Source organism: Sphaeramia orbicularis, chromosome 5, assembly GCF_902148855.1.
Source record: "Sphaeramia orbicularis chromosome 5, fSphaOr1.1, whole genome shotgun sequence".
Classification (NCBI taxonomy): Eukaryota; Metazoa; Chordata; class Actinopteri; order Kurtiformes; family Apogonidae; genus Sphaeramia; species Sphaeramia orbicularis.
This window is the reverse complement of record NC_043961.1, coordinates 28060415-28304407: the sequence shown is the minus strand read 5'-3', so window position 1 is coordinate 28304407 and position 243993 is coordinate 28060415. Positions and strand designations below refer to the sequence as shown.

At 38.3% G+C, this 243993-nt stretch overlaps 8 protein-coding genes across 10 annotated transcripts; 5 read left to right on the top strand and 3 right to left on the bottom strand.

The window, feature by feature from the left end:
* Window positions 1–24634: 24634 nt before the first annotated feature.
* On the bottom strand, window positions 24635–33401 carry LOC115418934 (sorting nexin-6). Its single transcript, XM_075353469.1, is given in 15 exon segments — window positions 24635–25190; window positions 25272–25337; window positions 26359–26448; window positions 26707–26793; window positions 27096–27135; window positions 27288–27375; window positions 27608–27638; window positions 27727–27801; window positions 27882–27946; window positions 27949–27964; window positions 31202–31326; window positions 31443–31503; window positions 32625–32732; window positions 32872–32979; window positions 33159–33401. Coding segments are annotated over 15 exon segments (1104 nt in total). The 5' UTR covers window positions 33165–33401; the 3' UTR covers window positions 24635–25052.
* A 207-nt stretch (window positions 33402–33608) lies between these two features.
* Window positions 33609–35215, bottom strand: LOC115419847 (dnaJ homolog subfamily B member 9-like). The gene is made up of 3 exons (XM_030134892.1): window positions 35047–35215; window positions 34647–34892; window positions 33609–34016 (listed from the first exon to the last, which is right to left on the bottom strand). The coding sequence occupies exons 1-3, from the start codon at window positions 35048–35050 to the stop codon at window positions 33712–33714; spliced, it is 555 nt and encodes a 184-aa protein (XP_029990752.1). The 5' UTR covers window positions 35051–35215; the 3' UTR covers window positions 33609–33711.
* A 112-nt stretch (window positions 35216–35327) lies between these two features.
* zc3h10 (zinc finger CCCH-type containing 10) lies at window positions 35328–39161 on the top strand. The gene is made up of 3 exons (XM_030134284.1): window positions 35328–35511; window positions 35955–37159; window positions 38206–39161. The coding sequence occupies exons 2-3, from the start codon at window positions 36017–36019 to the stop codon at window positions 38716–38718; spliced, it is 1656 nt and encodes a 551-aa protein (XP_029990144.1). The 5' UTR covers window positions 35328–35511; window positions 35955–36016; the 3' UTR covers window positions 38719–39161.
* Window positions 39162–39845: 684 nt separating this feature from the next.
* On the top strand, window positions 39846–60263 carry LOC115419482 (extended synaptotagmin-1-like). The gene is made up of 52 exons (XM_030134282.1): window positions 39846–40729; window positions 41997–42038; window positions 43087–43221; window positions 43325–43398; window positions 43491–43563; window positions 43715–43804; window positions 43985–44040; window positions 44194–44314; window positions 44410–44586; window positions 44827–44909; window positions 45127–45175; window positions 45262–45351; window positions 45478–45573; window positions 46039–46110; window positions 46223–46309; window positions 46412–46561; window positions 46794–46907; window positions 47005–47181; window positions 47277–47362; window positions 47453–47501; window positions 47731–47820; window positions 47908–48003; window positions 48090–48161; window positions 48272–48358; window positions 48726–48872; window positions 49139–49245; window positions 49336–49513; window positions 49642–49818; window positions 49923–50005; window positions 50637–50685; window positions 50772–50861; window positions 51046–51141; window positions 51336–51407; window positions 51825–51911; window positions 51995–52141; window positions 52222–52358; window positions 53203–53314; window positions 53395–53483; window positions 54538–54658; window positions 55037–55213; window positions 55294–55373; window positions 55737–55785; window positions 55896–55985; window positions 56200–56295; window positions 56379–56450; window positions 56544–56630; window positions 56746–56892; window positions 57272–57414; window positions 57710–57841; window positions 59241–59343; window positions 59578–59627; window positions 59769–60263. The coding sequence occupies exons 1-52, from the start codon at window positions 40367–40369 to the stop codon at window positions 59794–59796; spliced, it is 5475 nt and encodes a 1824-aa protein (XP_029990142.1). The 5' UTR covers window positions 39846–40366; the 3' UTR covers window positions 59797–60263.
* Window positions 60264–63170: 2907 nt separating this feature from the next.
* Window positions 63171–68524, top strand: dtx3lb.2 (deltex E3 ubiquitin ligase 3L b, tandem duplicate 2). The gene is made up of 8 exons (XM_030135399.1): window positions 63171–63364; window positions 63699–63747; window positions 64985–65032; window positions 66131–66317; window positions 66485–66639; window positions 66726–67913; window positions 68030–68247; window positions 68442–68524. Exons 2-8 carry the CDS (start codon window positions 63715–63717, stop codon window positions 68509–68511), a joined length of 1899 nt encoding a protein of 632 aa, XP_029991259.1. The 5' UTR covers window positions 63171–63364; window positions 63699–63714; the 3' UTR covers window positions 68512–68524.
* A 401-nt stretch (window positions 68525–68925) lies between these two features.
* LOC115420156 (low-density lipoprotein receptor-related protein 1-like) lies at window positions 68926–182028 on the bottom strand. Its single transcript, XM_030135398.1, is given in 91 exon segments — window positions 68926–70829; window positions 71525–71669; window positions 73782–73875; window positions 73967–74040; window positions 74123–74230; window positions 74309–74492; window positions 74616–74777; window positions 75985–76158; window positions 76236–76376; window positions 76498–76674; window positions 76797–76916; window positions 77344–77450; window positions 77591–77772; window positions 77861–78126; window positions 79293–79412; window positions 79514–79651; window positions 79744–79881; window positions 80067–80189; window positions 80734–80841; window positions 80844–80855; window positions 80975–81107; window positions 81196–81302; window positions 81986–82102; window positions 82189–82314; window positions 82666–82788; window positions 83424–83543; window positions 83636–83752; window positions 83837–83930; window positions 84025–84173; window positions 84699–84887; window positions 84990–85195; window positions 85395–85582; window positions 86822–86941; window positions 87054–87139; window positions 87226–87409; window positions 87493–87680; window positions 89381–89521; window positions 89608–89730; window positions 89833–89961; window positions 90055–90171; window positions 90271–90393; window positions 90627–90776; window positions 90880–90993; window positions 91102–91221; window positions 91316–91444; window positions 91992–92117; window positions 92981–93173; window positions 94244–94448; window positions 94562–94751; window positions 98751–99125; window positions 99290–99414; window positions 99555–99706; window positions 99834–99960; window positions 100067–100196; window positions 100483–100617; window positions 100748–100879; window positions 100994–101119; window positions 101287–101427; window positions 101611–101760; window positions 101849–101943; window positions 105336–105510; window positions 107276–107503; window positions 108351–108482; window positions 110408–110652; window positions 110772–110936; window positions 111051–111255; window positions 113477–113674; window positions 114616–114861; window positions 115018–115215; window positions 116360–116542; window positions 117607–117774; window positions 118437–118487; window positions 118925–119005; window positions 119132–119248; window positions 120158–120283; window positions 120855–120995; window positions 121603–121728; window positions 122928–123117; window positions 123967–124189; window positions 126127–126307; window positions 127740–127976; window positions 129967–130110; window positions 130205–130394; window positions 133640–133862; window positions 134715–134877; window positions 144580–144843; window positions 144940–145068; window positions 145928–146047; window positions 151182–151319; window positions 163748–163870; window positions 181694–182028. Coding segments are annotated over 91 exon segments (13695 nt in total). The 5' UTR covers window positions 181770–182028; the 3' UTR covers window positions 68926–70688.
* On the top strand, window positions 96234–98340 carry LOC115420158 (delta-type opioid receptor-like). The gene is made up of 2 exons (XM_030135400.1): window positions 96234–96362; window positions 97031–98340. The coding sequence occupies exon 2, from the start codon at window positions 97075–97077 to the stop codon at window positions 98092–98094; it is 1020 nt and encodes a 339-aa protein (XP_029991260.1). The 5' UTR covers window positions 96234–96362; window positions 97031–97074; the 3' UTR covers window positions 98095–98340.
* A 21094-nt stretch (window positions 182029–203122) lies between the features above and the next one.
* Window positions 203123–243613, top strand: LOC115420135 (RNA-binding motif, single-stranded-interacting protein 2-like). 3 transcript variants are annotated; one of them, XM_030135373.1, is made up of 14 exons: window positions 203123–203268; window positions 221987–222150; window positions 229137–229195; window positions 229290–229381; window positions 232227–232384; window positions 232524–232603; window positions 232731–232840; window positions 233010–233053; window positions 233253–233349; window positions 235234–235284; window positions 235619–235729; window positions 235838–235918; window positions 238519–238606; window positions 239891–243613. In XM_030135373.1, exons 1-13 carry the CDS (start codon window positions 203197–203199, stop codon window positions 238597–238599), a joined length of 1200 nt encoding a protein of 399 aa, XP_029991233.1. In that variant the 5' UTR covers window positions 203123–203196; the 3' UTR covers window positions 238600–238606; window positions 239891–243613. The 3 variants fall into 3 exon arrangements, with proteins under 3 accessions (XP_029991233.1, XP_029991232.1, XP_029991231.1); XM_030135372.1 differs by having other exon boundaries at window positions 221984–222150; window positions 233256–233349; XM_030135371.1 differs by having other exon boundaries at window positions 221984–222150.
* The last annotated feature ends 380 nt before the right edge of the window (window positions 243614–243993 follow it).

Below are 243993 nucleotides of genomic sequence, written 5' to 3'. Positions count from 1 at the left end.
GCCCCATCCTCCATCCTCCATCCTCTATCCTCCATCCACATCCCTCCTTGTTCTCCCCTCCCTCTCCTGCACCAGCTGAACAAAGACAACTGCTCTTTGTTAGATACATGCTCTGTCTGAGACTTGGACTCCAAACGTGTCTTTTCACTGATGCTGGTGGCAGAGATAGTGCTACAGCTGCTAATGTTTGTGTGTCTACGGGCAGCAAGGGTAGGGAGGAAATAATCCTTAAGATAATGTTAGGCCTTGTGCCCACTAGGTCTCTGTTTAAAGAATCAGCAGCTTTTTTTTCCAGACATTTTCAATAGAGACAGAGCGAGTGTAGAGCTGAAGCAGCTGTCTTTATAAAAGCACTTTACCCAGCACCTTTTTTTGTTCAAAACACTCCACCTTTTTGTTCTGCTACTCTTGGTGCTTCAACTTGAAAATATCTGAGATTTTGAGAAAAAAAAAAAAAAAAAGCACTGCACTTTTCCTGTCAGAGGGATGAGATGTTGTCAGAGATACAGTACCCATACACAGCACTTTTTTTTCTTGAAGTACTTCATCCCTGTGGCCTGCCAGTGCTTTCTTGCAAGAAAAAGATGCCCAGTGAGCACAAGGATTGGGTTAAATGACAGAAGGGGTTGCAATACATGAAAAGCAGCAAGGTGAATAAAAAAACATATTAGAGTAATAAGGACTTAGGCGAAAAGGATTTGCATAAGGAGAGGATGGAAAGTGAAGAGAGTGATGGAATTTTCTACCCCTCCTTTTTTTTTCTGTATGTGGCGGTACTGATGCGCCGGGGGCTGATGAAGTGGTTTACCAGTCTGTTCTCTCAGGGTATTATTTTGGTAAAGGATGGGAGGGGGTTGGGTGGCCTCTTTTACTAGTCTGCTCTACTATCAAATACTTCTTTTGTTTGCTTTTCTCTCTTCTTCACCTTATCTTGAGAGTGCTGACATTCTTTGATCTTGGCTTATTGATGCTGTACTACAGCATTGTGCAGAAGGAGAACATTGTTCATATAAAAATAAATATTTGATGACTGTTGTCTAACATGATGAAGATATCCATGATTAAATTGCTATCCGTATATGTAGTTGTCATTGTGGGTGCTGCAGCAATGTTGCAATGTACAAGAATCCATGCTAAAGGGTAAATCCTATGGACTGTTAAAGTCACCCGGTGAATGGGATAATTTAGCTCCATTTCCTGGCTGGCTAATATCAATAGATGGAGAGTTAAAGAGCGTGAAGGGAGTGGGCGGCTATTAGCCCTTATAAATTACACTGATGCTTGAGAGAGAGAGAGAGAGAGAGAGAGAGAGAGAGAGAGAGAGCAGGAGTTACAGAGAAAGTAGTGGGTGGGTGGTGTCAAGGACAGGAAAACTCCCAAGAATGTTCCTGAAAGAATCTTTTAACTATAACAAAAAGACTAACTTTCTAAAATAAGAAATGATTTGTTAAAAGAAACATATGCTGTCTGCCCCAAATTTCACCTGCACAATTTTTCATTGGTTTGCCTTTGTTTATGCTACACAATGCTTCTGCAATGTGACTATTTGTGTCCATCCAGAGTTGCATACATTTTTCACTAAGATTTAGTTTTAGTCAATGTGACATTCAGAACACTGTGTAAATCTTTTCCAGTACATCTTAAAGATTCTCAGTGGGGTTCAGGTCTGGACTGTGGTGGCCGATCTATGTGTGAAAATGTCTCATGCTCCCTTGGACTCTTAGAATCTGGGAATATAACTGTGCATTCAGAGGAGAAAAAATCCACTGACCTAGTTTTTCAGTGTATTCAGGTAGTCCAGTGTTTTTCAACCTTGAGGTCAGGACCCCACATGGGGTCACCTGGAATTCAAATGGGGTCACATGAAATTTCTAGTAATTGATTAAAAGAAAATAAAAGATAAAACAAGCTTACTAATAAAAAAAAAATATGGTGAGTTGAGAGAGACAATCATAATACATACAAGAAATGGCAAACTCTGAGGCTGAAACTGAAGCACTGTGGTACTGTTTATCTTTCAAATTGTTCATTGTGGTGGGTTTCAGATGCTGCAGCTCTTTCATAATTCATAGTTTGAGTTATTGTTTGTTCAGTATTCATTTGCAGCCTTGTAAATATTAGCTGGACTGACTGTACATATCCTGACCAAGGAAAATAAAATTATCTCTTTGTGTAGTAATCTTCACCTGGCTTTTCTGCCTCTGTCCATAATAATATACATCATATGGCCTAAATGTCTTCTAAAATTAATGTTTGTTTGCAACATAGCATAGCAAACTATTACATGATCAAAAACAAATTCATTTTAGCAAAAAATTTCTCCGTTTTGAATGTCTGGGGTCACCAGAAATTTGTGATATTAAAATGGAGTCACAAGCCAAAAAAGGTTGGGAACCACAGAGGTAGTCAGTCTTGGTCACATAACGGGACCAAACATAGACCAGACCAATTGAAGCTCACCCCAGATCATAACAGTGCTCCACAGGCCTGTACTGTAGGCACTGGGCATGATGGGTAATCACTTCATCCACCTCTCATCTGACTCTGATGCACCCATCAGTCTGGAACAGGTTCAATCTGGACTCATCAGACCACATGACCTTTTTCCACTGAAACACAGTCCAATGTTTATGTTCCCTGGCAAATCGATGGTTGTGTAAGAAATGAGAAGCCACTCGCACGATCAGTTAGAGCTGAATAACTTGTTGCAGCTGAATCATATTAATCCCTGCTGTAATTATCCAGTCCAAAAGGCTTTTACATATTTGTCTAGTTAAATCCAGGTTTTGACTTCTTTTTTTTTTTTTTTTTCGTTCAGGCAGTGTAGCTTGGAACACAGTCGAGGCACGTTGTAAATTAACATTAACAAATCAATACTTGGCTGTCCTTAGCTGCACTCATTGTACATGATATATTCAAAGATGTTGCAGCACTATTTGGTTTCAACAAACATTTTACTGGTGCCATAAGTTACATTCTTGCATGCTTGTGTGCTTATGAGCAGTTTGTGGTTGCTGGGAGCTGCATGTTTATTGACTATAGCGAGTGTGATTTCTACGCACTGTGGCTGTCACAGAATAGCGGAAGTGTGATACTGTTGGATTTTTGCTGAGCATTCATCCAAGGCAAATAAAAAAGCATGCGTAAACTTCTTCTGAGACTTCTTTTTTTATGTTCACAGTTGTAAAATTCCAAAATCAAAGGCTTGTAAGGTAACTGAGCAGTTGTGACTGTTCGGATTATTCCTACAGTATGTGCCCATCCAGCTCTCCATCTCCATCAACAGTAGTAATTGTTGCTGCAGGATTCAGTACAGTAATTGGAATGCATTTGGGATTTTAAGAAGAGCTTCATTATAGGTTAAGTCAACAAAGACTGCTCTTCAAAGGGACACAGTGAGTGTTGCAGTTCTAATGGAGCCTCATTACATCTGTATAATTAGCAGTACCATTTTAAGTAAACAAACACTGCATCCCTGCCTGTCTAACACTTATTTTAGTTTTGCAATGAGTGATTCACTCCACATGATCTTAGACCTTCTTACTGTACAACTGTTGCCAATGCAGAAAATGAACCTATGGAAATGTAAAAGAGCAACCATCAAGTTTGCAAAATATCAATAGGTTACAGTCGTACATTGCTGCCACCAGTATTTATGTTTCTGTTTTCCAAGAATCTTGATTTACTTTCATCGTGACTGTTCTCATAACCTTTACCCATAAAGACCCAGTGCTATTTTTGTGGCAGTTTCCAAATAAAATTTTCTCTATTTTTAACCTCTCTTAAATGATTTAGCAATATTTATCCTGACATTATGCTCTGTATTTTACATTTTTCAGTGATAATCAGGTATTTACATATATTTAATTCATTAACCATGTAGATGTTCATAAAAGCTCAAATTAAAGTTAAGGGTTATTATATCAGAAACAGAAAAAACAGAAGAAAAAGTGACTTTTTTGGTAAAATATATTATGAAGTGAACATAAAACAGGGAAGGTGGGGCTTATTGTTATTGCTGGGCCATTCCATCCTTGGTTTGTTCTTACCCTTGTTGGCATATGATTGTCATTGTTTACCATGGTGGTATGTGTCACTTCCATTATCATCGCTGGTATGTGATTATGGTTGAAATATATTGCATTATAAGTCATGCAGACTATCAATTAGATAGTTACTATGTGTAATACATCAGTTTTCCTTTTCTGTTTTCTATCGGTTATTTACATTATTAGGACTCCAAACAGATGTGACTATATCATTAAGGAAGCAAAAGTAATGTGTCATGTTGTATAAATGTGAGATGGGGGTGGGATTTAATACATTTTCTTCCTCCCATTCCTTTTTAAGCTGTACATATTGAATTTATTTTGTTATTACTAGTGTACAAGGCAATTGCTATATTGTCTTGATCACCCTTATTACCTCCGCCAAGGAGGTTATGTTTTCATCTGGGTTTGTCTGTTTGTCTGTCTGTCTGTTAACAAGATAACTCAAAAAGGTATGGACGGATTTTCATAAAATTTTCAGGAAATGTGGATACTGGCACAAGGAACAAATGATTAAATTTGGTGATGATTGGGGAGACGGGATGGGACGGGGAGAGGGGATTATTTGTTTGTTTGTCTGTTAGCAAGATAACTCAAAAAGTTGTGGAGGGATTTGGATGAAATTTTCAGGAAATGTTGATACTGGCACAAGGAACAAATTATTACATTTTGATGGGTGGGTGGGGGTGGGGGGCACTGATCTGCCTTGGTGGAGGTCTGCGCTCTCCAAGTGCTTTTCTAGTTTATTAATGTATTTGATATTAGTTCCTTGTACACTTGAAAATATTTTGCTTTTTCTTCTGCTCAAAACAAATAAATGAATGTATTAAAAATATAAAACAAGGGTTTTTCCATCCACTGTCATTGATACAACTCCATGGGTTTTACTGGTGAATCAATGTTGTAGAAGATGATGGTGTTTCCATGTTCACAACGGAGCCTCTGAACGTCCAAATGGGTCATATCTGATGACCACGAAAAGATGACAAACTGCATTTTACATCAATTATTTACATGCATTGATAGAATCAGTGGATCAACAGTGATTTAACTTTTTATGTCAGTAAATGATTTTGGGTACAGTGGATATTTGGGTCTTTATGGGTTAAAGCACTCACATCAGAACACAGTATGACCCACCTTCTCAATGTTTCTCTGTGGCAGAATGAGCTATTTGACAAACTCTGTTAGTTTAGATATTGTGTTCTGTCTAAATCTTACACAGCATGCCATCTCTGTGCTTTACTGAACCCTATGTCAGTGGTGTCACAAGGAGTAAACCCGCTGTCTCTGTCTCATTTCATCCAGTGTGCAAATCCGATTTATCACATTTTTTGTTGAGATTGTGATTTTGCCATGTTTGTACAACTGCAAATATATAAATGGCTGGAAAAAGCCCAGGTGTCACAGTCATTATTCTTGTTAAGGAAAATGCCTAACAATCAAATAAATGGTCTTTGCAGGTGAGGCACTGTCATGGCAACCACAGGACTGCATCCTTCTTCTCCACAAACAGAAACAGAGATTGATCACATTCAGGTTTAACTCGGGTACTCTCTTCGTGCTGACTGAGCCCCACTGTTCGCATCAAAGCCTTGTTGTCCATTTCTTTGTCTTCTCTCCCTGTGCTGTGGTTTTTGTCACCTGTCACATCTAGAGAAACATGGAATTTAAATATTAACCAGCTTTTCAGACAAGAATTGACATACTCTGTGGGACTGCTGCACAGATGGTGGCAGCAAAGGGAAAGCAGTGCAATAAAATGATATTTGTACCGCCACAGTTGTAACACAGAAAGCTCGTTTATTTTGCAGTGTGATTTCATGCAGTGTTAATAAGTCTGTCAGGGCTAAAGGTTAGGTACAAAGAAATGAGGGTCACATGTGGATGTATGCAAGTCATAATTAACTAAATAATGTGCACCTTTTTAAGTAAAGTGCCCATTGGCCTATATTGAGTGAACTGTTTAGGCACTGTGAGCTAAATAAATAGAAAATGCCACTTTGCTGCTGAGAAACTCCACGATCAATTGGAAATGGTGGCTGGAGGCTGATGCCATGGGGTGCAGTGGAGCTAAATAAACAAGAAAGGCATGACTGAGAATTTTCCTTCACTCACTGTGGCTGAGAAACACTAAGTTCACAACAGGGTTAGAGTATCATTAGATTACTGCGCTGTCACCCTCCTTAGGCTACAGTCGGGGACATCTATGTTCATTTGACACAGAGCCAAAGGCAACACACTCAAGCCAGAAGCGCTGTTAAGACCAATGCATAATGCTATGACTCCCACAGTCCCACTGTCTACCAGTAGCATCCTGCTTCCATCATGGAAATGAAGCAGTGTGTTCAAGCATGCCTGTAGTTCCCCAGCGGAGAGAGTGCCTCCATTTGGTATTTAAATGGGTCAAACTGTAGTGATTTATTCATGCTCTGAGTCTTTAGTGCCACTCAGCCTGACAGGCAAGCTCCAGGCTCACCCTCTCTGAACGTAAACTCACCCCATCCATGATTTTCACCAGCTAGGAACACAACTACAACAACAGGAGTTTAAAGATTTAATTATCAGATGTTGTAGATGAATGTCAGGAATGTGGACGAGAGCTGGACTGGGGTATCTTGGTGTTGAAGGATTTAGACTTAGTGGGGGGATTCCCTCTCAGGTGCCAGCTCTGAAAAGGGAGAGGATGAAGGAGGGAAATAGGAATAGATTGATGAGCACTGAGATGGGCAAAGGGGATAACACTGGAGATTGAATGGATGAGAGGGAATAAATGTGAGAGTGGGGCTGATAAGAAATCTGGTGAACTTCTACCTCCATATAAATCTAATATACCAGTTTTGTATTTAAACATATGACACAATATTAGGACTGCTATTTGTTACAGGCGGATCATATTAGAAAAAAATATGGCGTCAATAGTCATAATTTACTGGAAAATTGTATTCTCTGTAAAATTACCCCTTTCCATCAGCTCTATAATTTTACTTGCCATGACCCCAATATGCCATTTTGTGTACATGCCTTGAGAGTGCTCACAGACTCAAGTAAATTGAAAGACTGTTTCAAACTAATTTCATTACAGCGCACGCAACAACAAAAGCCTATATCAGCTCTCTGACTCTTGGTCCATGAAACAAAGGGTCAGAATCACAGAAGCATATTTAAGATAATTTCCCAGACAAAACCAAATCTGCTTACATTTGATCATGTTGTTTTGATTCTTACCAAGCAAAGCCTCAACAGGACAACTGATCCAAAACAAATAGATGAAGAAATGCAGCGCTACACCTCCTGCGATACCACTGTGCTCTTTGTGTGTCTGTCTATGTTTTTATTTCCTGCATCAACAAGCTTTCAGACTTTCAGTGCTGTCAGATGAAAAAAGGTATTGATATCTACCACTTCTCAATCTTCTCTTGAAATCTGCAGACTGGCGCTTTCATTGACTCCAGGTCACTTGAATCAGTGAACATCAGAAAAGAATAGGTGCATTGTCCACTGTAGTCAAATGTGGCAAAAATACTCTGGAGACAAATACATGGTGAACACACTTGTGTGTACAGTCTCTGACACACAGGGTTTTATTGTGGTTCTTCACTCCTGGGAGATGTAAATGATGGAAAGAGGGAGAGAGGAGAGGAGAATGACAGCAAAAGGTTGACCCGTGATTCGCCTCCGGTGAAAGTCTTCACAAAAAGCCACTCAGAGTGTGACAAACAGGATGAGATTCTTATCAAGGTCACCAGACAGACAGACTTGATTCCATTTTTCATTCATTTCATTCATTCATCGCCCAGGTTATTGCATTTGTCAAAACTGGGTTTAAAACATTTCACAAAAAACTACAAGATTATATTTACAAAATAATACTTGCTCCTGGTAACTATTAACATGTAAGTAAACACGTCCATATACCTCCATTTTGTATACATACATATTTGCTGGTAAACAATAGGAGGGATAAGACACAAAAAGGTCTCTGACCAGAAAAAATGAAATTACATAGTCAGCATTCAAGGGACCTGAGTAGACGACTCATTATCATCAACAGCAAGATCAAGCATCAAACAAAACCTAAAACAAAATTCTTTGCAAAAATTTAAAAAAAAAAAAAAAAAGAAAAAAAAGAAAAAGATAAAAAAGACAATAAAAATAGTTTGGTAACAGATTTAACCCTTGATTCCAGTTTTACTGCATTAAAAAACACAGCAGGAATTTATATACTCACGAAATTTAAATTGTGTTTAGTTTTGTGCTTCAAGAATACTTGACATGGTGTCAAATAACCATTGATTTTTCTAAAAGGTGATTTATGATGGGTTTGTTTGTTTGTTTTCTCCGTTTTATTCTAAGTTGAAATTAATCCACCTGCTGATGCCGTGTACAAAGGGGGACCAGGCAGGGACTGAAGCTGTTTTTAGGCCTGGGAAATCCACAGTAATTACACTAATTCTGCACCCTCTCAGCAGGCTCATTTGTTTAGTTTCCAATAGAGCCGACCAGATGGTCCCCTGAGCGCCGTGGGCTTCCATATTCATGAGCTGAAGTTTGACCCTGCCACCTCTGAAGGGCTGACCTCTAACCTGGGCTCTTTAGGACATCAATAGGATATGGAAGAGGGCAGGGGGAGAAGCATCACCAACCCCCAACCACAGTCCCACGGGTGAGTGCCCGACCCCTCCGTCTGAAGGCATTGGATATGTGTGAATGCCAGAGTGAGCCCAAAGTGGGCGAGCCTTCACACGAGTTCCCAGGCTCTGACGGGGTATCTCTGGAAGTGAACATCTGCCCCAACTACAACAGCTCATTCCCATACATAGAGCGGTGGATGGGTATCGAAGAGCAAACACAAAGCCAAGGAATCAGACTGATGACAGCAGACCTTGTCAACAGTGTTCAAGAGCCTGGCAGTGACCTCTGACTTTACAACAGGATGTTTTTGTGAGCACACAAACCCACGAATAGTGTTCAGTGGAATTAATGGTTAAATAAAGTACAAGTTGTGGCAAATCAGTGGCAAGACTGATGAATACAGTGCTTGGTATACACGGTCCTCCCTTTCCTCCACTGAGATTATTCTGGTTTTCTTAAGCATCAAATGACTTTTGCTTTTTTATGAAAATACAAAAACCCTTAAATATTATATATACAAAATGAGAATCAGCATGTTACATTTCTGCTCTCAATGGAGTGAAAAATCCCTTATTTCCTAATAAAAATGTTAACAGTCATATTGAAGATATCAGTGTCCTCATACATTTGAATAATCTGACATCGTATTTATTTATTTATTTATTTATTTATTTATTTATTCTACCCATAGTAATGACAATTGTGGCCTTTGAGTACAATTTCATAACAAATATATAAGCAGTAATTAATTGTTATTATTATGATTTTTTTAAATAAACATGTCTTGCCACTTTTAAAAAACATTATGTAACAAACAAAGCCCAAAGATAAACAATTATGATCCTCCTACTGTGAATCAGGGAAGTGGTGACATAGATGATGCATTTTCTGTTTTTTATTCTGAAAGCACAGTTTGAAGCCGTTTTAATGACTGCATCAGTTTGATCTCACTCTCTCATTCACTGGTATTTAGACAGTAATCACCTTTACCATTCAAAAGTTTAGAAAAGCTTGAGTTAGTTAAGTTCATCTAATGTCTGTAAATGATTTATTCATTTTCCATTTCACAATTGCCTTGATATGACAGACAACTTCCCTTTTTTTTCTTTCCACTAATGCTTGCTTGCTTTCGTGTCTCTCTCTTCACTCTGCTATCAATGACAACTGATAACTTGTACATTGCCTATAAAAGTACCCCACCCCCCACATGGAAGTTTTCCCAGTAAATATAATTAGGTATCTTAGTCATTATAATTTGGGTTTTTTTTGACAAGAATTCATAAATAAATGCATTAATGTCAAAGTGAAAACAAATTTCTGCAAAGTAATGTTAAGTAATTAAAAATATTTAATGTAAAATAAGTGACTGCATAAATATTCACTTCCTTGAAACTGAGTGGACTAATTCAACAGAGGTCCAGATAGACGCTTAAAGTCTCCCAGCTAGTGAAATGAAAATCACCTGAGCACAGCGAATGCATCTGAGGTGACAGTTTTCCTGGTAACATTTACACCATGAAGACAAAAGGACACTCCAAGCAACTCTGAGAAAAGGTCATTGAAAACTGCAAGTCAGGAGACGCAAAAATATATGAAAAAGAGAAAAAAAATCAAAAGAACAGAACCCTCCATGGACTTCAATTAAATCCATCATTAAGAAAAGGAAGGAATATGTTACATGTGTTCTCACAGACTGAGTGACTTTGAAGAAGGCAAGTAATGGAGGCCACCATCACACCTCTGACTATTAGGAGTTAAGCTGCAGTGATGAAGACTGTGCATATGACAACTGTGGAGCAGGTTCTTCACCAGTCAAAGATTCATGGAAGAATGACAAAGAGGAAACCAGTGGTGAAGAGATATGAAGTAGAGTTCAACCAGAGGCATGTGGAGGATTCCAAGGTTCATTAGAAAAAAGTCCTTTGACCTGATGAGACCTAAATGGAGCTTTTTTGCCATTAGACCAGATGCTCATCACCTCAAACACACCACACCCACATTAAAGCATGGTGGAGACAGAAAGGCCCGGCAAAGCTTGCAAAGGTGGAGGATAAAATGAATGCAGCAAAATACAGGGAAGGCCTGGATAACAATCTGATTCAGTCTCTTAAGAAAACTACAACAATAATGTGAACATTTTTAAATCCAGGTTAAAAATCTTCCTCTTTTCATGTGCTTATGAGTAAAGTATTATCAATCCAGTCTTAAAGGCACGTTTTTTAATGTCTTGCTTTACTCAATTTTAATTTCAATGTTCATTTTAATGTATGATTTTAATATAATTAATGTCTTTCTTTAATTCTGTGAATGCATTTTAAAACCTGATGATTTTAATGTCTTTCTTTCCCTTTTTTAAATCTTAATGTAATTTCAATGTCTTGCTTTTGCTTTTGTCGTGATTTTTTTTTTTTTTTTATGCCTTTGTAAAGCACTTTGCCTGAGTTACCCTGTGTATGAATAGTGCTATACAAAAAAACTTCCCTTGTTTTGCCTTACAATTAGGGGAGAAGGTTTATTCTGACAATGACCTGAAGCATATAGTGAAACCTCCACTGAAATGTTTTAAAGGCAACAAGGTGATTGTTCTAGGATGGTTGAGTCAAAGCCCAGATCTCAGTCCAGTGGTGAATTTGTAGAGCTTGTCCAGTTTTGCAGCAAATGTCTGGTTGTGCAATCCTGATTGAGACCCATCCACACCATGTCAGTGCTGGGAATGTGGCCAAAAGTGCATCGACTAAATACTGATTTGATGGGGGTAAGTATTTATGCACATATACTCACTTATTTTACCTTGTACTACATACTGTAGCTTTAATCAACTGACATTACTTTGAATAATTTTGTTCTCTCTTTTACATTAAACAGTCTGAGTAAAGATAACAATCATTATGTCACAGGCATAGTAACAGGGTTAAAATGAGACTGTAACTGAGAGTATATATTTTTACAACAGAAATGTCTGTGCTTTAACTGGGGTGTGAAGTTTGATAGGACTGGGCATGGATCAGGAATGATGTGTCTGGCCAACTGACAAACTGCCAAATTCCACTAAATCTGGCATGGGTGGTATTATAAAGTACTTTATATGCACACAGTAGTTAGTTAAACTACATATGCACCTGCGATTGGTCAGTGATGTTATTGCTGTTGTTATAAATATAATGAATATACAATTTGACACATTGAATCGCTGAAGACTGTAACTCTTGGAGCTGGATTTATAACTCATGCAGTTGTAGTTGAAGAGAATAGAAATGATGCCATCTTTATGTGTAAGAGTGTGCAGAGCTTACGTAGGGGATGTAGAGGCTATAGAGGCAGTTTATTGTCCATTCAATAGTGTTCCAGCTTTGAATGATACTAACCAATATGATTAGGTGCGAGTATATACGGCACCACGCAGCAGTAACCTTTGCTTTTTCTTCTTTAGCTGCTGTGGTGGCAGAAATATCAGCATAGTAGCTTCTTTATTACTGATCTTATCTGGGCCTATTCGACCACGGAAGTTTACAGGAGCTGTGTGCCTTAGTACTGGAGATGAGCCAGAGTGAAGATAATGCTGCACATCCATCTGACTAATTGGCTCTACAGTGCAGCCACAGGAAAAAAAAAAAATCTCTGATTTATAGAGCTTAAGAATGCAGTTTCTGGCTTTAAAAATATCTATCAGTTCACATCTGAATTTAGAGGCCATTTACCAATTAAAAAATTTGGTCCGTGATTTCTTTTAGGACATTTCTGTCTACAATGCCTAGTTAATATATCCCCCATGATAGAGACTTTTATTGGTTGAGCTCATTGTAGGCATTTGCTGCTTGCTGAGTGTGTATTGTAAAGCAGAAAAGAGACACAAATGTGCCAGCCTAGGGTGATGCCACCTCTGGCAGGCTAAAAGCCTTTAGAGAGGCTAAGTACAAAAGAGATTCATCCATATAAGCCGATTATATTCACCCCAGAGATGATCATGTAGCACTTTATTTTGGGTGGCCATGAATCATCCGGCAATTACATGCACAATAGTATCTAATTAAGTATTCATTCATAATTTGTGGCCTCTCTCTTTTAGTGTTCTCACACTCAATACGGTCTAACAGGGACAGTGGAGGTTTTAGTTTCTCTTCCACACAAACTGTGCCCTGGGGAAATGTCATACACTGTGCTGACATGCTATCTTACGACACAGGCTACACAGTTCTGTCGAGGCTGTCACACCCCTCTGCACTGGTGTACGTGGATGCATGTCATCATCACACTTGTCACGGGGATTCCTGCCACCGTCGATACAGTTCTTGTCACATAACAGTAAGTGTAGGAAATGTTAGCAGGGGAGTTTGTGGAAAGTTAAAGTTTGACAGGTGGGATGTATAAGTGACTATGTTGGTATAGGATGTTATTTTTGGATCTGAATCAATGGAAGTCCTCCTTTATAGTGTACCTATGTTATAAGATACAGAAGAGACAATAAAATATGTAAAGTTATTAGTGAGTAATACTAATATTTTTTCCAACATGTGGGAGACTTGCTTTCGCCAATGCAAACTTTAATAAAGGTGTGCTGGTACATAAAGATATGGGCTGTTTTCAGATGCTGCCTGGAATAAATTGCGCTTTGCTATTCCACTAGAGAGCTGTAACACACACTAGTGTTATAGAATGACAATGAGAGTTATATTGAATTTCAGTGGGGGAGATGATTTTTGACCAGAATCTCCCAACTCATGATCTCCAGCTAATCATATGCTCCCATTTTCTAAAGGTTTAAATTAGATGGTTAAATTTCTTAATCAGCCTGATCACAATCAAGGGTACCAGAAAGAGTGCACATATAGATAAAAAATAATAATGCTCCATCAAAAAATCTGTCTAGCTCTGCATATTTAGTCATAATAATACTTAAATAGGTTCCTAACAGGTTCCCATTCTATTATTACAATTAAAGGGCTGTAAAAGAAGGGTTTCCAAAACAAAATGGTTGACGGTCTTAATACTGAAAATAGGAATTGATAATCAAACAGCTGTTCAACAAAAATGATCAATAAATGAAAGCAATGTGATGTGAGTATTTTGTAATAAAAAAGACACAGGAGTTGAGTAGTAATTATTTGTTGTGTTACAAAGCATTATGTACAATAATTTTGCTCTCTTATAACAATAAAATTGTGCACATGTTTTCACACTCATTGGGTTGCCATTTTATCAGTTTTTATCCGATTTTCTTCAAATTTGGAGAATTGCAAGATCTAGTAATAAGATGGCCAAAGAAACATTTTGGGAATGGTTTTGGGGGTATCTTTCTGCAATACTGATTAATAACTGATGCAGATATACTTGTACACCTTGATTGTGATTAGGCCATAATCAGTAATTATTCATGTGTTAATGTACTCAGTATAAATCAGTGCTAAACATACAGAAGTCATGTTCTAAACATACATTGTCTAGTGTACATCTGCAGCTGCCTCTAGGAGCAGATATGGACATTAGTTCACTAATGAGGAGCCCTTGAACTCACTGTGACTCCGTGGTGAGGCAATAAAGTGTGGTGTCCATGCAGATATTTCAGTTCTGACTAAGACTCACTTCTTTCTTGCAGGGATCAAGGGCTGCACAGTCGATATCCCACAGATGGTAGGGAAACAATGTGATCCACGCAGCAATTGGTGCCTCTTGACTCATTACTGGAAATGGGGAGGCCCGGGGTAAATGGGGAAAGCACAAGGTAAAGAGGTGGTAAATGATCCCACAGCTGTAAGAACAGGAGACGCTGCATTAGTCCTGTAATGAAGCACCGAGAGGCTGCAGCCTCCAGGAAGCTTTTCATTTCAGAGGGAAGTTAAAGGACAAAGAGCGGTGTTAGATCAAGATCAAAGCTGTGTCAGGTGTCCGCAGTCTCTACTGTGGCGTTCAGGGCAGCTCCTTTATCAGGTCAATAGGAAATTTTGACCCTTGACCTCATCCTTTAACTTGCATTAATTTATTTACCATCTGACTGACATGCCTCATTAAACTCTGAAGAAGGTTTAATCAGTTAAACGACAATGAAACCATTAAGGGAAATGCATGTGTGTGTTTTGCTGTGATTTATCACCCAAACAACATCATATAGTGATGTCATTAGTTTGTCAGGGTGGATGTATTTATTACATTTTGCTTACCACAGCAGAAGTGCCACCACTCACTGATATCAGAGACTGCAGATAAATTAAAGCAAGATTACTATGACATGCTACAACTATACCCAAGAAATAATAGAGTATCAGCTGTGTCCAAAACACTCCCTCATTCCATCACGGCTTACTCTCAACATTATAAACACCACTTAGTTCACAAACTGAAGAGCGAATTGACATTTCTGGCACCAACTAATCATCATCAATAAACGTCATCACTGGCAGCTATAGACTTACACAGCTGTACTTCTCATACCTGTAAAATGAGGTGCGTTGCATTGTGGTATGTTCACAAAATGACCCATATTTTTTTCTTGCCATCATGCACTTTTTGAAGGTACAACATTGTGAATAAATGTGCCCACTCAGCATTTGGACAACAGTAAACATAGTGCAGTATATGATAAACTGGAAGAAATTTCCGACACAGGTTTTGTGTTTCTCAGAGTAACTGTCCTGCAAAGGTGATCTGACTTATATCATTGGGCTTTAACGTCACACAACAAATAAGCAATGACTCAAACCTAGTTTTTTTTACACAGCAGGTAGTGTTTACATTGAAAATGTGAGAATGGTGACGGACCGGCCCGTCAGTCATTTGGTTGTTCGATGGTGATTGATTGGTTCCACTTGGTGTCCTCACACGATCAGTCAGAGGGTGGAGATACTGACTTCATCAATATTAATTTTTCTAATCTATATTCAGACCCTCATTCATATTCATCAGTGGTTACACAGAGCAGATTAGGGAGCTTTGTGTTCATTTCTGCGGATCATCGTTTGAGGTGATGAGGTGGAGGACTGCACTCACACTGAGTGTACTTTGCTTCTGCTGATTGCTTCAAACTTTGTCCTACAAAGACATGCATTTTCAGATACAGTACTCTTACATTTAAATAATACATAGAACTACATTCATTTTTGTTGTTGTCATTTTGTGGAGTTTAAAGTGAGGGGTCAAATGCTGTATTTAAGTGCTACATCATGTCTATTGATATTGTTTCCTGGGGGGTTATTACATTTATTTTAAAAAGCTCCATTAAGAACATGAGTCCTATCAAGCAGTAACATGTGGACACATTTTGTTTTCAACAGTCTCTGTCATGTAAGCAGAGTAACTTATATGCATGTATTATACACATTTGAGTAGGTATTTATAAGCACTTTAACATTACGTCTAAAAAATTTGGGGAGACAAAATTTTTAGGGTGAAAAATGTCAAATTACTGCTCAGTAACACGTGGACTTGAAACGGTCGTCAATTTTTTAAGCTTTACGCGAACATTCAAAACATGTGGTTCTCAACAGAAATTGATATCAAGTAGGACAAAACCTTTTAGATATTATGTTCAACTATGCTGAAAATAAATTTTGGGATAAAATATTGAAAAGTCTAAGTTTTATTGACATGAGAATGTGGTAACACAGTGGACATGTTGCCATAGTAACACATGGACGACACTTTACCATTGTATGTATCACCCAAAATGTATCAAAAGATCATTACTTTCTGAAAGTTTCACTCAAATATCTGAATTATAAGTAACTTGAAAATTATTTTTTTTAGGGGGGGTAACATATGAACAGGGCCTTTTAAGCAACTCACAAATGTTAAAATGCATAAATATCAATAATATTCACAAAATAATAAAAATCTAATACTTGAAACTTAACAATCATCTATATAATCAACAGATTGAATAAATTTTCAAATATTTTAGATTTAATTTTTAGTGTCAAATTTGAGCTATGGGTATGGTGTAAAAAGTAAATAAAAAGGATAACAGTTCCATAAAATAAAGATATGTAGTTAAAAAAAAATGAGCTCGCTTGATAAATTATGTGTACAAATACGCTTTTTCATGTTGATGTTCACTTTCACTTGATCGGACCCACAAATGGAATGCTCACCATATGATTTTGTGTGTTCAGAAAACTCTATTTCACTCCTTGATCTTTTTGGAAAGAAGCTGTAGCAGACAATGTCCAGTAACTCATACTGTAAACATCTACGCGCATCAGTGTGAAATTTATTCCTGTGGGTGTAGTTGTTGTTATGATGGATCCAACCCAGTCAGTGTTTAGAATCTGACTCACACAAGTTTTGTTGTTGTAAACCACAGAGTCTTGACTCTCCACAAAGAGTTAATTTCTGCAGACAAAGCCCATTCAGACAAGACTGAAAAAACCTCTTTCTCATCATTCATTATCACTCCGAGAGAATAATTCACTCCGCTGTCGGATTTTGATTAATAACACCACAACCATGTAGAAAGAGAGATTTGGATTCTTTAAAGACTATCCAATTAATTTCCTTTTAGCATAAAAAGGGAGTTTGTGCATGTTTTTTACCCTCTTAGTTATTCTCCATCTTTCCATCTAGTTTTCTCCACCCTTTTACCTCTTCTGTCTAAAGCATTTCTCCAATTTTCCTCATTTCTTCCACCTCTCTGTTTGTATTCCCAACGATCAACTGATAATTGGCTTCTTCATATTAGAAGAGTGAGGCCATCTGTTGAGCACAGACACATTCACAACATACACGTGTAATAGTAGAGAGAAAATAGGCTGCTAAAGCATTTTAAAATGTACTATTGCGCTCCTCACCAATTTTAATGTCCTTGCTGCCTCTTTCACCATACTATGATAATAATCGCTTTAATATTCAAAATTAATAGTATATTTTGTGAGATTTTTTTGGAGTTATTTGTTCATTACTGTCTCCTCTTCCTGCTGTCATGCTTGCCTCTGTATGTTGTGTTGTAAATATGTAAGATTAGAGAGATAGCCCTGATGTGTATTATATTAAAATGAACTTGTTTGTTTGTGTGCATGTGTAAGTATGTGTGTTGACTGGTTAAGAAAAAAAAAGTGTCATCTTTTCCAACTTAATGAGATTATTCAGTATAGAGCTTATGTCCTCTCATCGGGCTCAGCACAGCCACTCTAGATGAACCATAAATGAGCAGATAGCACTTCATATTGTGCCCAGGTACCTTTGTCTCTTCAAGGTTCAGATGATTTGGACAAAAGACGGATCACTGCTCTGTAGGCATGTGAGAGGAACAGCAGTGCAGTTCATGTACAGGTCAAGTGCTGGTAACAGGTTCTTCCATACAGGCTTTTAAATGTGATTTCAGTTGCTCAGTTTCTTTAATACTTTAACTAACACATTTACTTTTATGAATAACCCAGCATCTTAAAATATCCCAGTACATGTCACCATTGCAGTATTACACATTTGACCACATTTCTCAAACAATGGCTTTGTATAATTCCTGAAGTTTCAATGTCATTACTAGATTTTCATTCAGGATGATGTACACTTCTCCTTGGTATTATTTAAGATCTCAACAGGAAAGTCTTTTTGAATTTAGAAATTGATCAAACAATCTTCAGGAAATATAGTGCTTTCTTATCATACCTCTTTGACTTGTATAAACTTACAGTTTCTGCTGAAGCAGTTGCCCCCTCAAGACTTTTAAATCCAATAGTAAAAACAGCTACTGTGTCTAAGAAATACATACGTATTTGATAAGATTATACTGTCTGGGCAGCACATAACTTCTGCTGAGGCCAATAAGTTGGACCCAACTATCTGGATCCAGAAATCCTGCCTATATGTGACTGACTGCTCCCTGGTGGTCTACAGTGGTCTATACTGGTCCACTGCTGTCTCCTTTACTCAGCTGGTTTGTCCACCACCTCCATTTATTTGCACCTATAGAACTGCATGCTGGTCAATTTCCCTTGATTGTTCTAATTTGTCAACCCTCACCTCTTAACTCATTTAAGGTTCTCTTTCATTTCTAAATCATATATAAAACTGCACTTTATGAACACACTGCACTTGCTGACACTGTTATTTATGGATACCATAGATTTCTTCATTTGGATTAGGTGAATCACCTTCCGGATCAAAAACCTTTCGGCTGTCAAGTCCTTCTCTGTCATTCTTTGTGAGCTTGGGCTACTGTTAATGTCCCTTTAAAAGCCCAATTAAGAACTGTCTAGGACCTTGGACAATATAAATAAACTCTGCTGAGCAGGTTGTCCTCTAATAATACTGTATACAATAGGTGATGATAAATCACACAGTCTGAACAAGCAGGAAGCACAGAGAGCTGCTGACTCCTCTCTGGTCCACTTCATGAGACTTTAAAAAGCCCTGTGCCATCTGTCTGCAAAAGAAGCATCATTTTTATGGTAAGCTGAGCCTAATTAGTAAATTGTAACTGATCAAAAACGTATTAGTTCTGCTAATTTTGCTAAAGAAGCCTTGAGGGAAGCAGTTATGACACTGTAATGATGCAGCTGTACACCATCCCATTCCCTTTATGAAATGGTTTCACAATTTCTCACCTGTATTCAATAAACATTTGTGTGAACACACTACTACACTCTTTATAAATTGAAACTATCTGTGAAATTGTGTGAAATATGATTTTGTTTAGTGAATCTAAAGTGTAACTGTAATCATTACAGGTGAAACATCCTGTGACAGATGCTGGACTCAACAACAGGCAATTGTAAAAGTAGGATCTATTGGATGTAATGAGCACTATGTAACAATGCTGTTAAACACAAATGAGAATCTGAATTGTGCCCCTGATAAAAGTGAAAACAAATCTAAAAATAAAGTTTTTAGAGAGAAAGAGAGAGAGAAAGCCCTGAAAAGACATTAAACTGATGAATGAATCTTTGTGCTTCTTCAATACTTTCCTCCAGTCACAGAGTAATAACACTGAAAAACAATTGAGTGTCAGATCCACCCTCATATACTTTCATTATGCCAAAAACAATGCACAAACATTCCACTTTGTCCTTAGAGGGAGAAGTAATTGTTACTGCTTGCTCAGCTTGTTTTTCTTTGCTGCTTCTTTTTTTTTCTTATTGTTTGCTCTGCAGTAGGAAAGGTCTGATTAAAAACTCAATCAGCTTGACGGCAGGTCCCGTGCCTTCTAATCAGACCATAATGGGAGTTTACCAGGCATTATCTCTGACTGGGATTTAATGAGACCTTAGTATGCATTATCTCAAAGTGAAATTTAATAGCAGTATCCAGGAGGCATTTGTGATCCCATCTGTATCTGAGTCAGAGGAAACAACAGAATGAAAGGTGAACTGAGACTTGTTTTGAGCTCCAGAGTGGCTTGGATACATCTCTGCAACAGATGTTCAACCTCTGTTTGCTATCGGGCCTGGGATGACTTTCCATCTGGCTGCTTTGCCCTTGTATGTTTGTTTGGAACATCAAGGTGGGATTGTGTACAGAAAGCCTGTCCTTCAACTAAAAGACCCTGGTTTGGGACCCTTTGGCAGTAAGCTTCACCCCGCTGAGATGTCCTTGAATAAAACAGTGCTTTATGCAGAGATTCATGCACATAATAAAGTGACATAGGTGCAAAAGAATTATGATCTTTTTGTTCATGAAGAGGAAATGAACAAAGATGATAAGACTAAAGGAGCAGATGAGAAAATGAAAAGTTCACAAAAACCACCCCCACTCATCCCATTATAATTCAAGTAAATGACAAAAACTTTCAAAACACAGATCTCAGTTCACACTTATCTATTCTTTCCTGTATGTCACAATGGTCACACACATTTCCTGTGTTGCACTTTTGCATTTTATAGAAATCACATGTCAACCCATGCAGTACATTGTGTGCTCTACAACGCAAGACTGAAATAAGGCCACATGTTGAAGACATGTGACAAAATGACCTCTGCAGCAGATACTCTGATTGTGTGTGGACACCCAGCTACTCTGGTCAAAGCTGTGGTGGAAAAATGGATAAATAATTGATTTTACTCTAATGGGTGCATTTGTACGCCTGTGTATACTCTAAAGGGTGCATTTGATGATATCCACTGTACATTTTTGTGCCAGTCATCATAAGTCATTAAAATGGTCCAATATTTTCTCCTTTAATAGACTTTAATGAAAAAACAAAAAATCAATCATGTACTGTTTTTCCTCTATTGACACGTCTCCTGTTGAGCATTAAGAGTGGCAAGGAAGTCATCACCTCAGCATGTCAGCCTGTCCGTATGTTTACTGCTGACATTATTCCTGCAAAACTAATTAACAATATACCATCATACACAATCCCTTGAACGCATGACAAGCAGCTGGAGGGTGGAGGGGTGGGGGTGAAAGTATTAATATTTATGGCTCCTTTCAGTAGTGAACAGAGAAATGGACTGTATTAGCAAGTCTAATGCTTTTCAATGCTGTAATCCACTGCAAAGGGAGAAAAATGATACAGTATCCACCATCCAAACCATCAGCGGAGTCCTGTGGTAAGTGTTGGTTTTAGGGCTGAGAGGGTGGATTTGAAAGTATTTACCTTGTGCTCTGTTGAACACTGAGAATGGGATGTGTCTTATCAAGTGCAGAAGGTTAGAGCATCCGCAATGTGGCATTTCTCTCTTTCTCTCCCTCTCCTCCACTCCCGTTTGCCATCCCGCAAACTTTTAATGAGTCATAATCTGTATACAGCAGTGATTAGATTTAATGAGGTGCCAACAACCTTGGGTTGACACAACTCAGCTGCAACACACTCTCTAATTTGTGATAGAGCACAGTGGAGTCTTAAACCTTATGACAGTAGGGCCATACAAGTGAATACAGGATTAAGGCCCTCAGTTTCTTTTTTTTCCCCTTATTTCAAAACCTTTGTAATTGGCAGGCATGTCAAGTCCTGATTGGAAAGTTGAATAAGGAGAACATTTCATATTCTCAAGTCAGATTTTGTTCTTTTAACTTCCCCAGAGGCAGAGGTTTTCAAAGGTGGCAGCGGAGACAGAGGAGAACAGAGCAGACCTCAGAATGAGGAATTCAAGGACCAACTCAGGGACACGCAAGAGAAACTTTATAAAATACTACAGCCATCTCATGTAGTTATTAAGCAGAGTAAGATATTTGTTAAAAGTGTGATCACACTTGTATGCATTGCAAGGCAAACGTCATAACTGAAGCATGAGTCCAGTGAATGCTCACACCTCTGCTTGTACTGCACTGCAGAAGAATTCATGTTTTGATTTGGTAATATTTACGCACCAGGGCCAGTCAAATGGGTTCTGAAAAGATGCAGCTGTTTATATTACAGGCTGATGTAGTCTTCCAGAGTGCTGATTTATTTGACTGCTTATATTAATGGGTGAAGAAGTATCCGTGTGTAGCAGTATGAAAAAGTAAGGATGTGATACATTGTTGGCAGGTGAATCTTAATCACACTTTAAACTCGATTGAGTCTTTCAAAAAGCAGCTGAAGACCTTCTTGTTTAGACAGACTTTTATTAAAGGGTGGGTTTTATGATTATTTGGTTTTATATTTTTTATGCCTGTGTCTGTGTATGTAACTACGTGTTTTTACTGCTTATGTATTTTACTATTGATTTTACTGTAAAGCACTTTGTGAAATCTTTCTGCAAAAAGTGCTATATAAAAAAAATGATTTTTTAAATTTATTTATTTAAATCTCAAAACCAGAGAAAATTCACACAGTATTTCTGTCCTGTCTCAGCTTTTGATAACTAACATCTATCTGCCCTTACCCCTTGTATCCCAATACCATATAATGTTGAAATTATTGGTTGATTTGCTGCAGCCTGTCTTCATATTTTTACTATTTCGCAGAATGTCATACTTGATCAAATTGATGTTATATGACTTCTTTGGGACAACCATGTCACACTGTAATCAAACAAAGTATTGCCTACACTTCCCGCTTGACAAACGGGCTCTTGTCAGGCCATAGGGTGGAGTACTGAGTGCCTCCTTTCCACCAGTAATGAGCTACTTTAGCGAATCAGCTTTAAGTGCATGTTTTCAATGGGATGCACACTCTCACATACACTCACACTGACGCACACACAGTGTTGCCATGATCTCCCTGTCCTTGATCTGGGTCATGCTCTCAGCAGTTGAGGAGGGCTCTCATTAGTGTGTGTATGTGAGTCTGTGTGCACTCACCATGTGCGCTAGTTAGGTGCTGCAGCACCAGAATGAAAGCAGCCTCTCCTGTTGTGAAATTCATCTGGTTTAATACAGTGACAAGCAGCAGGGACGGAAGCATCGTAGCTTTGAATAATGGCACAGAGAATTACATTGCAACCTACAGAATCCCATAAACCATTTGTATTGCCTTTGTAAGTAGAGTATAATGCATCTTGTTGATTATACCCTTCATCTCACTGTCCTACATCCACAGTGTTTTCAATGTTTTTTTCTCAGGACAGAACCTTTGGATAAAGAAATGGAGCCACAGCATCATTCAAACGGTCCACAGACCTTTTATATTTAACACTTACTGTGAATCATTAAAAGCAATAACCACAAAAGTGAAAACTTGCACGGTGAAATTGTATTTAATAGCCAGTAAATGTTTGTTTTATCAGCAAAATTGTGTTTTAGTGTTATTACTTAAACAGCAATAAATTGAGCAGAAAAATGATTCACTAACATGAAGGCATCCTAATGTAAACTTAACTGTTGGTGTGTGAAGAAAGCTGAGATGCCATTCATAGCTCTAAACAAGTCAAGCCTGCAGCATTAACATGTCTGTTTAGGATCATTTTGTACCAGTTAAGCATATTTACCCCATGCACCAAAGGAAAACAGTGCATTGTTTGCATTTGTGTTTAAGAGGTAGAACTCACCTATGGACATCAATCTTTGTGAAACTTGGTACGTATGTTGACAGACTTTGTTTTTTTCTACAGCTGAAAAGTAATGAAATGGTGTCTGAATATTATCGGTTTAAAACTGTGATCAGTGATTAGATGTTTTTGTCTGGGTGCAGTCCACACATGGATATACAGTCGTGGAAAAAATTATCAGACCACCCTTGTTTTCTTCAATTTCCAAAATCACTTAAGTTCTTACATCAATATCTATGGCAGCATTGTACTGCCAAAAACAGTGCTTTTAGGCATTCCATGTTTTCTTTTCTGTCTGTTTTAGTCACATGATACACACAGGAGTTAGTACTTGATTGCATAACCATTGTTTTTGATGACTTTTGATGGTCTAATAATTTTTTCTGTGACTGTATTTTTCTTATTTTGCATATCTAAGTGTATGGATCAGAGTTAAAAGACTACATGGATGTACAGTACATTTTGCATCCATGACAGACCTGCAGTTATATGATGGAGACAACAGATGAAAATATGTTTGGACTGAAACTAACCTAAACAAACTGTGCCAACTACAGCCCATTCCTGTTGTCATTATAAACTTGTCCAAACTATTACTTAATTTGGTCACTGCTATATGCTGCCTTTATGTGGATTGAAAACATACATTACTTTCGATGACATGATTGTCCTTTATCCACTCCTTCACTGTAAAATGAGCCAAACCTCCTCTTCACCCTCTCTACCGATGAGACCTGTCATCTATCTCTCTCTCTGACTCATTCCCTCAAATGGGAACCACTCCTACTTATTCACCCAACAGCGAGATTACAGGCCAGAACAGATGAGATGAAGCACTCAGCACTGCTGAGATATGGACCTACAGTCCACAACAGACAGGGAAGGGGAGGACGACATTGTGCTTTGGACTACACTGCACAGTAATTTAAGCTATTTGTGTTAATGGTTTCAAATATTCATACAGATAAAAAGAAGAACTGCAAAAAAGACGATCTACAAAGCCAGAATTGTTTCAAAGCCTCCACAGTGTCCTTGTTGCCATGTCCTTGCAGGAACAGTCAAACCAACTGATTAATGATCCAGGAGTAAGAAACACACACAAAGGCAAGCAGGTACTTTGGGAATCAATTCATCACACTTTATTCTGTGTGACCCCAGCTGATGTAGAGGCTAGAGAGCAGCACAATCCACTCTCAGCACAAACATGTGAGTGTAGTATAGAACACATACTGTACTAAACCTCCATATACTAGTGGTCTAATCGTAAAACAGGTCCACAGGTACAGTCTGATCTTCAAGTTTCATTTTTTAATCATCTTTATTGCAATAAGTTTGATTGAGAGGCTGGAGGAAAGTGAATGTGTCTGTGAATACAAATTACAGGGATTCAGTTTTACTAAGGCTTTTTTTTCCTCCTGTATTTCTCACTCTTACATTTCTGTGTTCACATACTGCAGGATCTGTTTGGATGATCTAATGCTATGCTTAGACATTCGGGGGCTGTTCCATTCAGAGGGCGTTGGCAGGGTCACTAGGCCATCCCTCTGAAGGCTTGCAGGTGCTGGTTGAACTGGTCAGCACTCTCTCTAGCTGTAAGAAGTTGTTTCTCACACCACCCAACCAGAGCCTGCTGCAACATCTCCACACGCTCATCTTTAAACCGTGCAATCTGTAGGATACACACCACCTCCATATTAACACTTAAAGAATACACAAGCCAATACAATGTAAATGTAAATCCAGTTTTTACCTCCTTTTTGGCTACTCCACTGATGTCATTGAACTCTGTCTCCGCTGCTTTCTTCAGCTCCTCCATCTGATGAAAACAGAGAGCATCATTATGTACTTGTTCTTCGTTAAACTGAATACACTGATGATACTTCATTTGAACGCATTCTCTTGAGCTTCTCCCTTATCATCTCTGAATGAATTATTTCAGTAGAACGATACTGACATCTGCTGGCCAAATTGCTCCACACATACTTTTACTACAGCAGTTATTTTAACATGTTGATATAGACTAGAGCTGCAGCTGTCAGTTATTTTTGTAATCGATTAATCTATCAAATATTTTCTTTGATTTGATTCAATTAAATCATTATATGAATAGGTGAAAAAAACAGTAAGAATGTGAAAAAGACATGTCTGAAAATGACAAACAACTTGTCCAAAACCAGCTAAAACAACCATAAAAAGAAAAAGCATTTATTTTAAGAAGAAATCTATATAGAAATATTGACAACAATAATAACAGTATAAAAGTAGATATAACAAGTGGTGCCAGGCACAACAAACTCCACCTCTCGCATGGATTTTGCCCATTATAACTAAATAGGAAGATTTTTTAAAAATCATTAAAAAATTGGAACCTTGACCTGCCTTTCCCAAAATGTAATAACATCTATTTTGGGTCACTGGCAACCTATAAACTCAATTTGGTATGAAATGAACCAGTAGTTTTGCTGCTGAAGTGTTAACAAACAAAGAAACAAACAAACGGAACCAAAAACAATACCCCTTGCCTCCCCTTTGGGGGACAGGGTAAAAATATCTATATACATAATTAAAATCTTCAAACAATGTATGCGCTGCAGCCTTCAACAAATTCATATACAACTTACTAACAACAGATGGATCTAACACACAACTTTGTGTGGATCCTGGCATCATGTGCACCACAGTAAGTGTCCGTGTAAAACACAACAGTGAAACCAATGTTTAGCGGCAGTGAAATTAAGAAAACTAAACCACGATTCAGAAAAATTCTAAACGAAAAAAAAAAATCAATTTGAGCCGATTAATCGATTTATCATTTCAGGTCTAGTGTAAACACTCACAGCTGCCTTCTTTACAGGTTTGGCTTTTTCTGCGTTCCTTGTTGCGGTCTCTAACTCCACCAGTTTGCAGGTTCTTCTGAAGAGCATTTCCTAGAACAATTGGATACCATAGATGTGTAAATAATGCAGAAATCCACCAATTAATAACATCTGATGACAAGTATTTCATATAAATAAAGACTTCTTCCAAGCATCTCACATTTTCTTTGGTTAGAAAAAAAGGGCTTTAAGAGATGAATTCATTATTTAGCAAACTGAGCTAAAAAAAATTCATAAATTCCGCTACCCTGTATTACTGTTGACCATGTGTTCTGACCACAAAATAGGACTAGAATAGAGACCACAGACCTTCTCTGCCTCCTGGTATCGTGACTCCAGGTCCAGCCCCAGCCCAAGAGTATTCACATTGTTCTCAGCAACACTCATCAGGTTTTTCTGTCAATGTAAAAGCATAGATAGATAGTTAAGATAAGATAAGATAAGATAAGATAAGATAAGATAAGATAAGATAAGATAAGATAAGATAAGATAAGATAAGATAAGATAAGATAAGATAAGATAAGATAAGATAAGATAAGATAAGATAAGATAAGATAAGATAAGATAAGATAAGATAAGATAAGATAAATAGATAGATGGACAGACAGACAGATTATTATTATTATTGTTGTTGTTATTTTAGAAGAAGCGGGGTTGGGCTGACATGTAATTATTTCTGCCATAAACAGTGAACTCACCTTCATAGATTCAAAGACTTCTGATAATTTCACACAAACTCTGCAAGACCAAAAGTGAATTTATTCGCATTTCACCATGAAAAATTGCCATACTGATTTATTTTACTCTAGATGCACTGTTCAGAGTGCATTAGTACAAAGAGCTTAAGTTAATTTTGACTTGGAATGAGGCCAGGACTAAATTTGTCTCACTTAGAGAAAGCCTGTTTGTTAGGATCCTCTCCTGGTTCCACACACAGTTGGAGAGCAGTGGCAAAATGTCCACATGCCACTGCTATTTCTGCAAACAAACATGTTAAACATATTTAAAAGAAGGCTTAGGATGAGACCAATTAGTTTCGTAATGTGGACAAGAACTAATACACTATCTATCCAGCTACAAACATAAAAAGTTTAGTCTGAACACAAATAAATCCCAAATAACACCCATGAAATAAAGCTGAACAATCTTCTTGTTTGTGCTCCTACACACTGAGCAAAGGGTGCTTTTATAGATCAAGTATTTTTCTTACTTTGTTCGGTCTGCACCACATCCAGAAAGCGCTGCAAGACAAATTAAACTTTAAAAACTCAAACTGTGTGTATTTCTAAGTACACAAGAAAAAGAAAAACAAACATGTAACTGTTTCACCTCAGCTGCGTTCTTCGTACAGCCAGTGAGAAGGTGATTAAGATCACGTTCAGTCTGAAAGAATTCATCCACATCCTGTGAATAAAGTGAGAATAATGTAACACTACAGCGTCACAGAGGCTGCAAATTCAACTACATCAGTCCCACTGTTGTACCTTATGGCCTTCTTTCCTCATCTCTTCCACAGCTTGACTCAGACGGTTAAATATGTTTTCTTTGTCCTCTGTCTGCCTGGAGGCTAAACACAAGACACAAAAAAGGTTTAATAACTTAGAAAATATCTGCTGTAAATGAAATGTTCCATGTTAGGAGTGGGAGTTTACTGTGTATGACAAACACTCTTTGGTAATAACAGAAAGAGAGAAAAAAAAAAAAAAATAGAAGAATCTGTGGTACAAAATCTATGCACATTAACTCAGCATTAGTAAATCACCAAATGACACCATAAGCTGCAGGCTCTGTTAGTCTCAGATTGAATGAGAGCGTGCCCACAAACACACACACCTTCCAGGAACAGACAATCCAAAAGCTGCTGATGCCTGATAGACAGCATTCCTCACCAGATGAGACCAGAAATGAGCCAAACAGGAAACGCTTATTGAATCATCAACTGAATATACGTGTCCCAGACTAACACAAACTCTAAGATATGTACACAAATACAGCAATCGGTAGTGTGTGTGTGTGTGTGTGTGTGTGTGTGTGTGTGTGTGTGTGTGTGTGTGTGTGTGTGTGTGTGCAAATAACACATATTATTCATCATAATGTCGCCCTGCTCTGACCACTGCAGTTGGGTCCTTCTATGAAACTGGTCTCTAAAAACAGGACATGGGGGCTAAAAATTCAAACCAGATAAAGACTAATGTTATGAAGCAAGTTTGGGAGCACTTTGGGTCTATTTTAAAAAGAAATACTTACTGAGATAAAAGAGAAACTATTTTTCAGATAAAACACATTTTTATATTCTTTTACATTATATTTAATACAAAAATCTGTATGTAACATGGCAGAAAGGACACGAAAATTATGCGCTACTATTTTTATGAATATCTCTTTATTCTCTCACAGGTACATTTTGGAAATTGAACTAATTATCCAAGGCAGAGTGTTTGGCAAAAATGACCACTGTTGCAAAATCATTTGCGATTTATATGCGTTTAACTGGGCAGGTTCTGCATGTAACACAAGTGGACACAATGGGTTACACACAAAACCTGGAATGAGACAGATTCTTGAAAAACCTGCATGTCTGGATAAGAAAAACCACTAGGATCATCAAATTTAACACAATGTCTTTATTTATAATGCTATATGAGACCATTTCAAGTGATGTTTTCAAAATAAAATGCACTGACACCTAAGTAGTTTTTTCCTATCCCAATTTTGGTCCTATTTTTGGCCCCAGTATTTTATTAAAAATTCATTAATTATGGGATGACTCAGAGCAAGAGTTTAATTTTTCTTTGCATTTATCTGAGGTCATCATTAGGTACAATCTGGGGGGAAATATGTCTAAATTTCTCTTTTATTATTATGTCTAAAAAGCTGGCAAAGTGCCAGGTACCAAAATGCACCCAGTTTCATAGAAGCAGCCATTATATTCACTTATTGAAGCAAATTTTTACATATATATATTAAAAAAAGCTGTGTTTCTTTGGTCAAAGTAACACTGAATCCTTGTTTCATGTTGTTGTTATTACTGACAGACACACCTTTGAGGCTGAATGCTTGCAATCTAGTTTAATGTGTGGACATCCTTAAACCACTTGAGACTTGTTTTGTGACAGCAGACCACTCATCTTTGGTCCTTCCTTTTGTTTGTCCACAGATAAAAGTGCCCATCAGCCTCTCCATGTCCAACTAGTCTTCTTAAAATCTACATTGTCAGACTTAAAATGTCCCCGATATTTTGCCTGAGTTACAAACAAACAACTGCTGTAGCCTTCACGGTCCTCAATTTACTCAAATGTTTTACAGCTCGTCACTTGACAGGCATTGTGTTTTTTCTGCACTTCACAACTTGTAAAGATGTGTTACAATTATTTAAACAAGACAAAGACATGGAGTTTTTCTTCACTATGATTTATAAGACTTGCTGGCAGACATTCACTTGGTAATTTTCTGGTGTAAAAACTGCACTTTCACAACCTGAACACACATAATTTCTTATTTAGGGGAACATAATATAATGCTGCCCATTCATTCCTTTATATACAGCTATGTAAAAAAAAAAAAGAGACCACTGCAAAATTATCACTTTCTCTGATTTTACCATTTATGTGTTTGAGTAAAATGAACATTTTTGTTTTATTCTCTAAACTACTGACAACATTTCTCCCAAATTTCAAATAAAAATATTATTTAGAGCATGCATTTGCAGAACATGACACATGATCTTGTAGTATTGTTATTATTGTTAATGTTGTTTTGTTCGACTGTTGAGTATTCTTAAGAAGGAATATAAGGGTGAATCACATTGTTTTTATGCTTGGAAATGGATACTGTTTGTCTCTTTGGAATGGGAGGACCCTAGGAAGAGTAGTTGATGTACTGCATCAGCTAATGGGGATCCTAATAAATAAATAAACGGTCAAAATAACAAAAAGATGCAGGTGTTTTCAGACCTCAAATAATGCAAAAAAAACCCCAGTTCATATTCATTTCTAAACAACACAATACTAATGTTGTAACTTAGGAAAAATTCGGACATCAGTATTTGGTGGAATAACCCTGATTTTCAATGACAGCTTTCACGTGTCTTGGCTCTCCACCATTGCTGTTGGATGACTTTATGCAGCTCCTGGCAGAGAAATTCTAAAAGCTCAGACATGTTCCATGGTTTGTGACCATCCACCTTCCTCCAGAAGTTTTAAAAATGGGTTCAGGTCTGGAGATTGGGCTGGCCATGACAGGGTCTTCATTTGATAGTCTGTCATTCACACCTTTATGGACCTAGCTGAGGCCAGGGGCATTGTCCTGATAGAAAAACCAGTCCTCAGAGTTTGGGAACATTGTCAGAGCAGAAGTCCAGTAGTTTTCAATAGTTAGTTTTGGATTCTAATTACTTTTGTGGAACTAATAGCACTGTCTTTGCTTATTGTAAGAAGACAGTGGTGGCCACAGTAGTGGTTTTTATACTTCTTCTTAAATAAGACATGGATCCGATGTTAATTAAGTAGAATAAGGTGTGCTTGTGTTGGAATTCAACAGACACATGAATGGAATGGCTGTCGTACATACAGACATGCTGATTTCACAGGAAATTGCAGCGATCTCTTAATTTTCTCCAGAGCTGTATACACATTTTGTCTTTAAAACTATGCCAGTAATGGTTTAATCTCCAGTTAATATCTTGAAACGCTAGAACACTACATCCACTGAAAATCCCCTTGCACACTCCACTGTGGGGACAAAAAGCAAGATCTAAAACTATGTGGAATATATTTCAATAAAAGTATTCTTTAGGTTGACTTACTTCTGTGCTGGTAAGAAAGACTTCCACAGCTTTATTTTTACTGAGTATACTGTGTGCAGCAACCTGTCGGAGAAAAGTTTCCAATGCTGCACCGTAGGGCTGCCAGTCTCCCAAACCAAGGATACCTAAACATTAACATTTTACTCTTAACACGTCATATCTCACGGAACTCATTATCACTTCTAAAAATGTAAATTTAGATGTGTTTCATTTCACAGAGGGGATTTTTGCATGTACTCACCAAGCTGTTTCATAACCTTGGCAGATGCATTTGGCTGTGCTTTTGCAGGAAGGGCCGGAAACTTGGAAAACAAGCATAATTTTATTATAGATCATATTTTTGTCTCTGTAAAACAAAAGTGTGATTCAGCCTACAGTAGCAGCTGTATACTTTATGAAACACACTGTAATTGTGAACATCGGGCATGCACACTATACAATATAATCTGATCAGACAGTGTGCGATTGTGTAAGACAAGACAAACACAATACCGTTGCTGACACTGTCATGTCACTTCTTAGGAAATTGATGACAAAGTTTTCCTGATAGACTAGTAATGCTTTTTTGTGAAATTAACAGATTACACATTACAAGGAAAAGGATGTATGGAGCCAAAACATGACACATTTTACCCCATAAAGACCCAATTACATCTGTGGCAGTTCTAAAATATTTTTTTCCTCTATATTTAACTTTTCGTAAGTGATTTATCCCCATTTATTTATAAAATTATCCTATATATGTTGCATTTTTTCCAGAGAAAATCATGTATTTTCCTAAATTTAATTTGCTGATCATGTAGATATTCATAAAAGCTCAGATTAAAGTTGAGGGTTACTGTATCAAAAACAGAGAAAACTGAAGAAAAAGTGAGTTTTTCAGCAAAGATGTCAATAACTCAACATAAAAACAAGAATCTCCATCCACTGTTAGTGATCCAACTCCATGGGTTTTACTGGGGAATCAATGTTGTAGAAAATGATGGTGTTTCCATGTTTACTACGGAGCCTCTGAACGTCCAAATGGGTCATATCTGATGACCATGAAAAGATGACAAACTGTATTTTACACCAATTATTTACATGTATTGATAGGATCAGTGGATAAACTGGTATTAAACACTTTAGATGAGTAAACACTTTTGGTTGCCAGTGGATGTTTGGGTCTTTACGGGTTAAAATAAAAATTGCCACTAAAAGCTAACACAAATTTCAATCAATAGTTAAATGATTTTAATAATCAAAAATGAGGGTGATATTTAATTTCACATTATAACTTATACGTTGTTGGAGAAGACATGTCAGAAAAGAACAAGTGGTGCCAAGTTTTAAAAAAGTTAAAAGTTAATTGTTTTGAGCAGTTTTATAACTAATCCTCTACTCAGCCATTACAGTTTGAGGGCAGATCAACTGATATACTGACTATGACTCCCTGTAACCCTGGAACATCTTCCTGAGAGAACAGATGCTGCTGGAGCCATTCAAAGTCCTCATAGGTCCGATCCACATGGTACTCCCCGGTCCCAGAGAGCTGGCACAGACAAGACAGACAAGATAAAGTGTTTGTTGTTGCTTTCCCACAACTCCAACACATCAATGTGCATTAACCTTACACCACAGTCAGCAATACTTACAGAAAATAACCACAAATAAATTATTCATCACCTCACCTTCTGAGATACGACTAGAAAGGTAAGAGTGTCCCCGTCTTTCACCACCTCTGAAACCTTGATGTTATTACTGTGGACACTCAGAGATGTCCCTTCTTTTACTTCCTCCTGTTATTAAAAATAAATGAAAACCAAATACATCCAGTATTTCCTTGTAAGTAACTTTACATTATCATACAAACAACATTAAACAGGAGAACTCGTCTTAACATATGCTCTGTAGATAGTGCACAGGGTAGTCACATGATCTGCAACGTCCAAAACAACAGCTTTGTGGTCTTACTCACCATCATTTTCAATCCTGCAAGTCAGATTTTCCAGTCTGCGTTTAACTTCTTTGTAGAATGCTTAACTCCTCTTTCACCTCGATGAAAGTGCATAAAACTGTAGAATCTTTTGTCTTTGCTTGGCTTTAGAGTGCTCACACTCCAACTGCTGAGGAGGCACAGGATATCCTCTGGGTCAAAGTGCACACTGATCCTGAAAGAAATGGAGTAAAACAGTGCCAAATCTAAAGTGCTGGCGCAAGGAAAAAGATGAGTAAATGGTATGTTAGTCAGTAACTGTGCACCATCGACACACCCACACAGGAAAAGTGGCATAACCGTCCAATCAGCTGTCAACACAATGACCTCACAAACTTGTAAATGGCCACAATCCTGCAAAATGGCCCATAAAAGAGACGGAACACACTTAGAGTCCCAAGGGTTAACTTAAATGAGTCTCTGGACACTGAGTAACACTTTAACATAGAGAGACTTTATTATAAATAAAGACAACAAAACTCCGAATACAGTATTTCATATATGAACACACACCACAATAATGCCTTTTAGTCTATTAACAGTGGTCTCCCTCATCTTCATCCCCATCTGAATGATAAAAAGTGAAGCCTGGTCCATGGAAGCTATAATGTTCATAAGCACCACTGTCATCCTCCTCATCCTGAGGAAAGCTCCACATGAAGTGTGACTCCTCGACAAAAGGACTGCCCTCAAAGTCATGGAAGATATCAGCAAAATCAAAATGGAAGCTTGTGTCGGGTTCTTCCTCAGGGTCAATGGGGGATCCATTTTTTAGGAAAGCTTCATGACCTAACCTGTCATAGAGTCTTCTGTTGTCTTTGTTGGAGAGTACTTTATAAGCTTGAGGAGGAGAAAGAAAAAAATATTTAGATTAGATTCCCCCAGTAGGTAAATTTAACTAGTATATGAGCTATCTTTATGACAATTACAGCGTTAACTTTTTACTGCAGTGTTTATTGACTTTTATGATGTGTTTCTATGATTTGATCAGTATTTATATCATCCAGGATGAATAAGATACTTGAAACAATGCCAAACAGCACCACAAAGTTCTAAAAATACTAGAGCTGCAACCGATTAATCGATTAGGTGTTTGAAGCGAATGCAAGTACTCATGATTTGATTAATTGACTCGAACTGATTGAAGGAAAATATTCTTTTGCAGTTTTCCTGAATTGAAGCTTCTTTGTTCATCACAATAAGCGTCCGTGTGAAACACAACAGTGGAACCAATGTTTAACAGCAGAGAAATGAAGGAAACAAAGCTTTGATTCAGGAGAATTGTGGTTCAATGATTTTTTTGGATCACTTTGAGTCGATTAATCGGTTGCAGCTCTAAAAAATACTTATTCAAAAACACAGTAACTCAACTACACTACTATGGCAATGCAACAGATGATTAAAAACACAGCTGAAGAAATCATTTATATTCAAAGTGATCCATCCCCAATGGCAGTGGACATATTTTACCTTCAGTAATGTCTCTGAAATTCTTCTCTGCATCAATGCTCTTGTTCTTATCTGGGTGGTACTTTACAGCCAGTGAACGGAAAGCCTTTTTTATCTGGTTGTCAGTTGCTGTTGGCTCAACATTGAGTGTATCATAGTAATTTCTTCTTGTCTGTGATGCAGCTGGCAGAGCTGGAGATAAGCAGAGCACCAGGACTGTGTAGGCCTGTATCCAGAGAACAGCATGCAGAGCCATGCTGGGGTCACCTGAGGAAAGAGGAAGAACAACTCACACAAAACTCAGAGTATTTTATCTTCTGCTCTCCTGTCTTCCAGTATGACAGCTCATTTTCATATGTACATGCAGGTGTAGAGTCTACACGTCAGCAGCAGGGTGGAGCACAAAGTTTAGTTAACTTACTCATCCGTCAACTTTGTAGAATCCTTGTCTGGTTAAGATCCGCCTCATGTAGTAGAAAGATGCACTAAAATATGCGTTGTTCCTTAACCCCTATTTGAATTATCTCATCGTAATTTTAGCTGCAGATCGCCAAGGGATCCCTCCACCTGCTAAAACAATGCATCATTTATTCCGGGTAACAAAAAAAAAGCAAACGGAAAAGCACTTTTGCTGTAATTCCCAATACTGACCACTAGATGGCAGGAAAACCACTTTGACTAAACGGAAGGAGCCCTTCTTCTTCGTTGGTATTAGAAGCTGCATTAAGAAATGTGGTAAACAACCAACAGAACGGGAGTCGTGAGGAATTGCCGCAAATAACACAAGCCTTTTTGTGTGTTATTTGCATAAATATCTGGACACGTTTTGTTTTCCCCGTTGAAGTCGCTCCGCTGTATCTTGCATCTTGCTCTTCATGTATATCTGGTATGATAACGTTAGCATTTAGCAGTTAGCCAAATGACGTTCGCTGGCTAATGTTAGCACGACGAGAGAACCATTTTAGACTCACCAATACAGGAATATGATAGCAAGGAATGCACTTTATATCGCAACAGGCCGCCAGGGATTGTATTTGAATATTTTACCATGGTCATTTTGTGTGAATGCACTGTTTATTTTTGAGACATTTAGCTGAAGTGCTGTTTCTCCGTCAGTTGCTACTGACTACTAAGCAGTTATTGTCACGTGTGAATGTTTCCGCTTTCTTGAGTATAAACAACACCTTCCGGGCCGTGTTTGTTATTGTCTCCTAACTGATCCGTTCATATTTTACTAGGAATTAATGTTTTCATCTTGCAGTTTGAATAGAAAATGTCTCTGTTCCAGACATTTATACTTTGTTTATCTGCTTGTGTGATTGTTTGCAGGTCACGTCAGCCCCCCCTCAGACACATGAGTGCTGTATTCTCCTCGTGCTGGGCCAAGCGCCATGCCTGACCGGGACAGTTCCTACCTGTCAGGTGGTGGTGGGAGTGGTGGGAGTCTTGGGGACGAAGGAGGACCTGGATCTGGTTTGGCTGGGGGGTCTACAGAGGGCAGAGGGGGTTCAGGAGGAAGCGTTGGTGGCGTCGCTGGATCTGGGGGAATGGGGGGTGGAGGGGCTCTCGGGAATGGGAACAGTTGTGGGAATGGTGGAAGTGGGGGTCCAGGTGGACTGGCACTGGATGGTGTCTGCAGGGACTTCATACGCAATGTGTGTAAGAGGGGGAAGCGCTGCAGGTTTAGACACCCGGACTTTAATGAGGTCCCCGACCTGGGGGTGCAGAAGAACGAGTTCATCTTCTGTCATGACCATCAGAACAAAGAGTGCATGCGCTCCAATTGCCGCTTTGTCCATGGATCTAAAGAGGATGAGGACTATTACAAGAAAACTGGAGAGCTACCCCTCAGACTACGAGGAAAAGTTGCAGCAAGGCTGGGCCTGTCCCCCATGGACCTTCCCCACAGCCGAGGAGAGGTCCCAATCTGTAGAGATTTCCTGAAAGGGGAATGCCAGAGGGGCAATAAATGTAAATTTCGTCATGTTAAAAAAGATTACGAATATGAGCCTAGCAGAGTCGGGGTAGGTGGTGTTATGGGACCTGGGGCAAGTGGAATGGTAAATGGTGGTGGGAGCATAGGTGGGGGTGGAGGAAGTACCTGTGGAGGAATGCCAGGACTTGTGGGTGGGGGAGGCGGAAGTAATATAATAGGAATGGGTTGTCCTAGTCTTGGTGGCTGCAGAGACGCAGGTATATCCGGGGTTGGAGGAGTAGGAGGAGGAAGTATGAGTGGTTGTTTATCCATAGGGTCTTCAGGACAGCGACGATATGACAGGAGCTCATGCTCTGTGTATGACCCTATACTTGAAAGTGGGCTCTTTGATGCCGGCTCTCTGGAGGCCTCTATGGACCACACTACTTTGCAGTTGAAACGCAGGCGGCTGGAAGGACTGCGTCTGACAGATGGCAGTGGAAGTGGGCATTATGAGCTGGGAGTCCAGGCCACGTTACCTCCACGCCCTCTGGAGTACAGGTTCCTAGAGGAGGAGAATTCCCTGCTGAGGAAGAGAGTGGAGGAGTTGAAGAAGCAGGTTAGTTTTAGAGATTGGAAAAACGTGCTTAAAAATGGGGTATGAAATGATGTATGATTGATAAAGCTTTGTCACACCAACAGCAGCATAGCAGTAAAGTTGGTGTGTCAGTGATGTTTTTAAGTTTCTGTTAAAAATATCAGATGTGGGTGCACAAAACGAAAGTCATGCCTTTTGAATAAGTGATCCTAAAACATTGTCATTTATTAGGTGAAAATGTATATCATTTTTCTTGAGTTCAACATAAGTAGTTAGTTACAGGTATAAGTACTGTAATGTCTCACTGGGTGATGTCAACTCTTTCAAGTCAGTCCCTTGAACTGGATTATTTAATATGGTCATTTCACATGATAGTCACAACAGCTAGGATTGGAGACTTTAATCCAATATATCACACAACTGAAAGTTATTTTCCTGCAGCACATCTTAAGTCTCACAAACATCTTCAGGCCAACATACCAACCTTCCCCCTTTTTTTTTAAGTTGTATAATTTTGAGCTAGATGCACATAAGTATTAAATCAGAAATGTGTTACCTGAATCATCAAGAAAAGAAACTGTCCACAATAACAAATTATATAAAGACATCATTTTTTTGCATACAAAAATGTATCTATTGTGGAATTCACCATGTTTTTAGGGCTAAAACAATGTTTATCGACACATTAAAGTTGAGACTTGGAGTTATAGCCACAGTGTTAATGTTGGAAAGCACTATAATAGATCAATAAGAGGTAAAGCTTAAATCCAAGTACTATGGTAGGAATGTTTTTATTTTACATTCCATTATTATTATACATTGGATTTTTTTCTGTAGCAGTGACTTCTAATATACATGGATGAAGATCATCAACTATACAAAAACATACTGCATCAAAGCCAAAGCATTATTAGTCAATCATAAATATATTAAGACAGTTAATGGAAATAGTACAATGGGAAATGTTTTGGGTGCAAATAACATGTATTTTTCCACTGATAACAGTATCTTCTGGGGGTGGATTTTGCAGTCACATTTTCTTAATCCATATCTAATGTGTTCATCAGGTTTCTAATCTCATTGCCACAAATGAGGTTCTCCTGGAGCAGAACGCCCAGTTCAGAAGCCAGGCCAAGGTGATGACGCTGTCTTCTACTCCTGCCCCCACTGAGCAGAGTCTGGCGCCCCCTGTGGGTGCAGTAAGTTCTTACAACCATGGCATTGCCCAGACTCACACCACCCTGAGCAGTGCCGGACTGCAGCCTCGTCCTGTCACTCAGCAGGACCTGGTAGCTCCCACCGGGGCCCCAGCAGCACCCCCCACCAATGCTGCCCCTCCTACAGCTCCTCCGCCCCACCTCAATCCTGAGATCACCCCCCTCTCTGCTGCCCTTGCACAGACCATTGCCCAGGGGATGGCACCTCCTGTTTCTATGGCTCCGGTGGCTGTTTCTGTGGCACCAGTTGCTGTCTCTATGACTCAGCCTTTGCCTGGTATCACAATGAGTCATGCCACCACCCCAATGGTGTCCTACCCGATTGCTAGCCAAAGCATGAGGATCACCACTTTGCCTCACTGAGACTGTAATGCTTACAAGACTGACTGTACATCATCAAAGGGGATTTTTAGCCTAGAGTGTGCCCTATTATTTGTATGAGACTTTACTGATGATACAGCAGTGAGACAGACACTCAAACCTCTCCTCTAGAAGGCAGGATAAAGACGTCTCTGTTTTATCCCCTCCCCATGTGTCAACAAAGAGACAGTTTTCCTACAGGCCGTCTGTCCTCTGAACTTAGTGTGGCAAACGTCTGTGCACCAAAAATGGCAACAAACTGAAAACATTAAAGGTCATCCATAGCCTGAAGCATTTCTGCAAGACTGCTGTACCGTCCCCTATGGGGGGGGGGGGCATGAAGATTAAAAGCAGCTTGTGTTTATATTTTTGTGGATTGCTTTGGTGTAAATGAACTTTGGTACTTTGCACATTTCAGAAAAGAATAACAACCACTCAACAATGAATCTTGTCTGTGTTGTGTCTTTTTTTTCTGCAGTTGTCCTCTGCCATTCACCACCACTCATTCATAACATAGGAAATGGACAAAAAACACTGCGTTCTACATTTTTTAAGAAAAAATTATCTGCATCAGAGATTAAATGTAATTAACCTTGCATACTTCAAAAAGATAAATTGGAAAATAAATGACCAAAGTGCTGTTTAGATGATATTTTTAATGTATATGGTGAAGTCTTATTACACACATTTAGGTTTATGTACATTTATATAATAGATTATACATTTTCCACTAGAAAGAACCTGTAAAGTGTATTGTAATGTACTGACAGTGTTTTGTAGTAACTCTGAGACAAACATTCATTTTGAGTTGAACCCACTCTCATTCTCAGAATTCCACATTTTGACCTAAGACTGTATCTTGGAAACTACATCCAACCAGCATTTCTGACTTTATTTCCTTTATTGGTTTCTTTACACCTTTTACTTTTAACCCATTTTACATTGTAGACAGGTAATCTCTTGTTTCAAATTCTCCTGTTCACATTATTTGGGTGGAGTCACATTGCGTAAACCTGTAATACCTTCATCTTCTTAAGTAGACTAATATCCGTGTTGCTCTATAAACAACAGATCATGTGGTGTTGAGTTATTATAAGTCATAGTAGTCATTTTGGCCCGGATCTGTGTGCTCATGCCGGATTTAGGGGATCGAGGAAAGTGCGCAGTCTGCTCATTTAAAGTCAACGGTGCAACATAGAGCATTGTCCGACACCAAACACCAAACACTGGTGGATACGGATTGGACACGGAGCACAAACATGCACATATTGGCCGTGGAATAAGTGTGTTTGTTGTTGCCCTGCAGTACCCACTCCATTTAATTAAATGTGATGACTCCCGCTGCAGCAGGGAAACAGCCAAAGATGCATATTTGGTTCCAGTGGGCGTGTTTTCATTCAGATAACGGGACTGGCTGAGGAGGAACACGACGCGCTGGTAGCAACTTCACCAGAGCCTGCGTGGGACCTGGACCAGTAAATCCACAGAAGTAAAAAAAAAAAAAAAAGACTCGGATTTTAATAGAAGATGGATTTAGGGCGGACGTGCTGCGATTAGAACAACCACTGTGGTATGAGTAACTCTAAAGACTAATCTGCAACTATTCTGATCCGAAGTCAGTGTTATTCAGTTGAATCTAAATATATCAAAAATGCAAAGCGACAAACCGGAGCCGACTGAACCCAAAGCCGCAGAGAATCCGAGCCCAAGCGACACGGAGAAAAAACCCCAGAGTCATGCTGAAGCAGAAGCCCCCAAACCCAAAGGGATCAGCGCCGTCGCAGTTCTCTGGACATTCGGGAAATGTCTGAGCGCACTGCTGCCCGTCTACCTGGCAGGGTACTACCGGGTCAGTACCAGTCTGCTGGTGTTCGGGATGATGGTCTACACAGGATGGAAACACGCCCGAGAAGCCAAAGAGGCGCGTCTGAGGTCAGCCATACAACTGATGGACGACGAGCAGGGGTTCACATCCAGCAAAGTGTCCAAAATCAAGAGAGAGCTTCCAGCATGGGTAAGGAAGTATGGGTGTTATCTGTGCAACACAAGCCCCCAAACTACCTCCAAACACTCTGACCTCAAGTAACCCCAGACTAATACTGAACAGACTAGACTTACATAAGGAGATCCTAAAATAATAGTGTTCCTGTCTGTGATGATGATGATGGTCATTTCATTCTTAGCCTTAAAGTTGATTTAGCAGCACTGAAGTCATGTAATAAGGTCTTATACAGGATGGAATATTATGTAGATATGTGATAAGCTATGGCAAAACAAAATATTAGATTTATAGCAGTAAACATGTAGAAAAAATCCAGAAAGAATAAGATATGATTAGATAAAGTAAGACTTTACTGATCCCACCATGAGGAAATTTCACAGTTGACTGCAGCAACAGACAACACACAAGTGCAAAGAAAAGAAGAATATGAAAAAAGAAAATGAGAAATTTGGTATTTATATAAATACAGAATTTGATTTGGATTTAATTGTCTTTATCACAAAATAAAAGACATTTCTTGGCATGTTTGGCACTTTAGGTTGGGTACAAATATGTGCACAGAGTTATATAGGTGTAAATCAACTGCCTTAAGAATAACAAAAATAATAACACAGCAGGTAAGACTAAGAATAATACACTAGGTTTTGCAGTTTTTCCCCTAAGAATGGCTGCAAAATCATCTAGAGCGTCCAAACGTAATCAGCCGTACAACAGGAACAACCCTCTAGTTCTTTGATCCTTTCTGTAACTGAATATTTAAGCCACTGTCAGGTCATACTCATAAGTATACACACATATGCACCCAAAATGGAAGTGCAGAAGTCCACATGGGCCTGTGGTTTGTGAACATGTAGCCACACCCAAATGAGGTTCCTGTGATCTTTCACCAAGGGAATTTAGTGATGTTCTTGTGAAACCAGACAGCATGCACACAGTGTTGTTAAAATATTCAAAAACGGTCGCTTCCATGTAAAAGATCATATCTACAGTAGTGTGCAGAAAAATGTGTGTGAGGATTGTAATGCTATCAGACGTGTAATCTGATAGTTTAACTGGCAGTTGTTGCACGTAGTTGCTTTGTTTTTTCTGCTTTTGCTGAGAATGCTTTATCCTCCTGGGTTGAAACCTACTGTGAAAAGCTCTGCAATGAAAATAGCTGTTCTACTGATGACATTTCCAGTCCTGCATCTGTTATAGCTGAATCATTTCCTTATCCTGTCATTTGTTTACTGAGATCTATGCACGTTTCATGCTTGTACCCCTTTTGTTTTCTCCTCAGGTAAACTTTCCTGATGTCGAGAAGGTTGAGTGGCTAAATAAGGTATGGCATCTGTGGTTTCCTATTTTATTTTTTCATATTTTCAACATGTCACTCCACAGAAACACAATATTTATTAATGCTTTAATGAGCCCACAGCAAACACACATGACTATTTATTCAATGGCTCAGCTGTTGTGTTGACTGACACTGGGTCATGTGTGTGCTGGGATAATAATTGGTGCTAGCTGATAGATGGTAGCACTGCTGCGTCTGCTGCCATGTTCCAGACAAGGCCACTCCCCCATTAGAGTAGCCATTCTGTCTGTACTGCAGAGAGCCGGCCTTCTGCCAGGCAGCTCTCTCAATATTTCCATTTCATTGCAGCCTTGCTCACAGGAAGGGGGAGGAGCTTCCCAGGCCCCCAAACTAAATAAAACTGCAGCCATTGTCTGCCCACCCCTTGTGCCCTTGTATCCCAGAGAAACGAGAGCCACTAATACAGAGACACAGTAATAAAAGTATGTAGGATAACAAGACCACGAGATCTGAGCTCCTCAGAGCCGGACAAAGCAGAGATTTGAGACCGGTTACTGGAGGGGAGATCAGCAGATTCCCTTGTTATGAAGGCTTCGTCCTCCACAGGAGCATGCAGCCGATGACTCATTCTTTACTTATGCCAGACTGTAACCAAGTCTTTTTTCCCTCAGTCACACAACTACACAACCAACCACTGCCTCAAATTTTTTCCAAATAGGGATAAAATGGGAGACTAATTAAGTTTATGTAACAATGTAAGCGTTATATAAAAAATAGATCACAGACAAACACAGAGCACATTATAGCATATGTGAAGATCCAAATAAGAACACTTAACAGCTGAGGAGGCCCAGCTGCCTCCAGCTGTCTCTGTCATTCTTTAAGTTAGGGTTTTCTGAAGCCAAGGCCTCTGACACATATTTATGATTCTTTGTGGTACTAAAATGACAATATTTAATTTCAACAGCAGCCTCTGATTGCAGAATGTTGAGATGCACACTTTTAATACATAGTGTGTTGTGTTCCCTACCTTAAAAGCAGCTTTTAACTATGTACGTCCTGGTCCGTCTAGGTGCTGCAGCAGGTGTGGCCTTTTGTTGGACAGTACATTGAGAAGCTTCTTGTTGAAACCATTGCTCCTTCTATCCGATCTTCAAGTACACACCTCCAGACCCTCAGCTTCACAAAGGTGGACATGGGAAATAAGGTGATGCCTTTCTTACCTGTAGTCTGACTCTGCTGTACAGACTGAAACAAATGATGCATATTATTTATATTTTGCAAACAAATATGCTTGCTGTTTACTTCAGGCTATGAAGGTTGTAGGGATCAAGGCACACACAGAGAATGACAAGGGACAAGTCCTGCTAGATCTGTATATCAGGTGAATATTTTTGTATTGTTTGTTTGATATAATCTCTATTACACCTTTAAGAAGGCTTTATTGTTGATGACAGTTTTCTGTTTTATCCTCAGTTATGTTGGCAATGTAGAGATTGATGTTGAGGTGAAGAGATACTTCTGCAAAGCTGGAGTCAATGGAATACAGGTGTGTCCTCTTGTTGAGCTTAAAACTAATATTACATCAAATGAAGAATACCATATCAAGGAAAATGTTTCTTGCGGAGAAATACAATATCTGAAATGAGCTCAGGTATGACCAGCTCATGCTGAAAATGGTTCTGTTTATCTGTCTTCAGCTACATGGGATGATGCGGGTGATTCTAGAGCCTCTGATTGGAGATGTTCCTATTGTGGGTGCAGTCACCATGTTTTTCATCCAAAGGCCTGTAGGTTCAATCCTCTGCATATTGTCCTTCATTTGTCCTTTTTTTGTTGTTCCTTGAAGCATATCCTGTGCCTATCGTATATCACAGTTTAGTCCCATGTGTGTTTCATGTCATGGATTTCCCTTCGGCTCTGATTGATTTGCTAAATGCAGCACATTCTTCTGTCTTATCTCTTCCCAGAGACTGGACATTAACTGGACTGGACTGACTAATTTGTTGGATGTTCCTGGACTGAAGTGAGTCATGCAGCGATAACTTCACTTTGGGCTGATAATGTGTAATAGCTGTAATGTGTCAAATATGTGACAGTATCATTATGCCCCAAATAGTAATTGATATATGCACAGCCGTACATTTCTAATGAAACATTGCTTTCTCCTTTGTCCTAGTGTCATGTCAGACAGCATGATTATGGATGCCATTGCCTCCTTCTTGGTGTTGCCCAATCGCCTGGTTGTCCCCTTGGTTCCAGGCCTGCATTTGGCCCAGCTGCGCTCTCCTTTGCCCAGGGTAAAGCCTTAACATGCATCTGCAGTTAGAAAGACTTATCATGTGTTCAATAAACACCAGTGTATTGCATCTTCATCCATCATTTTCCTTCTCAGGGCGTGGTACGCATCCACCTGCTGGAGGCACAGAAACTTGCAGCTAAGGACAGCTACGTAAAGGGGGTTATGGCTGGTTTGTCAGACCCTTATGCCATTTTGAGAGTAGGTCCTCAGACCTTCACCTCTCAACATGTTGACAACACAGACTCTCCCAAATGGGGAGAAATGTATGAGGTAAGGATAAGAGAACATTTCCTAGTTAATCTGGGGTTTTCATTGCCATCACACTGCATACATAGGTGTATGAACTCTGTGTTTTTCATAGAAGCATTAAATATTACATATCATTTCTCTTTGATGTGTATTTGAGGGATTCCTCTGTTACAGTAGTGAGAGTGTGTGTTTCCAGTAGATCACAGCCATCTGTACTGTCTGTCAGTCTCCATGTCCCTATGTGTGTGTCTGGTACATCAGGTCATAGTCCATGAGGTTCCTGGTCAGGAGTTGGATGTGGAGGTATATGACAAAGACCCAGATCAAGATGATTTCCTGGGCAGGTACATATTGCACAGTTCATCTATATTTGTACATGCCTTTACATTAATTTCACATTTTCGCCTTTCATTGTCTTGTTTGGGGGAAAAGTCAGCCACATGGTGCCTTGTCATCTTTGAGTTTATATGGAAGAATAGTTGCACAAGCTGTTGTCTATATGTGAATTTTTATTTTCATGACTGTCTTTATTTATTACGCTTTTTACTTTACATTGTATAGGACCAAATTGGACTTGGGCATTGTAAAGAAATCCATAGTTGTCGATGATGTAAGTAAAAAGTCTTATCCGCTCAGTTTGTAAAACCTTTTTGCAAATATATGAACTGTAACGGTAGTTGAATCCTGTCTCTGCAGTGGTTCACACTCAAAGACACTCCATCCGGACGAGTTCATTTCAGGCTGGAGTGGTTATCCTTACTGCCTTCCACCGAACGCCTGGAGCAGGTGCGTCTTATTGAGTTTGACTCATACAGAAGCTTGTAGAGTATAACATATGCAGTGCTGTGATGTTGTAATGTGTATTCTTCATCATCTCGTGTTCAGACTAACTAATGTGCATTTCTTTACCAGGTCATAGAAAGGAACCAGAGTGTGACTTGTAAGACTGCAGATCCCCCCTCCTCAGCCATCTTGGTTGTATATCTGGACAAGGCTGAAGCACTTCCTGTGAGTCAAATGTCTCTACCTTCTGTGCCTATGTTTGTACTCAGCTCTGAGCTACTTCCTGTTTGTGGTTGAGCTGTGGCAGAGCTGTTATTCCCATCTGCTTCACATTCCTCAAAGTTGGTGCTTTGCCCTCTAACCCTTGCAATGTGGATGAGTGTGGCTAACTTTATCAAGCTGACATTAGCTTCCATGCCACTCTTCGAAGTTACACTGTTTACCAAAGAGGAACAAAAGTGACTGAATTGCTGGAATGAAACTCATGCTTTGTGGTTTGTGCAGTGCAGATTTATACTTCCTGATTATGCCATTCAGAACTGCTACCATGGTAACCTCACTTATTGTTGGTTACATCAACCACAAGTTATAAAAAAGGGCGTTTATTTTCCCCTGCCTATTGTTACAAAATGCCATTGCTCTTAAATCTTATTGCATATTAATATTTGTTTGCAACTGTGTATGTTTTAGATGAAGAAAGGAAAAAAAGAGCCCAATCCCATGGTGCAGTTGTCTGTGCAGGATATAACCAGAGAGAGCAAGGTAGAGTATATCCACAGGGAAAGTTCAATAACATTCTAAATTGATTATTTTTTAATACAACATGCATCTAACAAATCAAGTTTCTGTTACTAATTGTTTGTTCTGGATTTAGACCTGTTACACAACTGTTAATCCAGAGTGGGAAGAAGCTTTTACCTTTTTTATCAATGATCCTCGCAAACAGGACATAGACATTCAGGTAACAAACTCTAAGAGCAGCTACTCTGCATTAAATAACATGTTGGACAATTAACTTTTTTTTTTTTTTTTTTTTAACTTTACTTCATGTGAAATTATCCAGGTGAAGGATGCTGACCGTGTGCAGACACTGGGCAGTCTGACCATCCCCCTGTCCCGTCTGCTGTCCAGTTCTAATCTCTGTCTGGACCAGTGGTTCCAGTTGGACAATTCTGGATCTGCTAGTCGTATCTATATCAATACAGTTCTCAGGGTAAATGTCAAGTAGACCCATTCCCTATTTATGTACTGCAATAGACAGAACAGTAAGTAATAAACATGCTGTGATAAAGAACAGCAAACAACAGCATGTCATTAATTATAAACTACAGAATTTGATTGTAATCAATTTTTTTGTGATGCATGATTGTGTCTTAGCAGAGATTAAATTACTCACTTTTCAAAGTTTTTTAGTTTTTCTTCCTTTTTTTCCCATTGTGCAATAGGTCCTGTGGTTAGATGAGGAACGTATTTCATCTGACCTGTCATCTAATCTGGGGGCGGAATCATCCAAACAGCTGCCCCAGCAGACCTCTCCTCATCCAAGCTTTGCCACTGAGGTAATGGACAATAGTGCTATTATTACTATGTGCTTTATTCACAAAAAAATATCTGAGCCTATTGCACATACTAATGCAATGTTTAAATGTTTTTTAGGGACTACTCAGAATTCACCTGTTGGAAGGACAGAACCTTGTTCCTAAAGATAACCTGATGGGGGGCATGGTTAAAGGCAAAAGTGACCCCTATGTCAAAATCAACATTGGAGGTGAAACATTCACCAGTCAGGTTATCAAGACTAACCTTAACCCTACATGGAATGAGATGTATGAGGTAAAAGAAAATTATGTGTTTCATGAAGTATTTTGCTGTTATATATTTGCTGTGTTTACAAATGCTTACTTTTACATCTTTGTGATTGTGATCAGGTGATTCTAACCCAGCTGCCTGGTCAGGAGCTGCAAGTGGAAGTGTTTGATAAAGACATGGACATGAAGGATGATTTCATGGGCAGGTGAAGTAGCTATAAACAGATATACTTAATGTCTAAAATAAAATCATAAGACTTTGTATATGTTCTAATTGTACTTATCTTAATATGCAGGCTGAAGATCAATCTAAAGGACATCATCGATTCTCAGTACACTGATCAGGTGGGACTCTGTAGCCAAATGCATGAATTCATATTTTAACTAGAAGCATATTATGAAAACATCATGAAGGCCAAGTACAGAGTGATTTTACATCGGTCCTGTTAATCAAAGAGACATTAAGTCTTTTTAGTGTTGATGTTTCTCTCATCTTGAGCCACATCCAATTTCCCAATCCACCTAGTGTTGAATTTTGTGATTTGTAATTCTGTTTTCTGTCTTTATTTTTTAGTGGTATACTCTGAATGATGTGAAGTCTGGTCGAGTTCATCTGGTACTGGACTGGGTTCCAACAGCTTCAGAGTCAGACAGATTGGACTCTGTAAGAATTTTAAAAAGCGAAGAATTAATTGACATTTTGTGACTGGAGAGCCAATCTGAAGAAACCTTTCCTTTCCTTTGTCTTCAGGTTCTTCAGTTCCTCTCCAGACAGTCATATCAGAACAAAGTAGTTCCCTCAACAGGCCTACTCTTTGTCTATATTGAACAAGCAAATGGCTTACCAGTGAGTTTCCCATCCATGTCTGTAAGGAGATAATAAACACAATACATATGTTAGAAGTTTTAATGCCTATTATTGTCTTTCTACAGTTAAAGAAGAGTGGAAAAGAGCCAAAAGTGGGTGCAGAAATTACACTTGGAAAAATGTCCCGCAAAACAACAGTAAGATCCAAAATTTTATTGATTTTAATATTGATAGTGCAAATGTGTTTTATAGCAATAATAGTCATAGTAATGATGTGTGTGAGTAAATGACTTTTTCATCTTTAAAGGTGTGTGATCGTACTACATCTCCTCACTGGAATGAGGCATTCTGCTTCATGGTTCATGACCCCAGAGAAGAAATTCTTGTGGTTAAGGTGAGGATGCATCAGTTCATGCAAAGGAATAATAATAATAATAATAGTAACTTTATTTGTATAGCACCTTTAAAAACAAAGTTTACAAAGTGCTTTGAGAGAGGGCACAACACCAGGATACACGAAACAAGTAAAAACACTAAAACAGAAGCAACACAATTAGAGAGATGTATGAACAAGTTTATAATCAAACAGGATCAAATTTAAAAATTAAAATTAAAAATTAAGGTTAAAAAGGAGACAGACATCACATAAAAGCAAGTCTATAAAAATGTGAATGACATACCTTTCGCATACAGCTTCATCTTTTTTTTTTTTTTTTTTTTTTGCAATATCTGTGCAAACATACTGCTTTGTGGTTCCCTAGCTCTCCCATAGCTGGACCTTGCCTATTGGTTCTCTGGTGGTTCCAGTCAGAGAGCTGCTCTCAGAACCAGAGCTGGTCCTGGATCAGTGGTTCCACCTGGACGGAGCTTCACCTGAGAGTCAGGTTCTTCTGAGAGCTGAACTCAAGGTGGGAGAGGACGCTGCCTTTTTTCCTGTCTGTCTCTTTTTTGTGTATCAAGATAAATGTTTACCATACTCTTTCACTGGTCTGTTTCTGTCTCACCTTCTCTATCACTAAATACTATACTGGTGTCCATCTCTCAAAAATGTTTTCATAACATAATGTAAACACACTTCTCAATGCATTTTAGTCTATTTGCTCTTCTGTCTTAAATTCAGTTTGTTCCCTTTCCCTTTATTTTAACACTGAAACATGACATGATGTGACTACAGATGCTGATTCCCAGTAAATGTCCCGGGGCCACAGAGACAGTAAAGATCACACCAGTCCCTGATCCCTCACCTGCTCAACCAAAACATGAGTCGGACCCAGTGCTGAAGTAAGATTCATCCAATTCATCCAAACATTTAGTCCTTTTCAATAACTTTATCACTTAATTTTCCTTTATTACTGTTCTCTGGGCTTTTAGGTCTAGTTCAGTGGACGCTCCTCCTGTTGAGACCATTGTGTCTTCAGCAACTTTGCAAGAAAATGCTGTTGATGTACCAGAAATAACAGCTGATGTGACTGAAGAGGAGGAACAGCCACCGAGCCCTGCTGTTGTACAACCTCCTCATACATCTCCAGACCTCAGCTTTGCTAGTGAGGTACTATAACATCATTCATTTGTGACCTACAGTAGTTTATACAGACAACAATAAAACGTAGATTTATTGATGAACGAAGCATACTAAATTTGTTGTTTTAAGGTAGATCTCCCTTTTCTGTCCTGTAGGGGCTGCTCAGAATAGTCCTGTTGGAGGCTCAGAGTCTGGTTGCCAAAGATAACATGATGGGTGGAATGGTTAAGGGTAAGAGTGACCCTTATGCCAAGATCAGTGTTGGTGATTCTGTATTTAAGAGTAACGTGATCAAGGAGAATCTCAACCCAGTCTGGAATGAAATGTATGAGGTGTGTAAAGGCTGTGTACTATTATCTAAACAATACTTAATATAAGCCATTATTCATGTATTATTAATGTAATGTAACTGTTGGTGTTATCTGTATATTTGTAGGTGGTGCTAAGGCCACAGTCAGGACAGGAAGTACATGTAGAGTTGTACGACAAGGACATGGACAAAGACGACTTCCTGGGCAGGTGAGGAAATCTTGTAGTAGGCATTGTGGTATCAAAATACCCCAAGAATATACAGTTGTGGAAAAAAACTATTAGACCACCCCTTATTTTCTTCAATTTCTTGTTCATTTTAATGCCTGGTACAACTAAAGGTACATTTGTTTGGACAAAATATAATGATAACAACAAAAATAGCTTGTAAGAGTTTAATGTAACAGCTGATTTTTAGCCATTTTCCATGATTTTCTTGATAATAACCAAAATCACTCAATAACTATGGCATTGTACTGCCAAAAACAGTGCTTTTTGACATTTCATGTTTTCTTTTTTGTCTGTTTTAGGCACATGATACACACAGGAGTTAGTACTTGATTGGATAACTATTGTTTTTGATGACTTTTGTTGGTCTAATATTTTTTTCCATGTCTGTATCTCATTACCCCACAAACTGAAGTAATCTGATCACATCTGTAAAAAAAAAAGTTTCTAATTGTAACATGTATCTGAAATGGTCTTATATTATACAGTACATGGAAAGCACTACTTTTTCATGCTAAAAAAAAAAACAAACATCAGTAAAATGATTTTAAATCCTTTTAGTGGTATAGCTGCATTTCACAGGATGTCATGTTTGTTCAAATCTCTTTTACAGATCTAAGATCAGTGTGTCAGACATTATCAGTTCCCAGTACACAGACGAGGTAGGCTTTGCATGTTCACTGTATCTTGTGCTTTGCAGCGGTTTAACGTTAATCTGTGATTCAGTGAACATGTGTGTATTTTTTAGTGGTACACCCTGAGTGATGTGAAGTCTGGTCGTATCCGCCTCATACTGGAGTGGGTTCCAGCGGTTTCCCATAATGATACCCTGGATCAAGTAAGTGCACTTGAGGATTTATTCCTGTGTTTGGTCTTTATGTTTATAATGTTTGTTGTTTGCCATGTCATTTGCCATTTACTCTGACATTTTATTCTAAATTTGATCTCCTCGTCTTTTGATTCCGTGTCCACATCAGTGCTGAGTCATTGTAATGTATTTTTGATTTGATTTTCTCTCGCAGGTAATGCAGCTGCAGTCTCTCCAGTCTTTCCAGAATAAGGCTGTTCCCTCTGCTGCACTGCTCTTTGTTTATGTTGACAGAGCACACTCATTGCCTGTGAGTCCCCTGTATTATCACGCCTCTCATTATTGTTTTTGTAAGCAATCATGACAAAGGACTGAGGAAAACAGTAGTTGTTTTTGTCAGATTTTGTCATTCTGCTTGATTAGAGCATGTGGAATGAAACCAAATGTTGGCTTAGTTACAGAAAATGAATTATTCATACAGTTGTGTTTCTACCTTATTTGTAGTTTAAGAAAAGTGGAAAGGAGCCCAAAGCTGGGGCTGAGCTTGTGTTTGGGAACACAACCTACAGAACCAAGGTATGACAGTGAATATGAAGTGATAATATAAAACACATGCTTGAATATGATAGTTTGTGGTTGAAGCTGGTGTTTACTGTCACACTGGTTAATGTACTATTTTTGGATTACTCATTAATATTTCAATCCATAAAACATCATTATCCTTACACATATCAGAAGTTGTGTATTGTAATTTTTTTAATTAAATTTTTTATTTTATTGGATAATTTTCCAAACACCTTGTGGTGTATGTGTAGAGGTAACTATGGCTCCCCCCACTGGTTGTGTCAAAAATGACACACGGGTCGGCTGCAGTGAAGGCCTGTACCCTCCTATAATGCCGCTAAAAATATAGACTGAGCTTTAAGAAAGGTGAAAAAATGAATTTTGAATACTTGTATTTGTTTGTGAGCCAATCTTTTTTTTCATGTGAAGGTGTGCGATCGCTCCAGATCACCAGAGTGGAACGAAGCATTCTACTTCCTGGTTCAGGACCCAGCAAAAGAGATGCTGATAGTAAAAGTGAGGCACACTTATTAAATGTACTAAATTTTACAGCTTGGTGCCATTTTTTTAATTCTCTGACATTTATTCTGTGTCTGTAGCTGTCCAGTGCGTGGGACCAACCAATGGGTTCTGTTGTTGTTCCTGTGAGAGAGCTGCTATCTGAACCACAGCTGGTCCTGGACCGATGGCTGAATCTGGACGGAGGATTACCCGAGAGTGAGATTTTACTACGAGCTGAACTCAAGGTAAGACAAATATTCACATATGTGATTACTGCAGTGTTTGTTGTACACAGAATTACCATTATGACACTTATGGCTTACAGATCTTGAACTCCAGGATGTCTGAAGTTCCACAGCTGTCTGTATTTGCTTCAAAGAAAGAAGAGATGGTACTTCCTACTGAAGAGACATTCAAAGCAGTGAGTGAAGAGGAAAAGCATACAGAGCTGCCAGCTGATGAGTAAGTGTTTGGTGCTTGGTTTGATGATACACACATTGTAATTATACAGCCTATAAGTGGCTGTCATTCAAAAAGAATCAACACAATGCAAGAAAATGATGCTTAACCTAAAAAGACCCAAACATCCACCGTCGACCAAAAGCATCTACTGATCTAAACTGTTGAGCCACTAATCCTATCAATCCATGTCAATAATTAGTGTAAAATACAGTTATTTATCTTTTCATAGTCATCAGATATGACCCATTTGGACATTCAGAGGCTCCGTAGTGACCTTGGAACACTGTCATCATCTACAACATTGATTCACCAGTAAAACCCATGGAGTTGGATCAATGACAGTGAATGGAGACACTGGGTTTATGTTCAGTTAGTGACATTTCATTGGAAAAAGTCACCTTTTCTTCAGTTTTTTCTATTTTGATACAATAACCTTTGAATTTCCTCTGAATGTTTATGAACATCTACATGATCAATCAATTGAACATAGGAAAATAGATGATTTTCACTGGGAAAAATTGCAAAATTCAGAAGATAATAGTATAGGAAATGGTGATAAATCACTTAGGAAAGGTTAATATAAAAGAAATATTAATTTAGGAACTGCCACAAAAGTCACACTGGGTCCTTATAGGTTAAATATGAAAAATAATTCTCAACTTTGCATTGCTCAACATAAACTAATGCCCAAAAATGTTATATGATAATTGTAGTGCCTGATTTTGAGAGCAGGAATGGGGTGCAGGGATAGTTAAGCAGGAAAAAGACATGAAAAGAAACAAAACACTGTTAGTTCTTGTCAGCATTCAGCAATATTTTGTTTCATCACTGTATGTATTTTCAGGCCTGTTGAGGACTCTATCCAATCCAAACAGCCAGACGCAGCAGAGACAGAGGCTGCTCCTGCTGAACCAGTTGCCAGTCACACTGTGCCCAGTGACTTTCCTGCTGCAACAGTGAGTCATTACACAAAATGACCAGTTACTTTGTTTTGTCTTGTTTCAACTTCTCTACCTAATGTAATATTTTTTCTCAGCTGGCGGATGAACTAGCAGACCCAGAGGAGCTTCTCGCACAGTCAAATGTAGCCATTACAGAGGACTTTAAACCACAGCAAACAGAAGGGTGAGCCTCACTCCACTGCAAATAGTACTATGTTTGCTTTTCTTTTTGCTTCATACCATACATTCATAAGTTTGAGGATCAACAAATACCATAATGAGTAAACGTTAAAATTCACAGTATATTTATAGTACCTATAAAGTGTCCACCTCCTTGGATGTTTTCTTTTTACTATTTTCAAAAGTGGAATCATGGTCAATATAATTTGGCTTTTTAGCAAGAATATATAAAAACACTTTTCAATGTCAATATGAAAACTAATTTCTACAAAGCAATGTCAATTAATTAAAACTATCTAATGTTAAATATATGAAATAATGTTAAGTAATTCCAATGTATAATGTCCCTGTTAAATAAACCAATAAATAAAAAAAAGGCAACATGGAGTGTAGTTTAGAGAGCTTGGCTAATATGTAGAGGAGTACATGTGTATATTATATATTATATACGTATTGTATTTAGATAAACTAATATAGCATGTGGGTTGCACAAAAAAACATAAATGACATTAAAATGAGATACATGGTATACATTATAAGGTAGGTTGTATATAGGTTGTATATAATTAGAAATGATAGCAGATTTTACATTATATTTATATGGGTTTGTATATAGTACATATGCAGGGATTATGATGTACAATTATATATGTGACATATATACATACAGTATTAATATATATTGATGTATTTTGTGTGTTGATTTGCAATGAGTTGAATTTTGATTAGAATGAATAAGCTTTTGCTTTAGTCTACTCCATTTTGAACAAAAAAGAATGTATTCTTTCATTAAAAAAAACAAATTATATTGACAGTAATGTAATTTATAGAAGCAGTAAAAAGGGAAAACATCCTAGTGGTTACTAATTTAATATCCTGTATATAACTTAATATTTAATTATGATGCCATTCGTTGGTCTTCAAACATACAGTATGAATGCACAGTATGCAGTGATATATGTAAATGTTCATCTGTCAGTGTATATTTGCTGTATTTGCATATATTCTGGTTACACAAAGAAAGTTAACAATACGTGTGTGTGTCTGCATGTGTGTAGTACTGGTGTAGACAGACTTGTGCAGGGCACAGTGACTGGTCTTCCTGCTGAAACTCCGGAGCCTGAACCTCCTGTTGTTCTGCCTTCATGCTCCACTCCCAGCCAGGACTTTGGTACAGAGGTCAGTCTGTTATAAAATGCAGAGCGCTGAGTGGCTCAGTCATTATCAGTAGATAGTAAATAGCTCCATGAAGGGATGACGCTGGGGCTCATCCTGTCATGGGGTTTTCTAAATAACCCATCATGCCTTTTTCCATGTGAATGTGTCACTTCATCTTGTCTTAAAATATCCAGCTATGTTCTGCTGGGAGATTTCAGCTTCCCTAGCTGTTTTGGAGGAACTAAAACTAAATATGTGTCATCCCATGGAATTGAACATTACCAAAGCACATACACCACATACACAATTACCTTCTGTGTATTTTAACATTTACCATCCACTTAAACATAATGCATCTGTGACTTCAATGTAGACAGTCTATATTTTCTTCCCTTTTAGGGCCTGCTGAGGATTCATTTGTTGGAGGCTCAGAGTCTGGTTGCCAAGGACAACCTGATGGGGGGCATGGTGAAGGGCAAGAGTGACCCCTATGTGAAAATTCACATAGGAGGACAAACATTCAAGAGTCACGTGATTGAAAAAAATCTCAACCCGACATGGAATGAAATGTATGAGGTAAGTATTAGAGGTGTTACATATTGTTAAGATTTTATTACATGCACTGTATTTTATTTTAATATGTGTTTTTTGTTCAGGTGGTTTTAAATGCAGGAGATCAGGAGATCAAGTTTGAGGCATATGATAAGGATTTTGATTCGGATGACTTCCTGGGCAGGTGTGTGTCTTGGACATTTCTTGAATTTGTCAGTCAGTGAATTTTCTCTGTTTGGCTATAATAACCTTTGAATTTAATATGAACATCTACATGAATAATAAATAAGTAAATAAAAAATTTTAATAAAGGAAAATAAATTATTTTCACTGAAAAATGCAGAGGATAATGTTACAATACATGGTGATAAATCACTTAGAAAAGGTTAAATGTAGAGGAAAATTCATTTAGGAGTCACCACAGAAGTAGTTTTGAGTCTTTAAGGCTTAAATAGCATCAATATGTCAGCATATTAATTCTGTATATCTAAAAGTAAAGAAAGTGAATTTAAATCCTTGTTACTAAACATTGTTTTCATGCTCACAGATTCAGTATCAATCTAAAAGAGATCATCAGATCCCAGTACACAGATCAGGTAAGTTAATAATTCGTGATCAGAGTCATGTGATTTATGACACTTGTTGTGTTTTATGTCCTCCCACAAAGGATAATACCAAATTACCTCAACTCTTGCCATTTTTACAGTGGTACACTCTCAAAGATGTGAAGTCTGGTCGTGTTCACTTGATACTAGAATGGGTTCCAACAGTGTCAAATTCAGCCCAGCTTGAACAGGTCTGTCTCCATCCGTGTTTACAACCCTTATCACCCAGTAGCTTTAACCTCACTGCTTATTCAGACATTCTTTTATACTTGGATTATTAAAGTGTTCATGAGAAAGCGGCCTCCTAGATAATGCTGTCAAGTCACATTCCAACATGTAAGGCACATGATTTGCATTGCAAAACAATTCCAAGGCTCTACAGGCAGTTTTTCCTCTGTGCCGCAGGTCCTGCAGCTTCAGTCTCTGCAGTCATATCAGAACAAAGCTGTCCCCTCTGCTGCTCTGCTCTTTGTCCATATAGAGAGAGCACATTCATTACCTGTAAGTCACCTGCAGTTTATGTATAAACTGAGAGTTAAAATGACTCTGCATTAAATAAAACTCCAATGATTTTCTTCTTATAGTTAAAGAAGAGTGGAAAGGAACCCAAAGCAGGGGCTGAGCTGGTCCTGGGTGAAACCACCTACAGAACCCAAGTGAGACTCAGTGTTGTGTAAAACTTTAAGATTATACTGAGTTTGATGAAGAAGTTGAAGCTGAATTAACACTGCTTTGTTGTCTCTTTTAAGATGTGTGACCGCAGTACCAGTCCTGAATGGAATGAGTCTTTCTACTTCCTGGTCCGTGACCCCAAACATCAGATGCTTGTAGTGAAGGCAAGGCTTTTCCCTCCACTCTCCCGCTTTTGCATCTGTTTGTGATTACATTTGTACACACTTAGCATTACTTATCCTACAGAGACATTTTCAGATATTTTTTCTTTGGTTGCAGTTGTCCAGTGGCTGGGATCAGCCAATGGGCTCCCTAGTGGTTCCTGTTAGGACATTGCTGTCAGAGCCACAGCTGGTCCTGGATCAGTGGCTGCATCTGGACGGAGCTTTACCCGAGAGTCAAATTCTCCTGAGGGCTGAACTCAAGGTAGGAGGATGTAAGCAAATCTATACAAATGACAGCTTTAAAACGTTTTTACTTTTAACCAGAATCAGAATAAATAAAATAAACATTTTAAAAATTCATAAAATTTTTAACTTTTACATACTTTTCCCAAATTGTAATCACATCCATTCAGGGTCAATGTATAAACCCAATTTGGTATGAAATCAACCAATAGTTTTGCTGCTAAAGTGTTAACAAACAAACAGAAACAAACTGAGCCAAAAACAATACCACTTGCCTCCCCTTTGGGATAGGGTAATATGTGCGCAAAATATTGTTGTGTGTGATTATAATTGTGTGCATATAAGGTGATTATAACTGATATTGTTTCCTGTTGTCATCCTGGACATGATTTAAATAGATACTGGATTCCAAGATGGTGGATATGATCAGTGCAGGGACACTGCCCTGTACTGCCTCTGGTGGTGGATCTGGAAATGGGCAGGTGAAGTTGTCCATTAGTTATTCATCGGAGAAGCTCATCGTCATTGTCCATGCCTGCAGGTGTGCTTCCTCAAAATACAAAAACACTTATTTGTCTGTATTAATACTAAACATATATTCAATGATAAGACCAAATAATGAACTCACTCAGGAATTCAAATACTAATTTTCAAGAATCCAGTTATTACAATAGACATAAATTTATTCATCTTCTTCTATTTTTCTTCTAAAAGGTCAGATGTTATTGATTTTACTTGCTCAGTGCTGATGTGATCAAAATAACTAATACCAATGTAGCCTGATAGGAAACATATTCTGTGTAAAATCTGAGTTGTGCTTTGCCTTGTGTGTACAGGGATTTGTTGTCTCAGAGTAAGGATGGTGTAGACAGTTATGTGTCCCTCATGCTGCTGCCAGACAAAAGCAAATCCACCAAGAGGAAGACTGCTGTGAAGAAGAAAGTTCTCAACCCAGAATACAATGAGAGGTAATTAAATACTGTCTCTATATTAAAGCTGTAAAGACAATGTAACACATCAATGTTGGTTATAATAAATACAAAAATTGACAAGTGGTGCCAGGCACAACAAACCCCGGCCCTTGCACATATTGTAGCTTATTTTGGCATTGATCCAGCTGATGTCATCATGTCTATGCTGGTGCTGATGTCAGCATATCAATTGCCTCTATATATGTACCAGGTTTGAAGTAAATTGAAACAAAACTGATGTTTACAGACATTTAAAATTTTGCCCATTATAAGTAAATGGGAGAGAAAAAAAAGATTTCAAAAATTCTTTAAAAATTTTAACTTTGACCTACTTTTCCCAAAATGTAACCATGCCCATTCTGGGTCACTCGCAATCTATAAACCAAATTTGGTATGAATTCAATCAATAGTTTTGCTGGTACAGATATGTAAAATTTCGCCCATTATAAATAAATGGGAAAAAAAGATTTTAAAAAACTCATAAAAAATTTGAATTTTGACCTACTGTTCCCAAAATTTAATGAGATCTATTCTGGGTCACTGGCAATCTATAAACCCACACTGGTATGAGTTCAACCAATAGTTTTGCTGCTAGAGGGTTAACAAAAAAACAAACAAACCAAGCCAACAAACAAACCAAGCCAAACCAAAAACAATACCCCTTGCTTCCCCTTTTAGGGGTGGGGTAAAAATATATAACAGTCTACAGTGTAATAGTTGAAACATTTCAGTTGGTCAGTTTCTGCTTTAGATCAACCAGAACATTCCCACTTTAACGGAGACACTGTGTCAGCCAATTCCAATCACTCCACATCATTAATTTGTCTAAATCTCAGTGCCCTCTCATGGTTGTCGACCTGAATTTGTTACTTCGTTCTGTTTCAGCGCTCCACCAGACTTTTCCTAGTAGAATCACTGACACAGTTGGATCGTTTGTCAGTTTGAATAAGGAGCAAAACATTACAACAGCACAACAGCAGAAGCAGTAGAATTACTCTTTTAGTTGGAGAACTCAGTTGGATCTGCAGACCGTTTCAGGGCTCTGTTTTCTCATGGGAAAAGATATGACATCATGGTGAAAGCTGCTACAATATAATGTAAAGTTAAACTGATATAGATTTTTTTTAGGGTGGGTCTTTCTTAGGTCATGAAGCAGAATAAACTAAACTTTTTAGACCCTCATATGATTCTCCATATTCTGGTATTTTGTGATGTTCTGTTAAACTGATGTCCCTGAACATCTCCTATCAGATATGGACATCCAGCTTTTCAGGATCATTCAGTCAGTGGTGTTAAACCAAGAGCAGAGTGATGTTACACTCTCATGTAGGGGGCTTATTATTTAGTATTAGGTTTTTGTCAGAATATGATATTGTTGTTTGTTAAATTCTTGAAGGTTTGAATATGACGTGCCTGTGGAGGAGACGAGACTCAGACGCCTCAGTGTATCGGTGAAGAATAACTCTGCTTCATTCAGAAGTCCTGACGTCATCGGACAGGTGAGTCCGACTGCACCTGTTATATAAAGATCTGCTGCACACACATATCTGCAAATCACAGTTTACTGCTAATTGACCTTGTTTTACTCTATTCTATTCTAGTGTATGATCGTGTACAGTGAATGTGATCTGTCTTAGCTTTTGTATTCTTTCACAATAATAATAGTATGTCTTGTTTTTATTTTAGGTGAATGAAGGCTTAAACAATGCTAACATGTTATTTGTGTTCATTAGGTACAAATTGACTTGGCTGACATTGACCTGAGTTCTGGTGTCACAGATTGGTAAGCAGAACTGACTGTCTCTGTATTATTGAGTTTAACTTAAAGTCCATGCCTTACCTGATATCATATCTCTGAAGATGTGTATTTTATTGAAAAAAGGACTTATTGTTCCATTTGTTTCTGTTCATCTGCTTATTCTAGGTTTACTCTGAAAGATGAAGATGAATAATCGTACTGACGTCGTACTATAATGGTGATAGTATCATCATGTAACTGGGCACTGTGCTACTGCTGCAACTCACACCGATGCCTTTCCTTCACACCTTCTGCACTATCGCAGCCTTTCATGCATCCACCAAGTTCTATGTGTATCTACGTTACGTACAATTGAGCTGCACTATATATTTACATCAATACTCTCACCAAAGAAAAGTAAAATGAGGTAGCTGTAGTTGTAAGCCAGTAATGATTGAAGGTTACTTTGCCATATGAAGTTATAATAGTTTCACAATTATATGAAACAAGTGAAAGATATATTGTCTATGTTGCTTTCTTTTTCTGTGACTAAGATTTAAGTACAGTGTCATATTTTGATGTATTGCTCATAGATTCTATTGCCATTTCAGTATTTCAGATCTATCAAACTGAGTTTTTTATATTTCACTTACATCTGTGTTTAACAGGCTTCTGACTTTTTTATATGTATGTATATATATATATATATATATATATATATATATATATATATATATATATAACCTATATCTGTTACACTTATGTCACAGTTTCTATCTTGGTTAAATGATAGGATTTTGTGTATATTTGCAAAGACTATGGATAAGATCAGATACTTTTTGTTGAAAGATGGCAACGAAAATAAATAAAACAGATTTTGCACATCTAATATTTTAGTTTTTTGGTGATTTTCTTATATGAATATTTCAACTCCTCTGTTGTTTATATATGTGTCATAACAATATAATTAAAAACCATCACTATTTGGAAGGGTTGTCAGAGCGAAACTTCTTCTACCTTAAAAGAACATGGCAGCATGGTTTACAAAGGGACATTTGAACAAATGACAAGGCTTGTGGAACAGTGTCCTTTGGGCAGATGAGACCAAAGTGAAGATATTCAGCCATAATGGATGAAACTACATTAATCAAAAACCAAACAGTGCATATCAGCACAAACACCTCATGCCAACTCATGCAGTGATGGAGGGGTGATGGTTTTAGGCTTGTTTTGTAGCCACTGGGCACCTTAAAGTCACTGAGTCGATTATGAACTCCTCTGTAGACCAGTTTATTCCAGAAACTTTATGTCCCACAGCTAAGGTTTGACTGAAATCGAGTCATGCAGCAGGACAATGATCCCAAGCACACCAGCAAATCTACAACAGATTGGCTGAAAAAAAAAGAATCACTGTTGCAGTGGCCCAGCTCAAGATCAAACCTCAACCCTGGTGAAATGCTGTGGTGGGAACATAAGAGAACTGTGTGTCAACAAAACCCACAAACCTCAGAGAACTGAATCAACACTGTCAAAATAAGCTGAGCCAAAATCCTCTATGATGAAGTCATACAGAAAATGATTACTTAGAAACTACTAAACTACTACGACTACGACTAACTTTAAACTACTTTAGCTTTGCTCAAAACTACCAAATGTTCAGTTTTTCAGTAATTTATAGGATGTTAACCCTTTGAATACCATCTTGAATGTGCAGTTTTTTTTGTTGTTTTTTTTTTGTTTTATTTTTAACATCAGCTCAAAGGTGCCCAGAGCGAAAATCTGACACCAAATAAAGTTAAATAAACTAATGTAATGAAATCAATGTTGTTGCTACTTTTTGACATATCCAAGATTCTAATTGCCAGCAAAGGCTGACACCCAGTGAACTCCTCCAAGAATGTCCCAAGTTGTTACTGAATACCAAACATGAAGGAGATTAGGCGATTTGATGAAGTGTATGATGTAATCCTGTTGATGCTGTTGAGGCCACACATACACACACATACACACGCGCGCGCGCACACACACACACACAGTTTATTTTATTAATAACACTGGTCAACAACAAATTTGTTTAAGTTTTTTGAGCTGATTTAGGATAATTTTGGTGTGCTGAATCCAAAAATCACATTAATTTTGTTCAGTCAGGTCAACTTTCTGAACTATGCTACATATTGGCTTTTTCACATTTTTGCTTACATTTATGGGCATTTTCACATCATATGATACAAAATTCTTTCATATTTCTTGCAATAAACGCGTTCTAAAGATTTTACTTTTGCCAATTTATGATTAATGTTTTTTTAATATTACAGGTGAATGAAATGGCTTTGACTAGAAGATCTTGCAAAAATAAGCCTGACATATGCTGCTACATCTGTGGTGAATACACCATTTTTACCTAACAGGAATCATGTTAGAAAATGATTTTTTTTTCTCTTAAAACCTATTTTGGGTGAGAACTATATAAAAAAATCAACTGATAAAGTCACAAAAATGTAATCAATTTTGTGAGAAGATCAAATTTTTCAAAATCAAATTGGCAAAAAAACCTGACCTGATTGAGAAAAACAGATGTCATTTTTGGATTTAGCGGTGCAAAATGGTCCTAATTCAGTTGAAAAAACCTAGACAACTTGCAAAAAACATTTTTTTGTAACCCAGTGTAATAGACTGTCTCATTTTTGTTGTTGTTGTTGTTGTTTTCCATAAATAATAACAGTAACATCAAATGTTAAAATTTTAAACCCTTTAAATGTCAGTATTTTAACATAAAATACTAAAAAATTATGGAATATTTGGTAGTTTTGAGCAGAGCTGAAGTGGTGCAAGAGTTTTATACAAATATGTAAATATAAATATATGATGAATTTATAGCAGTTTGTTGCATTCGTATTTTTGGCTTGAGGTCCCCAAAAAGTACAAAAAGTGTCTATGGCGTATAATAGAGCTGTAAATTACGTTAGACTCAATATATCCAAAAAGAAACTTACTCCTAGAAATTCATGCCATACAGCAGAGGTAGTCAAATCCAGTCCTGGAGGGTCTGCATCCTGCATGTTTTAGATAGTTCCTTGTTCTAGCACACCTGGTTCAATTAATGATCAGCTCATCATCAAGCCTCATAATGATGTAATGACTTCCTGGTGTGCCGGAAGAGGGACATATCTGAAACATGCAGGATACTGGCCCTCGAGGACTGGATCTGAAAACCCCTGCTATACAGTTTGTCTGTATGTGGAAGGGGTGGGAAGGTTGGTGAAACTAAGAAAAACAATTCAAGACATTGATCTAAAATGTATCACTGTGTTTTCCTTTCTTGAATAAAAAAAGAAAAAAAAAAAAAAAAAAGAAAATAAATTCATGCCATAAGCTGTAGCAAAGCCATAATGTTCACCTAAATGAATAAATTAATTAATTAATTAATTTTAAAAAAAATAAAATAAAATAATAATAATAATAATAATAATAATAATAATAATAATAATAATAATAATAAAGTTTTGTTTGTTTGTTTTTTTCCAGAGAGTATCAGTTGGACACACCCACACGGATTAAAGTTACCACTACTGAATGTAGTTGAACTGTGGGTGTTCTTCGGTCTTCAGCCGCTGCTTCTCCATTTTGGCTTCATTTTTTCGTATAAAATGGTGGAGTTTGTTGTCATTTCTTATGTCCTGAAACGTAAAACCATGTAGTTTCGTTAAGTCGTGACGTCACTGGTGTTAAAACCTGCAAAGGCAGACTAACTTTCATTTTCATTTACCAAGAAGAGCTGGGAGGTAGGTCACATACTCCATGTCTGTGCATTTTTACTAAATGTTTATACGTTTAGCACTACCATAACATGTCCTCAGTATGTTCTTGAAGTAAAAGTGTTAGAAATAAAAACATTTTAAAACCCAACTGACTGAAATCCGTTCGTGTCGCAGCGGTGTAACCGAAAGTAAATGCGTTGATCGACTGTTTTCTATGTCATTGTACTGTTTTTTTCTGTCTTAGTTCGTATATAAAGACACTGAATGAGTTCCTTGGATTGTTCAGTTAAAATTATATTTTGTTTTTCTCTCAGTCGTTTAGCTTCCGCTCCAATACTTGTCTCTGTTTTTCTTAAAGGAACAAGACGTTGATAATGTCGGCAGACCAGGAAGAGCCCATGGATGTGGTGAGGACAGTATTTATATTAGTCTGTAACTAGTATGGACTGAATAATGTGGAAAAAATACTGGGTTCCCACACGTCATCGAAAACCTGGAAAATAATTGACCAATTTTCCAGTCGAGGAAAAGATATGGAAAATGAGATAAAGGACAAATGTCCTGGAAACGGTTAAGTTATCCTGGAAAAATATTTATCCTCCCCCTGCCTAATCTGAGATAAAACAAAGGAAATTATTTTTCAGTGATTTAGTGAAAATATACAAATATTTTTAGAGAAAGTGTAGAAGAGAAAGTAAGAGAGAAGAGAAAGTGGAGTTGGGAATTGCCCAGTTGAACATTGTAACTCCAGTTTGTCAGGTTAGTGGTATTCTGTAATCTGTGGGTGTGTTTGCATTATTCTATGTTACATTTGTCATAATTATTTTTTATAGATAAACTAGAAAAGCACTCTGAGCGTAGACCTCCGCCAAGGCAGATCAGTGCCGCCCCTATCACCACCAAAATGTAATAATTTGTTCCTTGTGCCAGTATCAACATTTCCTGAAATTTTCATCCAAATCCGTCCATAACTTTTTGAGTTATCTTGCACACGGACAGACAGACAGACAAACCAACGCCGGCAAAAACATAACCTCCTTGGCGGAGGTAATTATAGCCGTAGACTGCACATCAAATGTCTGAGTAATAAACATAGATACAATCTGGGTAAATGCAAGTTACAACTGCAGAAAAGAACACTTCCACAGAATGAGGATAACTTGTCTCTGTAGTGGCTGAAAATATCCTGGAAAAGTCCTGGAAAATAATGTCAGGGAAAGAGTGGGGACCCTGAAAAAATCCTTGGTACTGACAATAAATACAGTGTGAACATGTTCTATTTTTATTCTAACTGATTGAATCAGGTTCTGCTTTGTGATGCATTTAAGGAACACTGTAATACTTTTAGTACCTTTTAAATCAATGATGGTGTTTTATATGTAAGTTCTTAGTTTAGTGTTTTATGTATGGTTTTAGAACTGACTTTTATTGTGTTTTATGTATATGTTTAATGTGGGTGTATGGCTGTGATTTCAATTTTGTGTAGCTTGTGCTGCTTCTGTCTTGACCTGGACACTCTTGAAAAAGAGATATTTAATCTCAATGAGCTTTTTTCCTGGTTAAATAAAGGTTATAATAATATTGCACATCTATATGTTACACTGTGGTACTAACTGACTGAGCTGCTGCTTGTTTCCTGTGTAGGACTCCAATGACTGCAAAATGCAGACATGTCCAAAACATGAGGCTGCTGTAAGTATGTGGAGTCTGTATGTAACCGGCATTATAGATCAAAAACAGTCTGGTTTAACCCATAAAGATCCAGTGCTACTTATGTGGCAATTCCCAAATTAATTTTTCTTTATTTCTACCTTTCTTAACTGATATTTCCCTATATTTAATTCACAGATCATGTAGATGTTTATGAAAACTCAGTAAATACAACGTTAATTACGTTTATCAAAACAGAGAAAAATGAAGAAAAACTTACTTTTTCAGCAAAAATATGGCTAACTGAATGTAAAAACAAGTGTCTCCATTCACTGTCATTGATCCAACTTCATGGGTTTTGCTGGTGATTCAATGTTGTAGAAGATGACGGTGTTTCCATGTTCACTACGGAGCCTCTGAACGTCCAAGTAGGTCATATCTGATGACCATAAGAAGACGACAAACTGTATTTTACACCAATTATTCACATGTATTGATAGGATTAGTGGATCAACAGGTATTAAACAGTTGATATCTGTAGATGGTTTGTGCCACCGGTGGCTGTTTGGGTCTCTATGGGTTAATGCAGCACAGTCAGCTTTAATGTTCTGATTACAGATAAAACAAATGTAGAAAGTGAAATCATAAATAAGTATCACCTACCTGTTATATAAAAGTACAAAGATTTTGCTCTTTCTGAAAGCTGAGTAAATGAAAGCTGTACTGTATGGACAAAAGTACAGATTAAATTCAACTGTTTCATTCGTAACAGGGCAGGACAAGAAAATTGTAGTTTTACATTTAAGGTAAATATCATTGTAATAAACGTTATTTGTCTTTCAGGCAAATTTTTGTAAGTATAGTTTGTGTGTGATTGTCAATAACTCAGTAACACATATAAGCAATTCTGGTGCTGGCTTAGTTTTTTAAAAATGTAATATTTTGCTTATATAGTAAGGTAAGACAAATATAGAGAAACTACAAGTTGGGGATAAAAAGGGCTTTGGGAAATCATGAAAAAATAAAGGGTCTTCCACTATTGATATGTTAAAAGCTAATTATTTTTGCCCTTTGTTATATCATGTCTGTCCTTTATGATGGATGTCTGAAAATGCATGAAATGATGGCTGTTTGAAAAAGAATGAAGATGAAGTCAGAGTTACTCTCTCGGTGAAGTGGCCAGCTGATGTTGCACCGAAGAAATATATGAGTGAGCTACAAAAATCTCTTCAGACCTGGGTCAACAGAAACAGTATTAAAGGGGAGTTCACAGTTTTAAGTGCTTTACTGGATGGGACTGTTTCATTAAGCCTTAGACCTTCATCAGGTGCAGTATAATTTTAGTTTTATTTTCAAATGACAAATTTAAAGTTATTACTGTATGTTAATTATAATGTAATGCAACTAAGGTATCATTTTGAGTATTGTTTTATTTTTTGGGAAGCAAATTGATTGGGAAGCAAATTGATTTTTGTATTTGTTTGTTTTTTTAAGCCAAGGATGAGCTTCATGCTGGACAAGTGCTGACTAGCAGAGATGGAAAAGAGCTCATAATAACCTCTGTTAATTTGACGCCCTCAAATGCAGTGACACCAATAGATGACAATATTTCACTGCTTAGCTCTGCACCCATGACTGCATCGCAAAATGTATGTACAAGGCAACAAATAAGTAGGAATGAAGTCCATTAAATGATGTTTGTTTCCAAATTAATACATTGTATGTTTTCCTCCAGGAACATGGGCTACTGGGGGAACAGAGCACAGATGATTCTGCAGTAGGAGATGAGAAATATTTACTACTTCCAGTGAGCCAATTTTGGTATGTCAACCACATCTGCAAGGAGGAAATTCAACGTATTGAGAGAGAAAATGGAGTGAAAATCATACCAGAAGTGAAGGTGAACTTCAGAGTAAACCAGAAAGATGGAAATGCAGAAAAAGCTTCAGCAGATTTCACAAACTTGGTCCAGTCTCACTTCCGTGAATTTAGTTCCTCATCTATTCCTCTCAAGAAAGTACGCTCATTGGAGTGGGAAAATACACTACAATTTATGAAGAATAGGGATCTCCAGCTTCTGCTTACTCTGTCCTCAGAGGAAATTGTAGTATTTGGGCCTGCACAACACGAAAATGCTATTAGTAAAATCTTACAGAAAACCTCCATAAGTACCAACATTCAAGATGAAGATTCTGCATCATCATTTCCAAACATAACAGAGAAGACATGGCATGATATGACGTGGCACGGCATGAGCATCAAAGACCCTGCCATTGCTGACGGACTAACCATCGATGAGGACGACTGGAAGCTGATAACTACCTCATACAGTAAGGATTTAGAGAAGATTAAAGCTAAGTTTGGTGTGGATTTCAAAGAATCAGGCATCACTCAAGGCAAAACCACAGTCAAGATGTTTTACAAGAGGTCTGGAGGAAATCCCTCCATGGAGAGTCACGCTGTCAGAGCTCTTCTTCGTCTGTACCAGAAGGTTGCAATGTCACCCATGAATGCTCATTGGGTCTTGGGTGATTCATCAAAGAATCGGTCCAGTGTTGATGAAGAATCAGAAGGAGCCTCCGCTGGACCTTTCATGAATGGACAATCAAGAAACACTGAAGCATCCACAGTAGGGGGGGCTACAGGAGGAAAAGATGAAGAGGACAAATGTCCCATATGCCTGGATACATTTAACAACAAAACACAACTTAAGTGTAAACATGAATTTTGTGAAGAATGTCTAGAAAATTCAAAGAAAAGCACTGGAGCCATGTGTCCAGTTTGTAAAGATGTCTTTGGCTTGATCGAGGGGGACCAGCCTGATGGCCAGATGACATGGGATAAATCTCACATCTCCCTTCCTGGATTTCCAAAATGTGGCAGTATACGTATCCACTATCATATTCCAAGTGGCATTCAGACGGTAATATATAAATAGCTGACATTGTGTCAGTTGTGCGTTAATTTTTGTACCCTTTTATGTTAATCTCATGTACAGTTGTTACTTACAGAATGTTGGTCTCTTTTCACCATTTGTAGGAAAGACATCCCAAACCTGGGAATTCTTATACTGGAATATCCAGAACAGCATATTTGCCAGACAACAAGGAGGGCAATGAAGTGCTGCTCCTTCTAAAGAAGGCATTTGACCAAAGGCTTATATTCACCGTTGGGATGTCCAGAACCACTGGGCTGGACAACCAGGTGACCTGGAATGACATTCATCACAAGACGTCTATGATAGGTGGACCACAGAGGTATGGTTACAAGAGTTCTTTTAAAAATATATTATTCTAAGTGTCAATCCAGCTGAAGTGCTCTAAATGTTTGTGACTGAAAATTGCCTGCAGTTTCCCTACAACCTGTGCAATGAATCAGCTGGTCTGAAAATGGATGGAATTGTCCACACAGTCAAATTAACCCAAGTATATGATGCACTTTCTGTTTTCAGTTTTGGGTATCCTGACCCTGATTACCTGACCCGAGTCAAGGAGGAGCTGCAGGCTAAAGGCATTAAGTAATAACTTGATTTTTTTTAAAAATGCCTGGAGGGTTGTAAACACAAGTGTAATTTTACATTAAAGACAAAATCTGATCATTTACAGCAAGAAAATTCTTCAATGAATGAATATGACATTGTATTGCATGGTTTCTGGTTTATTTTGTAAGTCCTGCTTAGTGATGAAGAGTTTGTAGTTTCTACTGCACATGAATGTAGGATGATACTTCATCACACATAAACTGATAAGAATAGATTTCTGTGATGTATATTTTACTGACTTGCATAATCAGCATCTATAAGAATATAAAAACTATGTAGATTCTTTCTGCCACACACATGTTGTAATTTACAGTTTGCCTAATAAACAGTAAAACCAACCTAAAATCCAGTTGCATAATTTACCTTTATCAGAAAAAAACACACGCAAAGCACATGTTGTTTTCTGTACAATTTTTTAAAATTTTATTTATAACAATATCTGTTATTTAGTTTGTAAAGTACTCCAGCGAAAATTAAACAATATTCTCTTTCCAGAAGAAAGTCTGAGCCTCCATGCATCGTGTACTATAAAAGCTATGTGTCATTTTTCATTAAAAAACAAGGACTAATCAAAAACAATTCTGAAAATGCATGTATGATTTTGCAAAAATGCTCTTTAGGTAAAATGATTGTACTTCTCTCTCAATTAAAGACGAAACATACACAACAGCATAAAATAACACTTGCTGACAAATAAGCAAAATAAAAACTTGTTACTGTAGTTACATTAAAGATTGGTGTTACTTTTCACATGCATTAACATATGGCTGACACTTTTCTGACAGAAGCAGCATTTTGGGACAGAGGCTGAGCGTAAGGACATGTCAGAGCGACCAGAATGGTAGCATTAGCAGCAGCAGGGCACAGAGGAGAGTGAGAGATCAGAACAGCTCAAGAGGAACAGAGAAATGCTAAGGACCAAATGAACGTAATGCACTTACGACTGAGTCGTTACAAAACTGTGGATGTACAGACTTTGAACCTCTAAAGGTTAAAAGATAAATCTAATCACCAAACCAGACTGCTATTATCTGGTCTTGGGGAAATAAAGAACTAGAGAAAAAAAAGACAAGCCAAAGATCCACCTTGATCTTTTTTTTTTCTTCCTCCCATTTTACCGTAAATGCAGCCTCCCTCTTCTTCACCTTGAGGAAGACGCTTGTAATAGGCAACTAAATGGTGCAAACATGACACTGTCCATCAAACTAGCCATCACGTTTCTGTACCTGCCATGGCCTCCGAATTCTTAGTGTTGGCCAGCTGATGCCTGGGCCTGCATGCACAGCCCATCCTTAACATCTCATACGTCTGTAATCTCCATCAACCATTTCACTGGAATGTTTAATCCATGACCAACTTACTCATTCTCCAACTCCACAAGAAAACCAGAGTGCCTTTCATCCTCTCACTTCAACACATAAGCTCCACCTGTCATACAATGTGACAAAAACAAACATACCTGCTTTACATCTTACGGTATAAAGCCTACAGTATTTACTATACCATAAAATATGAATTCTGTGCAAGGAAGACAACACAATCATTTTATGAACATTGTTCTCTGAGGAAAAAATATGTGGAAATACTGTAGTTGCCATCTGGTATTGACATTTTACATGTGCTATACACAAACGGTGCTATCATAAATCTGTCTCGCACAATCTTGCCGAGAAAGCCAGCAAGACAACATATGTACCGATTTAGAAAACTTTGAGTTTTGCCTTTCCCACTCAAAGTCAAAACAAACAACAAACAGTTGGCACTGGTGAAATGGAACAATGTTTTTTTTTCTATACAATTCATACAAAAATAAAAAATTAAAATTGCTCCAATGATAGCATCTTTTCTGATTTTCTTGTTTCCATTTCATTTTGCACAGAGGTAGTGGCTATTTAGGTAAAGGGTAAGGGACAAGTGTAAATTAAAAATCTCTCATAGAAAATGTTATTCATTTTTGACCAGAGGAATCTCAAAAGAACAAAATATAATACTGCAATCACATACAAAAGTAGTCCTTCATTTTTGTACATTTTATACAGTGTTCACACTTTTTTATCAATTTTATCTCACACTTTTTATCATTTTTTGTTTAGTTTTTCTTTAAAAGGCAAGAACAGGGATGTGTTTGGAATAGCATGATCCAGGCCAATGGACAGTCTATGCCAGAGGGTCCACAAGGGGCTCCTCATCGCCACGTGATAGCAGCTCCTTCTTCTCATCTGTGCTGGCCAGAGAGTTGCGACTGTTGTGAGCCCCCATATACAGAGTGGCGTATACTGGATTGGTGAAGTTGGTAGGCTGTGAAGAATCAAAGTGTACATATTAGATGATTTATAGGAAGGTAAGAGTATGATTCTGTGCTAGAGCTGCACAATAAATCGCTTGAGCATTGACATTGTGATGTACGTGTCAACAGTCACATAGCAAGTCCTGCAATTTTGGAGGCGAATGAACTCAACGTGTTCTCATCTAATTTCAAGGGTATGTGACACACACTGCATGTAGCAATCCACCAATCACAATCATTCTTAATCAGATTGGAGTGAGTCGCTGGTAACAACATTAAAAAAAGAGCAATGAACAAGAGAGAATCACCATAAATGAAGACTTGGTGCAAAACAGAAAAGCAACATCAGTAATCTGGAATTATTATTCAAGAAAGATAATATTCAAACACATGTTCAGTGTCGATAATGCCTTGCACCTGTTGCCACAACGAGAGGAAACAACAAATTTGTTTGACCATTTACGTCAGCACCACAGCTTTTTATATACTATTATACTTTATATACTTTTTATATATTATTATACTTTATACTTTTTATACTTTATATACTTTTGATATACTATTATATTTTATATACTTTTTATAAGCTATTATATGCTCCTGAGTATTTTTTCATGTCGCAATATATTTCGTAGGGTGAAAAAAAATTGCAATGTTTTTTCCAATATCGTGCAGCCCTAATCTGTGCAAAAGGAGGTGTTTATACCTTGTCTGGGTCCAGCGTGAAGTCTGCATCTAGCAGCTCTCCAGCGTCGTCATCTGGTTCGCCCTCATAGATCTTATAAGCGGGGTTTCCAATCTCCACATTCATGGCCCCGTTGGTCATCCTTTGGTGCTGGAAGCCCTTGGCCCTACAGAAAGAGTTTCAGTTATAACTTTATCTTATACATAAAAAGAAGGCGTGTTAACATTACAGGCACAGACACAGCCATAGTACGAAGGCAGGGAAGAGGCTTGACATCACTCTCACCACCATCAAGGCTGAGGGGGCTAAGCCACAGCACAGGCACCAACAGAAACCCAGCATTCATCTGTCTCAGGACAGATCCACAGAGGGACCACAGTGGGCAGTTTGTTTTTTCTGAATGCTTCAAAAATTAACAAGCATTATTGAAACACTATCTATGAAGTCATTAACACTTGTACTAATTAGCAGACTTTTTTTTGCAAGACTCTAATCACACCTTACTGGTTTAACCCAAAAAGACCTAGTGCAAATTTTATGGAGCTTCCCAATGATTTTTTCTCTATTGAACCTTTCTTAAGTGATTTATCACTATTTATTATAATATTCTCCTCTATATTTCACATTTTTTCAGTGAAAATCATGTATTTTCTTATATTTAATTTACTGATCATGTAGATGGTCATAAAAACTCAGATTGAAGTTGAGGGTTATTATATCAAAAACAGAGAAAACTTAAGAAAAAATGACTTTTTCAGCAAATATATCATTAACTGAATATAAACCAAGTCTCACTATCTACTGTCATTTACCAAACTCCATGGGTTTTACTGATGAATCAATATTGTAGATGATGATGTTTCTACATTCACTATGGAGCCTCTGAACGTCCAAATGGGTCATATCTGATGACCATGAAAAGATGACAAACTGCATTTTACACCAATTATTTACATGTATTGATAGATATAGTAGATAAACAGGTATTAAACATTTTAGATCAGTAGATGATTTTGTTTGTTGGTGGATGTTTGGGTCTTTAAGGGTTAAGCTCAGTTTACAATTTAATACACTATTAGTAAAGCTATAAACTTTGGTCCCATTGCATGTGATTCAGATAAAAACACATGGTCAGAGATGAGCTTTTGCTTAATTGTTTCTGTTTTTGTTTATTCTACCACACTTGAGTACTAGTATACAAGTATATAACTAAATCTATACATTTTTCACTCACTTGTTGATAGTAGCCTATATCATGTTCAGAATTCAGACACACTTGATACCCATGTGTGAGTAGTTAGTACATATGGGAAAAAACATTACCTGCACAAAGAAATAACAAAAGCCACAAGTGGTTTGCATTTATACTGTCTGTGCTCAGTTGGTGCATGGTGTGCTTATTTAAGGTTTGTATGTACTGCATTGATGCAAAGTTTTAATGAGTTTTGCAAATATTGAATGCTTTAGCAAAATATGTATGAAGTTTTGTTGATTTGAAGTAAATGAAGTGTGAAGAGTTTTGTAAAAAATAGTCATTGTCTAAGTAATCTGAAAAAACAATCTATGAACCTTTCAGACTGTAGATAAATTGTCAACCAAAATGGAAAACAGATTCTCTAAAACTCAGTATGTTATTACACACCTGCATTAACTATGGTTTCATTCCGTAGGTAAATGCTGTATTTTTCAGTTACATTTTCCAGTCTGAGCTTGGAAGAATGCTGTTGGACTGTCAACCTCTCAATTTTGAGAGACTCCACCCACAATACAAACACAGCACAGTGCAGTACAATATGACACAACATGAAAGACAATAGTATGAGATCTACAGCTCTGGCTTGCACATAGACAGATCTATTCAATGCCTCTTTCAATAGATCTGCCCGGTCTGAAGAAGGCAGCTACACAGGAGAGATAGCGTAGGAGAAGGATGAGCAACAGCTCCCACAGACATCAGAGAGAATGAGGTGACATTCATCACAGGACCAAACACTGCACAGCAACCAATACTGATGGAAGAGGCAAGGAGTTAAGAAAGAATATCATGAAGAGGATGGAAATGGGAAAATGGAGGTAAAGTGTAATCCTGGCAAGCGTTACCGCAAGCGCCTGGAGCCGGTTTTGCCGGGCCGGCTAGACCTGAGAAGCAGAAAATATGCCATTGCAGATAAGAGAGGAAAGGATAAAGAAAGGTAATAGAGAATGAGGAAGGAGAAGAAGGAATTTAAAGGAGAAAACAGGTCTGAACAGCCTTCTGCTCTGATGGTGTAAGACTCACCCTCTCATCCTCTTCCGGTACCAGAACAATGCTCCTCCAGCCAGAAGAACCAGCAGCAAAAGAAGCAGAATGGGAACCACTATGGAGGCTGTGCCTGTACACACACAGAGCAGTGCATTCAAAATGGTGAAGACAAAATATAGGGACCTTCTGTCACCGATAACCTGGTTGAAAAGTCGACTTACGTCCACCTGTACCCGAGCCACTGTCAGTTTTGGCCACAAACTCACAGCGGTGCCCCGTCCAGCCTGGGGAACATCTGCTCAAACATACAAAGAGAATGTTTTTACAAATGCAAACCTTACGATGACAAATATAAATGAATACTCTCAGTTTCTCACTTGCAGACTGGAAGTTGTGTGTGAGGGTTTATCGAGCACTGGCCATTTGCACAATACTCATTTGTGTCACATGTGTAACAGCTGGGCTGGACTCTTCCATTTGTGCATCTGTTGAGGACAAACAGAGTGAGCAGCTGTGTACAGTTAAATGTGTAATTCTACCTGTGAGGCTCTGAGTGCTCTTACATGCAGGTGAAGTCCCCTGTAGATCTAAAACTGTTGTTGGGGATACACCTGCCATCACGACAGTAGTGACATTTGTCGATCTCACATTGGTTGCCGGTGTACTGGGGCTGGCAGCGGCACATTTTAGAACCATCAGCACTCTGTAGACATGTGCCTTTGTTCAGGCAATGACCTTCACAGCTGCCTGCTCACACACACAAACACACACACACACACACACACACACACACACACATAGAAACATGTAAATACAAAGCCTACCAAACAAAGTGTGGTGTGACCTACAGTAGTTTGTAGGAACACTCACTGTACTGGCACTGGTCACCCAGGAAGTCTGGTGGGCAGCGGCAGGTTGGTTGGTTTCCAGCACTGACTGAACAGTTTCCTCCATTCTTGCAGTAATCCTTACAGGTGCGGAGATCACAGTTTGGTCCTGTAAACCCTGTCAGGCACCGACATGTGGGAGAGCCTGCAGGAAGACACACAAATGAATGCACAAATAGATTTAAGCCTAAACAGGATATCATACAATTTTATCTGACTCTGGCAAGAGATGCCACATTTTACTGGTCCAACAGAAATACACAGGTGTATGCATTTAACTCCAGCTTGAGATATTTATAATTCACCCAAAAATATAAGTTTGGAAATTTGCAATGGTTTTTATTTTGGCAGTTTAGTTTTTGTTTTCAGTTTAGCTTCACAAGTGCATAAGTAGTCATAATTTAATTTTCATTTCAAACAACTCGCAAATTTTAGTCAGGTTTGATTTCGTTTCACTGTTACAGTAATTATTAGGAAAGTTTAGAGTTTTTTAAAAGCTGAAAAAGATATAATGAAAAAATGCATGATGTGAAATTACAAAGCCACTATTATCTCTTGCAAAACCATTTTACTTTACGAACCATTAACACTGAGAAAAAACAAAAACATACCTGATTTTGTGATTCTATTATGCTGCATTTTTGAATAATGCATTTCATTATTCACTGTGGTTTTTGTTTTTTTGTGTTTTCACTTTCATTTTAGTAACAAAATACATCTTCCTCTATTGGCTTTAATTTTAGTCTTATTTGTGTTAAAGGGGTCATATTTTGCTAAGCCCACTGTTGTTAGTCTTTGGTACATTTATTCGTGTATTTGGACCCTAATAGTTCCAAAAGTTTGAATTTGAACCCTCCAAGTGCTGCAAAGCTATCTTTATATTCATTCTGGCAAAAATCGAGTGGATTTCTACAACCCGTTCTAATTCCTGCTTAATTTGTTATGTCTATAACTAGTTACGTCACGACATTTGCACATATAAGGTCAAGACTTCTGACAAGCATTTCTCAGAGTACGCCATAATTGTTTGTCAGCAGCAGCGGTTGTAGTAAAAACTGAAAATATGTCCAAACTTCGAGCTGATTACCTAAAATGCTCAGTTGTTGGTTGTATTAACAAACACAAGTGGCTGAACGGGACAGAAAGCACAGTCAACAACCTGGAGGGGGCGGGGCGTGAAGTAGCTCATTAGCATTTAAAGGGCCAGTGCTCAAAACAACCTGTCTCATGTCATTACTCAGAAATAGGGTTGAAGATGGACCTGTGGAGTTGAATTAATGAAGAATTCAGACCCAAGCATGGCATTTATCAACAAAATATCACTCCTTTAACTACTATAACTCTAGTTTTACCTGTAGGAGAAGGTGTGCATGTGCCTCCGTTCTTGCAGTAGTCTCTGCACTGGTCGATCTCACATCTCTCTCCTCCATAATTTGGCTGACAGCGACACTTTGGCTGCTTGTGAGCGTTCAGGAAACAGCTGCCTCCGTTCATACACTCCACCATGCAGGGGCCGCTGGGAGGAGCTGCAGATGATGAAGCTTTTAGTCTCACAGAATGATTTAGGAGTCGGTGTCTGTGTGCAATCTGTCTGTTTACTCACAGATAGGTGACAGTGTGGGAGTGGGCAGTTCCACACATGTGCCATTGTCCAGAGTGCGTCCATTGGGACAGGTGCAGACTGGTCCACTGGGGCTCAGCAGACACAGCCATTCACATTTCTTCCTATCGCAGGGATTAGTCACTGACAAAGAGACAGACGTATTATTATCAATGAAAAACAACATGCTCTAGTCCTGTTTCTTGCATTTTTTATAAACAGTGCATTCATGGATCCAACTATACCACATAATTTTTCTACTTACTCTCAGGTTGTTTGTAGCGATGGTACAGGACTAAATCAGTGGCATGATTCATTCCAGTTGTTAAATTCTCTATCGGGCCTTTGCCAAACTTATTCACTCGGAAGACATAGTTGTTGACATACGTAACGCCATAGATGTAGTCTTCAAATACATCGATGCTAAAGGGGTGATGGAGTTCTGGGGTGAAACAGAAAAGACACGTATGAATGATAGACAGTAAACATGCTACAACAAAAATCTATAATTAAGATTACCACTGATTACAAAGCAAGTTGTGATATTAATATTTGTCACTCAACTGTTCTTAATGCTGGTTACAGCCACAACTGCATCGCTGCCATTCAGCCTCACACTGCCGATCAGAGATAGTTTAGCATCCGCCCAGTACAGACGCTCGTTGAAATAGTCCACAGCTAGACCTACGCAGAGACAGAAACAGTATCAGGAAATGTTTGACAGATTACAGACTTTAACAGTGGTGGAAACAAAGTTTTGGACACCCCATGCATTTGCATTAAGAATCACTGTTAAGTCATTGAACTGCCAAGTATTGTTCCATTCTCCAAACCCATATGCTCCCTTCTGCACATGCTCAGTTCCGTCGAGGTCAAAGCTGGCTATTTGAGCAAGATAATGAAACACATTCAGGACATGAGATGTTGAAACTGTCTAGAATTAAGTTTTGTTATTTGTTCTTGTTTACAATAACCCCCCCCCCCCAAAAAAAAAAAAAAAATTCTTTGTTTATTATTTGAGATTTTATAAAATTTTAACAGTGTCAGAAAACATTTCTTTTTCACTACTGTACATTGAACAAATAGAAGGTAAAGTGTTTTTGTGTTTTACCAGTTGGCCATTGGATGTTTTCTTCTACCAGTGTCTCTCTCATGGTACCATCCATGGCAGCTGTTTCAATTTTAGGATGATTTCCCCAGTCTGCCCAGTACATTTTCCTATTAAATGAAATGTGAAAGCTTTATATATAACAGCTGTCACCACAATTGAATACCAGTTTGCTGTCTCATAATTTTACACAGCTCTGAATTTGCTCTTTTTTCCATTTCACTGCATTCCCTAAGCTCATTCTACTCACCCTCTCTGTGGGTCAACCACAATGGCATAAGGCTCATCGATCATGCCAGAGATGAGAGTTTTACGGTGGCGTCCCCCGCTTATCTGTGCTACCTCGATAACATCTCTACCAGAGTCGGTCCAGTACAAGTTCCCTGCCACCCAGTCGACAGCAATACCACGGGGCATCTTTAGATCAGGAATCTGAGCAGGAAGATCAAGAAATTGTAGTTAGAAAATGCAAAACTGGGCACGTGTTTCACATTTCACCTGTTTTTCATATCTCAGTTACCTCCACATTTGTGACCCTTGAGTCACTTTGGCGTCGGTTACGGTTGTTATTGGGGGAGGAGGAGGAAGAAGGCAAGTCATAGGATGATATGCGCCCAGTGTGCCAGTTTGTCCAGTAGACACGGTTTGTCTTTACATGCACGTCCATTGCATCAATGCGCACATTTGCATCACCCTGGAAGATTTGCTCATAGCGCCAGTTTGGCATGCCAGGGTCCAAGCTGCGGATCTCATTGTCATCAGCAATGTAAAGTACCTGCCTCAGAGCTGAAGAAGAGCAGAAAATGATGTCAACCACTGTTTTGACTCTTATGCTACATTCACATTGCAGGTTACAATGGCTCAAATCTGACTTTGGACTCATATCTGATTTTTTTATGATAGTCTGAAGAGCACAAATCTAACTTTTTCAGGTCCAACCCAGCACACTTTCATATATGGTCCTAAATCAGATACATATCTGATGTTATGCAATGTGACTTCTGTCTGTACATTCATATTCCATCCATCTCATTTGTACATCATTGAAATGTAAAAGACAACACACAGGGCTCCTACAGGTTTCTACAAGTTAAAGTTAAGACTTTTTAAGATTACTTAGAACAGAATTTAATGACCATTTCACAGCCTTGCCCCTCCACTCGTGTCAACCAGGTCGAGAATGATCTTTTTTCCAGCCAGGCATTATTAAATTTGCACTTCCCAATGCCTACGTTTCACTTGTGAGCCGTCCCTTTAAGTTCCCAATGTCAGCTTACTGACGACTGCGACTAACAACTGCACCTGTGTTGGGCTGAATGTTCTGTGATCATTTGTCACTGTGGGCTGCAAAGGTTGTGAAAGTTGGCTCCTAATTTCAATATAAATTGTCAGTTTGGAACAGGTGGAACTGAGTAGACTAACGTTACTTTCTTTGCAGCTTGGATATTTCAAAGACACATTTAGACACAGTGCAGCAAACAAGTTTATGGCAACAAAACTTAAGACCTACCATATCAAATTTAATACCTTTTAAAGACATTTTTTAAGGTATTAAAAGCCGATTTGTAAATTTAAGACTTTTTAAGACCCTGCGGGAACCCTGTTACAATTCTGCGCAAGAGAAGGCAGAACCAGGCATGATCCATATTTACTTTGTAAACACAGTGTGCTGTGTGTGACATCATGTCTTCTTCTGCGCATGTGGGTCACTTCAGGACCATAGACTGTTCACACATGAGTCTGATGGCAGTTGCATTTAAATTATAATGTGAAGAACCAAGCAAAAAAAAAAAAAAAAAATCAGCAAAAAATAGGAATTGAGCATCAAGACCTGCAGTGTGAATGTAGCATTAGTGTCATCTGAATTATTTACTTATAAACATATCTACACTTAGAAAAATGAAAAATATTAGTAAGGGGGAAAAATACTTACTATGGCAAAAAATACTTACTATCAGCTTTGCAGGTGTCATTGATTCGGGTGAAATACTTGTGGCAGGTGCACTTGAAGGAACCCTTGGTGTTGTTGCAGATATGGGAACACACTCCAAACTGCCTACACTCATTCTTATCTGAAAAGTGAAAAGATGACACACAAGATGTCAAGTTTGGAAAACTGTGACCATAACAATACATGGCATGCAAAATGTAGCCAAGGAAATGAAAATATTACCTTCACATCTGTTCCGTCCATTGGCCTGGAAACCTGGTTTACAAGAGCAGAAGGAGTCTGTGCCGTTCACCACACAATGAGCTTCATCCCCATCTCCACACACTGTCCTGTTACTGTGACATTCATTCAACACCGTGTCTGCAAGCAAATATATAAGAGATTCACACGGATTCACACTGATAACCAGCAAGAACAGATAATACAGCAGCTATATGGTGATGTTAACATACCTCTCTTATTGCAGTTGATTTCATCAGAGCCATAGTCTTCGCAGTCATTAAAGTAGTTGCAGCGTAGGACAGAGCTGATGCAACGCCCATTAGAGCACTGGAACTCATCTTTTTGACATATTGGTGGGGACGGAGGTACTACAAGAGAGCACAGTCACTGATGTTATCATTCCCCCTTTTTATCAATTTAAATATAAATCCAGAACCATGACAGCTTACATTCAGCTGATTTTTACTGTTGTTTTTCAATGACACAAACATTTTGCCCTTCTGTGTCTGGATATGGAATAATTTTCAACTCTGAACAAGGATAAAAAACTCACAGCAGTTGAGTTCATCGCTGTTGTCCCCACAGTTGTTGACGCCATCACAGCGCTTCGATACGGGCAGACACACACGGTCGTTATGACAGCGGAACTGCCTTGTGGGTGGACACTGGAATTTAACTGAGGAACAGAAAGTTGAAGGAATTATTAAAGAATGAGGTATCAGTTCCAGTGGACCTGACCTAAGAGACAGTGTCTTTTCTTCTAAGGGTCTGTTGTATCAGAAAGCATTTCCTCATTTTATCTGAGCTTACTGTTTACACTGGAAAAAATCTAAATCTTACCAAGTGCATTTTTCTCATTTCTAGTCAAAATATCTCATCACACTTAAAATAAGGCATAATCACCTAAAGAGTAACTTTTCAGCGAGATTTAAGAACATATTTTTAGACAATAGATCTTGAAAATCTTATTTCAAGAAATCTTACCAAGGTAATTTTCACTTGTTCCACTGGCAGATTTTTTGGGCTTAATTATCTTAAATATCTTGTATTAATTTTTTTTACTCATTTTTAGAGGGGCATTTTTTCCAGTGCATTTATTATGTGACTGAGTGAATTCCTTGTTTATTACTTTTAATTTTGCTCTTCAGTTATTTCTCATTTCTGTATTGTATTCATTTGTCTCTAAGTGCTCTGTAAATAAAGGTGGCAGTGACTCTCACCACACTCTTCAGGATTCTCATCAGAGTTGTCTCCACAATCGTCTTCTCCATCACACTTCCAGCCGAGGGGTTTACAGAGAGTGTTGTTGCATTGGAACTCGTCCAGGGGCAGTGTCTACCCACTGAAACACGAAGGTGAGGAAATAGAAAAGAGGAATGCAGAATGCATCAGCTTCTGTATGCATTCACATCTTAAACATTATATGTTTGGACAAGAAAGAAAAATGTGTGCATTTCTTACCGCCACTGTCACACTTTTCTTCGTCGCTGCCATCCATGCAATCAACATCAGCATCACATCGCCAGCGTATGGGGATGCAGTGACCATTTTTGCACTGGAACTGATCACTGTCACACTTCACATCACAGCCATTCTGGAAAGAAAATCTTTTCATCAGCGCTCACTCCATGTCAAATTTGAGAAGAGGAAACTCAGTCAGGAGGAAAATAGTCTAGTGATACCTCGTCGGAACCATCAGCACAATCATGGTCTCCATCACACTTCCAACGCCCAGCAATGCAGCGGCCATTTGTGCAAGAAAACTCGCTCTCTGAACACTGACGAGGGACTGAGGAAGGAGAGAAAACATCTTAGAAAGACGTAAGAGGATAAAAGAAGAGAAAATGCAGAGTAGAGGCAATGAGCAAGGAGAGGAATAAGGAAAAGAGAAGAAAAAAGTGGGAAGAGAGCAAACTGCAAAAAAGAACCAAGGGTGTTCTGTTGAGTCAAACATACATGAATAACTTAAGGCTGATAATTCATATCACAGGATTTACTCATGGGGAACAGATGAGGGGATGGAACAATATATAGACTGGAGGAGCTATAGGAGCCAGAGGGATTGACAGGGAAAGAAAGGCTTACAGAATAAAAAATAAGTAAAAGAAAATCTGGGAATACACTGAGGACTGGGTAGCTGAGTTTTGGATGGTTGAGCTGAAAACACCTACCTCTGCTCACAGCAACAGGCCAGTGTGAAATGCAAAACAGACATGAAATGATGTGAAGTGTGCAAATGACCACGGAACCAATTAATGTAAAATGAAATTAACGTCTCAACCATGTGCTTAGTTGAGTAAAAATAATACACACATACACACAGTGAAAGGTGATACATTGCTTGCCGCTATAACCTGTTTCCTCTGAACGGTATGGTGAATATTGCTCATACAGTATTATAAATGACAGTTCTCACACAGACAATAGAGACAATGGGCTCCTGAGAATAAAAGAGAAAACCAAAGAGCTTACCACACTTGTCTTCATCAGAGTTGTCCCCGCAGTCGTTATCGTAATCACACTGCCACCGGCCAGGCACACAGCGGTTGTTCTTACACCGGAACTGGTACGGCTCGCATGTACGTTCATCTAAGCACCACACAGACGTAATAAATGAGCATGAATCATTGTCAGTTTTACTCTTTGATTCTATTTCATTGGACTTCACTTCTTACCGCATTCTTCTTTGGGTTCATCTGAAGCGTCTCCACAGTCATCCTCTCCATCGCACTTCCACCGAGCTGGGATGCAACGCCCTGAGTCCTTACAGCGGAACTCATCCACACCACATGTCATTTGGGCTAAAACAGAGAGGATTTAAAGGGTTATGCAAAGCAACCTCAATGAAAAACAAGGATAATATTTAGCAAATGCTGTGTAATTTCAAAACATTTTGTTCTCTTCTCATCATGTTACATTTGTAGAATTTATACAACACTGTCTATAAAATGGACTGTTATAAAAACCCCTAAATCCCATCTTCCATCTTCTAGATGTACTTAACTTTCCTTCGAGATCCACAGTTTCCCAGTGATTGAGTGATAGAATCAGTCAGTTTTTATTATAGAACCATATTCATGTTGTACTGAGGAATGTCTTATAAAGTAGACGTGTATGGTAATATGGTACAGTAATAATAAAGTGTCTCTTACTGCAGTTGGCAGGCTCATCTGATCCATCCACACAGTCATTGTCCCTGTCACACACCCACACCCGTGGTATACAGCGCTTAGTGATGGCACACTGGAACTGGTTGGGAGCACATGTCACTTCAGCTGCATAAGAGAAGGGAAGATTAGATCACTGGTTGGACTCCATCATACTACATGACAAAAACTTCCAAAATAATTAACATTTTTAGTGAATTATGGCTGAAAAGACTATAGTCATAAAGTCATCTTTATGCTGTAATATTGCATTGTAAAATGGAAAACTGCCCTGAAATGTAAGAAATGAATGAGTCAAATGTCGTGGCAATGTTTCTAATCTAACAGCCTTGCAGCTAGAGGTACTAAAATGTAAATTTTGACCCCAGCATGGCTCGACCGTGCAGTTCATGTAATCTCCTTCTGTGAAAGATGAAGGCACTCAGCAAATGCCACAACAATTATATTATGCAACATAATTTGGCCTTAGGGTGTGGCTGAAGGAAAGGTCAAAATGGACCTTCGGGAAGTTTGAAAGTGTTCAGCAATTTTCATAGTAATCATTTCATTAGATTTGAGATTCAGCACATGAAGGGAAAACTGTGGGCTAATGGAAGCAAAGAGGAAAGGTAATGAAAATCACAGTGAATCATTCTATGAGAATCACTGAGCATATTAACACCAGTATTGAACATCAGCCTGTGCTTTAGTCTTTGAGGCGGTAGGTGTTGCTTTAAGGCAGATGGAAGAGCAGAATGACGTACGACAGTCTTTCTCGTCCTCTCCCTCTCCACAGTTGTCCTGTCCGTTGCAGCGGAAGATACCAGGGATACAACGGCTGGGGTGGGTACACTTGAACTGACTGGGCAGACACACGTGGATATCTGGAAACAGAAAGACAACAAACAGTGAATGAGAGATATGGCGAAGGATAGAAGTGAAAAGACTGAAAAGATAAATGTGGAGGTGTGTATACCGCAGTTAGCCTCATCGGAGTTGTCCTGGCAGTCATTGTCTCCATCGCAGATGTAGGCTGGGTTGGTGCAGATGCCTGTACCACACTGGAACTGACCTGGTCTGCACTTAAACTCAGCTAGAGTTACAAAACAGAGCTGATAAGAAACAAAATCCACAACCACAAACAGTAATATATTAGGCCTGTTTACTTATCACTCACGGCAGTCTGCAGGTTCATCAGAGCGGTCCCCACAGTCGTCTTCAGTGTCACACTTCCACCAAAATGGAATGCACTTATCATTTTTACAAACAAACTGAAATGACAGATAAAAGCATTTTATTTTCCTTTTCTAAATGAAGAAATTCATGAGGGCAGATAAACAAATCAGGAGGATTAAGCTGGTGCACCTGACTTGCGGTGCAGTTGGATAAGCATTGCTTCTCATCAGCAGCGAGATAAAAGTTAGTTGGACAGGCACACTTATATCCTCCTCCGGGTGAAAGCAAACACAGGTTACTGCAGCCTCCATTGTTGACTTGACATGGGTGATCAGCCACTAAAGAACAAAGAAGAATTCAGATATGAAGAATTAAGGGAAGACATATCTGAGGACAGGCCATACACTGCAAAAATCTAAATCTTACCAAGTGTATTTTTCTCATTTCTAGTCAAAATATCTCATCACACTTAAAATAAAACATAATAATCTGAAGAGTAACTTGTAAGTGAGATAAAAACTTATTTTTAGACAACAGATCTAGAAAATCTTATTTCAAGAAATCTTACCAAGATAATTTTTACTTGTTCCACTGGCAGATTTTTTTGCTTGAATTACACAAAAAAAATCTTGAATGAAGCAAAAAAAATCTACCAACGGAACAAGTGAAAATAATCTTGGTAAGATTTCTTGAAATAAGATTTTCAAGATCTATTGTCTAAAAAATAAGTTCTTATAGTTCACTTTTAAGTTACTCTTTAGGTGATTGTCTTATTTTAAGTGTGATGAGATATTTTGATTAGAAATGAGAAAAACACACTTGGTAAGATTTAGATTTTTGCAGTGTAGATGGATGGCTCTTACCTCCCGGCTGGCGGTACGGATGGAAAATGTGGATGTCCATTGGTCTGTGCAAAGTGCTGATCAGCAGGGATTTGTTGGTTCCCAAGGTTTTATGAGCTCTGTTGATAGACTTAGTCTCCCAGTCTGTCCAGTATATGTACTCCTCAAACAGAGTCATAGCAAAGATGTGGGGAATGTCCTGGGTCAGAACTACAAGAGCACAGTCACAAAGACAGTGTTTATCACCACAGAGTTAGTTCAGAACAAACAGAACAATACAACAACATATTACCTTACGGTTATTTGCTTTACCTATGTGTCTGTTGGTTCCATCTAAGCTGGCAAATGCAATGTAGTCCTCCCTGGCATCGGCCCAGTAGATACGGTCATTAATAAAGTCCAGTGTCAGACCATTGGGCCAGGTGATCTTATCCTCCACGATAACACTCCTGTTGGTGCCGTCCATCCCAATCCTCCCAATGTGAGGGCTGTCACCCCAGTCTGACCAGTACAAGTACCTGTGATGAATGTACCGGATTAATTAGGTCAATTTGTCCCTTACCTGATATCCACTAAATCCAGATGTCTAGTGTTTGACAAATAAAGCAATAAGTAAAAATAAATAACACTTGAAGGTCATATACTGTGAATTTCATCCATTATTCTTCAAAATAACATTAATTACTGTAGCCTAATGTTCTGTGGGACCATTCTTACCCATAGCGAACATCCACTGCTACAGCCCGCGGTTCCCTCAAGCCATTGTTGACCAGGACTGTCCGGTATGCTCCATTCAGCTTTGACACCTCGATGGTGTCCCTTCCCTTATCACACCAGTACAGGTTTCCTCCCACCCAGTCAACCGCCAGCCCGTCTGGATTACTGAGTGATGTGCGGTGAAGGACCTAGGAAATGAGAAAGCAGAAAACAATTCAGAATGTGTTCTTCTGAATGAAGGATGTAATTATTTTTCCTGCACATACACAATCAATGATTAGTTAAAGGATAAGTTCAGATGATCAGGGGAACAATGGGAACACTGGAACTGATGTGAACTAAATTTGTACAAGCACTGGAAATATATTATAATTATCATAGCTAATATGTCTCACAGGACATTACTTGTGTTATAGTACGTTTTTTTCTCCATAAACTAGTGCTGTAAAACCCAATAAATACACTCTCTGTCTCCTTTCTGCAACATTAATTAAGGATTAATCACCCATTTAGTAATGTCAGATTTATTTGTGTACAGGGTTATTCAAAAAGAATGAACTGATTTCATGATGCATTGCTTCAATTCTCAAGTACCGTCATGGAATGAGTCAGTGACCATTTGAAAGAGAAGTTCTGTAAGTTTTGACATGCTGCCTCAATGACCTTAAACATCGACTATCAACAGCGATCAACTCAGTGGATCTGGATATGCTGATACGCGTCTGTGAGAAATTCTCTTATCGCATTGATGATGTCTGTGCTGCAGGTGGTGGCCACATTGAACACTTGTAAGACAGGAAATAAAAGTTGATTGAGAGTAGAATACTTGTGACTTGGCTGGAGTTTTCTATTGCTTTTCCTTATCAGAATATTGCATTTTTGAAATCGGTTCATTCGTTTTGAATAACCCTGTATTTATTATAGACCTGTCAATGTTTTGGTATAAACACCTGCTTTGAGGGGATTCTTAGACAAAATAAAAACCATAATATCAATAAAGACCATATTGTAAAGGTCAAGGGAAGTAACTGCATGTCAGAATTAAAGCGATAGCCACATGCCCATGGGAACACTCAAACTACTTTACTGTTGATAGTGGATACAATCCACATTAAATGTACTTCCAGTGTAAATGATGGGGACAAAATGCAACTTTCTTGTTCGGTGCAAAAATAAATTCCAAAGGTGCCCCATATCCCTTTCTATCAGGAATTGAAAGCGTCTTTTAATGGTGAGCACAAACATGAGAAATGCCTAAAGCCGTCAAAACCTTTTACAATCATCACAGGGTCAGCTGATTTTTATTTTAAGACAGATTTGAAAAATGTGAACACCTTTTCAATCATTTAGCAGGTGAGGCCAAATAGGTACTGCAGGATATTTTCATCTGTCTTTGATTTTCTTTGACAAGATGACACCACACAAACCTGAACATCACTGCCATTGATGTGCATGCGTCGGATCATGCTGCCCTGGGTGGTCACGTCTGTCCAATAAATCATCTGCTGGCGGTAATCAAAGTCTAGAGCGACAGCATTGTTCAAACCCTGTCAAACCAAAAAGCTGCATTAGTCTTGTTGACAAATGACAAACTGTGCAGGATGGATTGGAGGATTTTCCACACATTTCAAAAGCAGATACTGTATCTGCAGCTCTCACCTGTTTCAGCAGAGTGTAGTTGGAACCATCCAAGCTAAGCTTCCTCAGATAGTAGCGGTTGGCAAAGATCAGGAATGGTTCCTCGTCTTAAAGAAAAGGGGCATCAGACTGAATATTAATGGATTTACTTTAAAACTTAATGTCAATGTTGTTAATCTGTCATATTTCTTACCAGATGTGGATTTGCATATGGTAGGATTTTCAGGGCTAAGCTGGAAACCTTCCACACACAGACAGTGGAAACTGCCGTGTGTGTTGATGCACCGCTGTGTGCAGGGATAGGTGGTTGTGCATTCATCTATGTCGACACACGTCTTCCCATCATCTTTCAGGCGGAACCCGGGGTGGCATCTACACTGTAAGGTACAGGCAAGGTAAAGCGTGAATGCACACAACTAATCACAGGGAAGTAAAACAGAATTTCATGGTGCTCACTTACCTTGAAACCTATTTTAAGGTCTTCACAGAGCTGGGAGCAGCCACTCAATTTACTGTTCAGGCACTCATTAATGAAGCAGTTCAACTCATCAGAACCATCGCCACAGTCGTCCTTGTGGTCGCAAAGCAGCGTTTCATTGACACAATTTCCATTATTGCAGGCATATGCAGTCTCGTTGCATTTCTTCTCTGTTTCATTAGAGAAAGAAATGAAATGGGATGAGGGAAAAATTAAGAGAAAAAGTCCACTGGTGGGGTAGATATTATTTCACAGACTCAGAAATGACCGTTTCAGTTATGACAATCTATTTTATCACAAAAAAAACTACACTCACCCTGTCAATTTATGCATTTTGCATGCATGTTACATCCCTAATTTACAGTCTGTATGTATATACAGAAGTGGAAAAAAGTTTTCGGACACCCTTAAAATTTTACATGATCTCAAATATTATCATGAAATATTTGTGGAAAAATCTATTTTGTGTGATTCAAAATGTGTGGCTCCATCAGACAGACACTAACAAATGTAAATGATTATTTTTTTATTGTTATGAGAAAAAATAACAAAACTAGAAGCACTCAGAGAGCGCAGACCTCGGCCAAGGCTGATCAGTGACGCCCCCCCCCCCCCCCCCCCCCCCCGCCCCCCCCCCCCCCCCCCCGATCACCACCAAAATTTAATCATTTCTTCCTTATCCCATTTCCAACAAACCCTGAAAATTTAATCCAAATCTGTCCATAACTTTTTGAGTTATGTTGCACACTAACGGACAGACAAACAAACAAACAGACAGACAGACAAACAAACAAACAGACAGACAGACAGACAGACAAACAAACAAACCCTGGCAAAAACATAACCTCCTTGGCGGAGGTAACTAAATTATTGACAGCTTCTGGATGTGTATTAAGGGGCTGAAAAATCCAGTTTTCACCTCACAGGAGCATATGGGTTTCAAGAATGGCATAATACTTATTATACTTAACCCTTTTAGGACTGCCATTATAACAGGCCGCCCAGGTGTCTTCATGTGTTCTTTGCATTAAAAGTGTCAGAAAATGTCTTTTGTGCCAATTCTTTTGCACCTTTGTTTTCAGGAAGAACTTATCTGGCCATTAATTATCATTATTATAAATAATAAATGTTTAAAACAGTGAGTTTTAGTAAAAAAAAAAACATAAAAAGAAAAAACTGACTTGAGGTATTTATTATCAGAAACAACTGCAAATGTCCATAACGAAATGTTCTGAGGTTGCAAAAATAAACTTTCAACTATTTTACATCTGCTCAAACATGCTTTTTGGTCTTGAACATTCAGTATCCATATTATGGCTTCACATTTTTTGCTATTTCCAAGCGTTACAGTACTTTGAATGCTGTAAGGTGCAAAATGAATTTCCCTTGGGATTAATAAAGTATCTATCTATCTATCTATCTATCTATCTATCTATCTATCTATCTATCTATCTATCTATCTATCTATCTATCTATCTATCTATCTATCTATCTATCTATCTATCTATCTATCTATCCATCCATCCATCCATCCATCCATCCATCCATCCATCCATCCATCTCAAATGCAGCACCGGAGAGATTGCAGTTGTTAAAGGGTTAATGCATTATATCACAAATGCATTGGGTGTCCAAAAACTTTTTTCCATCCCTGTACATTATGCTTGTTTCCTGTATTGTGCTCTGCTGCTGTAAGTGATTTTGTTTACTGGTATGCTTTTATTTTGCCTGTATAGTATATAATAACTGAACATATTTGGAAGCCATTGATACAAATTAAAAGCAAAACCCAAACACATTTGCAGCACGCTGTTAATATAAGTGAATTAATAGTGTGTGATCTGAATAAACAAGCAAGTGAAAGTCTAACCTGGACCATTGCAGCGTGGATTCTTGGGAGCTTCATCTGAGTGATCGTGGCAGTCGAAGTCTCCATCACACTCCCATGAACTCTGGATGAGGCAGCGTCCATTTGCGCAGCGGAACTCATTGGGGCCACATGTCGGATACTCTGAGAAAAGAAAAAGAATTATAGCAAAGACGGGCTGAATTGTTCAAAGGAAAGAGCTTTTTGAACCCACTCATGTATCCACTTACCGCACTCCTGGGACTCATCGGAGCCATCACTGCAGTCCCTGTCATGGTCACACACAAAGTGCTTGGGGATACACTGCTGGTTCTGGCACATAAACTCGTTGCTGCCACAAACGTTGGTGAAAACTGTGACATGAAATAATTAGAGGGGAAATGAGCTGAATAGTTTTATTGTATTTTAATGTATCTGGAGTTTTATAGTTCATTTATTCTGTATTTTCCACTCACCACAGCCGGCTTTGACGCTCTCATCAGCCCCATCAGGACAGTCTTTGTCCCCGTCACATTTCCATCTCTTAGGGATGCAAACATGTGAACCGGGACACTGGAATGCTTCGGGACTGCAAGTTTTTGTTTCTGTGATGGAAAAGAGACATGTATTTTTCATTTCATACGCGCATTTAATCTCAAAAAAAACAAGACAACCGTGAGTTTTTGCAGAAAACTCACTGCATTTGCTGTCCTCGTCACTGCTGTCACCGCAGTCATCGGAGCCATCACACACCCAGCGGTTGGGAATGCACCGGTGGTTCCCACACTCAAACTGAGACGCTGAGCAAAACTTATCTACAAAAACAGAAAGGGCACTGAATGTACTAGTTCCAAAACAAAGTAATGGTCTATTGCTCTTCAGCTTCTTGTTTAAATTCTTTTATCTGAACTTACCACAGTGGGCTTCGTCTGCACCATTCTCACAGTCATTCTCTTTATCACACGTCCAGCTCATAGGGATGCAACGTCCACTAGGGCAAGCAAAGAATGGTGTCGGACACTTTGTTTTTCCACTGCCTGAAAGAATAAAAAAAAAAGAAAAAACATCAAAGAATTAAGCCAGCATGAACAGAGAAACAGAAAATTAAATTTGCAATCCTATGTTCTTAAACCACAATTTAAGGGATGAAAATATTCATTCATTCGTACCTCTTGTTCTCACTTCATCCATAAAAAAACTAATTTTCTCTGCAAAGTGCATTTACAGTACATTTAACCAGGAAAGTGTGTGTGAGATATTTCTAAAATACCTGGGCAATTTCGTTCATCAGAGAAGTCTCCACAGTCATTAGCTCCATCACACAGCCATGAAGGGGCATAACAGAGTGTAGTGAACTCACACTTCTGAAATGTCACTCCCTTCACTCCCAGTCGGAAGTAACTGGAACAGTCGGTGGCGGCTTAACAAAGAGAGCAGAACTTTGTTATACCGAAGCATGGGAGGAAAAAATGTCCTTTCAGATCACATTATTTAGGTGAAACAATCTGATTATTGTCACTTACTGCAGTTCATCTCATCACTGGCATCCTCACAGTCTACCTTCTGATTGCACTTGCTGGAGTTGGAGATGCATCCTCCATCTCTGCACTGGAACTGATCGGCCGAGCACAATGTGGCTGGTGCACGTAAAAGGCGAGACAGCGGTGAGATAGAGCATAATTTATATTTATAATTGACAAAGTGGAGTAAAAAGATCTTTCATTTGATTAGAATGAGTGACTCACTGTTACAGAAGAGCTCATCAGAATTGTCTCCACAGTCATCTTGCCCATTACACCACGAGCTATGCCCCACGCAACGGCCATTAACACACCGTCTGTAGCCCTTCTTACACACACGGTTGGCTGCAAACCAGAGGAAATTATACAAGTTCACATTATAAATGACAGTAATGGCATGACTGAAACGGTCATGTCCACAGAGAGCAGATCCACTCACCACAGTACGACTGTTTCTCATCAGACTTGTCCTTGCAGTGGGCCATGCCATCACATGTCAGTGTGTAGTTAACACAGTCTCCATTTCCACACTCAAACTCATCAATGTTGTTACACGTCGTGTTCAGAGCTGGGAGGGACATTCAGATAGAAAATTAACTTGCTGGCAAGAAAGGATTTTTTTTTTTTTTTTTTCAGTTTTATTCAAATGAATTCAAAGCCACATATCAACTTTAATTTTATTATAATATCTGGTTGTAAAAGTGAGCTTCTGCACACAAAGAACTGCAAATTAAGTGGAGTTCAGACAAGTACAGATATACTGTACTCAGATATATTCACAAGCTGCTTTCTACCCAGTCATTCTGCTCTATTCCAATTAGCAGACTTTATAAGTACGTCAGCATCCAATCATCTGGTCTACTCTGTGGTCACATTGCTCTCACTCATCAACCAACAGATTCTTTCTTTCTTCTTCATTCATGTGTTCATTCATTCAAACAGGGGTGATCTCACGGTCTGCTGGATTTTTTAATTTGATCTCTGTGTGTCTCAGAACATCACTACAAGACAGTCAAATTCATGGAATTTTTATACTTAGCATTTCCTGATAGAAAAATTACATACAAGTGGAAAAAACAAATTTCTGGTAGTTAGCAATCTTCCCACGTTATTACCTATGCAGGTGTTGTCATCCAAAAGCTTCCTGTCACCACGGCAACTGCAATTGACCCTTCCCTCAGAGGTGAGCAGACACAGGTCCTGACACCCTCCATTGTTAACACGACACTGAGAAAATTCACCTATGGAAATATGAGAAAAGTTCCAGAAGGTTAATGACACAAATGTACATAAATGCATGTAAGTAAGATAACCCATAACACACAGTGAAAAAATGCTATCTCACACGTGCTTTCACAGTGACAGACAGAAAGACACGCCTGGATGAATGTGGAAATGTGTCTGCATCTGCTGGATGCATAATTCAATGTGACTCAATCTAAATGGGATTTGCAGCTATTACCACACTGTGAGCCTGTACAGTCACTGTGAGCACTGGAGCGTAATGGATGAGGCAACTTGAGGGAAAGATGGTGGGAATAACAGAAGCCGCATTGATTTTAAAGCATTCAGACAACGGGAGATGTAGAACAAAATGAGTTCGAGAAAGGTGAAAGAGTTTGGCTAAAAGTGAGGAACATTCATTCAGGTGTATGTGGCTGTTATATGGAGCTGATGTTGAGATTCATCAGTGTCAGGTGGCCCCATTGTGGAGATGTCTCACATATCTGAATGTATCTGCTGGTGTGTAAAACTACTGAATTACTTCTGTCATCTCATTATCTGCTCTGTTGGGGCAGAAAAGCATCTCATCTGTGCTGTATGTGTGTACATATTTAAGCACATAACCTCTTTCAGAAAGGTCCATATTAAAACCTATAAATAAATCAGTTTTTATTTGTAATGGCTCCAATACCCTGGGCTGAATAATAATCTATCAATGTCAAAACTTCAAAGAATACCAATAAATTCAACATGTCAGTTTTTTTTATTTGTGAGTGCTTAAAGTCAGGGCTGCTATGGAGAACAAAAACCACACATCTGCATGCCTGCTCACACTTAAAAACATTAACACTGCTATCTGCCATTCCTTCTGAAAACTCACAGCTATTAGTGTCATTGGCCACTGCGACGATGCCCATCGGCTGCTGAGGGATGTCAGCACGCAGCACCTTCATGTCTCCACCTGTGTATTTATCGGCCCGAAGCACTGCCCTCCTCACCCAGTCGGTCCAGAAAATGTAATCTCCGTACACTGCGAGGCCAAATGGATGGACAGGCTCATTCTTCAGCACCACCTGCAGGGGGAAGCACAACCACTGCTTAGAATTCACAGTCAGGGAATTCAAGCCTTGCAGCAAACTTCAAAGAACACAACACAATTACATCTGATAGTCGGCTGTCCTATAATGGAGTTACAGTGTCGTATAATTCCTGTTTTGACATTATGCTTCATGATGTATATTATACTTTTGTTTGTGTGTGTGTGTGGGCATGTTTTTGTTCCCACATAATAATCAGACCTCACACCATGAATGGGCTTCTGCCTTTTTGATCTCACAACATTTTGAGGGTAAAGACATGGTTTTAACCCTAGGATAAGAATTACACTGAGATTAGGGTTGGCTTCAGTTGTAATTCTGTGTACTGTGTTCACACGATCATTAGTCAAGTAATATAAAATTGGGGTGGGACAAGATAAGCTTGGCTTCCTCCTACTCCATTTCAGAAACAAAGTGCTACATTGGAACAATAGTACATTTTGTATGGCATTTTTGTTTGGTCTTGGCTCAGTGCTTTCTGTATTCATTTCCTTTTGTTTATGTTAATGATTTTGTTCTTTCTTGTGTTCAAAATAAAGTTTATCATCATCATCACTTGTAATGATAAAGGTTAATGTAGGAAGCTAGAGATGTCTTCATAAAGATGTGTATGTGTGGTCTGGGTATTTATCACACATCCTTTTCCACAGTCACTTGTCAGAATTTGGCACCCATAAGGAGACAAAAAGCATGTTCCCACAGCGCCAATTATTATTTTTAGGAGACAGGGGTTATTTTCTTTTGTTCAGACAAAGTAGTAGTAGAGTGATGTTCTCATATGAGAACATCACTCTACTACTACTTTGTCTGAACAAAAGAAAATAATCCCTGTATCATTAAGATAAGAAGACAAAATGAAAAATTCTTGAAGCATTATTTTTAGGGTTAAGAGTTGTTTCAAGGTTAGAGGGAAGTTAATGGTAGGATTAGTGTTAGGGTGGGCTGTGGACCATGTTGTGGTTAGAAAAAAATCTCTCACAAATGAGGACAACTCGGTGTTAGATATGTAAACAAATGTGTGTGTCTGCTCATAATAATTCACTCACATAGCGCCGAGTGCCGTCATACTCGCAGCGCTCGATCTTGTCCAGTGTGGCATCAGAGAAATAAAGTTTTTCCGCTCGGTGGTCGATAGCTAGACCATTGGGGGTTCGGATGTCAGAGCCAATAATCACAAGAACATTGGAACCAGTCAGTGTAGCACGCATAATACTGGGAGACTGCTCATTCCAGTTAGTCCAGAACATCAGGCTGCAGGAGAAATTTTAAAAAAAGTGAGGTGAATAGGTGGAAAGTTTTGGTATAATTTACAGACAATTTTATGTGTAAACAGGTCCAACATGAATGGATGAGCCCATTCTAACCTTTGGCATTCATCAAGGACAAAGGCTCTGGGGTGGTCATCTCCTGACATCGTAACCACAGTGTGCCGATCGACAGCACCCCAGCGACTCTGATCCACAGTGTGACGTGTAATAGTTGAGGTGGTGTAACTGGTCCAGTACAGCATATCCCAGCCCCTGTGGTAGGCCAAGCCCTCCACAGAGCCCACATCTGAAAAACAGCAGAGAGACTGAGAGAAGAGGGCATACATGGAGAACAGCAAGAAAAAAAAAAGAAAAGAGAAACTTTCATCCAGAAGGAGAGAAAACAGATTAAAAAAAGAAGAAGGAAGACACGTCAATCCCATTGCTATGTTAAAAGGCCAAATGTGGAGTGTCTGGCAGCAGCGGAGCGTTGGCAGACTACTGTGTGGCAGCACAGAGTCAGGGCTCTGCACATGACAGCTTGGTATTAATGACCGAGAACACAGTGTGATTTGAGGCTTTTATCCAACAAATAGCTCACTAAAAAGGTCACAATAACAGTTACCAGCTAGTGCATTACTTTCCATAACACTACCTCATCAACAGATGAAGTCAAACATTTTCTCCATAGCCTTGAATGAGTCAAAGGACTGAGCCTGAGAGCTCCACACCTGCACAAAGGCCAGAGGACAGACAGGAGTCGGCCACAATGGAGGAACATGACGTTCTTTACTGGCAGACAGGGAACAGATGCTCTACTACTACTACTTCTTCACAACAGGCCCTTATGAAAACAACCTTGGATCATATCAAATAACCATTAAGAGTCATTTTCTTGCTTAAACAGAACAGTGTAGGTCTAATGATACCGTAGCCCTTTTCCAGAGATAGATAGATATTACCTCACCCTTGCCAGAGGGTCAACATGGTTAACCAACGGACGGAACACTTAACACATGCACCCTGACATATCCAGAACAAGGCCCCCAGACATAAATCCACCTGTGTCTGGTCTGTGCTACTTTGAATAAAACAAAAAAACTTGAAACCTAAGCTAAAGCATGCAATTCACAAAAATTACCCCTCCTTTTTGCTTCTCACACTCAAAGCAATGCTTAAAAATCAATGAAGAGCAAAATCCAATCACCTCTATTTTCCTTTTCTTTAGTTCTTTGATGAATTGTAAATCTGCAGCGATTTCTGCTCAAATTCCTGCTGGTAAGTCCTGTGTATCCCCATATGTTTGAGCTAAGCCTTTGAGAGCTATAGCTTGTTTACAATAATAGCGATGAGCTAAATTTATAGCTCTTGAACTCTGCAATAGTTATACTGGCAGATTTAGCTTTTTATTGCAGTTATCTGTAACAGCAGTTCAGTGTGTGTGTGTGTGTGTGTGTGTGTGTGTGTGTGTGTGTGCTCAGACTGGCAGTCATTAACTACTCTGATTTCGGAGCACTATTATTCTCTATCTCGCTTTGTGTATATAACGTATCAGCCTGTGTTCTGTATATGAATGCTACGGATAACATTAGATATATTCAGAAAAAGGAAATGGAAAAAAGAGACAAAAAAAAAAAAAAACCCTGGGAAAAACCATGTTTGGCTTCCTTAGATCCTCCCATAAAGAACAGTCCAACCTATCTCTCTCCAGCTCCACCACAATCAGTCCAGAGTTCACCTGTCGTTTACCCTGTTTCATTCGTTCTTTCTGTGGAGCTATTCACACACTTTTCCTCTCACACTACCTGCTGTTTCTCCCTCAGGATTACCCTTCCTTTGAGGCAGGAGTTGGCCTGGTTGTGGATTACTGAACATGCGCCTGATTGAAATGTCATGTGGAGTAGCTGCCGGCTCCGAGGTGACAGGAAATCACACAATGTACATCATTTATATGGTTCTCGACTCCCAGATGGTCATTACAGAAGTCTGGGGATGGGGAGAAAAGAACTGCAGCTAAGAAATCAGAAACATTGTGATTTCAATGAAGGGGGTCTGGTGATTTTACTCTGTCTACCACCCACAGCCAATCAAAAGCAGAGCTGATTGCAAGGATTTCTCATAGTGAGGCAGCGGTTTTATGGAAATGGTCGTTGGTTGGATATGTATTAAGGAAGGTTAAAGTCATGTTCACAGTATATGAAAGAAAATCAATGTAATATGTTTTTATATGTCCTCCTGAGACCTGGCAAAGCATTTTTGTCCTCTGTAGGGGACAAGAGTTTCACAGCTTTACTTAAAAAAAAAGTCCACTGCAAAGGACATTCCATATTTTTTTTATGTATCTGAAAAAACTGTTGCATCATGCTTTTTCCTTTCAAGGCAATTATTCAATGTAAAAAAGCCAAAACTTTTACTTTCCTGGGCTTCAGAAGGATAAAATACAATAATTAGTACAAGGAAGTTACTGTGGTGTTATTTCTGAACACACTGCTAAAGTGATTCATCATTTCAGAATTTATTATCAGTAGTTTTATGACCAACCACTGAACATATTAACCCTAACAAGAGCAAACTATGTTTCAACAGTAGCAATATGACCAGACGATGGCTCTATAACTGAAGACTGGAAAATGGAGCTGTGGAACTCTACAGATCCCGAGGGAAATGGCACCGACACCGGGCTGGGCAAAGTGGAGCAGGTCCTCGTCCCAATTTTAGATATTCTGATTCTGATGCTAGGGGTTGGGGGACACTCTATGGTTATGGTGATCCTGTGTGGGAGGAGGAGGAGGGTTGGGTCCATTGGACAGCCTCCCCAAAACTCCATGACTGGAACAGGGACAGATATCCTCCTGCTGACTCTCAGCGCCGCAGACCTGCTCTTACTGTCCATGCTTCCCTTCCACACCGTTGCCATAGCCATGCAGCGGTGGCCCTTCGGAAACGTCATGTGTCGCCTGGTGAGCTTTTTGGGATCAGCCTGTTCCTCAGCCAGCGTCTTCACCTTGGCCACGCTGGCTGTGTCTCGCTATCTGACTGTGGTGCACCCTACATGGGCCTACAGCATCCTTTCCCCCCACAGGGTGTCTATAACTGCTGTACTACTGTGGGTCCCCGCCTGCTGTCTCGCTGCTCCCCAGCTGGTTTTTCGCTCTGTGGGAACCCCAAGTCGCACACCCGACGGCCTCACTTGCTTTACTTTCCTGTCCCATCGAGACCAGATGATCTACGGATTGATTCACTTCCTTGTGGCCTTTTTGTTTCCACTGATCACGATTGCAGTGGCATACAGCAGCATTTACATCTTCCTGTGGAGGAGTCAGCAAAATGGCAGGGCCCCCCAGGTGGAACGCTACCAAAGTCAAGTGACCCAGACATCGGCCATGTTGGTGCTGGCTTTTACAGTGTGCTGGCTACCGTCATATGGACTCACCCTGGCTTTAGTAGCAGAAAACATCTCAGGGGCCACTGGGACATCACCACGTTATGGCCCTTTTTCTGTGTTTGCACGCCTCATGGCCACTTCCTCTACAGTGATCAATCCCATTCTTTATGTGCTCATGTCCCAAAAGTTTAGGCAAGACTTACTGAGACTGTTCAAGAGAAGAGACCAACAGGCCAGTGGGGTTGTTGCTATGGCTGCTTCCTGACAGTATTACAACCAAAAAGCACCAGAAACTGAAAACCTGAAAGCCTGACTACTTTTCTGACTGAAGACGGAATTAATTAAATGGATGGAACTTATTCCTTTTTAATATTTTTGACTCTTAACAGTCAAAGCCTGTATTTAAGGATCAAAGCATTTGCCTTGGGAGCTGTTTCTCAATGGGAACAAACTATCCTGAATCATGCATTCCTTGTAAAACAGGTTTAAGTAAAGGCACTATGGTAAAACATTAACAGAGCACCTGTGTTTTGTTATGCTGAGATAAGGTGAATGAAGGACTATCTGTCTCTGGGTCTGTTCATGTTCATATATATTCTGCCATGAAAGCACAGATAAACAAAGTTACCTCATTTTGTTTCTTGTTTGATGACAAGTTCAGAATAAAGGCTTCCTCATTCTGCTTGGATCATGAAGTGTTTTCAGGAACTCCAGATTTTCTTCTCTAACATTACTACCTAGAGGGTCTCATGTTTACAACCAAGTTTTTTTGGTATTTACAACTACATGGAGAAGCCAGAAATTATTCTAGACAAATGACAGGCTACATACGGAGTGAATTACAACAGCTGAGTGCTAGTTGATTGTTAAAGAATAACAGGATGTTAGTAGATGTCTTAAATAAATACGAGCCATACTCACTCTCAACAACAGTCTTGCGGTCAGATCCGTCATCGCTGATCTGTTGGATGTTGCCGAAATGGATGTCACTGAAGAAGATTCGATTTGCTCCCTTCCCGCCACCTCCTCTGTAGTCAAATGTAAGTGCAATAACGTTCTTCATGTGCTCTGGGTCCTCAAAAGGCTTTATGGGTGCATTCAGATTGTTTTCATCAGACAGATGGACACTTTTCAGTATGGTGCGTTCAGAGTAGAGTAGGTAGCCATCATAGTCACGGCAACTGCGGCCATCTTCAGCCAACATGCCATGGGCACAGGCACATGTACGCTGTCCGTTGCCTCGGAAAAGACAAAGCTGATGACAGCCGCCATTGTTGTCTTTGCACACATTTGTTCCTGTCCACAGACATAAAAGCAGTCATATTATTGATTAATACAATTATATCTCAAATTTACAAATCAAATGTACCATCACAGAATAAAACCTTTAAACATTTAATTTAGTACACCTCCAAAAAAATGCACATTTCAGAAACTGTCCTAATTCCTTAGTAGTTTACCTTGCTGTCTGGCCCTGTTGAAGACCTTGATATCTTTGAGCTGGACTCCAATACCCGTCCTCAGAGACACAGAGTCTGTGGCGTTGTCCTTGCTGCCTCTCTTAATAGAGCCATTAGCATGGGTCCTGGATGAAACCGGATGAAAATACTATTTAACAAAGGCTGAAGCAAACATAGCAGAAAACAGTCAAAGTGTGGGTGAATATCACTTAAAAATGATGCAAAAGTGAGGTAAGGTAAGAGTGAGAAAAGTATCGAGTAATACCTGTCACTCCAGTAGATGTAGCTCTCAAACACAGACACAGAAAACATGTCCATGTTATTGTTTGCTAGCACAACCTCCCTGTTTTCTCCAGTCTCCAAGTTGATGCGCTCAATCTTGTCCGTCCTGGCATCACACCAGTACAGTAGACCCTCCTACATATACACACAGGCAGTAATGATTGAGAAAACATTGTGGGTGCAAGTTTTTTGTTTTTTTTCAAAGCTCACTGTCTGTACTTCATTATATTGAAAAACAGAAAAGTTGGGATCCATAATATACCTCATAGTCAATGGAGATACCGTTGGGCCAGCTAATACTGGCATTAACCAGGATAGCCCTTTGAGAACCATCCAGACGAGACCGCTCAATACGAGGATACTGGCCCCACTCAGTCCAGAACAGGTAGCTGCAAACAAACACACACAACAAAGCACAGAGATAAGTAGTCAATAGTGAGAGAATTTACACAAGCTAAAGGAAAGGGAGCAAGACCTAGATTAGTTTGTGCTTACCCTTTCTCAGGGTGAACGGTGATGGCACGGGGTTTGTCAAGGCCCTGGGAGATCACCACGTAGCGGAATGAACCATTCAGTCTGGCCACCTCGATCACATCAAAGCCCTGGTCAGTCCAATAGATGTTTCCTGTGGAGGAAGGAAAACACACAATAATGCTCCAGCACATCCTGAACAAAAAAAAAAGAAAAGAAAAGAAAAAAAGACAAGACTCCACAAATCACAAATGAATGAGAAGAGTGGATGTTAAAGACATGCATTACTTTAGATCAGCTTGATGCTAGAGTCGTATGACATAAAATTACAAAATGATGCATAATTAATTAGTATATAAAGCATTAATACTGTTACAGTCCATCAGCTTTAGAAATGTACACTCTAGTTTTACTTTATATTACATTTTAATGTCTCTCACCTGCTATCCAGTCTACAGCGATGCCCTCCACCCGGCCGATGCCATTAGTGACCACGTCCTCTCTCCAGGTCTGGTCTCTCTTGGCCCTGCTAATGGTGCTCAAGCCCATGTCCACCCAGTAGATTGTGTCATTATCTGAGAAAACAGCAATATAAATTTTCCTTTAACTAAAATGACACATGAAACAGAGGAGGATTTATCTTAAAATTCTTAAAAAGAGAAAAATCACAAAAAAAGCATAATTTTTTAAAAACAAAAACCTTACCAGCATGGAAATCTATGCCAACAGCCAGAGATGTGCCTGACACTGGTACAAGGGCATCAGACTTATCTGATGGGTCCAAAGGAATACCACGTATGCCCTCATGTACAGAGTACAACAGGAAAGAACCGACGCCTAAAGCAAAATGAAAAATAAAATAAAATGGCAGTTTTAATGTTTGTTTTGCTACATCTGTCTGTTTTGCTACATCTTCAAGACAAACCATGCGTAGGTTTCTATGTATCCTACCCTCACAGGACTGCTGCCCTCTGCGCAGGCTGTATCCTGCAGTGCACATGCAGGCTCTGGTGGTTGGGGATGTGGGGAGACACAGCTGGGAACAGTCTCCATTGTTATTACTGCAGAGATTGGTGCCTGGTAACATAAAAGCACAGGAACAAATACACAAAACAAATCAAAGAGGAGTAAAAGAGACATAAACAGATGTGTTCTGGCTTAGATAAACAGGCTACACTGCGGCAAGCGATTTAACAAAAAAAAGTTTTATGAGCTCAGTATAAAGACGGCAGTCAGCCCTGCACCTTTCTGCACAGTTTCATTGTAGATTTTCATGTGCATCATGGGGGATGTGCTGTTCCTCAGGACTTTCCAGTTGCCTCCATCCTTCTTATCACAGGTTCCTATCTGGTCAGTCCCCTGATCTGCCCACCACAACTTGTCTCCTAAAAGATGCAATTACACAACAAGATAAATGCTCTCAATATAAGTACACAAGCAGTTACATCTATAATATATGGACATAATGTAGCAACCTCTCCCCATTCCACTAATAGATTTTATGTTGCAATGAAAAACATATATAAAACCATGAGTGGCTCAAATGGACAATGTTTTTATAGGCTTACCCATGATAGCCAGAGCAGTAGCCTTAGTCAGCTTTCCCTTCACCCCCTCAATCACTTCAAGCCCACTGCCGTCCAGCTTACAGCGGTTGATGGTGCTGTTCCCTGAGCTGATCCAGTAAAGCTGCTCAGTGTCGAAGTCAATAGAGAGGCCTGAAAAACAAAGAGAGAGCTGACATGTAATGACATGCTCTGTCAGCAGGGTGTGCAGTCACACAAAGAAATGCAGCATGTCACTCACCGACGGGGCCTTTCTGGCTGGTGAAGAGGACACTGCGGTTGCTGCCGTCTGTATTGGCCATGCTGATGTTGTCCCCGTCTGTCCAGTAAAGTTTCCTGTGGGAGGCACATCAGCAGGATAATGTGGATGTGAATTTGCTTAAGGGACATCATAATTTTCCTTGACTACCAAACTAAGCCGAATTACCACTCGTTGCTCACTGTTTGGCAAAATGGAAGAATCTTTTTTAATTATACAGATTACAGAATAATCTCTTGAATTAGGTGAATCAGTTTGTTGTTAGGATGTTTCTATTTTCGATGATAACCCCTTTCATGCTATTCAACTATGCAATTCCATAATATTTCTCCACAATAACAATAGGATTTCTTGGATTCCTATAATAACTTAATAACCAATACACAATATTAATACACAAACAATTATTTTCATTATTATAACGTTTATTACATTGGTCAGTAAAGGATTATCTGACCTCAGATCTGACCTTACAGATATGACTCTACTAGTCTCTTCCAGCCTTTTAAACACCTTCTTTTTTCCTTGAAGCCCGCCTTTCAAGCATTTACTGAGCACAAAAATGTACATACAAATTATATTGGACAGTGTTATTATGTTTCTATGTGTTAAAGCTAAGTATTCTATGTTTAGAGGGTGTCTTTACTCTGCACCCATCACCCACTTCCTGTCACAGTAAACCACTTTCACCACACCCTTCATTTGTTTGTTAACGTGCCTTTAAATAATTTTTTGAACATATAAACTCCCACAGTCTGGCTTTTTAGTACACACGCACATGAGAGTTTGTCCTCCCCCAACTATCTTTGCCCCTGCCTACTCCTGGATGCATTCTGGGAAGTGTGTTTGTGTGCCAGAGAGAGAGAAAGAAGAAGCGAGCCCCAGCATATGGATCCAGCATCTGCTTCTCATTTTGCCCCATGCCAACAATGCTCAGATCGGAAACATTCCTCTGCTTAAGTAGACTAAGTCTTTCAAAGGGAGGAAGAAGTACACAAAAACACAAGGGAAGAGACTTTTCTTAAGAAAATAGCCTTTCCTCATCCACCTTAAATACTTAAAAGCACACATATTCCTGCAGGACAAAAAGTAATATATAAATACAGATGACTTGTCTCTGCTCTGTTAGTAAAAAAAAGTGAAGCTGTGACCAGGCTCTCTTTAGGGAGCTGAGGGGTATAGGGTTTCCAGAGGGAAGAAAATAGGATAAAATAGACATTTCCTTAGAAAGACCAGAGGGGATGAGATGAAACATAAACAGTGAAATAGAAATAGCGACAAAAAAAACGACAGAGACGGTGGCTGTAAATAATTCACAGATGACCTATATGACTGCAGAAGTCATCATCCAAAATAAAACAGAAGACAGAAAAAGAGAATTACAGATCAGAAGGAAGGCATGAGGGGAGAAATACTAGAACTACTTCCTGAGTGAAACTAGAACTCTGTGTTGTGGTTCTATGCCTCCCAAGTCAGTCACATTGTAGTTCACATACACAGCTTTCACAAGGCCTTTAACACTAACTAATGCAATGAGTAGCTTCTTATTACTAAAACAACATCCATTTGTCATAAAGCATGACATTTGGACTGTATTTCAGTGGCAATAGATCATGTGGTCTGAGTCTAGATTGACCCTGTTCCAGAGTGATGGATGCATCAGGATGAGAAGAGAGGTGGAGTGATTACCCATCATGCCTAGTGCTTATAGTACAAGCCTGTGGGGGGAGTGTTATGATCTGGGTTTACTTCAGGTCTACGTACAGCAACATTACAGGCCCAAAACATGATAGAAATAAACTGAAAACATGTGTGACAAACTAATACCGTGGCGAATGTATCCTGTAGATAAAGCTAAAGATGATGCAGTAAAATATTAGTGAGAGTTTTTTGGCCAGATTGTGTATGCCTACTTAACCCTGTAAAGCCTGAACCATTAAATAATTGACAGATAGTTCCAGTTCTTTGAAACTGGAGCCTTTATTGGTCCTTCTGAACAACCCAAAGAATGTTTTTTTTTCAAATATCAATTTCCATGTATGATTTTAAATTTTGTATCATATTTGATACATTGGGTCTCATTGCTCAAATATTATAGTTTTTAAAAAACAAATATAACACAAACATGTCTAACAAATTGGTAATTCCTTTCCAAAATTGGCAAAGTTCTACCTCCTTTCTCATTAATGACAACCTTGTAGTGTTACTGGAAAGGCCTCTGGTGAACGAATTCCTTCCACCTGGTGGATTATCCATATATTGCATGTATCTAATTGTATACATCAGGTTTTTTCAAGAAAAAAATATCACACTGATCTTGTAGAGGGCTTCAAAACTCATGTATCAAATATAGTACGTTTGGCATTATAGGGTTAACAACTAATAGGTCAGCCTGTGATGATGCATTAATTAGGATGACATAAGTTAGTGAAACTAAAAATACTAACCACATTCTTCTCCTTTTCGCAAGCCAACAATCTTTAGCTTAGTATCATTGTTTTTGCCAGGCTGTATGTAGTAAAGCTTTGAGGAAACTGAGAGTCATGTACTAATGGATGAGAACTGTGAGATCATGGGAGTTGTTTTTGCCATTGAAAATTAGACATGACTCTGGAAGAAACCACGTTTACAGATGAATCAATGCATTAAAGTTTACACATTGCATTTAGTAATGTATGAAATACCAAAAGTAATGCGAAACATCAATATTACAGAGCACAAAATATGCTTTGTGGAGTCAGTTGGACTTCGACCTTTGACCACCAAATTCTAACAAGTTCATTTTTCAGTTCGAGTGAACGCGTCTGCCAGATGTATTGAAATTCCTTGCGGGCGTTCCTGATATATCACATTCACAGCAGCCGCAGCAAGGAGGCATAAAAACAGTCAGAGGTTAACAAACCAGCTACACCATCTACTCTGCTTGTCATCACTGACTGCAGACAGAGGGGAGCCTGACAGCCACAAACTGCCTGTGTGTGTGGGAGTGTCTGCCAGTGTGATTGTGTGTATGTGTAACTGTGTGTGTAGGTGTTTTAGGTTAAAGGTGAAATCAGGAGGGCGTGTGCATGCGATTTCTGAAAGCTTCATTATGACTAGATGTGACAATGATGGGGCCTTTGCTGGTCCCAGACTGTGGAACAACCTGCCTCTGCACATCAGACAAGCCTGCTCCTTGCCTGTTTTTAAATTTCTTCTTAAAACCCTGCAGTTCTCCTTGGCCTTTTAATGTTTTTAATGTTGTAATGTTGACATTTTGTTTCTGTTTTCATATTTTAACTTGTTTTATTTATTCGATCTGACTGTTTCTTAAAACTTTTATTAATTTATTATTTTTATTATTTATTATTATTTATTGTGCTTTTAGTCATCTGTACAGCACTTTGGTCCACTGTGGTTATTTGAAAGTGCTTTATGAATAAAGTTGGATTGGATTGGATGTGACAGTGATGTGTGTATAAGAACCAACCCCAGTATCGGATGCAGCACCAGGCAGTGTGGTTTGTCCAGACCCTGGATGACGGCGTTCTTGAAGGAGCCGTCCAGTCTGGCAACATTAATCTGTTTCTTATTGGCATCGTAACTGGTCCAGAACAGGTTCCTTGACACCCAGTCCACTGCCAGGCCATGAGCATTGGGCAAATCTAAAGAAAAAAAAAAAAAGAATAACATTCACAGAGAGCAATTAATTATCCCCTTCAGTCACCTTATTTCATGACCAGAACATGAAACATGCCATTGGGAGCATAGATAATTCACAGATGAGGGTAAAAACGACATGCAACAAAAGCTGTGGGCATGAATTTGAGGTGAATATAAAAAAATCATTAAAAAGTCTCCCACAAGTGTTTTTTTTTTTTCTTTTCATGTTGCTTCTTTCTGCTGATACCTCTCACTGTATAGGCAGTTTTCACATTTTTCTCACCTTAAATCTCAGTTAAGGTGTGTACCTACTAGCAGGATTTGTGACATCGCAGTTGTTGTAGAACTGTGATCTAGTTTGCAATTTTTCATGTGGTGTGACAACTTGAAGCATCTCCTAAATTTAAAATGCTTTTGGAGAAAAAGAAACAGGAAACTTCCAATGGATCGAACTGCGCTACTTTTATATTCGGGAGACATTTTTCAATGAGGGGGATTTCAACCTGTTCATGCATATTACTGCAGTGGACAGTTATTCTGCCTTTAATTAAAGCTACATTATTTGCAGTAATGACTCTAACTCTAATATCTATTACACTCTCTTTACTGTAAAGGCTGCTGTGACACTTGAATTTCCCCACTGTGGGATGAATAAAGTCTAATCTTATCCTGATACATTGTTTAATGAATCCAAAGCATGTGATTACAAACAAATTCTCTAATAGGCTCCAGTTCAGGGAATAGTTTGTTCACAAATGAATCCTTATGGTGGAAGTTTCCTACAATATAATCACTGATTCATGTCATTAACCACAGTGGACGGTTACATTTTACACTGAAATGATATGTTTTCTTGAATTAGTGCTATATTCTCATTGTGGATAGAGCTTTATGAATGTGTTTATGCTTACAAAATTAATACCATTACATGTTAAACTGTTGATGAATGGAATCTACTACAATGTATGGTATAGCAGAAGAAGAAATCCGATTGGATATGTTTTATGTCCAAAATAAAACTAGTTTGTCAACAACTCACGCATGAAAGGGCTAATCATTTTAATAGACCATTGAAGCATATTTAACCCATAAAGACCCAAACAGCCACTGGTGACAGAAACCACCTACTGATATAAAATGTTTAATACCTGTTGATCCACTAATCCTATCAATTCATGTAAATAATTGGTGTAAAATACAGTTTTTCATCTTTTCATGGTCATCAGATATGACCCATTTGGACATTCAGACGCTCAGTAGTGAACATGGAAACACCATCATCTTCTACAACATTGATTCACCAATAAAACCCATGGAGTTGGATCAATGACAGTGGCTGGAGACACTGGATTTATGCTCAGTTAATGAGAGATTTTGCTGAAAAAGTCACTTTCTTCACTTTTCTCTGTTTCTGATATAATAACCATCAACTTTAATCTGAGCTTTTTTGAACATCTACATGATTAGTAAATTGAATATAGCAAAATACCAGATTTTTACTGTAAAAATACAAAATCCAGAGGATAATAGTATAATAAATGGTGACAAATCACTTAAGAAATGTTAAATATTGAGAAAAAACTATTTTGGAACTGCCACAGAAGTAGTACTGGGTGTTTATGGGTTAAACTTAAATTATTACTCCAAGTCATCGGTTTTCTTCATCTCGCTGTTTTCTTTTTCAGCAGGTCTTTAAAAAGGTCAGGCCAGCTTTCATGAAAATCTGTGGAAATAGAAAACATTTCTACTGTGTTGTCCTTTACGTACCAGCGGACACCACAGTCTCGACTCCAGTTCCATTAATGAAAGCCCTCTTAATGGTCTGTGTGCGGACGTCGGACCAGTAAATCCGATGCTCCAGAGCATCATAGTCTACAACAGTTACATTGTCAATGTCTGGCACCGTGAAGGAGATGATGTAGTTGTAGTAGGGGTTGTCGATGTCCACTCCTCGGATCTCAATCTGCCGAGCGTAGAGCAGGAACTGACGAGACTCTGCAGGGGTTAGATGTTAACATGCATCCTTCAGTGAGTCTCTCAAACATCAGCATTCGATCATCAGAGTAATCAGGAGCTAAATGCAGCTTCGACTCCGTAGTCAAATGCATGAGTGCACACTAATGCCACAGGTCTAGATAGGTGGCTGCAGTGCACAAGGGTGAATCTCCACATTATTCCTGCCACTTGAACAAACAGGCAATGCAATTGAATCTCGACTCTAATGATTGTGTCTGTGGCTGGGTAACTCAATAGCACCAATGTGACAGAGTAAGTGAATTCAGTTAGTGCAGATACATTACAAATGCATTGGTCTCAACAGTTCTATCATCATTTACTGTGTAAAGCTTAAATGATAGACAGGGAAAGAGAGTAAAGGAAAGAAAGAGAGGGAGACTAATGACGGTGTCAAGCTGTATCGGACTGGCCAGACTAGGTGGTGAAAGTGAAGGTTTGTGGCTGATGCCTGCATCAGACAGAATGGGGCTCTCCATTCCATTACCCCTGAAGATAATAGAAAGTGCTGCCCTGAATACTAAACTCACACAGTGAATAAACAGGCCTGCTCTCACTTTTCACCGAGAGACACTTCAATGCATACTCAAGCTGTCACAGCTATAGCACCTCACAAAGAAAAAAAGTCCAGATTGTTTAATCCTCTCCTTCTTCCCCTCTCTCTCTCATGCTAACATTCACACAAATGCAAACACACAAATAACCAGTTCTGCATGCCCTAGGATTACACTGCGGAAAAAATGACAGTTTTGCCAAGATAAGCAGAAGGGAAAATTATCTGCTCGCTCACAGTAAGTGCATCTATGCATTCGTGTGTGTTCAAGCTTACCATAGCAAGTGCGTTTATCAGGGCCAAGTTTCATCAGGTGAGGACAGGCGCATGAGAACGTCTGATTGTAGTTGATGAGACAGAGATGAGAGCAGGGCTCTTTGCCATCTTTAGCTGCACACGGGTTGGGAGCTGAGGAGGAAATAATCAACAGTAACTAAATGAATTTTCCAATTCATGAGTCATTTTAGTTACAGCCGTGCTTATAAGATTAAATACCCTGAGAAATATTGTCCATTTTTCAGAAAATATGTTTGATCATTCCAAAACTTTGTGGTAAGGGGAGGTTATTTTGTATCTTGCATTTGGATTTGCTCTTTTTAAATAATAATGCTGAGTTGAACCACCAAAAAGACCCTGATCAAAAGCATATATATCCTTGAAGTTCTGGCCTGATAATATCCACACAAGTTTAAATGGTTATTAAGGGTAACCATCCAGACCTGTCAACTGTCTGCATGCAATTAGTGTCTAGTGTGTATAAAAAGTCAGTGAGTCTCTGGGTTCTTAATAGACCCCTGCACATTTCATCTAGTGCTGCACTGACTTTGCTGGTTTCTGAGCGGTGGGGAAAGCAAAAGAACTGTCAAAGGACCTGCAAGAGATGGTAGCTGAACTTTATAAAGCAGGAAAAGGATATTTGAGAATACCAGTCGGTAGAGTGTTCAAACTCTGATAAAGAAGTGGAAAATAAAGGGTTCTGTTCTGTTCTGATACCAAGCCACACTCAAGTCGACCAACAGCAATTTTGGCCACAACTGCCAGGAAAATTGTTTGGGATGCAATAAAAAACCCACAAATAGCTTCTCTACAGACAAGTGGTCTGTCTGTTTCAAGATGCACAACAAGGACACACTTTAAGAATTATTTTGCAATTGGATTTGTTCTTTTTAAATAATAATGACAAGTTGAACCACCAAAATGACCCATATCAAAAGTGTACATGCAACTTTTCAGGTTCCAAACCAATTTTTTTCCTAGAGTGAACGCTCCAGTCACTTTAAAATTAGGTTCAGGAACCTGAGTCCTGCTGGTGTGAAAGCTCTAACAGTCTTCTGACCCGATATCATTGAGCCACTTTGGCAGTTCATGCAAACACAACAATTTACAGGACTTAGAAGCTTTTTTCCAAGAAGAATGGGAAGTTTTACCACCTGAGAGAATAAATTATCTCATCCACAACCACCATAAAAGACTATCTGTCATTGATGCCACACAAGAAAAATTACTGAGCATTTTTTCTAGAGCATTTTCCTAGAAAAAAGTAAGTTTGGCTCTATATTGAGTTTGGAGAGCTCTACCCAAAGAGTAACTTCTACTCTTTTTAGAGAGGGACCAAATTTTCATCAATTTGACTAAAATTTACTCAAATTTCCTGTGAAGGGGACAATCTACAGTATTAAGAACTAAGGGTATTCACCTTTTCGAACAAGAACCGTCTCACAGTTTTCCCTACTGTTAAGTTTTATCTAAAGATTTGACTTTTTTATATCCCTCAGAGTTGAAATTTGTAGTTTTTAAGATAAAAAAATAATTATTTTGCCTGATCATTCATGTTGTCATTAAAGAATAGTACACAATAACTATACCTTTTTATGTAAACCTATGAGCACAGCTGTAATAGTAACATATTAACATTATGTTCACATATTAACTGTGAAAAAACTAATTAACTTAGTGTCTATCTGAGATATGTAGTAGGGTTTGACTGACTATGGATCAGGCTGTTTTCAGATCAGGTCTGAGTCAGTCAATATTTGTAAAATTAACAAGATATTTATTTAATTTTTTTATCCCAAATACTATTAAAAATAAAATTAAATGCACTACTTCAGCTCTCTTGGTGGTTGGTGGTGGTGTTGAAAAGGTATTATTTTTATTAAATATACCCTCAAGGACATTGTAGTTAAATGTTATTCTTATTATTATATCAGTTACAAATACCACTTGTCAGTCTTCTTGACTACAAATAATCATATCAGTATCAGTTCTGAAAACAAACATATTGGTCAACCTGTATAATATTGACATGTGCATGTACTCAATGCATGTCTCACCCTGTGGTTGTCTGGATGGATGGTAGACCTGCAGGTCAAAGGGCTGTGTGTTGGTCCTTTGCACCACAGTCACGTTGCTCCCAGTCCATTTGTTTGCCTTGGCCAGCGTGTTGGTCCTCCAATCCGTCCAGTAAACTTCTCCTCCATACATAGTGACCGCGAAGGGATGTGACAGATATTCATGGCCCCTCAGAACCTCTATTAGCCCAGATCCGTCATACTTGGCTGAGTAAATGGCATCAGACCTGCATAGAGCACAATTTACAATGACATTTCTGGGTATAAGTGAAAGACATTGTATATGGACCAAATAAAGGTGTTTGAGAGAGTGTGATCAGGTCTGGATTTGTGCTGTTTGTTTGACCTGGCATCGATCCACAGGATACGGCGCTCTAGATAATCCACAGTGAGCCCGTTGGGCCAGCCTCCATTGCCAGTTTCTTTATGGATGGTCTTTCTGCCTTCTCCACTCATGGATGCAGCTTCAATTCTTGGTAAACTGGCATCCCAGTCAGTCCAGAACAAGATCCTGCAGAAGCATACACAACATGAACACACAATCAAGACTTTCATATTCGTTACACATAACACTGTTTTAAATGTGCTTTTCTTGGCAACAGCAGGGTGTATGTGCAGCTTTTACCCGTCTCTGGGGTCCAGGGCAATAGCTCGTGGGTGCTCCACTTCCCCAGCCAGCAGCGTGGTTCTCATGGTGCCATCCAGCTTGGCGACTTCAATCTGATCCAGGTTGCTTTCCACCCAGTAAATGTTTCCTGCAATCCAGTCAACTGCCAGGCCTTCAGGGGTAGCCAGTCCATACTGAATAACCACATCAAAGCTGGTCAAAGCTATAAGAATAAATGAAAAGGACAGAGGAGCCGGTTAACATCGTGCTTTGTTTTGTTTGTTTTTTATCCTTACTAGTTCTTTAATTGAAAATTGATGTAGCACAATGTTCAGAAAATGTTTTTTTACATCATCTATCTTTGTGTATAGCTCCTGGAGGAATCGGTGGTAATAATATTTCATCTTGCTGTTCAATAAAAATAAACACTCCTGCAAGCGCTTAAGTTTCTTAATGAATTCTCGCAGTATTTCAATATGTGTGGATAAAAGCTTTGAAAGCTAAGACTGCTGATGGCAAAAATTCAGATTTACTGTAACCCGAAGCACTGATCCATTTACAAATTATGTTAATGTAATCAAGTGATTTGGATTCAAAGCCAACATTGCATCAAGAACTGTAATCCCTTTAATCAAATGGTTAGATGCTATGTTTGGGAGAATACAAATGTCAGTACAATGAATGAAAACATAAATAAATACAGCAGTGGCTCAGTAGGGGATGTGATGCTACAGTTACAGAAGGGGCCTTAAAAACCTAAACCCAATAAGAGGTGTCTTGCTAAAGAGATGCGTATCCAGCCTGTTTGAAACCCTTTGATTTTCAGTGAGTCTCTAATCAGAAGGACATGTCTAATTATTTGTGATGAGTCATTATGCTGTCTGGAGCAATGAAAACACACACTTACTGTAAATTGCTAATTGGTTGTGCCTGGTAAGCATGGCACTCAACAACCCCAAGCTCAGAATAGTACTAATAAATGGAAGTGTAGATTTAAAAGGTGGATTTGCTCATTATTATCACTGCATAGATGATATGATTTGGTAAAACAGTTGTGCAGCTGTGGTCTAGTGTTTCACTTTCCTAAACAGTCACTGGTGACCAACAGCATGTACTGATGTCTAGTAATGTTTAATAACGTCTAATCCACTAATCCTATCAACACATTTTAATAATTCAGTAAACAGTAAAATGTAGTTTCTCAGTTTCCCAGTGGCATCAAACATTCAGAGTAAACAGAAACACAATCGTGAAAAATTGATTTACCAATAAAACCCACGTAAACTGACAAATGATTGCAGTTGCAGATGCTTGCTTTTTGTTGAGTTAATGATATATTTTCTCTGTTTTGATATAATAACCCTTTAATTTACACTGAGCTTTAAAGAACATCTATATCAGTGTTTTTCAACCTTGGGGTCGGGACCCCACGTGGGGTCACCTGGCATTCAAATGCGGTCGCCTGAAATTTTTAGCAATTGATAAAAAATAAAAATAAAAATTTACTAATAAAAAATATATGGTGAGTTGAGAGAGACAATCACAATACACAAAAGACTTAAAAAAAACTCTGAAGCTGAAACTGAAGCGCTGTGGTACTGTTTATCTTTCAAATGTTCATTGTGGTCGGTTTCAGATGCTGCAGCTCTTTCATAATTCATAGTTTGAGTTATTGCTTGTTCAGTATTAATTGTCAGTCTTGTAAATCCAAGCTGGACTGACTGTACATATCCTGACCAAGGAAAATAAAATTCTCACTTTGTGCAGTAATCTACACCTGGCTTTTCCACCTCCGTCCATAATAATTAACAACATTTAGCCTAAACATCATCTAAAATTAACATTTATTTGCAACATAGTATAGCAAACTATTAAACGATTAAAACAAATTAATTTTAATTTAAAAAAATGTCTCCGTTTTGAATGTCTGGAGTCACCAGAAATTTTGTTCGTTAAAATGGGGTCATGAGCCAAAAAAGGCTGGGAACCACTGATCTATGTGATCAGCAAATTAAATACAGGAAAATATCTGGTTTTTATTGCAAAATGCAGAGGACAATATTATTTGAAAAATGATAATAAATCGCTTGGGAAAGGTTTAATCATTTGGTCACCACAAAAATTGTTCTCGGTTTTTATGGGTTAAGAAGCTAGTATTTGTGTTTTGAGTCACATGTGATGTCCATTTACGAGACGCCACCGAAACAGCTCAGATGCATGCACTGCAACTTTATTTGCTTACTTTTGCATTTTTTTTACCTACTAAGGGAAAATCATCAACATTTTAAGCACAGGTGAAATAGTCATCACGAAAGTAAAAATGTGCTGATGAAGGTGCCAAGATCTAGATGAAAGACCTTTACCAGAAATCAAGGAACTAAATCCAACAATGTGGAGAAAGCCTCAAATACTGCAAGGACATTGCATTTGATATAAATTCCCACCTCCATTGTCGGACAGCTTCCCACGATAGATTTTGTCCTCCACGACATCTGTCCAATAGAGGGAGCTTTGGCTGAGGTGGAAGTCTAGTGCGATGGTGTTCCTTAGACCAGGTACTAACACACTGAACTCTCCTTTGTTCAGATCAATGCGACGGATCTCATGGCGGTTTGAGAAAATGATGAAGGGTTTGAAAGGATCTGTGGAAAAGTTAGACAGAAATAAAGAGGTTTCATTAAGAGGAGGGACAAAAACATTTAAATGTGGTAAAATACAGGCTTAAATGAAGTTTAAAGAGGCCTTTTACTCAACCCTTTTTCTTTTTTTTTCATGGAACATTGCTGAACTTTGCTCCACTGTGCTGTAAACACAGCAGTCATGTTTCACTGCAACGTGTTTAGAGCTTCAATTAAAGCCGGGCTGTGTTGAAAATGGCTCTAATCCTGGGTAATTAAAACACAGTGTAAATAAGACAGGAGTTATCTGTACCTAGCAGGCAGCCAGAAAGGCATCAGGATGAATGACAGGGTGTTGGTGAGTCTCTTAGACCTGGCACTGAAAAGCAAGTCTATAAATTCATGTTTCCTCTTTGGCTTGTTGCTACAAAGAGATATATTCTATATTCTTTACGTGTGAGATAAAACTCAAAGCTGATTTAACGAAGCAGTAGTTTCTGTTTTCACATTCTGCCTTCTCTGGACTTAAAAGGCATATCTATACACTCTCACAATACACTGTACATTAATAATTTATGTTCTTTCTTTCTTCTTTCATAAAATAATAACATGAAACCAATCTCTAGATCTCAAATGTTTTTGTAGTGACCCTTTGCACTTCTATTATATTGTTGTGTGAATTTTTCCTCTCTTTTTGTCTAAAATTCTGGTTATAATCCAAACTTTTTTGATTTGTACATCTTCTCCAGCCACGCTGCTTCCTGCTTGGAAGTCCACCCTACATTTCTAGTCTGCAGTTTTTGACTCCAATAGAGGCTGGGTCCCAAAGACTTTTAGCTTCAACTTCCTCCCATCTACACAGGTATCATCAATCAAATGCTCAAAGTGTTCAGTGATGTCTTCAAAAACTCATCTGACCCTGAACCTACTCCATCTCCATTTCCGTCCATCCTTCTTCCCCTTACCTGTACTCTTGCAGTTCTCCATATCAGGCTCCAGCTCCCAGCCCTCATAGCAGGAGCATTTCACACTGAATTTGTCCTGCTCACAGCGCTGACTGCACTTAAGGTGTTTGGCACAGAAGCTCTGGATCTGACAGGTCTTGTTATCGGGGCCTAACTCCATGCCCAGCGGACAGGAACAAATCACACCTTCACCAGGGGCCACTGTGCAGTTGTGGCTGCAGTCGCCATTGTCCAGTGAGCACAGGTCTGTGAAATAGAGAAAATTAGACTTTGAGTGACACAAGGGATAGCTGCAAAGAACTGTTATTAAACCACTCAAGGCTTGATTTAAACTGCGCCATTTTAGTTGCCGTTTTGGCGTTCCCTGTAGTAAAACATAGCCTGCGTACTGTTGTCTCTTACCACAGAGTTTCTCATCAGAGCCATCTGGGCAGTCATCGGTGCCATCACAAAGTTTCTCTGCGGGCAGGCAGATGGTGGAGTCATTGGCACACACATGGTGAGAGAGTTTACACACCAGTGCCTCACAGTTGTCCTCATCGGAGTTGTCCTCACAATCGCTGTCGCCATCACAAACCCAGGCTTTGCTGATACAGCGTGCTTTGGACAAAACAAAATGTTACTTTATATATGTTCATTAAACACAGTTTAAAAGTGATGGCACAAAATATATATCGGCTAAAATTTACTTAGGGGGTCAAATGAGTGGCCATTTTTGTAAAAAAAAAAAGTTGTAAGAAATGCATAGAACTGTGTTGAAATAATGCTAATACATTTGTGCACAGACTACTGATATTATTTGACAGTGGAAGCTATATTTTCAGAAATATTGGATTTTGAATAGCACGTGTATGGGAAAACTTTTACTGGTGGACAGACGTGACATTACCCATGATGATCTGGTCAGTACCAGTACTTTATTAGTATTAAACTTATATACTTACTATTGCTAATTATTCTCTTATTCATAAATGTTAGTATTGTGGATCTAAAACAATAATAGCTGAACAAAAACACAAAATGTGGCAGTGGATAGATGTGACATGGTTGTTACAGATCCCATCATACTGATGCTCGGCAGCCATGTCACCATTTCCAGAAATGATCCCTGTGCAAAAACTAGGATCATAATTATTTATTGTATAGTTTATCATCATACTAAAGAGTAAATAACAATATAGAATTGTTGTTTCTTTATAAAAATGCTTATTATTAGAAAACTGTTGATTTAAAAAGTGACATGTGACATTCTTAATGTATGTATTGACGTAACATAAGCAGGATGGATTAGCACCATACTCCATATTGCAACCTGTAAAAATAAAACGTGATATGTAGTGTATAATCTTGTAAGAAAAATTGGGGAATCTAAAAGAATAGAACATTTGTTTTTCAGGTAAATTCAGTTAAAATATAACTTGGCCATTTGTGACATGAAAATATAGCATTAATTGTGATGAAATTGGACATTTTTGACCTGAAAACATAGTTCATATGACCATCAACATGTTGCAACAGAACTGAAACCCTGTAAATTTGCATAACTTGCATTTACCAACACAAAGTTCCTTTGAGGCTTCACTTATACACTTATATATTATGCACAAAGACAAAAATAAGACCTCTAAGCAAATTTTAGCCGACATACAGTATATTGACACCCTACAGCTTTTTCCCTTTCCCATGAGTTACTCTGATTCCTCCTTCTGTTTTTTTTTAATATAAAGTGTGTTTGATGCCTCACCAGAGTCCCTGCAGCCGAACTTGACAGCAGGGTCGCACATGTGTGTGACACCTTCACAGTTCTTCTCATCACTTAGGTCCATGCAGTCAGTGTCCCCATCACAGCGCCAACGCAAAGGGATGCACAAGCCGTCCATCCGACACTGAAACTCATCTGTGTGGCAACCTCCAGGGGGACGAGTGGCTGAGAAAGGAAAAAAGAAAGACAGTTCTCTTCATTTTTTGCCTGCATCAGTTAAATGACACAGCCTTGAGCACAGACAATGTGCAAAATAAAACAACTAATGACATGTGGTAGAAAAGTGAATAGCTATAAATCTAAGCAGAATAAGAGACAAAAAGCCCAAAACAAAAGATGTGTGTATATCTAAGGCTATTGTTTGTCATAACAGCTGACAGGGATTTCATTAATTGTTTCACAGCTGTATGTATATATATTCACATGTTGATATTTAAATGAGAACAGTTATTATATCAGTCAGTTTAAATTACCAGAGAGAATTATTAGGTGTCAGTGCCAGTAGCTATTAACAAGTGTGATTAATAGGGAACAGGGACCTTTTCCATCTACTGACTAAAATGTAAATACTGTCTTGTACTTGTGGTACTCCAGAGAATAAATGACATGATACTGCAGTGATGCAATCACCCACCTGTGATTGTACCTGTCACCTGTCACAGTTTTTTCCTTGAGATGAAAAAAATGTACCTATGGCGATTTGCTTGTGAGTTGGCACTGTTCATGTTAGCTTTTCTTATTAACTAGTGATTCTGAGAGATTAGAGCAAGAAATACTTAGTACCTCTTAGGATCCCATGCGGCCTTTGTTGTACTGACATCCTAATGTGCACAGATGGAGTACTCAGAAAAAAACTGGCAGATTTAAGGAGTATGTATCCGTATCTATACCTGTATGTTCTACAGGATCTGTGGCTCTGTAGGCACTGAACACCTAGAAAACTGTAAATAATTTATGTCTTGAGTTTAGCTTGTGTGGTTTTATCAGTCTTGCCCCCAATATGTCTTGTTTGCAATACATACATATTTTCTAAAATATGCAAAAATTGTTGTCAAGTGCATATTTTTTCTTTTTCTGCCATTGTAAATACAACATTGTTACAGTCCAGATAACTTGAACATGTCTTCTCATATAGACATGTGACTGTTATTACTGTGTTCTTTAGGAATTGCGTGTTGCAGAGAAATGTTTGTAACTGCTTGTAAGTGATGATCAGCAGTGACACTGACCCTGATTGGTGCAGTTTGCGTGGGTCTCATCGCTGTAGTCTCCACAGTCGTTATCTCCATCACAGGTCCAGTAATCTGGGATGCAGCGGCCGCTGTTACACTTGAACTGAGCACTGGAACATGAGTGACTGCAGCCTGCCTCATCACTGTTGTCCCCACAGTCATTATCTGTAAAACAGACATGGTCAAACAACACCCACTCGTTTACATAATGAGACACCCACTGCCTCAGAGGGAAAATATATTTAAATGTGTGCGGAAAGTTTTTTTTTTACAATTAACATACTGAACACAGTGAAAACCACAGAATACAAATGAAATACAATGTGAGAGATAAAATAAGAGAGTTTAAATAATGACAGAAACTGCATAGATCACACCATGCACCATGGGGAAATGTACCAAGCGCTGATACATTGAGCTTGGCAGCAGAGCATCAAAAGCACTTTTATACCACTTCTACAGAAAAAGTGCCACCAAACATGTACATTTTAGCACTACAGCATGACAGTTTAGTCTGGATTTGAACTATTTCTTATCTCTAAAGCTGGCATCCAGTAGATCTGCACCAAAAATTGATATTACTTTATTTTAATTGCTAAAAACTTCACTTTCAGGTATTTTTACTGACAGAAAAAAGCAATTACGAATTATCAACTCCAGATCTATATGCAGCAGATTAATTTAAAGGCAGCAGAATTGGCCTCAGCTTGTGGCCATGTTCAAATCAGCAGAAAAGCAGCTCTAAACTGATCCTGAAACCTTCTGGGCAGTCCTAGAGCTAGGCTAGCATCATGGCTGTTGTGGTGCATGTTGATCTATGCACTAACCGGTCAGGTTTGGACAATTCAACTCATCAGAGCCGTCCCCACAATCCTTTTCTGAAAGACAGAACCAACGAAAGACAGCAGAGTGGGCGAAACGCACAACACAGAACGACAACAACTAACATCACAGAACAACAAAAAAACAGGAAGGGAGATAAGAACACACAAACATACAATACACACAGACACAAAGAGGAATATGCCAGTATGAACCTGGCAGGAAACTGCAAGGTTGCTAACTTTCATCATTCAGCTCTTATGATGATAATTATGTGGGCCAATGCAACACCTATGACTATACTTGTGAATCACAGTGGATATTTGGCACCTTTTTATTTATTTGAACCCTGTCTGTGTGGTGTGAGACAGAGCTCCTTTAAAATGCATGAGAGTTGGCAACCCCGAAAACATGACAAAGCAAATGGAAGGGACCTGCCACTGCATTCAGGCACACTGGAGAAAATGTGATAGAATAAAGAGCAGGAACTAACCATTATCACAGCGCCAGTTGATATTGATGCAACGTCCATTATTGCAGGTGAACTGGGTGAGTGGGAAACATGTGGGATACGCTGTAGACAGAACAAGACTTTAAAAATGTTGTCCACATGTCTTAAAAACCTCAGCGTAACCTGGTCTTCAGTATGATAAAATGACTAGAGCTTTAAACCAAACTGATTGAGAATAAGTTGACGAACCACAGGAGGCAGGCTCATCTGACCTATCACCACAGTCATCGTCCAGGTCACATGTCCAAGAGATAGGGATGCAGCGTCCACTGGCACATGAGTACTGATTGGGAGGGCAGGTTCGAGCTGGAAATAAAATAGAATGGTGATCAGGGTGCAAACTAGGAGGCTCTTCTACTTTTCTTTTCATCATCATGCATCATGAATAAAACTGGGTGATCACTGATGCAGATTCATACAGGATTCTCACTACCATGAATAAATATAAGCCAAACAAAATGTAAATAAAGAAAATATAAGAATGGAGATAGAATAGTGATTTGATTTTCATTTCAAAATCCACACACAGAAATGCATTTTTCATTTTCCTGTCAAATTTCCAAAGACGCTGAATATAAATCAGATTCAGATTCACTCAGACAACTCACATTTGAAACGTTTTATTACAGCGGTAGAATATATTTAGAGTTTGGCACCTAAGCTCCAAGCTCATGACTCCTCACAGAAAAATTTACATATAGATACTGGAACGAGATGAATACATATCTTCTCCCTGGGAGCCCACAGGTGGATGTTGGGGTATTGGAGGGGGCTTAAAGAGCTGGAAGCAACAATGCAGTACAGCAGCAGTACTGACATGTCAGAGAAAGATGAGAAATTCTTCAAGTTTAAAATGACCCTCAAATTGCAGGATACATTTGGCAGGTGGAGTGTGGAGAGAGGCAGGCATGTCGTGGGAAATATGCAGCAGAGAAGCTGGAGTTAACTGCCTGAACTACCTTGCAGGTGTCGCTCTACATACAAAAATAAAAAATAAAAGCCAAATGATTTATGTATGTGTCATTTCTGACCACGAAAAAGTGAAAAATAGCAAACTGAGCTCCCCTGTAAGCCATGGTATAGCTCACACTGTGGTGGTGATTGCCTCAAGAGGACTTGTGAAACAACACCCACCTGACCAAAAAACCTGAAAATCCCACATGCGGACAACTAAAATTACCTGTCAGGCTTCAGTTTGTGTGGAGTCGGGTGTACCTGAGCAGGTGGTGTTGGATTCATCCTCGTCGTTCCCACAGTCGTTGTCTCCGTCGCACAGCCAGCGCAGAGGGATGCAGCGGTTGTTCTGGCACTTAAATCTGTCAGTGGGGCAAGTGTGCTGGTCTGGGGAGAAGAAAGGACACATTGAAGGGCAAAAAGGAAACCGAGGAAAATGAGAGGCCATGTGGGGAGAGGAGGCAGATCAGGAACGGAAAGGTGAAGCAGTGGAGGGAGATGTGAGATGCAAATAAGTGAAAGAGAGGGCAGATATTTGAGCTGCTTTGGAAGGATTTTGTTTTGTCTGGAACAGAAACATGTCTGCAGTTTAACCACAGACAGACGGACAGACAAGCACAGAGAGAGCTTTTCCAGATCTACAGACATTGCTACATTCCTCCTTGCACACATACACACACATTCACAGATTGTGTACTGGTATATACACAGAATTAGCACATATAAACACACACTCACTGAATTCAGACTGCTTTCTCATTACATTCTAGCATCACCAGTCTGTCAAATTCAGCCTGCCACAGGTCATCTGACTCAGTACCAACAGGAGGGGCAGCTGTTACGACACCTCCTGTTTGTGTGCCTGTGTATGTTTATGTACGTGTGTTTGTGTGTGTGTGTGTGTGTGTGTGTGCGTGTGTGCGTGTGTGTGCATGTGTGTGTGTGTACAGCAACTCACGGCACAGCTCAGGAGCCTCATCGCTGTTGTCCAAACAGTCATTGTCTCCATCACACTTCCAGCGTTCCTGGATGCAACGGTTGTTCTTACAAGCGAATTCCCCAGGTTGGCACTGAGGAGGGGGTACGTAAGATGGGTTGGCTGCAGAAGGAGACGGAAGGAGAGGGGGAACAGAAAGATTGTGAAAAAGAGAATAAAAAGAAGAACAAAGTATAATCATTCAGAGTTGCATGTGTGAATGTGGCAACAGATTCTCTTTTTATTGGCAATTTGTTTAATATCATATAATAACATATAATAAAGTAATGCACTGTATTTACGACTGTGTGGAGTGCAGATTAGTTTAAATGGGCAGCACAAACACAACCTCTGTTCAATACTGATTATTGTGGTGGAATTCAGTGACAAATTGCAATACTAACCACAATAAACCAATATGACCTTTTCATTAAATTGTGCAGCCGTAGTTTGATATGACCAGATTGTTACAGCAATAGAAAAGCAGAAGTACTTGTTTTCTGATTTACCCAATCGATAATGGACTATATAGCTGAGCTGTCTGGAAAATGTATGACAAATAGATGACGTCTCCAGGAAAACACAAAGTCACAGTCACGGGTCCTGACTCATCTTGTCCAACATATCACGAATAAAACCTTGTATATGTAATGGAGCAAATACTGTGGTGTTTGAAATGCCCTTCAGACTTACATACACACAGTTATAAAATATCCATGTTTGTTCATACCTTTACAGCTGGTGTTGTCGGCTGGGTCAAGTATTTGGTCTTCTGCACAAGCACACTGCCGGCCTCCTGGTATGGCAAGACATAAGCTGCTGCAGCCGCCGTTGTATACGCGACATGCATTTGAGCCTGTGGATGACAAGGATTATGATGTGCAACATGTGTGAGTTTACAAACCAGAAACTACCTCCTGTTGTACAGTCACGGAATTTTTTATCGATTTATTTTTGTATTGGTTTATTTAATAGGGACCATGCACATTTATGAACATTGCTGTATAAAAAATACACCAATGTAAATAGGCCAGAATTAGTCAAAATAACTACTTTTCATCTGCAGTCCCTAGGCAGGTGACAGAAAAAAGACATAAAACAGCCAACATTAGTACATCACTCGTTCGCTATAAATTAAAAAATTAAAAAATTAAAAATACACATCATGATGACATAAGCATCATCAAAACAAACAAATAAATAAACAAAAAACAAATTGACATAAGATGATCAGAGGGGCATTAGCCTATTCATTCACCTTCTTCCTTCATACTTACATACAACTAAACAGAGAAAGTGTATGGGGTATGTCAATTAAAAATGAGTGCATCTCTGGTTGTCAAGGAGCCACTGTTTTAAGTGAGTTTCGAAAGTATTGTATGTTGGGCACTCTCTTATTGGGAGGGGTAGGCTATTCCAAAGTTTACCTCCTACTACTGACAGTACATTTTGGCCAAAAGTGGTGCATCTGAATGGTATCACACAGATCCCATTTACTGCAATTTACATAATAATTAATGATAATTTACATTTATTTAATTTCCATTTGTCCATGTGCTACCTCCGCTTTCAAGTCTTTGGAAGAAGCCATGCAGTGGAGGAGGGGCAAGGTTATGTAGCACAACACAACAAAATTATTAAACCACCCTTGTTTTCTTCAATTTCTTGTTCATTTTAATGCCTGGTACCACTAAAGGTACATTTGTTTGGACAAATATAATGATAACAACAAAAATAGCTCATAAAGAGTTTAATTTAAGAGCTGATATTTAGCCATTTTCCATGGTTTTCTTGAGAATAACCAAAATCACTTCAGTTCTTACATCAATAGCTATGGCATTGTACTACCAAAAACAGTACTTTTAGGCATTCCATGTTTTCTTTTCTGTCAGTTTTAATCATATGATACACACAGGAGTTAGTACTTAATTGTATAACCACTGGTTCTGATGACTTTAATGGTCTAATAATTTTTTCTGCGACTGTATATCATTCTGGGCGATGTAATTTCTGCATGAACACGAACATATCCTCGTCTCGTGTGTTTTCTAGTACCTTGCTGCTGCTGAGCGTCATACATCCGGATTTCAAAGATGGGAGGCCTCTCGTTGCGAAGCAGAGTGGCAATTCCAGTGGTCGTGTCCAACTTGAAAATGCTGCCACTACGGTACTCGTTCCAGAACAAAAAGTGTTTATAGTGGCAGAGACCAAAGGCGTGGTTCAGCTCCTGACCCTCATACACCGTCTAGTTTTGTGAGAAAAGTCCACTTTAGAAGACTGGCTAAAAGGTTTATGGCCTTCTATGACTAATTAGAGAGGCAACCATGTTTATAGCAATTTATAGTAAAGATAAAACATCATGTGATTATTGTTAGACTATTATTATTATTACATTACTAAAGCAAACAATCATTTATATCTCTGAAAAGGATCGTCTAAACTTTACAAAGAGTTTGGTAGCATATACTAATGCATTTAATGTGAAGGGGAAAGAACTAATCCTTACTGCAGGGGTATTCAAATCCATTCCTCAAGGTCTGGTATCCTGCATGTTTTCGATATTTCCCTCTTCCATCACACCTGGAGGCCATTACATCTTTATCAGGCTTCTGCAGAGCTTGATGATGAGCTGATCATTAATTGAACCAGGTGTGCTGGAAGAGGGAAATATCTAAAACATGCAGGATACCGGCCCTCGAGGACAGGATTTGAATACCCCTGCCTTATTGTCTTAGAATATCCCACTGGTGATATCTGAAGTATACATGTAAATATTATATATCCCCAATAACATCAGTTTCTAAATGAAAAATTTTCAATGCTAAAATTAACATAACCTAAATAAAATATAACTGAAATATAAACATTAATTAATTTAGTCACAAGGAGCGATCAGTATTAAAAGGCCTATAATCCACAGACTGTGGAGTGTGTTGTCGTGGACCACCCACAGCATTCCCATTCTTAATTAGCTGACTCTCAGCGTGTCAAGTCTTGTCAAAATAATCCCTTGCTTAGATTCCAGTGAAACACTCTCTAGACTGCAAAAAAAAAAGAAACTAAGAAAATAATCCTGATGATGCTGAGTGCTGACCTTGCGTTCAGAGCTGTTAAGGTAAACCATCTCAATGCGATCGTAGTAGGCGTCGACCCAGTACAAGATGCCCTTTGGGATGTCCAGACTGAGGCCGTTTGGCCACAGTACTGTTTTGCTTGTCAGGAACACGTTTCTGTTGGAGCCGTCCATCCAAGCCCGCTCAATTTTACCTCGTTTGCTCTCCTTAGGGTCCTCCTCCCAGTCGGTCCAGTACATCCACCTGGGGAAGAAACAGAGGCGGATATTTGCTGAGGGATCTGGAAAATCTCTTGGCATTAACCAAAACAAGGCAATGACATTTTATCTAGCTCCCCTAACGCACACAGCAGACCATCCAGTGAGGTGACTCTGCAGTGTTCCTCTGATGATCTGTCTACAGGCGAAGTAATGATAGGCTCTGCCAATCTGAACCCCTGATGTAGACACAACCTAGCTGTCTATAACACTGCAAAAAACTAGATAAATGTCACTCCTGGAATATGACTGACAGCATTAATATTTCACATTTTCTTTTCTGTTTGTCTCTTTCACTTCTCCCTTCCTGTCTGCGAATTCCTCCCCCTCCTCCTCCTCCCTCTTCCTCCTGAGCCTGATTGATTACAGGCATTAGTGGAGGCGAGTGCCTTTCTCCTGGGAAGTGTGTGGACACGCATCACCCTTTCAGTAGCAATCCAAACTGTGTATGTGTTTATGAGTGCGTGTTTCTCAAGAGAGAACCCAGCAGTTTATATCAATACTACACATCCATACACAGCAAGATTAAGAGGTATTTGACAGAGTGCAAAAGAGACGCACTTGTATGTTAATAATGTTCTACTGAGTGAGAATGCTTCATCTGTTTTAATAAATAGTAAGTGATGGGCATGCCCAAAAAGGACATCACATTTGGAAAAATAATAGTGAATAACACTGATAAAAAAAAAAAAAAAAAATATATATATATATATATATATATATATATATATATATATATATATATATATATATATATATATATATATATATATATATATATGCATAAAGGCTCTCAGATGGATTTTATGAAAAGATGCTGACAAGGGATTGTGATAAAAGTAACACTCCTTTCAACTGGTGCCGACTGAAGAAATAAAAACCCCAGAGAGAGATAAGTGGAGCTGTGACAGACAGAACACAAAGAGATACCAGAGGGTGAGAGCTGAGTTAAAGAGCAGATGAAGAGTTTCACTGAATCATCACACAGGGATGGGAATTGATCATTTATTGATGCCAGTGCCATAATCAATTACACTTAGACATCTAATTTTTTAATGCTTTCCTTTATTGTTTTATTGTTTAGTTCTCCTTATTCTTCTCACTTTAAACTCCACTGAGTCTTTTAAAAAACAACTGAAGACCTTGTTTGGACAGGTTTTTAGTTAGGGGTGGGTTTTATAACCATTTGCTTTTATGTTTTTATATTTATGTATACAGTTGTGGATTTTTTGCCTATGTCTTTTAATTCTGATTTTATTGTAAAGCACTATGTGAACTCTTTCTGCAATAAAATTTACATAAATAAATATTATTATTACTATTATTATTGTTGTTGTTGTTGTTGTTGTTATTGTTATTAAATGTGGAAAAAAGAAGTAAGTTTTAAAAAAAATTGAAGTAAAGAAGCAGTAAGTAGTTGAGAATAATTATAATACATGTTACCTGTGTCAAATCAATTTCAAAAGATCATGTTGTGTAAAAATATTCTTCCGCATATTGATGATGTTTCTGTTCTTACATGTAACGTCACTAAAAAATATGATTTTACTAACATCACAATTGGCATTGTCAGAATTCTTGATGCTAGTTTTCAGCTGCACAGATGGTAGAGTTCAGTGTCACTGTTTTACATTGTGCAAGTGTCAGAACTATAAAATATGCCACACAGGAACTGATAAGCCTGGAAGAAAACAATTCCAATAGATCAGCCAATTTGGAGCCAGTTCTCTACTGCAACTTGTTCTCGATTCCCATCCCATCATTATTTGTGGCCTGTAGACAAAAACACACACAAAGATATACCTACACACAACATCACAGGTCGAGGTCCAACCAGGCTCTGAAACTTTTAACAAGAACTCTACCTTCTCTCTCTGAAAAAAAAGACTCCACTGCTGCTCCTCATGTCACTGCACTCCTTACCCATGGAGAGGATCCACTACAATAGCACGAGGGTGAGTCATCTTTCCCTCGATGAGTGTTTTGCGTGTCTGTGAAGCCTTTTCTAGCCGAGCCACACTGATGGTTTTCTTAGGCCCATCATCAGTCCAATACAAGTTGTCAGCCATCCAGTCGACAGCTATTCCCTCTACTGTGTGGATTCCTGGAATAAACACATTCAATCTATGACGACGGTTTTAATGTAGAACACATTTTCATTCAAGAGGTAGAAGGGAAGATTATGCTGTTCCTTTGAATTAAGATTTTATAACTTTATTTTGTACTAAATGTTCACATTAAGGGAAAATAGCTCATTGTCTTATATTTTCTCTGTCAAATCACAACTCTGTTTAAATACAGGTACTTCTATGAAACTGGTCCCTAAAAACAGGACATGGGGGCTAACAATTCAGACCAGATATAGACGAATGTTATGAAGCAAGTTTGGCGCTATTTTAAAAATAAATATTTACTGAGATAAAAGAGAAACTATTTTTCAGATAAAACACATTTTTATATTATTTTACATTATATTTAATACAAAAATCTGTATGTAACACGGTTGAAAGGACACGAAAATGACGTGCTACTATTTTTTTTTAAATATCTCTTTATTCTCTCACAGGTACATTTTGGGAATTGAACTAATTATCCAAGGCAGTGTTTGACAAAAATGACCGCTGTTGCAAATCATTTACGATTTATATGCGTTTAACTGGGGAGGTTCTGCATGCAACTCAAGTGGACATGATGGGTTACACACAAAACCTGGAATGAGACTGAGATTCATGAAAAACCTGCATGTCTGGATTAGAAAAACCACTAGGATCATCAAATTTAACACTGTCTTTATTTATAACGCTATATAAGACCATTTCAAGTGATGTTTTCAAAATAAAATGCACTGACGCCTAGGTAGCTTTTCCTGTCCCAATTTTGGTCCTGTTTTTGGCCCCAATATTTTATTAAAAATTCATTCATTTTGGCATGGCTCAGAGTAAGAGGATAATTTTTTTTGCCTTTATCTGAGGTCATCATTAGGTACATCCTGGGGGGGGAAATATGTCTACATTTCTCTTTAATTATTGGGTCTAAAAAGCTGGCAAAGTGCCAGGTACCAAAATGAACCCAGTTTCATAGAAGCACCCACATATATATATAAATATATAAATATATAAATATATATATATATATATATATATATATATATATATATATATATATATATATATATACATATATATAAAACTGTAAGTTACACTAGAAATTATGGATGATGGTTTGGCAGGAAAAAAAATAGAAACACAAATTTTTCTGATTTTTTTGGTTTTCTGTTTTGAATCCATGGTCAGATTTTCTGTTTTTTTCGACACTTCCAATTCATCTCTACAATTATAAATCCTTTGCTGAAATTTGACCGTTGGAATCCAGGATAGACTCCAGTACTCCTGCAACCCTCTCAAGGACAAAGTGGTGAGTTTTACACAGGTTTTCAAGCTGCATTATCTTATGATCTATAAATGTTATTTCACAGCATTAAAATCTGACACATATCTTAGCCCAGTTTGTTAATAAAATAAGCTTTGTTACCCTACCTTCCTTTAAAATTGTATCTCTCTCTGTTCCGTCAATCTTCTGTCGTCCAATGATGTAGCTGGTGGCATCCGCAAAGTAAATGAACTCGCTCTCAGCGTGAAAGTCTAATGCTCTGGGGTTCATCAGATTCTCAATGGGGATCATGTATTCATCTGGCACTTTGGCATTCATGTCCATTCCTCTGATGACCCCAGGGCGACCTTTACCATAGACCAGGAACAGCTCGTGCTCAGGTTCTGCAGCAAAACAAGAAACAAAACCAAAATGACTGTGTGGGTTAGATCTACATTGGTTTCGAAGACAATATAAGTAAGCTTTATCATCATAAGCTTGACAGAGATTCAGATATTTACTGATTCTTGACTGCAGTGTCCTCAAATAACATGTAACGATTAAACTTGTAAATGCCGTGCACAAACAGCAAAAACCCAAATAAAAACTAAGTGTTTTTCAATTACATCCTTGAAGGGAGAGGGACTGGAGGATGGGTTTCAGAAATTAAATGAGAGAGATTGCCTTTAGTTAAATTAACTCTGTCATTTTCAAGGACACAGTTTTTTTTTTAAATAGGTAGATCAATATAATGCTGTTATTAGCTGATAAAAGATTAAAATATGCTGAATCAGGCTGACACCATTATGGTCAGTGGAGGTCAGTGCAGAGCTAAAGAGCCAAACTAAGTTATGGTGTTACTCAGCTGCTTTGCTCTTAGCTCTTTCCCTGTCTGCCACTCAGGGGAGAACTGCATCCCTAATCCAACCTTGGTCGCCCTTGGCTTTGGGTCAATAGAGCTGAATCGCTGTGGCTCACCAGTTTATACTCATGGTACAGTTATGCTGAGCCCACGCACACAGCAGCTCTGATTGTGCTGAATCAGTGTTTGTGGCTACAGGGCTTTAACTTGAAAGTTTTTGATGAGTTTTGGTATCTTCTACCGCGTTTATAATGTGAGAGAAGATTTTAGTCTTCAACTGCTGTGTCATCGTCTGTATTTCATTACCCTACATGTCTGTGGATATTCTCAGTCATTCACTTTATCCTTTAATGTGACCTGTTTGGCAATTCTTTCATTATATCATAGTAGGGCTATGTAATATATTAAATCAATTCAGTTTATCAAGTTCTTGAATAAAATGCAGGTGTAATTTATCATAAAAGAGGGGATGTATCATGTATGTCATAATGCTGGAAGGTCTCAGAGCATCTGTGTGTGTGTGTATCTGTTCTGAGAAATTGAGACATTTTTAAATGGCCAATTTAGTACCTACAGCTGAGGAATGGTCCTATCTCCACATCAAATATCTCAGCAAGTTGATAGGACCAGTAATTTCTGAGATATTAGTAATTTTTTTTAGAATGCAATAGCTTTATAATCACGTTGCTATGTCCATGATGGTTGATGGGAAGCACATCACCACACTGTATGTTGGGAAATGACGTTAAAAACAGGAATGATGCATTTACTAACTTCAGTCCCTAATTATCAGTATTAATATGACCTGTGGTTCCCAACAGGTCAACACGCTAGTTCTCCATAATGTCTAAATTAGGTGTGTCAAACATATGGCCTGTGGGCCAAAATTGGCCCAACAATGGGTCCAATCCGGCCCGTTCGATAAATTTGCTAAGTGCAAAAACTCGACAGAAGAAAAATTATTAAGTACTATGTTTTTCCATTCCAGATGCCTGTTACTAAATGTTTTGTGTCTTTGTAGATCGAGTTTCTGAAGAAATGTCAGGTTGTTCAGGTTATTCACATTTTGTATAAAAGGACAGTTTGTAAATTTGAAGATTTTCATGATGTAAATTTATTTTTTGCACTGAAACAAAGAAAAAAATGTAGTTGTCATATTTCCAAATTATTACGCTCTTAATTTACTGGTCTGGCCCACTTGACATGATATTGGGCTGTATGTGGCCCCTGAACTAAAATGAGTTTGACATCCAAGGTCTAAACGATATGTGGGAGTTGTGTAGTGCTTAATGTAATACATTCTACATTTTTTCATGTACAGCATAACGACGCATTTTAATAAAGAAATCACTTTAAATAATATTTTGTTGTGAGTTTATGCAAACAGAAAAAGAATTGATTAAGTCGTAAGTTGTACATAATACTGTAAAAAACAGAGATTAAATTTTTAGCCATATTTTCTAGCACTATATGGCCCATAGTTTACCCAAAGTGCTTAGCGGTTCTTTCATTATTCGAATATTCTTACTCACTTTTGCAGGACTTTCCATCACTGCCCAGGCTGAATCCAGAACGACAACGGCAGGTTCTTGTTTTGTGGCCGTTCCCCAGCAGACAGATGTCAGAGCAGCCTCCAGCCTTCCCAAACTGGTCCAGTTCACAAGCATGACTACGTACTGACAACCCAGAGGATGAAAGTCATGAAACATCAATAGAGTAAGCAGCTGTGCATGAGATGTGAGTGTATGAAAAGAATCCACAGTAGGCTACCTGGAGGTTGTCGTCTCTGGTGATACACATGCAACGCTCCACCCTTGTCTACTCTTGTCACTACTTGGTAGTCTGTGCTGTTAAAACGGTTCACCCTGATCACACTGGTTTTGGGCTGCATGTTAGCGTTGTCTGCGTTGGTGGCATAGAGATAGTTTTCAAATACCGTCAGTCCGTACAGGTGCTCGATCTAAAAGAGAACAAAAGAAGGAACATTTGAGGATGGATTAAGAGAAAGACAAGCAAAGACAGATGCTCTAGAATACTCTTTTGTAGGTATCTGTATCTTCTTTATGTTTACTGTGATATGGATTGAATGCGATGTGCACTGCATGAAAGACCAAGGCCACATGTAGCAGCACTTTTGTTGAGTTCATTTCATTCTATAGGAGCCTTCTTCAGAGTAAAATGATCAAGCTTCCTGTAAAGATTGGCTGTGACTGAAGGCACGATAATTTTTTTACCGTGGTTAATTGCTAAATTATACTGACTGAGGGCAATCAAGTTTCCCCAGCTCTTAAAAGACAGAAGTCATGGATAAGCTTCTATCCAATAATGAAAAAAGGAAAACACTTCAGAGACAAGGACTTTCAAATGTCAATGGAAGAAGACCACTGGGGGGTGCACTGGTAGCTCACCTGGTCACTGAAAAAAATTATTAGACCACCCCTTGTTTTCTTCCATTTCTTTCCAATTTACATAATTAATGATAATTTACCTTTATTTAATTCCCATTTACCCGTGAACTACCTCCACTTTCAAGTCTTTGGAAGAAGCTATGCAACGGGGGAGGGACAAGGTTATGTAGCAAAAAAACAACAAAATTATTAGACCACCCTTGTTTTCTTCAATTTCTTGTTCATTTTAATGCCTAGTACAACTAAAGGTACATTTGGTTTGACAAATATAATGATAACAACAAAAATAGCTCATAAGAGTTTAATTTAAGAGCTGATATTTAGCCATTTTCCATGGTTTTCTTGATAATAACCAAAATCACTTCAGTTCTTACATCAATATGTATGGCATTGTACTACGGCAAAAACAGTGCTTTTAGGCATTCCATGTTTTCTTTTCTGTCTGTTTTAGTCACATGATACACACAGGAGTTAGTACTTGATTGCATAACCTTTGTTTTTCATGACTTTTGGTATAATGGTATAATAATTTTTTCCGCAACTGTACAAGGTACAAGGCTGAGTCCTTACCACAGTGGCCCAGGTTCAGATCTGGCCTACGTCTATTGCTTCATGACACCCCCTCTCTCCACTGATTCACTGTCTATTTCTACTGACACTATCACAATAAACCTGAAATTCCTGAAGAATAATCTTTACAAAAAGGTAAACACTGATGACTCAGCGCATATAAGGAAAAAAGATGGTACTGTGGTCTATCAGAGCAGACTGTACTCCACAGACAGACAGAGCTACAGATAGAAAGAAAAAAACAAACAAACAAACAAACAAAAAAAGAAGCCATTTCATGGAAAGACAAACAAAAGATATCGAAGCTCTGCCAAGGAGAAGTGGAAGCTTGTGCCAGAATGCAAGGAAACATGATTTTAGTCTCTGTGTCACCTTTGCCCCTCCTATCATGAGTGACTAAGACCAACCAGACTCCTGTAATGAAATAATAAACCTTTATGATGATGAGCACATAAAAATGTAATCTATGTTGAGTGTATTGATTTGCAGTGTAAACTTCCACATGGCTTTCTGCAATGGACATAACAACTGCATTTATATAATAAACACAATGAATTTATAAGGTACATAAACTGGCAGGGATGTACACTTTAACTCAGAGAAATTAATCTGACTGACATAAATCTATTCTCAAATGGATTTTATCTACTCTTGAACAGCATATCAAGAAATTAGGTAACATTTAGAAAAAACAATCTAAACCAAGGGTGTCAAACATGCGGCCCGTGGGCCAAAAACAGCCCACCAAAGGATCTAATCTGGTCCACGGGATGAATTTGTGAGGTACAAAAATTACACTGAAAACATTAACAGTCATGGGTGTCAAACTCATTTTAGTTCAGATGCAACATGCAGCCCAATTTAATCTCAAGTGGATTGGACAAGTAAAATAATAGCATAATAACCGATAAAATTTCACATTTTTATCTCTTTTTTTTTGTTTGTTTCAGTATGAAAAAAATAACATTACATGATGAAAATGTCGACATTTATAAACCATCCTTTCACAAAAATATGAATAATCTGAACAACCATGAACATCCTGAAATTTCTTAAGAAAAATAAGGGAAATTTTAGGAATATTATGCCTGTTACTAAATGTTTTGTGCCTTTGTAGATCCACTGTGACCTGTAAGTTCTAATTCACATGTGTAAATGAAAAGCTGAGGAATAATATTGTTAAAATTGCACTTTTAGCATCCACAACAGAAGAATGGATCGATATCGTACAGGACATCTACATTCTGGAGAAACTGACATTTTGTTTTAAGGGTCAAAGGGAATCTTTTTTTCACTATTTGGTCAAAATGGACAAACTATGTAAAACCTGTAATTGATGAGAATAGAATACATTGGTTATGTGAAAACATTTATATGATATTCATTTCTGTTTAGGTTAATGGAAACATACACACCTTAGTGTGTTTTATCTTGTTGATGAAGTAACGGAGTAAGCCCTCCCCACCCACCCACTTTTTTTTTCTTTCTTTTTTATTTTATTTGTTCTGTATTCAACTAAAAATCTTGGATTAGCATCTTCGTTCAAATTTGATGTGTGGATTTTGAATTGTACCTGAAAGGGAAGTTTTGTAGGACATGCTTTTCCAAATAAACAAAAAAAAAAATTGCACTTTTACTTTTTTGCACTAAAACAAAGAAAAATTCGCAGTTATTATTTACAGGTTATTATACTATTATTTTACAGGTCCTGCCCACTTGAGATCCTATTTTGTTTTATGTGTCCCCTGAACTAAAATGAGTTAGACAGCCCTGAGCTAAATTCACAACAATCAGGAAATAAACTTTCTTTTACTTAAGGGATACACTTTGTAATGCACATTCACAGGTGCACACTCATAAACAGATGGGACTTTGTGGGTGAGAGCATGTGTCTCGCCTTAGGCTCAAAGAGTAAATTAAAGCCATTTCTTCTCCACAGATAATGGTTAAAGCCGTGTTGGCAGGTTTAAGAGCCACTGTGCCTCACCAACACCACAGTATCAACAGCCTCAGTATTAGACACAATTAATCAGCTGCTTTAATGAAAAAGGAAACGTCCAGCGCATTTTTTCTCCTCATAACTCACCAGGCAGGAAGACATTACAGGGCACCAGAGAAATATAAGGTGATTATAGATGTAAAGGGGCTTCTAAACATGTATAGTACACGAGCAGGCACTAGGGCAGGAATCTTCAGAGGTTATATGTACAAATGTGTTTGTCTTTACCAGTAGTCCTTGGATGATTGTATGTCGGTTCTTCCCTTCATAGTCCACCACCTCGATGTAGTCCAGATAGGCATCGGCCCAGTACACCAGCCTGCTGACCAGGTCCAACGTGATGCCATGAGGGAACACAATCTTACTGTCAACGAGCTTGGTACGGTTCTGGCCGTCCATGTCGCAGCGCTCCACCTTTGGAATCTGTCCATAGTCTGTGAAGAAAACCTTCCTGTGAAAACAAAAAGACCAGACCTGAATGAGAACAGCTGGGGTAGATCAGCTGAAATGATCCTCAGTGGGTAAATAGAGAAAGGAAGGTGGGGGGGCATCAAGGTCTGCCAGACAAAATGAAAGCTTCATTATTAGTTTTTATTTTAGGAAAATGCAACACATTTGCTTTTGGCCTCTTACAAAATGAAAGAATTTTAATATGATCGTAGATTGAATGTTTGTGGGTCAGTTTTGAATAGACTTTCTAAACGCTTCCATAATTGAAAGATAACAAAGAGAGCATGTTGTTTGCTGCTTGGTTATATTTACCTGGATTGTTTTTCTCACACTCTCCTCAGAAAACAACAAAGAAGTAATCTACAATGAATCTAGAGCCATTGTTACAGGAAGAACCAATTACAGCAAAGAACAGAATGTGAGTTGTGTAAAAAGGATGCATCTGGTTGTACATATACACACAGTCACCCATTCAGTCTGTCAGTTTTTACACACAAGGGTAGTGTAGAAATACACACATCTCTAGGAATTCAGTTTGAAAGCCTTGTCATAAACAAAAGAACTGAAACAAAAACATCCGTTTAGTCTTCAAACCCACAGGTCAGTGTACAGTGCAGTTCAAGCAAAACATCTGTGCTCATTTAAGAGCCTCTGTTTAGCCTTTTCCCCCCTTTCAACTTGTTATTTTAAGGCTGGGTAACAATGATCTGACTTCATTCATTCTCATGGGACTCTGACTTTGCATGGAACACTTAGAGGTGGATCTTTACTGGAGTTAGAAACACTTGCTATGTGGTACCTGTCTGTGTCTGTGAGTGTGTGCAAAGGCAAAAAAGACAGGCATAAAACTAACCCCATGGTGGGGTCCAGAGCGATGCCTTTGGGGTTGTACAGCTCCTGGTCCAGGAGGGTGACACATGTCTGCCCATCTTTATCACACACGAAGATCCTGTCATCAACGTCATCCACAAAGTAGACGTTTCCAGTGAGCCAGTCGATGGCCATCTGCTCCACATCTGGACAGAGAAAAGGAGACGGGTAAAATGGGACACATGACTTGTAAAACACTGTTTTCACTACCGAAATCGTTTCATTGAGACTACCATAGAATTTGAGTTTTTGATGTTACTTGTAGCACAGGGATAAGAGGTTTGACTCAGAGGCACATGATGAAGTAAATTAGTCAGCAGTGCACTGTAGGAGCTACTTCATCAACTCTCTCGCTCTCACTGCAACATCCACACATACACTCACACACAATACAGATGTTCACATTTGGATCTGAGGCGTTTTTCTTGACTGACAAACCAGACAACAGCCAACTCTAATTAGCAAGTGTCTAGATAACGCGTCTATCGTTCAAAGTCACTGAGATACTTTGAAAATGAGACAGGCTGTTTGCTGCTTTGATGAGTGTGATGTTGCTGTAGCTAAGCGACACTGGGTGTGTGTCTTCTGTTGGGTATATTTTCCTGCGGCTTAGCTCATGGGGAAGACCAGTGCCACACCCATTGATGAAAATCAAACACCTAGCTTTGTGCACATTCTACCACACACGCACTCGCTGGCGTATTGAAGAAGTTGAACCAAGAGAAAGAAAAACTTGGAATACCCCTGCTCAATCCAAACTGTTTTGACTGTGGTGCAGGACCACATAGGGAGGGTCTGAATGAGGAGAAAAATAGTGAAAAAGAATAACATGAGACATTAATATACCGCTCTCCCTGGGTCCCTCTTTCCCTCCTCTTCCTTCCTCTCCTCAAACACCAGCTAGGCCGCACTGAGTCTTAGCCAAGAATTAGAGAAAGAAACTTATTGTTGAAGCTGAAGGAAAGCAAGATGTCAGGACATTAAAGGTCTAGAATTATAGTTCATTTCCCGCACTTAGTTGTGATCTTATGGCTGTATTTTTGGTAACTTTGCACTGTCTTTCTACCTCAGAGATTTATCAAGAGCATATAAAACACGATGTACAGCTATTAACATAAACTACTAAATACAGAGGTGGAAAAAGGTTCATTTGTGATGTATTGTATTAAGAATCAAATATTAGTCAAATATTGTGCTATTCTCTACACCCCTATGCATCCTTCAGCATATGCACTGTTCTATCAAGGTCAAAACTGGATGTTTGAGCAAGATAATGACACACATCTAGGACATGACATGTTGAAACTGTCAAGAATTTAGTTTTGCTGTTTTTTCTTTTTAACAGTAAATAAAAACATTTATTTGCATTTTTTGTGTCTGTCAGATGCAGCCACACCTTCAGAAGCACAAAAAGATTTTTCCACAAATATTTCATGATGATATTTGAGATCGTGTAAAATTTTTAAGGGTGTCCAAAAACATTTTTTTCCATCCCATGTAGTGCAGTGACTCCCAAACTTTTTTGGCTTGTGACCCCATTTTAACATTATAAATTTCTGGCGACCCCAGACATTCAAAACAGAGAATTTTTTTTTGCTAAAATTAATTTGTTTTTGATCATGTAACAGTTTGCTATACTATGTTGCAAATAAATGTTAATTTTAGATGATGTTTAGGCTATATAATGTATATTATTATGGACGGAGGCAGAAAAGGCAGATGTAGATTACTGCACAAAGTGAGAATTTTATTTTCCTGGGTCAGGATATGTACAGTCCATCCAGCTTGGATTTACAAGGCTGACAATTAATACTGAACAAACAATAACTCACACTAGAAATTATAAAAGAGCTGCAGCATCTGAAACTGACCACAATGAACATTTGACAGATAAACAGTACCACAGTGCCTCAGTTTCAGCTTCAGAGTTTGTCATGTCTTTTATGGATTGTGATTGTCTCTCTCAACTCGCCATATATTTTTCATTAGTAAGTTTTTTGTTTTGTTTTTTTTATCTGTTACTAGAAATTTCAGACAATCCCATTTGAATTTCAGGCGACCCTACATGGGGTCCTGACCCCAGTGTTGAAAAACCATGCCGTAGTGTATAAAATAGGGCATATCAGCTTCATCTAAACCAGCTAAAACATTATAACAATACATATAATACACTATGCATCAGAAATAATATACCAATAATGTACGGTACAAAAGATACAATCCTATAAGGAAGTGCAGACTTGATATCATAATAGTCTGTTTTTATATTGTGGTTTTCCTACTCCTCTATAGAAATAAGCACTTACACCACAAATACTAGTAATGCATTTAAATATCAATATTAGCAATGGGGGATGAAAACTATACTTCTGTGTGCAAGTAAATTAGGCAGAGAAACTGGGAGAAAAGTGGGGAGGAGGGCTTCATAAACCACAAAACATGTATTTTTACAGCTGCTACAAGCTCTGCTGTCCACAGAAACATCCGCAAATACACATAAAAAAGACCGTGGATACAGGGCTAAAGTCATACTGTGGGGGTCCTTGGTCATGCAGCGCTCAGCACTAAGGGTGGAGGTCTGTTATGGTGGTATGCTCACCAGTGATGGAGGTCAGTGTTCTGATTTAGAGGAGGATCAATTTCTTCAACCAGGATAGAAAAGCTTAGGTGGGGGAAATGACGAAGCAGATTCCTTGGCATAAGAGGCCAATAAAAGTGCGTATAGTGAAAGCTTACCAGCTATGAGCCAATAAATCTGGCTGTAATTCCAGAGGAGTCCTCTGTGTTTAGAAAAACGGACACATTTTTCTGAGGAGCACGGCTAGCGAAGGGAGGGAAATGGAACACACTCAAATATTTTGGGTTTGAGTAAAAGTGGGGGAAAAAAAGGATAAAAGAAAAATGTGGACAGGGAGGAACGGAAGAAAAAGTGAGGAAAGAAGGATTACGAAGATGAAGACGAGAAGAAAGAAGGTCTGAGAGATCTGATTTCAACAAGGAAAACTTGGCTATTGTGCAGCAGCATTTCTGAGGTTTATGGGAATCAGGGGCCGAATTTCCCAAAGGTGCTCGTAATTTTTAACACACAGTTCTCTATTTAAATGCTTCCAGCTGCCACACACACAACTGATCCACTGATTAAGCAATGGATAAACAAAAGACGGTGAAAAGAGCAGATTGCGCAGTATTTTAAAATTCAGCTCAAAACCCTCAAATATGTACGTCCCCTTGTTTCTAACCCTCCACCCCCCTCTCCATTTTCTCTCCACTTCTGCTAAAACAGAAATGGTTCTAGTAAAACCAGAGACTTTTCTGTTCCCTCCCATTCTCCTCTCTCACTCTCTTCCTCCATGCATCATTCGCCTATCCCTCCCCTTTGTCTGTTCCCCAGAGGTGGGAAAACAGTCTGGATTCATTAACTGCAGTTCTGTCTGTCTGAAAGTATGCTATAAAAAACAACACAGAGTAATTGAAAAAACAGAACCGGCTGCGTTCTTCATTTTTTTTCCCTCTTCTGCTCTCTAAACAACTTGTTTTCTACATGTTTTCCAGGTAATCTCACAGTTCCCTGTTGGTCAAAGAAAAACAACAGCCAAGTGGATGTCTAGATAATATATTTAAAATCTATTGCTTAGTGGGGCAGTCCAGTTTTATTCTACCCTGCATGATGTAGGAGCAGAAGTGAGAACCATACATCTAATAGAGGCAGGCACCCACTGCTCATAACACACCGTGATCACACTATTACTTTTAATGGAGCAGAAATGTCTTTGATACCTCAGATCAGTCGCTCTTTATGCATCCTTAAACTGTGATTGAAGCTTTTACCACCAACTGCTCATAGACCCCAACCCCCACTTCCCCTCACAAAGCTCACACACTCCAAAACACTCCCTTAAGCATCTGGCCCAGGCATCACACCAGAAACACAAGCAAGGAGAGAATGGCGAAAAAAGATAAAAAAAGAGATGATTTCTGGGGCTGAAGTGTAGACTGAGGCATAAAATGTATTTCCCAGTTAGGGGTTAATATATGTAAGGGAGAAAAAAAAGGAGGAGTGAGGTTTAAGGCTGAACAATGTATTGAAGGGAGAGAAGATCTGAAAATGTGCTGAGTGGCTCGCCTTTTTACAGCACATGACCTCGTAAGAAGATTTCAGGCCAGTGTCTGTACTAAGCAGCACACTGTACAGGGGGAGCAGGTACTGCGGCTCTTATACCCCAGGAAAGGAGACAGGTCTGGGATCAGCTCTACTGTGCACAGAGCGGGGCATCAGTATCTACTTTTATGAACTAAAGTCTATCTAAGCTTCACTTGTGGGATTCCCATGGGGAGACTTTTAAGAACCCATGCATAAGGAAAAGCTTATCTCTACTCCTCATGCCTCAAGACAGATAATGCTCATAATGTTTTTGAGATATCCAAAGTTTGTTTGTTTCCTGCTTCATTTAAGGCACCAGAGACTAAAATAAACAATGTCCAGCAGGCATAATTCATGTTGGAAATGATGAGAAAGTGTTTGAACTACTGCCAAAATAAAAAGTGCCAGAGCAGCTGTAAATAATTTACATTTTTTATTTCATTAAACCCAATTTTCTATTACTAGCTGGTGAATTAATGTGCATATTTTTCCAATAGTATACACTAAATTTTAGCTTTGCATATCCATCAAGCCTTTATTTGGCGAGCTGGAATGCTAGGTATAATTAGCACTGGCATAAAAAACTGGCAGTGTCACATATAGACAGAGAGGAAGATTACATTTCATGAAATGTGGGAGTAGAAGCCAGAAGTAAGCAAAAAGGAACTGGAGGGAATGTGATGAAATTGAGAGCGAGAGAGTGAGAGTGCAAGGGGGTGGAGACACATCTGGACAACTCATCTGTGGCATACTGAGGTCATGAGTCACTGCAACCACACGCGCATCATTTCCTGTATGTTCACCCCTGCCATTGGTTTCTGCTGGCTCCTTCCATGTTTACTGTGAGTTTTAACCTGCTCCTCCTATTCTGTCACACTCACATGCCAGCAGCCTGTCCAACAGATCTGCATCACGGACAGAACAGATGACAAAAATCTGTCCTTTTGTATCAGATCTGATGATGCACATTTGTTGTGCTTGCATTACGGAGGCTGGTTGTGGTCAGCTGGGTGGTTAAAGGACGCCGGCTGTCAGTGTGTCCCAAGTGTGTCTTTTCATCATGACTACTGTCTATGTCTGTCAAAGTTATGCGTCTCAGAAGTTGCAGCCTTTTTCCTTTTTCTAAATGTAAAGCTAAATCTGAAAATAACAAGTGTCACTTGGATACAGGATGTGCAATAACTCTCTATTGTTTCCTTATTCCTGTCCAATAAAGCTGTAATTCGCCTGCATCAGTCAATGTGCTTCCTGTCCCTCAACGGAGCCGGTTCTTCATTTTGTCTTTGCATGCTTTGTGTTCGTCAGCATTTGCACACACAGGTTGTGTGTCTGTGCATGTGTGGGGGGACTTTAGCTGCATTTATAATGTAATAATATCAGATGTGGTGTTTAACAGGCTCAAAACGGACAAAGAGGAGCAAGAGGCTTGATCTATAACTTATTACTTCGCAGGAAACCAAAATGCCTCATGCATAATTTTTATTGTTCTGAGGCTTATCTAATATCATTAACATATTCCAGTGACAGCTAAACCCTTCGATGCCTACATGTGCAAAAATGCTGCCTCTCATCATTTTTCTGTTGGTCGGCACTGTCAAAATTCTGTCAAGATAAGGTACACAGCACTGAAAAGGCAAAAGGATGTGAAAGGACAAGACTCTGTAGACTGAAGATAAAGTCAAAGTGGTTGTGTAGGTAAATGAGGAAGTTAAGGCATTTTAGAGGAAGAATGAAAAGGCAGAAGGATAAAAGAGGTAATTCACATGAATATAAATGTAATGAGTTAGTGAGTGGAAAAAAATAATGTTATTTGCTTTTGTAATTTATACAATAACTTCTGCAGCAACTTCCATTGTTATTGTTGGACTTCTGTTCATAGACGATAGGAAGTAGGCTGTAGGAGTCCATGTACACAAGTCTGCACTCACTCACACATCTAAGATTTCTACTATCGCTCTTTCAGTTTTTATTTTTTCAGAAGGAAAAGATTACTCCATGTTTTGTAAAAACGAAAGTTAAGCAATGGAAAAATACAGCTGCATTCTATTTGTCTCCATGTGTTTTCAAAATATATATGAGTCACAGGCTGAGCACAAGAAGAGAAAAACAAAGAATGGTATTCTGGCAAAGAAAAGTGCACCAAAAGTATTTCTCAGTCCACTTTCGACTAGATTTTTATTCTGTCCACCTGTTTATGTGCAAATATGGGTAAAATAGTCCACATATGTTCTAATGCTCAGTAGCTCAGCAAAGTCATTGGCGTTAAAGTAAAGCTATATATGCTCAAATATTAAAACTGGCAAACTTTCATTACAGGGTTGGGAATAAAGAGCTATTAAGTTATGCCAAAGATGTCAATTCATTGGATTGTAGCAATAACTAAACTAAAATAAATATACCCTGGTCAAACAGATTTATGTGACCACTAGAGGGAGTTTGAGTCAGATTCTAAACAGATCTTTAGTGGAGCTATTGACAACACAAACTATGCAGAAAACGGAAATGATTTGTGGTTTTACTGTGGCTATTTTCTAACAGACACAACTTCCCCATGCTGTCGACAGTTTGGAACATTAATACTACATATAGTCAGTTTAAGGAGATAATAATGGAAGAAAAAAGTCATTAAGGCAGCAGGGTCACCTGCCTATCTGCAGTACCTGTATAGAGATAGAGATCCACTGTTGGACCTTTCAGAAAATTAAAGTCCAGTGTTTTATGTGAACATATTGATAATGTTAACATAGTGTCAAAAGTGTGGATGCAATTTGACATCTGCAAATCATATCAGAGCAAGTATGCACCTCATCTCATACAGGCTTCAGTGTAGGGGAGGTGGGTAAAATCGATGCTGGTTCTATTTACATCTTTAAGCATCTACTGCATGTATGGCTATAGATCATTTGTGCTGTGAATGTAAATGTGAAGGTGTAAATATTTATGTCTATCAATGAAAATGTGTAGAAATACAACATTCCTCCTGCTCTGTTCTCTAATCATGTCTATACATGTATATATATATATATATATATATATATATATATATATATATATATATATATATATATATATATATATATATATATATCACCATGGAAAACTGCTTCTCTCTCAAGTGTCAATGTGGGCAAAAAAACAAAACGTCACATGATCCCTTAAGAATAATTTTATAGTGCTCTAATTGTAGAATACCTTCCTTGTACAGAGAAGTCTATACAAGTCAGTCGCCCATAAAAGCAAGAACTAAAACCTAAAATAAAGATTGTACGTGAGCTAAAGTAGATTTACTGACTCATTGTTGAATGCCTTCACCATCCAGTCAAGTTTTAATTTACATCCATGTCCAGACTCAGATATACACAGTGAGAACTGAGGCGCGTTTTAATAAAAGGGTGTATTTATGGTTAAATGGATGTTAGCACTGTAGCACCTTGAAATATTTGATTACAATTTAATAATTCACTATTGAAGTTCATTAATAACATTTTAATAGTGTGGTTATATGGAGGTAATAATGTATTAATACCATGTAATTACCAAAGTAATAATGATGTGATGATTCTTGCAATAACTAATGAAAATTCACATCAAAACGGTCATCACTTTATAACACTAGTGGCTGAAAGAATGAGATTTCAGACACAAGCAGTAAAAATAAGTTGTCTGTGCGGTCTTTCTGGATAGAGTGAGGAGTTCGTTCATTTGAGAGGGACTCAGAGTAGAGTCTCCACATCGACAGAACCCAGCTGAGGTGTTTTTGTCATCCAGTCAGGATACCTCCTGGATGGCTGCTTGGTGAGGTGTTTCGGGCATGTCCAACAGGTAGGAGACCGCGGGGCAGACCCAGGATACACTGGAGGGATTATATCTCTTTGCTGGCCTGGGACTGCCTCTGTGTCCCCCTGGAGGAACTGGAGGAGGGGGCCGGGGACGGAGGAGTCTGGGCCTCTCTGCTTAGGCTGCTGCCCCCATTAATTATTATTGGATGGATGGATGTTTGATCCTTGTTACCTGGAAACTCTGGTGGTATGAATCAGGGCTGCAAAATGCAGAAATGCCTCTTTCTGTTTAATTTCAAGGTGACATTAGACTAAACCAAACAAGAGCTGAGAGTTAAACAGGTCTGTGAAAGCAGACGAAAATCTAATCTGGTTCTGAGATGAGAAAATGTCATGTAACACAATATTTGCAACTAACCTCAACAGTGAGGTTTTTGTGGATGATCCCATGAATGACAGTGGAGAACCCAGAAACGGTCAGTGTTTTTTAATGTTCTAGATATTTCTGAAGAGTTTCTTTTCAATTCTAGGTACAGTACGTGCCAGTTAATGCATTCTTGCCAATGTTAGTCTGACAGCTCAGGCCTGAATCTATTCCTCTTCATGTTGACATTAGCTCTTAGACGATCATTAAGAAACCAGAGTTAGCCAGCTGTAGCACCTCAGCAAAATCCAAAACCCTTAAAAAAGGCTCCTCCTTGATGGGACTATCTATAAAATCCTCAACCTTAAGGTTTCTAAAAAATATCATGCTGCCTGGCATTTCCTCATCCTCACCACATTCTTTGCTTTCTTCTTCTATCACTATAGCAATATGACAAAAAAGCAGAACTTGACTGGTTCTCTTGTGTGCATTCACAGTCATGACTGGCTCCTGCCTCTTAATGTTTAATTTGGTTTATAATAATATTACCATGAAATTGCAATAGATAGTTTTGCATTTTACAGTCCAATTTCATGGCTATAACACAGAACCTATCTGAAAACAATGTTTTATACCATCAAGTCACACAATCAAATATTATCAGTTCTACAGTATTACCATTAGCATTTTTATTTTCAAGAAGTTTTTTGGTTATTACTGGAGTTGTAACATGGTCGTTACTTCATCAAATGGTAAAATGGAGTGCATTTATATAGCACATTTTCTACACCTTCATGGTGCCCAAAACGCTTTACAAAGCCTCACATTCACCCATTCACACACACACACTCATACACCAGTAGGTGGCTGCTGCCATGTGAGGCGCTGCCAAGCCCTACTGGGAGCAATTTAGGGTTTGACATGTGGACAGTCGGAGCCAGGATTCGAATCGCCGACCCTTTGGTCATTGGACAACCCGCTCACAGAGCCACAGCCACCCATCACATGGTATCACTACATTATTTCCCATGTGTTTTCAGACTATTACCACTTCACTACTGTTCTGTGATGCTCAACACGCAGCATGCTGTCTTCACTTGGAGACTAAGAGACTGTGTTTTGTGAGGTCAGATGAACCTTTGCAACCAATTTACAGAAATTCAGATCAGACGCTCCAGAGGTATCAAGTCTGTGAGAATGCAATGGACAATTTAAAAACATAATGCCTCCAGCCAGCTATTGCCAGCACAGAGGCATCAAAATAATGAAATGTTTGACAGATAGCTGTGTGGCCGCTGGTGGTGAACCTGCTATTCAAGCTAATGAATTTTTCATTTAAAATGCCCCTCATAGGTATGTTGCCTGCAGGAGTAAAATATCACAAATTGCCTTGTTGCGGTGTGAGGCAGCTGTTTCTGCAGTAGAACTAGGCTCTGTTGTTAAGCTGTGTACTCATGCCTGTGCTTGAGCTCTGCAAGCATGTGCCTCTGTATATGCAATGTCCCATTAAAATGTGATCTATGAATGAACAGGGATGACACTGCATAATGCTCTGTGTACTCACGGTGGAGGCTAAGGGAGATGTTGATGACTCTCTCCTCTGTGAAACTTTTCAGATTTGGGATTTTGGCACATTTAAGGTGTGTGGATGCAGGGGAGTCTCCCACGTGGATCCAGCAGACGGTCTCCTGGGCATAAAGGAAGTCCATGGCTGTTGTTTGCTTGGTGCTGGTGGACAGCAGGCTGTGTACTGTGGTGCCACTCAGGGATGTGGCTTGGATGTTCTGGGAGTTGGCAATTAACAGGACAGGAAGACGATCCACCGGCACTGGAATTTAACAATAGCATGACTCACAGTGATCAGGATCAACAGAACATCTATTTAGGCTGGCATTCATTCATGCAGCTGAGTGCTATTGTTTACCATTCTTAGCCTTGCAGGAGCGGTTGTCTGGCTGAGACAAATATCCCTCCACACAGGAGCAGGTGAACGAGCCTTCAGTGTTGATACAGGTCTGACTGCAGGTCCCATAGAGACTGCACTCATCAAAATCTGAACCACACAAACCACAGATGGTCTTACTGCTCAGTTCATGTAGTGCAAATATCAAATTCTATCTCAGAAAATAGCAAAACAAAAACACAAAATGAAACCTTAAACACAGCTACAGATGGAGTGCAAAAATGCTGCTTAAAAGTATAAAAAGCAATTATGTCTCATGCAAACATTGTATATTAATCTTCTTGCTAGATATTGATTAATTAAAATTGGAATATTTTATTTGCGATGCCACCAACTTAGGTTTTTATGGCCAATCCTTTATTTACACACAAGTCCAAAACTACCCAATGTCACCATTGCACAACATGAGTTACAGCGAAAATGAGCATGTTAATTACACTTGCATATGTTTATTTGTAGATTACCACATCTGGACTTGACAGCTGGCTGGCATTTGTACTTGTATAACTGTTTATTCTAACCACACATACAGTCATGGAAAAAATGATTAGATCACCCTTGTTTTCTTCAATTTCTTGTTCATTTTAATGTCTGGTACCACTGAAGGTACATTTGTTAGGACAAATATAATGATAACAACAAAAATAGCTCATAAGAGTTTAATTTTAGAGCTGATATCTAGCCATTTTCCATGGTTTTCTTGATAATAACCAAAATCACTTAAGTTCTTACATCAATAGCTATGGCATCGTACTGCCAAACACAATGCTTTTAGACATCCATGTTTTCTTTTCTGTCTGTTTTAGTCACATGATACACACAGGAGTTCGTACTTGATTGCATAACCATTGTTTTTGATGACTTTTGATGGTGTAATAATTTTTTCCGCGACTGTATTTAACAGGATGTAATGTTGAATAAAAAGTGGTCAGTACATGGAGAAACTCACCCTTGCAGGTCTTTCCGTCTTGATTGATCTCATAACCGGTCTTACAGTAGCATGCAGGCCCTCCTGGAGTCACCGCACAGTGTTCCTGACATCCCATGAGCGAGCAGTTGGAAATATGCTCTGAGGGAAGACAAGATGTAATGTTTAGGAAAACACCAGAGAAGGCACGGAACAGGTCCCTAGGACACAAGATGATTCTTATGCATCTGCAGTTCTACCAGAAGGTGGATTTGAGCATAATTATGTAATAATCAACTCAAAATACCACTATAAAGCCACAGATTATACTGTGATTATTTAGGTTTTATCCATGCTGCTGGGTACTATCTGGCAGTGCTTACAGCATGCTGTAGGTATCAGAAGTAGGTACTGCTCAAGCTGCCATTGGGCCACTTCTGCTGAATATTTACAGCTCAGCAGGGTGCCGAGGTGCACACATACTTAACGTGTGTAGCTAAACAGCTGTTGTCATATTCATCCTAACAATGACAAACATCTAAATAATACGTTAAAATATCATAAAATAACAGCTCGGATACTCATCAACAAAACATCAGGACTTTTGAGAGATTTAATCTAATGTAAGTGATTTTGTGACTGCATGCCAGCAATTCAGACAGTGAGGGCAGTATAGAACTGACTCTGAACACAATAACATCTATTTAGCTATTATGCATCAGTAATGACAGTGATGAGTTCAGAATTGGACATCCCATTACAGCTAAAATGGATCACAAGTGGACAACAGTACGACAGCTGTAGAAGTACATTATTACAAAACACATTACATATTTTGGTGTTTTGGCAGGATTTTAGTCTGTACCCATTTTACAATCACTTGTTAGAGTAATGCTTTATTCCATCTGCCACTCTATTTAAATATTTCCTTGTTCACTAAGCATTAATACATTCACAGAAATACTTAAATCTATGTCACTTCCTCAAACTGTTGCACCGTGAATTAACAAAATCAACCAAAACCTTGATCAGCAGCTGACTCGAAATCTGAATAATATAACATTTTTCACTCCTGTATTGAAAATATATAGCGTTTTCAAAGAAATATATTGTTTTAAAGGGGTCATCTTTTGCTAAACCCACTTTTATTAGTCTTCGGTACATTTATTTGTGTATTTGGACCCTAATAGATCCAAAAGTTTGAATTTGAACCCTCCAGGTGCAGCAAAGCTATCTTTATATTCATTTTGGCAAAAGTCGAGTGGATTTCTACAACCCGTTTTAATTGCTTCTAAATTTGTTACGTCTATAACTAGTTACGTCATGACATTTGCACATATAAGGTTAAGACTTCTGACGAACATTTCTCCGAGTACGCCTTAATTGTTTGTCAGCAGCAGCATTTGTAGTCCATACTGAAAATATGTCCAACCTTCACAGCCGACAACATGGAAGGGGTGGGGCCTGACGTGGCTCATGTGCATTTAAAGGGCCAGCGCTCAAAACAACTTTTCTGGTGTCATGACTCAGAAATAGGGTTGAAGATGGACCTGTGGAGTTTAATTAATGAAGAATTCAGACCCAAGCATAGCATTTACAGTTTATGTAGACCACAGGGAAATGTTTTAAAATGCATAATTCCATTTAAAAAAAAGCAAAATATCAATCCTTTAATTGTATGTGAATAGGGAGGAGGTTCTCTGCTGTATTTATGCTCTGATTAATATCTAATAGTGGGATGCCAGCCATTGACTTTCATATGTATGATACATTTAGCTCAAAACACTCCAGAATTTGAAGTACTGCCATAAAAATGTGACATTTTTGTGTGTGCAGATCAATAAATGTTATGCCCTTTGAAACTGCTAAGTGATGTTAAAGCAGAGGTGAGTAAAATCTATAATAAAGACAACAAACCTTTCCCCTCCACCCATAATCAATACCTTGCTGCTAAAATCTACCAGCTCCAGGGCTCCACACACTTGATATAGAGGCGCACAAACACAGCACACCACAATCACACTTTCCACTCAGCTGACTGGAGCATAATGGAATCTCAGCAGCATTTTCAATGGTGTATTAAATCCTGTGAGATACAAATCAAGACACAGTGAGTCACAGTCAAACAGACATAGCCATGTCAAACCATGCTGAGATCTATCAGTCACAAGTGATTCACTTTACCCAGAAACACTCGCAGACAATTCGCACTAACATAACACCTCCGGGGAGAGATGAGCAGGATCGAGAGCCTTTTTTTTTTTATAGCGCTACTCTTCATAGTTTAAACAAACAAAAGCCCAAAATATAAAGTTGACCAAATGGTATTTTTAAATCAAATATTACGTTCAGATTCACCCTGAATTGAACAAACAGCTTCAGCCGCTTAGAAAGAAATGATACGAATCAGCCCATTTCTCTTTTGTTGCAATCTGTGCTATTATTCATCATCATTTTGTTCCAATATGCAGTATATGAAGAATGAAAACAAGTTACTCCACTGAACTACTGCCAAACTCTATACAATACAATAAATACTGCAGACAGGCAATAAGTGCAAAAGTCTTCCTCCAGAAGCTTTCTGGGACAACCACAGTTCAAATTACAGACATGCCCGGAATTTTCCAAAACAAGTCTGAGCAGCGAACAACTGAGATGTGTTTAGAAAACCAACATGGGCAACAATGTAAACAACTTATCGTGACACATACCACAAAATATTTATTTTGAAGAAAACAGAAATAAATATGCTGCTTCAGGTCGGAAAGCCAACTACATATATCAGTCCAATGGCCTCTTACTAAGACACTGAAACCACATGGGAAAAAGGAGATGTCAAAGGAGAAATGTAAGTTATAGGCACATATGCACTGGTTATATACACACAAACATGTCAGTGCCTAAATTAACTAAAAAAGAATTCTAACAGCAGCAGTGTTTGAATGCTTTTTTTAGTGTCATCAGGCAAAAATGTCATAATTTCCTTTCATTACATGTCAAGTTAAGTGGATTTGCAGGAGAAAACAAGAATTACACTCTTCTATGGACAGACTGCAGAAAATATACATGATGACAGGAGGTTTTGGCCGCTCATACATAGTTTCAGACAGGTCAAAGGTTTAACTACGAGATACAGCTGTAATTACCCAGCGCTGTTAAGATTCAGCGGCTGCTCTACTCTGTGGTGAGACACAGAAGCTTGGAAAAGTGGTTTCCCTTTTCCACAGCTGTCAGGCCATCTATATTTATATTTAGTCTTTTGGTTTGGACTGAGAGGAGACATCTGCAGAAGGACAATGTGTATTTTAAAAATGCACTTGCAGATTTAACTATAAAATCATTACTGAAACTTTTCTTTCTTTAGAAGTTTTTCCATCTGCCTGTTCCTGGACCAGGTTTTTCTGTTACTATGCAGTGGGCATAGTACAGACACACACACACACACACACACACACACGCACGCACGCACACACACACGCACACACACATACAAATTCAGGTCAAGTCTCACCTCAAAGTCCAACCAACCTGAAAATGCATAAAAATTTCATGTCCATTCCTATGCCTCTCTGTGTGTTTCTTTAATAAATATTTCATCCAAGCTGATTTTTAACTTAAAGTGTAGTGAGAGGATGAAATGAAAGATATGGAGACACTGGAGCCCACCTAAGTAAGGGGAAAGAAATACAAATTGACTCTCAGGAGAGGTATTTAATTCCAAATCGGTTGGCATTTATAAAGACTAAAGATTGAAGGTGATTTTTTTTTTCCTCATATCAGGAACACAGATCTGTCAGCCTCTGCTTTGGCTGCTTCATAGATCATTATAACGAACAGTGTTAAATCACACATACCAAGCAAAACAAGGGTAATGTATGCTTCAGGCATAAATGTTGCAGCAGTAATGATGTCCACTGGACATTTTTAACATTTATAGTCTTTGTAAGGCTTAAACCACCTAGGGTGTACCACACAGTGTGGTGAACAGTAACTGACTATCTAATAAATTCTTCTGCAGATGCCTTCCGAGACCAGCCAACAGAGGAGATCAGGGCTGTTTTAGTTCCTTTTAGACCTTTACCCTTTGCTGTCATCAGATATCTATCTGGTCAAGCTGTTCTGGTCCCTTGCACAATCTGGTTCTACTTCTCTTTTTGTGTGATCAGAATATTTTAGGAAGGGGCATTACATTTTATAAGATCGTCTGTAATTTCTTCCTATTTTCTGGTTTTGAGAAGACAGCTTCCCAATTTGATATAAACAGAACAAATGAATAAATTAATGAATTAACTTGTCTTTTATACACCCGAGTTGGATGGACAGATCTTTTTACACGCAGACTGAATCATTGGTATTCTTTTATTTATAAATGTATCCTAGGTCTGCTTGCATCCTATTCGGTGGTCTACATTTGTTGGAATGACTTGAATAATTACAGTCTCCGGTCCCAGGATCTGTTATCTTTACAGGTTCCAAAGTCAGAACAGAACTGAGAAAGAAAGCTTTTAAATATTCTGCTCCCACTGCCTGGAACAACCTACAGAAGGACATTAAACTGAAGGAACTGGCCTCTTTTAATACTTTCAAAGTCATTTTAAATCAGTGGGAAAAGGACAAATGTGGGTGTAGATGTTTTTCCTATTGATTGAATTGGGTTCGGCTTTGAGATGTTAGTGAGGAACATTGTTATTATACTTTTAGTACCTTTTAACATAATGGTGATGTTTCATATGTATGTTCTTATCAGTTTTAAGTTTGTTTTTAGTACTGACTTTCATTATGTTTATATATATTAGTGTGGATGTATGGCTGTGATTTCCATTTTGTGTAACTTCTGCTGCTGCTGCTGCTGCTGCTGCTGCTGCTGCTGTCTTGGCCAGAACACTCTCGAAAAAGAGATTTTTAATCTCAATGAGCTTTTTTTCCTGGTAAAACAAAGGTTTTAATAAAAATACAGAGAGTCAAATAAACAAGCCCTTTGTGAACTCTCTTTAAAAAATTACTTTATAAAAATATTTCATCAAAGAAATGTGTAGAATACTATAATTTTAAATGCATTTATTACAAAGACTTCTCTGTTATGGCACACTGTGAGGATTTCAGCGGTGCAATATCAAACATATGTGCAAATGATAAAAAGAACATCACAGGGCCCTGTCACGCATAATGTTCGAACAATGTTGCACCTTGACAAGATAAATGATCAAAATAACATGCATTACAATTTCCAGCTCTTCCCTACATTTACATTCAGCCTGTGATACATGAGTCTAAGAGCAGCGAGGATGCCTAATACCTCTGCAGTGTGGTCCCTCATCCCAGCCATCTGTGCAGTCTGGAACCCCGTTGCACAGTTTACTCATGTGGATGCACAGCTCTGTCCCTCCACACTGGTACTCATTGGGAGGGCATCGTGAAACAGTACTGTGAGGACCTGAGAAACACAAACACAAATATTGTTAGTACAAAATGGAAAGGCTGCATCTCAACTAAAGTCTCTAAAATGGTTCTTTCTGCTCGACTTTGCAATCAGAGCCGGCTTCAGCAGGCAGACAAAGTGGATACTGAAATTGCTGTGCGTCACCTTATCTGTGCACAAAGCCTTGGCAGTAGCACTCCGACATCTCTGTTATAAGCAGGTTTGTTTGGAGTCATGAAAGCATATTCTGCACAGTACTAGTATGTGTTCAAGATCGACTAAGATTGATTTTACCCATATCCCCGCCTCCCTTTTGTCTATTTCATCTATCTTGTCTCCCTTCAATATAGAGCAGAGCAGAAAAGCTTTAAAGTCCATTTTTAGAAAACATTGCCCTTTCATCCTGCCACTGGTGACAGACAACAGGCAATACGTGCAGCTGTCAACATATTTGTCAAACCTCCACACTGCAGCAAGAAGAAAAACACAGTAGTAAACCACCACCTACGGAAACCTTATAATGACTTTTACTACCTCTAGTTTGAGTGTCTTCTCGTCTCTGCCATCTGCCCCAGTGAGTGTATGACAATATTTGTTCGCTAATATTTTTAGATGACATTACTGTGATCCCATCACAGATCATAATGAGTCACTATGCATGACAGGCAAAACCTGGTGTCAAACTGTGCGGTAAACAATCTGGGTAAACAACGGAAACAGGAAATATGGCAATTCCAAAAAAACCTTCATGCTTGAAAAAGGCATCACAAATCCATCAGCCAAGTTTATGTGGCGCTACATTGACTGACATGCTAAATTTCCATCTCCTCAAAGCATCTCCTCAATGCTGAAATGGCCACTATTTGTTTTTAGCCAATTCATTGACCTTTATACATTCAACTCTGATAACTCTGTCACTAAGAGCCTATCCACTTTTACAGTATATGTTATGAACACAATCTTTGTCTTCTTCCTCAAGGCACCTAATATCTAGTACTGAGGTCTCGAGTACTGTGGTCATCTATCTGTGGTACTTCAATATAGGGCTGGATGATATTGGAAAAAACTGACACTGCAATTTTTTTTAACCCTGCGATTTATATTGCGATATGAAAAACTACTCATAGGGAGCTGCGTGGTGCGGACGTAAATGGTCAAACAAATTAGTTGTGTTTCCTCTCGTTGTGTCGACAGGTGCAAGGCATTATCGACACAGAACACATCTTTCGGTATCATCCTTCTTGTAGCCGAAATAATTCCAGATAACTGACATTGCTTTTCTTTTTGGCACCAAGTCTTTGTTTTCGGTGTTTTTCTCTTGTTTGTTGCTCATTTTTCAATGTTGTTACCAGCGACTCATTCCCTGTGTAGGGGCGTGGTCTGCTTTGGTAAACTGATTAAGGAATGAATGTGATTGGTAGATTGCTGCGCGCAGTGTGCCTCAGGTACTCAGGTTGAACTTAAATGAGAACACATTGAGTTAATTTGCCTACTACATTGCAGGACCTTGCGACGTGACTATTGTGCACACGTACATTGCGATGATGATGCTCAAACGATATATTGTGCAGCTCTACTTCAATACCTTACATAAGAATTTCAGTCACATCTGTCATCAAAATAAATAACCACACTGAAACATAACATTAACTAGAAGCACTCAGAGAGCACAGACCTCCACCAAGGCAGATCAGTGCCCCACCACCACCATCACCCCCACCCCCAATCACCACCAAAATTTAATCATTTGTACCTTGTGCCAGTATCAACATTTCCTGAAATTTTCATCCAAATCCGTCCATAACTTTTTGAATTATCTTGCACACAGACAGACAGACAAACACTGGCAAAAACATAACCTCCTTGGCCGAGGTAAAAAAGAGAGACTGCACTATGTCACACAGGATTAGCCATTAGTTATTGAGTAAGGCAGTTGGGTGGGTCAAAATATAGTGACTAGTTCATAAATATGTCACAGTCATTATTCACAGTAGCATTTTGCAAAGTTGGGAAAACATTTTTTATGACATATTGGGGCAAAAAATGTAAAATGGGGCAACAACTTATCATCTCTGTTCACCTTTACCCTGCACACCATCTAAGATCCTGTTCCTACTCCATATATTTGCTTTTAGGTATGGCTTTAATTTTTGTTTTTCACACACACAAAAACAATCTGATCTTGACTTTAGTCATCTTTCATCTTAATCCTAGCTGTTCCTCTCCCTTGTTTCCAAATACTAGTGCTTTCCCCTTCTCATCCATCACAGATTTACATTCATCTTTTCCACTTGCCAACTTAACAGGCAGAACCACAAGGCAGAAATCCAAAGAACCATTGTGGCAGTAAAATTTGGCCACCGGGGAAATCTAGCAGGAACTACAAACACACCATTATCCAAGCTTGGACTAGCCAAATGACTACCTTCCTGTCATCTACAGTGTGCAGGCATTTATGCATCCCAGAGGCAAAAGCACCGACAATATGCAGTCAAACGCCAAAGTACGGTATTTGCAAAGCTAGGACTTCCTGGGAAGGAAGACATTTTCATTTTGGGCACATACATGTTTGGTCAAAATAGTCAACACCGAGATACTGAATCTACACAGCTGGAGACTGAAATTGGAGGAAATACACCGCTACAATCCATAGCTGGACACACATGGCTCTTCTCCTTAATGATCTTATTACTGTACTCTTTTTCTTGGATAAAATTTTCTGCCTTGTGACTCTGACCAGACTTTCCTCCACAAAAACACTAATGACTCAGCAGAGCTTTGCCCTTAGATCCAGCCAGTCTATGCGTTGCCCAGAAGTCTGCTCTGTATGCCCCTGCTGCTGTCTCCACTGTCCCTGTGATCAGGCTGTGAGATGGCAGATGACCAATAATCCCTTCACAGTCATTAGATTCACTTTGGCCAGTGCTGCTCTTCTGAATGGCATCCACTGGTGGGGAGTAATGGAACAAAATACAATTTGCTGTATTTAGTTACAGTTACAGGGTAAATAGGTGGTAGTTAGAGTACGGTTATAATCTTTGCCATTTAAAACAAAGCAGAATATTTACACAGTGTATACACACATGAGAGGATTCAGTTATAATCAACAATCAACCTGCATTGTTATTATTAAATCTGTTATTGTTATTTATGCTCTATCTTCTCCCTCATTTCATGCTGTGGGAAAACAGAGGAGGTACAAACTGCCTTTAATGCTGTTTTATTTTAAGAGGATTAGTTCAGGGCAACAAATGCACCTCAGAAACAAAGCGAAAACTTGTTTCTGAGTTCCTCGTGCTGCTATAGAACTGTAAATCCACATGTATTTTAGTTTTGTTGCATTCTAATGTGATGCTAAGAAAAACAAAAGGGTTGCGGGAAAAATGGGTCTTCATCCTTTTTGTCAGACAAAATGTCACACTGCATTTGTGTTTCCATATACTTACAGCTTACATCTCTATAGCAAGTGTTAAAGTATATTCAGACAGACTAGGTAGCAGTACTGTATGAATGCTGTGTTTATGCACAGAGCTACATCTAGTAATAATATCAGAAGACAATGTCGAACTAATCCAAAGTATTTAAACTGTAACATTCACTATGAGGATATGTATCTCAGCAACATATTTCAAACACATTTGAAGGTAACCCACCCAACTTTGATGTAGGTCAATTTACTCTATTTACATATACATTATATAAAGTTGTTCAGAAGCTTACACTATACTATACAGCCCTGTGCTAGATTTTTGTCAGATCCTAAATTGGACTTTCTTTGCTCTTCCTCTTTGTGACTAAACTACAGACATTGAACTATTAATCAGTAATTCCGCAAAAAAAAAAAAAAAAAAGGCTTATGCAACTCTGGCTTCTTCTTTTTCTATTTCCAATAACTCATTTTTCTTCCTTTTTTCCTTTTTTAATTATGACACATGAACTTTATTGGAAACTGATCATTGCACCAGAGGCCTCATCCCTCTGAGTCCATGTGGAAAGCTAAACTGTTGCCTGTTCCTCTTCCATCTCCCTCTCACTCTTTCTTTATCTCCACCCTTCATTTTTCCCCCAACATCTGTTGACCCATTTACGGTAAGTGTATAAGAGGGAGGGTAGTGTGTGGAAAAAGAACATAGAAAGAAATAAAAAGAAAGCCAGAGACAGAGAGAGAGAAAGGGAGAAAAAAGCAGAGTGTAGACACAGAGGACTGAGTGGAACACCTCATCCACAGGAAGTGGACAGAGCCCCACAAGGCTTCATTCTTGTGCAAGCTGGCAGCGGTCGGCAGGACTGCAGTGGAAAAGGCATTGCTAATTTGATTTAAACAGGGTCCTTTATTCAACATTCCTCTACTGTGAGTGAGCAAGGTTAGCAAGCCCAGAACTTCTTTAAAAAGATTTCTATTTGCTTTCTTTCCCTTTCACCGAAGCCATTGGCTAATTTATTGTTTATTTGTGAAATGCTAACTTGTCAGAGAAAAAGATCTATACTGGCTTGTTGGACGGATTCAGCTATTCTGTCCTGAAGCCCAATTAGATCTTCCAGTGAAAAAGGAAAAAGATTCTGGTGTCTCCATCATCGACCCTCACAGTCTATCCTTGGTACGGTGCCAATGGGTAAAAATTGAGGCTGAAGATTTGACAACTTTTTTCCGACGGAGAACTTAGATTGACCAAGATTTTTCCTAGGTTCTTTTTTCTTTCCACCACAGACGTCACAGAAACGTCAGCAGATACCCCGACAGATCTCACTTCTTCCACAGGTCTGCATGGCTAAAAAAATCTATCTAATTTGCAGGCACACACAATTAGGAAACTTAAAGGTTTAGTGTGTGATATTTCATGAGGCCTAGTGGTGAAGTACAGTGGACACTAAAAACACAAAAATGAAAGAACCTCATTAGAGTTATTCAGGGATTTTAACTCTGGTTCAAACTCAAACATAATAGGTGATGGTAATTCATGTTGACACCAGCTGCCATACATCATAAAATGTAAAGAAAATGAAGAAAAAATTTCATTCCGAGCTACTGTATGACATGGAGAGTCCAAGTACACTCTCTCTGTAGATCCAAACAGGTCATTCTAAGGTAATACGATCTAACTCTTACTAAAATATGTATCTATAATAGTTTGCTGTCAGTCGAAATGATACTAACGTGATGAATTCATACTGTTTGCTGTCAACCACGAGCTCTAAACACAAGCCTTTCTTCTCTGAGCTTCAATCAAAGCGGCATGGATTTCAGACACCTTGCACGAGTGGAGTGTATAAGCCGCAACGCATAGAAGCAGATCACATGTGCTTTTGCAGAACGAGGCGGTAGAAGTAAAGAGTGTGGCAAGTGGGCACAAGAGAACTAAGGCTATTGTTTGGATCACACAAATCGGCTGTAGCATTTTACAAAGCAGGCTGAGCTAAAGTGTTGTAAGCAGTGTCACGTGTAGACCCTGATCTGAACTGTGGACGGCCACATGAAGGCAGATCAGAAAAGGTAGCAGCCACAGGGCAAAGGCCAGCTGGTTCTTTCTACATATGTGCTTTCCTTGGTTCTTATTTCCTGTAAAAAATAATTTAAAAAAACCTTACAAATGTTTAATTTTTAACATATCTTCCTTCACATATTAGACTTTGAAGATTATTAAATGATTAATCTCATAAACTCTCATTATCTGTGTCTCCAATCCAGCTGACTGAGAAGCTAAAGGAGTCAAAATGTAGCCAAGGTCTGGATCAGACTGTCCCTGAGCCCAAAGCTCGTTAGGCTAACGGGATTTTCCATTCACTAATTCATTCTTCCTCTATATGCTATTCAACACGGAGCTTATTCAAACAAAAACAAAAGCACAAACAAATTACAAGATGCTGCCAGTGCTAAAGCAAAACATACAAGGGATTTTATGTGAGCCAGAATGAGTTCTATTACAGACAACAACAACAACAACAACAACAACAACAACATGTCTGCAGCCTTTGTACTATACTTAACTAACGTCATTACTATTCTGAGCATATAAAATGATGAATTAAACACATACACATATCTGAACTTCTGCACAAATTCAACTAATAAGCATCAAATAATGTACTAAAAGCTGCTGCTACTTTTTTATATCCAGATACAGATGAATAATTTAGTGTTGATCCATAAATATCCCTCATGAATAAATTGAGTTGTACCAGTTTGCAGCCAGCAGCTCTTAATGACATCCTAGTAGTAGACTTCTCTGACCATCGATGACTATGTCCTCTCAGACCAGTAGGCCTTTTCTGTGATGCTCTTGACCCACATGACACATTCTTGGATGGAGTGTCCAAATCCTGACCCAGCAGCCCTGAAGCACCCCTTTGACCTTCCTCCTGTCTGCCCTGCCAAAGAAACAAAACTCCACGCAACTAGGCCACAGCACTGAAAATAAGAAACGACAACAACCAGGCTTCATTTAGGCTAAAACAGAAGACAGGGGCTAACATATGAATGTGTATTTTTGATGCAGCAGCTCAACACAGCCTTGTCAAATCTACTGGAAGAGGCACAGGAGCCGACACAGTAACAGTAAGCATAAGGTAAGAATGGCTGCACCTCAGCCCCATTTATTTCTGACAGCTTTCCTGTAAACACTTCACTCTCCAGGTGTAAAATAACACATTAACCTGCCACTCCAACGACACCGGTGGGTGCCTCACATATGTTTTATTTTCAGCTACCTGGACTACATTTGTCCAGGCAATCACATGTCACTGCAGCGATGTTTCTATTCAGATTAATAGCATGCATTAATAACCTTCTTCATCCCCTGTGACACACTTGTGCCCTCTGTGCACTTGACTGCTGGATCTTCAGTGTCTGGCTCTGCTCGCCCCTTTTCTTCCAAGATATCAACACCACATTTTCATTCCTTCCTGGGGGGCTTCTGGGGTGGCTGGCAGGCTGACAAGCAAAGCAGGAAGGCTAAATCCAGCTCTTGAAAGCACAACAAACTAAGCCTTCTCCAAACACAGCAGCACCACTGCTCCTCAGGGCACAGAAACCACAAAGCAAACAGTTCTATCAGTAAAGTAAATTGCAATATTCATACAGGACAACACCATGATATACAATAAACAAACAAAAAGATTGCTTATAGATATATATCCTGCACTAGCATTATAGGTATGGATGTATGGAAGACGAAATACAAAGTAAATAAGTTCATTTACCACACACATCTATGTTCTTTAACTTACGCATGAACAAACTATCTCTGTGTTTTTCTTTAACTCAGATGAAAGAAAGAAAACAGACCTATTTTCCACTGAATAATGTTCTTATGGAGCTTGTCTATTTCTGAAACTGAACAGACTCATTATTTAATTCATTCACCTTTTATTTCTTCACAATAAGCTGCGGATTAGCTTAAAACTATTAGGGTTGTGCAACATTTCCTTGTAAAGACGAGAGGTGGAGCCATGTTGCTGCTACACTGTGACTAAATACTTGAAAGGCACTCGGTTTGGCTTAAAGATCTTAGCCAGAAAACAAGAAAATAACTTTAATCATCACAAATTAAACACCAAGCCCCTCTCTAGACAGTCATTTTCAGCTGTTGCATAGTGCATTAGAAAACTAATTCAAAGGACAGACAACTAATTATCGCATAGAAAAACAGCTATGCAAATTACAGGAAAGGCCCAAGGGGGTCGGCGAGGAGGATGAGAGTAATCGTCATCATAAGAGCTAAGAAACCCACGGAGACAGAAGTTAAACATCCACTGTGGTAGACAAGCTGTGTGTTCAATAATGCACTCACATGCAGGATGTAGTCATTTATTACCATTACTAATCAGACACAATCTGGTTTACAGGAACAGAAAGCAAGAGGATGCACAAGGCAACACCAGGTGTTCTGCACCTGTGAGTATATACAGCACCACTGGGAAGCAGGATGGGAGCCTCAGTTAAACCTATTATCATATTATCATTATTCATGTTTCTCACCAACCTGCATCATAAACCCCACTCTGTCTCTCATCTTCTCCCAGGCTTTCTCCTATTCCCCCCAAAAGGGTGCCTCTGGTGTGCACCACCCCCTCCTCTGCACAGAGCCTGCTGGGATTACATAATGGTCTTTTTAAAATTTAAACCCATGACACGCTTTTCTTGGCTGAACACAGGCTGGACTTACTTGTCCTGCTCCTGAGGGTTCCAACTTTGCTCTCTCTACTGCTCTGGTCGCAACACAAACCGATGGCAGGTGGATCACACTGGCCCCCTCCCCCCTTACCTTCATCACACTTATGACAAAGGAGATAACAAAGGAGAACTGAGCAGGCTCTACAGTGGTTCTCTGCTAAAGTTAGATTTATGCCAAGTAAGTTTACAAATCAATGGGCAAAAAACAAAACCTCCAATCTGCAAATTTTTTGATTTTGAGTTTTCACATTAAATGGTGAGAACAAGGATGACTCCACATTTTCACTCTATCTGCAAGATAATCCTGCCCTTTCTTATGACATGTAGGTCACTTGACAACAACAACAAAGACCATACTACAATAAAACTAAACCATCAATCAATCAATCAAATTTTATTTATATAGCGCCAAATCATAACAAAAGTTATCTCATGACACTTTACATATAGAGTTGGTCAAAACCAGACTCTAAGCCAATTTACAGGAACCCAACAGAATCCTCCAGGATCCACGTTTTTTTTGTTTCCTGAAAAAAAGGGATTTTTTTCAGATAGGAGGTTTTGTATTTTGGCCATCGAAATGGTTTATAAGTAGGTTATTAATTAGGCCGTAACCATTTAATCATTACTATGCTGGTATAACATTAAAAAAGGTCATGTTGTTAGATAGTACCATTGATTACTTAGCGTCTTTGGCGTCTCCATCAGGCACTTATACTTATCAACTTCATCTGTTAATACTCAAAACCTTTCATTTATGATATCAAATCATCAGATCCATTCACTAAAGCTTTGACATAACTGCATTTTACAGTTTTCAGAAAGTACCCCGTTTTGACAGTTAATTATTTATTATTTTACGTTTCACAGAAGGACGAGATAGAGTGGGCTAAACAACCAGCAGAGTTAATATTTAGTGGAATATATATCTTAAAGGCGCAGCAGTCATTTGATCTTGCCCAAAAGAAGAAAGCAGCGTGAATTAGTGTGAAAACGTACTAATAATTGTTTTAATAAGGACTTACAATGTGATACAAACCTAATTAATAAGCTCACTGTAACTATTTATACACTATTTATACACACATAAAGCTTCTATGTGAATAAGCATATTGCAAAGTGGTGCCCATACTTCTTATAAAATATAAATACTGTGTTTTTTTCATATGGTATTACGGGCATACTACCTCATATAGAGTTTATAATAAAGCCTATTTTATGTGATATAATGCTTCGATGCATGTCTTTGTGTTGGGAGTGTTAGAGAACACTGTTAAAGCATGGTGCAATTTATAAGAAAGGCCTTTTATTCTAAACACGGGGGGAAAACAAAGCCCGTGTTTATAAAAGAGCACAGGCTGAAATCCTGGTCCATGCACATGCACCCACACCAACTGCAGGTTCTGGTAGGAACAAGGTGCTGGGAGGCGACTCTTTCATGTTGAGCAGGGGTTGTTTTCCTTGACATGTTGATAATTATCTGGACTGGGTGGTGGCTGCTTTTAGGAGACAGTTGCAGGATAAAAAAGTTTGCTTCCTTGTTCATATCTGAACAATATAACTTGGGTCAACTGTCTGGTGCATGACACAGCTGATAAAAAATGAACAAGGATAACCATAACAATAAACTCTACAGATCTTTCCTGACAACTGCTGATGGTCTCTATCTGCTGTGGGCAAGAAGGGCAAAGATAAAACTCACTGTATTTATTGTCATTTCCTTTGATAGGAGCCAGGGAGACGTACATTATATCATGACCGATTATGTTCTGCTCTCTGAAAGTGGCTGTTACTTTAGGGTTTCATCTCCTAAAAGGCTAATTGCAGCCTAGGTGGGACCTGTTTGTAAAACTGGCCTTATTACAGGCCAGAGGCAGGGGACGTCACTTCAGCATTACCCACTTCCTGTATTTGTTTCCAGGGCACACTCACTGCACGTGGGAATACTTCAGGACCCTAATAAAGTCCAGAGCCTAAAGAGATGGCAGCTCTAAAGCTGATCCCAATGTACCTGGAGGCCAGAAATGACCTGAAATATTCTTTGCATTTATGTTTGTTATATGGTTTTCAATTGTTCATTGGAATGCAGATCAAAGTTTTATACAAAGGTCATATGCCCAAACAACCATTTTGTTTTTGTTTTACTCTGTCAGTATCCCTCTATGCCAGTCTGACCCAGCACCCCAGGGTACAAAGGACATCATTGTAGGGGTTACACAGCGGGGCAAAGCAGCTGCACTGGACAGTGGCTGACTTCACTGGCAATAGCCAACACCCCAACAAAGGCCACTGTGAAGCCCTATCCACATGAGTGAATAAATAAACCTCTCTCATGCATCTTTTAACCAGAAGCATCCGCAAAGTGACTTCACAAAGACCACATTTATCACAACAATAAAACTATACATGTTACTGAATATATGGTTGGTACAGGCTACAGTTTGGGATACATCTCCATAGAATTCTTTAATGATAACATAGCATTTCAGCCTTCTTTCATTTGTTACAACTTCTACAGCTCATACAAGTTTTTAAAGTACCCAAATCTGGATGAGCACAAAGCTTCTCTTCGGTAAACTACATATGATGAGCCGAAAATCTGCCAATTGAAATTAGATCCTTCCAGTACTCTACGGCATGTTTTGGGCAGCAAATCCAATGGTTTTGGTCTCATTCCAAATCAGATTTGGTTTTTATTAAATATCTTACGTTAAGCAGCATCAAGAGACAGGAGGAAGAAATGCAACAGAGGGTAATTTGTAATAATGGATGCTGAATCCCTCTAAAATCATTCAACAACTGGAAGCTCCACACATCATTTTTATGAAGGAGACATGTCTGTAATTATCCCACCCATTTAATGAAAACTAAAACTACAGCCTAGCACTGAGCTCTGTAATAGACGCACAAAAACAGCAGCTAAATGTAGACACAGTAAACTTTTATACTGTATTTTTTATATGTATTTTTCAGCTTTCCTGAACAATGATTTCATCAATCTGAACTTTAAAAAAACACAAGATAAAGACAGGCAGTTCACTTTTCCACATTAAGGCAAGGGAAGGCTGTTGTTTTTGAGATCCTGGCGTCAGTTAGAGGGAGAATCATGAGACGGGGATGTAGTCACTGTTGTTTCTGTCCCAGATAGAGACACGGAAGGAGGTTGGCCCGCAGATGAGAAGGGGGAAAGAGCAGGTTGTGAAAAACAGCAGGTTTCTCCATTGCTCTGGGCGAGTCTCTAATGACTTCCAGACCAGCTCGCGCTCAGTCTCTGCGTCTAGACTGCAGCTACAGCGTTCTACCACGGCCCCCCAGCCCCATACCCACTCTGTACCAGTCCACCCTGCCCTCAACAAAGCAGCATGCACACACACATATAGTCACTCTGCCCCCCAGCCAACCCTGGCCCTCTGTTTACTTAGAAAACTACAGGCGTTTCAGTCTAAAAGGCTGACTACAGAGACACGCTGCTTTCATTCTCTCCCCAGGGATTCAGCCTCAAAGTATCTGAGCTCTAATGAAGACTTTGAAACTTTCCTTTACTTCGATTTGGCTTTGTCTTATGACTGCCACTTATGTTGCTCTGAATTCAAAAGGAAATCACATCTACTAATATAAGACAAACTTTGTAAATCTTCAAATTGGGCATGACAGGACTGTTTCATTGCAGATTGACCTTTTTCTGCAAGCAGATAAGACATTTCATTGTTTCTCCCGTCTTGGCTATGGTCAGCCAAACAGATCTAATAGTCCATGAATTTCAAGTCTGTCAGCTGCTTTTAGAGTCTGTTTGCTGGGATCAAACACTGCAGAAGCTTATTAGCATACCCTTGATATTAGAAAAAAAGGCATTTAAAAGCCAACACAACAGGTTTCAGATTCATTCAGAATCACATTTAGAAACTGAGTCAAGTAAATAACATATCCTGCACAAAGAGCTTAATACATTATTTAATCCATGGAGCAACCTATCGAAAACAATTGATGATTTTGTAAAAATGTGCTAACTTACAAAAATCCAGTGAGTTTAACTTATTTGCTGTATCTGATCGCTGAAAGTCCTAAAATTCTTTACTACGGATGCTTAAAATTATATGTTACACTTAGAAACCTACATAAGTGGAAAAGTATTTCCTGACCAGGTTCCAAATATCGACTTCGTACAAGTCAGATGCAGCAGATTTCAGACAGTCAGGTTACACAACAAGGTATCCCACAGCATCTGGACCCAAACCAGCAGACTGTTTTCAATCAGTATCTTTGAAAGACTTACAGACATCAGGCTCCTCATCAGAGCCGTCTGGACAGTCCTTTTCTCGATCACAGCGCCAGCCTTTTGAGATGCACGTCACCCCATCTTTACACACAAACTGTTTTGGGCTGCAGGTCTTTGGGGCTGAAAAGAGATAAAGAAAAAAAAAGTGAATTCATTAAAAGATTGCTGAAGAAAACAGTGTCTTTTGTGTCAGTGATCTATTCCTGAGGTCTCATTAGCAAGCATGGCCTGTTATGTTGAGAGTCAATAGTGGCCCTCACTGGCCCTAATTAGGACCCGGAAAGTTACAACTCGATGAAGGGAAAGAGAATGACACACCAAAAAAAAGCAAACACACACTCTCACAAGCCTGGAAATGCATTGAATGAGCCTGATGTACTTAAATATCCAGGTCAGTGTTCCCAGTCCTGCATCAGTGCTGGAAGGAGCAAATCAAAGAACATCTTGTTCTGTGAATTGCCCCTATATCATTTATTTCCCCTTCAACCCAAAAAGAAAGAGAACAGGGCTCCAGTCGCAGCCAAACTAGAAAATATATTAAAATCCACATTAATCCGAATCAGAACAGCACATAAACAACAATACACACACACACATACACACACAGCAACAAAGCTGAGTCAACTGAGGGCATTCTGGGAGTTCTTGGAGTGTGCTGCAACAACAAACTGTTACCCTGGGACTTGTCTAACATATTTTGCTACAAAATATATAAAACACAGTTGGCAATTGGACTGTCAGAAAATAAAAAGAAACGAATATGGAGACTAGTAGATCCAAGATCCCGACTCTATGACCCATACTCTAGACCACTTACGCTACCAAGATTTCATATTGTCTATAGATGACTCATTTGCTAAAATGTCTTTACAATGATGTTTTTGTCACTGGTCAAGTTTGTATATGAGCTGCACTAAATGGAAATAAGCATTGGGACACCTTGAACTCATGTGTTTCATTGCTAACCAGGAGCTGGAGGCTAAATAAATGTCGTAATCTAATTTCTAATTGCAAATAATATCATTGCAATCAAACTTTTTATTTCATCTTTAGGGTTAATATTATTTACATTGTCATCTATGCTTATAAAATCCTTCTGAGTTTATTTTTGTTTAATTTTGCTCCACATCAGCATCATTTTTTATCACTCTATTTCTTGTAGGTGTTCTACATGTAGGACATAACAAAAATATCTTGAGACAAAACATTTTTTAAAGTTTAAATCCCATTTAAATGGTACCATTCACTCATGTGTTTATTAAAATTTTATGAGCCAAGAAAGTCATGGTTTATAGCAAAGGTAGTAAAAAACATCCAATTTTGTGTTCATTTCACATTGCACATGATACACCGTCAAAATGGCCACTACCATGGTACATTTTATCTAAATCGTCAAGAGTGAGGTGAAGAAGGACTAAAAGAGGCAAAAATGACTACAGTCTGGTCATGTTGATGCTGTAGAGACCTCCTAAACTCTGAACAGATGGTGGACAGACACAGATACAGCCCTGTGACCTTCAGGTGTGCAGTCTCTCTAACAGTATGATACTTCAACAATTTTACAACAAACTGTGACTTGTTTTACTTGTAGAATCATCTTTTAAACTGACAAACATCATAAGTGTAATCGATGTCATAATTCAAGGGGGATTAAAAAAAAATTGTCTCTCACCATTGACTCAAATACAATATTTTACCGAAACATGATCCGGTGGGGCAAAACTGGAAGAGGCCAGACTTTGGATCCCTATACTGCATGTTGACTATAATAAAATACTTCTCATGTCTAAGATTTCATAATACTAATTATTCAGTGAGTGTAACTACTAGTTCATTTAATTTTTGTTAAAACATTTAGTATTAGCACTTGAGAAGTTATGTCCTTACGCTGATTTACAGTTCAAACATCCTCCAGCTGTATAATCTGAATAAAAATGTATTCTGAATTTACACTTAAAAGAATCGATATAGTCTGGAAAAAGCTAGCAAACTTTGAAGTAGAGGTCGACCGATGTGGGTTTTTCTAAAGCCGATGCCGATTTTTAAAAATCTGGTCAGCCGATGGTCGATATCTACAGCCAATTTTTGAGGCCAATATTTAAGGCCAATTTTTTTTTTTTTTTAAAGCACATCGACCATAAAATACAATTGAAACACTCAGATAATTAAGATTTTTATGCAGCAATGTAAATGAAATTATTAATACGGACGATATATCAGTCTACCTCTACTTTGAAGATGCCTGAAAAAACTCCCACTTTTCGATCACAGCAGCAGAGCCAAAATGTGGGCAGCATATATCACAGAAAAGAGCGCTAGTGCCTCAACAAAATACAAAACAAATACACTGTTTTCATTAAATATGACTTTCACTAAAATAACTTATTATAACAAAATCAACACCGGACCAGTTGACATTTTAAGAGCGCAATAGGCGATCCTAGACTGTAAGAGGAAACATGATAAAGTTCAAACTTAGAGTGTTCATCATCAGGCTGTGATTGAAGTGGTGTTTTTATATCGCATCAGTCAAAAGGTCTCCTTATGCACATTTCCTTTTCATACCTTCTGTCTTCACTGGCTTTAAATTAAATATCAGCAGACTGTGGTTATTCTTCCACCATCTTTTCATAGCTTCGCTTCACTGAGTCAACCCACCCACCTCAGCTCTTGGACGGGAGCACTCATTTACATATTTTATGTTATTTTAAAGAGTGGGTCTGGATGAGTATCAACTCTCTCCTGCATTTTTTTTTTCTCTATGTCAGCTGCTTAGGTCAGAATTTAAAGTGCTGATTGGAAAAGGCAACCTATAGATTAGGACTGAGGGAAGCAGACTAGGCTGGATGATGGGATGAAGCAGGATAAACAGGATGACAGTATTTACATTTAAAGCTAGCCTCCAACTCAAGCGGAGAACGGATTCTTGAAATGGAGCTCAACCTAAATACCATGAATTCAACCTGACATATTGCTGCACACATTCACACACTCCCCACTTATCCTCCTCTCTGCACTGCCGGGTTCAGTCAGTGTGTGTGTGTGCAGCCTGGTGGGTTTGTATATACAGTATGTGTGTGTAATGGGGCGTCTTTCTCTCTGAAGCTTGTGAATTATTCATGAAATTCAACCAAGCTTGTATTAAAGTGTTTCCTCTTTGCTCCTCATCCCTCTTCTTTTGTGCATGTGTGCATGTTTATTTGTTTAAAAGGTATGAACACGAGTCATAGCAGAGGCAGCTAGTTGTGGTGCGCCTGTCTATTGTCTGTTAGATCTTAACATGCTTTACCTCAGCGTGCCGCCAGCTCTGTTTCCAGGAGACTCAACTACAAGATGCTGCTGACAGAAAATAAGGAGCAGAGGAAGTGGGTCAGGAGGTTAGCTAGCTGAAGGTGAAGACAGGCTGCAATGAGGGTGAATGTAAAGCTGAAAGCAGCAGCTGTAGAGGGAGTGCACAACCCCACCATTAGAGGCACTCAGAAAATAATTAAAGGTATAAAGTGCATCATTTCTTCATTACAGTGCATAAAACTGTTTGAAATGGGTAAAAATAATTAAATCTCAATTTTACCTAATGCCCAAGCTTCATTGAAAAATACTCTTTCTTTATTAAAACTACATGTGATATATGACTGGACAAATATTAACAATTAAAATTCTACAAGAAAACAGGTTGCAATTTTCAGTGTTTGTTGAGCAAAAATGTTCTCTAAATGAACACTCTTGATTTTGTGATTTTTCACCAATTTCATAAACAAAACCTTGATTAATTGAATGAATCCAAAATATTGCCAAGGCCTATTTATTTGCTGTGTTTTGCTGACTCCTATAAATTATATCATGTATTATATCATATGTTAATAATGTTAGAATTCAGGGAAATCCTTTATTCAATTCAATGTAACAATTTCCTTCAATTCTTGTTGTATTCTTACAAAAAGTTACTTTCGGCTATTTTATTGGAAAGAAATTACATCAACACTACCAACATTTTAGCAGACAATTAAAAATATACCTAACGAAGAAGATCTGTACATTGTGAAAACTGCATTTCTGTTGCTCTTTTAGGTTAAACAAAAATTGCACAGATTTAAAATCAATTACAGAAATGCAAAAATTTAAAGATCATTAAAAGAGTGCCATCACATCTCAAACTGTGGACGATTATGTGTAAGTAGTGATAGAATAGGATGTCTACATTAGTTTTACCGAACGGTTGTGATATCAGGCGAAGTAACTGTGATTAACACAAAAAACTGCTGTGATATGATCACGTAATAACTGTGACATGAATATACATCAATAAATATAATACGAAGGGCACTTGGAGAGTACTGATCTTCAACAGCAGTCCACTCATTCAGTCCTCATTCTACATTATTTTAAACCACAAACAAACCACAAATTATGACCGATGTTGGAGTCGGCTGGGACCACTTTTCTTATTTCTTATTACTTTTATTGAATTTCCCTGAATGGGTCAATATAGTTAATCTCTTATCCTCCTAAATTCTATGTTACACTAAGGTTTTCCAATATTCAGAAGTTGAAAAACAATTCCAGCCTCTGCCACTTTTTATGAATCTGTTCCCACAATAAAATAAAATTCTGCCTGTGTCAGGTCTTTTAGATCCTCATCTGCAACAGTTCTCAGTATCATCACATGATATTAAGAAATGTATTTGACATCATCAAATGTCTTTTGGTAGTATTTAGATTGGCAAAATGAAATGGAAAAAAATGACACTGTGTATTTAAATTGTAACCAGACCTAATGCAGTCACCGAGATCAAAACCCCAGTGATGTGTGCAATCATTGAAATAATTTAATTAGGAAAGTATCTATTGTGATTAATCATAAGCAGCAAATTTCAATAAAAAAAAAAAAAAACATCTGGGATGGCCATGGATTCTCAGATGTTAAACCTAAACCAGTAGATTTAATAAATGACACTGCTTAAGTGGAGATAACCTGAGGATCATCTCTATGGGAAGACAGACTTAATTTTTCATCTTTCACTACCACCTTATAAAACTATGCTTTGGCGTACTCTTCCATCCTAGAAATATGTCTTTACCATTTTATGACATATTCCAACACACTGAAGGTGCAAGTTTCTTCAGAAATCTTTAACTGTTATTTTGCATTACACAAGTGGAGGTTCTTTTGATCTTTTCAGACAATATTCCTATTCATATTTTTGTCCTTTTTCTTATTAGAACTTCAATTGACTGTGGTCTTTCAGGAGTACACACTAAATGCTTACAATAAAATTAAAAGCACATTTTAGAAGCATAATTTCAGTGTAGCAAGAAAAGGGATAAGACTGAAAGCCAAACCTAACGATTATTAAAAAATAAAAATATCACAGAACTATCGTTTATCTTCTGGAAATTGCTCGACAGAAAGCGGTTGATTCATTTGCAAATGAAGGACAAAATCATGCTTTAAACAGACATTCAGGCCTATTCTGAATAACTGAAGGCCATATGAATCGCTGGCCTTCATGCACTCATATGTTCATTTATCTGTAAGGAAAACAGTGTGGATGAAATGTGTGGAATGAAAAATATGACAACAGTGTCCCATCGCTGTTTCCTAGAATGTAACACTGTTCATTGGATGTACTTCTCTACATTTGACACTGGGAGAAGGTTTTTAGTGTCAATGCTTTACAACTTATCATACACTTTTCCTTCATTTATTACTTATGTGTGTATTACATGAGTGAGTTTGGCCTGTTACGTCTGTTTGTTTAAGGCTTTTGTGATCTGGTGCCGCAGTATGGTGAATCTCATATGATTTTCTTTGTTGGTTCAGAAATGAGAGGAGGAGAATGAAGCTGATAGAAGACAGTAAACAGATGGAAATGACGTATGTAAAAAAACTAGATGAACTCCAGCAACATGACTATGTAGAGAGGGGTGAAGTATAAGTCAAAGGGGGGCAGGGCTCTCACAGCTGGGGACAGGCCTAAAGATCTGAGAAACAGGCAGAGCTGGGCTGGGATATTGAGATGGGATGGAGGAATGTCACACATGCTATCAATGAGCTGTCTGTGTGTTTACCAAAGTGGAGGCTGCGAGAAAATGCTTTGGGTCATCGCCATTTGGGCCGGATTACAAATGCACTGCCCTCTCCCCCCCCACCGCTGTCTGCTAGTCCTCCAAGAAGAGCTCAGTCTGGTGGGGAGGAAGCGTCCTCTCCTAAGGCAAACACGAGCCTCGCCCCCAGCCACAGCCCTATTTCCTCTAACACCCACAGCACTGCTATAAATAAGTTGGAGGCCTGCCCTCTGAGATCAGCCAGGACACTACAAAGCTGCAGCAGACACAGCAGCCTCATCACACACCACTCAACGGTGGCCGAGGTGAAGGCAGAATTAAAGTACCGCTAACAGTGTCGCTGAAAAGGAGCTCCAGGAGTATCTTCAAAAGCCGACTGTGTATGGTATTAAAACAAGGTGACCTTCGGACAAATGGGCAGCCACAAGTGTCCCTGCTCAAGTGCCCTTGAGCAAGAAAATCTGCACCACCTCCAGGATTACTATCAGTGTGTTGACCTCTAAAGTGAGTCAGACCTGGAACCAGAAAATCTCTGCAGCGATCAGTTTAGTTTCTGCAAATGTACCATCTTCATATGCTAATACAGAAAAAACCCCAATGATTAGTCTTTGGCAGCATCTTACAGGAATGATTTTAAACTGAATCTGTTGCATAAGACACAAATCTAACCCTAGCATCTACAAAGATTCATGAAGTTTTACATTTCCTGTGGGCTTTGTGGATTTAGATGCAAGATGTGATGTGGAAGAAAGACAGTGGGAGAGATGTAGAGACGTACAGCATGTGCAACACCTTTATTTTTCCATATACATAAAGATGATTGTTCTACATGATTATGGCTATTTTTATTTGCTACAAACAAAATAAAATATGGAGAGGAATGTTTGACATCTCGCAACTGGTACTGATGCTTGCAAAACTATTCCTAATAATAAAGCTGGGAAGTCTTGCAAAAGCATCAGGTGATTGTACTGGTTGAAATAAGCAGAGTGAAGTTTTTCAAGACACTGTAACATTGTCTGCCGGACAAAAAAAACATGTAGTTTAGTCTAGTGAAGATAGCATGTACTCACACTAATTAAACACTCTAAGAGTTTCTCAAGGGGACAAGATGGTCCTGTTGGCTCAAATACAATAAAACGTTTATGTGATAAAGCGTCATTATGTTTTTAAATACTTTAGGAAACAATTGTTTATACAAAAACAGGATAAACAACTTGACTTGGGTGAGTAATCACTTCTGGCCATACCTTAATACACACTTTTTCATTTCTGCTATTCTGGAATGAAAATTTAACACCCAATTTAACAGTGAATCACACTTAAATATCAGACTATGGCAGGAAAAAAAACATGCAACAAATAAATGCTGCAGGCAAGTAAACGAATGTTCATTAAGAATAAAATTAAAATATGTAGAAGAAGAAAAGTTCTTGTTGAAGGCTCTTTTTAGGTAATATGAGCCTGATTTCGGCAGTAGTCTAACACTATGGTCAGACAGCAGGTCTTAATGCACAATTCGGATTTTTTGGTGAAATTTGCTTTTTTGGTGTGCTCGTTGATATTACACATTAAATGCGACTTCTATCAATTTTGAGTATGAACAGAATGCGAACCTGAAGTGTCATGCGCAAAAGAGGTCCTGATGTAATACGTAACCACACAGGCATGCACTGTGTTTATGGAAGTAAATGTGGAGGCATCTTGTCTAAGCGTAAAATTGTGACGTTTGTTGCATCTCAGTGACGTAAAGGTCAGATAAATACAACCTGGCCATTCAAACTGAAGTCGCATTGCAAAATATCAGATGTGTCAGATTTAGGACCACATATAAGAGTGGCCTGAGTCGGATTTGAAAAAATTTGATTTGTGTTGTTCAAACTGTCTTTAACAGATCAAATACAGGTAACATATGGGCAAAAAAATCAGATTTAGGCCACATTTGCCTCCAGTCTGAACGTAACCTAAGAAAACAACCACAACCAAACCTAGAGTGAAGCATGAAGAAAGAAAGAAGGAGGGACAGAGGTCACTCTGTTGACCTTTGGGCTGACCTACAGGGGCTCACAGAGGGTCCATATGGGTAAAGGGTCTATACTGGCCTGTTTAAATGCAGCCTGCCACCTCCTCATTCTTTGCAGAAGAGCCATGAACATTTTAAGATTTTGTAATGGAAGAAAATGAGAAAAAGAGGAAGGGGAAAAATACATTTGTCATGTTACAAAACACAAAAATAGAGGCCCCAGCTGCACTTCTTAAATAAACCAATCTGGAAGAGTTCAGAGGGGATGGAGAAGTTTAAGAAAAGAGATAAAACTGAGCTAAAGTAAGGTCAACAAAAGACTGAGAGGATTTAGACATGGATATGAAGGGAATGGATGAGAAAGCACATGATTTCTAATAGCTGCCATTTATATTATAACATCAACCTCTGTAAAAATTGCAACATCACTGTCTGGATGAGGGAGTAGTTCAATACTGTTTTCCTACAGTTTTGTGAAGTTCCAGAACAGTCTCAGAGTTTGTGTTTAAGTCTACATAATTGTGTGTTATGCATGCACTTAAAGCTGAGGAGAATTAACATCAGGAATGTGCTCATGTCTGGTGATAGCTGCCAAGTAAAATGGTTCTCTGACAAGTAGGTCCTGCCTGTGACTGTTTGGATCTAACAGTTCAGATTTAAGCACAAACTCGATGTATTGATCTAATCTAAACCTTTATTGCATGGGGAGTCCACTGAGCAAAGCAAAGTAGTAAAATGTGAACTTAATTAAGAGCTATTTGCATGTCTGGCTGAGATTTCACAACGTCTGAACCCTACAGTGGTAATCAGCCATGACTGTGTATTTGTACTAGAGTCAGCATTGGAGCTCAGAGGGAGGAGGCTGCGACCTCCTTCACTTCCACATAAGGATTAAATCGAATTGAGCGGTGTAGTAGGGACGGAACTGAAAACCACAAGGTGTGATCCTCCATTATCAAGTAAGTCAGTGTAGACAAATCCCTTTGCCACACCACCACCAGAGTACATGCTGTATGTAGCTGCAGAGGGAGAAAAAAGACAATTAAGCCTGCTTAGTATGCTGCTGAGGGAAACTTATTAAAGAAGATTATATGGAATTCTTTAGTGCATTTTCATAAGACCAGCACAAGTTTCAAGACTCAAGAGTGTGACGCATGAGCTCTCTAGATTCTCTCGAACATTCTCTTATTTTCAGTATCCATGTGCAGAAACTCAGCAACTACACTGAAGGCGAAGGAGTGACATGTGCTTAAAAAACCTTGAAGAGAAGAACAACAAAACCTTGTCAGTGATCTAATGTGTAATGTTGCACTTGTTTCCCCACATTCAAGATACTTAATCAGTGCTAAGGAAAGAAGAAAGATGTTCAAGGAAATTTTGTATAATACATTCCACTTAGTAATGGTTTGCGTAGGATAGTAATAGTAGAGCAAACAGCTGCCCGTTCTCTTCCTAGAAGCACACAATGCACATAATCAGAGAGACCACACTGCCTACACACAAGCATCTGAGTGTGGGAAATCCTCCACAAAAAAATGTGAAAACCATGCAAAAATGGCGTTGAATACTCAGAATCGTACTGAGTAAAAAAGACTAATTAGATGTGATATCATCTTAATCTGGTTGTTAAGCGGTGACCATCTCTCAGGCACACTCTGTTCAGCTCAGGCAGAAGCCACAAGTAAAGACTGCCGGTCCACTGAAGGCTCATGTGAGAAGATTTTAGCTGCAGAGTGAATGGTCGGTTCAGGGATTAGTGTTACAATTAGCCTTATGTTAAGGGTAATGTTGGGTACTTTGTGTTTGGGATTAAGATTTTCTGAAGTAATCTAAATCAGAGTAATGTCTCTGCCTGAACAGTAGCTGCTGATGTGAATAAGTCTGTGCATTGTATTGCTGCTAAAGTAATTTTCCACAGTTAGAGTTTCATGATTTGGAAAGATTCAACCAAAATTATTGGTTGTAAAGGTATATATCACAGATACTGAAGTTTATCTGGATGTAACAACAACAAAATCATGATGTCTGTTTGGGGAATTCTTCCTTTGTTTACAGTGGTTGCATGTCTGTTCACTGACTCCTTTGTCCCTGAAAAAATGAATGTCAGTGAAAAAAAGCCTGACAGAGTGGCTTAAATGGATGGTGAAAAATGGACATGGAAACAAAAAATGACATTTCCTATGTGGAGCAGGACTCCTAGCTCAGCAATGTGTGCAACAAACAAGTAATATGACACTTGAGATCTCTCTAATACATTAATTATTGGAGTAAATTCATGAAAGGGTTCAGTCTGCAGTAAGAGTACGTGACTGCCTCCATTGTGCATTACGTAAGAGCAACCTGACAAATTTGGGTCAGAGCTTCACGCACAAGTCATCAAAACAAATAGTCCTTTCAGAATGATTCAGATGGAGAAGTTATACTTTACATTTCCATGATGGTATAAATGGTTTTACGTCAGTCGACCCCAGTCAGTTCAGCATTAAAGGACAGAAATGGTTTTCTGTTGCTTAACATTGAGTAGGTTCCTATGTTAAAGAAAAGAAGTCCAATTAATTTACACAGCCTGTTGGATATTAAGCACAGCCATCTAAAATCACTGCCTTCCATATTGTATGAGGCTTACTGAAGCAGTGATGTGTGAATACGACTGCGCCAGGCTTTTAATCATGACCAATAGTCTGTTATGAATGGTCAAATGTGGACTGAATCACTGCTCACTGTCCTGCATCGAACTCAAGGTCTGTGTGTGAATGTGGGATAATCCAGGTGAAGTGCGCCAAGTCAAATGACTAGTATCACAAAGTAGTTCAGAAGATACACTTCTCCTCCATCTGCCTCTATAATATTCTCGTCTAAAGAAGATACAGCTTCTCAACCTAATTTAAGGCTTTTCTTTCTCCATCACACACTTACTGTATGTAGATACAAATTTGCTGAGTAACATTTAAGACATATACTGATTAGAGCTGCTCTAAACAAGAGCTAAAAGTACATGAAAATGTGTGATTCTGAAGCGCGCATCGATACTAATCTCATTTCTCTAAGACATGAGTGTCGTTGGACCTGGGCATTCAGGGCTTAAGCCCCGGATGTTTTGGCAGTAGCCCCAGATCTCTGAGCACACTGTTTTTGTTTCTTGTTTTTTTTTTTTAAATAAGCATATGAACAAATACATGTCCTCTTCATCATTGGCACCTGCAGCCGCACGTCTGTACATCTGTATGGCCTGTGCGTACTGAGTGAAATTTGAGAGAGAGAACAGGGTGGGGAGCAACTTTTCAAACCCTCTTGCCTCTCCCATTGCATATGCCGTGCATCCCCCCCCCCCGGTGTTACGAACTAAGGTACATCTAAGTACTTACAGAGAACCCCCCCCCCCCCTACAAACTATTCACCCCCCCTCGGTCGCAAATTTGTTTTTTAAGCCCCAGATGTTTTCAAGTTCTAACAACACCCATGCTCTAAGATATCTGTTAAACTACATTCAGCACTCGGTAAGCTTAGAGCAGCTGTTAGCTAAATTTGTCTACCAGCATCTGAATAGATCACAAATTTATAACATATCTCATTTTTGTGTAATCAAGACACAAAATAAAGTGTTAAAATAAAAATGACACAGTGGTTTCACTAGCGGTTATGTTCTGTTTGGTTTTCCTGGACTCCAGGCTGGTTGCCAAACAACCTTTTTATAATAACAAGACTTCAGGTGTTTGCAGCTGGAAATCTCCAAAATGTATATATCCAAGAGCTCCATTCACCCGTAAGGGAACCGTGGTGTTATCAACAACTTATGACCATTACTGTTCACTCATGATATGTCTGTTTTCTTAAGTGTCATCTCTCATTCTATAATAATATCAAGAAAAATGTGGCATATCTCAAATATGTGATAACAATATTACAACAATAACGACATGAAATAAATAAACAAATCGATAAAGTCACTAATGAACTGAAGTCAGGAACTTTTACTTGGTTTCTAACAATTTACTTTTAAGATTGTAATAAAAAATAAAGAGGGGATATTATATTATCACTGATGTTACAATAGCAATTTTAACCCTTAAACACCTACAGTCATTTTCTGTGTAATTTATTACTTCTTAGTATTATATCCTCAACATTTTCCAGTGATGATCAGGCATAATCTTCTATTTTTTACTGACTAAATAGATTTTGATATAAACTTAGAGTGCATTCAAAGATTATTACATAAGATTATTATCTATCATTTGTTAAACTATTTGGGTTTTATTAGTGACGTTCACAACATCCATCTGGGTCATATCTGATGCCAGTGAAAAGCTAGGAAACTGCATTTTACCAAAAGCATTTACATGTATTGATAGTATTAGTGGATCAAAAGTTATTACACATCTTATATGACTAGATGCCTTTGGTTTAGATGTTTTAGATCACTGTTTAGATCACTGAGGGCTGAAAGGTTAAAAAGTTGCCAGCTAATGCAGCCGTAATGTAAATACTGTATATGTAATTCATGTTCCTGATACTCCCAAACAGGCTTCCTCTCATCTTGCTTTGTTGGAGCCTCCTGAGACTCACTCCTATCTCCCATCCTTAAATAGCTCCATCTAGATAGTGTATCTCAATCAGTGGGTCACAACTCTAAAGTGGGTCACAAGACTATTATGATGAGCTTGTCCATAAAGATCCAGGGTACGTTGAATACAAAAGATGACAGAACTGAAACGGCATGTGTGCAGTAATTTGTATGGACATTATTAATTTCCGTTCTGACAATAACATGGGGAGTTGAGAGCATTTTCCCAATCTCCGTTTGTAGTAAAAAAGCAGTTAAGATTCAATACATTATCTTAATTAAAAAAGAAGACAAATGTAGAGCATCACACAGTATGAGTGTAAGCAGCATCTTATTTAATCCACAATGTTGTATCTGTTCAGTGGTTATTATCTAAGCATGTACTGTTTAACATTGCGACTGTACAGAAATTATAGCATAGTAATGGTAATAATCTGAATTTTAGAAACCATCTGAGCTGTTTTTCCCCATAGGTGCTGACAAAAGCGTCTGATATAATCAATAATGCAGTCACAGCTGATTTTCTTTTTTTTTTTTTTTTTTTTTTTTTAACCATACCATTTAAAGCTGCAAGAGCTGAAGTTCAGGGCTACAACATACAGTATATACACTTTCCTGCTACAGCTCTTTCCTCTTAGTGCTAAATATAAATATAGATGACCTGATGCTGTTTCATACCAGTGAGCCATGGAACAGAGCAGCAGAGTCACATCTGACTGAACCTGATCAGCAGATTACACTGGTCTACAAGCACAATGCCTCCGCCAGTACCAAATCTGAGTCATAAATAAAGAAAAACTAAAAGTGCTAGTTGGCTATAGTTTTCCAGATACAGTATTGGGTGAAAATCTGTGAATTATGAAGAGAATGGGATTTACTCAACAGGAATGTCATGCTCTAAACTCCAGTTCTACCTCAAAACACTGTCCAAACATTATTCACTTTTCAGATTATTTCTTGTGCATTATATAAACATGCACAAATATGTATATACAGTCATGGAAAAAAATATTAGACCACCCTTGTTTTCTTCAATTTCTTGTTCATTTTAATGTCTAATACAACTAAAAGTACATTTGTTTGGACAAATATTATCATCATATCATTTAACAGCTAATATCTAGCCATTTTCCATGGTTTTCTTGATAATAACCAAAATCAATCAAGTTCTTACATCAATAGCTATGGTATCATACTGCCAAAAACAGTGCTTTTAGGCATTCCATGTTTTCTTTTCTGTCTGTTTAAGTCACGATACACACAGGAGTTTTTTAATTGATTGCATAACCAATGTTTTTGATGACTTTTGATGGTCTAATATTTTTTTACGTGACTATATATAACATTTCATCATACATTAGTCAACCTGCATTTTTGTTTTTAATCTTATCAAAATATGCAAGACTTAACGCATTTTATCTAATTTCCAAAAAAATGTACCTATAAAAAAAACTATGGTCAGCCAAATCTATCTTCTCTGCAGCCTGAAAAATCCACAGAATTGACTATAATACATTCCCTCCCAGACCACTTGAATTACAAAATGCTAAATGACCCAATCATGCTACAAAACTATGAAGCACTGCCGCTTTAACGTATATAAGCAGTACTATTGTTAAGCACTGATGTCAAACACATCCACACACACATGCAGAGCGGTGTTTAAACAGTCTTCATCTGTTATTTAGATTACTGCTTTTCTGTCTCTACTTTCACATGTTGAGAACCAAACAAATGTACTCTGAAGTCCATATACTGCCCGCAGCTGTCATTAAACTGTGAGGTGGTAACCTTTTGGCCATGTGGATGTCGCTGTGATGGCAGGGTCACCCTCACAGCAGCCAAATGCTAGGACAGTTCTTAGTCCTCTAACAAATGTTACATCAGGGAATGTCCACAGTGGAGAGAGTCAGGGGGTGAGAACTGCTGGATGGTGAGTTAATTAAGAAGCAGCCTTTATAACCATACATGCGACATAAAGGAAGCAGTAAAGGGAGAAAAATGTCAATATGAGCAAAGATGAAGCGAGGAAGTAAGCATTTCAGTGGTGTTAAAATGTTCATCTGGATTTCTGCATGAAAAATACTGAAATGATTAACAGCCACCTGCGACCAAAACATTTGATCCACTAATCCTATCAATACATGATAGAAATAATTTAAGTAAAATACAGTTTCCTAGCTTTTCATTGGAAACAGATTTGATCCATTTGGTTGTTAAAAGGCTCTGTAGTGAATGTGGAAACAGTCATATTGTGCAGCAGTGACTCACTAAAATAAAACCCATGTAGTTTGATAATAGCAGTAGTTGTAGATACTTGTTATTATGTTCAGTTAATGATATATTTTGTTGAAAATGTCACTTTTGCTTCAGTTTTCTCTCTTCTAATATTGAATTTACTGAACTTTTACAAACATCTGCATGATCAGTAAATTAAATACAGGAAAATACCTGCTTTTAACTGAAAAATGCAGAGGGTCAAGTAATAAATACTGAAAAATTACTCAGAAAAGGCTTGATGTAGAGAAAAAATTCACTTGTAAATCACCACACAAAACAGTTCTAGGTCTTTAAGGGTTAAAAAATATTTTGGCTGTCTTCACTGATCCTGGGTACACTTCCCCATTTTTATTTCGACGAGGAGATGTTTACCACTTTAAAACTTCAGGAAACGTCCTGTCCATTTCTGAGGGTCCAGTGATCTCTTTGTTGGAATGACATTACTTTCATACAGTGAAACGATGTGAATTCTTTCATTAGGGCATTTTCCTCTGGGCCCCCAATTAGTAGCGTTTTCTGAACAATTTGAGACTGTTCATAGAGGTCTCCGCAGGGAAACAAGACCCAATTAAACTCTGGGCGTGTTTGGTGGCCCTGGTTCTTTTGCTCTTGCAACACTACCACGATATTGAGAGAAAATCTTTAGAAGCTGAGAAAATTAAAAACGAAGTTCTAGCAAGAATTAATGAAACTTAACCAGTAGCATGTGTGGTTCAAAGAGGTTTCATTCAGAGAGGTAATCAAAAAGCTAGAAAAAGCATTTTTAACTGCTTGGGAAGGAGGATCAAATGAAGAAGCTTAGAAAAAAACAGACACAGTCATATGTTGGTGAATGATAATGAGAATTTCCTATTATTTTTGGAGATGCAACCACACATGGGAGGTGATCTTCAAATTATTATGTATTGTGTGTGATTATATGGTATGTGCTGCTTTTGTATGTTTGGATTATACGTGCTGTCTCTGTTTGATTGTACTGATACTTTACTGTTCTCTTTCATCTTTTTTTTTTCTCTTTACTGATTTATCTTGTCTCTTAGCTGTCTTAACTTTCTCTTCTTAATTAATGTGCTCTAATATATTGTTTTTTTTAGGGTGCCTATTGTCATCAGGAGCAGGATACTAGCCATGTTGGTTATTGATACAGGGTCAAAACACGATATTCAAAATCTCTTTGACAGGACATTTTAGAGACAATTTGACAAATTAGTGTCGCTAAATGACCCACATTTTTAGTTTTAAATAAATTTTTGCTTTAGTTGGACCATAAGGGATTATCAAAACAAGGAACTACTTTATATTGAAATAAATGTTGAAACGGCAATCAATTACAGTTCGCTGATGGGACATTACTGTGTTTTGACCCAATAGTTAATTAATTGGGATTGTCCACGATACAATAAACTAATAAACTAAACTAAATTATGGGTGTCAATAAAACACTAAATATCAACCCTAATCTGCTATCCAAGTTACATATATCCATGATGCCATCTGTAAATAAATCTATTTCCTGGAGATGTTCTGTCAAACACAGCAGCCTCTGCATCACAGTGGGTTTTCACTCCAGCTAAGGTTTGGCCGTCTCATCTGTGGGAAGGCTGACTCATCAAATCACAGTTTTAAGACACGGAGGAGGGAGAATTCTCTAAAACAATAACTGTGCATCAAGTTTGTTTTATGGAAAGATTTCTCTGTTATTACAGCAGACTACCTAGGCTATCTTCGTGGATGTAATTTATGTGGATTGAGCTCCTTAAGAACCTTACAGAACTTGAATGCCAAGTGCAAAGAGATGACTTCAAAGGGAAAACCTTCTCTGAGTTATGGGTGAATCTGGATGCAGCTCCACTAAACGAATTCAGTGAAATTAAAGAAATGTAAAATGGACAACCAAAGCTTTCTAAGCAGCTGGTGTTCATTATTGGATTTTTTACATTCTTAACACATCGAGTTGTCTGACCTGAAGCATTTAGCAAAAATAAACACAGTGATTTTTCATTCCACAGCAAGGCTTCTCTGATAACGCCCTTTTTCTTTCACACCAAACAGAACTACGTGTGAATGGGACTGTAAAGCTTAATAGTTTCCAGAAGTTGTTCCAGGCCGTGAAGGTTTGTACGTGTGTGTGTGTGTGTATTCACAAGGTCGTAGCAGGAGCTGTGTTGAAGTCCTCACAGTTTGATCACAATAAGACTGTTGGCATTGAAGGGTGGTTGTTGCTACAGCTCAGGTGATAAAGTGAAGAATCAGACTGATGCACACATCTGTCGCAGTGCTTTACTGTCTGCACCAAAACACCTCTGAACTTACTGATCAGGAGGGAAAAAATGACTGAGAGAAGCACTGTGCATGGATGGATTATTCTGGGGTGTTAAAACAGAAAACACATGAAAACTAAACAAGACAGAAAGTCCCTGGAGCTGTAAAATATGACACTGTGATTGGATTGGGGGGGTGAAAAAACAGGACTACTGTCATCACTCACTAAAAACTGTTGAACATGAGCTGCCTTTTTTTTTTTTTTTTTTATAGCCCAGACAGGGTTTTGTCAGGTACATAAGAGGTCCACAGAGGATGAGGATGAGGCTGAAGGGATGACATCTTTAAAGACATGACACGGGTCATCAATGAGCCTCTCTGTCAATGCAGCACTGATCGACCTACAGTTGTGCTGATCTGAGACCTGCCTCAGATCAGGTTCTATCTGAATCTGGACTTGTAAATAAGTGCTTTAAGGAGCCACCGGGCCTGTGCTACAGTTTGATGACTGAATGTCGGTGTTAATGTGTCACATCTACTGCTGTGACACTGCAACATTCACATGTGGCACCGACAGACACAAACAAAAGACTGCTTTAATTGTCTCGACTAGATCTCATGTCTTCCACGTTGCTTTTTTTTTTTCTCTCAATCTGTGCTCATTCCTCCAAGGTAAAGTCTACAGTTCCATAGTAGGTGCATAGTTTTATGGCTTTTACACAATGATCCTTAAATGTGTTCTGCTTACCATCAACAGCCTTTACTGGAGGGACTACTTCCAAACTGTGCAACAATCCAAAGACAAGCAATCCTGTTGCCAGCATGTTGGCCGTGGTGCGCAACACTGTAGCCTATCTTGAAAGAATATTAGTCATCAATCGGCTCTTGGTCCTGTCTGTCTGTTTTTCTGTCTGTCTGTCAGGCTGGAGGTTGCAGACAGGCGACGACGTGTACCCGTGTCCAGGCGGTGATGCTCCTCAGTGGAAAACCGCTGCTTTCTGTGTGCGCAACCAAGCCGACACAGCCGACACCGTCTGCCCACTCACAGGAGGGTTTTAGCAGACTGTCAAGGCAAAAGAAAAAAAAAAAAAAAAAAAAAAAAAAAAAAAAGAAGAGCAAAGAGCCGAGGCTTTTCCCAGCCCTGGGGTTGCTCAGGGGCTCCTCGGATGCATGGACAGCCCTGCCACAAAGGCTAGCAGGCAGGCTGGACTGAGCATCAAGCTAGCCCGGCTTCCAGTCGAGATGAAGCAGAGCAGGCGCCTCTGATCCTGCAGTTGTCCGCCTTTTGTTCCGCCTGCCCCGGTGAAGAAGCCACAGAAGGGAAGAAAGAACCGGATCAAATGTTCCTCTCCTCCCCACTGCCTCTGCTGCTGGCCACAGATTGAGCCTGAAGCCCGGAGCCCAGTCAGTCAGCGGTCTGAGTGACGTCGGCATCAGCAGTGCCTCCGGCTGCACCCCCTCCCCTCCCCCTGAACCCCCCTCCCTCCACCAGCACCACCACCCGACACCCCATCATCCATTTCCATCAAATCACACTCACACTCATGCAAACTTAACCAGACCAGAGCTCCCCTTTCTGTTGTAGATCCCATTTCAATATATGGGATGTTTAGCATTTATTCTGCTCTTTTATAGTGTGCAAAAAAAAAAGAGAAGAAATGCAATATATCCTTATATCCTATTAGTTTTATTATTTGATACCTTTCTTTAATATGCACATTTATTCTATTTTTTGTATATTTTTGCTGTTTTATTTAGACTCAGTGATGCATTTTGTCCTTTATATCGATGGCCAAAAAACAAAACCTCCTATCTGCAAATTTTTAGATTTTGAGTTTTCACATTAAATGGACTGCACTTTGGGAGGCATAAATACCTAGTATGTATTGTTAACAAATAATATAGACAGAGAGTCTGAGAACAGTAGAATATGCTTGGATATCTTTAACAAAGACCATACTATAATAAAACTAGTCGTTTTTTTTTTTTTTAATTTCCTGAAAAAAGTGATTTTTTTCAGATAAGAGGTTTTGTATTCTGGCCATCAATATGGGGATTAGAGTTGTACAGCTTTACTTAAAAAATAAATAATAAATAAATAAAAAAAATACATTTAAAAAAAAAAAAAAAAAAACGCCATCCACTGCAAAGGACATAAAATAAAATAAAATAAAATAAAATAAAATAAAATAAAATAAAATAAAATAAAATAAAATAAAAGTTATATCATGCTGTTTCCAATCAAGGTAATTATTTAATGCATAAAACCCATTCTTTTACTTTCCTGGCCCTCTGGAGGATACACCTGCTGCCCTCTGAGCCACAGCATCGTAATCTCATTTTGATGCACACTGTAAATCTGAAGGACAAGTAAAGCCTATATGTCTATGTCTTTTAAGCAGTCAATAAGGGCTATAAAAATGATAATATTTGCCTATAATTAAAGACATCTTGTAACCTACATAATCCACATAGCTGCTTAATTTAGCCAAGAGGCTTTACCAAACTGTTTGACTAAAGAACAACGGAAACTAAAGCACAGATTTTATTCAGCGCACACATCTCTTCCAAGGTTGAACATTTGCTTTCTCTCTAAATAAAATAAAATAGCCTACAGATGTTTTAACACTGCACTTGAAGTAGATCCGCTGACTTCTTTCAAGGAGACTAAAACTCTTTTTCAATAATTAATTCAAGGGAACTGTAAATGCAAAAAGCTACTGAACTCAGAAAGCAGACAAGAATTAAAGGTATGGATACAATAGACCTACTGGCAAAAAAGAAAGAAAAAAAGAAAAAGAAGCATTATACTGAATAAAATGTGTCGACTTCACTTTCTATTCCACCTGCAAATGTCAGTGATTATAATAACTGCCAATAACAGTTCCGATGTTCATATGTGTATGTGTTTGTTCTACTGATGTTCACATATGATTTTTTTTTTGTGGGCAAAGAAACTATAAGTGCATAACATTAACATCAATATTTTGGGGACCTTCTAGAATGGAACAACCTTTGGGAAATGTAATTAGACACAGCTATTGTTTAATGTCAAGTCAGGCTGTATAACGTTATTCTGACGCTTCTCTCTAGTGCTTTTGGTTCATGGTTGATTCATGGGAATAACAGGCCCATTCTACCATATGTCCAATAAATTATGTCAAAAATGTGGTCATCAGGTTTGGCAGGGCTTCTAATTTACATGCAAACCTAAACAGAAATGCATCTACTTTATCTATAAAAGGTCATTATATCAACTGTTTTTGAGATGTAGTCACCAGATGCTCCACTCTTTACATGGAGAACCTGCTCGTATTTTTCAAGAAATGTCAAAAACAGTCCATACTTAATTAGATTTATATTCCAAATGTTTCCCAAATTGACCCTTGATGAGTTTTATCATGCAAAAGAAAAACAAAATGCACCATTACTCCATAAGATGTGGAGCACTGAAAAACAAAGACAAAGCAAATGGTGCTTGATTTATATTCCACACATCATTTTCTTTTGTCTTTGTTGACAAGACAAGGACATTTAAAATGATCTCGCCATCAAATAAAATTCATCAACTTAAAATTTGAGTAGTTTAGTTCAGAGGCAGTGAGATTTTTTTTTTTTCAAGCATACTGGAATTGATTTTTTTTTTTTTTTTTAATCAAGGCAATCTTACCATGACCCCAACAGTGACATTTTATGTGTGAAATGCTGCGCAGCACTGACACCTAGTGGGTCTACAGTATCAGTGTGAAATTCAGAGAACAAAAGATCCTTTGTTGAGGAAAAAAAAGTCATTATTTAACATACTGTAACAGTGACTGGCTTTATGTCATCTTATCTGTCTCACTCTGCTTGCATTAGAGATTCTACACTGTGTCATTGTCACGTATCGAAAGAACCTCAAAAATCCTTTTCATGGCTTTTTTTTAATCTCTATATTTACTGAAACACATGAAGAGCCATGAAACAGACAAGTGAGCAGCAGCATAAAAAAAGCAGTCTTTGTTTTTTCTTTACAACATTCATCTCCCCTGTTCACTCTTCATCTTATTTTATAGAAGCTGGGATGTTTTGGTATGACCAGAGGTGCTTGACTTAGAGCTTTGAGCATGGGTTACATAGCAACAGTCACACAACTCACATTCTTAACCTATCAAATGTTGACGTGCTGTCCAAAAATGTCCCCTTGCTAAAACTGTTTGTGCAGTCTAACCTAACTCAAAGCAGACATGCAAAGAAGGAAACAGGACAGGAATGACACGGAGGGAAAGACTTTCAAAATAAATTGCACAAAAGAAACACACACACTAACCACAGGCATGCACATATGTTATGCACACACTAGAGTTTTACATAATTCATCAGCAGTGTGCCTCAGGGTGGCACTGTTTTTACAAAGTTAGTGAAAAGTTTGGCTGGTAGAGGCAGCAGACAGCAGGTTTGTGTTGTATTCTAGACTCAGTAGACTCTATATTGAACATGTGGTGGGATCTGTGTGTTAAAGCTGCTCTATACATCTATCATACAGTCACTGAGAAAAAATAACAGCAACACTGAAGCTATTTCACAGTTGGTTTTCATTTTAATTAACTTTAAAATGGCTGTAACAGCAAAAAATGGTGATTGATAGTAAGTGAAAACACAAAATACAGATTAAAAGCTGATATGGAATATATTAACTCAACAACAATGCTGTTTTTTTCTCAAATATTTCTTATTTTCTTGTTTGTCTTCTTGTTGAAAGAGTGCAATACAAAGCAGCGGTGACTCTTCACATCTACCAGCAGGTGGCAGCAAAACACAGCCATGATGATGAGGAGTTCAGTGTCCCTCCACACAGAATTCTTTTAAATTTTTTAAATTTAATTTTCACACTCAACTCAACCAATCACAACAAATATGCCATAAACACTTTGTTCGCTGCATTTACCAACACAACAAGTGAAGAAAATGAGCATAAGAGCGAGAAAAAAACAGTATAAGAGGTTATTTTATGAAAGCTAACATCATTTAGTATCTTAGAATCTAATAATAATATTTTTATCTCAGTTTTCACTAACAGGTCAGGCATGAATGTGTGTTATATGCGTTTATGTGCGACACACATAGAAACAGAGGGATCAGCTCTAATGGCTCAAACTGATATTTGACCCTCCAGCCATTAGAGAGTGACTCACTGGTACTGTGTATACACATCTTTCATTATTCTGACATTTTGTGCTGCATTAATACCTCACCTAACTCATCTCTAAGCATTTTTCTTTTCCACCCGTACCTCTGGTTTATTGATCCGAGCCTCGTCAGCATCGTGTTAGAGCATCACACTCTCTCTGGCTGTTGAGTGACTCATATATAATCCTGCAGTTTTGAGGGACTAGTACACAGTTCAGAACATAATATTCTCTCTGATAAAATAAGAACTACACTGTGATAACCTAGGTTTACTAGCAACTCAGAAATTTGATTACTGATGCTGTCTTTTGGGTCACTTTTTTATTCCTTGCGCTATTATTGTTTTTATTTTGAGGTGTGACGTTGCCTTTTTATTGCATTCTCTGTGTTTTTCTCTTTTTTGTATTTATTGAATTGTTCTTTTCTCACTTAACCAGCTGAAACGATACAAAAAATCAGTTTTCCAAGAGTGTTATGACAATATGTTAAGATAAAACAAGCAAAACAACTTTCATACTTTGCACATAAATAGATAATTAAATACAGTGTCTGATTATATGCAATAAAAGAAAATTGAACAATTATAGGACAGGTTAAATCTAATATTGTTCATATTTTTGTCCTCTTTTTTTCACTTCATCATCTGTTTTGTTGCACTACCTTTTGAGTTTCCTGTCTTGTCTTTTATACTTGTGTGTTTGCTCATGCCATATACGTAAAGTTATCACCATCATTACTATTACTGTCATTAAATTCACTCATAAACCCATAAAGACCCAGTGCTTCTTTTGTGGCAGTATGATATTTCTCTAAATCTACCCTTTCTGAAGTGATTTATCAACATTTGTTGTAATTTCACCCTTTGTGTTTTGCTTTATTTCAGAGAAAATTATGTATTTTACTATATTTAATTTACTGATCATGTAGATGTTCATAAAGCTCAAATTAAAGTTGAGGGTTATATCAAAAACTGATGAAACTGAAGAAAAAGTGACTCTTTCAGCAAAATCTATCATTAACTGAACATAATCCCAGTGTGTCCATCCACTGTCACTGATCCAACTGTATGGGTTTTACTGGTGAATCAATGTTGTAGAAGATGACAGTGTTTCCACATTCACTATGGGGCCACTGGATGTCCACATGGATCATATCTGATGACCATGAAAAGATGACAAACTGCATTTTACACCAATTATTTAGATGTATTGATAGGATTAAGTGGATCAGAAGTTATTAAACATTTTAGATCAGTAGATAACCTGAGGCATCGGTGGATGTTTGGGTCTTTATGGGTTAAATATGATGAAAAATGAAACTCACAACACAGAAAGGCCTCTGTAAAAGTTGAAATATAATGCTTCAAGATGACTATTTTTGAACAGAGCTCGCATGAGTAAAAGATCAGACACCAGATGTTGCTTCTAGGCGGTAGAATATTTTCAAAGTAAAATTCCCTTCACATAATAGTGTGTAATAGTTGTTGATGTCAAGCAAGAGGAAATAACAGCCTCTAAATATTAAAGCAATATTTCAGTGAGCAAATGTGTTATGTTTATGGAGCACTCCAGCATGTTTTATGTCTTCCACTCCTCACAAAAATACATCTTTCAAAAAAACTGACACCTACTAAGTCGCTGCTCTGCTTTCAAGATTGATTTTAACGTCACAGGATGGAAAACCATTGGTCACGAATGTCAGAGAGCTGCTGGTACTTCTGCTAAAGACCTCTCCTGCTCTGCTGGTGAGTTTTCCAGGATGGTTTTATTGTTGGAGTAAGTGAAAACACCATTCATCTGGTTTGTGTCATGACTGAAGCAAGTATTTCATGCGTCATTCTTTCATCCACTGCGAAGGCCCATGATGCACCTCCACCCAGTTCTCTGCAGCTGTGATGGAAGCCAGACTATAAGTCCAGAGAGGAGACGCAGATTAGTGTTGGTTCTCACACTGCTTTACTGTACATGTGAGGCAAATGATACTTAAGACACTTGGAAGTTGCAACGTATCATCTTTTGAGGTGACCACAGAATATAAAACCCACTCTAATGTCTGCACACACATACACAAACCTCTAAATTGCATCGTGATTTGGCCCTACATCATCAGTCATCTACTACACGCCCGTTTTCCCTCCCTTCGCTGGTGCGCTCGTCCTCCCCTCCTGTGCCTCAGAGCCAGATGAATTACCTCATCAATCAGTTCCCAGAATCACGTCCTGTGTGTGTCCCACCAATGCAGCGTCTCCATTCAGTAGGAAAGTACTGTGGGGTACTCTCTGCAGCCATTTTATAAATATAATTATAATAGCAATGATGATAAAGAACGGAAAAGAAAAGAAAAGAAAAAAGACATGTTTTAAATAAATAATGAATGTATCACCTTACTTCTTTTCTGCTCATTCTGCAGTAGCTACCCATTAAACTGCTAATCTTCCCTTGCACATAAGCCTCCTTAAAGCTGTTTGAGAAAATTGCTTTATCAAAATAACCAGAGAACCTTCGGTGATTTCATACATCTTGGATATGTCAGTGACTCATTACCGCTGCTAAAAAAAAAAAAAAAAAGACTTCTAAAATCAAATAGAATGTAATCAAAGAAATATATAAATTCATACATCCATATATTGTGGTAAACTTAAGAAAACATATATTTTACCTAGAGTATTTCATGTTTTAAGCGGAAAATATGATTTTTTTTTCATTAGTCTGCAATTTATTTTTACTATCAAAAGTTTAATATATGAACTCTTCGGTGATTTGCTACATCTTGGATATGTCAGTGACTCATTACAGCTGCTAGAAAAAATAAGACTTCTAAAATCAAATAAATAGAATGTAATCAAAGATATATATAAATTCATACATTCATATATTGTGCTAAACTTAAGAAACATATATTTTACCAAGAGTAATTCATGTTTTAAGTGGAAAATCTGTTTTTTTTTTCATTAGTCTGCAATTTTTTTTACTATCAAAAGTTTAATATATGAAATCTATCCAAAATAGTTTAAAGTGCTAAAGAAAATGTTGCTAAGGAGAAGGCTACAGGTAGTTATAGAGTTATTGGATGACAGGGAGGAGAATTTTAGTGCCATATGATACAAAATCCTTAAAACCACATGAACATGAAAAAGAACCATTTTACATTCATGGTTGCATTGACTAATATAGTAATGACTGCAGCTGTATTGAAAAGTTAATAAAGCTTTCAGATGCAGATGGTTGTACTTGACATTTTGCTTCTGAAATGCAATGGAATGAGTATAAAGTAACATAAAATGCAAAATAATTTAAATTTGTTCTTGGTGCGGTGTTCAAGCGAGAGGTCACAGCTGCTTTCCAGGAAAGCGAGGCTGACACATTTTTATTTTTTTACCAGATTTGTCTTTCTTTTAATCTACATGATGTAAGAATAGGCTATCAAACATGGCAGCTCTGGAGTTCACAGACCTCGACCCCGCCTTTAGGTCTTCTAACCTCACAAAGAAACTGTACAACATTGTGCAGTCTCTGTAGTTTTTCCCTCCTCGAAAGGAACAATTATGGAGCAGGCAATGCTGATAACACCTAAGGAATTCGAGGCATGCACAAACAGCCCTTCCCCCATCCGCCTGGCTCTCTCCCCTTCCCCCTGCCCTCGACTCCTTCTTTCCTTTCCTCCTACTCCATCACCAGGCCACTTTCTGCCTCTTTACTCTCAAATCTGTTGCTCAAATTACTTCCAGCTGCAACACAGTGTTAATAGCCCACTCAAAAAAATCTCAGGACTAATTTACAAGAAGAAGAAAAAAATAAGAAAAGCATAAAATTTTGAACAAATTACATTTTTCTACTGTAGAACTTTTTCTGAATTGTTGAGGCACTGCATGCATCACATCCCAATCTGACAAACATAACTTTTACATTTGACATATTTATTTTTATTTTTTACCAAAACCTCCAAACTATCACTTCACTATTTCCCTTTGAGCTAGAATGAAAGAACATAATTTTTGCTACTCATTTTTATTAAATGCCTTTCAGACCCATGTAAGGTTGAGATGTGGGATGTTTGTTTGTCTTGCAAACTCAAGACTTTGTTAAAAGTAACAAAAGAAGAAATAAATAATAACCTCTTTAACATTGCATGTAAATACAAACCACTATTTTCTTTTTAATGTGTTTATTTGTCTTAAGGCTTCTGCACCAAAACATCCCAAGCTTCCTCTTTCACACTCTTCATCAAAAACACATTCCAGCCAGAGAAGAACGCTTGACTGATTGTGTCTGTGTGTGTGTGTGTGTGGTCTGTTCAACTGACATGTGAAGTTATACAATGTGAGAAAACACATTCACCCATCTCTTTGTCTGTGCTACTCAGTGCATAGAATCCTGCTGCTTTTATTTACTACATCAGGGATAAAAATAGAGTCCCTGTATATCCTTCCGTTGGTTAATTTCAGTTTTGGGTTGAATGCAAAGCAACAAGTGTGCTCAATAAAGTATCTTACGTGTATATAATTAAAGATGCACTAATTGTCATTTTTAGCTACTTAAGTATATGTTTCATGTGAGGTGTCGACTATTATGTACTATTCACCAACTATTTTTAAACATCTGATTTATACCATTACATTAAACTTACTCAACCAGACATTTTTGTGTGAAACTTCCTTTTAAAAAAAATAGAAATTCCATAATATCGCTGATACTATAAGCCAGGCAAATGTACACTTGGAGTTTTTTTTTTTTTTTACCTATATGGATTCCTTACACTGCAAAAATCAAAATCTTACCAAGTGTATTGTTGTCATTTCTAGACAAAATATCTCATCACACTTAAAATAAGACATAATCGCCTAAGGAGTAACTTGTAAGTGAGATATAAGAACTTATTTTCAGACAATAGATCTTGAATTCTTCTTCTGAATTCTTTCTTGAATTAAGCAAAAAAAAAAAAAAACAAATCTGCCGGTGGAACAAGTGAAAATTATCTTGGTAAGATTTCTTGAAACAAGATTTTCAAGATCTATTGTCTAAAAATAAGTTCTTATATCTCACTTGCAAGTTACGCTTTAGGTGACCATGTCTTATTTTGAGTTTGATGAGATATTTTGACTAGAAACGAGAAAAATACACTTGGTAAGATTTGGATTTTTGCAGTGCATGTCGCATGGTAACTAAGAATAAACTACCTAGCTTAAGCTACACATAGTTTCAGACACTTGATGCAGTTTCTGGTGCACAACTGGTGTCAGATGTGCAGAGCGAAGCGAGTCAAAAGTACACAGGAAAGTGTAACAGCAGTTTGTGCTCTCTACTTAAAACATTAATGACTGTGTGCTTCCCATCTCTTCTTGACTCTAAAATATAGACTTTTCAAACTGATCCTTTTCCTTTTTCCTCTTTCTACCCATTTATAACGTACATTTAACCGCAGCTTGCTGTCGTCTTCCCTCCGTTTGCCATTCTGACCTTGAACCCCACAATGACAGTCTCAATGACCGAGCCCCTTTCTCTCACATGAACTCCCTGAACCCTTCCTCACCATTCATATCCACTTTCCTTCACGGACACACACACTCACACAAGGTTCCCCTTCCTCCCAAACAACAGCTCACTTTGATGACAGAGGTTCACCCCCACAGCTCTGGGGGGTGGGTGTACTGGTTGTGAATGCAGGCCAAGGGTGGTATTTCCTCAACATGTGCCGTTGTCTTTACATAGGTTGCATGTGAGCAGTATATGTATCTTTATTGTTGTGTTTTATTTTAAAGTTATCACAACAGTAAGTAATCAGTTTTAATTGTACCATTTGTTTTATGGATTGACCTTTGACCTGAATGATTGACCACGCAGTGATTAACATGCACATACAGCATAAGTGGACATTCACATACACACATCCCGCTTAGCTACCTCAGAGGTAATAAGTATAGATTCACAGGCCAGAACACTTGGAATGGAGGGGGCTGGGTTACTAAGCAACGAGCCTGTTGATGCCTAAACAATGTTCACGTCGTCAAAGTGGCTGGTTGTGCCAGACTGAGGTTCTGCTGAGTGCAACAATGTCACTGGTGTGTTCCTAAAAGCAGACAGAGGAATGGCCCTCAGACGGGCTGCTTCTCTGAATGAAACTCAAAACTGCTTAGCCTGCTAATTGGATGAAATATAACTCAGACATGATCTTTTTTTCATTTCACTGCTAGTTTAGAATCAGGATATGCAGTGGATAGCTTGAGGTTGCCTACCATGGGATTGGGGAGCAACAAGCTAGAAAGAAATTCTTTTAAGAATCAGCTATTTTATATATATATATATATATATATATATATATATATATATATATATATATATATATATATATATATATATATATATATATATATATATATATATATATATATTCCCTTTGAAGACTTTTAATCTGTGTTGTAAATAGTTTATTTGCATCTGTTTTTAAGTATAACCAATTACAACCAAACTGCAAATGCTGAACAGTGATTGTAACCATTGGCAACGTCTATAGCTCAGCTCCCTCATTTGAATAACAAGCAAATATATTCTGAGGGGAAGTCAGTGCTGCCCACCAGATGTATACAAATCAAAGTGCAGAGTCTGCCTTCCTCCAACTAGCATTTTATCTGCTTGCACAAAGGTTGTTTTCGCTGTTACCTCTGTGCCTGTGGTGTTAATGTACTAGTATGCAGGATGGAAAAAGTATGACATGTACTTTTTCTGCCGGGGCTTTTTCAGATGCCACCAAACAGCCCAAACTTTCATTTCATCATTCTATGTCAGCTTGGTTATAATCAAATATGCTATTCATAGTGAACGGCCATGACACAGTTGGAGAGAGCGGATTATAAATTGCATAATTGCTGTAACCCAGGAGATAAGGGAAACAGCTAAGTGTAATTAATATGGACTGCTTTAGTGTAAGGTACTATGCTACTACTCCATTTCAGGCACCAAGTTTCAGCGGTCATCGGTGTTTGGAGGCATCTCTCGGGCAATCTCTTGCAATAGGAGAAAGTGAAAAGGCATTTAAATATAGCAGAAGTAGATAAGAAGCCAGAGTCACTGACGAAGCAGCCATGGCTAAGACGTGAAAGGTAACTTTAGGACACCACTCTTTCCCACTCTGATGACAAATGTTTAGGTTTAGTACCGTGTGTGTGTGTGTGTGTGTGTGTGTGTGTGTGTGGTGTTTTACAGTCTGCAAAGCAACAGGCATGAGTTGATCTCAGCCTACTGTATTACACCATGACCGATCCACATTAATGGATGTGACTCAAGGATTGCCCAGGTATTTGTTTCAGATCATTAATAATCTTTGTAAAGGCCTCTACTTTCCTGTTGGTTTCATCCAACCATCAAGTGCTTTCCTTTTGTCTCATTTGGTGTCTTTTTTGTAACAAATCTGTGCAACATAATTTCCCATGATGATATAAAATGGCTTTAAGAATGGCAACATTTGCATATAACAGAACTAGAACACCAGGTTGAATTTCTTTTTCTATTCCTGTGCAATAATTTGTTAGACATATAATAAAAAACATCAAAATTACACAAATTTATTGACATTAGAGCTTTAGATACTTTTCTGATTAAAATACAGTCTGTTATTTCAGCCATGGGGTAAACAAAGTCCATTCCAGACCATTTAACTGCGACAAAGTGTTGTAGCAGCGACAACACAAACAGGAAGTGGACATTATCTGCAACACACTTACTCCAGACATTACCACAATGCCTTATGGTAACTTCAGTGGCTTCTTTTTATCTATATACAGCACTTTTGCACAGAACCTGTTGTGCCTGCATTCCGCCATATTTCTTTCAAATACAGTAATGACATAATGACTGGAGTGAAAGTGGCAGTAGAAAAAAAATCCCTAAAATTACTCTATGTTTTCTGAAGTGTGTTTTTTCCCTGCTCCTGTGTGACCATATTTTAAGGTCCATTACGTCAGGGATTCCATATTCACCCTTTATTATATACAAGTTATTTCCATCATTACACAAAATGTGTCATATGTGTGCTTTCTGCAGCAATTAAATTATAAATTCTGCACATTTATCAACATTTTTGTGTATTAAAGAACATAAAATATATGTATAAAAAATAAGCATATCATCAGTAAGGATCTAAAGCTCATACATAATAACATTTGGTGGAAAATACTCATGAATCTTACAACAGAGAGAAAATGAACTGACACAAACATTTATGGTTGCAACGTCAGCATTGTTTGCATAGCAAGTTACTATAGAAAAGTTCAAAGAGTATGAGTCACTTACCAATCAATAAAAACAAACACAGCCACAAGGTTGTACAAGCACAGAAGTGGACAGCAGCAAAACCAAAGAGTGTACAAAGTTTCTGGTTGAGTTACAATGTGGTGGAGTGATGAACGTTTGATCTGTAGTTAAGTATAAGTACAGACATTACAACTGAATTCAGTTCAGTTCAGTTACAATGTGGTGGAGTGATGGAAATTTTATCTGTAGTTAAGTGTAAGTATAGACATTACAATTTAATTCAATTCATTTCAGTTCAATTGAGTTCAGTTCAGTTCAATTAAATTCAGTTCAGTTCCATTCAGTTCAGTTTGGTTCAATTCAATTCAGTTCAGTTTAATTCTTTTGTTTTCAGTTCATTACAGTTCAGTTCAGTTCAATTCAGTTCAATTCAATTCAGTTTAGTTCATTTCAGTTCAATTCAATTCAGTTCAGTCCAGTTCAATTCTGTTCAATTCATTTCAATTCACTTCAGTTCAGTTCAGCTCAGTTCAATTCAGTTCAATTCAAATCAGTTAAATTCAATTTATTTTAATTCAGATCAGTTCAAAACAACTTTATTTGTCAACTCGAGACAATTCAAAGCAAGAACAGCAGTTTCAATACACACATTCAGATGTCTGGACATTTATTTGGATCATAAGATAAAAAAACATTTAAATTAAGAGTCACTGATCAGATCAGTATTTACATGTTAAAATGGTGACTAAAAGCAGAATATATACAGGATGGTATAGGATGATAATAAATAGGACATAAGATTCAGTGGATGAGATAGAAACCAATGCACCAGTTGCTTTGTTCAGTGGTTCAGTAAAGTAATCTAATAGTACAGTATGATGGGAAAAAAGAATGTTGTGACCTTTTGATTTTTGTATTTATTTATTTATTTTTTTGCTTTTCTTTCGTTGTAATAACAAACTACAAATATCTCTGTGGTCAGTGGACAAAACAAAACAACATTCTTATGTGATAGGATCACTTCATTTGATGCTAGCCTATATTGTCACATCCAATATATATTTTTTTAATCATAACAGAGGTGACAGTTTCTATTTTTTACTCAAGTAGAAGTGCAAATGCATGTGTATAAAATACTAATACTGATTGGACTTCCTTTACTAAGACATAAATGAAAAAGTACAATCTCTGATGTCAGAAGTGATATGTAACGCTAATAAATACATGGATCATTAACCCTTTAAGCCTTAAACAGGCAGTTGATGACCAAAAGCATCTAAATAATGTAAAATGTTTAATAACCCTTGAACCATTGATTCTATCAATACATGGAAATAATGTGGGTAAAATGCAGTTTCTCAGCTTTTCATCATCATCATATGGTCAGTTTGGACATTCAGAGGCTCCGTAGTAAACTTGGAAACACCATTATTTCCTCAGGATCTAAAATGAACATCTACATAGTCAGTGAGTTAAATATAGAAATGTATAGTGGTGGCCAAAATCATTAGATAGATCTGAAAATATTGACCCTTTTTGTACATTTACAGATGGTTGCTCTCAGCTCTACAAATATCAGATGAAGCGAACACCACTGTTTTTACTCACTTTTAACTTTAATATTTAAGCAATGAGCATTCTACATTGTAAAGAATCACACAGCTGTGTCTTAACACTCTTGCTTCAACACCAAATAAACCACGATCACACATGACAAGAACTACACAGGTAGTGTGTCATTGACTTCATATTGGCCCTGTTTACACAACAACGGTCTTAAGATGAAAAGCAAAGGGTTTACTGCATTTTGGCCTCTCATTAAAGGTGTCATATTTTGCTAAACCCACTTTTATTGGTCTTCGGTACATTTATTTGTGTATTTGGACCCTAACAGTTCAAAAAGTTTGAATCTGAACCCTCCAGGTGCTGCAAAGCTATCTTTATATTCATTTTGGCAAAAATCGAGTGGATTTCTACAACCTGTTTTAATTCCTGCTTAATTTGGTACTTCTATAATTAGTTACGTCACGACATTCGCACATATAAGGTCAAGACTTCCGACAAACATTTCCCCGAGTACGACATAATTGTTTGTCAGCAGCAGCGGTTGTAGTTCATACTGAAAATATGTCCAAACTTCAAGCCGATTACCTAAAATGTTCAGTTGTTGGTTGTATTAATGAACACAAGTGGCTGAATGGGACAGAGCAGCACAGCCAACAACCTGGAGGGGGTGGGGTGTGAAGTGGCTCATGTGCATTTAAAGGGCCAGCGCTCAAAACGACCTTTCTGGTGTCATTACTCAGAAATAGGGTTGAAGATGGACCTGTGGAGTTTAATTAATGAAGAATTCAGACCCAAGCATAGCATTTATAGGTTATGTAGACCACAGGGAAATGTTTTAAAATGCATAATTCCATTTAAGAAAGAAAAATATCACTCCTTCAACACAGAAAAATTGTTTGAGATTCCCTTAAATTAAACTTTTGAATATAGCCTCCAGGGTGGAATTTTTCTTAAATGCTGCAGCCATCGCCATGCCAACAGGTGAGCTGAAATTTTCAGTGAAAATGCCAACATATTGCTCTATTTTGTGCATGTGCAGTACACTTTCATTCAAACTGACATGCACAAACCGGATGACAACAGTAACTCTGGGCTGTACTTCTTCCAGTCTGTGAAGGAACATGTAGCAGTCACATGGGATGTGTCACCACAAAGTTACATTGCCGACTACTGGCCTGGCATGCGTACTATGGTATTTTCAGTCATTTTAACTTTCCAATGTAAACGGGGATTGTTTTCAGTTTAGCGGACTGGTTTTGGCCCACGGGCTGTATGTTTAACACCCCTTGGTTAAAGCACTCATATAAAAAAACAAAAAAAGTTGTGATGCCTCCAAAGAGGGGAATTGGGGTTAATAAGGTGAATCAAGCAGTGGCAGACAAAAACATGCTACACTATAACTGGATTTTATGAGTGTTTTGTCCCACCCAGTTTAGAGAAGCTTCTTTTTAATCCTTCACCCCTGATGAATGAAATAACAGCGAGTGGTGAATGAGTGTGAGTTAATCCTGCTCTTCTTGGTGGACCCCCTGCAGCCCCATGGAGGACTGCTGGGGGGTCCGTAGTTTTACTTTTTTGCACTTAAAGAGAAACATGTGGAGTGGTCATTATTTATAGGCTATTATGCTATTGTTTAACTGGCCCCACCCACTTGAGGTAAAACTGGGCTGTATGTGGTCCCTAAACTAAAATGACGTTGACACCCCTGCTTTAACCTTTGGGCCATTCCACTGAATGGGTGCCATTTCCATCCCCAGGACATTATATGTATAAATTTGCAGGAAAATCAGCTCTAAAATACATTTTACTATTAAGCAAACTGTCCTGCACATTGATCTAATTGCAAATTTCAAATATTTATTTGAAACATTAATAAAAATGACCTAGGACACTGAAAAATGGCATTTGTTGCCTGTCCCTATTCTCTAATGCTACACTTTATCATGAAATATAATGATTAAAATACTTCAGAAATTTTTTTTTTTGCATTGTTGTGTGACTCCTTATTCCATCTATGCTTTAAATACATTTTTTTCATGAGAAATCCATAATATTTTTGTGAAAATATACATTTTAGTCGTGTCCCTGGGTTCTCACTCAGTCCTGTTACCCTAACACATTCTCCCCTCTGAAAAATTTGGAATATTCCACAAGTCCCATCTTCAGCAGGAAGTTACATCAGCTGGATTTTCTGAAGGCCATGGGAAGATCAAAACTAAGTTCTTTCATTTTTTTTTCTGTATATTTGATGATATTGTAACTGTGACTGAGAAGGTTAATCTCAATGCTCAGTCCTGTTAGCAAAATTATTTCTTAGATGTTATTTGTTTATCTTCAAAATACATACTTTTTGCAAATCACAAGAATGTGCTCAGTGTCATTATGCTATTACCATGAATGCCATGTGGCTGTATTTCATGAATTTGCTAATTCTGTTCTAAAAACTCATTCCTGTTACTTTCAGTCCTGTTACTCAAATAAAGAGTAACAGGACTGAGTAACAGTAACAGGAGTGAGTAACGTCCTCTGGTTTATTGATTTATCAGTGAATGTTGCTCAATATAATACTATTCACTTGATTTTAAAGTTGAAATTATTATATTCATTTGGCTAGTTATGTTATAGTATATAGAGTGATCTGCACGTGTCTGCGCAACCTCTAAATATTAATTAATTTGCATAAAATTTGGAGTGAAGTAATTTGGCCAGATATGGAACCAAATGCAGGGTTCTAATCCAGAGAATCTGAAAAAAAAATTTTTTGGACCACCCTAACACACACACACACACTCATTCCTGTTACCCAATGTTCATTCCTGTTACTAAATAACTTTTTCTAAAAAATAAAGATAAACCACCGGATTTTTTAAATTATGTGTGGTCCACTCTTTGTCCAAGTATTTAATGAATTGCATCATAAAAATTTTGATAAATTTGAGGTTTGTGTCGCCTTTAAAATGAAAAAATGACTTTGCAGTTTTAAGAAAACTACAACTTGCATGCATATATAGTGATTTTTTAGTCACAAATATTAATTATTTTAACATGTAACCAACCATTTCTTTAAAATAAACACTTTGTTAAGAGGAAAAAAAAGGAATTAGTTGACAAGCTTTTAAGTGTGCGTTTTGAATGTCACATGAATTTTGGTAACAGGACTGAGAAAAATGCAATAATGTTCCGCAATGTTAAAAACCTTGTAAAAAATGAAATAAAGTTGCCTGAGATGGACCAATACACATTTTGAATAGTCAAATATGTGTGTCATTAGATTCAGTGTTGAAAAAAGATAAAAAATTAAGTTTAATTTGAGAGTTATAACAAGCAAATGGCACCCATTCGGTGGAATGGCCCCTTTACAATCCTAGAACTGCTTTTGTTTTTCCCATGACTTCTAAATGAATTTTTCTCTACATTTAACTTTTCCCAAGGGATTCACCAACATTTTCCTCTACATTTTGTATTTTTCAGTGAAAAGCCCATACAGTTATTAGAACAACTGACATATTTAATCACATATAAGATAAGATAAGATAAGATAAGATAAGATAAGATAAGATAAGATAAGATAAGATAAGATAAGATAAGATAAGATAAGAGTGAAACAGGACACATAAGAGTATTTGCTACTTGTATTTGCCTACTTGATCTGTACATACATATTATTTAAATAATTACAAAGTAATTCATCCACAATACCCATAAAACTTTTTTTAGTGACTTCTAAATGACTTGTTCTCTGCATTTAACTTTTTCCAAGGCATTCATCACCATTTTTAGAACATTTTCCTTTTCATTTCAAATGTCCTTTTTTGTTTGTTTTTCATCTGCTCTTTTCCATAATTACATATATACATTTTTGCACTAAAACAAAGAGACACATTTGAAGTGGTTATTATCTACGGCCTATTATGCTATTATTTTACTACTCAGGCCTGTTAAGGATCACATTGGGCAGTTTGTGGCCCCAGGAGCTAAAATGAGTTTGACACCCCTACTTTAACCCTTTTAGATTCCAGAAGTATTTTTCTTTTTCTAGTCACTTCCACATGAATTTTTCCTCTACATTGAACTTTTCCATCATCATTTTTCTAACATTTTCCTTTGTATTTTAAATGTCCTTTTTAGTTAGTTTGGTTTTTGACTGCTCATCTTTGCCATTATTTTACTTTTTGCACTAAAACAAAGAGACACATTTGGAGTGGTCATTATTTATGGCCTATTATGCTATTATTTTACTGCTCTGGCCTGTTTAGGATCACATTGGGCTGTATGTGGCCCCTGAACTAAAACGAGTTTGACACCCCTACTTTAACCCTTTAAGATCCTGGAAGTATTTTTCTTTTATTAGCCACTTCCACATGGATATTAAGCTTTTTCATCACCATTTTTCTAACATTTTCCTTTGCATTTTAATCAATAAAGACCCAGTGCTACTTTTGTGGCAGTTCGCAAATGATGTTTTTTTCTATAGCTTTCACCTTTCTTAAGTGATTTATCACCATTTATTACATATTATTCTCTTTTTTTTTGTGCTTTTTGAGTGAAAATCATGTATTTTCCTGTATTCAATTTACTGATCATGTAGATGTTCATAAAAGCTCAGAATAAAGTTGAGGTTATTGTATAAAAAACAGAGAAAAGTGAAGAAAAGATGACTTTTGCAGCAAAAATATCAAAACCAAGTGTCTCCGTCCACTGTCATGGACTGTCATCCAACTCTATGGGTTTTACTGGTGAATCAATGTAATAGAAGATGACAGTGTTTCCATGTTCACTATGGAGCCTCTGAACGTCCAAATGGGTCATATCTGATAATCATGAAAAGATGACAAACTGTATTTTACACCAATTATTTACATGTATTGATAGGATTAACGGTTCAGAAGTTATTAACCCATAAAGACCCAGTGCTACTTCTGTGGCAGTTCCCAAATTAATTTTTCCTCTATCTTTAACCTTTCTTAAGTGATTTATCACCAGTTATCATAATATTATCCTCTGTATTTTCCATTCTTTTCAGTGAAAATCAGGTGTTTTTCCACATTTAATTCACTGGTCATGAAGAGGTTCATAAAAGCTCAGAGTACATTCAAAGGCTATATCAGAAACAGAGAAAACTGAAGAAAAAGTTTTTTTTTTTTTGAGCAAAGATACCAGTAACTGAATGCAAAAACAAGTGCCTCCATCCACTGTCATTGATCCAACTCCATGGGTTTTATTGGTGAATTAATGTTGTAGAAGATGACGGTGTCGCCACGTTCACTACAGAGCCTCTGAACATCCAAATGGGTCATATCTGATGACCATGAAAAGATGACAAACTATATTTTACACCAATTATTTGTATTGACAGGATTATTGTATCAATGGGTATTACACTGTTTAAATTAGTAGATAGTTTTGTTCACCAGTAGCTGGTTGGGTCTTTATGGGTTAAATGTCCTTTTTTCTGTTTGTTTGATTTTTGCTCTTTTTTGTGGACCCCCTGCAGCCTCTGTGGAGGACCTCTGAAGCCTCTCAGGGGCCAGCAGAGGGGGTCCACTGCCCTGCCCTGCCTCAGTCACCAGTGGCTGTTTGGGTCTTGATGGGTTAAATATTTTAGATCAGTAGATTATTGTTGTCATATTCATGGGTTTAATGTTCTTTTTTTTTTTCTTCTTCTTCTTTTTTTGGGGGGACCCCTGCAGCCTCTATGGCGGACCCCTGAAGTCTTCCAGGGGCCAGCAGAGGGGGTCCACTGCCCTGCCCTTCCCTGCCTTGATCACCAGTGGCTATTTGGGTCTTTATGGGTTAAATACTTTAGATCAGTAGATACTTTTGGTCATCTTTATGGGTTAAATATCCTTTTTTTCAGTTAGTTTTTCGCTTTTTTGGGGGACCCCCTGAATCCATCCAGGGGCCAGCAGAGGGGGTCCACTGCCCTGCCCTACCCTGCCTTGGTCACCAGTGGCTGTTTGGGTCTTTATGGGTTAAACATTTTGGATCAGTAGATAATTTTGGTCATCTTTATGGGTTAAATATCCTTTTTTTCAGTTAGTTTTTTTTTGCTTGTTCTGGGGACCCTCTGAATCCACCCAGGGGCCAGCAGAGGGGGTCCCCTGCCCTGCCCTACCCTGCCTTGGTCACCAGTGGCTGTTTGAGTCTTTATGCATTAAATATTTTAGATCAATAGATAACTTTGGTCATCTTATGGGTTAACTGTCCTTTTTTTTTTCAGTTAGTTTTTTGCTCTTTTTGGGGACCCCCTGAAGTCTCCCAGGGGCCAGCAGAGGGTGTCCCCTGCCTTGCCCTTCCCTGCCTTGGTCACCAGTGGCTATTTGGGTCTTTATGGGTTAAATACTTTAGATCAGTAGATAATTTTGGTCATCTTTAGTTTTTTTTTGCTTTTTTTGGGACCACCTGAATCCACACAGGGGCCAGCAGAGGGGGTCCCCTGCCCTGCCCTTCCCTGCCTTGGTCACCAGTGGCTGTTTGAGTCTTTGTGCGTTAAATATTTTTAGATCAGTAGATAATTTTGGTCATCTTTATGGGTTAAATATCCTTTTTTTCAGTTATTTTTTTTCTCTTTTTGGGGACCCCCTGAAATCTCCCAGGGGCCAGCAGAGGGGGTCCCCTGCCTTGCCCTTCCCTGCCTTGGTCACCAGTGGCTGTTTGAGTCTTTGTGCGTTAAATATTTTTAGATCAGTAGATAATTTTGGTCATCTTTATGGGTTAAATATCCTTTTTTTCAGTTATTTTTTTTCTCTTTTTGGGGACCCCCTGAAATCTCCCAGGGGCCAGCAGAGGGGGTCCCCTGCCTTGCCCTTCCCTGCCTTGGTCACCAGTGGCTGTTTGAGTCTTTGTGCGTTAAATATTTTTAGATCAGTAGATAATTTTGGTCATCTTTCTGGGTTAAATATCCTTTTTTTCAGTTATTTTTTTTTTCTCTTTTTGGGGACCCCCTGAATCCACACAGGGGCCAGCAGAGGGGGTCCCCTGCCTTGCCCTTCCCTGCCTTGGTCACCACTGGGTATTTGGGTCTTCATGGGTTAAATGTCGTTTTTTCCAGTTAGTTTTTTGCTCTTTTTGGGGACCCCCTGAAGCCTCCCAGGGGCTGTCAGAGGGGGGCCCCTACCCTGCCCTACCCTACCCAGTCCTGTCCTGTCCTGCCGCAGCAGCAGCACCACTCTCAGTCAAACAGCGGGACTCCAGCTCTCACTTCCCCAGCTGCTGACGTCAGCTGGCAGCCTGGGCTGTGCTCGCCGCTCCGGACATAGCGCCGAGAAAAATGCTGCTCTCCGTACCGCCAAGGGCAGGAATCAACCCATACAACGGTTATAACAGCAGAAACAGCAAAAAGGTAAACGCTTTCGTGCTTTTTCGGTAATTTTCGGCTTGTTCGCCCTGCAGGGCAACACGCCCGTGTGTGTCGCGACAAAACAGGGGCTTGTGACAGTGAGCTGCAGTGTCCTTGAAAAGCGAAACGTACGGAATTTAACTTAGACTTGGAGTGGAAACAGCTTTTGTGAGCAGCCGAGGTCCACGGTGTGTTGAGGTGGGACATTTCTGAGGGGCTCGGTGCTGTCATGTTGGCCGCCGGGGCTTTTATTTGGACTGTTTGTGCGGGGCTTCTACACTGAGGATGTCGCTCACTCATTAGAAAAAGTCAATGGTGGAGAGCAACTTTTATGCGTAACTGTACCGTGTCGGGATAGTGCGTGTGGATGGTGTTTGTGGAAGTGGGGGTGGGTAGGCAGACGGACGCGGGGACTGGACGAACATGTTACCGAATGAAATGTGTGTGTTTCCTCCGTGGGCTCAGTCTGGACACTGGTATCTCCAGTTTAATCAGGTCTTCATTGTCTGCGGTGCCGCGTAAGTTTGCAAAGTTTTTTTCCCCTGTTTCCCATCTGAAAGCGGAATATGCCCCACCCCTCGAAAAATCCCACCAGACCACTGTGAATACATTCCCAGAATTATGAATCGCGCTCTCGTGGTTTTATTCACTGTTGACATTGTGACTTTTGTAACGAATCTGTGACAGGAGGATCCTCTTATGTAAGGTTTTGTTTTCAGTGCAATAATAAGATACAACAAACTGGTTACATGTGTAAACATCCAAAATATGTTATGTTTTTCGGCAGTATTTCACATTTGACTTTTTCCGTCAACTTTGTAGTCACTTTAACACCCACTCAGATGTCCATTTGATCCATCCTGTGTAGATCCTGAAGGTAAAGGCTCTGTTCATCTACAGATGCATTACAGTATAGATTATATATGACTCTGTTTCCTTTCTCTCATTGACAGCCTCTGATCTTCTAATGTCATGTTGAAAGCATATATTGACATATTGTCTTTCTGATCTTGGGCACTGCCTGGCTGCTCATCCTTCCTGATCTGATATCACCACAAACACTTTCTTCTTGTTCTGTTTTTTTGTTTTGTTTTGTTTTTTTGGACATAATCATACATCGGCTAAAATTTACTTAGGGGGTCAAATGAGTGGCCATTTTTGTCCAAAAAAAAAAAAAAAAGTGGGAAGAAATGCATAGAACTGTGTTGAAATAATGCACAGACTACTGATATTATTTGACAGTGGAAGCTCTAGGACATGTATGTGAAAACTTAGCTGGTGGACAGACGTGACATTACCCATGATGATCTGGTCAGTACCAGTACTTTATTAGTAATAAACTTATATACTTACCATGGCTAATTCTCCTCTTATTCATAAATGTTAGTATTGTGGGTCTAAAACAATAACAGCTTAACAAAAACACAAAATGTGGCAGTGGACGGATGTGACATGGTTGTTACAGATCCCATCATACTGATGCTCGACAGCCATGTCACCGTTTCCAGACATGATCCCTGTGGTAAAACTAGGATCATAATTATTTATTGTATAGTTTATCATCATACTAAAAAGTAAATAACAATATAAAATTGTGATTTCTTTATAAAAATGATTATTAGAAAACTGTTGATTTAAAAAGTGATGTGTGACATTCTTAATGTATGTATTGGCGTAACATAAGCAGGATGGATCAGCACCATACTCCATATTGGAACCTGTAAAAATAAAACATGTGATATGTAGTATATAATCTTGTAAGAAAAACTGGGAAACTAAAAGAATAGAATATTTTCAGGTAAATTCAATTAAAATATAACTTGGCCATTTATGACATGAAAATATAACATTAATTGTGATGAAATTGGACATTTTTGACCTGAAAACATAGTTCATATGACCATCAACATTTTGCAACAGAACTGAAATCCTGTAAATTTGTATAACTTGCATTTACCAACACAAAGTTCCTTTGGGGATTCACTTATATTGATTTCTTATGCACAAAGACATAAATAAGACCTCTAAGCAAATTTTAGCCGACATATCATTGTATGGACTGATTTATTCTCTTTTGTTCAGCTGTTTACCAGACCATTTGAAAAAAACAGTTCCATCCTCTCATCTATTACAAAAATATTCTGTCACTTTTCAACTGAATGTCGATACCCTTTTGTAATAATATGTGTAATGTTTTTATTGTAAAATATGTACATAATGCACACATTTTTCTTTTTCACTGTCATATTAATCAAACTGTACCCATAATCCCCAATTTCACACTGCATTGTCTCTTTTAATATAACTGTCCCTACTCATTACTCATTCGTGTTTGACATTTCAGTTAAAGATGGCTGACTTCAGCAGGAAAAAATGTGTCTTTCTGTTGTTCAGTGCTCATAATGAAGCATTTAAATGTAGTAGCATTGGCATTGATACGCTGAATATACAATAAGCTTACTGCAGAGCTATGATCATTAGTTGAGATGTGAAATTCAGTCCATTATTTGATTCATCAATTAGTTGATCGAAGGAAATTTAATCAGCAACAGTTTCTTTCAATCAAAAATGAAAGACTTGCATGTTATCACATTTTTGTGCTTGGATGATGTGATACAAGGACACTGAAAACTAACTTAGATTTAGATACATTAATGAATTGAGCAATTTGACTACATCCAATGGAAATATAGACATTTTTGTCTTTTTTTTTTTCCAATAATAGAAATAAATGTTAGTTGCAGCCTGAATATATTGGTAAAATCTTTGTGTGGGTTTGAGTTAACATAGTCTATGATCAGATTGGAAACTATCATCCATATTGTGTTATGAGCATTGTGATACCATATTATATTTACAGATTATGACAAAACATGTAATTGTTAAACATGGGGTGGATGATCTGACCAAAGGAGGTACAATCACAAATCATAATCTGATATACAGTTTTGTCATCTATTATAAAATGTAAGGGAGCTGCAACCAAACTATATGTTTTACTCTAGTTTCCCCTGGTTTCTAGATGTTTCGGTTGTATGTTGGCTTTATACTGTTGTTGTCTGACTAGAAATGCATTTTGCATCATTTTTGACCGACTCTATTACACTATGGGATAATATCTAGATGAACTAAACACGAGTCCATATTTTCCTGTCCATGCAGCTACTGTGTTTCCATTAATTACACAGACTACGGCCTAATTTGTCCCACCGGAGTTTCATAATTAATGAAAAATGTTTTTACATTCAAACATAAATTTAAAGCCTTGGTGTAAATCAGACTCACTGCATGTTGGATTTCAGAAGCCAGACTTGCAACTGACAGATTTTACAATAATTTTTCATTATTATTTTGTCGGCAGCAAAACAGCACATTACACAAACTCCTCAAATTAGTGTGGACTAAAATTGAGCACTTAAGCGCGAACAGATGCTAAACTTTCACTATAATTAGACTGAAATAAGCGCACTAGTCTAGCAAGCTAAGCTAGTGGTACTATTACAAGGCCATGTATAAGTGCAAACCTATGTGCAACACACTCTGTAAACTCTCTATACTCTAATTACACACGTACATGGTCCATTTAAAGAATCTGTATGATGCTTCTAAAAATTTGATCATTCACTACACTGAGATTGATTACGATAGAAGATCATGAGTTCGCCCAGCCCTGTGAGAAAAGTGTAAAGAAACGGAAAGCTATTTCCTCAGTTGTTTTGGTTCAAAGTTCTTTTCTTTTGTGGAGCTGAAGTTCACAGCGGGGTCAAGTTCCTCTGCTGTGATTCTTAATATTTCATCCTGTTCTGTCATCACTCCTGTCTTATTCTATCTCTTGCTGTTTCTGCCATTCCCAAGTGTCACAAGTACGCAAAATAGAAGCCTGTACGCAAAATAAACACACAGAAGAGTGAGAAAAACGCTCTTTGTGTGTGTTTGGTGATTACTGAGCCAGACGACTTAAAGGTGTTTGGTTTCTGTTGTGCTTAAATCCAGCTGCTCCTCCCCTGACTCAGCAGCTCATTTCCTCCCTCAAATAAATAGAATTAATGTTCTCAAATCAAATTTGGTCCGTTTCCGTGTAAAGGTTCCTGCATGGAAAAATAACAGGAGGCGGCTTGTCACTTCTCAAGGTATCATGCGTCTCACTCAGGGCCTCATCGAGTGGCTTGTTTTTGTACTTGTCAATCAGATTCTTGTTCTCGTCTTGGCGGGAGCCTGTTTCCGCAAATGTCAACTTTCTGCTCTGGATGTTTCATCGCACACTGTCTTTGATCAAAGCACAAGTATAGAGACAAAAATACAAAAAAGGCATTAATCAGTTAAAGTGCAAAATGGAAGCACAGTGTGTAAAGAAGCAGAATAACAACCAAAGTAAAAGGTGTTATTGTAGTTTAATGGACATGATCAGGTTTTCCTTGATAACAGTGAACCTACAGTTTCATTTTAGAATGTTTTCCTTAATGTTATGGGTGATAATGTTATTTTAATCATCATACATGACAGCAGTGAACTTTTAGCTTCAAAAAAAGATGTTACATAAGAAGCTGAGATACTCCTCATACTTTTAACAAATGAAAATGAATTCACATAAAGGTTTAAATGAAAGAAATTCATCACATTTTTATCGCAATAACCTCAATCCCATGGTTATAATTTGTTTTGTAAAGTGCTCTTTTTATTTCTCATTAGTACAAACTTGAAATGTGTTTGTTTTTGTCACTCAGAACAGTTTATTGACCAACCAGTAATTATTAAAGTGCTTAGTTTTAGCTTTTTGTTGTGAAGTATGTTATTTGTTAATAATGAGGAAAAGTGAAAGTGCAGTATCTCAAAAGTTGGCTTATTATCATAAACAACTTTATTAACAAATGGAAATGCTTCATGTAACTCCAGTTCCACAGAGGAGTGGCTTCAGTTAAACATGGTTTGCTTTGGTTTGCTTCCATCTTTCATAAAAACATAATTATTTTATTGAATCCATATGCTGATTTATTATCTATTAACTATATGCAGTATATCTGTTGTAAACTAACGGCTGTTTCTGCACACATCTATGACACTGTTCATATCATTTCCCTCATGCTCTTATGCCTCTAATGTTCGGTACAGGATTCTATTATGAACTATTCTGGAGTAGTGAGCTACATTTCTATATAATTACACTAGGAGTCTATCCACGTTTTGCAGCTTCTTGCTAGTACGGGGATTCAAGCGGTAAATTTGCTTTTTTGGTGATTTCTTTCTTTTTTTAAATCTAAAACTACCAATCACTTTCATCCACAAGTGCAGAAGTTGGTCAAATGATCTAAAACTGTAATTTTTTTTGTCTCTCAGAATTGTGACTTTAGTTAATATTTGTGGCATTTAGTGTTTGGTTTTCTTGAGTCATAAAAACATCATTATTTTATTGAATCAATATGCTTAACTATCATCAAGTAACTAAATGTGATGTTTTTGCTAAAAGCTAGCAGTTGTTACTGCACATACGTACAGATGGGACTGTTCGTACCATTTCACTAATCTTCTTATGCTTCCAATGTACAGTGTATGATTCTGTTATCTATACTGTTTGTAGTGTTAATGTGCCACTGGACACTAATAGTTTAACTAACAGTTTTACAGTATCTTGCTGGTACATAAACTGCAGTCATATTTGCATAGTGATTCAAGTGTTAAATGACCTTTTTTTTTTTTTTTTTTTTTTTTTTTTTAACATTTTTTGTTTAGTTACAGACTGAATCTACAAATAATTTTGTTGCATATGTGAATAAGTTGGTCAAGTAGTGTAGACATTAACTATTTTTTGTCATTGTTTTACCTATTGTTAGATAATACAAAATCCACTTTTTTTGTAAAGAAGAAAAATGTCACATTTATTGCCAATTTTTTTTTTTTTTTTGTGTTTAGGGCAAATTCAGGTCTCAGGAGTACCTCAGGAAGCCAGCTTGACTTGGCTAAACTTTAGAATCTGAGTGTGTACAAAATATAAAGGTGATAGGTGCCAATTGTGGAGTTTGCTGCATATTTATGTAGAAGTCACCTGGGTCTGTGAGTAGTTTTGCTTGGTGCTATAACCTAACCTGGAAGGCAGGCGTCTGACTAATGGACATTGTACAAAAAAAACACAGATGACGTACACTTTCCCATGAATACTCAGACACAAGTGGCCCATTTCTGCAATAAAGTCAAAAGTGAGTGGCATTTTTTGCTGGCATGTGACTTTTAGTATTTATTTTTATCTCAAAAGAAGACCATGTCATTTTTTTTTGTCTGTTTATGTAACTGTAGGATTACACTAAAATAACTGCACCGATTTTCATTCAACTTGGTGGAAGGGTGGGGAATGAGCAAAAGAAAAGCCCATTACATTTGGGGGCTGATCCAACCAAAAACAAGAATATGTTTTTATGTAGAAATGACTGCATGAATATTAATAAGAAGCAGTGGCAACAAGCTGGACGCCATCATGACCTGAACTCCTCTTTTCTGATTATTTAAAATAAAGGATGTTAGAATTAAATGACAGAACCATCTCTTGGTCTCTTGATGGAGGTGTATGTTTATTGAATGCTTCTCCTGTATGTTAAAATTTTTTGTGTTACATGTAAAATATCAATGTGTTTATGAATAGTTTGACCTATTTTAATTACCCAGACCTTGAATAACTTCACTGTAGGTCCCCTTATTCCAGAATGAAATAACTGGTAGTGGTATTGACACAAAAAAAAAAAAAAAATAATAATAGCACTCCAAGATGGACAGAAGCAGAAGGGGAAATATTAGTCTGTTTTATATGTTCAGTCTGATTTTGTGTGGATCAGTAGGGTTTAATCTTAGACTGTGATCAATCGTCATTTTTCACATGATTTTATTCTCAGAGGGTCATACACATCATAACACTAAAAATAAAGTACTACACTGCAAATTATTTGGTTCTTGCCTAGATAAAAGAAACTTAGATTTAGAAGTGTTAGATAATTTATCTTGTTTTAAGAGTTAATTTCTTATTTTAAGTTTTCATACATCTGTAGACAAGCTTATTTCTAGATCTTAATCTTAATTCAAGAAATCTTGTCATGTGAAATTGTCTTGCTGTATGTACAGATATTTCATCGTGTTTTGAGTACCTTTTTCTCAGATTTATTGTTTTTATCTTGTTTTTAGACACCCCTTTTTTGCAGTGTATCAAAAATATTTTTGTTAGTATAGCCTGTTAATAATAATAATTCTGGTATTTTCCAAAGTGCTGAATGTAGTATTAGCACTCTACAACATTGCAGAATTAATGTTGCTAGCATAGGTCACGAGGTTAGTGAGTCTGTTTGTAGCAATACATTAAAGTCTGTCAGCATTCAAGTATTTACTTTTCATTTACATTAACTTGCAGAGAGTTTGTGTAGAATGTTGTTGCTGCTGCTGTTGAAGAAATATTAATGAATTTCCTTAAGTTTATTTGCGTCTGAACTCAGTGAGGCGGATTTACACAGGTTTTAGAGTTATGATAGTAAATAAATGGTTTTGATTCATTATACTTTTACTACTTGTGAGCTTGTGTTCATTTCATATAGAAATGATAGATATTGTAATAATTTTGGTTCAAAAAGATGCAACAATTGAGTTTCTAGTCAGACAACAACAGCACAAAGTCATCGCATAGCTGAAGCCTCCAAATACTAGAGGAAAACTTTGGTTTTGTTGTAACTCACATATATTTTCCAGGAGGTGAGAAAATTATTAATCAGGTTGTGGATTGTGATTTTTCCTCAAAAGATCATCATATGATTTTTTCACACAGGCCTTTCTAAAAGTGTTAAAAATGTAATTTCCCCTTTAAGCCACTGTTTGTCTTATCTCATTGTTATTATTTGTGCCAAATGTCAGATGTCAAGAGTCCATCAATTCACTACAAAAGTAGATCAGACTGTTAGTGATTTTATCTGTTTTATTCAGAAGTGACATTTTAACTTTGCAAAAATGAAAGCAGACTAAACTTTCAGTGTGATTGATTGCAGTATCATATATAAGTTTCAAGTCTCAGCAATGATATTTTCATGACAAAACTCAAGTTTAAAAAAGACAGGTAGAACATTAAGCTCCAGAAAACTTCTATTATCACCCTCATTGTCTTTCAAATGACAATGTATAATACTAACAGAAGTAATTTCAAATGTTAATGTTCAACCTCATTTGTTAATTATGCATAATTAAAATGAAACATTCCTTGACTTAGAATGACTTCAGTATGTTTCTGTAGCATGTCGTACAACTGCAACTTTCTCAAAAGCTGTTGTGATGTGAAAATACGGTGCCAGAATACATACATTTGTGATATGACATATGCACTGGGTCTGGTGCAAATTATCGAAGTTGCCGTGTTCCAAGAATCACCTACTCCGTGAAGACATAATGAAGTCTAACAGTTACAGTCATGACAGTGTTGTCCTTCATTTGTTTAAAGTGTCTTTTGCTAACTATAAGGGTACTTTTGTGTTTGTGGTGCTCAGGTAACGTTATGCCCTGGAGATGCTTGACTCCAGGCCAAAGGTGGATAAAGTGCAGGGTTTTTCCTGATTCGATTTGTTGAAGGTTGTACAATCCTGATCATCTGTACTGCCCATATTTTAGGTGTTTTAATAGTTTTACGATTCATGTTTAAACATTATTGCAACCAGTTTTATTGTTACTTTATTTTTTTATTTAAGGATCCCCATTTGTCTCTACCAAAGCAAAGACTATCCATCCTGGGGTCCATTCACAATATTAAAGTATTACAATTTTTACATTTACAAACCACATAGACAGAAAAAAACCAAACACAAAACATTGAACTAACACTCCCACAAGTAAGAAAAATCTGGGAATATATGACACACTGTGATCACAGATTTACTGATTTTCTGGTTATTTTTATGCCTACACTTTAGACAGACAGCAACATTTGTTGGAGGTCTTGAGGGAAAAAAGGGGATCAGTATGGTAAACCCTTTGGCAGCCTAAAAGAAACTTCAAAAGCCTCTTTTCTACACCAGTGAAGTAATATTTCTATTTAGTACAAATTTACAGTGCCACCACAACCGTGTAATGGAGCAACTGCAGTTGCAAAAAATGTGTGTGTGTAATGCTTTTCAACAAATGGTGATTTCCAAGAGACCCCCATGGGCATTTTGATGAGAGCTGGAAGTAGCACAAAATCTGATGGAGGTGGCCTCCTCATCGTTCTTTATGCTAGAGAAAACGTGCAGCATTTTCTTAAGCCATAGTTAGTGTATTTTAGATTGTGGAAACACTATTGTAGGGGATTGGTTTATTATAAGACTTTCATCAGGAGGCAAACTGAACGCATTGTAACTTCTCTCTCTCAAGAAAGAATGTACAATGTGTATCATCACTCTTGAAATCCAAGAGAAGAGATACACATTGTAACTGCCTGTTTGTGGTATAATTACATCATAATTAAATGTCAGCATCGTGAGAATACTAGGTGGAACAAAGGATGTCATTGGTCAAACGTATTGTTCCACAGTCTGAAATCTGCTGTAATCAAAGTGAATCATTTTTTCCCCTGTGCAAATTTTCAGCTGTGGAGTACAAACACTGATAAGAACCCACAGAACCAGTTTCCAATGAAAGTACACTCTTAGTGTAAAATGCTTTTAATCCACCCAAACCTAGACAATGGTTAATTTTGATTTGGTAAATAGCGAAGTAATGTATAAGTAAAATTAATAAGTGATGAATAATGAGTAACTTCCTGACGGTAACTGTGATTCTGAGTCTTATGAGTAGACATTCCACATGTATGCTGCGTCAGTCTGAATCATACATTAGATAAAGTTAAATAATGACCTGGTTTGATGGCTATAGTGGAAATGTATTGAAGATGCATCTGTTTAAATGCATGATATTAACATTTCTAAAACATCAGATGATGGCTGCCTTTGTCTACCTTTTTCCCATTGTATATTAAACCAGCTGTTCTGTTGCTCTGACTGTCCTCCCTGAACTCTCCTGTTCATTCACCTTTGTCCATCTGGCTCTCTGCCACATATATGTTTATCTCTGTCTCTTTGTTTAATGTGTCAGATATTTTGGATTGGTCCTCGCCTTTTCAGCCAAGGTGAACAGGTAGAGAGGAAGACGGTGTCCTTGGAGAAAGCACAGCTGTCAGAAATCTGATGCCATGTGCTGCAGTGATGCCAGACACTCAGTGTGCCTCACATTTTGTTAGATCTGTAGCTGAGCTTTGGGCCAGGGTTTGTAGGTATCTGTTTCCAAGCTCCCCAGCCACCTGACCCGGCTTGAAAGCACTGCATGTGCAATTGCAGTGTGCATGTGCATTAAAGTGTGATCAACAACATTAGGAGACAGAGAGTATGAAGATTAATGGGTGCTCAGCATAGCTTATAAAAAAAGACAAAAGGAAGGGGAGGGTTGCAGACAGATCGGAAGGAGGTTTCAGGAACAGGTCTGGACGTGCGTTTGGTGTCCCTGTCACCTGGTTGGAATGCAGACCTCCTCATTCAGATGGCAGTGTGATAAGATCAGGAGCAGACGCAGAGGATTTCCTGCCTTCTGCCATACAGAAACACACTGCTTTGCCAGACACGCAAACCTTTTGAATATAGTTCTGGACGGCATGGCCAAAAACTGGTCTCATGTTATTTGGGTTGTGCCTAATTCTACTGTTAGCAGTAGCATACCTATGATATATTGCCATTTTTGATTGCTATCAGCTAGGGTTGGGCAATCTCAGGATCTTGGGATGTGATCAAGCATAGTTTGACATATAATTTACTCTTAGGAGGAAGTACAGATTATGTTATTAAAAAAATACCTGTTTGTTTTAAATGGCCCCATTAACATTACTAGCCCAGGTCACTAGGCTAGTGAGTTTATTTCAGTCCATTTATGCAGTTCTTTAGCATCTGTCTGTACTAGCAGACCACACTTACAAGTTTGTATGAAATATTGTTTCACTGCCACTGAAGAAATAACGACAAAGTATTAGCACAAGTCTGTCAGCTGCAGGTCTGAACTCTGACAAGCATTGAGTCTGATACACAGATGTTTGAGACTTATGTTAGAGTGTAAAACATTTCTGATACATTATAAAACCCTGGTGAGACAAATTAGGCCATGGTCTAGGCAAACAGCAGCTGTTACAGACATACAGAAAAATGTGCACTAGTGTTTACTTCATCTGGATATGGTAAATGTTGGAATTACATCAGACTAAAATAATGCCAAAATGCTGTTTCTTGTCAAATAAGAACAAAAATCCATGCTATACACCCTAAGCCTCCATAAACCAGAGAAAACCTGTAGTTTGTGTCTCAATGATCTTTTGGTCACATTGTCCCAACATAGTAAGGGGTTTGCTTGGTCAGAAAATGATTCGATGTGTGTTATAATCAGTATGTCTGAAGCACTTATTAACTGTATAAAGATGGATGTCATAAGAACACTTAACATTTGATGCCAAAAGATCTCAATATCTCCCTGGTGGCCAGTTGCAATATACGTTATAAATCTGGGCCAGTCATGTTGTTCAGTGACACATCAGTCAAATACAAACTGGAAGTGCATGTCAAATTATTATTTTTTTCTCATTGGTGATTTCTGCAGTTTTTTTTTTTTTAATCCTTCTGCTCTTCACTATAAAAAGTGTTTTAATAACTATTTTCTGCAAAATAAAATGACATTTACGTGTGGATGAGGGACTCCAATGTAGGGGAAAAATATGCATTCATTTATTCATCTTCTGAATTGCTTTATCCTCAAGAGGGTCCTAGGGGTTCTGGAGCCTATCCCAGCTGTGTTTTGGGTGAAGCCACATATTGCCAGTTCACTGTGGGACTGATAAATATTAGTAATAGATGGAATTAATTAGTGAAAGATGATATATGATTATTAGGAAAAATTATTATTATTATTATTATTATTATTACTAGCGGCATTGTACCCGTGGTGCCATTGTACGATGGTGTGATAAGTAGAAGTTGTCTGCCACCACTATCCATTTGTAAACTATCATTTAATTATGCATTGTGCAGGTAATAATTTGAGCCAGCATGCGAGGCATGAAGGGAAGAGCGTGCATTTGTTTGGCCTGTCAAGCATAATGAAATTCATACAGTGGTAGTGAACTGCAGCCTTCACATTGTAGCATGGTCTGGTAGCAGTAGAAATTTTATGAACGACAGCATAACCACCAGTGTTGAGCAAATTACTTTGAAAAAGTAATTAGTTATACTTATTACTTTTCCAAAAAAGTAATCAAATTAGTAACGGAATTACTCCTTCATAAATGTAATTAGTTACCAGGGAAAGTAATTATTGCGTTACTTTTTTGAAAAACCTTCAAATGTATAAAAGGAAACAGATTTTTGAGTGTGTTTCACGGCCCCTTGCATAGAGTAGAACAGCAGACAGGTACCTCATACCATAACTGTGGTGAGGCTGGGGTCCACCAGGGCCCGGCTTTTCTACCACATGCATGCATATCTGCATTTATAGGAAGAAGCTCCTCCAGTTAATCCCACATCTCCAGTTTTTTCAGTCGCTCCTCCTGGGTACAGCAGTAAATTTCTCCAGTCCAGTCAGTCGGACTGTCACTGATGATGATGTCACTGATAAACTGCGCATGTAGCTGCGTTCGAGTGAATGTGGCGTGCTGGGACAACTCAAACTCGGAGATGTCATTAGTCGTTCAGGTGAAGGCATCATGGACAATTCAGACTCATGTGGCACACAGGTGAAGCATGAAGGCAGTGTGGGTAATTTGAATGTAAAAACAGCACATAAACGAACGGCTTACAACGAATCGGTTATCGTTCACTTGAAAGAGCCGTTCAAAAGACTCAACTCGTCTGTGAACGTCACATCTCTTGCGCCTGGCTGAGCGAGCCAGGATGGATAAAATCGGCCAGAATACCTCACAACATTTGAATACGGACATAAAATTGTGCGTAGTAGATAGTCAGGTAATGTTTCTATTCATTTGGCGAGTTTGGCGGCGATGGAGCCTGTGAAGGCAGAGGAAAACCCGTACAAACACCCTCTTGAGCTGCAACATTGATTGGACAAAGTCATGCCGGACAAAGACGCACAGAACGTCCATTATAGTAGGATTATTATTATTATTATTATTATTATTATTATTATTAGTTACAAAATGTCCACAATAGTGCAGATGGGGCAGTAGTCTACTGTTGGAGCTCAGTCTAACATAGGAATGGTCTCTTGTATAGAAATATGAGCCATAGATACAAAGTTGTAACTAAGTAAGTGTGTGTACATTTAGTACGGGTGCCCTCAAGACACTACACACCAGTCTTATAGTGTCATGTTATTTTTATGCCTTTTGCAGCATTACAACTGTTGTTTCAGCGATGTTCTGGTCAATGTGAAATGAGAACTCCATTATTTATGGTCAATTATACCAGTTCTTCCAGTGCAATAACATACATGTCAAACCACACTAACAGACTGTATTACTTATTATTACATCTGTTGAGGAAATTGCACATTTCTGATCAAATGACCCATTTTTGTTGCATGAAAGTGTAGTTTGTGCAAAGTGGCATCTCAGCAGAGTAACTCAATACAAGCTCACAGCGCGTCCTTATCAGCCCAGCTATAAATCAGTGCATTAGCATGGAAGTCGGTCAGCTGCTCAGACAGTTATGACTCTTTCCTGCCCGAGGAGAATACAAGCGCCCCAGTAGGGAGAAGCCAGCCAGTACATGGGAAGGCGGGTAGACCCCCAACGGCCAGGAAATCCATGGAATTCTATGGGTCAAACAGGGGTCAACTGGAGAGGCCCCACAGGGAGAAACACAGATAAAAACAGAGGTGAAGTGTGAGAGAGAGAGGAAGTAGGACTCTAAATAAGGCGTGGGCATCTACGTAAACACTCTAAGCAGACAGATACAGTAGCTAGTCTTAGCCCATTGAAGCGCTCGTATGAAAAAGGCGTCACCTGTGGATTTGATGAGCAGTTAAATTATATGTCAACAGACATAAAATGTTTTGAGGAATTAAAATTTGCAATGAACCCAGTGTTAATTTCCTGCTAACTTCAGAGTGTTTATGTAAGATTACTGATGGGAGGATATAGTTGTATTTATAGTAGTGCACTTAATTTGTATTTTTAGTTAATAAAAAAAATACTTGTTGAAATTTTGAGCAAATCAAAAGTCAAAGGGAACTATAGTGTTGAAATTTGCATCAGAAGTAAAGAATCACAGACGTCAATGATCCCATGTTAACTCTAAAACTGATAAATGTGACATTACAGAGCACATAACAGGAAATGACACCTTTTGAAAAAGCTAATAGAAGCACAAAATGAATACAAGAGTTTCATGAGATGGAAATGATGACAATGATTTATATACTGATCTTTCTATAAGTTGGTCTAATAGATAATGTATTTTCGGGAGTATATTTCCTTTGTACATAGACAAGTATAACCAGGTTATATAGAACATAACACATCATTTGTTATATTCATATTTTACATTTTGAGACAACTGGCTGCTGATTATTTCGTGACTTAATCAGTAAACATAGACACATCTGCAGAACTATGTTCGTGCCCATACAATTATTTTAATAATATTTAAGCACACTGCAGACAGAGCACAGAATAGACTCACAAAAGCAAAAACAGAAAATAGTCCAAATAAATGTTCCTGTAAGTTCAGCAGTTGTTCTTATTTTATTTTAATTGTTGTATTTTATCAGATGTAAAATAAAAACATGATATCAGCATTATACTATATTATCAATCACTTGCCTTACTAGCTAAGTAAGCAACATCAGCTATTGAACAAAAAACAAAAATCACATTAGTTACCCATTAGTAATTATTGTACTCTGTTAAAATTTTGCTATTTTGTAAAAACTTACGTTTTATTGGATATCCACATAAGGCGTTCCTGTATTATAACCAGAAACTATCCACTTAAATATTAAAATAATTTTAGCTCCACTATTTCATTGAATACACCACCTTTTAGATCATTCCCTACTAGGGATGTAACAATACGAAAATTTCATATCACAGTTATTGTGACCAAAATTATCATGATTATCATTATTATCGCGATACTATTGAAATTGTGCTCAAAATGTTCAAAAAGTACTTATACACATGCTGAAATAATTTAACCAAGTTGTATTTTGAAAAATAAATAAATAAATAAAATTGAATAATAGCCACAATGTACTTTCTGTTGGCAGAAACATTAAAATATTAACATGTAAACAATCAAATATACAAATGTGCATTAAAGATGGCACCACTGTTTGACCATTTTCCATATCAAGTTTGAGTTGTTTGAGTTTCTTTTTCAGCGATAGATAGGTAGCACCTGGAGTGCTGCTGCTTCTCCAGGAAATGAGCACTACCATTAATTTTCAAAGTGCGGTAATCAAACACGGTTATCATGATAATTAGAATTTAAACAGTAATACTAACTGTCAGGAATTTTACTGTGGTTTATCGTTATACCAGTAATTGTTACATCCCTATTCCCTACTACTAATACTACTACTTAAAGCATGTCTACCTCATCCATACACTTTGAATAAATAATCTACCCACCTGTTGAACAGGAGCAAAACACCAGATTAGTATTTTTAGTTATATTTTTGTTTTCATTGGCATTTTTGGCTAAAGTAATTGTTAGTTTGGGTGGCACAATGGTGCAATGGTTTGCACAGTCAAACAGCAAGAAGGTCCTGGGTTTGACTTGACATGTTCTGCTTGTGTTCTCCAGGTTCCTCCCACCATCTAAAGACATGTACTCATAGGTTAACTGGTCAATCTAAATTGCCCATAGGTGTGAATGTGAGAGTGAATGGTTTTTCATCTGTAAATGTCAGTCCTGTGATGAACTGCCGACAGGTCCAGGGTGGATCCTACCTTTGCCTGATAAACTCCAGCGTCTCCATGAAAGTTCAGAGTATTAAGTGGTTACAGAGAAAGGATGAATTACTGAATAAATGCTAGTTGTGAAGCATGCCATACTATAATAGTGCACATGTGTATGCTTGTAGGACTGACAACGTTTTTACAAATGTGATGACGATAAGAATGTTGATATCGATAATTATCATGAAGAAAGCCATCATTATATCTGTGAAGTTAAAGAACTGATTTTTGGTTCTAACGAAAGCTGGTTGGTTGGGGTTTTAAATCATTCGTAATTAGCACAATGAAATGGAAACTATGTAGAAAGTCAAACAAGATGGCAGCAACATAAAAGACAAAGTGATAGGCAAAGGATCTATAAGATGTATCAAGACAAAAACAGACTGATACTCTGATTTCATGAGTAGTTTGAAAACAAAGACAAATAATAAAAGATCATTATTTGGTCCGAACCATAATTAAATGATGAAATGCTTTTTCACATCAAAATATACGCACCTAACATTAAGGAAAACAACAACGCATTGGAACTGTTTTGGTTGACAAAGTAAAAAATACATCTTAGATCCTAAAGAGAAAATGTATTTTAGGAATATGATTATTGCAATCTGAAAATATATTGCAGTTTAGTTAACTATCATCATAATGAGTTAAAGGGAGTTTTTACAGCGATGTGTTCTTGGTGCAGTCTTGAGCTTGTCTTGGACTTGGCACTGTTCTGAAGACTGTGTGAATGAGATTATAGGTCTCTGCTGTCCGTTTCTTTCATTCACAAATTAGCTGCCTCTAGAACACATTCAACACATATTACTAACCTGACACATGACAGATAAACTGAGAAAAGACAGGATAGACCAAAAGGAGCAAACCCTCCTTTGACTGAATGGTGCTTTATTTTATACCTCACTACTCTGCAGTCCACCTGAAAATGTCTTTAATTTGTTGTCCACATCTGTGTTTATTGTGGAGTGTATTTACATGGACATGCGTAAATATTCAGGTGATGAAATTAAACAGCGCTCAGACTCTCCTCTTTGTTTTTCTTTGACTTTGGCGTGTCCTCATATAATCCAGTGGGAGCGAACACATGGAAATTTTTCTGGTTTCTTCGACAGCAGAGGAAGACGGGATTATCCTCAGAGAAAGAAGCCTGTTGGGTGAAGCAGCTGCCATGCCGCTGGCAAAAAAAGAGGTCAGAGGCTGTCTGAGGGAAGCACTGTGCCTTATGGATGGCCTCTAATTAGGGGGATTGGTTGATGTTGCTGGTGGTCCTGGTGTGAGCATGTGTTCCTGGTGGGTTTTTCCTAAACACCACTAGTCTGATCAGTGACCTTTTCTTTTGTGCTGAAATTAACCCGTCGTCCGTCCTTTGCCATTGTCCAATCGGTCTCACAAATGAGACACTTCGGCTTAACAGCGCCCTGCTGAGAGGCAGAGTTCAGCTACAAAGCATATTCTTTCATATGCAACCTAAATTAAAACCTTTGGCAGTTAAACGCACATGATCAAAGTTGTTTTCTGTCACTCATTTAGTAGTTCTGATGAGTCTTTTAAGTGTTGCTATTTATTACTGGTGTCTAACTTGAAAAACAGCCAGTGGATCTATTCCTGGAAAGAGAAATCGTCTTTTGTTTTTGAGTTCTTGTCAAGGAAAGCGATAATGAAACCACATGTATCCCAATAAAATATATTGCCTGCTGTGGTTATGCAATCCTTTGTTTGATTTCTCTAAGGACAGCCAAAATCCCATAGCGGGATGATGTACTGGTTGTTGTGCAATAGACTTTCTTTTTCCTAGTGTTGAGTCATTGACTAGTTGACAACAGTACTTTACAACTAGAATTCACTGGCACTAATCCCCACAGATGGATTAAACAAAACACTGAATTAAAATAAATACGTGAATAAAGTTGGAGATTCAGTTGTGGTGGAAACGTTGTCATGTGTAACAGCAGGTAAACATTAGGCTATTACAGATGCAAACCACATGAAAATCTTACAGTATAGTGTCATCTAATAATTAATTACTAGTTGTTATTCATCTCTTGCTTTGTTTTGACAGCGCGACCTTGTATGTCATGTGTGGACTTAATGGAACCCATATTTTTGCCTCCTGCCGTTCAGGATTTTGTCAAGTGTTAACCCTAAGATGCAGTCGGACATAAAATATAAGGAGGAACGAGGCTTCTACAAGTATATGACAGAGAGAAATACAAGCTGGAGCAGATGATGGTGATTTTCAGAGGAATACTTTCTTGTGTCGCTAGAAGTAAAGTGACATAATAAGGTCAATGTTGACGGATGCTCTGTTATTAACCACCCACCATAAGACTAACAAAATGTTGGTCTTCATTCTTATGTTCTAATGTACCCCACCATTTTTTGTGGTTTCCAAAAGTAAAATTGAAGTATCTCAACATGAAAAAGGCATGAGAGGCCCCTTTCCCTTTATGGAGGAGGCAGCCAAGAGGCCCCACATTCCCCTCAGAAAGCAGTATTGGTGTGTGTTGACATGAGGGCTGTATGATATCATTTTTCGCAGCTCCCACATAATCATCTGTCTCATGCAGGATTACTTTCCATCTCTCAACATCTCTAAACACACCTTTCAGTTTCTCACATTAAAATGACAACTAACATCACAGTAGATGCCTAAGATTTACTGATAAAACCATGTACTTCACATCACCAAGTATTCTGGCAGTGATATTCTGCATGTTTGGTGTTTATAGATTAGAAAGAAACCTAATTTTACGTGTTTTTCTTTCTTTATCGCAGCAGTCCTATGTGTCCTCCGGCCACCAGATGGCGCCCCCCAGTCCCAACACCAACAGTAGCAGCAACAGCAGCGGCGGGGGAGGGGAACAGCTGAGTAAAACGAACCTGTATATTCGCGGCCTCCATCCGGGGACCACAGACCAAGATCTGGTCAAACTCTGCCAACCGTGAGTGAACTTTTATCTCATTTGGATGAACCTATGACTATCATGATACTTTTGTCTTTTCTAAGCAGCACACATTGAAATTGGACAGTTAATAGAAGAAGGTGGATACATCTCACCAGCCATGTCCATGTCCTCAGCTTGTTTTTTTTTTGCCATCTGATGGTCAAAAATGGCTCAAAAATTTCACCAAACTGATTATTTTACAGAATTACTATAACTATGTCCATTCACCTTTTAAAAAACACCACATGACTCCATTAAATTTGCCATATTTTGTCACTTTTCGTATCATTTTCTACTGTTTGGGAATTGACTGATGCTGTTGTCATTGCTAGTGTCATCTCACTAAGCCCCTTCATCCTGAGGCTAGAAGGCTAACTTCTACTGGTGTATGTCTAATTCAGTTATTCATGACAAATCTGCCTTGTGTGAGGTTTATTCATAAAGGCGTTTAAAAAGGCGACAGTAATGGATTGCTGTGTTGCGTTGTTCAAAGCCAAAAATTAGTTCTTCTTGTTCATTGGGTTTTCTGTATGTGTAAATAAATGTATATTATTAGGTTTATACAGTACTGGTGATATAAACCCAACACAATAAGACAATTAAATCTTGTAATAATTGTGTAACAGTTAGTTGTAAACAAAAGTGTGATAGTGACAGGTTTATATAGATTTATCCAACAATCATGGTAAAAAATAAAGTTTCAGATAACCTCAATTAGAACCCTGCATTAGGTTTTGGCATTCAAAAGATGATTTCGGAAAAAATTTGGAAGAAAAAGGAGATGTTTTAGAAGTTGCACAAGCTGCTGGAAGTTTCCTGGAAATTGACTAATTTTGCATTTTCAGCATCGCTGAGCTGACCTGCTAAGAGAAGCAGCAGTACTATTAACAATATGAAAATTCAGTTGTCAAGAAAGCAGCCTTAACAGCTTTCGGCCGACATCTTTGGTACTTGAGTGAAGAATTGGTTGGCCTGGCATTCTTGGACTCCAGTGTGACACAAGAACAGAAGCAGCTGATGGTTCACAACATTATGGAAAATGAAAGTTCAGAGGTTCCACTAAAGCACTGTGATGCCCTTAATCAAGCAGATTATGAAGGGAAGCAGATCAGTGATTTTGTCACCACCAGCACGATGCGTTTCTTTGATACTTTGGATCTGCCACAAATATTCTTCAGAATTCCTCCAGAAGACTGGGCTGATGATGAAGACTTTCAGAAGGCTGCTAAAATTGTGCATTCCAGAAAAGTTGTCAGTGATGTTGCTGAAAGAGGGGTGAAGCTTATTCTAGACTTCAACTGTAGCCGAACAAAAAATGAAGATCAGAAACAGTACTCGCTCCAAGTTGTCAAAGAACACAGGAACATTTTTTGTAATTTCAATAAACAGTGGTTGTTGGACTTTCTAAGTAACATTTTTATGCAAGTTGCAGTTTGATTTTGAGAATAAAATTACAAATTATTCTAATATGCCTAATTCATTTGGTTGGTTATGTTATAGTATACAGAGCAATCTTCACGTGTCTTGTGCAACCTCTAAATATTAATTAATTTGCATAAAATTTAGACCGAAGTAATTTGGCCAGATATGGAACCAAATGCAGGGTTCTAATCCAGAGAATCTTAAAAAAAAATTTTTTTGGACCACCCTAAGATTTATCCTTGTTGTTTTGTCACTAAGTACCTGTTTATTATGTAACCACTATGGGAATAACACAGACATTATTCTTTCTGACTTTTTCTGATAGATGTTCCAGTTAATGTTGACTCACAAAAAGAAAGAAAGAAACAGTGTAGTAAAGTCTCATGAGAAGATAAGATCTGTGTTGTCTGGTGCAATTCTCTTCATCTGCTGGACATATGAAATTATATTTTTAAGGCCATAATTTAATGCTCGGAAAAGGGAGCAGCTTAAGGCAGAAGGAGGGACTAGTTTTGTGAATAAAGAGTCCGGGCTGCCACAACAGAAGTCAGCTTGATTAAATCTGTACAAAAAAAGTACAGTGAAATGGTAGAGGCTCAGAGTCAGGAAAAAGACGAGACGGGGGTAAAGAAGGAGTGAAGGGGCCAGAGAAGGGTACAGCAAGTTGCCTCCTCATGTCCTGATCTAACCTTCCAATTTTTGTGAGGCTTAACTGGCTCAGCAGCGGTGAACTTAGATTAGCTACAGCACTAGACAAACACTAAACAGCCTTCATTGTATGTAAGCCTCACAAACAGGCACAAATAAAATCCAGTAATAAAGCACCCAAACTGGTTTTGGCTGCTACAGGTCAGTTCTGTCCTTTTATGTCACACACTGATTTGCAAACAAATATTGAGCCAAGTATCTGTCATTTCCATGGGTCATTTACAGGTTGCCTCCTTTATATCCATTTACCATGACATAAAATACAAACCCACGTCCTCAGTAACACAAAGACCGCAGAGGACAAACTGTATCTAAAAATGTTATTATCAGAGTTTGGATGCACACGTACTGTACATCAGCAACGCCTGAACAATCTGAATGCTGTGGCTGGAATGTGAAACACAGGGACTGGAGAGTAAAAGCAGGAAACTGACAGAGAAGTCATTGTAGAGATGAGGCGAGGGGATGGAGGTTCAAGGGGAGGGTAGGAGGACTACCCTTGAAGAGGAAACTTAAATGAGTGGGAAAAGAGTAGCATGGCCTGCTGGGAAAGAATGTCAGACGCCTGTATATGGGTCAAAGCTGTCTTTTAAGTCCCCGTGGCCCCCACAGTGTTGCGGACTGCTGTTGTGCAGCAGAGGGGCTGAGGTAAGCGGAAGGTCACTCAGTCAGTACCTTCGGACCTTTGAACCCGCCTGGCGTCTCTGTCAGGGAAAACAAGAAACATGGCTTTTGTTTTTCTCTGTCATGGCTGTAAAAAGTCAAACCGATCAATAATTGCTTATGTGGCTTTAGTTGTTATTAAGAAGGCAGCAGTGTAAAATCAAAGGTTGTGAATTATTGTTATTTTAGCCTTATAGTGTTTTTATTCAGTCTTAGGATGTTTATGGCTTTATTATGTTCCATTAAACCATGTTACTGTGTGTTTTAAATTAATCCGGTGAAATATTCTGGCATATACTAATCCTAAATTGGGCTCATGCCAACATTTGTTGTTTTTAAAGATTAACTCAGGTTGCTTCAGTACAACGCTAAATGAAACCTTGAACCACGAAGGAATGTTGCCTCTAATCTGAACAATGTAAGTTGTTAAAAATAAATCAGTGAGGGTACATAATTTAATGACATGATATAGTAAGCATAACCAAACTTCTTTACTCTGGGGCCTAATGAGTGAAAATGGAACCATTAGAGTTGCTTTAACCAGTTGAAGCTAATATATGAAATAGCTTAAAGCAGCGTATGACTTTCGTCACCAATTTTTCACCAAATCTGTAACACCCACGTCATAGCCAAGCCGTAAGTCTTTCCATGATTACTCACCTGAATCTCTTCCCTCACGGTGAACAATTTTGAAGTGTACTCCATCGTAAACAATCTATTCGTTTATAAACAGAGCCGGTAGGTCAGTCGGATATTTTCGGAAATTTGTCACGACATGCATTGTGGAAAGTGGAGCTCCACGCAGCTGCAGTAGGAAGAGGCAATAAAGCTGTTTCCATGTTTGTTGCCGCTGCAGCCATAATGCTGCTTCCCGTATATGATGGAGTACACTTCGAAATTGTTCACCGTGAGTGAAGAGATTCAGGTGAGAAATTATGGAAAGATTTATGGATTTGTGATACTAAGGCTATGACTCAGGTTTTACAGATTTGATGAAAAATTGGCGATGAAGTCATACGCAGCTTTAAGATGAACTACTGTTGAAATATTTCATCCATCTATTCAGTAAATTTGTTTTGTTTTATGTGCAGCCCCTCTGATCCTTTTAGAGTATGTACAACAGTTAACACCGACAGCACCAATCTTTGTTTATGTCAAGCACAAGAAATCTTAGAATAGGATTTACTGACTTAAGGTTAAATAATATGTTAAAGGAGTGATATATAGCTTTTTTAAATGGAATTATGCATTTTAAAACATTTCCCTGTGGTCTACATAAACTGTAAATGCTATGCTTGGGTCTGAATTCTTCATTAATTAAACTCTACAGGTCCAACCCTATTTCTGAGTAATGACACCAGAAAGGTCGTTTTGAGCGCTGGCCCTTTAAATGCACATGAACCACCTCAGGCCCCACCCCCTCCAGGTTGTTGACCATGCTGCTCTGTCCCATTCAGACACTTGTGTTCCTTAATACAACCAACAATTGAACATTTTTGGTAATCGGCTCAGGGTTTGGACATATTTTCAGCATGGACTACAACTGCTGCTGCTGACAAGCAATTATGGTGTACACAGAGAAATGTTCGTCAGAAATCTTGACCTTATACAGGATGGGGAAGCAAAATTTACAATGAACATTTAGTTGTTTTTTCTCAGCAGGCACTATGTTAATTGTTTTGAAACCAAACATATATTGATGTCATAATCATACCTAACACTATTATCCATACCTTTTCAGAAACTTTTGTCCATATGAGTAATCAGGAAAGGAAACGTCAAAGAGTGTGTGATTTCCTGAATGCACTCGTCACACCAAAGGAGATTTAAAAAATAGTTGGAGTGTCCATAAAGACTGTTTATAATGTAAAGAAGAGAATGACTTTGAGCAAAACTATTAGGAGAAAGTCTGGAAGATACTATTAAAGAAGAATGGGAGAAGTTGTCACCCGAATATTGGAGGAACACTTGCGCAAGTTTCAGGAAGTGTGTGAAGGCAGTTATTGAGAAAGAAGGAGGACACATAGAATAAAAACATTTTCTATTATGTAAATTTTCTTGTGGCAAATAAATTCTCATGACTTTCAATAAACTAATTGATCATACACTGTCTTTCAATCCCTGCCTCAAAATATTGTAAATTTTGCTTCCCCACCCTGTATGTGCAAATGTCGTGACGTCACTAGTTATAGACATAACAAATTAAGCAGGAATTAAAATGGGTTGTAGAAATCCACTTGACTTTTGACAAAATGAATATAAAGATAGCTTTGCAGCACCTGGAGGGTTCAAATTCAAACTTTATGAACTATTAGGCTCCAAATACACAAATAAATGTACCAAAGACTAATAAAAGTGGGTTTAGCAAAATATGACCCCTTTAAATAATATTGCTCTTGTACAGACAGGTGACAAAGTGAAACCCTGATGGGAGTGGTCTCTTCCTGGATCACAGTGCTCCTATCAGTATCACACTACAGTTACTTGTTGGTTTGATGAAAATGATGCGAATTGTATCCTATGACCTTTATCATTTGACCTTCACAGGCCAAACGCTGATGGGAGTTTTGTTGGACAGGCACTGTATCTTAGGCAGCTCTTCCCTCTGTTATCGAAACAAAAATGAGGGAATATGTTATAGGAAAAATGGCATTTATCCCGTGATAAAGAGTTCCCAAATTTGGTGGTCCAATGCTACTCTGAGACATGATGCTGCTTTTTCCTATAATTTGTCATTTATCTGGGGGTACACATAATAACTGCTTTACAGCGGTTCGATTATAATGGGAGGTTATAAACATATTCTGTGGGTGATTAATTATACATGTTGATAATGAGGAAGTGTTTTATTATTTATCAACTTGTCACGTCAGTAATCCATTATGTCTATTATTAAAATTCACAAACATCAAGATCAGCGCTGCATGTGTGTTTTAGCAACCTAAAAAAAAAGCTGAATTTTTATGTCACTTCCAACTTGTTAATACAATTATTGGCTCATTATATTACTTTTAACAAAGCTTAAATGTAGATATAAACCTTGTTCGCATGAAAATCAACAGCTATTTTACAAATGACATGTGAAATATACATACATGCTTGAAACCTAAGAAAAGATATGGCAACCAGAATTTAGTATTAAATATTTAAGACTGGTGTCAGTAACAAAACAGGTCTGTGCTGTGAGTGTGTAGTCAGATGTGAGTCATCTGGGCAAATGTCCACTGGAACGAGGCAGGAGTGTAGGACCCAGCAGTGCTCTGCAATGCGAGGGTGGAAAAACAGAAAGGGGGAGAGGGACGTAGTGGGAAGGAAGGCAAACCGGAGGGGTGAAGCATCAGGTTACAGTGTACATTCCGCCCAGACGCCATGTCGCCCAAACAGAGGAACACCAGCCTCCCTCATTGGCTAAATTCACCAGACAAGGGCAGGCCTTTTATACTGCAGAGCTAATGCACTGTCATATAACATTGCACTGTCTTACATAACATGAACTGCTTTAAAGAGGATTTTATCCAACTAAATGTAATGATTCTTCATTAATGCATTCATTCATTCTTCTATTTATCATGTCTCTGATTGGCCATGGTCATATTTTTCCACTGATGACTCTGGGCCAAAAAAAGAAGTCAAGACACTTTGCTTATGTTTCATGCGGTTTGTGACATTTCATGTGCAAGGATGACGCAAACAGCATGTTCTCTGCAAAGTTATTATTTTTGTTAGTCAGACACTGCTGGTGACAACACTATAAAGCTTCATTTGAGCCAAAAATACTCAAGAGCAGATCTGTATTTAGCAGAGAGGTATGTGTTTTTGTGCTATTATGAATGTGTGTCTGTAGTAAAGACGGGCCTGGAACAAATTGTTTTTGGCCCTGGGGTGCTGTCTCCTGTCTGTCGAAAACAACACCAGGGAACAAAGTTACTGTACAGCAGCCTCCACCAGCAGACAAAGCCAGAAGGGTGGAGACAGACAAAGTTTTCTGTGACACTTAACATTGCATAAAAAACACACACACAGTTAATTGCACAAACGAGTATGTAAGTCATGTTTACACATGTAGTCATGCAGCCCGAGGAAGTGTGGCAGGATTGGTATGCATGTGGTAGGAGCAGATTTCTGTGAAGCCCCAGAGACGTCTTATCTGTCATTGATCCAGTTTTCTGTATTTATGTCTTTCTTCGAAGGTATGGCAAAATTGTGTCAACCAAGGCCATCTTAGACAAAACCACCAACAAATGTAAAGGTGAGTGGTTTAATCCATTGTTATTAAATGAACAGGAGTCAAGATGGATTGTTTTATTAAAGATTTGTTCATTCATTTATGTGTATATTTTCAGGATACGGCTTTGTTGACTTTGATAGTCCAGCAGCAGCACAGAAAGCTGTTACAGCTCTGAAGTCCAGTGGGGTCCAGGCTCAGATGGCCAAAGTAAGACTTAACCGACTCCCCATCAGCTTCTTGTGCTGTACAAATCCTTTTCCCACAAAAATTGCCAATTCCCTGTCCCTTTTGACTCATCCTCTTTTGTCTGGCTTTTCTCCAAAGTGTATTGATTTCAAAAGCCTCTGCTAAACTTTGACCACCCAAAGTCAGTCCCTCTCTATGCATACTTGTCCTCTCTGTCATGGTAAAGGTAAACTGTCACATGACTGGTAGAAATGTCCTGTTGGCAAGAGTGCAAGATAAACTTCATAGGGAGACGTGTGCACTTCTATCCTTCATTGGGTGAATCCATGCCTGGTGTAGATGAACATGTTATGAGCGGGAATGTGGCTTTTTGAAGCACTGTTTTTGTCGTTTTGTTTCATTGCTCATTTTGCCACCCCTTACGTCATCATCGTTCTTATTACCTTCACTCTCCTGTGCCCTCACACCCTCATTTCTCTGCTTGTGTACATCTCTAACCTGCTGCTGTTGTAGCGCTTGTACTGAGCTCTTTGTCCAAGTGTCTGCAGTCAAAGCAACTCTTGTCGGCCCATTAAGCTGATCCCTCTGGCTCTCAGGCTCCCCATTGAGGGAACCAAGGGGAGGGTGCCACTACACCCACTGTCAATGGGACAGGCACAATGGGCTGGCATTGTCCATCGTCTGGGCCCAGGCCTGGGGCTGACACCAGCACTTAATACACTCCACCCCAGTGTCTGTGGCCCTCCCCCTGTCCTGCACCCAAACAGACCAACTGCAATGTAACACCAGGGTCTCCCTCAGCCTAACCCTGCAAAACTGTAACAGATCCATGCTGCCAGCTGACCTGAACCAGTCCAGTGCAACTAAACTCTGAGTCTAAGCTCCTTCTCTGTAAGAGTGCCACACAATTCTGTGTATCTCAATACCCACAAGTGCAACTGGATACCACAACTTGACTCATCCACCCAACATGTGCTCCATCAGAGGTGTTGATAACTGCTATAAAAACCTAAATATACACAGATGGCACAGAGTCACTGGGTCACTTCAGGTCAGAAAATAACTGGATAAAGCCTAAATTCAGCTCCATCACACTCTGCAGTGCAGTTTCACTTGTTTGCACCTTCACCATGGCTGCAATCAAGTGTTATTCACAAACAAAAATGAGCCACACCTTGTGCTCACGGTCCTCAGAGTATGTACGGTCCCTGAACGGGCCACCCCAGTCTCCCGGCTGCAGGCCCAGAGGAGCCGCATGCGTAGGGGCACGGGAACAATGGCAGAGTTAAAAATAGAAAGCTTTTTTTCTGAACACCTCCCTTTTCAAACTCAGACGTCAGCTCACATGCACGGCACACAAGCAGGAAAATCCACCAAATACACAGAGACACACCTCAACAGACATGGCTCACCTAAGCTCCGACACAAAAAATGCATTGTGACACCTCAGCAAATCCCATTCATATGTCCCTGGGCCGGGTCCAACAGGGTTTTCATCTACAACAGGATGAATATTTGTTGGGAAATTGGATGTTTTTGTCTGAGTCGGTGGGTGAATAAAATAAAAGAAGAAAGGACTTTTGTTTTGGCTTTCATCTTAGAGCTTTGAGCTTCAGCTGTTTTATCTGGCCTCTGACCTCCTGCAGTGTTACATAATGGTCATATTGCTGTATTACCGCACCCAGAGTGACGACAATCAGAGAAAATGGGTTATCTTCTCGCCAGGTGGCTGACTGCAGAGAACAGAGGCCAATCACACACATAGTTGTTGACACACTTGATCATAAATACCCTCTCACTGTGCCACAACTGTCTACTTGGTTAAATTAATTTGTCAGCCTATATAGGTATCTGACTGTCCTTTCTATTTGATTCAGGGGTCAGGCCAAATGTTACTTCAATTAATCAACACTTGAACATTTCTGAGAGTTTGTATCATGCACCAAAACAGTATTTATAGTTTTTCAGTCCTGTGTGATGAGCATCTTAAGGAAAAATACAAAATGGAAAATAAGAGATGAAAAGCTATTTTTTGATGAAAGAGATGAAGCAGCTCATCAGCAGACACTCATCTCTTCATTTTTTTTGCTCTTTTCTGTCATCCTTCTCTTTCATTACCCAAATTACTCAGACTCCCACCATTTCCTATCCTGTCAGTTTCCTCCTTCTGTACAAAATATCAGCACTTTTAAGCAACTCTTTTCTCCCACCCTCCCTCTGCTCTTTCCTTTTCCCTCTCTGTCTGTACTCCCTTCCCCTCTCTTTAGTCCAACCTCTTTTCTCCTGGTTGCCAGGCTCCTGTTGCTCTGTGAACTCTTTAACTTCATGCCTGGCTTCCTGTCTGCTTCTGCAGTCACACAAGGTTTCACTTTGTGAAATTATGTTGTTGAATGTCTTCTTTTCTGAATTTATTTGCATCCATCGACACCTTTTAATTAGGCAGCACTCTTTCAAAATGTGTGAAAATGTGCAAAATTTTGTGTCCGTGGATTTTAAAAACAGGAAGCATTAGTCATGCAAATGACGATACCGTACATAGCATGACGTGACAAATTCCATAGGGTTTTGGTTTATTAGTCAAGGTCTGCTTTAAAACACAGAATCTGTATTGAGCCTTTGATTTAATGTGATGAATACATTAATTTGCCATGACTGATGACAGGTGTTGGTAGAAAGACTGCTGCCTACACAGAAATTTCTGCTGTGGGAAAAAGAAAGTGACAAAAAATTTCCATTTGCAAATGCAAATGCAGCACAAAGTATTATTGAAAATGCTGTGCTAAAAATAACAAAAAAGTTAAAACTATCACAACACTTGCCCTAAAACTTTTCTTGTGTCAGATGATTTTCTGTATTTCATGTGCAGCAACAAGAGCAGGACCCCACCAACTTGTACATCTCCAACCTGCCAGTTTCTATGGATGAGCAAGAGCTGGAGAGCATGCTCAAGTCCTTTGGCCAGGTCATTTCCACACGCATCCTCCGAGATGCCAACGGGACCAGCCGTGGTGTGGGATTTGCCAGGTCAGACTACTGCACCCTGATAACAATATGCCACTACATGGTGGTCTAGTTCTGCTTTTACAATCCCAATTTACACAGCACCTCACGTGAAGGATTACATTTGACTCAGTATTGAAATGTTCTATTATTATTATTTCAGAATGGAGTCCACAGAGAAGTGTGAGGCTATAATTCAGCATTTCAATGGGAAATTCATCAAGACTCCACCAGGAGTGCCTGGTGCGTGGAATGTTTGTTTTGTATTATAGAAACCTGATATTGTTGTTGGTGGTGCCAGAGCTCAGTGTTTTTGTTCCCCACTGTGATCACTGAATTCACTCTCTTGTTTGATCTATTGCTTTCATAGTGCCCACAGAGCCCTTATTGTGTAAGTTTGCAGACGGAGGTCAGAAGAAGAGGCAGAACCAGGGGAAGTACCTTCAGAATGGAAGGCCATGGGCCAGAGACGCAGAGACAGTAAGATGGACACTTTTAACTGAAATGAAAGTAAAGCTATATTTCTTATAGGAGCTCAAAGTTAGTCCATTTTGGGCCTTTTCCTTCTGTTTGTTCAGTGTTTTAGTACAGGCTGCCCTGGTGTTTGCATTACCTAACTGGTTTTGAATTCTACGTATTGTTTTCCCAGGGAGGAATGACGCTTGCGTATGACCCCACAGCCTTACAAAATGGGTGAGTGGTATGCGTGGACTGACTAAAAACAATCCCAGCCCTACAGGAAAATAAGATCAGTATTAAATCTGCACTGCCCTCTGCTGGGCATCGTAGGAACACTGAAATGTTGTTTATGCAGTTCTCAACATACTGGACATTGTGGACATGGTGTTGCTGTCTTCATGTTTTCTTGACACTTTACTCTTCTTCTTCTCAGCAGCTTCTACTCCTCACCCTACAGTTTGGGTCCAAACCGAATGATCGCCCAGACTTCTATCTCACCCTACATGCATTCTCCTGTCTCATCCTACCAGGTGGGATATTGGATTCTATTTATAAATGAATATATTTGATCAAGATTGATTATTTAAGACCTATTCATCTTAGGAAATTCATTCCAGATCTCTGCTCTTGTTGCCACTAGCCCTCAGAGTTCTCATTATGAGAGTTTCCAGACAAACAGGCAGGATCTCATCCAGCAGCAGGGTTACATACTTAAATCCGGTGCCAGTATGGCTCGGAAATGTACAAGTATGAGGCAATGGAGGACACTTCACAGTGAATTTAAATGTACCTCACAAACAGAATTTCGGTACTTGAGTGGCTGAAAAGGTTGTTGGACTGTTTTTTTGTTTTTTGTACTTATTTTCCTTGTTCAAATACATAGGTCTACATCTTTCTTTATTTTCTCATTTTTTCAATACTGCATTTTTAATAATTAGATGCTAAAATTTTAACAATATCCCACATATTTCTACAGTATTTGATATATAAGACTGATCTGATCTCTGGTCAATTTCAAGATATTTTACTGCAGCATGTTTTAAAAATTACATTAATATCACACCTAATATGCAAACATTTACCATTCTACCCAGAACTAGCCAAAAGTACAGAGAACATTAACACATTCAAAATCATATACTATCTAATAGATAGAAAGATGTGTACTGTCATTCAAGTACTTTAGCGTGAATAAACAGTCGTGTGTGTCTTTTCATACACACTGTTGAGGGTGTAAACATCACTTCTTAGAGCCTCCTTGCCGTTTAGAGCTTAACATGCTAGCCTCTAATCTACCACTCTCTGAAATATGTACAACAGCACATACCAGGAAGATAACTCTCTTTGCAAGCTGCATACATACATTGAAATGTGGGACCTGTTTTTAATATAAGTAAGAAAATAATGAAAACTCAACAGATAGCATTAGAAAATTAGACTCAGAACATGGTTTCATCAGTGGTGTTAAAAGCAAAACAAGTAATGTAAAGATTCAATAACACAACTGAAACCAAATACAGTATAAATAAGTTCAACTCGGTAGAACTAGAGCAATTATTTGTCAAATGTGGTGAAATTAAATCATCGAATTGCCATGGCGATACAAATGATTCAATCTTAAACTTTTTTCCTTGCATACTGTTCCAGTGCAGGTGTATAGTGAGACAATGAGTTGCTAGAAGTTAAATTTTCCAAGATTGGTGAAAACAGGTGGTATGTCTAAGATAATAAAATCATTTGAGCAGGTTTTATGGGTGCGCATATTAAAAGATAGCAATGCATATATGAATTAAAAAGACCAGTAAGTGCTTTATAACTGAATAAGACCCAATGCCTTAAAGAGACAGAGCCATCAGACTTTGGCATATAATTAACAATGGTTACTACTGTCATTATCACCAATAATCAATCTTAAAGCACAGTGATAAACAGAATTTACATCTTGCGGGCATCTTCATCACAAAATAATCTTGAAATTACTGGAAGAGGAGCAGCCGAGGACCAAATCTAGACTTTCTTACATGTATTTACATTTCCTGTTTCTCTCTATTTCCATCTGTATATTAAAGCAGAGATATCAAGAATAAATCTCTTCTGGATAAGACTAATCTGAACAGTTTCAGGGGACAACATCATTAGCATCTAGAGTATAAGTTTTTTTAGTTGTTGTTTTATTGAATATTAGTATGAATAGGGTTATTTTGATGTTGTCATTGATGCATTGCATATACCAGTTGGTTTTATACTAATAAAATCAGACTGTTTATTTTGTTGGTGTGGGTTTTCAGATTCAGCTGATGCCTTCGGGTTTTGCTTCCTCTTGAGTCCTCTGTTGAGTTCCATAGTAACGGCTCTGAGAGCAGTATGATATTAAAAGATGAAATTAGTATACTGATGTGTTTTTGGATCTTCAGGTACACAGCCCGTCCTGGATGCACCATCAGTCATACCTCATGCAGCCAGCTGTGAGTCCTCCCCACCACACACACACACACACACACACACATTCCCTATTTATAGTCGATCAGCTGTGTCACACATTAGAAAGCTTTTTGATAGCCAAAAAGCAGCATGCAACCAATAGTTATTTGACTCAAAGTGAACTCCACTTTCTCAAATTACACTGAGTGGTGGTTTTAAGACATGTTCTGGCCAGATGCTGAGACTGTGTAAATGCATCTGTCTCTCCAAATGCATACGTAAACAGTGCCGTCCTCAAATGGCAACCATTTAATGGATTTCAGTGTAAAAGCAACTCCAATACTGAACAAATGTGTGTGTGTTTCTGTGCATCCACAGGGTACAGTTCTTACCCCCACAATGGAACATGCCATGTCCATCCAGCCCACCTCAATGATGGGACCTCTCACTCAGCAGCTAAGCCACCTGTCCCTGGGCAGCACAGGCACAGTCAGTATCAGTCACGTGCAATGTATATCTTTTTCCCCAGATGGAGATGGGTCCCTAAGCATCTATAATTATGTAAGATTTCTGTTTCCCTTCTTGCTGTCCCTGCAGTATATTCCGGCCAACACAACTATGCAGGGGACCTACATCCCCCAGTACACCACAGTGCCTCCTTCCAGTGTCCCAGTCGAGGTATGAACGCCTCAACCTAAGTAATTTACATTTTGACTTTCACACACAGTGAATGCTAATACAGGACTCTATTTATTAAACATTAATGCATCTGTGTGCACGAAAATCAATGCTGTTTTAAGGTCACATTCAATCACATTTTAAGGAGCGGTGGTGTTAAAGGACCTATATGTTGTTTTTCTACTTTAAAATATTAAAAGAAGACCTGAAATTATCATTAGAGTTGTACTGGACGGATTGAGGGATTTATGTGACCACTAAACGGAGTAGTGAGTCACTGGTCTGGAAAACTAACATCACAGGGCCTTTGACCCAAGTGTCAGAAAGTGATGAGATGGAATGAGAACCACTAAGAAACAACATTAAGAGTCAAAGAAAGTGACAAAGTGGTAAAAGCTACAAGCAATCTTGTTGTTTTCACCACTGGACACACAGCTCTAAATGCAAAGAATGGAGTTTGATGATGAAAGCGTTACTTCTACACGGGATTTATGAAGATAAAAAGTTATTAAGTGAAGTTATTATGTTTGCTAAGTTTGACTTGACAATTCCAAACTAGAGATGTTACAATTACAGACTTTGATGCTACGATTATTGTCAAGAGAAATAATTGCGGTTTCATGATTACTACGATTTTTGTGCACAAATTCATTTCACAACAGTATTTATTAGGGCTGTCACTTTTTATTCTTCTTCAAACTTCAAACATTCATTCGAGCATGAGGTGAAAAGTTTGAATTCGAACTGTAATTACCTGTTCGAATGTTGGCTGTAGTCTCTAGAGGTGCATCAGACTATTTTATGCAGTTTGTCTTGTGATCAAACAGAGAGTGTTTACTGCATCAATTCATAAGTTAACCCTCCTGAAGCTTGTATGACAGCTCGTATGAGAAGAATGGCCTTACTCTACCAAAACTATGCAGCCAGATTGTTGTAAATGGGTTGCGCAATGGTAGCCTGAAGCTGCGTAGATGACGGTAGTGATGACGGTAGTGATGACGGTAGCGATGATAGTAGATGACGGTCAGCTTGTTCCTTCTCTGCCATTTTCACTCGTGGAATGTTGAATACAGTGTTTGTGTAACGTTGCTTTCATTACGTGCGGGAAGCACATATTGTTGTGTCTTTGGTTCCACTCTTAATCTAGGCAGTTTTGGCAGCCTTGATGAATAATTAACCTTGACATTTAGAATCAAGATTAATCGTAATACCATGACATCATTACAACCCTATTCCTAACAGATCTTTAGTCCAGATATTCACAGCACAAACCGTGTAGAAAACAGAGATGATTTGTGGTTTTGAATTTATTGTGGCTGTTTTCTGTCTAAAAATTGAGCTAAGCTAAGAGAGCTGTAATGTAAACTATTGGCTAATGCAGCACATGAAGATAATAAGTTTGTCTGAAGAAGAAAAACTTGATGATACCATAATAAGGTTATCTGTAAACAGTGCGCTTTACACTTTATTCAGTGAGTAACACAGTGATACAGAATGGATACATAACGTTGATTTTTTGGTGGTTTTGTTAGTTCAAAGTGTCTTCTGGTATGTGACCTTCTCCTTTGGAAAATTCATACTAAATAGAACCCCTTTAAGGAATTTAAAGTTAGATTGAATGTTTTTGAATGTGTACTGTCAAACGCTCTGATTTAAGAAAATTGTCTTTGTGTGCATGTATAATGTTTTATGTCAGATAGAAAATATCACCACTCTGACAATGTGTGCTCAATAAAGGCTCTATTAAATGAGTTGGTGTAAAAACAGCTAGTTTTGTCCAATATTTGCTTGTACAAGATCAGATATAAAATGCAACAAGAAGGAGTCATGGTATTCCTAGAATTTTTGGATTGATGGATGTTAGTAATGTTTGTTTTTTCAATTATAAATTTCCTTTATTGCATTTTTTTTTTTGCTGTTGCTAAATTCACAGTCCACCCTAAAGTAAACCTCAGATTCATTTGCTTATATTTTCTGGGGTGCTGTTAATCCTACAGCGTGCACTAGTCTGTTTGACATTTCTCTTAATTCTTGTGCTCACATAGTTAAGTCAATACAGAATAAATTGAATAAAGGTGCATAAAATGTTCCCAACATGTGGAGGCAGAGGCATTAGGCAGCTGCCTGTGCTGCAGCTGATCGCCGCTGAGTGCTCTGCAGGAGGGCGTCTCAGTCTGTGGGGAGTCGAGTCATCTGGTCGAGCTCAGTGGTGGTGGGAGCCGACGGGATCAGCAATAAAGTAACTGAGAAAAAAAGGCAGTGTTATGAACATGAGCAAATACTGTAGTACAGCAGGACTTTGGATCCGATAGATGGATTTTAGTGGGTGGCAGGAGGAGAGTGTTGGATATGAAGTGTTTTTAGATTTAGGTATACAGATTTCCACTTTTAGTCTTTATTTTAGTTTCTGAATTCAAGTCCTTTCATTTGGAACTGAGCAGAGAAACACATTGAAGCAAGTTTTTTGATGATAGCAAAAAATATAGACAAGTCGATCCGTGGAATAAGACGTAACTGTGGCCCTTTTTTCAGTGTATAATTGTGTTCTTTGACAGGCTTTTATCATGTTAATATCAATAAAGTACTCTTTGCATTTCTAGGAGAATGGTGGTCAACAGCAACAGGTTGCCATGGAGACTCCTGCAGAACACACAAACTACTCTTATCAACACACCAAGTGAAGCTAAGGTAGGACAGTGTGGTGCAGCGTATACGAACTCCTATGCAAAGTAATGTATACAATAATATTAACTAGGGGTGTAATGGTGCACTCATTTGTACCGAGCCTTCAGTACGTTATGGAGGTGTACCAAACGAATACATATAGCCTGTGTGAAGAACACAAACATTTGCCTTAAGTTTCCACACAAACCTTGAAGCGGAACGCACACAGTATGAGCAGGGTGGCTGCAAGCGGAACCCATGTGCAATATTTGATATCCTGGATGGACGTCAAAGCGGTCCATGCACCGTACACCATACCCAAGCTGAACATGAACCAGCATGGCAGCTCAGAGCAGAGTCCCAGGTACAAAGCCAGAGTTGGAAGATCCTCCGTCTTCTCTGAGGTCTCTGATTTGGGAACATTTCGGATTCACTGTCAGTTTTGTCAATGGAGAGAGACAAGTCAACAAAACAAGAGCAGTGTGCCGGCATTGTTTCATGAGGATTGGTTATTTTTAAAGGTTTTTTTAATGAAATTGGTCTCCTTCGCTATACCAAAAATGTATCGAAAATGTATCGAACCGAAGACCCCTGTACCGAAAACGTACCAAACCAACATTTGTCTGCACTGTTACACCCCTAATATTAACGCTATGGTATAATATGACAATTGTTGAAGGTTTTACAAATGGGTTAAGTTGTTTTTTTCACACATGGTCTGTTTTGGTAAATAAGCAGCACAATATTCAGATTTAGATGAATTTTATAATTTTATGCTGTCTTTAAATCATGATTCATGTGTTTTTGTTCTAGCATAAACAGTATGAAAAATACAAACCCATAATAGACTATTTGGAGTTTTTTTAAATATAGATTTTTCCTGTTATAATGAGAGATGTTTTATAAAAACCCATAGACACAGGGTTATATTGTTGATGCCATATAAATACAGTTTTACAAGATATTTTCCACATTTTTATTTGTGTGATCTGAAGCCTTCCATATTTGCTCAATGTAAAACCGTAGCAGACTCTTTAAACTCTCAAAGAAATGTTATCATTGATCAATAAATTGTTGAAATTAAAAATACGTTTTAGACATAATTTTAGTAATAGTTATTATAAGACCTCATCACCAGAAAGTGTTAATAACGCAGTCATCGAAGTGTTGCTCTGAAAATTAAAGCTGAAAATAAAAATGCTTTTTTTCAGTCTATAGCAGAATGACAGCTGTGAACAGCTGTGAACAGCTGTGAACAGCGTGAACGTGCAGTTCCAGTGTGTGAGTGTTGCGTTGTGTGTTTTTCAGCTCCCAGCAGGGTGAGGCTGAGGGCACGCGATGAATCTAACCAAACAGGATTCAGGTGGAAGAGATCCGTGCTCATACCATCACCAAGCACCTGGACTTGAACATGGATGAAAAAGGAACATGTGTGCGTGTGTTTGTTTGTTTTGTGTGTATGTGTGTGTGTACGTGTGTGTGTGTCTGTACTTCTTTTTTTTTTTTTCTTTTTTTTTTTTTTTTAAGAAAAAGGACAACACTTACTTTATCAGACTTTCCTGCTCACATCCTCAAGAGTTGATCAACCAAAGGTGGGAATCTTCTTCAGAGACGCTATTTTGATAACTGAGTAAAGGAACATGACAAGAAGTTACAAAAACAAAGAAAAAAATGTAAGAAAGGAGGAAAAGACACAGAGCATTATTTTTGTGTGCATAATATAACAAATTCTTATTTTTAAAAGAGCATTCTGGATGTTTCAGAGTGATTCAAGAAAGAGTTGAAACACAATGTGTCTTTTATTTTTTGTAAAATATGCAAACTTTTATTTTTATTTTCTGATGTCTGTTGTTTGACATTCTATTTGCAGCAGCGTGGCAACAATTTGTACAGATTTAAAACTTAAAAAACTCTTTTGCTGGTCTGACGTGTTGAACCGCGGGAGGCAAACCGTTTAAAGCTACTTCTTCCTGTTAACTGCTGCAGAGATTTCTATTCACGCACAGATTATGACATTGACTGTTTATAGTTTAGTCACATTAAGTTTATAAACTTTAAACCATGCATTCATAAGTGAACACAAGACAATCAATTGTTTCTATTTATATTTGAATTATAGTTCTATTTTTTAGATTTTTTTTTTTTTAGAGATCATTGAAACACATTTATAGAAAAGATGTTATTTAATACTTTAGTTTGTAAAGACATTAAAATAGACAATAAGATCTTCACCCCACACTTTAATGAGCTCTAATTCCTCTTTGGGAATTGTAAAATTATAAGAGCTTTTAGGAATTGTTCTTTAGTGTTTTGATGACTGGTTGACTCTAAGTTCAAGTCATTTATGCATCATTGAAAACAAAACTAAATCCGTAGTCATCCTGTATGTGTATTTTGTAGCCCCACAGTACACCAGTGTCCATGAGAAGTGGTTTTAAGCGGTTTTGTTGTGGCAAACCTTCAGGTATCATTAAAATCATCCTTTGCCATTTGGGATGACGTGAAAAGTAAACATGCTATAGATCTGAGCAGTTCGATTACTAAAAGATTATGTGTACAAAGAGCAATGCAGTTACTAAATTAAAATGTAGTTTAGCAAAGTGATGAGGGAAATCAAGTAGAAGACTAACAAAATCCCTGAGAATAATTTGAAAAGAGAGGGAGCTGTAAGTCTTTTTTTTTTTATCAATGCTGCTGTTGTCACCTGAATTTGATTCTCCGTCAGTGATTTTTTAGTTTTTTGTTTGTAGAGTTAAATGTCTTCTGTTGTTTTTTTTTTCTTTTGTCTGTCACTTGAAATCTTTTGAGCTAATTTGCCTTATTTTTGATGAATTTATCTTTGAAGTAGATTAGATATTAGCTGTAGAACGATAGCTTTTCCTAGTTAGTAGATGTTAGCTTTTCTATGTGTAGGGATTTGTGTTGTTTTCTCTTGACTTGTTGAATTTCCGTTCCAAACCGCGTGATAATATTGTATCGGGCCTGAAAACCTTTGAGAGTGAAGAGTGGAACCAAACACTGACTTTGTTTAGTGCTGACCCAGAAGACTCATACCCATGCTGCATCAGGGCTGCGGCCGGTGTGTGTGCGTCTGTCTGTTAGTCAGCATCATGAGTGGAAGTCGTCACCACGTACAGTACATCCAAATATGTTGAACTTTAATTTATACAAACATCAAAAACTGTAGATATGTAGATAATAGAATGCTCGTTTTACAGCGGACTGCTCACTAGACCATGGAAGTGCCATTAAAGATGATTCTTACAGCCTTTAGTGAGACAGCAAGTCTGAATGAATTTGTGTGTGATCCAAAATTCTGCAAAAACTATTTTTTAGCTAAGCCTTAATGTCTTTTCTCTGGATGAACTGCCTGGTATCTCATAGGATTGACACTAAGTTGTAAATACTACGGAAATGGCAACAGGCTCATGTCAGTCAAGTTAGCTGTAGGGTCATGAAGAGCCTTTTCTTCCTGCTCTTTAATCATTCATGTTTGCTAAAAGTGTGATAATGTCTTTCTCAAGGCTCACAGTGGGCACCGTTTGACAGTTCTGTTTCTATCTCTGTTTTGTCCTTTTTTTTTTCACGTCATTTTTGCTGTGTTTCTTGTTGTTCATTTCTGCAACCAAAGATGTTGTAGCCATCCATAGTAAAGCTCTCAGTTAAAGATAAAACAGCTCTGTGTGGTCATCTATAGCCGGAAAAAAAAAAGTTACTGGCTTCTGATTGATTCAGAAATAGAAAGACCACAATAAAGGGTGTTTACATGCACACCATAAATGACGACTGTGGAAATATTCGTAGTTTTGATAGTATTTTTGGCTAAACTATCTCACAGGTATCCCCAAAATTACACAAATCGACCTATTTCAGCTGGTTTGTAAAATAAAGTGTTTGTTTACATGTGATCGGATTCTAATGGTGTGTTAGCGTGCATGTGAGTTGACTCATGATGAACACCCAGAACAAACAGAGCACAGTTTTCACGATGGTTTCAAACATGAGTGTTTTCAGACACGAGAGCTAATCATGTAAATAGTTTATTTTTTTCCTCACACTTTCTTTTCGCACCATTTTGTTCCTTTCCAGATAACACAGTGACTTGCAGGTTTTTCAGATTCAGTGCACCATGAAGGAAAATGTCATGGATATTGTTTATATGTTCAGAGAAATGATATTCCATGTATTAGCCATCACTTTTAATACAAAAAAAGGATTTTGGAACTATGAAATGACCACTTGTTACAATGCAGTGTTTATTTATTTTATTTTTTACAAACTTTTCAGCAGAAATGATAACGTAATACAATGAAATCATGATGTTCCATAACAAATTTGTATCTTGTAATGTGTACTGATGGTTGTGGACTTAGTAAACAGTACACTGTATTTGAAAGATTAAAATCTCCTTGCACTTATCTTTAGTCCACACAAATTTGAAAAGGCTCTTGTTATCCATCCTTATGTAGATTTGATGGCTTATTTCATAGCTTCAAAATGTTTTGCTGCTAAAACAGGATTTCCAAACAGGTGCTTAGACGTAGCCCAGTTTTGTTCTTCAAAATGTCTCCTTTTATTTTAATTTGTTCACACAGATGAACTGTCACGTGTTTGTTTTTTGATAGTAGTTTCAGTAGCTGCACATCACACTATGAAAACGTAGAGAATGTTTTAATATTGCAAAGAACATGTGGAACACACCTCCCATTTCTCAGCTATGTATGAGTCAAGTCTGAGTGAATTGTTGACATTCTGAAAACCCAGTGGGCTCGTCTATTTTCCTGCTTGTGAACAGTTTTCTTATTTATACAAGAACTCATTTTGTACACTTTTGTTAAGAGGAAAGAGGTTTTGATATTTGGTTATTTTGCAAAGCCACTAGGCTACTTTTGTCTTCCTGTGCCAGACTTGCTAAATTGTCTGTAACTTGTGTTTTTTTTATGATTGAGATAAGATTTTCCTTCTTTCTTGGTTTTCTCTTTGAATTTGAATATGTCAATTTTCCGTTTTTTAATAAAAGCCTTGTTTCAATGACTGTGTTTTATTCGCTTTTACAGTAACTGTTACTTTCAGGAGTTGAGTCATTATCACCTGCTATTTCATTTTACTATAGACCACAGGTGTCACACATGCAGCCCAGGGGCCAAAACCGGCCCGCCAAAGGTTCCAATCTGGCCCGTGGGAGGAATTTGCAAAGTGCAAGTTAGTCCATCAAACTCAAAAATAATATAATGTATACATAATGACAACACCAATTTTTTTCTCTTTGATTTAGTGCAAAAAACATTAAATTATGGAAATGTTTATGTTAACAAACTATCCTTTAACAATAAAATGTGAATAACTTGAACAAAATTAAGAAATGAAGAAAAGTAAGTGCAATTTTAACAATGTTCTGCCTATTACTAAAT

What these genes read in the sequence shown, in the direction of transcription:
- LOC115419847 (XM_030134892.1), bottom strand. An exon ending in TTTCAGAGACATTACTGAAG is followed by an intron (nt 34,017 to 34,646) that starts GTAAAATATGTC and finishes CTCCTCCTCAAG; the next exon opens with CTTATAAAGTACTCTCCAAC.
- zc3h10 (XM_030134284.1), top strand. Translation starts at nt 36,017, where the DNA reads ATGCCTGACCGGGACAGTTCCTACCTGTCAGGTGGTGGTGGGAGTGGT. An exon ending in TGGAGGAGTTGAAGAAGCAG is followed by an intron (nt 37,160 to 38,205) that starts GTTAGTTTTAGA and finishes TGTGTTCATCAG; the next exon opens with GTTTCTAATCTCATTGCCAC.
- LOC115419482 (XM_030134282.1), top strand. Translation starts at nt 40,367, where the DNA reads ATGCAAAGCGACAAACCGGAGCCGACTGAACCCAAAGCCGCAGAGAAT. An exon ending in CAAGATGATTTCCTGGGCAG is followed by an intron (nt 44,910 to 45,126) that starts GTACATATTGCA and finishes TACATTGTATAG; the next exon opens with GACCAAATTGGACTTGGGCA. An exon ending in ATAATGATACCCTGGATCAA is followed by an intron (nt 50,862 to 51,045) that starts GTAAGTGCACTT and finishes TTTCTCTCGCAG; the next exon opens with GTAATGCAGCTGCAGTCTCT.
- dtx3lb.2 (XM_030135399.1), top strand. Translation starts at nt 63,715, where the DNA reads ATGTCGGCAGACCAGGAAGAGCCCATGGATGTG. An exon ending in TTCCAAGTGGCATTCAGACG is followed by an intron (nt 67,914 to 68,029) that starts GTAATATATAAA and finishes CACCATTTGTAG; the next exon opens with GAAAGACATCCCAAACCTGG. An exon ending in ATGATAGGTGGACCACAGAG is followed by an intron (nt 68,248 to 68,441) that starts GTATGGTTACAA and finishes TTCTGTTTTCAG; the next exon opens with TTTTGGGTATCCTGACCCTG.
- LOC115420158 (XM_030135400.1), top strand. Translation starts at nt 97,075, where the DNA reads ATGGAGCTGTGGAACTCTACAGATCCCGAGGGAAATGGCACCGACACC.
- LOC115420135 (XM_030135371.1), top strand. Translation starts at nt 203,197, where the DNA reads ATGCTGCTCTCCGTACCGCCAAGGGCAGGAATCAACCCATACAACGGT. An exon ending in AACCACCAACAAATGTAAAG is followed by an intron (nt 229,196 to 229,289) that starts GTGAGTGGTTTA and finishes GTATATTTTCAG; the next exon opens with GATACGGCTTTGTTGACTTT. An exon ending in GACTCCACCAGGAGTGCCTG is followed by an intron (nt 232,604 to 232,730) that starts GTGCGTGGAATG and finishes TTGCTTTCATAG; the next exon opens with TGCCCACAGAGCCCTTATTG.